The sequence below is a fragment of the Heteronotia binoei genome, chromosome 18 (assembly GCF_032191835.1).
Source record: "Heteronotia binoei isolate CCM8104 ecotype False Entrance Well chromosome 18, APGP_CSIRO_Hbin_v1, whole genome shotgun sequence".
NCBI classification, from domain to species: Eukaryota; Metazoa; Chordata; class Lepidosauria; order Squamata; family Gekkonidae; genus Heteronotia; species Heteronotia binoei.
In genome coordinates, this window is record NC_083240.1 from 36,758,307 (window position 1) to 37,040,151 (window position 281,845).

At 48.8% G+C, this 281,845-nt stretch overlaps 4 protein-coding genes across 8 annotated transcripts; 1 reads left to right on the forward strand and 3 right to left on the reverse strand.

The window, feature by feature from the left end:
- Positions 1 to 987: 987 nt before the first annotated feature.
- Positions 988 to 13,232, reverse strand: TRARG1 (trafficking regulator of GLUT4 (SLC2A4) 1). Its single transcript, XM_060258969.1, has 3 exons — positions 12,820 to 13,232; positions 2,551 to 2,680; positions 988 to 998 (listed from the first exon to the last, which is right to left on the reverse strand). The coding sequence occupies exons 1-3, from the start codon at positions 13,192 to 13,194 to the stop codon at positions 988 to 990; spliced, it is 516 nt and encodes a 171-aa protein (XP_060114952.1). The 5' UTR covers positions 13,195 to 13,232.
- Positions 13,233 to 25,049: 11,817 nt separating this feature from the next.
- Positions 25,050 to 25,772, reverse strand: BHLHA9 (basic helix-loop-helix family member a9). Its single transcript, XM_060258970.1, is given in 1 exon segment — positions 25,050 to 25,772. A coding segment is annotated over 1 exon segment (723 nt).
- A 62,167-nt stretch (positions 25,773 to 87,939) lies between these two features.
- ABR (ABR activator of RhoGEF and GTPase) lies at positions 87,940 to 231,310 on the forward strand. 5 transcript variants are annotated; one of them, XM_060258884.1, is made up of 23 exons: positions 87,940 to 88,071; positions 119,163 to 119,359; positions 141,562 to 141,666; positions 145,789 to 145,974; positions 150,147 to 150,254; positions 151,576 to 151,636; positions 155,234 to 155,286; positions 158,764 to 158,904; positions 160,205 to 160,326; positions 161,864 to 162,029; positions 164,276 to 164,398; positions 166,847 to 166,922; positions 168,393 to 168,497; positions 171,135 to 171,209; positions 173,016 to 173,113; positions 177,257 to 177,388; positions 219,454 to 219,513; positions 221,599 to 221,708; positions 222,363 to 222,502; positions 223,701 to 223,835; positions 224,717 to 224,822; positions 227,988 to 228,135; positions 230,985 to 231,162. In XM_060258884.1, the coding sequence occupies exons 1-23, from the start codon at positions 88,011 to 88,013 to the stop codon at positions 231,069 to 231,071; spliced, it is 2,595 nt and encodes an 864-aa protein (XP_060114867.1). In that variant the 5' UTR covers positions 87,940 to 88,010; the 3' UTR covers positions 231,072 to 231,162. The 5 variants fall into 5 exon arrangements, with proteins under 5 accessions (XP_060114867.1, XP_060114866.1, XP_060114868.1 ...); XM_060258883.1 differs by lacking the exon at positions 87,940 to 88,071 and having other exon boundaries at positions 230,985 to 231,310; XM_060258885.1 differs by lacking the exons at positions 87,940 to 88,071; positions 119,163 to 119,359 and adding an exon at positions 136,261 to 136,481.
- Positions 231,311 to 238,115: 6,805 nt separating this feature from the next.
- TIMM22 (translocase of inner mitochondrial membrane 22) lies at positions 238,116 to 242,756 on the reverse strand. The gene is made up of 4 exons (XM_060258917.1): positions 242,466 to 242,756; positions 240,442 to 240,638; positions 239,453 to 239,525; positions 238,116 to 238,607 (listed from the first exon to the last, which is right to left on the reverse strand). Exons 1-4 carry the CDS (start codon positions 242,719 to 242,721, stop codon positions 238,531 to 238,533), a joined length of 603 nt encoding a protein of 200 aa, XP_060114900.1. The 5' UTR covers positions 242,722 to 242,756; the 3' UTR covers positions 238,116 to 238,530.
- Positions 242,757 to 281,845: the final 39,089 nt, after the last annotated feature.

A 281,845-nucleotide genomic window follows, 5' to 3' on the forward strand; every position in this document is an offset into this window, starting at 1 on the left:
GCCATTGGAAAAGAAGAAGAAGACTGCAGATTTATACCCTGCCCTTCTCTCTGAATCAGGGATTCAGAATGGCTTACAATCTCCTATATCTTCTCCCCCCACAACAGACACCCTGTGAGGTGGGTGGGACTGAAAGGGCTCTCACAGCAGCTGTCCTTTCAAGGACAACTCCTGCAAGAGCTATGGCTAACCCAAGGCCATTCCAGCAGCTGCAAGTGGAGGAGTGGGGAATCAACCCCGGTTCTCCCAGATAAGAGTCCGCATGCTTAACCACTACACCAAACTGGGTCTCAAAGAAATAAGTGTTGGGTTCCAAAGTAAGGGCAAAGGCATCAAATGGGGCAAACAGGATCTCTTGTGAAAACTCGGAGTCCATCATGCAGAACTAGCCCAAGAAGTGGCTGAAGAATAAAGAAACAAAATCCCAGCTATTGAGTCCCAAAGGAATATTCCCACAGGCATGCAAATGGTCAGCTTTTTTCATCATCAAAAATACAAAAGCCCCCCCTTGAGCCCATACTTTTTGTGCCTATGTCCAGCATTGGAACTGCCAGGAGAAGCGTGTTCAGGACATACCACTACAGCTGCTCTTGGGCTCATTTGCAGGATCTCCACCTTGCCCGGGAATGTGTCACCTTAGAGCTCGCCCCCAAATTCAAGCTGTTTTTCTCCCTTTGCAACAAATGGGCTTCATCCCAGCGGTACTCCTCCTGCCTGCCTCCTCTTTGTGGGTAGAAGGCAAGGTAGACCTTCCCTGCTTGGGAACAGCAAAACCTTTCTCAGCCCATTGCAGTAGGCCTCTTTGTCCATTCATTCTCCAAAGAAATATGAACTTGTGCTCCAAACAGCTAGGGGATATGATGCATGCGCTCCTTTTGGGTGGAGATGGCTCCCGGAGCTCTCTAAAAAGTCACTTCCTCTAGTGCTGCTCGGAACCAGAAGACTCACCAAGTCCTTCCTACTGGATCTTTGCTTGTGCTAGTTGGGTTACAGGACACCTGGAAAACAGAGGTCAAGGGAAAGCAAATCAACAACCAGTGTGGAAGACTGAAACGGTCTTCTGTCAATGTTTCTTCCTTTTATGGCATTCCTACTCCACTTTTATGCCACAAAACAATTTTAACAAGTATATTTTTATCAAGTTTTTTTTTTATCACTGAGGGTCAAGATCAAAAGGACTGCCGTTTCATTCTGAACAGGGAAAACACATCAGCAAAGGGATTTTCCTATTGAACTGGCAGTTTTGCCACATTCAATAACATAGCAAGAACATAAGAAGAGCCCTGCTGGATCAGACCAGGGGGCCATCTCAACCAGCATCCTGTCCCACACAGTAGCCAAATAGTTCATCTGGAGGGCCAACAACAGGGCACAGAGGCTGAGGCCTTCATCAGACCCGTGGTCCATCTAGTCCAGCATCCTGACTCACACAGTGACCAACCAATTACTCTGGAGGGCCAACAACAGGGCACAGACACCAAGGCCTTCATAAGTACATCAGGAAAGCCCTGTTGGATCACACCAGTGGTTCATCCAGTCCAGCATCCTGAATCACACAGTGGCCAACCAGTTACTCTGGATGGCCAACAACAGGGCATAGATGCCAAGGCCTTGCCTTGTTGTTGCCTCCTGGCCCTGGGATTCGGAGGATTAGTGCCTCTAAATGAGGAAGTTCCCTTCAGTCACCATGGCTAGTAGCCATGGATAGACTAAAAGGAGATTAGACAGACTCCGTGAATCTGTCTAATTTCCTTTTAAAGCTGGCCATGCCTGTGGCCATCAATACATCCTCTGGCGGCCAATTTACACATTTTAATCCTATCCCTATTGATAAAGGTCAACAATACCCACCCCTGTGAGTCAACACATTTTAGATTATAAAATCCATAGGGACAGGGAGGGACCAAAACTCTCTTGGCCTCTGAATTGCCGGGAGGCAGAAGAGGCATGACGATAATCCCACACACCCACCCCAGTTCTTTGCTGCTGGCACCAGCCATGGCTTAAAGACTGCAAGCATCGCGACTCAAAGGACCATCCCCAATGTGTTCCTCGTGATTGGATCTTATTGTAAGAATGTGGAGGAGCAGCCTAGCAAACTGAGCCTGTGCCAGAAAAGCTTTTTCCATGGGAAACACTTTCCCAGAAAAATGCTTCCCATAAAGTTCCCAAGGAAACTCAGGGTAAAAGGATGAATCACCTTAGCCATTAGAAACTGGTTAAGGAAGCAAGGGAAAGTCCACACTTGGGAACTAAGCAGGGATGGCCGCGGTCATGCCTGGGAGACCACCAGGACTTTTTTTGTAGCAGGAACTCCTTTGCATATTAGGCCACACACCCCTGATGTAGCCAATCCTCCAAGAGCTTACAGTAGGCCCTGTATTAAGAGCCCTGTAAGCTCTTGGAGGATTGGCTACATCAGGAGGGTGTAGCCTAAGATGCAAAGGAGTTCCTGCTACAAAAAAAAAGCCCTGCCTGTAAGTGTGTCTGTCCCCCCCAAAAAAAGGAAAGAAAACACAGCTGCAAAGAATCTTTTGCTGTGGGGCTTACCTGCAATTTTCAATGAGCAGAAGAGGATGATGATGATGCCCAGAAACATGGAAAGGATGCTGAGATATCTGGCCACACGTCCGAGCCGGTGCGCCCCATCCATATCCCCCTGCTGGCTGCTATTCCTAGACTGGCAGAAAGGGAGAAAGAGAGATGGGACCATCTTGTAGCAGGGCTGCTTGACACTACCTGTTTCCGACACTGAGGCCGTGGCAAGCTACATCTGAAGCTGGACCAGGAGGCTGAAGCTGTGGCAGGCAGAAGGGGACGGCTTTGTTGGAGGGAAAGGGCAGGCAGCCACCTTTCTGGTCTTATGGCCAGGCTCCTTTCTGCTTGACAGTCCAGGGGCTGATGCAACACATCTCTGTTCCCTTCCCCAAAGAACATACCCAGTCCGTGGTGGGGGTGTCCCTAGCTAGGGTTCCAACATCAGGCCATGGAGTTTCCAGTTCAAGTGCAGAGTAGCAACTAGAGTATCAGATCTGGACAGGGGAGGCCTGGGTTTACAGTCCATGAAGCTCATTGAATTCTTTTGGGTCGGGTCTCTTTGTCTCTGTCTCTCTCTGTGTCTCCCTCTCCATCTCTTTCTCTCTCTGTGTCTCTGTCTCTCTCTCAGTCCTGACTTACAAGACTGTTGTGAGGACCAAGTGAAGAAACGGAGAATCATGTAAGCTGCCCTGATACATGTGAATCCTGTGTCTTTGTTTATGATTCTGAAGCGTTTCTAGCACACGACGTAAAATCTAGTGCAAGCTTAGCAATAATGGCCAAACATGCTGCCTCTCACACGTCTCTGCCCTCTGAATCTTTCCTGCCCTGAATCCAGGCCTCCAGTTGGCTTTCACTGAGTTTGCCCTTTCTTCTTCCAGCGATGGGCCTCCTTTGCTATTACGAAAACTCCCTCGATTGGGGGCCTCATCTCCTCTTAGTCATCCTTGTGTAACTGAACTTGGTTCCAATGGCAGCCGCTCACCCCTTTGGATTTATTTCCTTTTAATCTTGCACCAAGAAAAGCCAGTTTCTGCACTGAGTCCAAGGGCTGGGTAAGCACATTTGCTTATTTTATTCTTCTCCATGTAATCATTTTTTTGGGCAGTCACAGAGGTGAAACAAATACAGTCTTGCATAGAATACGGGACAAATGCTCTTTGAAAAGGGGAGCAGGCGTTTGCTGATCTTACGGGGTTATGCTAACGGAATGAGTAATCGTGAAGAATTGTCACGGATTTATAACTGCATCATTATAAAGCATAGCGATAATTAAAATAACACAAGCAAGCAACAATATTAACCCTAACAGCGGAATCCTAAACAAAGTAACAGCTTTCTAAGTCTACTGAAGTCAGTAGTGGCAAGGGGAGTGTATCTCAGCTTAGAATCACACTGTTAGTTGCTGCTTCTGTCTAGTCCAGAGGGAAGGATCACAAACAGACCCTCTGGCCCCTTTCTACAGCTAAAACAGTGGTCCCCAACCCAAAGGCCATGGACTGGTACTGGTCTATGGCCTGTTAGCAACCAGGCCGTGAGTTGTATAATTATTTCATTATATATTACAGTGTAGTAATAATAATAATAAGACGACGTTGGATTTATATCCTTCCCTCCAATCAGAGTCTCAGAGCGGTCACAATCTCCTTTATCTTCCTCCTCCACAACAGACATCCTGTGAGGTGGGTGGGGCTGAGTGAGCTCTGATAGAAGCTGCCCTTTCAAGGACGGCTTTGCGAGAGCTACGGCTGACCCAAGGCCATTCCAGCAGCTGCAAATGAGGAATCAAACCCAGTTCTTCCAGATAAGAGTCCATGCACTTAACCACCACACCAAAAAAAAGTGCACAATTGTATCACTCTGAAACCATTGCCCTCCTCCCCGATCCATGGAAAAATTGTCTTCCACAAAACCAGTCCCTGGTGCCAAAAAGGTTGGGGACCACTGAGCTAAAAGACTTGTATTACAACATTGGAGAGATTAATGCCCACCTTTGGTAATTCAAAGGATCAAGGCCCTTAGAACTTTATCAATATTTGAACACATGGCTTATAGGCAACAATGGCATATGGACTTATTTTTAGATATTCAGAACCTTTTTATAGAAGCGTGTGTGTAGATTTGGCCCCACTGCTGTTATATTTTTGTCTCTGCTTTATATATACTTTTCCCCTCTTTCTTTTTTTTAAGCTTAGTTGCTGGATTTTTAGTTTCCCCCCCCCCCTTAATATTCTCCCCCTCCCCCATTTTATTGAAAGAAAGGGGAAGGGAATTAAAGTCCAGAGGGATCACAATTAACAGTCAGCTCAATTGCAACTCCATATTCAGGCATTTTACTGGGAGGGAGACATTTGGATCAGGTTATATGCTGAAATTGCACTGAACTCACCCTCCCAATCCAGGGCTTCCATTTTTAAATTTTAATTCCAGGTGTTAGTTTGCATCAGCAAAATAAATCTGCAGTCCCATCCATTAGTTCTAGACTGACAGCAGAAGCTTTTTTGCAAGTCCCAACTCCCTTCCTCAACTGCGTGGGAGTATTCATCCATTAGACTGTTCTGTTTATATGCCCAATGGGAAAACTAGCGGGGGGGGGGGGGGCATTACAAAGAAAGGACTGGTTTAAAACAAGACCCAATGCAAACGCTACTCTGTTGACTATGATTCAGTTAACATCTGTAAGGGAAGGTATATTGAGATAGAGCCCGTTTGGTGTAGTGGTTAAGTGCACACTCTTATCTGGAAGAACCGGATTTGATTCCCCACTCCTCCACTTGCAGCTGCTGGAATGACCTTGGGTCAGCCGTAGCTCTTGCAGAGCTGACCTTGAAAGGGCAGCTGCTGTAAGAGCTCTCTCAGCCCCACCTACCTCACAGGGTGCCTGTTGTGGGGGGGAAGGTAAAGGAGATTGTGACGACTTTGAGGGAGGAGATTCAGAGTGGAGGTCAGGGTATATATCCAATATCATCTTTTCCTTCTTCTGTGTCCAACTGTAGTTAGGCATAACAGGGGTAAGTTACGTTTACTCCAAAATAAGAGCGGAACCAGAGCAGAGGCTAGATGGCCATTTGACAGCAATGCTGATTCTGTGAATTACAAATAAATAACCAGAGTTTATGTTCGAGATGATATATTTATTTGGTTATTTATTTGTCGATATTTCAGGATTCTGTGAATTAGGCAGATCATGAGAAGGAAGGCCAGGAGGGTTGCATCAGTGCTGAGTCCTTGTGGCCCTTTCTTACACCCCCAGGGAAATGCTGATTGGCTCTTCGGGGTCAGTCAGCAGTTTTTCTGCAGGGCAGTTTGTCCAGGGATCCTAGAGGTTTTTGCCATCTTCTGGGCATGGAGCCTGCAGGGGTCACTGGAGATGTATGTTTGGGGGGTGGGGAAAGATGTAATTGTGAATTTCCTGGATTGTGCAGGGGGTTGGACTAGATGACCCTGGAGGACCCTTCCAACTCTATGATTCAGTTAAGGGGAGGTATATCAAGATAGCAGCACAGCCCTGATGAGCTCAATCACACCAGTGCCTGGAAGCTAAGCAGGGAAAGCCACTGTCAGTAGTTGGATGGGAAACCACCAAGGAAGACGGTGCTGATCACTTGCCTTGAAAAGCCCCTGGGAGTCTCCATGAGTCAGCTGCAGCTTAATGGCACATGAGTATGAATTACAGCGAATGAGGGCATCACGTGGGATGATTAGCTCAGCTCTGACTCTGCAAATGCATCTCCGTTTCTGGTTCCCTCCTGCACTTTCCTATATGAGATTTTATGTTTAATACAGCTTTGCCTGTCTGATAACAGCTGGGAGTGGCCCTCAGACACCAACTCAGGATACACTTTGGATTGTTTTAAATCAGGGTATCTTTGTAGCATCTCCCCTCCTCGGCCGCAGCCTTTCTGCTGTTTGTATAAGAAGACTATCCTAATACTTCATTCACCTTCCTGCACCTGACGAAGCGAGCACTGACTCACAAAAGCTGATGCTGGAAATGCATTTGTGCACTCTGTCAGTCCCAAAGGTGGGGGGGACGGTAAGCGATATAAAATGAGCAGAGAACCCTTATCTATACACCATATGAAAAGTTTGGATTGAATGGAAAAATAAATTAATCCCAGAGATATCCCTGCTGCTTCCTTTTATGCTACAGTTTGGTGTAGTGGTTAAGTGCGTGGACTCTTATCTGGGAGAACCGGGTTTGATTCTCCACTCCTCCACTTACAGCTGCTGGAATGGCCTTGGGTTAGTCATAACTCTGGCAGAGGTTGTCCTTGAAAGGGCAGCTGTTGTGAGAGCCCTCTCAGCCCCACCCACCTCACTGGGTGTTTGTTGTGGGGGGGAGAAGATATAGGAAATTATAAGCCGCTCTGAGTCTCTGATTCAGAGAGAAGGGTGGGGTATAAATCTGCAATTCTTCTTCTTCTTCTTCTACATCCCAATTTTTCTTATTTGGATAAACCAGAAAGTTACGTTAAATGGAAAGAAAGGGAGATTTATAGAATGAGTGACTTTTAAGTAGATGGGGACTCCCCTTGCTGTAACACAACTAAAAGAAAAATTGCAAGGAGCATTAACAAATTGGTTTCTGCTATATCAATCACACTACTTAACTGGAAACTTTACAGCGGGGCTGGCCAAACTGTGGCTCAAGAGCCACATGTGGCTCTTTCATACATATTCTGTGGCTCTTGAAGCCCCCGCTGCCCTGTCAGGCAGCTTGGAGAAGGCATTTCTCTCTTTAAATCACTTCTCCAAGCCAAGCCAGCTAACAGCATGGAGAATGCATTCAAAGTTAAAGTTGTTTTCTTTCCACCTCTCTCCACTTCCCTTCCTTCCTGCCTCCCTCCCTTCCTTCCAAGTGGCTCTCAAACATCTGTCATTCATGTCTTGCGGCTCTCAAACATCTCACATTTATTCTATGTGTCTCTTACGTTAAGCAAGTTTGGCCACCCCTGCTCTACAGTAAAGCAAGTGATGACCAGAAAATTGTTGAAATTTGAACGAATCTGAATGCAACATGTGACCAATGCAAAAGAAGTAATCTCTAAAATACGTGCTTACTGAATTGAGATAGACTCAAGTATATTAAATGGTTTGAAAATAATATGGGAATTAAACCATTCCAAACTTAGAAAATGGATTTTTTTTTTAAACAAACAAACCTGGGACAGCAGTCCAGCAGCTACAGCATAAAAGCCGGCAAAAGGTCAGCAATTAAACTTTAAAACAAAACGAAAGGCCAGTCAGTGATAACATCAGCAATTTAGCAATGGAAGCCCCAGATTGAATCAGCTTCTAGGAATTAAGAGGACGCACCCCCTCTGTTTTCCCATGGTTCCAGAAGACCTAAAACAAGATGCTAACAGGCCAGGGAGTTCCACAACCTGAAGTCCTGTTAGAAGATGAAGATATTGGATTTATACCCCACTCTTCTCTCTGAATCAGTCTCAGAGTGGTTTACAATCTCCTTTAACTTCTTCCCCCACAACAGACGCCCTGTGAGGTGGTTGGGGCTGAAAGGGCTCTCCCATAAGCTGCCCTTTCATGGACAACCTCTGTGAGAGTGAGAGCTGACCCAAGGCCATTCCAGCAGCTGCAAGTGGATGAGTGGGGACTCAAACCTGGTTCTCCCAGATAAGAGTCTGTGCACTTAACCACTACACCAAACTGGCTCTTAGCATGGACATGCAGCAGAGAGAGATGCCAAGAGATGATCTTAGATCAGAGACAGGACACTCTCTCCCCTCACCCAGCCCCATACCTTCCCCATAGACCAGAGCTGCACCATGTGCAGCCTCTCTGCCTGTTTCCCTGGAAGCTTTTTTTTTCCCCCTTGGAGAAGGGAAAGGCTACCATGGACAGCTCCCTGCAGTCTCTTCAAAACCTCAATGCGCTCAGGTTTAATACAACTTTGCCTGTCTGATTAACAGCCCACTCACCACCAAGATACCCTGATTTCAAACAATCCAAAGTATAATCTTACTTTGGATTGTTTGAAATCAGGGTATCTCCGTAGCATCTCCCCTCCTCACCCACAGCCCTTCTGCTGTTTATATAAAAAGAATATCCTAGTGGATGGACACTTCATCCACCTTCCCTTACTTGATGAAGTGAGCGCTGACTCAGTTCATTGTCTCTTTTTCCCCACCCCTGCCTCTGCATCAGGATCCATCCCCTCAGCCCTCAATGGGGGGAGTGGGGAAGCCTCTTTGAACAGGATTGTGCCTTCCTCTCCACCACGCTTCCAGCTTCAGTGCAGTGATAGCAAAAAAGCTGGTTCTTTACACTGACCAAGTTTTATTCAAACCATGAGCTTTCATGTGCTAAAAGCCCACTTCATAAGACATCAGAAAGCTCATGTTTTGAATGAAACTTTGTTGGTCATAAAGATTACTTCAGACCAACACAGCTGCCCATCAGTGTTCCCTCTAAGCTAAGTTACTGTGAGCTAGCTCACAGTTTCTAAGCCTCCGGCTCACACAGTATGGTGTAGTGCCAGTTTGGTGTAGTGTGCGGACTCTTATCTGGGAGAACCGGGCTTGATTCCCCACTCCTCCACCTGCACCTGCTGGAATGGCCTTGGGTCAGCCATAGCTCTGACAGAGTTGTCCTTGAAAGGGCAGCTGCTGTGAGAGCCCTCTCAGCCACACCCACCTCACAGGGTGTCTGTTGTGGGGGGAGAAGATATAGGAGATTGTAAGCCGCTCTGAGTCTGATTCAGAGAGAAGGGCAGGATATTAATCTGCAGTCTCCTCCTCCTCCTCCTCCTCCTTCTTGTCAGGAAGGATGGCCCAAGAGAAGACTTAAGTTATACAGCTGCCAAACTGCTCGCTCACAGCTTGAATGCCAGCAGCTCACCAAGTAGAATTGTTGCTCACAAAGACTCCACAGCTTAGAGGGAGGCACTGCTGCCCACCCGGATCGATCTTTCCACTGGGCAGTGGAAGATTTCCCTATTTCTTTCTCTTTTTTGCATCCTGCCTTACTCAGCAACGGGAACCCAAAGTAGATGACATCACTCTCCTCTCCTCCAATTGAGCATCACAACCACCCTGTCAGGGAGGTTAGGTGAAAAGAGGGTGATTGGCCAAGGGTCACCCAGTGATCTTCCAGGGCAGACCTGGGTTTCTGGATACAAGAAGAAGACTGCAGATTTATACCCGGCCCTCCTCTCTGAATCAAAGTCTCAGAGCGGCTTACAAGCTCCTTTTATCTCCCCCCCCCCTCACAACTGACACCTGTGAGGTAAGTGGGGCTGAGAGAGCTCTCCCAGAAGCTGCATTTTCAAGAACAACTCCTATGAGAGCTATGGCTGACCCAAGGCCATTCTAGCAGCTGCAAGTGGGGAATCAAACCCGGTTCTCCCAGATAAGAGTCCGCATATTAGTTTGACACTCTTAAACAGTACACCACACTGGCTCCACAGGTTTCATAGAAGTCTGTCCTTTGCCTCCCCTCATTTTTCAATTTGGAAACAAAGCACACACACACACCATCACACACCCTGCTGCTATGTAACAACCACTCCACAAGTCATTCACAGGGATTAAAGTTGGCATTTTTGACCTGTGAAAGGGTGAGGAAAACACACACACACACTTCTTTCTGCTTAACCATCCCGTTTGTGAAGCAAGATATGACTGTCATATTGTGCCAAAGGAAAAAGAAATTGGGAGGACCGATCCGAGGCGCTTGCCTGGGCCAAAACCTGCTCGCCATCATCAAGCTGAAATTCCCAATTGTCTGGAGTGTCATTTTAAACCAAAAGATCTAGCCTGATTCAATACTCGAACGGAACACCCCTCTGCCAGAAGGGCCGTGGTTGTGATTGCAGAGTAGGCTTCAGTCCCAGCAAATCCTTTTTTTGAGATGGCCCACTGCAGTGAAACAGCTTTTCCAGAAGATGCATAGCTGGGATTTGTTTCTGCACAAGGCAGGATCTGAATCTGGGTTGAGGCCTGCCTGCAACAACATACAAACATATGAAGGTCCCCATTGGGCAGAATGGAGGTCCATCTCATGTTGCCTCCTGCTAGTTTCCACAGATGGTCCCGGGGAGTCCACAAGCAGGGTATAAAGGCCCCACTGGGTGATCAGCAGCAGCATCTGGAATTCAGCAGCAAGGCTGCCTCTGAAGCTAGAGGTTCCTCTTGGATATCAGGCTTGATGGGCTGATCCTCTAGTACAGGGGTGGCCAAACTGCGGCTTGGGAGCCACGTGTGGCTTTTTCACACATATTGTGTGGCTCTTGAAGCCCCCACTGCCCTGTCAACTGGCTTGGAGAAGGCATATGTCTCTTTAAATCTCTTCCCCCAGCCAAACCAGTTAGCAGCTTGGAGAATGCATTTAAAGTTCAAGTTGCTTTCTTTCCACTTCTCCTTCCCCATCTCTCTCTCCTCCCTCCTGCCTTGCAGCTCTCAAACATCGGACTTTCATGTCTTCTGGCTCTCAGATCAAACAACGCCTTCCAGCCCTGCAAGCCAGCCCTGGAAAACACATTCCTTTGGCAAATCATCCCAATCACTGTAGCTTTGTCCTGAAATTAGGGGACGAAGAAGAAATCTAGCACAGCCCCTGAAGAAACCCCTGCTGCTTTGTGTGGTCTCTGGGCATTCTGTCTCTGGCCAGGGGAGAGGGGTACTGGCTTGAAAACCAAGGAGGGGAGAAGCAGGACAGCTAAGGCCAGGTTGGCTCTCTGGGCCAAGAAAGCCTCCATCTCGGATTGTTTCTTGGAGAGGGTAAGGCACAGCCCAGCCTGGGCGGGTGGGTGAATAGAGCAGATGTCCCTCCAGGAGGGAGGTGAAGAGGGACAGACGGCACAAAGGAAAAGGTGCTCAATCCAGTTCGCCAGCCACACCATCTGATCTTCTGAGTCCCTGGCAGCAGGCAGCGGTCTCTCCTTGTTGGAGGCCCTCTGCACAAGCTCAGAAGCACTAGGAGGACAGGGCAAGCATCAGTGCTCCACTCAACTCTGCCTGTTGTCCCTTGCCAGAGATGCTTTTTAGATCGCCCTCAAGATTCAAAATGTCTGGCCTGCACTGCGATTCACTCCCTCCAGTCCTCCAAGGGCCTGTCAGGGGAGCAACACCAGAGTCAGGAGGCCAGACGGGGGAAATCCAGGCAGGCGTGCCTTTCACACAAGGAAACCCAGTTGCAAACGACTGCAACAGAGTGCATCCAGAGAGCGCATTGTCCGAGGATGTGCGGAAGAAGTCAACCAAGAGGATCTTGGGAGTATCCCCTAAGTGGGGCCTGACTCCAACAGGAACGAGCAAGAGCTGGGGGTCATGGAAATGCTCCCCTCCCCCCGCAATGGCTGAATAGGGACATAGGATTTTTCTCTCACTACACAGATACCAATTTTCTGCCCACAAACGTTTTCCTCCTCTGCTCTACAGCACCTCTCCCGCCTTCCGGCTGAGACACACTACACTAAACGATGCCTTTTACATCCGGATTTTTACTGTGTAAGAACAGCAAAAAAATCTGGATGTAAAACGCCTTATCTAGTGTAGTGCGAATGCACCAAAAGACCCGTAGATTTCCCTCCCTGCTCCTATTTGAGAAGGTTTTCAAGGCAAGAAACGTTCAGAGGCGGTCATTGCCTGCCTCTTCATAGAGACCCCGTTATGCCTTGGTGGTCTCCATCCCATCCCAATTCTGGCCTGGGCTGGCCCTGCTCAGCTTCTGCGATCTGGCCAGATGGGGTTCTCTACCGCGGTGTTGGATTGGAATTTGATTTATGGATCGTATTTAACCAGAAGGAAAAGCCCTCAAGCACAGAGTTGCATTCACCCCGCAGAGTAAGCATTGCGAAGGGAGCTTTTTTTTTTTTTCCCCATTTGGTTTAATTCCGTTTCCTTCGGCGTATCTGATCGGGCGTTTTAGGCAACCACATTTTCAGGCAAAGTTCTAACGACTTTCCCTGATTTCCCCAAGCTGTTTCATTTGAAACTGTTCCTCTGTCACCCCCGCCCCCACCCCACTTGCAGCAAACGAACGTCCTTCCTACATTTTGGAGCAGTCTATCTGATTCTCCTCCGACGGGCACGGGGGAAGATTGCTGGTTTTCCTGCCTGCCGCGGTCGAAATGCGAGAAGCTCGCAGCCCCGTGGCGGGTAGGGAGCGGAGGAGAAGAGAGCCGGCGCGGCTGTCCTGGCGTTTCCCACCCCGCTTTCCCAGGAGGACGCGCAGCGCCGAGTGCGCCCAGGGCGCACGGACAGGCAGGCTCCTTGGAGAGGGCTGGTGCGCCTGGGCGCGCTGGGGAAACGGACTTACCAGGATGGAGAAGACCAGGGCCAGGATGTTGACGGGCCAGACGGGGCAGAAGCAGGAGAAGATGGCCAGCAGCAGGTAATCGTCGGGCCGCTCGGGCTCCTGGAGGTTGGAGGTGGTGGCGGTGGACGAGGCGCGCCCCAAGCTGAAGCGGGAAGGCGAGAGCGGCGCCCCGGTCTCCAGCCGCCCCTCCGAGCCGGCCTTGTAGGGCAAGCTGTGGCCGTTGCGCTCGGCCTCGTCGGCCAGGGCCGTGTCGCCGACCGAGAAGGACTTGCAGACCTTGCCGGCCGTCAGCAGCTTCTCGGTCTCGTGCGCCTCGGCGGGCAGGGCCGAGCCCTCCAGCGCCTTGGCCAGCGGCGCCTCCGTGTTGATGGCCATGGTGTCCCTTCGGCGCCTAGATGCCCATGCTCCGCCGGCCCCTGCCTCGGCGCTCCGCTCCCCGCCGGCTGCCTCTCTGCGGCGCTTGCCTCCCTCGCCCGTCGAGGGGCCGCCCAGGCTGGCGCTGAGCTCACGGGGGAGGAGTCAGGCCCTTCCTGCCCCGGCGCGCTCCAGCAAGCGCTGGCCACCGGAGGGACAGGAGGGGACCGAAGTGGGAGGCGCCGCCGGGCGCAGGTGGGGCTCGGGAAGGGGGGTGTCTTCAGATCCCGGGACTCCTCCAGCCGGCAGCTGCACCAGCCAGGGGTCAAGAACGGGGCAGAGGAGGGAGCAGCAACCCCAGCAGTGACTGTGAGCAGTCCCATCCAGGCGCATTTTCGCCTTTGTTTTACCCAGAATCGAATCCGGAGCTGTCCAGTGGGGTTTAGAACAGAAGAGAAGCCTTGCTGGATCAGGCCAATGGTCCATCCGGTCCAACCCTCCGTGTCACACAGTGGCCCAAACCCAGGTGCCATCAGGAAGTCTACCAGCCGGGCTAGGACTCCAGAAGCCCTCCCACTGTTCCCTGCCCCCAAGCACCAAGAATACACAGCATCACTGCTCCAGACATAAGAACAGAAGAGAAGCCATATTGGATCAGGCCAATGGCCCATCCACATCACACAGTGGACCAAACCCAGGTGCCATCAGGAGATCTACCAGCGAGACCAGAATTCCAGCAGCCCTCCCAATGTTGCCCCCCCCCCCCCCAGCACCGTGAATACAGAGCATCACTGCCCCAGAGAGAGTGTTCCATCTATACCTTGTGGCTAACAGCCTCTGATGAACCTCTGCACTTAGACATTTAGACACACACACCCCAAATCTGTCTATGCTTGTAGCTGCCCTGCGGCAGTGAATTCCACGTGTTAATTATTCTTTGGGTGAAGAAGTCCTTCCTTTTATCTGCTCTAAGCCTACCGCTCATTCATGTCATCGAGTGCCTACAAGTTCTTGTACGGTGAAAAAGGCAGATAAGTACTTCTTTCTCTACACAATCTTGTTAACCTCTATCACATCCCCCCTCAGTCATCGTTTCTGCAAGCTAAAGAGCCCTAACCTCCTTAACTTTTCCTCATAGGGAAGATGTTCTGCCCCTTTAATAATTTCAGCGGCCCTTTTCTGCACCTTTTTCAAAGGAAGTAGCCCCAAGATGGCAGCCTGCAGCCTCATTCAGAAAGAAACGCCCAGTGCGTTCAGCTACTTCCATAAAAGTGCTGAGAAGTGAGCAAGCACCATGCATGAACAGGCTGGAAGCACCAGAGAGGCCAGGCCAGAAGAGGGGTGGCCAAGCTTGCTTAATGTAAGAGCCACATAAAATGTCAGATATTTGAGAGAAGGAAGGAAGGAAAATAGATGGGAAGGAGAGGTGGAAATAAAGCAACTTTAACTTTAAATACATTCCTCCAAGCCACTGGATGGCTTGACTTGGAGAAGTGATTAAAAGAGAGCAATGCTTTCTCCAAGCCAGCCAATGGTATGGTGGAGGCTTTGAGAGCTACACAATATGGCTCCTAAGTCATAGTTTGGCCAACCCAACTGTGGAAAAAGTGCAGAAAAGGGCAATTAGAATGATTAAAGGGTTGGAACACTTTCCCTATGAAGAAAGGTTAAAACGCCTGGGGCTCTTTAGCTTGGAGAACCGTCAACTGCGGGGTGACATGATAGAGGTTTACAAGATTATGCATGGAATGGAGAACGTAGAGAAAGAAGTCCTTTTCTCCCTTTCTCACAATACAAGAACTCGTGGGCATTCAATGGAATTGCTGAGCAGTTGGGTTAGAATGGATAAAAGGAAGTACTTCTTCACCCAAAGGGTGATTAACGTGTGGAATTCACTGCCACAGGAGGTGGTGGCGGCTACAAGCATAGCCAGCTTTAATAGGGGATTGGATAAAAATATGGAGCAGAGGTCCATCAGTGGCTATTAGCCACAGTGTGTGTGTGTGTGTGTACACACACACACACATATATTGTCCACTGTGTGACACAAAATGTTGGACTGGATGGGCCATTGGCCTGATCCAACATGGCTTCTCTTATGTTCTTATGTTCTTAACCCTGGGCCAGAACAAACAGCCTCCCATAGGTCATTGTGCCTCTCCCCCACAAGAAACCCTGCCCAACCTGGCCCTACCCTGCCATCCCAGGAGCGCATCTCAAATTAGCATTTCAGTAGGTCCTAAAATGCATCCATGACAAGCACCTCTGCATCATTTCTGGCTGGCCCAAGAGAGTGAGGCACTAGCAGAACAGAACAGTCCTTCTCAGGGCTTTTTTTTTTTTAGCAGGAGCTCCTTTGCATATTAGGCCATGCCCCCTGATGTAGCCAATCCTCCAAGAGCTTACAAGGCTCTTAGTACAGGGCCTGCTGTAAGCTCCAGGTGGATTGGCTGCATCAGGGTGTGTGACCTAAGATGCAAAGGAGTTCCTGCTACAAAAAAAAAAGACCTGGTCCTTCCTGATCTGGGCTGAGTTGGTTACAAGAAGTGGGTCATTCAGGAAAGGAAAGGTCCCCTGTGCAAGCACCAGTCGTTTCCGACTCTGGGGTGACGTTGCTTTCACAACGTTTTCACGGCAGACTTTTTACAGGGTGGTTTGCCATTGCCTTCCCCAGTCATCTACACCTTCCCCCCAGCAAGTTGGGGACTCCTTTGATTGACCTCGGAAGGATGGAAGGCTGAGTCAACCTTGGGCCAGCTACCTGAATCCAGCTTCCGCTGGAATCGAACTCAGGTCGTGAGCAGAGAGTTCAGACCACAGTACTGCTGCTTTACCACTCTGTGCCACGGGGCCGCTTGGGTCATTCAAGAGCCCTTCAAAAAAAGCCTGCCATGCCACAGAGTTTCTGAGGCTGAGAAGGCAGGGTAGGTCCCTGCTCCATGGGGCTCCCTTCTTGCATGCAGCCACTGAGGGTGGCCTAGTTTTAATAGCATCTTGCAGAAGGGCCAGAGTTGCTCCCTGCTTGCTTGTAAGCCCTGGCCACTGTGGGTCTGATCTCAGCTGCTCTGCAGCGCCGCCTCCGTTGATGGTGAGGAGGAGGTACTACAGCCTCAGACCTCAACCCCACTGAAGCATCTCTGTCTTCCTCCTGGTCTAGGCCCACAGGGGGAAGGGATGGCCCAGTGCTGGGGGCAGGTTAGAATGGACTGCCACTAGGCTGCAAGGGAGAGATTCCCTTTTATGCAGGCCTCCTCCATGACTAATGCCTTGTTAATGGGAAACCAGCTCAGTGTGTAAAGGGCAAGCCTTCAACCTTCTCTCTTGCTGGCCGGCTCATTTTTTTTTTACTTGCAAGGTTTTCCAGTCTTGAGAATGTGGCTGTCTCCACCTACAGCCTGAAATGGTAGAACTTCTGCTACCTTATTCCACTGTATCTAGAACAGGGGTGGCCAACGGTAGCTCTCCAGATGTTTTGTGCCTACAACTCCCATCAGCCCCTCCCTCCCTCCCTCCCTCCCTTCTTTCTTTCTTTCTTTCTTTCTTTCTTTCTTTCTTTCTTTCTTTCTTTCTTTCTTTCTTTCTTTCTTTCTTTCTTTCTTTCTTTCTTTCTTTCTTTCTTTCTTTCTTTCTTTCTTTCTCCCCTCCCCTCCCCTCCCCTCCCCTCCCCTCCCCTCCCCTCCCCTCCCCTCCCCTCCCCTCCCCTCTCCTCTCCTCTCCTCTCCTCTCCTCTCCTTTCCTTTCCTCTCCTTTCCTTTCCTTTCCTTTCCTTTCCTTTTTTCTTCCTTCCTTCCACACCTTTCTCTCCAACCAGGACCCAAAGTGGCTTCCATCAGTCTCCTCAACTTCTCATCAAAAACTCTTTGCAAGCAGAAAGCGAGCAGGGCAGAAAGGAGTCTACTCTTTCTCTCTTTGCTTCTTTTTGTGGGTAAGGTTTATTTAAAAAAAAAAGTTAAGATGGTACATTGAAATAGGAAATACTGTTGGCAGTTTGTGTACATTGTAGCGCAACAATAAAAATAACCTTCTCGTCATCAAACAGGAGAGCTAATGTTGTGCAGAAGTACCATTGAAGTATATGGTTAAAATCTGGGAGACCCGAGTTTGAATCCCTGCTCTGCCATGGAAGCTCGCTGGGTGACCTTGAGCCAGTCCTGCACTTTCATCATTACCTACCTCACAGGATCGTTGTGAGGATAAAATGGAGGAGAGGAGAGAGGTGTAAGCTGCTTTGGGTCCCCATTGGGGGAAATATAGGGATATACATGAAGTAAAAAGTAAAGGAAAAAGAGAATGTTTCTGATGGCCAGGGCAACAGGGACATGTGGTTAACAAAAGTGAAGTTTTGAATATATCTGTCCCAAAAGAGTGCCTTTGTATTGGCAGGAATTTAATTTTTTGTGAGTGTTTGTGTATGTGTGTGCGTGCGTGTATGCCTGGACTTCTGGCAAATTCTACTAGGGCATGGAGGATGGTTTGATACAGCCTGCCTCTGCCTCCCGCTTTTGGTATTCCTTGGAGATCTGCCATGCAAGTACTTGCCAGGGTTGGCCCTGCTTAGCTTCTGAGATCTGATGAGATCGGGCTTGCCTGGGCTATCTGGATCAGGGCTAAGTTGGCAGGAATTTGTTGAACCCTGGGGAATATCCCAAAGGGTAGGGAAGGAAAACTTTCCATAGTCTAAAGTGGCAAAGTCCCTTGTATGGCTTCTTCTCTGGAATGTTTGGAGAATGAAAGGACAGGGGTAATTGATCTCTGGGCTGGTTGGTCACTCCCTTGGGATTACTGCCTGAAAAGATATCGACTCCAGTGAGTTGTGGGTAAGATAATGGGCAAAGATTGTGGGAAGTGGTTGAACAAGTCCTGCAGCTGGAGAGCGAAAAGTCACAGCTGGACTTGGCTGAGGACAGATGTTGCAGGCAGAAGGCACAGAGAGAGAGAGGGCTTGGGAGAGACTGGGAACATTTGCTCCATGGTCTGAGTGGCTGTGGAACATTTTCCAAGGTGACCAGGACAGTGTTTGGCTACAGGAGGGTCTCGAGCCCAGCTGTGCATTGCAGCCCCTCCCCCATACAAAACCCTGGCCCCCCTCGTGCCAGCAGGCCTTCTGTGTCGTTCCCCCCTCCTGTCCTCTTGGAGATAAAGGATTTGGGAGGAGAGGGAAGGGAAGGGAGAATCACGACACACTTCAACAGCCTGACCTTGGATTAGAGACAGATGGAACTGCAAACAAATGTGTTTTTGAAGGACTTGCCATGTGATGATTATATTTCACAACAGAAATAGAAGAGGATTCAATGCAGGCTGAAATGAGGAGGGGCATCCAACATCCAATGGGGACACTGCTTCTTCCTGATCTATTTCATTTCAGCGCCTGGATTTCTATCCTGCCCTCTTCTGCAAAAGGGCTCAGGGCGGGTTAGGACAGGATAAGAACAATAGAAACAATTTCATTCATAAAACAATGTAATCCAATTAAAATCCCAGTAATGTCGTTTACAAGAAAAAACCATTTAACAAAAGCTCCCAAATTAGGACTGTATGCCTGTCTTGGGCAGGTGGGCATCGGACGCCACCGATAATACAGGATGCCACAATGTTGATGAGCCCCGTGGCGCAGAGTGGTAAAGCTGCAGTATTGCAGTCCGAGTTCTCTGCTCATGATCTGAGTTTGATCCGGCGGAAGCTGGGTTCAGGTAGCCGGCTCCAGGTTGACTCAGCCTGCTATCCTTCTGAGGTGGTAAAATGAGTCCCCAGCTTGCTGGGGGGAAAGTGTAGATGACTGAGGAAGGCAATGGCAAACCACCCCGTAAAAAGTCTGCCGTGAAAATGTCATGATGCGACGTCACCCCAAGTCGGAAATGACTGGTGCTTGCACAGGGGACTACCTTTACCTTTTTAATACAGATCAAGAGAAACAGAGTGGCGCTATCTGTCCATCCCCCAGTTGCTCCACTCATGACTTTCTCAGCCACCCCCACCCACCATGCCTGTTGTGGACCAATGTGGGGTTTCCTCCCACCCCTAGGTCCCTGCAAGTCCTTTCCAAGACAGATGTTTTATAGCTTTCTGGAAATGTGCCCCTCCCCATCCTGGAGAACTCATCCTCCTCTGGCATTGCATGTGTGAAAAGTGCCAATTTGGTGACCCCGTTGAGTTTTCAAGGCAAGAGGTCCAGAGGTGGTTTGCCATCGCCTGCTGCGGTGTCCCAACCCTGGACTTCCTCTGTGGTCTCCCATCTAAATACTAACCATGACTGTCCCTGCTTAGCTTCTGAGAGCCGATGGGATCCTACTAGCCTGGTCCTTCCCAGTCAGAATCCTGTGGCATTAAGCACAGCTTAAACAGAGGCAACACTTTGCTTAACCCCTTCAGTGCATTAAATGGCTTAAGATGGTGTTATCACCTCTTGCAAATGGCCACAACGTTTACTTTATACGGCTTGTTTGGCATGGAAATGTCACCGCTGGGCTTTTTGCATTCCTTGCATTCATTCATCCTTTGCATTCATAATTTTATCCTGTTTATGCACATGCATAGATCTGAGAATTCACTCCATGTATCTGGTGAAGACCACAAAAGTTAGTGCTTCATCTACCAGGGTTGGGGAACAGTGGCTCTCCAGATGTTTTTGCCTACAACTCCCATCAGCCCCAGCCATTGGCCATGCTAGCTCGGGCTGATGGGAGTTGTAGGCAAAAAACATCTGGAGAGCCACTGTTCCCCACCCCTAGTCCCTGGAGGTGTTCCAAGTCTCCTTTGTTTGTTTGTCAGTTTGTTTAGTCTGAAGACTGCCAAACTGTGTGCCACCCGGAGGCTTGTTGCTTGAGACTGGGATGCTGTTAAACCATAGAATCCAAGCCCCCAGTCTCAAGGGACAAGAGCAAAGAGGTCCCCTTTCGCTTGATGTACCGAATTTGAGCTTTACTTCTAGCAATCCCCAAGATGACCCTCCATGAGCATTTAAGGGGTGAGGAGTGCCATCTTGTGGACTACAGAAGAACAGCAGTGGAATATATTTTCTCACTGAGACACTCAATACTACATAGAGACCCCCTTTCTTGTTCTCTAGATCTCTTCGGCTTTGGCTCTTCAGCTGTGACTCTTCCAGTTCTCTTTTGACCATAAGAAGATGCTAGATCAGATCCATAGTTCATCTACTCCAGCATCCTGTTTCCCACAGTGACCCGCCAGATCATCCAGAAAAGGGGCGGCCAAACTTGCTTAACGTAAGAGCTGCATAGATAAAAACATCAGATGTTTGAGAGCTGCAAGACATGAATGTTAGATGTTGGAAGGAGGGAAGAAGAGAGGGAAGGAAGGAAGGAAGGAAATAGATGGGGGTAGGGAGAGGTGGAAATAAAGCAACTTTAACTTTAAATGCATTCTCCAAGCTGCTGGCTGGCTGGCTTTGCTTGGAGAAGTGATTTAAAGAAACAAATGCCTTCTCCAAGTCAGACAACAGGGCAGTGGGGGCTTCACGAGCCACACAATATTTGTCCGAGCCGCAGTTTGGCCACCCCTGCTCCAGAAGGTCCACAAACAGAAGGATAGATGCCAGAGTCTTGCCCCTGTGGTTGTCCTCAGCCAACTGGCATTCAGAGGGAGACTGCTTCTAAACCTAGAGGTTCCATTTAGTCATTACTGCTAATAGCCAATTCTCTCTCTCTCTTCTTTCTCTCCCTCTCCCCATGCATTTACAGACTACTGTAACACCCTTTACATGGGGCTGCCCTTATACCGAATGTGGAAACTGCAGCTAGTGCAGAATGCAGCGGCCAGGCTGTTAGTGGGACTACCTCGGTGGGAACATGTGCAGCCTGTGCTGCGGGATCTGTACTGGCTGCCAATTGTGTACTGAGTCCGCTATAAGGTGCTGGTTATTACCTTTAAAGCCCTATATGGCCGAGGACCTGCCTACCTTAGGGACCGCCTCTCCCCATATGTTCCTCAGAGAGCACTGAGATCTAGCTCTCAAAACCTTTTAAAAGTCCCTGGACCAAGGGAGGTTAAATTGAAATCAACGAGGGAGCAAGCCTTCTCAACAATGGCTCCCCAATGGTGGAATCAACTTCCAGAAGAGGTGTGAGCTCTGCAGGACCTAAATCAGTTCCGCAGGGCTTGCAAAACTGCCCTCTTCGAGCTCGCGTTAGGATGAAACCCCGGGAAATGACAACTAGCCTTATATATACAATTGAATTGTAGCACTGAAACTGAAATTTAGAATTTATAACGGTTTAACTGCTGATTAATTTTAATTTAACTTATGAATGTAATTTATTTGTTTTAACTGTCCAATTGTTTGCAATAATATTGTATTTTACTGTAATCATGGTATATACCGTGTCGTGTTAGCCGCCCTGAGCCTGCCTTTGGCGGGGGAGGGCGGGATATAAAAATAAATTTATTATTATTATTATTATATTTAGCTAATCCTCATTTAAATCCATCTAAACAAGCATCCTTCATTTTATTATGTGGCAGTGAGTTCCACAAGTTGAAGTACATATTAGGTGAAGAACTTTTTTTTTTTTTGCTGGTCACAAACCAAGCCCATTTAGTGGTGCTGAATCCCACTTTTACCCATGTCTCTACAGTTAACCAAGCACGATAATTTTGCTCTGGCCTAACAGAGCCAGTTTGGTGTAGTGGTTTAAGTGCACGGACTTTAATCTGGGAGAACCGGGTTGGATTCCCCACTCCTCCACATGCACACGCCAATGTGACCTTGAGTCAGTCACAAGTTCTCACAGAGTTGTTCTGCTCAAGAACAGTTCTGTCAGAGCTCTCTCAGCTTCACCTACCTCACAGGGTGTCTGTTGTAGGGGGAGGAAGGGAAAGGAGATTGTAAGCTGCTCTGAGACTCCTTTGGGTAGTAAAGGGTGGGTTATAAATCCAATCTCTTCTTCACCTTTGATTACATTTCTTAACTCAGGCCAGAGAGGACGTGGTTTCACATGAGTTTGGACCTCACCAAGACCCAGAGCTTCAATATCCTGGCATGAGTCTTGGATGCTGTGGAATAAAAGGGCATCAGAACATGCCCTGGAAGCTTTTCCCTCCCAACTAACGGTGGCATCCAAAGTGAAGTTACACACTTCAAAATAGTGAAGTCAATCGGCATTTAGGTCCCGCTTAGGGTGGCCCTATAAATACCTGCAGTTGCTTTGGATGAAAGAAGAGAGATTCTAAGGCAGCCAGGGTGCAGAAAGAACAGCACTTGCAAGGATATATCTTTATAAAACAAAAATGATGGATCTTATGGTGGTACTACGCATATTCCTGGAAAAGAGTTTTGTAGCACAGAAGTGGGGGGGGGGAGAACCCACCTGCACACTAATGATGAACAATAATTAAAAATCTCTTTAGAAAACAGACAATGACATGAGACAAATATATGCCCCAAGGTACAAGCGAATCCATTAACTATTTGCAAGAAGACAGGAATGAGAACAGTACAAAATAACTAAAATGACATTGTTGAAAGTCATCCACCAATCAAGAAGCTGGAAGCCTAATGAGGAACATATATAGCTGCCTGTTGCCAATCAGCTGTGTGGGCTGAACACCCCCCAAAAGAGTTCACCAAGGGCTTTTCTCATTCATGTCTTCTTGCAAGTAGAAGCTGTTGGATTCACCTGTATTTGGTGCAGAGGTTTCTCTCATGTAATTGTATATGGGGAGGAAAGGAGGCATGGTATAGCTTGATCTCGTCAGATCTCGGAAGCTAAGCAGGATCAGTACTTGGCAGGGAGACCACCCAGGAAGGCTCTGCAGGGGAAGGCAGCGACAACCTCTGCTTCTCCCTTGCCTTGGAAGCCCCTTGCTGGGGTCATTATCAAGTTAGAAACTAAGCAGGGTCGGTACTTGGAAGGGAGACCACCCAGGAAGGCTCTGCAGAGGAAGGCGATGGCCAGCCACCTCTGCTTCTCCGTTGCCTGCAAAGCCCCTTGCTGGGGTCACCAGAAGTCAGCTGTGACTTAACCACACTTGGCACACACACAATCGTATATGTTTTCTACACAAACTTTTGATTATTATTTGTTGTAGTGATTGCATAGAAACCCGCCCCCTCCTTATTTGTGCTGTTGTACATATTCGCAGGTTGTTTTGAATAGTTGCCTTTTCTTTTTTCTTTTATCTATCCCCCCACATTAAATCTTCACATACCAGAAGACCCCAGGTGTCATCCTTATATTGGTGAGGAATCTAAAAGGTTGAGCGTCTAAAGCATTAAATAAAAGACTGTTTATTACACAGTGCACAAAAGATTAAAAACAACATACTTGGAATGCACATAAAACCCTCATGAACACAGACTGGGAATAAAGCAACGGCCAAGGACAGAATGGTGATTCATAATTACCTTCTGTGATGAGTGGAGGCTCCTCCGTATAGGATGAGCGTGCTGTGTGCTATGTTCTGAGCTTTTATTTGCATTCTGTGTATGTTGTTTTTAAGTTTTTGTGCACTGTGTAATAAATGTTTTAGCTGCTCAGCCTTTCAGGTTCCTGACTTGATTTTCAGGCTGGGTCCCTCATCCCCCTTTTGCTGTCATCCTCATACCGAAAAAAGTTCTCCTCTGAGCAGAAACAACCTTCGCAAATGGCCTGCAGAGAACCAGAAGTGGCCGTTCTGAAAACACCCTTGGGGACTGACCATATTGACTTGGGAGAGCTGTGGTGTTGGAGAAGACTCTTGAGAGTCTCTTGGACTGCAAGAAGATCCAATCAGTCAGTCCTAAGGGAAACCCTGACTGTTCCCTGGAAGGTCAGATGCTGAAGCTCAGATACTTTGGCCACCAAATGAGAAGGGAGCACTCCCTGGAAAAGACCCTGATGCTGGGAAAGACAGAATGCAAAAGAAGAAGGGGACGGCAAAAGATGAGATGGCTGGACAGCGTTCCTGATGTAACTAACATGAATTTGAGGGAACTTCAGAGGATGGTGGAAGACAGGAGGGCCTGGCGTGACTGGAGTGACTTCGTCCATGGGGTCGCAAAGTCAGATTCAACTGCGACTGAACAACAAAAAGCCCTGCCTGCTTTCCACGGGGATGGAATTTGCTCCCCAGTCAGCGTGCTCCTTGGATTGTGTCTGCAGAAAGGCGAATAAAAGGATCTGACTGCAGAACTGAACTTCTGGCTGAAAGGATCAGAGTGGGGTTGGAGCAAAGCACTTTGCATTTCGCAGCCCTGAGCAGGAGTCCCCCATATTACATCTCTGGATTCACCCCCCCCCCCTCACAGATGGTGTGGTTGGACTGGTTTTGGGGTCAGAAAGACAGTTCAGATCGGGGTGGCCAAACTTGCTTACGGTAAGAGCCACATAAAATAAACATTCAGATGTTTGTGAGCCACAAGATATGAATGTCTGAGAGCCACAAGGAAGGTAGGGAAGGAAGGCAAATAGATGGGAGAGGTGAAGGTGAAAAGAAAGCAACTTTAACTTTAAATGCATTATCCAAGCTCCCACCTGGCTTAAATAAGAGGAGTGATTTAAAGAGAGATATGCCTTTTTGAAGCCAGCCGATGGGGTGTTGGGGGCTTCGAGAGCCACACAATGTCTGTGAAAAAGTCACATGTGACTCCCAAGTCGCAGTTTGGCCACTCCTGGTTCAGACAGAGACTATGTCAACGAGTCCGAGTCCCAGACAGGGAGTAACAGCAAGCTTTCTTTTTGTCCAAATCTAACATCTGGAAGATGCAAGTAATATTTTGGCAATAGCCAGCACGGGCACATCACTTCCTAGCTTTACAAATCAGCTCAAGGGCCAAAGAAGAGAATTCTTCAAGGGCTGTTAGACAAGGATCCGTCCTCGGTCTATCCCAGTCAGATCCCAGATCAAAAGTGTTTTACCTCAGTTGGCGCCTCGGTCCATCAGGCCGTGGGTGGAGAGGAGAAAAATCCCTATTCCCAGGGAAAAGGTTCCGAAGGGCAACTTCGGCCATGGTCCACATGTCTTGGCTGGCAGACGGCATGGTTCCCGAGATGACAACGGCCACTAGAGCGATATGCAGGGCTCGGGACGTAGTCGCCCTCCTTCGGACTTCCATAGAAGGGCTGGAGAGAAGAGTCAGGAAAGGGCTTGCCACGTGCCGGAGATGTGGGACATGACTGAAAGGATGGCAGGTCAGCACTGTCGGCCTCCTGAGGCAGCGGAAAGAGGCTGAAAGGGGCGAGGCTGCCTTTGACGCTTCCCTGGCCTGAGGGCCTGTGGCATTCCGCGTGAGCGCAGGGCCACCGAGAGACAGACCGCAGAGACATGGAGAGGGAGGCGATCCGGTTGATGGCCCTGCGCAAGGTGGCAATCTTGGAGAGCCGCTTGCCCCCCAGGTCGTGCCTGAGGGCCAGCCGGAGGGCGTTGAAGGCTTGGTTGTAGTCCAGGATCCTCTTGCGCTCCCGGACATTGGCAGCCATGCGCCGGGCCTTGGAGCGCATCGGCCTGGCCTTGCGCTTCGGCTTGGCTTCTTTGGTGCTGCCGTTTGCAGGGACCTGGGAGACTCTGGGCTGCAGGAAATGGGCCTTCCACACTGGAGTGCCATGGCGCGCATGGAGTTCCTGGAGCTGGCTCACCCCCCTCTCCAGAACCGAGCTGGGCATGGTGCACTGAAGCACGTCCCGGAGTCACACGCTGAATCCTGCGCAGAGCTTTGCCCGGAAATTCCAGGAGGCAGCTTCTGTCTCAGAACTCTGCGAGGCTGAAGTGTAATTGCTCCCCGTGGCGTCTGGTTGCAGGTCCCTTTTATGACCTGCCTCCAGGTATCCGGGCTAGGCCGCAGCTCACAGGAAGGAGCAGGCGTGTCCAGCAGGTTGAGCCTTTCCCCACCTGCTCTTCTGCAGCGGGCAACTGCATGCCTCTCCTTGCGCCTTCCTCGCCAACTCTCCCCCGGAGGGAAGGGAGAGGGGAAGGGGCTGTAATAACTAGAGAGTCGCTCCAAATGGGGAAAACAGAAGGATCACAGACCGATAGGCTTATTCCGCGCAGACTGTATGGTGCATAACAAGAGAGGGAGTGGTGGCTGTGGCACATGTCAGCATGGCTGAGCAACATATTTGTTTGATCTGGAAGGTCCTCGTTTTTTGCTTGGCTCTGGCAGACTCGGCCTGCCTTCTGGCATGTCGTCACCCAGCAGAACGAAGCTGGTTTTCTTGTCAGGAGAAAGTTCTGGTTTGTATGTTTTACCCATGTACTGAGTGGGGAGCTGAGAGCAAGTGCCTCCACAGACAGTGTGAAGCTCCAAATGACATATTTGACAAAGTGCGATGCCATGACCCTTGGAAGCTCACAAGGAGTGTGTGTGACAGGGATGGCCCTCCCCAGTTGTTCATTCCAGACATCTAGAGGTCCATCAGTGGCTATTAGCTGCAGCATATTGTTGGAGCTCTCTGTCTGGGGCAGAGATGCTCTGTATTCTTGGTGCTTGGGAGGGCCAACAGTGTGAGGACTTCTAGTGTCCTGGCCCTACTGATGGACCTACTGATGGCACATGGGGGTTTTTGGCCACTGTGTGACACAGAGTGTTGGACTCGATGGGCCACTGGTCTGATCCAACATGGCTTCTCTTATGTTCTTATGGACCTCCTGATGGTACCTGGGTTTTTTGGCCACTGTGTGACACAGAGTGTTGGACTGGATGGGCCACTGGCCTGATCCAACATGGCTTCTCTTATGTTCTTATGGGCCTCCTGATGGCACCTGGGTTTTTTTGGCTACTGTGTGACACAGAGTGTTGGACTGGATGGGCCGCTGGCCTGATCCAATATGGCTTCTCTTATGTTCTTATGGACCTGCTGATGGCACCTGGTTTTTTTGGCCACTGTGTGACACAGAGTGTTCGACTGGATGGGCCATTGGCCTGATCCAACATGGCTTCTCTTGTGTTCTTTTGTTCAGTACACAGAGATCTATTGTTCCTGCACAGGGAGGTTCCATTTCACTAGTCCTCTTTTAAAGCCACATGTTGTAGAAGTAGGCCTCATTTTGGGTCGGAGCTCACAGGAGCAGAGTTCCAGAACCTCTAAATTGTATTATGCTCTTTCTTTCTTAACACCTTCCCCCCCCCCTCTTCATACTCGCTTCTGGGCTCCATTGTTCAACCCCCCTGCGAGAATTTTGCTGAACTCTAAGATTTGACAAACTTTCGAATAGTTTTCCCCACCAAAAATGGGAAAAGAACCAAAACCTAGAAAGCAGACAGACAGAAGTCTTCCTCATGCCATTGTGGCCACACAGGAGAAAGTAATTTAAAAAGTACGATGGGAGTAAGGTTTTATGATGACAATTATAATTCAAGGTAGATGCTGAGCTGATGTCAGAGGTGTGTGGCATATGCAAATGAGTTATGCTAATTAGCTCATTTTTTCCCCTATGAAATGACCCCTGTGTAGAAGTGTGAATTTGACAGCTGCAAGGTGCAATGAAAAGCTGTCGTTGGCTTCTGCCCCAGCCCAGCCCCTCGTTTAGTCTCTACTGAAAAGCCCAAAATGAGTTTCTCCTTGCAGGGATGTTTCTGCCCTTTCTTTACCAAAACTTCTTTTCACCTGGGCAACTGGGAAAAAAGGTTTGTCTCTCTGTTGTTCAATGTTTTAGTCAATTGGGAGGATTGTTTTTCTTTTCTTTAATAGGCTGTGACTTTTTAATGCAGAACGTCTCAAATAAGAAACCCTCTGAGAAAGGTCAGCTCTTCCTGGAGAAGCTGCTGGCTTTTAGCTGACAACCCTTCCCCCCTCCCCCCAACCCTGCAGCTTTCCCCCTCATTTCTCAGGGTCTGGAGGATAAATTTACAGTGTCTGGGCTTGAAACAAAGATCCACAAGCGAGAAAGTCACAGGATAGATCAACGGGGCAGTTGTCATATCACCTCTTGCCTATTCTCCTCCCGATCGGTTCCTCTTCTGCAAAAGGGAGGAGAGTCAAAGTTCTTCCCCACCCCCATCAAGCTGCAAAGGGGAAGAATTCGCTCGGGGGTCCCAGGTACGCCCTCTGCCCAAGGAGCAGGAAGGAAGGAAGTGGCAAGACAGATTTGGGCATGTGATAAAGAGGCTAGAAGTGCCTGCCCCCCCAGCAGAGACCTTCCTGTCCCTTCAGACTGGGTGGTGGGATGAGGGACCCCAGGGCAGAGAAACGTCTCGGCTGGCTAATACCCTGTGTTTTGGCCAACACATTGGGGTTCTCTCAGCAGTGGTACAAAGAACGCCCATTTTAGAGCTTAGCCATGTTAGACCACATCCGTTTCTAATCTTCTTTACCTGAAGGCATTTATCATTTGGGTAGCAAAAAAGATTCTAAGGGGAGGGGGAGAGAGAAAGAACATCAGGGCTTTTTCTGTGCAGGAACGCAGTTCTGACTTGCTTGACATCATCAGTGGGTGTGGCCTAATATGCAAATGAGTTCCTGCAGGGCTTTCCCCTAATAATGGAGATATGGAGATGGAGATATTCTATGGATATTCTATGGAAATTTCCTATGGAGATAATTATTTTTTCTAACCACTGGGGGGTGGGGAAGTGAGATGAAGCTATTTTAATATCAAAATTCAAAATAGCTTGTTTTTCTTCCATCATCGAACCCAAGGAAATGGACCCCTAGGTCTCCCTTCCAGGCTTGGATCATACTGAGACTTGCTGAGCTTCAGCAATGTTGTTAGATCATGGGCTTTCTAGTCATCCTCGGGCTTTGAAACACCACAGTCAGAAAAACAAATGGATGAATAAAGGGCGGGGAGTGGAAGAGAGGGAGAGGGAGAGAGAGAGAGAACTCTTTCCATGTTTGGAAGCAGTGTACTTCAGAACATCAGATTCAAACAGTGCGGTGTGTGTGCGTGTGTGTGTGAACCTTTTCATTGGCTGCTTTTAGAATCAAGATGCTAAGTCCAATCCAGCAAGGCTGCCTTTCAGTTCTGAACATGCGTTCATCATGTGCGAAGAAGACCTACATCCATGTTCCCCAATATAGAGGTCCTTTCCAAATAGGAAACAGGTGATCCTGTGGAATTTTCACCTGGCCTGTCGATGAAGGAAAGAAGCGCCGTCCCTTTCTGAACTCCGGTGCTAAGCTCAGTTTCCTAGGGAAAATAGATCCTTCGCCCATGTTGTCTGTAACATCTGTGGGTATGAGCTTGTGTGAGCGTGCCACGCAGTCGTGAAAGATGGATGCTCGCCTGACAAATTGTTGGGGCCCCAGCCAAGCCCCGAATGGTTTCCTGGGCTCATGTATGATTTGTGGCCAATCGATCATGGCAATTAGTAGCCAGCCCTGCTGCCTTGCCCTTCCTTGGATGTTTTCAAGCAGTGGCTAATTTTGGGGCCTGTGTCTCATAAATCAGCCGCAAGAGCCAGAGGGGTGGGGAGGATGAGAAAGGGGGACTTCAAAGGACAGAGCACTTTTTTTTTTTTTGGTGCTCACCTGCACAGCCTTCTCGAGACCTGGAATCTCATTTTGACAAAGGCAGCCAAATTTTTTTTTTTGAAAGGGGAGAATTTAAATTAATAGTTCACCAGACATATCCGAGAGGAAGGGGCTGGGGATTGAAAAGCAAGTATTTTTCGTCCTGCCTCTGGGGGAGCCACCTAAGTGTTTATTACCCCACCCCCCACCCCCCGGGGAGGATTTGTAGGCATGACAAAATTCCATCCGGATTCTCAGAATCCACAATGAGCCTTGCTGGATGAGGCCATCTAATCCAGTGTCCATTTTCCAACAGAGGACAGCCCGGTGCCTCCAAGAAATCCAGAAGCAAAGCATCCAGAAAATGGGCCTCTCTTTCAGGACGTCAACAGAACCGTGTTCTTTGAATTTGCCTCGTCCATTTTCTGAAAGGCCATTGAAGCCAGCGGCTGTCTCCACAACTTGTAGCGGTGAGTTCCGTAAGCTAACTGTGACATGTGTGAAATACAACTCCCCTTCATCGCTTCTGAACCTGCTGCCAATACATTTCACTGAATGAGAAAACGGTTTTTCTATCCCCCCGCTTCTGCACTAGGCCACATTTTATAAATCTTATCATGTCTCCCTTTAAGAATGAGACTGAAGTAGATCACTGAATGCACTGCGAGACATGATAACTCTCTCCTCTCTTCTGGTTTTTATCAAGAAAACCTGGTGTAGGGAAATGGTTTAAGGCACCCTCCTCCCTCCAGTTCTGTGGCCAATGTCTAAGGCTGCTTTTAGCTTTAAACAATGAGATTTATGAATGGATCTCCATGTGCCTTGCCTACATAGATCCTCATTCAAACTTTTTCTAACCTATAACCCCCTACAGTGCATTTCCTTGCAGTGGATGGCCTGTTATCCTTTTGGTTGCTTGTTTCTGCTTCTAGTCCAAGTTTATGGAAACTTTTTTGAGATTCTGCATTTGGGAATTTTGTTTATGTTTATGTTTAATTAGATTTATACCCCGCCCTCCTTGCCGAGGCAGGCTCAGGGAGGCTTACATCAAATCATAGGAAAGGTCCCCTGTGCAAGCACCAGTCATTTCTGACTCTGGGGTGACATTGCTTTCACAATGTTTTCACAGCAGACTTTTTACGGGGTGGTTTGCCATTGCCTTCCCCAGTCTTTTACACTTTCCCCCAGCAAGCTGGGTGCTAATTTTACCGACCTCGGAAGGATGGCAGGCTGAGTCAACCTTGGGCCGGCTACCTGAATCCAGCTTCTGCTGGAATCGAACTCAGGTCATGAGCAGAGAGTTCAGACCACAGTACTTGCAGTACTGCTGCTTTACCACTCTGCGCCGCGGGGCCGCTTACATCAAATCATAGTAAACTATGATTGCAGTCATAAAATCAATAAAACCATTAAACAGTACAAGTTAAAACAATCTACAGTTGGTACTAACAAATCAGATGTTACGCATATTCTCAGAACGACAGTTGTTCCAGAATTCTCCTACAGTCGACTGAAGGCTTGCCGGAAGAGAGCGGTCTTGCAGGCCTTGCGGAACTGAGCGAGGTCCCGCAAGGCCCTAACCTCTACCGGCAATTGATTCCACCAGGAGGGGGCTGCCACTGAAAAGGCCTGATCCCTGGTGGTTGACAGTCTCGCCTCTTTCAGCCTGGGGATCACTAGGAAATGTTGAGATCACTACATATTGAGATCCATACATATTGTCATACATATTGTGTGCCTTTCTTTTCCCTTTCCTTTTATTCCCTTATAAGCTTATTGATTAACAATTCTACAACAGCAGAAGAAGAAGAGGAGGAGGAGGAGGAGTTTGGCTTTTATATCCCACTTTTCACTACCCAAAGGAGTCTCAGAGCAGCTTACAATCTCCTTCTCTTCCTCTCCCTGCAACTCCCTGTGAGGTAGGTAGGGCTCAGGGAACTCTTAGAGAACTGGGACTGGCCAGGGTCACCCATCTGGCTTCATGTGGAGGAGGAGTGGGGAATCAAACCTGATTCTCCAGTTTGGAGTCTGTCACTCTTAACCACTATGCCAAACTGGCTCTCATTCCCATTCCTTGATTTTTGAGACGCAAGGGCTTAAAAGGACTGAAACCAATTTTGCTATTGCTAGAGTGATATTAGGATCCTTATCACCAAGCAAAGGAGCCAGAGTTCCCAGAGTGTAGGGGGACAACTGATCAATGAATTGCTTAATATCATGATTCCTTATAGTCTCCAAAAACCTACATTCAAGCAAAACATGAAAAGATGTATCAATTCTATTAAGGCCACAAGGGCAAATTCTATTGGAATAAGGCAGGAGGTGGTGGCAGCTGCAAGTATAGACGGCTTCAAGAGGAGATTGCATCAACATATGGAGCAGAGGTCCATCAGTGGCTACTAGCTACAAAGTATAGATGGAACTTGCTATCTGGGGCAAGTGATGCTCGGCATTCTTGGTGCTTGTGGGGGCAACAGTGGGAGGGCTTCTAGTGTCCTGGCCTCACTAGTGGACCTCCTGATGGCGCCTGGTTTGGTTTCGTTTTGACCACTTTGTGACAAAGCGTTGGACTGGATGGGCCACTGGCCTGATCCAACATGACTTCTCTTATAAATCTGCAATTCTTCTTCTTATGTCCTTAAGGCCTATTCATAAATCTCTGATGTAGAACCATTGAGGGTATAAAATTCAATCTTGTGAATAAAAAAAGCTCTGTGGTATCATGGGATAGTATGAGGGGAGGTTAGAGATTTTTTGGGGGGAAAGGCCAGAAGATAGATGAGCAAACTTGGTGAACTCTTAAGATCAAACTTCTGTCATAGTGTCTAGGATACACTTTTTGATCACAGAAAATGCTTTGGATTTGCCCATATCAGAAATATGATTAGCCGACATTCAAACTCGTGCTAATTTCTCATCCAGGGCTTTAATCCAAATCAATTTGGGGGTATCCCGTTTCAGAGTGGCGAGCAAGCCGTCCTCTGTACAGCAACAATTTTAGTCTCATTTTGAAGGCACAGAGCCATGATCTTGCTTCCAGGGATATTTGTCCAAATTCTGCCTGCAATACAACATTTGATACGCAGTGAGTGACATTCAGTATTTTTCTTAAAAACTGGGCCAAAAGTTGATCAATATGATCAGTAGATAGATATGATCAGGGCTTTTTTTGTAGCAGGAACTCCTTTGCATATTAAGCCACACACCCCTGATGTAGCCAATCCTCCAGGAACTTACAGTAGGCCCTGTAACAAGAGCCCTGTAAGCTCTTGGAGGATTGGCTACATCAGGGGTGTATGGCCTAATATGCAAAGGAGCTCTTGCTAGAATTCCGTCCCTGGGCCACACACCCCTGATGTAGCCAATCCTCCTGCAGTTTACAGTAGGCCCTGTAAGAAGAGCCCTGTAAGCTCTTGGAGGATTGGCTACATCAGGGGCATGTGGCTTAATATTTATTTATTTATTTTAGTATATTTCTATTCCGCCCATTCCCTGTAGGGCTCAGGGCAGAGTACAACATATGATAAAACAATAAAATACAATAAAAATATTTTATAAACATACAACCTCAACAGCATTCAGAAAATGTTCCATATCATCACCTATTGCCCAGCCTGGCAGCCTCACATCATGACGAGATGTTATCCCATAGAGATGGCAGATATTATTCCATTTTATAGCACAGGTGATAGTGCCGGCAGGGGAGGCCAACCAGATCAAGAAATAGACGCCCACAGTCTCAACTAAAAGCCTGGCAGAACAGCTCCGTTTTACAGAAGGCTACGGAAGGCTAGTAAGCCGTGTAGGGCCCAGATCTCTGTAGGCTGGGGCCAGGACTGAAAAAGCCCTGGCCTTAGTTGACGGCCAACAGAAGTTGGGAGGCTGAATGTAACGACCTCCCGGGCATATATGGGAGGAGATAGTCCTGCAGGTATGTTGGTCCCAGGCCGCGTAAGGCTTTAAATGTTAAAATTAAAACCTTGAAGCGGATCCGGTACTCAATGGGCAGCCAGTGCAGACTGCGGAGCGCTGTCCAAATGCCCACCCGTAGAGGTGGTGCAGTCAGCAGGTGAGCTGCTGCATTCTGCACCTGCTGCAGTTTCCAGATCAGTCTCAAGGGCAAGCCAGCTTAGAGTGAGTTACAGTAGTCTAATCTGGAAGTGACCATTGCATGGATCCCTGTAGCCAGGTCCTGGGGGGATAGATATGGTGCTAGCTGCCTGATCTGCCGAAGATAACAAAAGGCAGACCTGGCAACCATCATGATCTGGGCCTCCATGGAAAGGGAGGCATCCAAGGTCACTCCCAAGCTCTTCACCTGTTGGGCTGGCCCCGTCCCAAGCTGGGAGCTGGATACACATGAATTCCTGCTACAAGAACAGCTGTGCTAATTTCTACAAAGTGGGGTGCCCCGATCACCAATATGTCATTGTATAACCACCAAGATCCATAGTTTCCATTGCCTGAGGTATACTAGGTCCAGACTGTCCATCGTAATTGTGTTAAGGGATTCCAAAGCCACTTGAAATTAAGTAATTGTGTTAAGGGATTCTGCCACTTGAAAAGTTATTTATTTTATTTTTGTTACATCTGTGACGCTGTGGCTAAAACTGTGACCAAAACAAGTCTATTCATCTAAATGTTTGCTTTGTTATCTGTAGATTTACTGTTCCCAGTCGTAAGTGCCTGGGAAATGCTCCCCACTATTACAAACTCCTTGCAAATAGAAATCTTATGGCTAAGGAAGCAAGGCCTGGTTTACGTAAAAAAGTGACACAGCCTAGAGGCAGTGCAGTGGCCCGTGCTGTTTCAATCTGTGAATAGCAGAATCCAGCTCTGATGTTCCTTTGCAGCAAAACTCCCCGCAAATAGAAATCTAGCTGAGAAGGGAGAAAGGTTTGGTTCACCCTCACAGAAAAACAAAGTGTTAAATTGACAAGCTGAGTGGATGGATTGGGGTATGTTTTGGCTGCAAGTAGATTATACCTTGGAACACTCTCCTCTGTTAAAAGTTCCCTGCAAATGGAAAACCAGATTAACAAGGAAAGAAAGGAGGCAGAATCTTTCTCCTGCTAGTTGTCCGCTTGTGGGGAGTTTCTCAGGCGAAGGAATTTTGACATTGGATTCCATCAGTTGCAACCTGATTCAGCCTCAGGTCTCTGCCATTTCCTTATCATCTCATTCTCCTGAACGTGCCAATGTAGTCTTTTCAAAAGAGGGGGCAAGGCCAGCAGCTAAATCCAAGACCATTGGCTTCATCAGAGGCCGGCTGCCTCCTGCCCTAGATGTCTTCCCCACCAGTTTCCTTTTGGAGCTGTGGGGTGGGGTCAAGATGGGGAATGCCTTCCCCCCCACCCCCAGCTTGAATCATCTTCTGATTTATTGCTTTCCTAGCAAGAAAATTTATGATTCCAGGGAGCCAGAAATGTGTGATCGGCCCAACAGCCCGGAAAGACGATGAAAGAAGAGCAATTATTTCTCACCACACCGTAAATCTTCTCACTCAAACAGCGGCTTTCCGAGAAAGGCCCCGCCTCGTTGCATTCCTTGCTCCTCCTCCCTCTGCGTGTGGGGTGTGGGAGGGCAACAGGGTTGGATGAGTGAACCCCCAAGACACGTCCGGGTCTCTTTTCCTTGACAGAGGTGAAAGGTGGGCAGGAACAGACAAGTTTGCTATACTAGCATTCTATCCCCTGCAAAAAAAACCCTCCCCTCATTTTACAGACTTCAAAATGCCAGACGTGCCATCTGGGTAATTCCAGTAAAATATGTTGGTCCTGACCCAAATGGAGTTAGTCATTAATTGGAGGCACAAGACACACTTGATGGGCAATAGATTCAGGATGGGAGGAAAGGTTGCTTGGTGTACCTTGAGAGATCTCCGATCTTGGAAGCTAAGCAGGGTCAGTACTTGGAATGGAGACCACCAAGGAAGACTGCAGAGGAAGGTGATGGCCAACCACTTCTGCTTCTCCCTTGCCTTGAAAGCCCCTTGCTGGGATCACCATAAGTTAGAAGCTAAGCAGGGTCAGTACTTGGAATGGAGACCACCAAGGAAGACTCTGCAGAGGAAGGTGATGGCCAACCACTTCTGCTTCTCCCTTGTCTTGAAAGCCCCTTGCTGGGATCGCCATAAGTTAGAAGCTAAGCGGGGTCAGTACTTGGAATGGAGACCACCAAGGAAGACTCTGCAGAGGAAGGTGATGGCCAACCACTTCTGCTTCTCCCTTGCCTTGAAAGCCCCTTGCTGGGATCGCCATAAGTTAGAAGCTAAGCGGGGTCAGTACTTGGAATGGAGACCACCAAGGAAGACTCTGCAGAGGAAGGTGATGGCCAACCACTTCTGCTTCTCCCTTGCCTTGAAAGCTCCTTGCTGGGATCGCCATAAGTTAGAAGCTAAGCGGGGTCAGTACTTGGAATGGAGACCACCAAGGAAGACTGCAGAGGAAGGTGATGGCCAACCACTTCTGCTTCTCCCTTGCCTTGAAAGCCCCTTGCTGGGATCACCATAAGTTAGAAGCTAAGCGGGGTCAGTACTTGGAATGGAGACCACCAAGGAAGACTGCAGAGGAAGGTGATGGCCAACCACTTCTGCTTCTCCCTTGCCTTGAAAGCCCCTTGCTGGGATCGCCATAAGTTAGAAGCTAAGCGGGGTCAGTACTTGGAATAGAGACCACCAAGGAAGACTCTGCAGAGGAAGGTGATGGCCAACCACTTCTGCTTCTCCCTTGCCTTGAAAGCTCCTTGCTGGGATCGCCATAAGTTAGAAGCTAAGCGGGGTCAGTACTTGGAATAGAGACCACCAAGGAAGACTCTGCAGAGGAAGGTGATGGCCAACCACTTCTGCTTCTCCCTTGCCTTGAAAGCTCCTTGCTGGGATCGCCATAAATTAGAAGCTAAGCGGGGTCAGTACTTGGATGGGAGACCACCAAGGAAGACTCTGCAGAGGAAGGCGATGCCCAACCATCTCTGCTTTTCATTTGCCTTGAAAGTCCCTTGCTGGGGTAGAAGCTAAGCAGGGTCAGTACTTGGAAGAGAAACCATCAAGGAAGATTCTGAAGAGGAAGGTGATGGCCAACAACCTCTCCTTCTCCTTTGTCTAGAAAGCCCCTTGCTGGGGTCAACAAAAGTTAGAAGCTAAGCAGGGTCAGTACTTGGAAGGGAGACCACCAAGGAAGGCTCTGCAGAGGAAGACAGATCCAGGTGGGCAGCCATGCTGGTCTGAAGCATAAGAACACATTTTGAGCCCAGTGGCACATTTAAGATCAACAAAAGTTTATTCAAAGTATGAGCTATCTATATTATTGAAGGTATGAGATAGATATGAACTATTAACTTCCATTTCAATGTATCTGAGGAAGGGTGCGTGCGCATGAAAGCTCATACCTTGAAGAAGCTTTTGTTGGTCTTAAAGGTGCCATTGGAGTCTGCAGAGGAAGGTGACAGCAGACTCCCTCTGCTTTGAAAGCCTCTCATTGAGGTTGCCAGAAGTTGGTTGCAACTTGGTGGCATGTGCCATGGTCAAGTTGCAGCTTCTTCAAGATAAGGGGAGGGATGGTGGCTCAGTGGCAGAGCATCTGCTTGGGAAGCAGAAGGTCCCAGGTTCAATCCCTGGCATCTCCAAAAAAGGGTCCAGGCAAATAGGTGTGAAAAACCTCTGCTTGAGACCCTGGAGAGCCGCTGCCAGTCTGAGAAGACAATACTGACTTTGATGGACCAAGGGTCTGATTCAGTATAAGGCAGCTTCATATGTTCATGTTCATATATGAGCTTTCATGTGCACGCACACTTCCTCAGATACATTGAAATGGTAGTTAACAGATACATTGAAAGGTATAATATATATAATATCAATAATGTGTGTGTATGTATCTATATATATACACACACATACATATTTTTGTAGAAAAATAGGTGGTGGGTCTTATTAGTATAATTAGCATATGCAACCCCACCAGCCAAAAGCAACCCAATAAAAGAAGAGAGCCCCAGGCGAGTGGGGCCTGCTTGGGCTGGCTAGAGATCCAGCCAGCCCAAGCAGGCCTTGCTCACCTGGGGCTTTCCTTGGCTGTCCCCCCCAGTCAAAAGGCCAGCAAGACATCCACATAAGAAGTGGGAAAAGGGTGGTGTGAGCTTCTCCGAGGGTTAATGAGGGCTGCTGAGAGTGTGGCAAAGCTCCTGGTGGCTGGCTGGCTGGCTGCCCGCTCTCCTAATCCAGGGATTGTTATGCAGCTGCACCTACTAGTTAATGGACAAGGTAGGTAGGTGGGGAGGAGGAGAGGGAATCCTCAGAAAGATTAAGGAGCTGTGCTCCTGTGAGCTCTTGCTGAATTCAAGGCCTCTGTGTGTGTGCGTGTGTGTGTGTGTGTGTGTGTGTATAAGCATGGTTTCTGAGATTTCACGATACTTCTTGGAAACACGGAGGCAGTGCCCCAGCCTGGGAGAGAAGCCAGAAAGGACTTTTCCAAGCATTGCACAAACAGCATCTGGGACTGATTGCCACCGGATGAAGTGATGGCCAGCAATACAGATGATTTTTAAAAGAGGAGTAGAATATTTGTGGAGTGTTGGACCACCCAAAAGCTATGGCTGAAGAAAACCTCTTTGTTCAGAGGCAGTATATTTTTGCATACCTGATGTGGGGGCATCCTTTTTGGTCACTGTGGGAAGCAGATGCTGGACTAGCTGAGGTTTTATGTGATCCTGCAGCCGGATTCAGCAGTATGTAGATCGGGAACTACCAGAAGTTCAAACTGGGTTTCGGAGAGGTAGAGGAACTAGAGATCAAATTGCCAGCATTCGCTGGATTATGGAGAAAGCACGGGAGTATCAGAAAAACTTCTATTTGTTTCATTGACTACGCTAAAGCCTTTGATTGTGTGGATCACAACAAACTGTGGCAAGTCCTTAAAGAGATGGGAGTACCAGACCACCTCACGTCTCCTGAGAAACCTGTATAAGGGTCAAGAAGCAACTGTCAGAACAGGATATGGAACAACTGATTGGTTTAGAATAGGAAAAGGAGTTTGACAAGGATGTATATTGTCACACTGCTTATTTAATTTATATGCAGAGTACATCATGTGGAATGCTGGCCTGGATGAAGCACAAGTCGGAATTAAGATTGCTGGGGAAAACATCAACAACCTCAGATATGCAGATGATACCACTCTAATGGCAGAAAGTGAAGAGGACTTAAAGAACCTCTTGTTGAGGGTGAAAGAGGAGAGCACAAAAGTAGGCTTGAAAATCAACGTCAAAAAAACTAAGATCATGGAATCTGGCCCCATCACACCTTGGCAAATAAAAGGGGAAGACTTGGAAGTAGTGACAGACTTCACATTTCTGGGATCCAAAATCACTGCAGATGGTGACTGTAGCCATGAAATTAGAAGACGTTTGCTCCTTGGGAGGACAGCTATGGCGAACCTGGTCAGTATAATAAAAAGTAGAGACATCACCCTGCCAACAAAAGTCTGTATAGTCAAAGCGATGGTATTTCAAGTAGTAATGTATGGCTGTGAGAGCTGGACCATAAGGAAGACCAAGCACAGAAGAATAGATGCTTTTGAGCTGTGGTGCTGGAGAAGACTCTTGAGAGTCCCTTGGACTGCAAGAAGATCAAATCAGTCAGTCCTAAGGGAAATCAACCCTGACTGTTCCCTGGAAGGTCACATGCTGAAGCTCAAATACTTTGGCCACCAAATGAGAAGATCCTGATGCTGGGAAAGACAGAAGGCAAAAGAAGAAGGGGACGGCAAAAGATGAGATGGCTGGTCAGTGTTGCTGATGTAACACATACAAATTTGAGCAGACTTCAGAGGATGGTGGAAGACAGGAGGACCTGGCGTGTCTTTGTCCATGGGGTCGCAAAGAGTCGGACTCGACTGTGGGACTGAACAACAAAAAGCCGGATTTCTCTGATAGGAGGAGAAGGAGAGAGAGAGAGAGAGAGAGAAAACAGTGGAAGAAAGATTATGCAGGACTCTTGCCCCCTCTGCTGGGGAAAGGGAAAAGTGTGGCTGTTTGGCACTGGCTGGAACAAGATGGAGCATATTTTGAACTGGGAACCCCCCCCCCCCCCCGCAGTTTGCCCTAACCACGATTCTGCTTCCAGTCACACGATTCTGCTTCCAGCTGACCTGTGTTGTCCCCATGGGGTTTTCAAGGCAAGAGATGAACAAAGGTGCTTAGCCATTGCCTGCCTCTGCGTGGAGACCCTGGACTTCCATGGTGGTGGTCTCCCATCCAAATATTAAGGGCAACCCTGCTTAGCTTCCCAGATCTGATGAGATGGGGCTATATGCAAGGGTCCCCACTTGTGTCATGAAAAAGTTAATCTGTTGTTTGTGTTTACAGCTAGAAATTGATTAGCGTAGGACCTATTAGACACACCATGTCGATTTTCCTGCTAGAAAAGTTGTAGTAGGTGTTCGAAATAAAGAGGTCTATGTTTCTCTGTTGGTTAAATAGTTTTATGGGGGCCTTTTGATTGTTTAGGCATTTTGGGAACTTTCTGTTTCTTTGTTCTAGAGAGCACAAGGTCTTTTAGTCATCATGGCATTTAGTTCGGAGGGAGTCTGCTAGTCTGTTTATGCTTTGTTATTTTAAATCTATGCACTCTTTTCCCCTTTGATCTCAAAAGAAACATGTGCGTGGCTGGCTTCTTTTGCATTTCTCAGCTGCTGAATATCCAACAGCTAGCCTGGGCCATCCAAGTTATTCTATAGTCCTCCTTTGTATCTCCGGCCCTCCCTGAAGATGGAGGCCCAACATTACTGTCCAGTCATCCAGCAAAACCATAGCTATCATAAAATCATAGAGTTGGAAGGGACCTCCAGGGTCATCTAGTCCAATCCCCTGAACATTGCAGGAAACTCACAAATACCTCCCCCCAAATTCACAGAATCTTCATTGCTGTCAGATGGCCATCCAGCCTCTGTTTAAAAACCTCCAAGGAAGGAGAGCCCACCACCTCCTGAGGAATCCTGTTCCACTGAGGAACCGCTCTAATGGTCAGAAAGTTCTTCCTAATGTTGAGCTGGAAACTCTTTTGATTTAATTTCAACCCGTTGGTTCTGGTCCTACCTTCTGGAGCCACAGAAAACAATTCCACACCATCCTCTACATGACAGCCCTTCAAGTACTTGAAGATGGTGACCATAGCATCTCTCAGCTGCCTCCTCTCCAGGCTAAATATGCCAGTTCCTTCAACCTTTCTTCATAGGACTTGGTCTCCAGACCCCTCACCATCTTCATCGCCCTCCTCTGGACCCATTCCAATTTGTCTATATCCTTCTTAAAATATGGTGCCCCAAACTGAACACAATACTCCAGGTGAGGTCTTACCAGAGCAGAGTAAAGTGATACCATCACTTCACGTGATCTGGACACTTCTATTGATACAGCCCAAAATGGCATTTGCCTTTTTAGCTACCACATCACACTGTTGACTCATGTTCAGCGTATGGTCCACTAAGATCCCTAGATCCTTTTCGCACAAACTACGACTAAGGCAAGTCTCTCCCATCCTATAATCATGCATTGTATTTTTTCTACCTAAATGCAGAACTTTACATTTATCCCTGTTAAAATTCATTTTATTGGTTTTAGCCCAGTTTTCCTGCAAGTCAATAATATCACATACACACTGCATGACAGTCCAACCTCCATTTTATAACATTTGTCACTAAGGGTGTTGACCACTGGAAAACAAAGGGATATTAACTGGCCACAGCGACCTGAGATTTCATCTCTGGATAGTTTCAGCTTCAGGACTGGAGGAGCAGCTGCTTTCACCTCCACAATCTTCAGGACTAGAACTGTAGTTATTTAAAAATGAAGGAGGACAGAGGATGCCAGATTCTGTAGGAAGTTCGACAGGTGTATAGGGGTTATATGCATTACTTTGGCCATCTTCTCAAGATGTCTTTGTGAAGCAGAACCCACATTTCAGATGGGGAGGAGGCAGGGGTGGAATTCTAGCAGGAGCTCCTTTGCATATTAGGCCATACCCCCTGGTGCAGCTAATCCTCCAGGAGTTTACAAGGCTCTTTTTTGCAAGCTCTTGGAGGATTGGCTACATCAGGGGTATGTGGCCTAATATGCAAAGGAGCTCCTGCTAGAATTATACCCCTGGGAGGAGGGATAAGAAAAAGCAGCTTGCTAGGTGAGACCTCAGCCAGGGTCTTTGGGGGGGGGGCAGTTGTGGTCCCACTATCCATGTTTATGGAAGTGTGGGATGTCGACAGTGACTCTGCTAAGGTCTTCCCTTTGATGCCGGTATAACCTCTTTCGGTGTGGGTTCTAAAATGCTTCCAAGGCAAAATTGTTTTGGAATAAAAATATCTTTAACTCAGACCTTCCATGGGACAAGAAATCACCAACATGACATTTGTGGCCATTATACCTATGGGATTATTTTTATTATGGGCTGAATTTCAAATAACCCTTATATGCTACAGTCAAATAGGCCAGAAGAAAACTTTATTGAAGCATAGTTTCCAGTTACAGAATATTTAGTAGGAAAGGAAATTATTCCAGAAAACTCATTTCATAGAGATCAATATTTTTGAGATTGCAGAAATAGAAGGTTGTAAAATGTAATACAACTCACTGTCAGGTCTTTTGTTGTTAGTTATATTAACCTTCATTAACTTTAAAGACTGCTGATTGTAAGAACTATGTTTCTGCATGAGATTGTTGAAGCAAACAAAGTAATATAATCTAAAATTATATATATATATAATTTTAAGGGGAGGGACGGTGGCTCAGTGGTAGAGCATCTGCTTGGGAAGCAGAAGGTCCCAGGTTCAATCCCTGGCATCTCCAAAAAAGGGTCCAGGCAAATAGGTGTGAAAAACCTCAGCTTGAGATCCTGGAGAGCCGCTGCCAGTCTGAGAAGACAAGACTGACTTTGATAGACCAAGGGTCTGATTCAGTATAAGGCAGCTTATACTGAGTTCATATATTTAACTCAGACCTTGCACTACATAGAACAAAGTGGCTAGTGGCCATCTGACAGCAATGCTGATCCTGTGAATTTAGGGAGAGGTACTTGTGAATTTCCTGCATTGTGCAGGGGGTTGGACTAGATGACCCTGGGGGTCCCTTACAGCTCTATGATTCTATACAATTAGAATGATGTAGCTCACACACAGGTGTAAGAGTGAGTTGCAGGTTTCTACAGATGGCCCCTTGGAGTTCAACTAAGCAACCGGCTCTTGCTTGCAACACTCTCTGGTGAGTTAAGTCCAACTTCGCCCTGACCTGGGTGGCCCAGGCTAGCCCGATCTCATCAGGTATCAGAAGCTAAGCAGCTTTGGCCCTGGTTAGTCCTTGGATGGGAGGCCACTTCAGAAGTCCAAGGTCATTACACAGAGGCAGGCAATGGTAAACAACCTCTGCTTGCCAGCTGCCTTGAAAACCCTATGGGGTTGCCATAAGTCTAAGCTGACAGCAACTTCACAGCTCTTTCCACCACCAAGTCCACAACTTCTCCAGCCACTGAGTGGTGCCCAAGGCATTGGTAGAGTTGCTGGGGCTTGGCTCTGCTTGCTTCTGGCCACCAGAGGCCCTCTAAGGCAGTGGCCCACCGCAAAATCTTCCTTTAAGTTAAATGATCAGTCTGGGCAGGTGAAGCTTCTCTCATTGTGCAGGAGGGGAAAAAATGGAATATGGATCGTGCATTTTACAAAGATTCAATTAGAAATGCACGAAAGCGATAAGTGAAGGAGGCAGGAAAAACATCACAACAAGAAATACCTCCCCCCCCCCCCCAAAAGCTGGAATTTCTTGGCTGAAAAGCAGGAAGGGAAGGGAAGGGAGGAAGGGAGGAAGGGAGGAAGGGAGGAAGGAAGGAAGGAAGGAAGGAAGGAAGGAAGGAAGGAAGGAAGGAAGGAAGGAAGGAAGGAAGGAAGGAAGGAAGGAAGGAATCCCCTTACTTCTCAGGGAAGGTGTCAGCAAATGCCACTCGTCAGGCTCCCACCCTGAGCCCAGCCTCCTCTCTGATGTTGCAAAGAGCAGCTTTGTGGGGTAGTTTTGGTTGCCAGCCTGGCACAAGGCTGCCCTTTTGAGTGTCTGTAGTTGGCATCCGCTCCATTCAGCGACCATAGCTGTGCCCACACAACAATTCCTGGCCTCTGTTGCCCACACAGGAATGGCAGGAGTGGGGGCCAGAGGTCAGCACAAAAATGCCAACATGGCATAGGGGCAGATTTCAGAGCAGCCTGCTGCGGCTGGCGGATGCCGCTGGCCGGGTCAAAGAGCGTGGGCTGCCGTGCCACCAGGTCTCGCTTCTGCATGGGCTGGGCTGATTCCCTCCCGAAGCAGCTCCTTCCTGTATACAGACCATTTTGACCACATTCTGAGCAGCTGCACAGTTTGTCAACATTCTATTGCTGACACTTTCCTCCTTGAGCAGAATGCACTGTTGTCAACCCACCCAGCAGGAGCTTGAAAGGCAGCAGTGACTGACAGGCGACTTGCATGGGAAATGCTGATGGGATTTGCAAGTTCCCTGCCTGAAGCCATTAAAGAATTGACTCTTTGTTGATGCATGCTGATGTCTTAGCTAGATCCAGGTGGGCAGCCGTGTTGGTCTGAAGCAACAGAATAAAGTTAGAGTCCAGTGGCACCTTTTTTGTTGTTCAGTTGCACAGTTGAGTCCGACTCTTTGCGACCCCATGGACCAAGTCACGCCAGGCCCTCCTGTCTTCCACCATCCTCCGAAGTCTGCTCAAATTCGTATTTGTTACATCAGTAACAAATATAAATCGAATTAAATAAATAAAAATTCGAGTATATAAATCGAATTAAATAAATAAAAATAAATAAATCAGTAACGCTGTCCAGCCATCTCATCTTTTGCCGTCCTTTTCTTCTTTTGCCTTCTGTCTTTCCCAGCATCAGGGTCTTCTCCAGGGAGTGCTCCCTTCTCATTTGGTGGCCAAAGTATTTGAGCTTCAGCTTCAGCATCTGACCTTCCAGGGAACAGTCTGGGTTGATTTCCCTTAGGACTGACTGATTTGATCTTCTTGCAGTCCAAGGGACTCTCAAGAGTCTTCTACAGCACCACAGCTCAAAAGCATCTATTCTTCTGCGCTCGGCCTTCCTTATGGTCCAGCTCTCACAGCCATACATTACAACTGGGAATACCATCGCTTTGACTATACAGACTTTTGTTGGCAGGCTGATGTCTCAGCCGAGGTTCGCCATAGCTGTTCTCCAAAGGAGCAAACTCCTTTTAATTTAATGGCTACAGTCACCATCTGCAGTGATCTTGGATCCCAGAAATGTGAAGTCTGTCACTACTTCCATGCCCTCCCCTTCTATTTGCTAAGGTGTGATGGAGCCGGATGCCATGATCTTAGTTTTTTTGATGTTGAGTTTCAAGCTTACTTTTGTGCTCTCCTCTTTCACCCTCCACAAGAGGTTCTTTAGGTCCTCCTCACTTTCTGCCATTAGAGTGGTATCATCTGCATATCTGAGGTTGTTGATGTTTTCCCCAGCAATCTTAATTCCAGCTTCTGCTTCATCCAGGCCAGCCAGCATTCAGTGGCACCTTTAAGACAGTTTTATTCAGTTTTATTCATCCGTCTGCCTGGATGAAGCAGCAGCTGGAATTAAGATTGCATCCACCTGTAGCTGAAGAACGGTGCACGCACATAAAAGCTTATACCTTGAATCAAACTTGGTTGGTTTTAAAGCTGCCACTGGACTGTATTCTATGTCTTAGCTAGAACAAAGCAGGAGTCAAGCATCACCTTTAAGACCAACAGAGTTTTATTCAGAACGTAAGCTTTTGTGTGCTCCAAGCACGCTTCATCAGACGAGGAATCAGGTACAGTGAGCAGAGCTACATATAGCTGGTAGGCAGTGGTTTAGAATGCAAAGTGGTACAAATTTCCAATCCAATCACACTTTTATTGGCATAACGAAAAGAGATATACAGAGACTTGTCAACCAAACAACAAGCAGATATGTCTGTTCAAAGCATAAAAGGCTAAACTAAAATTAAAGCTAAGGCTAAATTAAGATTAATTTTTTTGTACAAATATAAAATCCAATGACAGAATAGTAAAATTAACAAATTGAGCAAACCTTTGCTCTGGGTAGCATGAGCATGAGAAAGCAATAAAACAGTAGTATGTCAAAATGTGAGAATGTCTTTTAATAACTCTATTGTTATAGGAAGGAAAGGAAAAGGTCCCCTGTGCAAGCACCAGCGTTTCCAACTCTGGGGTGACGTTGCTTTCACAACATTTTCACGGCAGACTTTTTACAGGGTGGTTTGCCATTGCCTTCCCCAGTCATCTACACTTCCCCCCCCAGCAAGCTGGGGACTCATTTGACCGACTTCGGAAGGATGGAAGGCTGAGTCAACCTTGAGCCGGCTACCTGAAAACCCAGCTTCTACCGGGGATCGAACTCAGGTCGTGAGCAGAGCTTAGGACTGCAGAACTGCAGCTTTAACACTCTGCGCCATGGGCCAAAAAGAGAGCATGTATTTCTCAGTTTTCGCCATCCGACTAATTTACCTTTTAACAGGTAACACACATGTCGTTTCTAAGCTTTCATATGCTCTAAGCTTGTAAGCTTTCGTATGCCATTCTTGCTAGCCATTCCAATTTTGTCTGATGAAGTCTGCTTAGAGCATGCGAAAGCTTACATTCTGAATAAAACTTAGTTGAAGATGCAGCTCGTCTACTGCTTTGTTCTATAGCTTCAGACCAACACGGCTGCCTACTTGGATCTATACACATATAGTTTGCCATTTGAAGAAAAATACATTAAAATATAGCGGAAGATGGGTTTAGTATACGTAATGAGACGAACAGACAATATCCCTATTTGAGTACGCCAATACAGCTAAAAGAGAAATACGTTGGATAGTGATGTTCTTGTCCACCTAATTTACTTTTTAACTAGTTAGTATTGGGGTTTTCCAATTGAGTAATCAATACATTGGGGATGGCAGGGAGTAGGTATTGGGTTTCAGTTTATTGCTCTTTGTTCTCGCCTCTCTACTCTTCCCGTACACGAGGTTTAAAATTCTCAAGGTAAAGATTTGGGTTAGAGCAGACAGAAACAGTAGGTTTATTCCTGTATCATTTCTTTCAACTCCCCATAAAACCCTCCCTCATTAGGAAGTAAAGTTTATTTTTAAAGCTAATATACCCCTCTCACTGCGCTTTGGAAAATAACTGCTAACGAAGGCATATAAAGAGATTCACAGGGTGTCTCCGGCACTCTCCAAACTGCTTGTTTACCATGGGGAGGGGCCCCAGGGACATCTCATGATTTTTTCATCAAGCAGTCTGGCTGCTCTCCGCTGAACCCTTCTCGAGTGGCTGGGGACTGTTGAAGACATATTGTTGGAGGGGAGTCTGGGGGCACTGGGGGGGAGTCCCCAGAGAGCTGTCCCCTGTAATGCACCAGGCGGAGCTGAATCTCGCTCCGTCAGCACTGGGAGGGGATCCAGGAAAGCACTTAGCTGTTTATTCCCCCCACCCCACCCCAGCCGCAGTAGCTGGTCGCCTCCAGGTCCAAAGAGAGCAATTTGCATTCGCTGCATGTGCCGTGCGGGTTTGCGTATACGCATGCAACAGAGCCAATGCTCCATCAACAGTGCCGCCATTCCAAGGGGCTGATAAGAGCAAGACAGCTCCCCTCTTCCCCTGCCACCCCCTGGGAAAGCCATCAAACCATTTCCTGATTGCCATTTTTAATTAGCTGATTTGTTTTCACAAAACCGCAAGCAAAGGAACATCGACTGGCAGCCTCGCAGAACACATAAAAGGGGATAGACACTAGCTGGATCTCTTCACCACCGGCAGCAACAGGTCTGCGGTGCCAGGCAAAGATCCAAGGGTGATAGCCAGTTTGGTGTAATGGTTAAGTGTGAGGACTCTTATCTGAGAGAACTGGGTTTGATTCCCCACTCCTCCACTTGCACCTGCTGGGATGGCCTTGGGTCAGCCATAGCTCTGGCAGGAGTTGTCCTTGAAAGGGCAGCTGCTGTAAGAGCTCTCTCGGTTCCATCTACTTCACAGAGTGTCTGTTGTGGGAGGGGGGAGATAAAGGAGATTGTGAGCTGCTCTGAGACTCTGAGATTCAGAGTATAGGGAGGGATATAGATCCAATCTCATCATCTTCATCTTCTTCTTCTTCCCTGTCTCCTGGAGCTGGGCATTTGGGCAGCTTGGCACTGCATGACTGGGAGGGGGTATTAGTCAATTTTGAGGAAAGAAAGAGGCAGACGCCAATCTGGCTCAGGCCTGCAGAGAAAGTCTCTGCCCACAGCCACCTCCCAAAGGACTGGCATGCTTGAGAGAGGGGAGGAGCCCGTGGAAAGGCAGCTTTGCCAGGTGTCCTGCCAAGTGCGTGGCCTGATGGCGGCTTGTGGTCGAGAGGAGCGGATTCTCCCCGTTCCTAAATGGGAAGGGCTTTGCCTCCCTGGCAGGGCCTCTGCTTGGCATGCTTGAGGAATCTCCGGCATCTCCAGACCAAGGTTTTGGGAGAGGAGGTGCAGAGAGGGGGAGGGAGTTCTCTTGGCCCGAGAGTGTGAAGAGCCACTGCCAGTCTGAGCAGATGGCGCTGGCCTCCTGGGGCTGAGGGCCTGACTCAGAAGGGAGGGTTCGTTGGCTCCTCTGGAACAGAAGAAGGTGACCCATCCATGGGGATTCTCAGCAGAAATGCCTGAAAGCAGAACTGGCTCTCCTGAGCAGTTTGACCAGCTGGTTGTGTCATGCGAGGGCGGGGGGGGGTGGAATCTGTCAACCCATGCTAGCCAAATGGACCCTCCATGTCCAGAGGCAGTGAAGATGATACGTTGGGGAGAGGAAGGGTGCTGCCACCCTGCCTGCCCAGAGATATCTGGCTGGCCACAGTCAGAAAAACAGGATGCTAGACTAGAAGGACCACTCTTGGTTACCCCACCCCGCCACCCTGGTCATGTTTTCATAATTCTACCCAGTCCTCTACGGATCCACTGCCAACCTCTAGTTGGCGCCTTGGGTTCTCCTGGAATTACAGCTCAGCTCCAGAGATCAGCCCCCCCCCCCCCCCGGAAAAAAGGGCTGCTTTGGAGGGTGGACTTTGTGGCATGCCACCCCACAGAGGTCCCTGTCCTCCCCAGGCTCCATCCCCCCAGTCTCCAGGACTTTCCCAACCTGGAGCTGGCAACCCACACCAGCCTCTTCAGTTCACTCTTTCCAGTCCTGCACTTTAAAGCAGGTCAGGCTGCCAGGTTCCCCTTGGTCATTGGTGGGGGTTAAGGGGGTCGGGGTGTCGGATCCAGGCTGGGGAAACTCTTGAAGATTTGGGGCTGGCACCTGGGAAGGACAGAGACCACCCCAGAGGGATACAATGTCCACCCTCCAGAGCATCCATTGTCTCCAGGGAGACTCATCTCTGTAGCCTGGATATGAGCTGAAATTCCAGGTGAGGGGTAGATCTCCAGGTCCCCTCTGAAGGTTGGCATCCCTAGGTGCCTGTATTAGTAACCGCCATGCTAGGGATCAGGTGCTCTTCCCAACTGCCTGTTAGGGTTGCCAGATCCAGGTTAGGAAACTCATGGAGATTTGGGGATGGAGCTTGGGGAGGGCTGGGACAGGACTTTAGCGGGGCGCAGGGCCACAGAGTCCTCCTCCGAAGCATCCATTTCTTCCAGGGGAACTGATCTCTGGAGTCTGGAGCTGAGCTGCAATTCCGGAGGGATACTCAGCTCCAGTGTTCTCTCCAAGCTGGGGATTCTTGTGGGCAAAAATTCTACTGTGAGTTACTGGCATTAAAGTTGTGAGTAAGTCTACATTTGACTGTCATTTAAACCTAGCCTAGAAGAAGCGTCCGTGCATTTAGACCAGGGGTGGCCAAACTTGTTTAACTGAAGAGCCACATAGAATAAATGTCAGCGGTTTGGGAGCCACAAGACGTGAACATCAGATGTTTGAGAGAAGGGAAGGAAGGAAAGCAAATAGATGGGGAGGAAGAGGTGGAAAGAAAGCAAATTTAAATGCATTCTCCTTGGCTTGGAGAAGTGATTTACAGAGACAAGCGCCTTCTCCAAGCCAGTCAACGGTGTGGTGGCGGCTTCAAGAGCCACGCAATACGTGCCAAAGAACCACATGTCGCTCCTGAGCCACAGTTTGGCCACACTCCTGGTTTAGACTGAAAGGCTGTGACCTCAGGAGACCAGTGAAAACCTGTGCATATTGCTCACACTAAAGGGAATGTTGTGTATGTGTGCCCATCAAGGCTTTTTCTGAGCAGGAACACCCAGGAACACAGTTGTGTGGCTTAATATGCAGATAAGTCTCTACTGGGCTTTTTGTACAAAAAAAATCCTGTGCGAACCAATGGTGATGTCAGAGGGTGTGGCCTAATATACAAATAAGTTCCTGCTGTACTCTTTCTAAAAAAAAAAGCCCTGGTGCCCACTATTCAAGGGGGAACCTTGGTCCCGCCTGAAGGCTGGCACCCACCTTTGGGAGGGACGGTGGCTCAGTGGTAGAGCATCTGCTTGGGAAGCAGAAGGTCCCAGGTTCAATCCCTGGCATCTCCAAAAAAGGATCCAGGCAAATAGGTGTGAAAAACCTCAGCCTGAGACCCTGGAGAGCCGCTGCCAGTCTGAGAAGACGATACTGACTTTGATGGACCAAGGGTCTGATTCAGTATAAGGCAGCTTCATATATATGTACCTCCACTACCTCCCATGGGCTTCAAGGAACGCAGTTCCGGCTGCCTTGGTGTCAGGGGGTATGGCCTAACATGCAAATAAGGCCCTGCTGGGCTTTTTCTACCAAAAAACCCGGCGTGAACCGATGGTGACGTCAGAGGGTGTGGCCTAATATGCAAATTAGCTCCTGCTGCGCTCTTTCTACCCAAAAAAGCCCAGGTGTCCACTATTCAACGGGGAACCTTGCTCCGGTCCCGCCTGGCCCTCTACCATCCCCCATGGGCTTCAAGTGGGCCAGACGGCCGGGTGGCCAAAGGAGCGCTTCTCCCCCGCCGGCCACGCGGCCGGGACCGTCCTGTGCGCGCGCAGCCCCGCCGGGGAGGGGAGGGGAGGGGGCGGGCCCCTGCTGCCCAGGGGGCGGGGCCGGCCCGGGCGGAGCGGAGCGGAGGGGAGCGAGGGCAAGAGCGGAAGGCGCCCGGAGCGGCGGCGAAGTTTGGGCGCGCGGCCATGGGCGACGAGGACGACGAGGAGGCTGCAGGGGCGGCGGCGTCTTTCGAGCGGCTGTGGCGGGCCGAGTTCCCGGGGGAGGCGGCGCCGGCGCTGCGCCTGGGCTCGGCGGCCACCCTGCAGGAGGAGCTGGGCCGGTGCCGGCGGCGGCTGCAGGAGCTCCAGCGGGCGCTGGCTGAGGAGAAGTTCAAGGCGGGCTACCTGGAGGCGGCGCTGGGACGGCCGGCCGCGGGGGAAGGAGGAGCAGCACGACGAGGAGGAAGCGGCGGCGAGGGAGGAGCGGCGGGACCCCCTGTGCCGCCCCCGCGCGGCCGAAGGCGCGACCGGCCCTGGGAGAGAGCCGCCCCGGCGCCCCCGGCCCCGAGCCCTCCGGTCCCGCCGCCCCGCGGAGAGCGGGAGTCGCCCGGCGGCAGCAGCGACGGCGGGACCAGCGGCAGCTCCGACCGCGAGGAGGAAGAGGAGGAGGACGCCTCCTCGGCAGGTAGGGCTCCCGCAGGCCCAGGTAGACTGCCACTGGCCGCGGAGGCTCCCTTCTTTCACCCGCACGCACCGCTGTTGAGGGAGCCGAACCTTTGGCTAAAGCCCCGGGGTGGCCCCCAATGCTCTCTCCAAGCTGTGGAGTCTTGCGAGCAAACATTCTGCTTCCTGAGCTACTGGCCTTAAAGGCGGGACCCGCTGTAGAAATTAGCTTGCTCTGGGGTCATTTTTCCTGAGCTGAGACAAAAAGGTGTGAGCCGGAGGCTTAAAAAGTGTGAGCTGGCTCACACTAACTCAACCCAGAGGGGACACTGGTGGAGAGCCAGTTTGGTGTAGTGGTTAAGTGTGCGGACTCTTATCTGGGAGAACCGGGTTTGATTCCCCACTCCTCCACTTGCAGCTGCTGGAATGGCCTTGGGTTAGCCATAGCTCTGGCAGAGGTTGTCCTTGAAAGGGCAGCTGCTGTGAGAGCCCTCTCCAGCCCCACCCACCTCACAGGGTGTTTGTTGTGGGGGAGGAAGGGAAAGGAGATTGTGAGCCGCTCTGAGACTCTTCGGAGTGGAGGGCGGGATATAAATCCAATATCTTCTTCTTCTTCTTCTTCTCTTGAACATCTGGTGGCAGGGGGTCCCCAAAGTGAATCCCCTGGGTGGAAAGGAGCTTTCTGTTGTCTCTCCTGATCTAAGGGGGGGGGCATAGTAATGCCTGCTTTGTGAATAGATCAGGTCTGCGCCCCCCCCCCCCCAAGAGTTCAGGTTTTGTGTTCACAGGTGACATTTCCCTCAGTCGAATCCTGATTTGTTCATGTTTTAAAACTTGGTGGTAGGGCTCCCACAGGCCCAGGTAGACTGCCACTGGCCATGGAGGCTCCGTAGAGGATGGAGAAGGTAGAGAGAGAAAGAAGTACTTTTCTCACTTTCTCACAATACAAGAACTTGTGGGGATTCGATGAAATTGCTGAGCAGACAGGTTAAAACGGATAAAAGGAGGTACTTCTTCACCCAAAGGGTGATTAACATGTGGAATTCACTGCCACAGGAGGTGGTGGTGGCCACAAGCATAGCCACCTTCAAGAGGGGTTTAGATAAAAATATGGAGCAGAGGTCCATCAGTGGCTATTAGCCACAGTGTGTGTGTGTGTGTGTATATAAATTTTTTTGCCACTGTGTGACACAGAGTGTTGGACTGGATGGGCCATTGGCCTGATCTAACATGGCTTCTCTTATGTTCTTATTTCCCTCAGTCGAATCCTGATTTGTTCATGTTTTAAAACTTCAGAACTTTGCAAGTGCCTGCTTAGATGTTTGCATCATTTTGCTTCGAAGCCCTGCTTCCTAATCCCGGATAAATGTGGGGTCGCTCTGCTCTTTGCATATGCTCAGGTGGCCTCTTGCATTGATTTGTAGCCCAGCCTTGGTGGTGAAAACTGGTTGTTCAAAGCGCTGCCAACATGCCAACATGAGATGGTCCATGGGGAACATGCTTGAGAGAGGACACCTCCAGGGGCTAACTGAAAGCCCATTGATGCACATGTAGAAATGAGCAAGAGTGGAGTTGTACCTTAAGGACTTAACAAAATTTGTGGTAGGGTTCACTGCTCAATTCTGCAGAGATGCACCGTTCTTTCTGGCTTTGACGATGCCAGATCTATTAAGTTCCTTTGCTGTGTTGAGCTGCATAAATATACCTCCATCTGAGAGTTTCCTCTCTCTGGGGAGACTTTGAGGCTGGCAAACCCCAAGAGTTCATTTCTGCAATGGGCCGCATTCCAGTTCTGAGTGGTGAGGCTTGATCTCAGCACAGGCCACGAGGTTTGGAAAGGAGTGTCCCCTCCTTAGGGTTTGAGGGTTGCCGTTCTCCCAGGCCTTCCAAATCATTCTTTCCTTGATCTCCTCCATCAGATTTCTGGGAGAATGGAGGATGGAGTCCCTTGGTGCTGTGACTAGGCAATGCTTTGTCTGTTTGAATAAGCGTCACAAATGGATGCAGGACGTTACTGGCTCTCGCTGCCCCTGCAGTTTTCTTAAATGAAATGAGTTCAGTTCATGTGCTTGACTCCCGGTCATCACAGCTGGGTTCACACGGGGCTCAGCATGCCTCATGTGAACTTCCTGGCTGTTAGAGCAGTTCCTCAGTGGTACAGGCTTCCTCAAGAGGAGGTGGGCTCTCCCTCCTTGGAGGTTTTTAAACAGAGGCTAGATGGCCATCTGATAGCAATGCTGATCCTGTGAATTCAGGTGGAGGTATTTGTGAGTTTCTTGCATTGTGCAAGGGGTTGGACTAGATGACCCTGGAGGTCCCTTTCAGTTGACCTGATCAGTCACCAGCTCTCAAGGAGTAGCAACCTCTATTATTCTATGATTCTGTGTGAGTTTGCTACTCCTTGAGAGCTGGTGACTGAACTAACTCGGTCCAGCGATGTCACATTTGAGATGATGTGACGATTCTGTCTGCCCTGTACTATCCGCAGCGGCCTGTTTACGCATTTGAGATGCTGCTTGATGTTGCAGACAGCGGGGGAGGCATCTGTCTAATTCGGGAACAGGAAGAAACTTTTGCCTAGATTCTTCTGGGGCTGCTCTGTCTCCCCCCACCCATCAATGGGTCTATTTCATCTAGTGCAGTTTTGGGCAGCGATGCGTCTCCACTTGGTTCGTGGCACGCCATGAGTCTGGGTGTTGCGTATGGAATAGGGGGCAGAAAGTTAGACTAGACGAGCAGTTTACAGGAGCTGTCTGCCAGTGGTGGAAAGTGCTGTTGAATCTCAGCCAACTTATGGTGACCCCATAGAGTTTTCAAAGCAAGAACTGAACAGAGGAGATTTGCCATTATCTGTAGTCCTGGACTTCCTGGGTGGTCTCCCATCCAAGTACTAGCCAGGGCTGACCTTGCGTAGCTTCCAAGATCTGATGAGATTGGGCTAGCCTGGGCCACCCAGGATAGGGCACCTGTCTTCTAGACCCTGTCATATTTTCTGGCTTGTTAGTGCTTTGCACAGTTGTACCATAATAGAGGTTTGTACCATGATAGAGGTTTACTTTGCACGGTTGTACCATGATAGAGGTTTACTTTGCACGGTTGTGACATGATAGAGGTTTGCATCATGATAGAGGTTTACTTTGCACTTTGTGACGTGATAGAGATTTGCTCCATGATAGAGGTTTACTTTGCATGGTTGTGATATGGTAGAGGTTTGTACCATGATAGAGGTTTACTTTGCACGGTTGTGACATGATAGAGGTTTGCACCATGATAGAGGTTTACTTTGCACTTTGTGACATGATAGAGATTTGCTCCATGATAGAGGTTTACTTTGCATGGTTGTGATATGGTAGAGGTTTGTACCATGATAGAGGTTTACTTTGCACGGTTGTGACATGATAGAGGTTTGCACCATGATAGAGGTTTACTTTGCACTTTGTGACATAATAGAGATTTGCTCCATGATAGAGGTTTACTTCGCACGGTTGTGACATGATAGAAGTTTACAAGATTATGCATGGGATAGAGAAGGTAAAGAAAGAAGTACTTTTCTCCCTTTCTCACAATACAAGAACTCGTGGACATTCAATGAAATTGCTGAGCAGTCAGGTTAGAACTGATAAAAGGAAGTCCTTCCCCCAAAGAGTGATTAACACATGGAATTCACTTCCACAGGAGGTGGTGGTGGCTGCAAGCATAGCCAGCTTCAAGAGGGGATTGGATCAACAAATGGAGCAGAAGTCCATCAGTGGCTATTAGCCACAGCATATTGTTGGAACTCTCTGTCTGGGGCAAGTGATACTCTGTATTCTTGGTGCTGGGGGGGGGCACAGTGGGAGGGCTTCTAGTGCCCTGGCCCCACTGATGGACCTTATGATGGTGCCTGGGTTTTTTTGGCCACCGTGTGACACAGAATGTTGGATGGGATGGGCCACTGGCCTGATCCAACATGTCTTCTCTTATGTTCTTACCATTCCGTCTGTATGCTAATTTGCTGTTCACCCTCTGGTTAACTTCTGTTAACTTCTGTTTCAGTGTATCTGAGGAAGTGTGCCTGCAAACAGAAGCTCATACCTTGAATAAAACTTCATTGGTCTTAAAGGTGCTGTCAGACTCAAACTTTGTTCTGTTCCTTTTTAAGTGTTCCAGGTGGGTAGCCGTGTTGGCCTGAAGCAACAGAACAGAGTCTTTGTTGGTCTTTAAAGTGCCTTTTGTCTAACTTTGTCCTTTTGAAAGGTTGTTAATTTTAAAGGTGCCACTGAACTTCTTTTTTGTTTCACTTACGTACACCCACTTGCTGCTCTTGAAGTTGCAACAGTAAAGGGTGAAGTATCTTAAAACTTTGGAACAACTTTATTTGCTTCACGGGTGAAACTGGGTGTAATCTGATTGCAGATTGGTTAACATTTAGCAGGGTCCTTCGCCTGGGACTGGAGAGAGATCTAGCTGATACCGGAGAGGCAGATCTAGCTGATCAGTAGCCCAAATGACTATTACTGGATTAGATGAAACCAAGATCTCCTTGAAGGCTAGGAATGGAATACTAATGTTTAAGAATTTTATCTTGCCACACTTTATTCTGTTGCTTGAAACGGCAAAAATTGAACAGATGTGTGATTTACAAGCCAGGAAATGCAGGAATGGTGATGTCTATATCTGTTGAATATCTGCCATGCTGTCGTGAAAATGCAGCCGCTGTGCCAGACCAAGGGAGAAACCCAACCTGTATGGAGCTCTGTGCAGAGCTAGTGCCTAAAACATGGAAGTAAGTTCCAGACAGATTTGATACTGTGACTAGAAACATTAAATCAAGGGTGTCAAACGTGCAGCCTGGGGGCTGAATTAGCGCCCCACCCCCCCAGAGCAAATGGCTGTCATCTGCTTCCTTCTTTCTCTCCCTTGCTTCCTTCTGCATCACAGCTTGCTTTGCCAGGCTTGCTCAATCTCACAGGAGCTACAGAGCAAAACTTTTGTTTTCTCCATTGACTGAGGCTCCTTCCTTGGAGACGAAGGGGGGGGGGAGTCAGAGCTTGCTTTGCCAGGCTTTCTCAATCACACAGCAGAGCTACTGAGACAAGCCTCTCTTCCTTCTGTTGGCTGAGGTTCCTCCTCCTCCTGGTCCCCTAGAGAAGGAAGGAAAGAGCCAGAGCTTCTTTTGCCCAGTTCCCTGGATCCCATAGGAGAAATACAAAGAAAACACCTTTAAGACCAACAAGTGCTAATGTTTTTAAGCATGTTTTATTTTTAAGTTTTTTAAAAAAAACCTTTAATTGTGTTTGTGTCCTTTATGAAGTTTATATGTCTGCTACCTAATCTTAAATAGTCACACATCCAGCCCGGCCCAACAAGGCTTCATTTATGTCAGATCCGGCCCTAATGAGTTCAACACCCCTGCATCAAAACTTTCCCTCACCCCGGGGGGTTTTTTTGTTTTGTTTTGGCTTCAGGAGTGTGACTGGCACATGCGCCGGAGAGCTGGTACTTTTAAAAATTAATCTGCGCTTCTTCATGCTACTCAGCTAGGTTCATGACTGACTTCCATAGGTTGGTTCATTGGGTACACAGTTGCATACGTATATGAAGCTGCTGCATACTGAACCTGACTCTCGGTCTCTATCGAGGTCAGTGTTGTGTACTTTGTCTGGCAGTGACTCTTCAGGGTCTCAGGTAGAGGTCTTTTGGTCCACCTGCTATCTGATCTTTCTTTTAAACCGGAGATGCCAGGCATCGAATCTGGGACCTTCTGCATGCTGAGCGGATGCTCTGTCACTGAGCCACAGCTCCTCCCCACGAAAGTGGTGTGCAGTGTGTGGAGAGTAATTCCTGACATCACCTAATGCTCTGTGTTTAGACCCTTTGAAAATCTGTGCCATGAAAAGTTAGGTTTTGGAGTTGTTTCTTTGGGCATGTTCTTGATTTATTTGGCACATAATTTCTTCTTGTGGAAGGAAGAAGAGTTCTGTGATGCAGCCTCTAGAGCAGGAGTGTCAAACATGCCGGATCAGGCCCCCGAGCAACTGGCTGTTATCTACTTCCTTCTCCCTCTCTCTTGCTTCCTTCTGCATCACAGCTTGCTTTGCTAGGCTTGCTCAACTGCACAGAAGCTACAGAGCAAAACCTCTATTTTCTCCATTGGCTGAGGCTCCTCCCCCTCCTGGTCCCCTGGGGAAAGAAGGAATCAGGCCCCTGAGCAACTGACTGTCATCTGCTTCCTTCTCCCTCTCTCGAAACATTGAATCAGGGGTGTCAAACATGCGGCCTGAGGGCTGAATCAGGCCCCCGAGCAACTGGCTGCCATCTGCTTCTTTCTCCTTCTCTCTTGCTTCCTTCTGCATCACAGCTTGCTTTGCATGGCTTGTTCAATCACACAGGTGCTACAGAGCATAACCTCTATTTTCTCCGTTGGCTGAGGTGCCTTCCTTGGAGAGGAAGGGGGGGAGGCAGAGCTTGCTATGCCAGGCTTTCTCATTTGCACAGCAGAGCTACTGAGACAAGCCTCTCTTCCTTCTGTTGGCCGAGGCTCCTCCCCCTCCTGGCCCCCTGGGGAAGGAAGGAAAGAGCCAGAGCTTCCTTTGCCCAGTTTCCTGGATCCCATAGGAGAGATACAAAGAATACACATTTAAGACTGAGTGCTATTGTTTTAAGCATGTTTTATTTAATTTCTATTGTTTTAAGCATGTTTTATTTTAATTGTGTTTGTCTGTGTCCTTTATAAAGTGGACTAGATGACCCTGGACGTCCCTTACAACTATGCTTCTATGATATCTCTGCTATCTGGCATTACATTTTATGACACACATGACCCGGCCCAACGAGCTCCTATTTATGTCAGATCCGGCTGAATGTGTTTGACACCCTTGCTCTAGGGAATCTGTGCGCAGCCACTTCCTCCAGCTTCTTAGATTCTGCTGGGCATTGCCAACATCTGGCATATGTAGATCATATGCTTCCAAGACTGTCTTCAAACCCATAGGGACTAGATACCTCTTTCTCTCTCTCTCTTTTTTTTTTTTAAAAAGCAATGGTTAGAGTTTGACGACGCTCAGTGCTGGTGCTCAGGTTTTGGATCCACATGGAGCGATTGGCAAACTTGGCCTGTTCCTTTCACAACCAGGAAACTGTGACTGGTAGCGTCTGTGCTAGCCCAATTTGAATTCCAAATCGGTAGGGATTGGGCTGCTCTGTCCCTCTTTTCTGGTGTAAACCCTTTGTTGGAAGAGCATTTGCTTTATCAAACTGGCAACAGTATACTCCGTGTGTGTGTGTGTGTGTCTGGTGGGGGAGGTTTCTTCGAAACCTGTTGACCTACTGGCTGTCTCCGCGCGACTCCCTCCCCCTCTCATTCTTTTAATTAGCTAAAAGCCATCCTGGCAGTGCTGCTCCAGTGGAGGACAAGAGTCGGCTCAGGTTTCTTCTGTGTTTGACATCCTGCAGAATCTCCTGCGAAATCTGGCCAGCCCCGAATTTGGCTGGAGGCTGCTTTTAATGAGTGGAGTCTTGGTTGGGAGTGAAAGTCCAGCCCCCCACAAAATGCCCTATGGCCTCAAGAAACTGTTTCGTGACCCCTCCCTCTTGCTTTGGAGGCTGGCCATAGGGAGATCCTCTGACAGCATTGTGGGGAGGCCTGGATTGGCCCTGAAGATGCCCATTGGTGACCCTTTCCCTGTGCTGAAGGCACTGCAGGGCTGTTCTCCCCACCCCCATCCTGGCTAGTTTTTGACATGGGCAGTTGCTCTCGTGCGCATGTGTCTCTAATTCTAAGGGCAAAGCAGATCCATTTAATTTTGCAGTGGTTTTTAGCTTGCATGGTTTGGGAGCATTGCACAGTTTTTTAACAGCGTATTTGGGAGGCTACAAAACTGGGTGATTGCTTGGAGCTAGGTGGAAATGTTTTGGTTTCTGTGATTTCCCCCAACACCTGCACACTTCTGCTGGTGCCACCGAGTTTCTCTTCTCCCCTCTCAGACTTGGTGCCTGGACTGTTTTGGAAATTCTACGAGAGTTCTTTGTTGCAGATGTCGTTTTCTGTGGTTGGATTTTGATAAAAACCCTGCGGCTATCGCTTCTGCAGGCTAGTTATTTCTGTTTTTAATCTTTGAGCAGATCTTTGCGAGACGATGGCTGTCTCTGTGCCTTTACATTGCAAGTGCAGCTCTTGAAACTGGGGGCAGAATTCAGCCTTTGAAAGATCTTGGCTTTAGTTTTCTGGAAATAAAGCAAGCTGCTGGTTCCCCTTAGAGATCTTATGTGCATCCGTTTAAAAGAGAATGATTTTTAAAAGTACGTTGTTTTGGTGTGAGGACCAGTTGTGCATCATGTGCTCATGAAAGTGTACAATATTCCTGGGAAATCTGGGAGACGTTGCTGTCAGCTGGCATGACATTCGACCCTACGTTTTCCTTTTCAGCCAAGTCTATTTAGAAGGCAGATATAAAGAATCCTCTGAAGGTAGCTGTGGACTGGATGGCAGCCAGTGAAGTGAAATTTACCCCAGATAATCCCCACGCACTGTTGGTTGAAGATGTGATGATCAGCCCAGGAGGAAGGGGTCAACCTCGTTAGAAGGGTTCAACCTCCTTTGAAAAAGCAGGTTTGCATTTTCAGGGGTCCTTTTAAATCTGGGTCTGCAGAGAGAAGGTCCCATCTGCTCTTTGGCTTGTTGCACCCTTGGCCAACTTTGGTTGGTGTACCCAGGACTTTTTTGGTAGCAGGAACTCCTTTGCATATTAGGCCACACACCCCTGATGTAGCCAATCCTCCAAGAGTTTACACGGCTCTTAGTACAGGGCCTACTGTAAGTTCCAGGAGGATTGGCTGCATTAAGGGTGTGTGGCCTAATATGTAAAGGAGTTCCTTCCTGAAAAAAAAGCCTTGGGCGTACCAGCTGTGATGGCCCTTCCTGGATTTGGGCACAGTTGCCCATGCTCTGGTCACACCTGGATTGGGCTCCTGTGATGCAGCCACCTTGAAGACTTGTTTCAGAGGTTCAGTTTCAGTTTCCAGGTCAATCAAACTTGCTCTTGCCAAACCCCCCAAATGAGGTTCAACTAAGCTTCATTATATTTTGGTTTTTTGTATTGACATACTCAAGTAGGGATACTGGCTGTTTATCTTATTACATATACTAACCCATCTTCCGCTATATTTTAATATATTCTTTTTTTCTAATGGCAAACCATAATGATGTTATAACCTCTTGAGATACTAATGCCCTCCATTTAACCCCACAATTAACGAAGCCAGAATGACACCCAGATTTATGGCACTTCACACCTATTACATGTCTGCTTTTCATCACCCTCCACTGTTGTTACAGCCCAGTTAACAAACAAACACAGACTCCAATTTGCAATTCTTTTAACCTGCTAAAAGCAGTCCCATGACTCTGCATGCCAACTCACTGCCCACTTTCTTTGTATTTAAAGATGGCTTGCCATTCCAGTTTTGTCTGATGAAATCTGCTTAAAGCATACTAAAGCTTACCGTACATTCTGAATAAAACTAAGTTGGTCTTAGAGGTTCAACTTGTCTACTGCTTTGTTCTATAAGGGGAGGGACGGTGGCTCAGTGGTAGAGCATCTGCTTGGGAAGCAGAAGGTCCCAGGTTCAATCCCTGGCATCTCCAAAAAAGGGTCCAGGCAAATAGGTGTGAAAAACCTCAGCTTGAGACCCTGGAGAGCTGCTGCCAGTCTGAGAAGACAATACTGACTTTGATGGACCAAGGGTCTGATTCAGTAGAAGGCAGCTTCATATGTTCATAGGCTTCATTTAGCACACAATTCTACAGCAAGACAAGTAGACAGGGCTGCCCACCTGCTTTTGAGCACAATTCAAAATGCTAGTTGTGACCTTTAGCTTCAGAGCAGTCTGGGACTGTGGGATATTTTTTTTCTTGTGTTTTGTGTGTGTGCACTCTGCTGACTGACCCCTACTGGGGGCCTGGAGGAAATTCGGAGAGGTGGCTCTGGTATTCCAAGGAGGTCACCCATCCAAGTACTTGCCAGAAGCAACCCTGTTTAGCTTCCGAGATCTGATGAGATTGGGCTTGCCTGGGCTATCCAGGTCAGGGCGATCCTGGGATATTTCAAGGGCCACTTGCTGTTGTCTGAACCTGCCCATCTAGTAAAATCGTCCCTTGAGGCCCTGGCCAGTGGACTGAGAGAAACTTGTTTCCTCTCCCCCTGCTCAAATACGAACTTGGGAATGGTCAAAGCATGTGACTGTTTCATTTATTTCACTTGTGGAACTTCCTGTCACAGGATGCAAGACTAGCCTTGAGGACTTAGTAAGGGGCTGGGTATGTATTCATGGAGGGGGGACGTCTGTCAAAGGCTGTTAGCCAGGATGGCTAAATGGAACCTCCATGATTAGAGGGCAGGGCACTTCTGAATGGCATTTGCTGGGTGAAAACAACAGCAGGAAGCTTAGACCAGGGGCGACCAAACTTGCTTAATGTAAGAGCAACATAGAATAAATGTCAGACGTTTGAGAGAAGGAAGGAAGAAGATACTAGATTTGTATCCCGCCCTCCACTCCGAATCTCAGAGTGGCTCACAATCTTCTTTATCTTCCTTCCCCACAACGGACACCCTGTGAGGTGGGTGGGGCTGAGAGGGCTCTCACAGCAGCTGCCCTTTCAAGGACAACCTCTGCCAGAGCTATGGCTGACCCAAGGCCATTTCAGCAGGTGCAAGTGGAGGAGTGGGGAATCAAACCCGGTTCTCCCAGATAAGAGTCCACACACTTAACCATTACACCAAACTGGCTTAACCACTACACCAGACTGAAAGAAGGAAGGAAAAAAAAATAGATGGGAAGAGAGAGATGTAAAGTAAGCAACTTTAAATGCATTTTCCAAGGCACCAGCTGGCTTGCCTTGGAGAAGTGATTTAAAGAGAGAAATGCCTTCTCCAAACTGGCTGATGTGTTGGTGGGGGCTTTGAGAGCCACACAATATATGTGAAAGAGCCACATGTGGTTCCCGAGCTGCAGTTTGGCCACCCCCGGCTTAGACTCTGTACTGGGGGTGGGTGGGTAGGGCAATTAGTTGTTTTCTGAGGAAAACAGGGCTAGATGGGCCAGAGGTGGGATGGCCCATGATCTCTTCTGATGCTCCTCTCCCAGGAGGCCCCTACCTCCCTCGTAAATAAATGAGGCGGGACAGTTCAAGAGAGTAGGGAGCCACTCCTCAGTTCATGTCCCAAAGTGAGAGGAGATTGGCCATGACAGCGTTGTGCATTTCTGTGCTAACTACATCTCTCTGACCGAATTCCAGTTTTGTTTCCATTAGTCTGCCAGAGATATCAGGAGCAGGTTACCAGATGTCCTCTTTTTAGAGGACATGTCCTCATTTTGTGTGTGTCTGTCCTCTTTTAGGCTTTTGTTAAAAAAACTGATGAAAATGTCCTCTTTTGAGGTTGGAAGGTTTGGAATATTCCTAGTTAGCAGCAGTGATCATGGCTTAATGGTAGGGGTATTGAAAATGGGATTCGTCATCATAGTGATCACTTGTTTGAAATGGTTGGGAAATATGTGCTGTTTTTTTGCTTTTTAAAATACAATAAGCCTGCAGGAGCTTTTGAAGATAGTTTCTGCACTGGTTTCCCTCAGTGATGTTGAGAAGATCCTTGTGGTTGTGGAAACCAGGTCCTGTGAATGGGGTCCTGATTGGCTGGTCAAAGTATGTAGCAGTGTGGTCAGGGCTGAGGGAATTTCTGTCAGCCAGGCCATCATATAAAAGACAGTCTGCTGAGAGAAACAGGGACATATAACCAATTCCAGACCTGTATAAAAGCAGCCCTTTTTTGGCAGGTGGCGGGGGGGACAACTTCATGTGTTTCTTGATGATTAGAAGAAGTAGAGTTTGTTTTTATACCCCACTTTACTCTTCCATAAGGAATATCAAAGCAGTTTACAATCCCCTTCCTTTCCTCTCCCCACAACAAGCACCTTGTGAGGCAAGTGAGGCTGAGAGAGCTCTGAGAGAACAGGGCCTGGCTTGGGGTCACCCAGCAGCCCTTATGTGTCTCAGAGCAGCTTACAATCTTCTTCCCTTCCTCTCCCCACAGCAGGCACCTTGTGAGGCAAATGGGGCTGAGAGAGCTCTGAGAGAACTGGGGCAGACCCATGGTCACCCAGCTGGCTGCATGTGGAAGAGGAGTGGAGAATCAAACCCGGTTCTCCAGATTAGAGTCTGCTGCTCTCAACTGCCACTCCACCCTGGCTGCAATTATGGGATGGCGATGGCCGTGGCTACTTGAGAGGTATTCTTCAATTACAGAAGGACAGGGAAATGCATCTCTTCAGGTTCTGCTCAGTCAGTTTGTGTCCTTTGAAATCACTGACTGTTCCATCACACTGGGACATTTGGAGCTTACAGAGGGTGTGTGTATGGAACAGCTTTTGTGTCTCTCTTAGCAGGGCACATAAAGAGGGTGATTGTAAATAGTGCTTTGGAAGTTGCAAAATCCCACAAAGACTGATATTCTCATTCTCTCTCCCTCCCTTCCTCCTTCCCTTTTATTCTCCATCCTCCTACCCAGTGAGGACTCAAAGTGGCATTCACTGCTCTTCATGTCAAAATGAGGATTCGAACCTGGGCTTCTCTGCTTCTGCTCTGGTACTCATAACCACTACGCTGCAGTGGCTCTCTGTTTGATGCTCAGCGTCTTTAATATCGATGCCTGTCTATTGAAGGAGGAGTGGGTTGTCACTGGTATGCTGATGACACCCACCTCTCATTAACTTAAGCTTCTTAAAGCTTCTGTCTCTGTCCTGAGGTGTTGATTCGAGGCTGTGGTCGAGTGGCTGAGGAGGAGCATGCTAGGGCGGAGTCTAGATAAGATGGGAATGGTGGTAGTTGATAAGGATTGTCAGGGCTTTCTTTGTAGAAAAAGCCCAGCAGGAACTCATTTTCATATTAGGCCGGACCCCCTGACGTCACCATTGTTTCACATAGGGCTTTTTATAGAAAAAGCTCAGCAGGACCTCATTTGCATATTCGGTCACACCCCCTGGCACCAAGCCAGCCGGAACTGCGTTCCTGTGTGTTCCTGCTCAAAAAAAGCCCTGGGGATTGTGTTCTAGAAGGGGCTGTGCTGCCCACTGGGTGGAGTGACCTTTGTGCTGTCAGAATCCGTTAAAAGTGTGGGTTTATGCCATGACCCAACTTTGTTGCTGCAAAAGCAAGTTAGTTTGATGGTGAAAAATGTCTTTTCCCAATTGTAATTTCAGGTGGGTAGCCAGGTTGCTTTGAAGCAGTAGAACAAAGTACTACTTTTATGACCAACAAAATTTATTTCTGGGTATAAGCTTTTGTGTACACACACATTTAATCAGATATCAGTATCTGATGATGAATGGCATGCACAGGAAAGCTGACATCCAGAATTCATTTTTTTCATCCTAAAGGTGCCACTGGGCTCAAACTTTCTTTTCCCAACTGTATCAGGCATGGAGGTTATCTTCCCTTTGACCCCGCTAAGTCATCCTGCTGTGTAGGATGAGCCAGTTTGGTGTAATGGTTAAGTGTGTGGGCTCTTATCTGGGAGAACCGGGTTTGATTCCCCACTCCTCCACTTGCACCTACTGGAATGGCCTTGGGTTTGCCATAGCTCTGACAGAGTTGTACTTGAAAGGGCAACTGCTGGGAGAGCCCTCTCAGCCCCACCCACCTCACAGGGTGTCTGTTGTAGAGGGGGAGGTAAAGGAGATTGTGAGCCGCTCTGAGATTCAGAGTATAGGCTGGGATATAAATCCAATCTCTTCTTCTACTGTAATGCATTCTACGTGGGACTACCCTCAACAACAACAACAACAACAACAAATTTTATTTGTATCCCGCCCTCCCCGCCGGAGCAGGCTCAGGGCGGCTAACAACATGGTTCGGAGTTAAATTATACAAGTGAATAAAACTACATTAAACATTATCAGCATTTACTTAAAATCTGATTAAACTTTAAAATTAAGTTAATTTTAAAAGTGCTAGTGCTATGTTTACCCTCGAAGGTGACTGGAAGACTGAAGAACTGCAGATTTATACTCTACCCTTCTCTCTGAATCAGAGAGCAGCTTACAATCTCCCATATCTCCTTCCCCCACAACAGACACCCTGTGAGGTGGGTGGAGCTGAGAGGGCTCTCACAGCAGCTGCCCTTTCAAGGACCTCCTACGAGAGCTACGACTATCCCAAGGCCATTCCTGCAGCTGTAAGTGGAGGAGTGGGGAATCAAACCCGGTTTTCCCAGATAATGGACTGTTAGTCCAAAATGTAACAGTTTGGCTTTTGGAGGCAGCTAGACGATTGAATCATCTCACACCTATTCTGGAATGTCTGTGCTGGTTTTTTACTTGTTCTGGGTCTGATTCAAAGAGTTGGCACTGACCTTTAAAGCTCTTGAAGGCGTGTGTAGCCCACGTGCTTGAAAAACTTTATTGAATTGCAGTTCTTGCAGAAGGTTTTCCCGCAGAGGTCTGTCAGTGACTGCAGCCGAGGCATGGTCGTCGTCTTAGAAGCCCTAGCATCATGAGATGTCCTTTCTGAATTACAGTCTCCAAGGTCATGTAGGATGGAGGCTTGTAGACAAACGTCGGACTGATGTTAATTCTTCCGGCAGCTTTGCTTGTGACTCTTGCCTTTAATTTGTGTTTCAGTTTGAATCACCGTGCATCCTTTGTTAGAGAAAGTGCAGTATGTACATTCTTCAGTTAAATAAATGCCATTTCCACCCTGACCTGAATAGCCCAGGCAAGTCTGATTTTATCAGATCTCAGAAGCTAAGTAGAGTCAACTCTGGCAAGTACTTGGATGGGAGACTCCCGTGGAATACCAGAGCCGGGAGGCAAGGGCAGGATTTATTCCCTGAGTATCCTTCAGGCCCGCAGAAGGGGTTAGTATGACTTCCAGGCACACACACACACAAAGTACAATAAAAAAAAATAATTCCCTCAGAGACAAAGTGGGCAGGGACTAGTCTTCTTTTGTAGCAACTCCTTGCTCCCATATATTCTTCCTGTATCTAGTTCATACGGCTCTAGATGACAGGGCAAAACTTTTTGGGTTGGTTCAGATCCTTGGTTAGCGTGTGTGTGTGTGTGTGTTTAAATTGTGATTTCCCTCTCCTTCCCCTCTGCTCTGTGGGCTCTGCTGTTGGCAGTGAGTTTACTTTTAATGGCTGCCAGTTTGTAAGGTTCCGGGCTGGCCCTACACTCTCTGGCACCCTAGGCAAAGCTAACTTCTGGTGCCCGCCTCCCCTGCATTGATAACGCCACCAAGTCACATGGGGGCGCCTAATTCGGTACCCTCACAAGGCTGGCGCCTTAGGCAATTGCCTAGTTTGCCTAGTGACAGGGAAGGCTGCCTGGGAAGGCTGATAATGGTCAAACTTCTGCCTCTCGTGTGCTGTAGGCAGGATGAAGGGGTCATTTTGTAGAAAAATAGCTGGTGGAGCTCATCTAGGGATTGTTATGCAGCTGCACCTGCTATTCAGTGGGGAAGGTGGGGAAGGTTCAGGAGCTGCGTTCCTGTGAGCTCCTGCTGAATCCAAGACTTATTTATTTATTTATTTATTTATATTAAGATTTATACCCCGCCCTTCTCACCTAGGTGTCTCAGGGCGGCTTACAACACACTTGGCAGGGTGTATCACTTTAACACGGGTGCCGTGGTCATAAACAGGTTTTGGGCAACTGCTGGCAACAGTGTGGTGAAATTCCATGCACGCTTGGTGATCACGCCCTGCATTGCAAAAATTCTGGAAAGCAGCAGTCCATCACAAGATGAGAGCGATAAACCATAGCCGGGCCCTCCCATGGAGCTCTTGGCTGACAACCACGAACGGTACACAAATGCTGATGGATTATTACTATCTGCACTCTCCTAACATGTGAAGGATATGCTAATGCACGAGATGACACTTTGATTCTCTCATGCATGTGATGTGTGGCATTAAGTGTGCAGGGAGTGGCCGGTAGGTGATGAAAGGTGATAACTTGATCCGGGTTGTTGGCATAGATATCACATAGCTTTATGATGGGTACATAATTGTAAAACTCCCTACTCATAAACAGGGCCAGAGAGAACAGAGGAGAGCAGGTGAAGCCAGGTAGTAGGGGAGACCTTCAGTGCCTTGCCAGAAGTGGTAAGAACAGTCTCAACCAGGGGTGTCGAACTCGTTTGTTCGGCTGGGCCATGTGTGTACCTATTTAAGATTAGGTAGCAGAGATATAAACTTTCTAAAAACGACTAATGATTTAAAAAAAAACACACACAAAGACAAAACAATGAAAGATTTAAAAAAGCAAACCTTAAAGCATGCTTAAAGCATTAGCACTTGTTGGTCTTAAAGGTGCTTTCTTTGTATTTCTCCCATATTTTTAGCCACTGTGTGATACAGAGTGTTGGACTGGATGGGCCATTGGCCTGATCCAACATGGCTTCTCTTATGTTCTTATGTTCTTTTTCCCTCTCTCCCCAGGGGACCAGGAGGGGGAGGAGCCTCAACCAATGGAGAAAATCGAGGTTTTGCTCTGTAGCTCCTTTGCAATTGAGCAAGCCTTGCAAAGCAAGCTGAAGTGTGGAAGGAAGCAAGAGAGAGGGAGAAGGAAACAAACAAGAGCCAGTTGCTCAGGGGCCTGATAGCAGCCCTCTGGGGGCCCGATTTGCCCCCGGACTGCATGTTTGACACCCTGGTCTAAATAATGCAAGCACGTGCTAATAGATTTTGGGGGGGAATACTCGACATCAAGGCAGTCCAAATTCTGTACTCCAAGCTTTGCCAAAGTGCAGGGCATATCTTTCTGTGCATATGAACCTCTGGAAGGAATGGAGCTGATTTATTCACTTTTGTGGTGTGGCGAAAGTTACAAAGTTGAGACGTTACTGTGGGCTTGGATAATTACAATAAATAATTGTCCAAGTCCACAGTAATGTCTCAACTTTGTAACTTTTCCTGTGGTGCCTCCTCCCACCAAGTATGCATGTGCTTCCACTGTGTGCATCCCACATCATTAAGGATGCTTAAATAGGAAAGCTATTTTGCTCTCTCCTTTTCCTCATAAGCAAGAGCCTTCCGCCCATGCCTGGAGACTGGCTATCTCTGCGGTCTTTGAACTTGCTAGACCGAATGGGCTAAAGCGCGACTCGGTTGGTCTTTGGGGCTGAGTTGAGGGGAAAGCATGATCTAATTAGTCGGTATTTATTAAGTTGGGTGTGGGGGGAGGACAGAGGGAGGGGTTTTGGCTGGCTGCGAAGCTGAGAGGGGCTGTGGTGGCTCTCTTATCGCCTTGACTGCAGAAGGCAAAGAAGAAATCGATATGCTGATGGCGTTGGAGATTTGGTGTTGCCTCAAGAGCCACAGTGGCCGTTTCCAGAGCAAAGGCTCTTGTCCCCCACTTCCCCAATCTGTATAACGTGTTTATGGCAAAACTGAATGTTGGGGGAAGCTGACCGGCCTGAGCATGAGCTTCAGCAAGAAACAGTAAGGGTCCTTCATCTCCTCTCAGCATGTGAGCTTCCCACTGACATCTCCGGCTGTTCCTGTGTTCTTCAATCTGCGTTTGTATCTCTTTTTCACCACAAGATGGTACATGGCAGGGAGTGCTTGCTTGGGGAGATTGGGTGGGTGGGTGAGTTGCAGAAAGCAGCCTTGAGAAGCCAAAGGTGTTCAAAGATATGTCCCACTTCCGGTTCCTGCGCTGGTGGTTACGTGCACCCTTTGAGTGATTACCGCCCACCCCCTCTTCCCAGTAAGAACCTTCATGCTGTTCCGGCTTCTTTGGTGATCTAGTTTGGTGTAGTGGTTAGGAGCGCAGGCCCTAATCTGGGAGAACCAGGTTTGATTCCCCGCTTCTCCACATGCAGCTGCTGGAGTAACCTCGGGTCAGTCACAAGCAGTACTCCCTTTAAACTGTGGAGTCTTGTGAGCAAAAATTCTACTCTTCTTCTTTGGAGGTTTTTAAACAGAGGCTGGATGGCCCTCTGACAACAATGCGGATCCTGTGAATTTAGGGGCGGGGCGATATTTGTGAATTCCCTGCATTTTGCAGGGGGTTGGACTAGATGACCCTGGAGGTTCCTTCCAATTCTGTGATTCTACTTTGTGAGCTACTGGCATTAAGGTTGTGAGCTGCTTAAATTAGCGTGCTCTGAGGCCATCCTTCCTGAGCTAAGACAAAAATGTGTGAGCCGGAGGCTAAAAAACTGTGAGCTAGCTCACACTAACTCAGCTTAGAGGGAACACTGGACACAAGTTCTCTCAAGAGCAGTCCTCTGAGCTCTCTCAGCCCCACCTACCTCACAGGGTGTCTGTTGTGGGAAAGGGAAGGGGATTGTAAGCTAGAATCACAGAATCATAGAGTTGGAAGGGACTTCTAGGGTCATCTAGTCCAACCCCCTGCACAATGCAGGAAACTCACAAACACCTCCCCCAAAATTCACAGGATCTTCATTGCTGTCAAATGGCCATCTAGCCTCTATTTAAAAACCTCCAAGGAAGGAGAGCCCACCACCTCCCGAGGAAGCCTGTTCCACTGAGGAATCGCTGTAACGGTCAGGAAGTTCTTCCTAATGTTGAGCCGGTTGAACCATCTGACAGCAATGAAGATCCTGTGAATTTAGGGGGAGGTGTTTGTGAGTTTCCTGCATTGTGCAGGGGTTGGACTAGATGACCCTAGAGGACCCTTCCAACTCTGGGATTCTATGATTCTATGAATAAATGGAATGGGAAACTAGGGGGGGAAACCCTTCAATTAATAATGTTGCAATTTAATAACATTTTGAAAGATCATCTACAAAGGAGGAGGGATGGTAGCTCAGTGGTAGAGCATCTGCTTGGTAAGCAGAAGCTCCCAGGTTCAGTCCCTGGCATCTCCAAAAAAGGGTCCAGGCAAATAGGTGTAAAAAATCTCAGCTTGAGACCCTGGAGAGCTGCTACCAGTCTGAGTAGACAATACTAACTTTGATGGACCAAGGGTCTGATTCAGTATAAGGCAGCTTCATATGTTCATATGTTCAAGTGCTTGTGGGTCATCCGGATGCTTTTGTGTTCCTTGGCTGGAGGGCTGTCAGTAGGGACAGATGAAATTTCCTCTGTGCAGCAGGAATCTTGTCTGCATGGATGGCATGTAAGCTGTGTGGAGCAGGGAACTATCTTGTGCTTCATATGAACATATGAAGCTGCCTTATACTGAATCAGACCCTCGGTCCATCAAAGTCAGTATTGTCTTCTCAGACTGGCAGCGGCTCTCCAGGGTCTCAAGCTGAGGTTTTTCACACCTATTTGCCTGGACCCCTTTTTGGAGATACCGGGGATTGAACCTAGGACCTTCTGTTTACCAAGCAGATGCTCTACCACTGAGCCACTGTCCCTCCCCAACATATATGAACATATGAAGCTGCTTCGCTTAAAGGCAGGGCTTTTTTTGAGCAGGAACGCAGTTCTGGCTGGCTTGGCATCGCGGGGCATGGCCTAATATGCAAATAAGTCCCTGCTGGGCTTTTTGCACAAAAAGCCCTGTGCAGAACAATGGTGACACCAGGGGGTGTGGCCTAATATGCAAATGAGTTGCTGCTGACCTTTTTCTACAAAACAAGCTCTGCTTGAAGGGGACTGCATGACTTAGCAGATGTCAGGAACCCATCCTGGCCTCTTTGATGTCTGGCCACAGAGCTCCCTGGGTGGCTGTGCGCCCATCTCTTGTCTGTCTCCCTCTGCCTGGTCTCCCTTGCTCATTCTGCTTCTTCTTGTCCCTGGAGTCCAGCCCAGATCGGTCTCTGCTGGCTCAAACACTCTCTGAGTCAACAGCACAACACGCCCAAGATACAGCCGCTTGTTTGCCTTTGCAGACAAGGTGAGGCTAGCTGTTCCCCAGGGCTTTGTTGCCAGGATCCATGGAGGAGGGAGGAGGAAGCAGTGCTCTAGTGCAAAACATCTCACTTGGCTTGGCTCATGGGAGACATTCCAGGCCCCTGGCCCAAGCCAGGCTGAGATCTTCCAACGTAGGGGAACTGTTCTCTGGTGGCCATTTGAGCTTTGGGTAGTTGTCAAGCAGGGGCGGCCAGACTTGCTTAACGTAAGAGCCACATCAAATAAATGTCAGATGTTTGAGAGCTGCAAGACATGAATGTCAGATGTTTGAGGGAAGCGAAGGAAGGGAAACAGATGGAGAAGAGAGAGGTGGAAAGAAAGCAACTTTAACTTTAAGTGCATTCACCAAGCCGCCAGCATGGAGAAGTGATTTAAAGAGACAAATGCCTTCTCCAAACTGGCTGATGGGGTGGTGGGTGCTTCAAGAGCCATACAATGCTTGTGGAAGAGCCACATATGGCTCCCGAGCCGCAGTTTGGCCACTCCTGTTCTGCAGAAATTGAATGCTCAACTGTCACTCATTCAAAGACCTTTCTTCCTTTTGTAGAAAAGAGGAAACACATGACTGCATTTGCGCTGCGGCTCATGTGGAGATGTGATTGAAGACTTCCTGGTTGAGAATCCCACTCTAGTTTGTTGTGATGTCTTAAATTGGGCTTTTCCTTTTCTGGGTGCCTGCGTTTGTTCCTAGGCTTGAGACCCAAGGTTTTAGCTTCCTGAACATCGGATAACCAAAACTCCTTGTTCCACACTGAAGTAAAGCTGGTACGATTTTTCCCTCCTAAGACTGAAAAAGGTTTATTTTGAGAATCTTGAAAGAATGAAAAATTACTGGAGCAGCAAACTTCCCTGTGTTCCTGATTGGAAAAGCACTGACTCTTGCAGAGACATGACAAGCTGCCTCCTCTGAGAACAGATAGTTCTGCTGTATTTTGTTTGGGGTTTAGTGGAATGATCAAGTTGTCCTTGATGCATAGATGTGAAGGAATTATCTGTTTCCAGCAAAGATTAATTGGAAGGAAGTGGAGGCTAAGCCAGGGGGTCATGAGGGTTTCAGCGGGCAGCCTCCACTACAGAATGATTTGTCTGCATAGAAGCTTTGACATTATTTGCTTGTTGCACGCAAGTGAGAACTTTGCTCTGTTAGAGAAGATTTGGTACTGCCTGGCTTTGTTCCATTCCAGCCGGGCCAGCTTTTTTGTTCTGAGTCTGGTTCTTTAAAGGATACTTTCTGTGTGGTTCCTTTAATATTTCACATGCAGCACAGAAGTGGGGATGATGTATCCATAACTGGGTGCAAGGAAGTATGTGCATTTCAAACTGCAAAAACCCACTTATTTACAAGCCGGTTGTTTCTGTGGTTAACAGGACAGTCTTTAGTATCTGTGCAAAGATGCTTCAGGAAACCGCTTTTTCCTTGCCTTGACACCTTTGTGACTGTGGTGGCGAGGCCCTTCTTCCCCTAACCCCCATGCAGGGCAGTGGAGGCCAGCCCTTAAACAGAAGATAACCTGCAGAGAGAAGCTCGACTGTGATCAGTATAACCTGTACAATAGCATATTTGCATGATTCCCCCCCTTATTTTTAAAAATGCATTTCTTAACCATAATGAAGAGATATGGTGAGGCATGGCTGATGCCTGCTTTTGGAGGGGCAAGGCAAACTGACCTCTTGTGTCCACCCAAGATCTCTTGTGTCCCCCTTCTGCATTGGTCAGAGGAAGGGGTGGAATTCTAGCAGGAGTTCCTTTGCATATTAGGCCACAAACCCCTGATGTAGCCAATCCTCCAAGATCTTACAGGGCTCTTTTTTGTAAGCTCGTGGAGGATTGGCTACGTCAGAGGGTTTGTGGCCTAATATGCAAAGGAGCTTCTGCTAGAATTCCACCCCTGGTCAGAGGCGTGGGATCCCAGCTTTGCAGCTGGTCCATCTTGGGGGTCCGATGCCAGCCATGAGATGGGTGGTTGGTTTGAACTCCTTCTGGTGGACCTCTTGTCTTCCTAGGCTTTTTAACAGAACAGGCAGAAATCCAGATGGTGAAGTATTTTGCTATCAAAGTTGGAATCCAGTAGTACCTTTAAGACCAACGAAGTTTTATCTATAGTGTAAGCTTTTGTGTGCTACACACTTTGTCAGACAGTGAAATGGGGTACAGTTGGCATTTCTTGTCTGACAAAGTGCGTATGCACACAAAAGCTAGCATTCTGAATACATCTTTGTTGGTCTTAAAGGTGCTACTGGACTCCAGCATTGTTCTGTTGCTTCGGATCTGCATGGCTGCCCACCTGGATCTATTTTTCTATCAGTTGCATTTTCTATCTAAGCAAAGTTGTGCCTGTGTAGAGCGTTGCATGGATGCCTTTCAGCCACCAGGTGGCGCTTGAGAGTGCAGGATCACTGTGCTTGCGTATAGAGGGGAGAGAGAAGAAATCCTAAAAGTAGCAACAGCATCAGCCTTTCCTTGAACGTGCCCTTGGGGTGTTGAGAACTTACAGTACAACTGGAAAAGTTTGCGTATGTGTGCACTCACATGCATTGTGCATTAGTATCAAGAGGTTTCATTTTCCCCATTGATTAGTTGTCGTGTTGTGGTGCAAAACATCCAGTTCGGATCCTCCCTTGCTGCTTGCACAGCAGCTGCCCAGGGGGAGGGAAGAATGACTTAAAGTCATCCCTGGAATTGGTCTCTGAGTGCCAGAACAAACCCCCCTGTACAGGCAGAGTAAAAGATTGGGGAGGCTTTCCCTTAACTTAATTATCTTCCAGGTTTGCAACAAACTGGCGCAGGGGTGGTCAAACTTGCTTAGGGTAAGAGCCACACAGAATAAACGTCAGATGTTTGAGAGCCGCATGACATGAACGTCAGATGTTTGAGAGCCGCAAGAAAAGAAAGGCAGGCAGGCAAATAGATGGGTGAAGGAGGGTGAGGTGGAAAGAAAGCACCTTTAAATGCATTCTCCAAGCCGCTGACTGGCTTGGCTTGGAAAAGTGATTTAAAGAGAGAAATGCCTTCTCCAAGCTGGTCAACAGGATTGTGGGGGGTTCGAGAGCCGCACAATATGTGTGAAAGAGACACATGCGGCTCCTGAACTGGAGTGCTCTTTGCCATCAGAGCATTTCAAAATTGGCTTATGGTGGTGAGTCAGTCCTTTGGCCTGCCTAGCCCAGGAATGGCCCCTCTGCCTCACAGAGGCCTTCTTCACTCAGTGCTGCTTGGTAATTCTCTTTAGAGCAGGGGTCCCCAACCATGGACCAGTATTGGTTAGCAACTGGGCCATGGAGCAGGGCAAAGGCAACGCACCGTCCCTTTCATCTGCCTGGGTCCCAGTGCATTGCAGCTTCATTCTGAAGCTGCCTCAGAGCGAGCCAGAGCAGCCCTGCTGCCCCTTTTGCCCGCCTGGGACTCATGTGGACGAAGGAGGCAGCGCAGCCTCGCTTCAAAGCTGCCTCCTCTCGGAAGGGGCAGCGTGGCAGCGACCTTCTCCTACCCCTTCACCTACCTAGCGGGGAGGCAGCAGAAGCAGCCCCAGTCTCCCCCCATTTAAAGACCCGCATGGGGGGGACAAGGACGGGGTGCAAGTGAGGGTGGGGCGGCCTAGGGTGGCAAAACCCCCAGCACCACACACACCCCTGGTCCATGGCAAAATTGTCTTCCCCAAAACCAGTCCCTGGTGCCAAAAAGGTTGGGAGCCACTGCTTTCAAGCATGGGATTGACCCTGGGGTTTCCTGCGGAAGAGCCGAGGCCCTGCCCCTGAGCCCTCAGAATACTGAAAATCTCAGGCGCACTGAGTCGGAATATCTTGGTCTCTCTGGCTCAGTCTCATCCGCTCTGACTGACAACAGCTCTCCAGAGTCAGGGAAAGGCTCTCCAGAGTCAGAGTCAGAGAAAGGCTTTCCCATCCCCAGAGAGTCTTGAAGCGGAGAGGCTGGGGATTGCACGTGGGGCCTACCACTGCTGCAGAGCTAGATCTCGATCCCTCCAGCTTAGCGCTGCCTTACGTGCCTCCTTCAGAGCAAGGCGTTGCCCAGCTGCTGTTCCCCGGAGCTCCTTTTAACTGGAAATGCTACAATGAATTTAGAAATATCTGGTGCCAGCAGCATATCTCTCATCCCTGGAATCCCCTGTTTATCATAGAGCTTTCCCCTCTGCAGTTTTAGAGGGAAAATATAGACAGATCCCCAAGAACGAGAGGGTCTGCCCTTGTGGAGCAGGGGTCATCGAAACTGTTGAGCATGTTCTCCTCTCATGCCAATGTTACCAGGTGATACGGGCGAGGTTAATTAGTCCCTTAATAAGTAGATTTCAGGGCTATTCTAGTCTGTCTGATTTTGAGGTCACTAGGAAGTTTCTAATGGGAGTGAGCCCACAGATTACAGTTCCTTGTGAGAGGGTCTTTTCCATTGCATGTAAAGTTTGCAAAGATATATTACGTCCTGAAGCCAGATTTTAATTGCCATTTTATATACCCTATTTCCTACCGTTTTCTTATGTGACATTTGAATATTTCGTCAGCATTTTAGCTTTGTGTTTTTTTTAGCTTTTGTAAATGTTTTTTCTGATTTGTGCTGGCCGTTGACTGTATTAAAATTGAATGAACTGGCGATGCCAGGAACTTCCTGCAGGCACAAGAACGGCATGATCGTTGGCCAGCCACAAAGGAGTGATGCTCCCGTCCGCTGGCCTAATTCCCGTGTGCACTTGTGAGGGGGGCAGGTGCTGAGCATGTGCTCCTCATTCCTTTCTGTTGCATGGGAAACAGGTGGTGCCGCTGTGCGGTTTGAACCGGAGGGACAGTCGGGGTGTTGGTACTGGTGATCTGCTTGTGGGCTGCATGGATCTTTACCACTTGGTTCCTGTAGCTGCAAATCAGAGCTTCAGCACAGACTTCATTGCCTTCTCTCGAGTTGCAAAATCTCACTCCATCTGGCTTAGTTGAGTCTCCTCTGACAGGCAGTGGCTCTCTTGGTCTCCAGCAGAGAATGTCCTCATCCAACGCTGGCTGTAGTTTGGACCGGAGATGTCTGGCATGTGTTTCTGCCTTTCAGGGCATTTTTTTTGTAGCAGGAACTCCTTTGCATATTAGGCCATACCCCCCTGATATAACCAATCCTCCTGGAGCTTACAGCAGGCCCTGCACTAAGAGCCCTGTAAACTCCAGGAGGATTGGCTACATCAGAGGTGTGTGGCCTAATATGCAAATAAGTTCCTGCTACAAAAAAAGGGTTGTTTCTCACCTACTGATCCTTGGACGCATTTTGAGAAAAAAGGGCTAAAGTGCGTCATTCTGGGTGGCCGTGTCTCCAAAATGAATACTGTAGATCTGAAAAAGGGCCGATTGGATGATCCAGGAATTGGTGGATGCCTCCATCCTGAGGAAAAATTAAACAGCTTGGGACTTGTCAGTTGAGAACAAAGATGTCAAGGCAGGGAGAGTGTGGGAGAGGCATCTAAAATTATGCACAGGGTGTAGAGAGAGAACTTTTCCTCCCCAGGCCAAGCTGATGAAGTTGATGAGCAATAACTTTACCACCCAAAAAAGGAAGGAGATTCTTCACTCAGTTCACTAACTCATGGAACTCACTTCCACCAGATGTAGTGATGGCTGGCTTGGTGTAGCCAGTTTGGTGTAGTGTTTAATGGTGCCGGCTCTTATCTAGGAGATCTGGGTTTGATTCCCCACTCCTCCACTTGCAGCTGCTGGAGTGCAGTTTCTGTCAGTGTTCTCTCATCCTCACCTACCTCACAAGGTGTTTGTTATTGGGGAGGGGAAGGGAAGGAGATTGGAAGCTGCTCTGAGACTCTGAGTGAAGAGTTGAGGTATAAATCCCATCTCCTCCTCCTCCAGGAGTGAAAAGTGGGGTATAAATCCCATCTCCTTCATCCCCTCCAGATAAATCCCATATCCTTTATCCCCTCCAGATGAAGAAGAAGAGTTGGTTTTTATACCCCACTTTTTACTGCCCAAAAGAGTCTCAGCAGCTTCCAATAGCCTTCCCTTCCTCTCCCCACAACAGACACCTTGTGAGACAGGTGGGGCTGAGAGAGCTATGAGAGAACTGGAACTGACCCAAGGTCACCCAGCTGGCTCCATGTGGAAGAGGAGTGAGGAATCGAACCCAGTTCTCCCCATTAGAGTCTGCCGCTCTCAGTCACTACACCACACAGGGTCATGAAGTCATGCGCAGCAATGGCCGTAAGCTATGACAGCTCAGTGGGGCTTGTGGATCCAACCACCCCATTCCATTGGGGAAAGGGTATGGCATTTTCCACCAGTTTGCTCCTCCCACCTCAGACCCCCCCCCCCCCACTTTGCCCACTGGGCTATTTTTGAGGGGCCGTCGATCCCTGGAAGCAAAATGCCTGGGGGTTCAATGGAATGGCAGAACAGAGAAGTCCTCCTCTGCATACCGTGACCTGACTAGCCTGATCTCATCAGACCTCGGAAGCTAAGCAGAGTCAGCCCTGGTTAGTCCTTGGATGGGAGACCACCAAGGAAGTCCAGGGTTACTGTACAGAAGCAACTTTGAACGTCCATTGCCTTGAAAACCCCAAGGGTGACTTGATGGTACCCCCCCCCCCCACGTACACACCCAAAGTTTACAGGCGGCTGGATGCATGCTGGAACGTCAGTGTTCAGAAACAGTATACCTTTGAATGTCAGGAGTGTGTGTGTGGAGGATGGCTTTGGCTTCCATGTCCTTGTGAGTTTTCTGGGGCACGCAGTTGGCTGCAGTGGGGGAACAGGATGCCGGGCTGTCCGTCTGATCCAGCAGGGCTTTCCTGACGTTCTTGGACTTGGTTCGTTCCCTCATTCCATTGTGGAGCCCCAAGCCACAAATGGGAGGAAATCCAGCCATGCGCTTGCACATTTTTGAGAACCGGCTGATTTTGTGCTGCCTCTCAAGGGACTGGAGCCTGAAAGGGGGAGGGGGGTTGTGGTAAGGGGGGGGGAGCAGGTGGGGGGCAAGCTGGTTGCGCCTTTCCATGTGCACGAGCTGCTAATTCGGGAGCGCCCTCCCCTGCCCGTTTCCCCACTTCATGCTTGTGACTCACACCCCCTCCCCGTGACTCACTCTGAATTCAGAGCTTGTGTTGGAAAACGAGGGAGGCGGTGGAGGAGGGGTCTGTGCAGAAGACTCTGCCAATGGGGGGGGTGGGAATTCCCTGGGGATGCTGAGCCAGCCAGCAGGTAGTTCGCCGGCCCCTGGGTTTTTGCTTTCCTTGGATGCCGGCTGGTTTTGTGGATCTGAAGTACTGGAAGCTAAGTTTCCTTGCCCTGCCTGTTGGGGTGCCAACTGAACCTTTTAACTTAGCCCAGGTTCCCTTCAGCTTCCCTCTTGAAGGATGAAGTCAAGTAGATAGATCCAGGTGAGCAGCCGTGTTGATCTGAAGCAACAGAACAAAGTCGGAGTCCAGTAGCACCTTTAAGACCAGGGGTGGCCAAACTTGCTTAACTTAAGAGCCATATAGAATAAACGTTAGATGTTTGAGAGCCATGAGACATGAACATCGGATGGTTGAGAGGAGGAAGGGAGGAAGGAGGGAAGGCAGGCAGGCAAATAGATGGGGAGGGAGGTGCAGGTGAAAAGAAAGCAACTTTAACTTTAAATGCATTCTCTAAGCTACCAACTGGCTTGGCTTGGAGAATGCATTTAAAGAGAGAAATGCCTTCTTCAATCCAGCACAGGGCAGTGGGGGCTTCAAGAGCCACACAATAAGTGTGAAAGAGCCACATGGGACTCCTGAGCCGCAGTTTGCCCACCCCTGTTTAAAACCAACAAAGTTTTATTCAGAATGTAAGCTTTCGTATGCATGCTGGTGGGCAGTGGTTAAGAATGCAAAATGGTACAGAGTTAGACTCCAATGGCAAAACAGTGCAATGAACAAATTGAAAGAACATTTGGACTGGATAGCATTTTTGTGGGAAATCCATAAAACAGTAATATGTCAAAATGGGAGAATGATGGTGGGAGTGTTATAAGGCAATAAATGCTGTCTGTTAATTACTCTATTGCTTGCAAGTTTGGGTTAAATTGAGAACCTGTCTTTCCCAGAGGTGTTCCTGTCCACCTCATTTACTTTTTAACATGTAACACACATTATAAACATCATTCTAGTTTGCCATTAGAAAAAAAGAATACATTCAAATATAGCGAAAGATGGGTTTTGTATATGTAATGAGATAAACAGCCAATATCCCTTACTTGAGTATGTCAGTACAAAAAACATTATTCTGATACACTATTCTAAAAGAGGAATACATTGGAATACTGTGGATATATAGCAATACTTGGTAAGAATGGAGTTAGCAGATGTAATGAGATTAAAAAAAACCCAGGGGTGGAATTCTAGCAGGAGCTCCTTTGCATATTAGGCCACACACCCCTGATGTAGCCAATCTTCCACAAGCTTACAAAAAAGAGCCTTGTAAGCTCTTGGAGGATTGGCTACATCAGGGGTGTGTGGCCTAATATGCAAAGGAGCTCCTGCTAGAATTCCACCCCTGAAAAAACCCCCAATATCCCCATTCAGTCCCGGGAGGTGTTTGTTCCAAGTTTCATAATAATTTGTAATTCAGCCATTTCCCTCTCCATTCTGTTCTTGAAGTTCCTTTGCAATAAAATAGCTGTGATGAAGTCAAGTGTTCGCAGCTGCTAGAAGGCAGAATGGGGATTTCTAGCCTCACCCCTTCTCATCCTGCCTAGTCCTACGGATGACTTTCAGCAGGTGAGGTCAGAGGAAGTGGACCAGCTGCTTAGAAGAATGGTGGCCACCACATCTAGGCTCCACCCTCCTCCTTCAAGGCTGATAATAACAGGCCAGGCTAGGGGGCCTGAGTGAGCCTAAGAAGTTAAAAATGCCTGCCTGTGCAAGGATGTGGTTGCAGCTGCTTTCGAAGAGGCTGCTGTGAAACCCCGCCTGAGTTGGACATCCTTGGAGCCAAATCACTGAAATAGCTACTGCCTGGCAGCCAACATTCCATGCTTGGGCTATGGTGCTGGAGTCGCCGGTGGCCACGTATATTCAGACTGTCCTGGAGGGAACAGGCGGTGGCGGTGGCTGCAAGCATAGACAACTTCAAGAGGGGATTGGATAAACGAATGGAGCAGAGGACCATCACTGGCTGTTCTCTGTCTGGGGCAGTAATGCTCTGTATTCTTGGTGCTTGGGGGGTAACAGTGGGAGGGCTTCTAGCAGAGGTCATTTTGTAGAAAAATAGGTGGTGGAGCTCATCCAGGGATTGTTATGCAGCTGCACCTACTATTCAATGGACAAGGTAGGTAGGTGAGGGGGAGGAGGAGGAACCCTCAGAAAGCTGCAGGAGCTGTGCTCCTGTGAGCTCCTGCTGAATTCAAGGCCTGCTGTCCTGGCCCCACTGGTGGACCTCCTGATGGCACCTGGTTTTTTGGCCACTGTGTGACACAGAGTGTTGGACTGGATGGGCTGTTGGCCTAAATTAGCCTGCCGTATCTAAACATCTTTCAGAACATGTGCCAAATATAGGGAAAAGGGACTCTGTCTTTCACCTTTTCTTTGTTTCCTTGCTCAGCCTGAATGCTTGAACAGAACATGTGTATTCTTTTTATTCATTTATTAAACTTATATTTTGAATGCTTTAAGCCTGGTCTCTGGAATCACACCCTGTCTGTTCAGTCTTCCTATCTGAAGTCTGGTATGGGGGGTGGCGGGAGAAGAAGTTAAGTTCACCATCCCTGGAGCATGATAGCTCAAAATTGCACAGTTGTGGTCAGTCACTCCCACGCTAACGTATAAGAGCAATGTGGGAGACACAGTAACTCTGCAGCAACATGGGTACTGGTTGCTAGGTGTGTGACTCCATGTAGCAGGAGATACTTGCAGAGTTGCTGGTGCCAGGATGCTTTTGGTACTCCTTGGGGATTAAAGGAGTGGTGATTTGAGATGGCTGCAGGGTTTTATTGACCTCCTGGGGCCCAACTCAAAGGAACAGGGAGGGGTTATGAGTCTGTTCCTGAAAGGCCACCTCATCCTATATTGTCCAGGCTGTGAGCGGAAATCTTTTATGCAAACTCTGCTCTGTGTGCAGAAAGCAAGGCAGATGGCAACCAGGGGCGGGGCTTTTTAGGTGTTGGTGCCTTGTCTTTCGAGTCCCCTCCTCCTTTTATCAACAGTATTTTGAACTATGGTTTTATACTAGAGTTTGATTTTCTGCTTGTTTTTATGAACAGTGTTTTTATTGGTATTACTTTTATTATTAGTTTTTATTGTTGTGCCTTTTTTGTGTTTTACTTGTGAGCTGCTTTGAGCAGGTTTGGAAAGCTGGCGTATGAATTTCCAAACACATAAATAAGCACTACCTAGAGCTAGTGTGGTATAGTGGTTAAAGGTGTGAATGGCGAACCAGGAAATGTGTATTTTGAATCTTGCCTTACTAGATGGTCTTAGAACAAAGACTGAGTGCAGGGGCACCTTTAAGACCAACAAATTTTAATTCTGGGTATAGGCTTTCCCACCTGGAGCTATCTAGATAGTATTAGGTTAGCCTCTAATCTCTCCTCCTGTATATAATTTCGGGGTGATAATACTGGGCTATTGTAAGGGTTACATGCCATATATTTTTGCATCTGGAAAAGGTGATGTGCAGATACTGCAATTCTGCAGCCAGTTAGATTTGAGGGGTGTTAATTGTGGGCAGAGACTGGAGGTTTTATCTTCCTTCCAACTGAAGTTAACCAATCTTGTGTAGAAGAGCAGGTTTGTTAACTTTGAAGTATGCAGTTCAGAGTTCTGTGCAGATGCTCGGTGGCTTCTGTGTGTGTGTATAAAGCAGGGGTGGCCAAACTGTGACTCGGGAGCCACACATGGCTCTTTCATATGTATTGCGTGGCTCTTGAAACCCCCACTGCCTCATTGGCTGGCTTGGAGAAGGCATTTGTGTCTTTCAATCACTTCTCCAAACCAAGCTAGCCGGTGGCTTGGAGAATGCATTTAAAATTGCTTTCTTTCTCCCTGTCTCTCTCTCTCTCTCTCTCTCTCTCTCTCTCTCTCTCTCTCTCTCTCTCTCTCTCTCTCTCTCTCTCCCTCCCTCCCTCCCTCCCTCCCTCCCTCCCTCCCTTCCTTCCTTCCTTCCTTCCTTCCTTCCTTCCTTCCTTCCTCCCTTCCTCCCTTCCTCCCTTCCTCCCTTCCTCCCTCCCTCCCTCTTTCGGCTCTCAAACATCTGATGCATATTCTATGTGGCTCTTATGTTAAGCAGCTTTGGCCACCCTGATATAAAGCATTCTGAAACTCATGGGGATGAGGGTTACCAGTGCAGGATGAGCCCCCCCCCCCTCAACTGTTTTTTATTTAATCAGATCTTCATGTCCCACCTTTCCTCTTCAAGGCAGGTGACAACAATTGTTGAAACTTCCCAGCTAAAACCAAAGATAAAATAGCATGCTCCAAATCCATCCTCCCCTTAAAAGATACCTGTCACTCAGCCTCCCTCCAAAGCCCTGGTAAACAGGCAGACAATAAGTTCTGAACAATAAGTGGAATTCTAGCAGGAGCTCCTTTGCACATTAGGCCACACACCCCTGACGTAGCCAATCCTTCAAGAGCTTACAGGGCTCTTTTTTGTAAGCTCCAGGAGGACTGGCTACATCAGGGGTGTATGGCCTAATATACAAAGGAGCTCCTGCTAGAATTCTACCCCTGAGTTCTGTCTTAAGCTCTGAAGGATCTCTAAGGAGGTTCCCCCCCACTGCATCTCTTCAGGAAGCCCATTCCAGATAACGGGAAAGGCCAAGTCCTGTTTGATGCCAGAGCTAACCATCCCAAATGGTGGGATAGCCAATAGCTTATTTCCATAGTTGGGGCACTGGGACATATGGAAGGAGACGGTTACACCTGTGAATAAGTCACTTTCAAAATGGATGTAATGTACTTGTCCATAGATCTGCCCACCAGTCTCCAATTTTGATGTATTTATTTCCTTCCCTATGGTTTCCCCTGGAATTAAACCCAAACAAATGGTAGCCATGTAAACTAAGCTTGGTGTAGTGGTTAAATGTGTGTGGATTCTTATCTGGGAGAACCAGGTTTGATTCCCAACTCCTCCACATGCACCTGCTGATGTAACCCTTGAGTCAGCCACAAGTTCTCTCAGAGCTGTTCCTCTAAAGAGCTGTTTCTGTCAGAGCTCTCTCAGCTCCATCTACCTCACAGGGTGTCTGTTGTGGGGAGGGGAAGGGAAAGAAGATTTAAGCCGCTCTGAGACTCCTTGGGCAGTGAAGGGCAGGGTAGACATCCAATCTCCTCCTTCTCCTTACTCTTCTTCCTGTTTGGTGTAGTGGTTAAGTGCATGGACTAGGAGAACCAGGTTTGATTACCCACTTCTCCACTTGCAGCTGCTGGAATGGTGTTGGGTCAGACATAGCTTTCACAGGAGTTGTCCTTGAAAGGGCAGCTGCTGTAAAAGCTCTCTCAGCCCCACCTTCTTCACAGGGTGTCTGTTGCAGGGGGGAGGGGGGAGGAGGAAGATAGAGGAGATTGTGACCACTCTGAGATTCAGAGTATAGGGCAGGATATAAATCCAATACCACCACCACCACCATCCTCTTCCTCCTCCTCCTGCTGTTTGGTCCTTGAATCTGTTAAACATTATGCTGTGTGCTGCTAATTTACTGTTCACCCTCTACCCATATGCATGGACTGGTCATTTCCATTTCATTGCGTCTGAGGAAGTGCGCGTGCACACGAAAGCGCAAACATTGAATAAAACATTGTCGGTCTTAAAGGTGCCACTGGACTCAAACTTGCGTCCTGGGCTTCGTTGTGTGCTTTTGTGAGTTTCTAACCGGCTCAGGATCCTTGTGCGCACTCGTGTTTCATAATCTGCCCGTCCTCCCGCACCTTCTGCTGGAAAGGACGGCATGGGGGGGTGGGGAAGGGGGGAGGGGGAGAGGAGATGCCTCCCGGACAGGCAAATGGAGAGCACCCAGCAAGGGCAGTCCTTGCACTTCCACGCTTGGCTAGCGCATTGACATATTGGGGTTGATGGCTCCCGGAGTTTGAATTTCCCTTGGCTAAATGTTAGAAGAGGGGAAGGGGGTGGGGGGTGGGGGAGACATGCGGACACTTAACTCCTTCTTTCCTGGCTGCCTGGGTCTACCTCCTGCCAGTCTGAACTGTGCCTGCCTGCCACATGGTGAGCGTGAAAAGAACCGTTTGTGACCATTTGTTGCATTGGCATGGCCTGCCGGTTGGAATGTCAGAATAGGATCCGGGAGAGTCGGATTTGACCCCCCCTCCCCTATCTTGCCATTGAAGCTTGCTCTGCGACATTGGGCCACAGCCTAACCTACCTCACAAGGTTGTTGTGGAGGGGAGAATGTAATAAGCCACTCTTGGTCCCCATTGGGGAGGAAAATGAGGTGTAAATGATGCACATAAATGAAGAAAGCAGGTCTAGTACTCTGGGAGGCATAATGTAGGGGGTGTGCCTTAAAGCTGTTGCCCTGTGCTTCATGTACTGGGGCAGGGGTGTTGAACTCATTTGTTATGAGGGCATGATCTGACATAAATGAGGCCTTGTTGGGCCAGGCCTTGTGCGTACCTATTTAAGATTAGGTAGCAGAGATAGAAACTTTACACAGGACACAAACACAATTAAATAATTTTTTAAAAAAAACCTTAAAACATGCTTAAAATGTTAGCACTCATTGGTCTTAAAGGTGTTTTCTTTGTATTTCTCCCATGAGATCCAGGGAACGGGGCAAAGGAAACTCTGGCTCTTTCCTTCCTTCCCCGGGGACAGGGGAGGGAGGAGCCTCAGCCGATAGAAGGGAACGAGGCTTGGCTCAGTAGCTCTGCTGTGTGATCGAGAGAGCCTGGAAAAACAAGCTCTGCCTTCTCCCCTTCCTCCCCAAGGGAGGAGCCTCAGACTATGGAGAAAATAGAGGTTTTGCTCTGTAGCTCCTGTGCGATTGAGCAAGCCTGGCAAAGCAAGCTGCGATGCAGAAGGAAGCAAGGGAAAAGGAAGCAGATGACAGCTAGTTGCTTGGGGGCCTGATAGGAGCCCTCCGAGCGCCTGATTCGGCCGCATGTTTGACACCCATGTACTGGGGTGTGTTGTCTTTCCAACTCTCTTGCTTCCTGTCACACATGTGCTTCTGGAAGCACGTGGGCAGAGTGCAGATCCAGGATAAAGGTGCATGGCACAGCAGGAAGCTTAGGGCCATGAGAGCAGGAGGCACACAGCTTTTGGCCAGGGATATTTTAAAATGCCAAAGGACTGAATCTTTTAAAGCAGCACATTGCCAAATGAAATGGAGCAAAATGTAGACAGTCACACCTGCCCATTCAGTTGTCTGGTAAATGACTTGACCTGGATAGCCCATGCAAGCCTGATCTCATCAGATCTCGGAAGCTAAACAGAGCTGACCCTGTCAAGTACTTTGATGGGGGACCTTGGAATACCAGCAATTGGGAGGCAGGGGCAGGCTTTATTCAGCCACCTCTCTGAATATCCTCCAGGCCTCCAGTAGGGATCAATCACCAGAGGTCGCCATGACTTCCAGGTGCAGACACACACACACACACAAATGCAAAAAAATCCCAAACAGGTACCTAGTAAAAAGCTATTGATGGAGGCTACTTGGATGCATATTTGGAGGAGACTCCACATTTCAGGGGCCATCACTGTGAAGGCCGTGAAGGAAGGCAGTGTTACTACTGAACATTTTGGGATGTGAGGGGTTCCATCGCCCCCTGCAGAACCTCCATGTGTGCAGGTAGGATACATCAGCAGTTGAGAGCTGGCAAGGGCTGTTACATTCAGGGTTTAGGATTTCTTGAGGATGGAGGACAGGGCTACATGAGATCTCTTGGTCTTGGCCATCAAGGGACTTCGTAAGAGACCCACAGGAAAGGGGATGTGTGAATGGAGTGTATGGAAATCTTCCTGAAGGAGAGGGCATTGCCCAGTCATCCTGCCCAGTTCACACACACTGGTTTTCCTTGTCGTGATGCCCCCTTCTCTTCCTAGTGGCATATTTAAATACCAATCTAAAATTTTATGTTTGACTTACCTGTTGTGAGCCGCCCTGAGCCACCTTGGTGGGAAGGGCGGGATATAAATAATAAATAAATAAAATAAAAATAGCTCAGAGGAACCCAGTTTCCAGTCCTTCTGGTATTCGGACTGCAGATTAATACCCCACCCGTCTCTCTGAATCAGAGACTCAGAGCAGCTTACAATTTCCTATATCTTCTCCTCCCACAACAGACACCCTGACACAAAGACCCTAACACAAAGACACAACAGACATAAAGTGGAGGCTTGAGAGCCAGTGGTTAAGTGTGCGGACTCTTATCTGGGAGAACCCTGTTCGATTCCCCACTTCTCCACTTGCAGCTGCTGGAATGGCCTTGGGTTAGCCGTGGCTCTCGCAGAGTTGTCCTTGAAAGGGCAGCTGCTGTAAGAGCTCTCTCAGCCCCACCCACCTCACAGGGTGTCTGTTGTGGAAGGGGAAGGTAAAGGAGATTGTGACCGCTCTGAGGTTGAGATTCAGAGTATAGGGCGGGATGTAAATCCAATATCTTCGTCATCTTCTTTGCTCCAGTTCCACATATAGCTGCCTGCGGTCAAGGAAAAAAGCCACATTCTGGCACTTTCACACAAGTTAAGTCACACAGTCTCAATCCAGCAGCGATGGCTTGCCAGTGGATTTTGCCATTTCACGCCTTAAAATCCAGCTGAAAAGTGGATTGAAAGTGCCTTCTTTAGTGTGTGTATGAAAGCGCCAGTTGTCTCCTCTCTCAGTGTATTATTTTGAGCCACGCGATGGGTGAACGTGGCTGCTGAGAACTCTCAGTCGAACCTACCTCATAGGGTTGTTGTGAGAAGAAAACAGAAGAGAGGATAATGTTGTAAGCTACAATGGGTCCCCATGGGGGCGAAAGGCGGGATATAAATAAATACCCCCCTCCTCCTTACTGGCCAAGAGGATGGTGGCTCAGTGGTAGAGCATCTGCTTGGGAAGCAGAAGGTCCCAGGTTCAATCCCTGGCATCTCCAAAAAAGGGTCCAGGCAAATAGGTGTGAAAAAACCTCAGCTTGGGACCCTGGAGAGCCACTGCCAGTCTGAGAAGACAATACTGACTTTGATGGACCAAGGGTCTGATTCAGTATAAGGCAGCTTCATATGTTCATATGTCTGGGGAGGGAGGATGCCCTCTACCCAGGGTCAGCACTAGACTGTCTCTCACTCTACGCAAGATGAACTTTTGGTCGTCCCCCCCCCCCCCCCGCACTGATAACGTCACAAAGTCACTTGGGGATGCCTAGTTTGGAGCGCCCAGAAGGCTGGCACCCTATGCAATCGTCTAGTTTGTCTAGCGGCAGGGCTGGCCCTACCTCTCCCACTGGCTGCCTCTCGTGCCCAGGAGCAGGTGCCTGGGAGGTTCTGCCTTCCCGCTTCCCCAGACATCTGCCACTGGGGGCTGAGACACCGTTCACCCCCCCCCCCCATGTGTGCGTGTGGAGCTGTTCTGTGGCAGAGGCGGGGGAGGCCGACTGTGCACGCACCCTTGGCAGGCAGAGGCGGCGCCCTTCCCAGCAGGCGCTCCCTTTGGAAGTAAGTTGCCTCTTGTCTCGGGCACTGGCTGTCTGGCGAGCGGTTCCAGCGCCACCCCTGACGCCACCGCTGCCTCGGATGCGAGAGAGCTTCACAGAGACACTGCCGCTCCTCCCGCTTTCCCTCCGGATCTTCAGCATCCCTCCTCCTCTTCCTCTCCTCCCCAGATCCCTCCCCCCCACCTGTACTTTCCAGCTGCTGTATTCCAGGTTCCAAATTGCCGCCTTCTTTCCCACTGGCCTCCCTCCTCCCTTTCTCCCCCCCCAACCCTCTCCTCCTCCCCGCCTTTGTTTTGAGATGAGCTCCTCTTGGAAGGTTTGACAGCTGCCAGCCTCTCGGAAGAGGATGGAGCCTCTCAGCCAGCGCGGCCTGCCTCGCCTCTCTTGGATCGACACCCTCTACAGCAGTACGTGGATCTTTGCTTTTTTGGGGACGGGGGGGGGGGAAGAATGGAGGAGGAAGAGCAGGGCTCCTTTTCTCAGCCTGCCTGGCTGAGACCGGGTGGGCATCAGCCAGTAGAAGGGACAGGGCAGGCTGTCTGGATGGGAAAGTGGTTGGTACCCGGCAGCTCATGCTTCCCAGTGACACTCTCCCTGTTGTCGGGGTGCCAGAGTGCTGCTTCCTCCCCCCCCCCCCAATTTTTATTTTTGCTGGGACCAGACCTCTAAAGGGAGGGAGGGAGGGACGGTGTCACCCCCAGCAGATTTCTGCTAGTAAAGTCTGGAGCAGGTTACATAAACCTGGCGATGCTCTCTGCAAAGCTGCCGTCGCCCCTGTCGTCAAGACGACAGGCAGTGCCAGGGGAGCGTGTTGGGGCTGTTTATGTGGGGGGTTTTTTTGGGGTGGATTGTCCACTTAGGGAGAGAATTCGCTGTCCCTAAATTGAGCTTTGCTCACGCCTAAAATCCTGCTGCTCCTTCTCCCTTTTCCTGCACTTTGGTCCGGCACGGAAAGGGGTTAATTAATTTTCCTCAGGCTGTGGCTCAGTCTTGATGCTTCTCTCCCCCCCCTGCCCCCACACCACTATGGGGACCTCTGGTAACTTGCGGGATCTCTGGTAAAGCAAGAGGTGGTTAACAGGAGTGGCGGCAGGTGTTGAGTCTTGCACAACAGGCTGAAATCCCCCCCTCAAGCCCTGTCTCCTGGCATCTTGTCTGTCTCCAAGATCTCAGTCTTCTCCATGGCCCCCCTCCCCAATCCCATTTGTGTTTCCTTTGGTGTGGAATGGGGCGGCAAAGCAGACCTTGTGGCAGAGGGGTTGGGTTGATATTTGAAGGGGGGGCAAGTCTGGGAATCACCCCTAGGATTTAATTGTGAGCCTGCAAATTTGGGGACCTGCATTTTGTATCGGGCTTCAGAGACGCTTTGACAGCTGGTATGGAGGGCTGGAAGCTCCCATCCCCACGTTGCAGAGATGCTGCTGAATTGCAGTGGCAAGTTTGGAACCCAGGCTTCTCTTCCCCATGCTAGCTCTGGTTGGTAAAATGAAAGGCTTAGAACTCGGGGAGCCGGTGCAGAAATGCCTGCTGCGAAGCCACAAGTGTTTGGGAGGAAAGGGGCTACAGAGCTTTCCAGCAGGCAGCCCAACCCCATCTCTGTTTCTGCTGAGCTGGGCCAGAAAACGGATCACTCTTCTCTCCCCCTCCCTATCAAATTTGGATTAAAGATTTTGCTTAAAAGGACCCTGAAGCAGGAGTCTGCTTCTGGGCTTCCACCGCATGATTCACGAGCTTGCAAGACGGTGTGTGTGTGTGTGTGTAAGGGAGAGAGGAGGAGTTTTTGGATTTTCTCCCTTGTGAAGGTTTTGGAATTCAGTCCTCATACGGAGACAAGAAGCAGGTGGTATGACGCAGGCTCACTGCTCTTAAGGGGTCTAGGTGCAAATCCGCTTTAATCAAACAGTACCCACCTTATAACAGCAACATATGCGTGTCATTCTGTATTCGAGGTTGTGAATTCCTTTTTTATTTTGTGCATACTGGGCTGGGCTTCATGGGCGACGGTGGGAAGACTTCACCATGCCCTTGCTCCAGAACTGATCCAGGGCCAAAATGGAGCTGAACTCTTGGTGGGGGTGGAGGGTGCAGTCAAGTTAGAACTGACTAATGGTCACCCTGTAGGGTTTTCTAGGCAGCAGAGTTGGTTTGCCTTTGCCTGCCTCTGCGTCGTGCCCCTGGTCTTTCTTGGGGGTCTCCTATCTAGGCAGGGGTGGCATTCTAGCAGGAGCTCCTTTGCATATTAGGCCACACCCCCTTGAAGTAGCCAGTCCTCCCAAGAGCTTACAAGGCTCTTTTTTGTAAGCTCTTGGAGGATTGGCTACATCAGGGGTGTGTGGCCTAATATGCAAAGGAGCTCCTGCTAGAATTCCACCCCTGCATCCAAAGCTGATCCTGCTTAGCTTCCAAGATCTGACTCTTTTGAGGGGGGCTTTTGGCCATCAAGTCGCAGCTGACTTATGGTGACCCTGCAGGGTTTTCAAGGCAAGAGACATTCAGAGGTGGTTGGCCGTTGCCTGCCTCTGCGTAGCAACCCTGGACTTCTTGGCGGTCTCCCTTCCAAATGCTAGCCATAACTGACCCTGCTTAGCTTCTAGGATCTGATGAGATCAGACCAGCCTGGGCTATCCAGGCACTTTATTGACTTGAACCAGACCCAAATTGGAACAACTTATTTGCGTTTGGGTCTGAACGATGATGGAACCCCTCCAAAATGTAAGCATCTGACTGTGTCATTTCCCTACTCTTGGGGATGCTGTTGAACATATGAACATATGAACATATGAAGCTGCCTTATACTGAATCAGACCCTTGGTCCATCAAAGTCAGTATTGTCTTCTCAGACTGGCAGCGGCTCTCCAGGGTCTCAAGCTGAGGTTTTTCACACCTATTTGCCTGGACCCTTTTTTGGAGATGCCGGGGATTGAACCTGGGACCTTCTGCTTCCCAAGCAGATGCTCTACCACTGAGCCACCGTCCCTCCCCTAAACTAACAAACTTCTTCTGTTTTTCTGGCATTCAGTCTTAAATTTCAGGACCTTTTGCTTTAGGGGTGTTAACTTTCAAAACTGACCTTCAGGAAATGCAAGAGACCTTGTCATAGCTGGACAGCAACTCTGCATGTTTGCATTTATCCAGCGTCTGTGCTTTATTTCCTCCTTTGGGAATGCTCAAGAAGAATTTCCTCCAGTGTTGTACACTTTGGGGGTCTGTTTTGCACTGGCTGAATTTTAACTCGAGTTGCTAGTTAGCCCAGTCCTGTCTCTGTGAAGTTGGCTTTCCAGCAACCAGGTAGGGAAGCTTTATGGATCTTTGAGAACCTGATATAGTATCGAGACCTTTCTGTTCCTGTGGAAATTGGGCAGAGCTGCAGGCCTGTATCCTCTCAATAGCATCTAGAGCAGCAGTGGCCAAATTTGTTTAACGTAAGAGCCATATAGAATAAATGTCAAATGCTTGAGAGCTACGAGGAAGGGGAGGGAGGGAGGGAGGGAGGGAGGGAGGGAGGAAAATAGAGGGGAAGGTAGAAAGAAAGCAACTTTAAATGCATTCTCCAAGCTGGCCGATGGGATTGTGGAGACTTCAAGAGCCACACAATATGTATGAAAGAGCTCCATGTGGCTTCCAAGCTGCAGTTTGACCACCCTTGATCTAAAGCAGGGGTGGCCAAACTCGCTTAACACAAGAGCCACGTAGAATAAACACCAGATGTTTGAGACCCACAAGACGTGAACATCAGATGTTTGAGAGCTGCAAAGGAGGGAAAGAAGAAAGGAAGGCAAATAGAGGGGAGAGGGAGGGAGATGTGGAAAGAAAGCAACTTGAACTAAATACCTTATCCAAGCTGTCAGCTGGCTTGGCTTGCAGAAGTAATTTAAAGAGGGAATGCTTTCTCCAAGCTGGCTGTCAAGGCAGTGGAGGTTTCATGAGCCGCACAATATGTGCAAAAGAGCAACACGTGGCTCCCAAGCTGCAGTTTGGCCACCCCTGATCTAGAGTGTGTTTCCCTGTAGCCTGATACCTTGGCATGGCGGGTGGGGGAACGGAAGGCAAAACTGGTAACGTTTTGTTGCTTGGAGGGAGAGCCAAGCAGTTCTTGGGTCAAACCTTTCTCAGCTGAGCCCACCTCGCTGCAGCCGCCCATCAGCAAACAGGCCAGGGAAAGGCCTTTCTCTTTTTGGGCAGCCAGCAGGCTGCCAGAGGAGACAACACTGGGTGGGTTGAAGGTCTTGGTGTTGGCCTTCAGGGCCTTCAGCATTCTGGGACTCACATATCTCTTGGGACCACCTCCTCTGATATGTTCCCTGAAGAGCGTCGTGCTCTGCTGAGAACAATCTACTGGTGATCCCTGGCCCTAAAGACATCCAGATGTGCTTGGCTCTGGCTCCGACCTGGTGGGACGCTCTGCCAAATAACATCAGGGCCCTGCGGGACTTAATGCAATTCTGCAGGGCTGGCAAGAAGGAGGTGTTCCGCCAGGCTTTTGGTGGAAGGCACTGATGGGCAATAACATGGCTGGCCCCCTCCATTTCCCCCCTTTTCTCTTTCTCCCTCCTCCTTATCCTGCTTGCGAGGCAGCAACACGGTCCAGAATTGGTTAAAACGATTTAACGCCATCTGGGGATTAATGTTAAGTCCGTAATGGTGTATTTTATTGTATTTTAACTAGTAATTATGAGGTATTTATGTAGTTTTATTGATGTCAGTTGCCCAGAGCCCTGTGTATTCAGGAATTGGGTGATTCATAAATCCAAAATATAAATAAAGAAATAAACTAGTCATATCAGTGAGCTAATTCGGTATCTCGTATTTCTGAGGATTGCCGTGATGATGTATAAAATTGTATTATGATTTAAGCATCGAATCTGCTGTGGGGGAGGGCAGTTACCAGCTAGATTTGGAAATTCTTCTCCTTGAATCATTTTGATCCCGCAGCTTCAGGTTATGGAAACCAGACAGTCTAAAATTATATGTGTGGTACGTACAAGCTGCGAGCGTAAAAGAAACTGTGCTTTGGAAGTATTGCAGTATAGCGATATCTGCGTAATAAATGGCTTCTCTGATTCAATGGGGGAACCCTGCGAGGTAGGCCGCTAGTACTATTCTTGTCATGTTGACGGGGACGCAGCCCCAAGGTGGAGGCAAAACATAAACCAGGAAGGTAGTTGTGACTAGTGTTCCCTCTAAGTTGTTAGCATGAGCTAGCTCACAGATTTTTTAGCCTCCAGCCCACACCTTTTTGTCTTAGCTCAGGAAAATGGCCCCAGAGCACTCTAATTTATGCAGTAGCTCAGAACTTTAATGCCAGTAGCTCACAAAGTAGAATTTTTGCTCACAAGACTCTGCAGCTTAGAGGGAACATTGGTTATGACCAATGTTCCCTCTAAGCTGAGTTAGTGTGAGCTAGCTCACAGTTTTTTAGTCTCTGGCTCACACATTTTTGCCTCCGCTCCAGAAGGATGGTCCCAGAGCAAACTAATTTATGCAGTAGTCAAATCATTTGCTCACAACTTGATTGCCAGTAGCTCATGAAGTAGAATTTTTGCTCACAAGACTCCACAGCTTAGAGGGAACGTTGGTTGTGACTAAGAGGTCCTGTTGCATTTGTGTCTAACTTGATCTTTGTTGCAAGAGGGGGCAGATAGAGAAGTAGCAGAGAGGGGAGGGGGACTGGGCTGGGGGGGCATCTGAGCTCCAGGAATTGTAATCGGATCCACCAGGCTACTCTAACAGGTATAGGAACTCAGAACCATAGAGTAGAAGAAGAAGAAGAAGAAGAAGAAGAAGACGGTAGATTTATACCCCACCCTTCTCTCTGAATCAGAGTCTCAGAGCTGCTTACAATCTCCTATATCTTCTCCCCCCACAACAGACACCCTGTGAGGTGGGTGGGGCTGGAGAGGGCTCTCACAGCAGCTGCCCTTTCAAGGACAACCTCTGCCAGAGCTCTGGCTGACCCAAGGCCATGCCAGCAGGTGCTAGTGGAGGAGTGGGGAATCAAACCCGGTTCTCCCAGATAAGAGTCTGCACACTTCACCACTACACCAAACTGGAAGGGACCTGGAGGTCATCTAGTCCAACTCCCTGCGCAATGCAGGAAGTTCACAAATATCTCCCCCCAACACGCTCAGTGACCGCCCCCCCCCCACTCCATGCTCAGAAGATGGCAATCCCCCCCTCCAGGATCCCTGGTTAAACTGGCCTGGAGACAAATTGCTTCCTGACCCCAGAATGGCAATCAGCATTTCCCTGGGCGTGTAGAAAGGGCCCTGAGAACTAAGCACTGATGCAACCCTTCCTGCCCCCTCCCTTTCATGATCTGCCCAATTCACAGAATCAGGCTTATGACTATTGAACACTCCATGAGAGTTTTTACTTATATTGAAAAACAATGCTTAACCACAGTATATTCACATATTAATCAAGAAGTATGTCACAGTCCATTTTAAAGATGATGTGCAATATTCTGTTTGTAGGACTTCCTGAAGTCCAGTATGTCCCAAATAGGTGTGACTGCAATCCCCAACAGGTGTGGCTGCAACCGGAGCAGTGTTTCTGTCCACTTTCGGAATCAATCCTTCCTCAGGCAGCTCACCAAGGGATAAAGTATTTCAGTTGGCACTGCTCTGTTTCTCCAGTGGATCTAGCACGGCTCCACACTTCTATCACTTTCTTCTGAAAGTGGATGGAAGCAGTGGACCGGCTGCGGTTGCAGCCACATCAGTTGCTGTGGTGATGTTCCTGACACTCAGCCCTCTCCACTTCAGTTCTCAAGCCATGGGAGCATCTGTGTCTTTATGCACCTTCCCACTTCTTAAGAAGCAGCCAGGAGCCCCAGATGGGCATCCGGTGGACCCAGGGCTTTTCTGTAACTGCCCCAATATAATAATAATAATAATAATAATAATATTTTATTTTTATATCCCGCCCTCCCCGCTAGGCGGGCTCAGGGCGGCTAACAGACACGGGAGTCCCATGATTCACATTAGACAATATAACAGACATGGGAGTCCCATGATTCATAAAACATAACAATTTAAGTATTAATTACAAATAAGTTATTTAAAATACATAAAAACATATAAAATATAAAATAGGTGCTAATAGAATTCCTTTCCTTTTGAGACCCAGATAGCAACTTTGCTTGTCTTTGAGGAGACAGGTGGAATCTTTCAAAGGGTTACTGGATGTTTTGTCTGTTGGTTTTTATGTCAAAACACGGCACTTTTTGCTGGCCCTATCCTTGCATAAGGTTAGGATGCTGGATCTTAGTGGGAACTTTCTTTGTGGTGGCTCTGAAAGTCTGGAATTGGGGAGAGGCCCTGGCACAGTGGCGTAGAGCATGCAGAAAGTCCCAGGTTCAACCCATCCCCAGTTCAAAGGATCAGGTGGTTTATCAGATCTCCACTTGAGACCCTGGAGAGCGACTGTCAGTCTCAATAGACAATACTGACCTTGATGCACCAGTAGTCTGATTCATGGAATTGCCCATTCTGAAGAGGGAAAGAAATTTAGATCTCTGTTCAGGCCCGCCCCCCCGGGCTATGAAGAATTTTTCTCTTTTAGCATTGCAGATGGTGACTTTTGTGACTGAGTTCCATTATTGCTTGTCTTTTGTGGTTCTGATTCTTTTGTTGGGATGCTGCTGCTAACTGAGCTTTAAAGGAGATAAAGACCACCCTGTTGGCACTGGCTCAGGCCCAAGGTCCATCTAGTCCAGCATTCTGTCACTCATGGAGGCTAACCTGATGCCCAGAAGAGGAGGGCACTGTAGCCAAAGCGTTCCCTTGCTTTGCCCTGAGAGTCTGTTTCCCACATGGTGAGCCAGTTTGGTGTAGTGGTTAAGTGTGTGGACTCATATAATTCCACTCCTTCACTTGCAGCTGCTGGATTGGCCTTTGATGAGTCATAGCTCTCGCAGAGCTGTCCTCGAAAGGGCAACTTCTGGGAGAACTCTCTCAGCCCCACCTACCTCAAAGGGTGCCAGTTGTGGGGTAGGAAGGCAAAGGAGAATGTGAGCCACTCTCTGAGATTTGGAGTGGAGGGCAGGATATAAAGCCAATATCTTCATCTTCTGCTGCTGCCCCTGAACATAACATTCATGGCTTATAACATCAGGAGTGTCCTGCTGGATCACACTGGTGGCCTGCAGTCCAGCGTCCTTTTTCCTACAGTGGTCAGAAGGCTCACCAATAGGGACCTGGAGTCCAAAGCTGCTTGCTCTTGCTGCCCCAGAGCAGTACATAAGAACATAAGAGAAGCCATATTGGATCAGGCCAATGGCCCATCCAGTCCAACACTCTGTGTCACACAGTGGCCAAAAAACCCAGGTGCCATCAGGAGGTCCATAAGAACATAAGAGAAGCCATGTTGGATCAGGCCAGTGGCCCATCCAGTCCAACACTCTGTGTCACACAGTGGCCAAAAAACCCAGGTGCCATCAGGAGATCCACCAGTGGGGCTAGGACACTAGAAGCCCTCCCACTGTGGCCCTCCACAAGCACCAAGAATACAGAGTATCACTTTCCCTAGACAGAGAGTTCCAACAATACACTGTGGCTAATAGTCACTGATGGACCTCTGCTCCAGATGTTTATCCAATCCCCTCTTGAAGCTGTCTATGCTTTAGCTGCTGCCATCTCCTCTGTCAGTGAATTCCACGTGTTAATCACCCTATGGATGAAGAAGTACTTCCTTTTATCCGTTCTAACCCAACTGCTCAGCAATTTCATTGAGTGCCCACGAGTCCTTGTATTGTGAGAAAGGGAGAAAAGTACTTCTTTCTCTACCTTCTCTATTCCATGCATAATCATGTGAACCTCTATCATGTCACCACTCTGTCGACGTTTCTACAAGCTAAAGAGCCTCAAGCGTTTTAACCTTTCTTCATAGGGAAAGTGTTCCAACTCTTTAATCATTCTAGTTGCCCTTTTCTGGACTTTTTCCAATGCTTTTTTGAGCTGCAGTGACCAGAATTGTACACAGTACTCCAAATGAGACCACACCATTGATTTATACAGGGGCATTATGATACTGATTTGTTTTCATTTCCCTTCCTAATTCCCAGCATAGCGTTGGCATAAAGAGGCACACTGCTTCTGCAAATGGGGGTTCCATTTTTGGAAACGCAGGCAAGAAATATATTTTAAAAGAATAAAAATTAAAATCTGGTCTGTTGACCAGGAGAGGGGAGGAGTCCGTTTGCCGTTTCCTCTCTTGTCTCCTCTGGTCTGCCCTGTTGCCTTGGAGCCGTTCTTGGCTCAAAGCCTGTGGGAATTTCCTTCTCCAAAGGGCTGGCGTGTTCTCCGTGCTGTCGTTTGCCTTTCTTTCCTCTGGGTTCTGTGTCAACCCCCCCCCCCCACACACACACACACCAGTAGCTTCTTCTCTTCTTTGGAGTTATCAATCAACCTGGGTTTGGCACTCATCTGGGTTCAGGAGAACATCTGGCACTGTTTAAGACGGGGAGTTTGGCAGCAGGTAAAAGAACGGGGCATACACCAGGGGGTGTGTGTGTGGACCACTGTGGTGCAGCAGAAAAGAGGGGTCACTTACGGGTACAGTGGTTTGTTCTCCTCCAGCATGTTTCACAAGTTGGGCAATGCGTGATGTACCCATGCCTTTAGCATTCTAAGAGGAAGAAGTGTAGTTGTTGCAGCTGAGGCACAGAGAAGGCCCCTCCCCTCCCCATGCTTGGACTAAGGCTATCTTAGCAAGTGAACAGGGGATGGAATTAACAAGGAAATCTGTTTCTGTAGGTCCAAACTATGTGTGACTTTGGAGAACTACATGACTTAGCTGCAAAGTCAGTCAGGGATGGTGGAGGGCAGAGTGATGGGTTGGGTCCATGATGCTGGAGAAACAAAAAGCTGATTCTTTCCTCCTTGCAGTGTTTACCCAGTTGGAATTGTAACCTCCCCAAGGCAGATGGGGAAGTTCAAATGGCTCCGGAGCCAGCCGAGTGGAGTGGCACCGTAAGCCAGCATTATCATGCCAACAGTGGGCATTGCTCACCTGTTGCCCCTGTGAGGCTGGTGGCAGTGGCTACCAGGTGACTTCCAGAACTACAGGGCTTGGCTCTGCAAGGTCTGGCTACCTGCGACCCACTACAGGCTTTCCTGGGAATTTATGGCTAGTCCACCCTTGCCCCTCCCCGGCTATTTTAAGGGCCAGGATGGAAAGAAAGAGGTATACTGTCCTTTGTTTGCCCCCTCCCCAACAGAGGGCATCTTCAGTTGGAGAAATGATGGAGAAGAAATATCTCCACCCTTTACAACACATGAAGCTTCCGTATACTGAATCAGACCCTTGGTCCATCAGTATTAGTGTTGTCTGCTCAGACTGTCAGTGGCTTTCCAGGGTCTCGGGCTCCCATCACCTACTGCCAGATCCTCTAACCGGAGATGCTGGGGATTGAACCTGGGACCTTCAGCATGCCTAGCAGATGCTCTGCCACTGAGCCACAGCCTCTCTCCATGGACTCCCCAACACTGTGGCCTATTCTGTATCACTGGAGTCTCCTTTGTCTGCTTTTTGTAGCTAAAATTACACATTGGAAGATTTGATCGTTCCCCCCTCCCCTGCCCGACACATAAACTTTGACTTTCCTTGTAGAAGAAGAAGAATGTTGATTTATACCCAGCCCTTCTCTCTGAATCAGAGTCTCAGAGTGGCTTACAATCTCCTTTTTCTTCTCCCCCACAACAAACACCCTGTGAGGTAGGTGAGGCTGAGAGAGCTCTCATAGAAGCTGCCCTTTCAAGGACAACTCTGTAAGAGCTATGGCTGACCCAAGGCCATTCCAGCTGCTGCAAGTGGAGGAGTGGGAATCAAACCCAGTTCTCCCAGATAAGAGTCTGCACACTTAACCACTACATCAAACTGGCTGTTGTATTGGATATATTCATGTACCTGTTCTGGAACTGGATGACTGTGATTATCCAGGTGCATAGGTGAAGAACGTGCAGTGTCCAGGAAGTTCTGAGCCAGGAGTAGTACTGCTGGATCAGGCAGAAGGGTTCATGAAGTCTGACATTCGATTGCTCACAGTGACCAGGCCGATGCCTTCTGGAATGCTGACAGTTTGTCTCCTGTTATTTAGAGGTCGACTGCTTCTGAAAATGAAGGTTCTTCTTGGCTCTTGTGGCTAATAGCTGTGGACAGGATTATCCTCTGTGGCTTTCATCAGTGTTCATCATTGCATCTTGTGGCAGTGAGTCTCATAAGTTACTGCGGTATAACAGAATGCTTTTCTACTACCAGTACATTTCATAAAATGACCCTGTGTTACAGGATTATATGAGAGAAGTATCTTCCTGTCATTTATAATTTAACACAGTTTGCTTACCTCCCATCCCTTCTTGTTCTGTTGTTGTTCAGTTGTACAGTCGAGTCTGACTCTTTGCGACCCAATGGACCAAGTCACGCCAGGCCCTCCTGTCTTCCACCATCCTCCAAAGTCCACTCAAATTCATGTTAGTTACATCAGTAACACTGTCCAGCCATCTCCTCTTTTGCCGTCCCCTTCTTCTTTTGCCTTCTGCCTTTCCCAGCATCGGGGTCATCTCCAGCGAGTGCTCCCTTCTCATTTGGTGGCCAAAGTATTTGAGTTTTAGCTTCAGCATCTGACCTTCCAGGGAACAGTCAGACTTGATTTCCCTTAGGATTGACTGATTTGATCTTGCAGTCCACTCCAAGGGACTCTCAAGGGTTTTCACCTTCCTTATTCCCTGAAAAATGCACCCAATGCTCAAATGCTTTAGTCTCTCAGTTCTACACCCCTCCTGATTGCCCTGTACAGTTTTTCCTTAGAAGCACACTTCTTTTGGCATCCAGCTCTCTTCCCCGTGACTGGTATTCCCATCCGACTCTTCTTAAACTTTTCTCCTTCCTGAGCTTGGCTTAACAGTTTGCAGTCCCTTGAAATTCTCCCCCCACCCCCCGCCAACAGAATCCTGCTTTTACACATTCTCCATCTGTTTTGCTTGATGCATTCCTCTTGGAGATTCTTGTTATCTTTTCATTAATCTGATTAATTTGTGTATTAAAAAGCCTGATTTTAACAATACACAGTGTGGAGTATTTCTCTCCCACCTTCATTTGAGGAAATCTGTTAACTTGGGAGTGTAGCATCGTTTGATTCATCATTTGGGGAACCATATCTTAATGGACCAGTTTGAGTTGTGACTGCTGTTACGTTAGCCAACTTGGGACCCTGCTGTTGACCGGGGGTGGGGGGGGGAGGGGTTTTATTTGGAAGGAAGCCAGGCCAGCCTGGTGTCTCAACAGGCAACAGCCTCCAAGGACTGGCAATTCCGCATTATGTTCACGTCTGGACCAATGGAATGAATCATTTGTATCTGATAAAGAGACATGGCATCGCTTCTAGCAGGAGCCCACTCAGAGCAGTGACTCATGCAGAGAGGCATCAAGCAGCCTCCTCCGAAGATGTGTAATGCTGCTACATAGTAGCATTAGGAACAACTGAGTGCTGCCGAGATCATACCTGATGCATCACCACCCCAAGCAGAGGCTGATTGAAAGGAACAGTGACTGATACAGGGACAAAAAGGGTGGCTTCCCTTCTAGATAGACACTCTTGGTCTCCCAGGTGTCCTTTCATTCTTTCTTTTCCAGTGCACTACCCAGTTATGGAGTCATTGCTTTAAATTCTATGTCCCTTGGGCCTTTGGCTTGTGAAAATCATCACAGGTTTCCAGCCATTCTGAGAGTGCCAGCAGAGGTGGTACCTTGACCCTTCTAGATGTCTGAAGCTTTAAAAGTGGGAGATAACTGTGCTGCCTTGAGGAAGAGTGGTGTTTCTTTTTGTTGAACATAAAGCAGAGTTTGTCAGTTGTCACTCATGGTCACATAAATGAACACATGAAGCTGCCTTATATTGAATCGAATCCATCAAGCTGAGTATTGTCTACTCCAGGGGTGGCCAAACTGGCTTAGCATAAGAACCACACAGAATAAACATTGGATGTCTGAGAGCCACAAGACATGAACAAATATTAACACACATGTCTGTATTAAAACTCTTAATACTTTCTTTGCACAGAAAGATAAACTACACATTTATGCACTTTCCAACATGACCATGCTAGAAGGAGACTTTCTTAAAAAAACAAAAGCTGGGAATAACTGTCCCCATAAGACCAGCATAGGGAAAGCTTGGAGAATTATTTTTTGGCACTTTTGGGAGAAGGAAACATACACGTACCATAAATCACTGACCACCGTTTGCATCATGATGCATCTCTATTTGCCTTGACACCAAGGTTAGTACATACAGCACCTACAAGAGCTATGAAACTAAGGGGGAACCCTGCGCCACCCTCTTTAATTCAGTCCCTCCTTCCAGTGGCTCCCTTGACTCTTGTGCTCTCTTTCCCCGCTCTAGGTCTCTGGGCAACCTCTGTGGTGAAGAAGAGCCTGCAAGTCTGCCTATTTTCCCCTCCTTTTCTGCTTAACATAAGAGGAGCCATGTTGGATCAGGCCATTGGCCCATTAAGTCCAACACTCCGTGTCACACAGTGGCCAAAACCCCCCAAGTGCCATCAGGAGGTCCACTAGTGGGGCTAGAAGCCCTCCCACTGTGCCCCCCCCTCAAGCACCCAGAATAAAGAGCATCACCGGTCCAGACAGAGAGTTCCAACAATACGCTGTGGCTGCCGCTGATGGACCTCTGCTCCATATGGTTATCCATTCCCCTCTTGAAGCTGTCTGTGCTTGTAGCCGTCACCTCCTATGGCAGTGAATTCCACACGTTAATCACCCTTTGGGTGAAGAAGTGCTTCCTTTTATCCGTTCTAACCTGATTGCTCAGCAATTTCATTGACTGTCCACGAGTTCTCATATTGTGAGAAAGGGAGACAAGTAATTTCTCTACCTTCTCCATCCCATGCATAATCTTGTGATCTTGCTTCACACACAGCAAGAAATAGTAGTCTACCTACGGGTCAGCACTCAGAGGCTGACTCAGGTCTCAATGCTAAATACGCTTATTTGAGAGTAAGCCTGCATTAAGTTCCTCCTTGACCTCTGGAAGCCACACAGTATGTGTGAAAGAGCCACATGTGGCTCCTGAGCCGCAGTTTGGCCACTGCTGATCTATTCAGACAGGCCCCCCTTGTTCTCCCGGGTCTCAGGTGAGAAAACTTTTGCATCACCTACTACCTTATCCTTAACTGGAGGTGCTGGAGACTGAACCTGGGCCCTTTTGCATGGGAAGCAGACTCTCTAATACAGAGTCATACTCCTCCTTTTCCATTTGGTGAATAAGAATGTGGGCACTCAGTCATGGGGACCACTTTTGGAAAACTGGTTTGGTTTAGTCATCGTGTTACAAATTCTGACATATTCTTGTGAATTTTGTCTCTTCCTGGTTCTAGGACAAAGCAGTCAGAAATAGATGCCCACAAAACTCCTTGGCATCATTTCTGGCCTGCCCTTAAGCAAGCTTCTTGTGGTGAAGGAGGCTCTTGCATGAAGACATTTATCCTGGGCAAAGAGCCACCTGACTCTCCTTAATTACGGATCTGTCCGCCTGGTCCGGTGGTGAATCAGAGGCTACCGAGAGTCAGGCTTTTATCCTAGGCTAGCCCAAAATAGCCTGATCTTGTCAGGTCTCAGAAGCTAATCAGGGTCAGCCCTGATCAGTATGGGATGGGAGACCACCAAGGAATATCAGGGTCATGATCCTGAGGCAGGCAATGGCAGACCACCTCTGCCAACGTCTCTTTCCCGAGGTTGCCATAAGTCAGCTGTGACTTGACAGCAAAAGAAAAGGATGTGGACAGAGGGATTCATGAAGGATTGTTGTCTCTGATGGAATGGATGTTTCCAGAGCTTTTTTTGTAGCAGGAACTCCTTTGCATATTAGGACACCCCGATATAGCCAGTCCTCCTGGAGCTTGCAGTAGGCCCTGTACAAAGAGCCCTGTAAACTCTTGGAGGATTGGCTATATCCGGGGGGCGTGGCCTAATATGCAAAGAAGTTCCTGCTGCAAAAAAAGTCCTGGATGTTCCAGTTTTGTATGCTGCCTTGATGGACAGCGACTGCCATGCTTTGATAAACAGGGGTAGTTTCTTCAGTGAACACAATTTCTTCCTGAATGGTGAAGGGCAACCCACTACCCAAAAGCCAGCGGTTTGTGCCAGGGCAGGGTCTGATGTGGTGAGGAACTGCCCAGGTGTGGAAAGGTTAAATTCTCCCCAGCAGGGCCTCTACAGTTGGCATTTGCATTCCTTTCTCTTCTTCCTTGCCTTGTCTATCCAGATTAATTTATATAGATAGTAGAAAGGAAATTCCTATCATCGCTTAATTGCTTCAGAAGCCAAAATTGTTGAATAATAACAAACTTGTCCGAGATATAGCAACTTTTGGGGTGTGGTGACATCCTTGGTCTGAGAAACGGGGTGGGGCATTGGTATTGGTGAAATATTGGAGGAAACAAGTTTGCTTCATTTATTCAGATCTTAAGGGTTATGGAGGAAGTTTTCTTTAGATTGTAGAGTCCTTGAGGAAAGGGACCATCTATCTAGAGTCCAGGGTTTCTATATATCTGTCTAATCCCCCCCTCTCATCTCTGTCTTCTGTCTATCTACCATGTATCTATTTCTCTACTATCATCTATCTATTTATCGTCTGTCTGTCTATCATGTATCTTCCATCTCTGTCTCTCATCTGTCTTGTCTGTCTACCTATTATCTATCTATCCATCTATCAATTATCAATAATCTATCATCCATCTTTTGTTGTTGTTCAGTTGCACAGTCAATTCCAACTCTTTGTGACTTCATGGACCAAGTCATGCCAGGCCCTCCTGTCTTCCACCATCCTCTGAAGTCTGCTAAAATTCGTGTTAGTTACATCAGAAATGCTGTCCAGCCATCTCATATTTTGCCGTCCCCTTCTTCTTTTGCCTTCTGTCTTTCCCAGCATCAGGATCTTCTCCAGTGAGTGCTCCCTTCTCATTTGGTGGCCAAAGTACCATCTATTTAATCTTCCATCCATTTTCTTTCTTTCTTTCTTTCTTTCTTTCTTTCTTTCTTTCTTTCTTTCTTTCTTTCTTTCTTTCTTTCTTTCTTTCTTTCTTTCTTTCTTTCTTTCTTTCTTTCTTTCCTTCCTTCCTTCCTTCCTTCCTTCCTTCCTTCCTTCCTTCCTTCCTTCCTTCCTTCCTTCCTTCCTTCCTTCCTTCCTTCCTTCCTTCCTTCCTCTCTCTCTCTCTCTCTTTCTCTCTCTCTCTCTTTCTCTCTCTCTCTCTTTCTCTTTCTCTTTCTCTTTCTCTTTCTCTTTCTCCCTCTCTCTCTCTCTTTCTCTTTCTCCCTCTCTCTCTCTCTTTCTCCCTCTCTCTCTCTCTTTCTCCCTCTCTCTCTCTCCTCCATCTCTTTCTTCTATCTATCATGCATCTATTTATCTATCATCTATCTGTCTTCCATATGTCTGTCTGTCTGCCTCTCTCTCACTCACCACACACACACACACACACACACTCACTCACTCACTGGCTGTTGGTGATTGTGGCCAGTCAAACGCTTCTGGGAAGCTCACAAGCCCTCTCTTGTTGTTTGCCCCCAGCCACTGGTATTTGAAGGTAGACTGCCACTGATGATGGAGGATTCCGGTAGGGAGCCTGGCTTATGGCCATTGTTCAGCCTGTCCCACTAAATCCTGTTCTTCTTAAAGCCAGCTTCCTCCCTTCCCTCCTTCCTGTCTCTTGTCTCTTTTATTAGCTTCCTCACTGGCAGGGATTCAGCAACTGTTGCTCTCCGCATCATGGCACTGAAATGCTGGCTTGATTTATGTATTTTTTAAAAGGTGGCTGTTGGATGCTGGCTGGTCAGACTGTTGTTAAAAGGCACAGCAGAGCTGCAAGGCCAGCAAAGGGACCTGTCCTTGCTCCCAAGATGAGTCCAGACCTCTCTCCCCAGAACAAAGCTGACTTTCCCAGTGCTGCCTCTATCCCATTTGCTTCCCCTTCTCCAAAGGGAGCTTTCTCCTCCTCTTGGCTTCTGTCTCTCTGGTGCCATGCTTCAGGTTGCAAACATATTTTCTAGATCTCAGTGCACCAGCAGCAAATTAATGCGAAAGGGACCTCCTCCTTTCTCTGTTCTTCTCTTCCTGCTGTTTGGAGTCATTTGAACTTCAGCTGAGCAATGGAAACCGTAATATGCATAGAGGCATTCCCCGCCCCTGCTTTTGAACTCCCTTCCTGAGCTGCATGCTAATGGTGGAGGAGGTTTGTTTTGCCTGCTTGGTACCCCCAAAGAGAGAAGTGTCTGCCTGAGGGTGGGGGATGGGGTAGGTGGGTAGAGATGGACAGGAATAAATAGGGCACATGTCTCAGGAGGAAGGCAGGGAAAGAAATTCAGCCGTGGAAATAAGGTGGGGAAAAAAGGTTCTCAGGCTGGTGGAGGAAGGGGGCTTGAATGCATTTTGTGTTCTTGCTTTTGAATATATATATATATATTTGCTGTTGGCATTTGGAATGAATATTCTCACTGTGTTTTCAGCTCCTGTGCAATATTAAGGAAAGAGGTAACTACTAGCTAGGGTCGCCAGCCTCCAAATGGGGCCTGAAGATTTGCTTTTACAGCTGATCTTCAGCTGTCAGAGATCAGCTCCCCTGGAGAAAATGGCTGCTTTGAAGGGTGGACTCTATGGTACTGTACCATGCTGAGTGAGGTCCCTCCCCTCCCCAAACCACACCCTCTCCCGGATCCATCCCCAAAGTCTCCAGGTATTTTCCAACACAGACCTGGCAACCCTGCTACTAGCCCTCCGCCCTGAACTGACCCAAACTTTTCATTCGGATACAGTTAGCAAGTTAGCCAAACGGCTCAGTTTCATAGTTTTGCAGGCCTTGTAAAATCAGTTTATGTTGTGGCTTAACTTGTCCTGCCAAGACCAGAGTTTGCTTCTTGGTTGAATTGGGCAGGCTGTTCCAGGTCTCCTTCAGATTTGCTAGGAACTCACCTGTGGCAATTAGAACTCACTTCCGTGGTGAAAAATCCCGTCAGCCCACAACCCCACCTGTGGCAGCCACCTGGGGCTTCCGAGGCAAAAGACGTTCAGACGTGGTTGGCCTTCACCTGCCTCTACATAGCAACCCTGGGCTCCCATTCAAGTGCTAACCAGGGCCGTCCCTCAACTAGCTTCTAGGCCCCACCGAAGGAAGAAGACTTACAACAGATTGCTTTTAAAAAACACAGGTGCCCTCCAAGTATCCATGTCTGGCCAGGCTCATGCAATTGTTTTAACCTGGCTAATAGTATTTGTGGACTTACTGGTAATTGGCAGGCTGGAGGAACTGGAGACTATAAGACAGGGATGGCCAAACTTGCTTAATGTAAGAGCTACATAGAATAAATGTCAGATATCTGAGAGCCTCAAGGCATGAATGTCAGCTGTTTGAGGAGAGGGAGGGAGGAAGGAAGAAAGGAAAACAGATGAGAGCGGGGAGGGAGAGGTGGAAAGAAAGCGACTTTAAATGCATTCTCCAAGCTGCCAGCTGGCTTGGCTGGGGGAGGACTTAAATGCCTTCTCCAAGCCAGCCGACTGGGCAATGGGGGCTTCAAAAGCCACACGATGTGTGTGAAAGCGCCATATATGGCACCTGAGCCATAGTATGTCCTCCCCTGCTATAAGAGAATCTGTCCTGCCTTTCATTCCTGAAGAGGATGGAGATTACAGGCCTGTGCAAATTTAGGTTCTCTGAGGCAGGAAGAGACTTGCTCTTTCTTCATATTTTCTCTGTAAAACATCAATGCCCATGAATGGTGTAGAAATATTGCAGGGGCCCCATGGTGTATTGCTTATGGAGAAATCTGGGGTCAAATTAGAGTTGCCAGGTCTGTGTTGAAAAATCCCTGGAGACTTTGGGGATAGATCTCAGAGAGGGTGGGGTTTGGGGAGAGGAGGGGCCTCAACATGATACAATGCCCTAGAGTCCACCCTTCAAAGCAGCCATTTTCTCCAGGGGAACTGAGCACTGCCAGCTGGAGATCAGCTGTAAAACCGGGAGATCCCCAAGCCCCACCTGGAGGCTGGCAACCTTAGGCCAAACCCATATTCTGCTGGGTGACCATGAATCCCTCTGCCACACCTGCTTCAAAAGGTGGTTGTAAGAAGATGATGATGATGATGATATTGGATTTATATCCTGCCCTATAAGCTGAATCTCAGAGTGGTCACAATCTTCTTTACCTTCCCCCCTCACAACAGACACCCTGTGAGGTACGTGGGGTTGAGCTCTCCCAGAAGCTGCCTTTTCGAGAACAACCCCTACAAGAACTATGGCTGGCCCAAGGCCATTCCAGCAGCTGCAAGTGGAGGAGTGGGGAATCAAACCCGGTTCCCCCAGATAAGAGTCCATGCAATTAACCACTATACCAAACTGAAATGGGGAGGAGAGAATTGTGTTTCCCACCCTGTGCCTCAGCTGACATTAAGATGTTGTGGCTAGCTTGAGCTCATCAGATCTCTGCAGTCTGGCATGATAGGCCCTGGTTGGTACTGGGATGGGAGACCACCAAGGAAATCCAGGGTTGCTTTGCAGAGGCAGGCAATGGCAAGCCACCTCTGAACACCTTGCACCTTGAAAGCCCCACAAGGTCACCATAAGTAGACTGTGACTCTATTTTTAAAAAAGTAGGAGTCCAGTAGCACCTTTAAGACCAACAAAGTTTTATTAAGAATGTTAGCTTTTGTGTGCATGCACACTTCATCAGACAGTGAAGTGTGCATGCACACAAAAGGTTACATTCTGAATAAAACTTTGTTGGTCTTAAAGGTGCTACTGTACTCCTACTTTGTTCTGTTGCTTCAGACCAGGGCTTTTTTTTGTAGAAAAAGCCCAGCAGGGACTCATTTGCATATTAGGCCACTCCCCCTGATGGCAAGCCAGCCAGAATTGGGTTCCTGCTCAAAAGAAGCCCTGCTTCAGACCAACACAGCTGCCCACCTGGATCTATCAATAACTCCCCCCCCCCAAAAAAAAACCCAAGCTCTTTGGCATTATATCACTTGGCTTTGAGCAGAGACCAAAATAGTTGTTGGAAAGTGCCAAGGCGAGAGGATGGGTGAGAGGGTTGCCAAGCCGCATGTGCCCTGTTGGATTCATGGGACTGCTACTACATAACTGTGCATCCTTGGTGGTCCAATGCACAGTCTATTGCCTGCAAAAACAGGTCACTTAGCTTAGGATGGCTCTCCTGTCCCCATTTTCTCCCTTTGAGTCATTTCGGGAGATGACCAGTAGACTGTAGCCGACCCAGTCTGAGTCCCGGTGCTCTGCCAGCTCTCTCTAATCTTGGTGCAAAGGAAGGAAGAAGAATGCACCTCCTACTGCTTAGTATCTGGAGGTGGGGGAATGTGGCACCCTACAGCCTCCCTCCCCCCACCAGCCCACACAGAAAGGGCAATTAAGAGGTGGGGCTGTATGCCTTATTCTACCTCTGCCAGCGGGTACCCGTGCAGTATCCAGCTGCAGAAATTGCGTCGTGGGATGCAGCGGGAGACGGTTACCAGGGCAACAGCACAGGCCTCAAGCCAGTAGCAACAGGAGTGATGCGTGGGATTGGATCGCGATGGGGGGGAGGCTGGCACCATAGCAGAAGGGCAGGAGAGGAGAGGATGTGCCTGTCATGGTGGGGATCGGGGAGAAGGCTGGCCCCAGGCCCCAGATGGGGTGTGAAAGAAAAGGTCTCAAGGAGCAGCCAGATTTGGAGATGGGAAGCGTGGCCAGGTTCGTTGGCACACAGGCCCTGGCGACCAGCCTTGGACAGCAAAAGATTAAAATAAATTTACTTCCATTGAATGTATTATGCAATGAATCTCTTGATCAATTTGGGATTAAGTTTATGGATTTTCTTTTGACGTCGCCACAATTATTTTTGCGTCCTGGAATAAAACCACATTTTCTACTAAGGGCCAAGGGAGTTGTGTTCTTAGCAATTTGGCTGACCAGAGAATCCCCCTGGAAACATGAGGAAGGACAGATGCCACAGCGATAGGATTCTGTGCCTTTAGGGTTGGCTTGGAAATTTGGGCTGGTGCAAATAATGGCTCCTGTGAAGCTCTGTGATGAAAATTTTTAATCTGTTTATTGAACTCCATATATCTTGTCTTTCCCTTCTGTTTCAAGGCAGCATATGAATCAAAATGGAAATGATACACAATACAGAAAAAGGAAAGGAAAGGTCCCCTGTGCAAGCACCAGTCGTTTCCAACTCTGGGGTGACGCTGCTTTCATAACGTTTTCATGGCAGACCTTTTTACGGGGTGGTTTGCCATTGCCTTCCCCGGTCATTACACTTCCCCCCCAGCAAGCTGGGGACTCATTTTACTGACCTCGGAAGGATGGAAGGCTGAGTCAGCCTTCAGCCAGCTACCTGAACTAGCTTCCGCTGGAATTAAACTCAGGTCGTGAGCAAAGGGCTCCGACTGCAGTACTGCAGCTTTACCACTCTGCGCCACGGGGCCAGTAATACAGGAAAAACAACCTCACAAATAGGGTTGCCAAGTCCAATTCAAGAAGTATCTGGGGACATTGGGGGCGGAGCCAGGAGACTTTGAGGGTGCAACCAGGAGCAAGCATAATTGAACACCAAAGAGAGTTCTGGCCATCGCATTGAAAGGGACCGCACACCTTTTTGAATGCCTTCCTTCCATAGGAATTAAGAAAGCATTGGGCACTTTCTTTGGGGGCTCATAGAATTGGACCTCATGATCCAATCTTTTTGAAACTTGGGAGGTATTTTGAGCAGAGGCACTGGATGCTATACTTAAAATTTGGTGCCTCTACCTAAAAAAACAGACCTGCCCCAGATACCCATTCTCCATTATTTGCTATGGGAATAAGTTTCCATAGGGAATAAGTTTCCATAGGGAATAATAGAGTTCCCAGCAGACATTTGATTGGGTCAATATGTGTTCTGGTCGAGAGAAAGAGATTGAGTTTCTTGATGCTCTCAATGACTGTGCTATGGAGCAGATGGTCTCAGAACCTACCAGGGGTGGGGCGATCCTGGATTTGGTCCTAAGTAATGCCCAAGACTTGGTGAGAGATGTAAAAGTGATTGCGCCGCTTGGGAGCAGTGACCATAATGTTATTGATTTCACCGTTTGTATAAATAGGGAGTTGTCCAAAAAGACCACCACAACCACGTTTAACTTTAAAAGGGGTAAATACACTGAGATGAGGAGGCATGTGAGGAAGAAACTGAAAGGAAAGGTACATACGGTCAAAACCCTTGAGAAAGCTTGGACGCTATTTAAAACTATAATCCTAGAAGCTCAGATAAAATACATACCACAAGTTAGGAAAGGCACAAACAGGCATAAGAAAAGGCCTGCGTGGTTAACAAATAAAGTAATGGAAGCTGTAAAAGGTAAGAAGGACTCCTTTAAGCGGTGGAAAACCAGTCCAAGTGAGATTAGTAAAAGGGAACACAGGCTGTGGCAAATCAAATGCAAGACTGTGATCAGGCAGGCAAAAAGGGACTATGAGGAGCATATTGCAAAAAACATAAAGACCAACAATAAAACTTTCTTCAAATATATTAGAAGTAGGAAACCAGCCAGGGAGGCAGTGGGGCCCTTGGATGACCATGGGGTAAAAGGACTACTGAAGGAGGATAGGGAAATGGCTGAAAAGCTAAATGAATTTTTTGCCTCCGTCTTCACTGTAGAAGACGAGAACTTTTTGCCCGCCCCAGAACCACTAATTTTGGAAGGGGTGTTGAAAGACCTGAGTCAGATTGAGGTGACAAATGAGGAGGTCCTACAACTGATAGACAAATTAAAAACTAATAAGTCACCGGGTCCGGATGGCATACATCCGAGAGTTCTGAAGGAACTCAAAGTTGAACTTGTGGATCTTCTAACAAAAATCTGTAATCTTTCATTGAAATCTGCCTCCATTCCTGAGGACTGGAAGGTAGCAAATGTCACCCCCATCTTTAAAAAAGGTTCCAGAGGAGATCCGGGAAACTACAGGCCAGTCAGTCTGACTTCAATACCGGGAAAGTTGGTAGAAACCATTATCAAGGACAGAATGAGTAGGCACATTGATGAACACGGGTTATTGAGGAAGACTCAGCATGGGTTCTGCAAGGGAAGATCTTGCCTCACTAACCTGTTGCATTTCTTTGAGGGGGTGAACAAACATGTGGACAAAGGAGACCCGATAGATGTTGTTTACCTTGACTTCCAGAAAGCTTTTGATAAAGTTCCTCATCAAAGGCTCCTTAGAAAGCTTGAGAATCATGGAGTAAAAGGACAGGTCCTCTTGTGGATCAAAAACTGGCTGAGTAATAGGAAGCAGAGAGTGAGTATAAATGGGCAGTCTTCGCAGTGGAGGACGGTAAGCAGTGGGGTGCCGCAGGGCTCGGTACTGGGTCCCATGCTTTTTAACTTGTTCATAAATGATTTAGAGTTCGGAGTGAGCAGTGAAGTGGCCAAGTTTGCGGATGACACTAAATTGTTCAGGGTGGTGAGAACCAGAGAGGATTGTGAGGAACTCCAAAGGGATCTGTTGAGGCTGGGTGAGTGGGCGTCAACATGGCAGATGCGGTTCAATGTGGCCAAGTGCAAAGTAATGCACATTGGGGCTAAGAATCCCAGCTACAAATACAAGTTGATGGGGTGTGAACTGGCAGAGACTGATCAAGAGAGAGATCTTGGGGTCATGATAGATAACTCACTGAAAGTGTCAAGACAGTGTGCGTTTGCAATAAAAAAGGCCAATGCCATGCTGGGAATTATTAGGAAGGGAATTGAAAACAAATCAGCCAGTATCATAATGCCCCTGTATAAATCGATGGTGCGGTCTCATTTGGAGTACTGTGTGCAGTTCTGGTCGCCGCACCTCAAAAAGGATATTATAGCTTTAGAGAAGGTGCAGAGAAGGGCAACTAGAATGATTAAAGGGCTGGAGCACTTTCCCTATGAAGAAAGGTTGAAACGCTTGGGACTCTTTAGCTTGGAGAAACGTCGACTGCGGGGTGACATGATAGAGGTTTACAAGATAATGCATGGAATGGAGAAAGTAGAGAAAGAAGTACTTTTCTCCCTTTCTCACAATACAAGAACTCGTGGGCATTCGATGAAATTGCTGAGCAGACAGGTTAAGACGGATAAAAGGAAGTACTTCTTCACCCAAAGGGTGATTAACATGTGGAATTCACTGCCACAGGAGGTGGTGGCGGCCACAAGTATAGCCACCTTCAAGAGGGGTTTAGATAAAAATATGGAGCACAGGTCCATCAGTGGCTATTAGCCACAGTGTATGGAGCACAGGTCCATCAGTGGCTATTAGCCACAGTGTATGGAGCACAGGTCCATCAGTGGCTATTAGCCACAGTGTATGTGTGTATATAACATTTTTTGCCACTGTGTGACACAGAGTGTTGGACTTGATGGGCCGTTGGCCTGATCCAACATGGCTTCTCTTATGTTCTTATGTTCTTATTTCCCTCTCCTCCCCCTGCTTTCTAATGACCCTGCAATGGGGGGAGGGCCTCCAAACCGCGGGAGCCCCTGCCCCCATCTGCGGATTGGCAATGCTACCCACAAAAGGATTACATGCAGTTCAAGATCAGTTCCTCTGGAGAAAATGGCTTTGGAAGATGGAATCTACGGCATTGTTCCCTGCTGAAGCCCCTCCCCTGCCGGAACCCCACATCTCTAGGTGTTTCCCAACCCAGAGCTGGAAACCCTGTTTGGGACCTTCCATCACCAGAAACTGAGTGCTGATACACCCTTTTCAGAGAGGCAGAAGCTGGCTGCCAAGGCTGGTCCCCACAAGCCCCTCTATTGCCAAATTATCATTTATTTTTGTGTCACTTTTAAAACCTTCTCTTCCTTCAAGGAGCTTGGGGCAGTGCACATGGTCCCCTCCTACCACTGTAGACAACACTGGGTTTATATCCCGCCCTCCACCCTGAATCAGAGTCTCAGAGCGGCTCACAATCTCCTTCCTCCCCCACAACAAACACCCTGTGAGGTGGGTGGGGCTGAGAAAGCTTTCCCAGAAGCTGCCCTTTCAAGGACAGCTTTGAGATGGCTATGGCTGATCCAAGGCCATTCCAGCAGCTGCAAGTAGAAGAGTGGGGAATCAAACCCGGTTCTCCCAGTTAAAGAGTACGTGCACTTAACCACTACACCAAACTGGCTCTTTCTGTAGTTTCACAAAAGCCCTGGGTTAGGTTAAATGGGTTAGGTTAAATGGGTTAGGTTAGGTTAGGTTAAATGGAGACATCTAGTTATCTGATGTAGGCCTTTTTGGTCTAGATTCAGCTCTTGCTGATTTACAGCTGAACTGTTTTGTTTAAAGCAGGGGTGTCAAATATGCGGCCCGGAGGCCAAATTAGGCCCACAGAGAGCTCCTATCAGGCCCCGGAGCAACTGGCTGTCATCTGCTTCCTTCTCCTTCTCTCTTGTTTCCTTCTACATAACAGCTTGCCTTGCCAGGCTAGCTCAATAGCACAGGAGCTACAGAGCAAAGTCTCTATTTGCTCCATTGGCTGAGGCTTCTCCCTTAGGGATGAAGGGGGGGCAGGCAGAACTTGCTTTGCCAGGCTCTTTCAATCGCACAGCAGAGCTATTGAGCTAAGCCTCTCTTCCTTCTATTGATAATAAAAGGGAATCACTGGAAACAATGTAACTTTCAGAAAACAATGAACACATATATTTAGTGCAAACTGAATTGAACAAAAAGAACAGAACACTGAGTATACAGTATGAATAATGTCCCCACAAAGTCTTTCCACAGCCTGAAAGTCGGCTTCTGATAGACACAGGGGTGGGTAAAATCCCTTGAACTCAGCGTTCAACTCCAAATGGCACGGAGGTAGTAAGGAGGAATCGCTTATTGCAGGACTCCTCGCGATTTCGTCAGAATATACTTCATCAGCCTCCTTCTCTCAACGTTATGAATTAACGCATGCTCTTCTACAGGTGCTCTCCAAGCCAGCAGCACCTGTAGACGAGTATGTGATAATCCATGTATAAAGATTTATTTATTTATTTATTTATTTTATTTATATCCCGCCCTACCCCACCGAAGCGGGCTCAGAGCGGCTTACAACACAGAGATTCTAACAATAACATTCAAATTTTAAATGCAATAACAATTTACATAATTAAGAGATTAAAACATTAAAATACATTAAAAATCAGTACATCAATCCAACACTACGCTACCTATTAGCTTCCTTCAGTATTTTGGTGGTTTTGGTGCCGGTCAGTTATAGGCCAACCGGAAGAGGACTGTCTTACTGGCCCTGCGGAATTGTCCAATATCCCGCAGGGCCCTGACCTCCTCCGGTAACTGGTTCCACCAGCAAGGGGCTGTTATTGAGAAGGCCCTGTCCCTAGTTGACTTCAACCGGGCCTCCTTTGGCTCGGGGATTACGAGCAGATTTTGGGAGCCAGATCGCAGCACTCTCTGGGGAACATATGGGAAGAGACGGTCCCTAAGGTAGGCAGGTCCTAGACCATATAGGGCTTTAAAGGTAATAACCAGCACCTTGTACCGGACTCGGTATATTATTGGCAGCCAGTGCAGTCCCCGAAGGCCCGGCTGAATGTGCTCCCGTCTAGGGAGCCCTAGTAGCAGCCGAGCGGCGGCGTTCTGCACTAGCTGCAACTTCCGGGTTCGACACAGGGGCAGCCCCATGTTGAGGGCATTACAGTAATCCAACCTTGAGGTGACCGTTGCATGGATCACTGTTGCTAGATCGCCCCGCTCCAGGAAGGGAGCCAACTGCCTCGCCCGCCTAAGATGAAAAAATGCGGACTTAGCAGTGGCTGCTACCTGGGCCTCCATAGTTAAGGCAGGCTCAAGTAGTACCCCCAAGCTCCTGACCCTGTGCGCCAATGTCAGTGGCACATCGTCAAGGGCTGGAAGGGAAATTTCCCCCCCCAGACCGCAGCGACCCAAGCAAAGGACCTCTGTCTTCACTGGATTTAGTTTCAGCCCACTCAGCCTGAGCCATCTAGCCACGGCTTGTAATGCCTGGTCCAGGTTTTCTGGGACACAGTCGGGCCGGCTGTCCATGAGTAGATAGAGCTGGGTGTCATCAGCGTACTGGTAGCAACCCGGCCCATGCCTCCGGGCAATCTGGGCAAGGGGGCGCATGTCGTCAGAATATAGTTAAGGCTCCGCATAACATGGCTTGCCCTGATATGGTCTGGCCCAACTTGGTCTCATTTATGTCAGATTTGGCCCTTATAACAAATGAATTTAACACCCCTGGTTTAAAGCATTGGGCTGGAGGAAATGCAAACCTGCGACCCGCATTCACACATTCAGGTCGTCTCTGCTTGTTGTCCCTGTGCAGGACACATTGATAAATTACAGAAAATACAGGCGAGACAAGTGAAGAATTCGGGGTGGTGGTGGTAGTGGAGGAAACCTTGTTTTTGCTGCCGGTTCTGGCTTGTCTCTTCCTGTTCTCTCTCCCCCCCCCATCTCCCAATCCCTGCCTTATTTTTTTCTGGTCTGCTTGTTGTGTCTGTTTTTCTGGCCACTCGCTGGCTGATCCATTCCCACCACTGCTGCATGTGTGTGTGTGTGTGGGGGGGGAATATAAGGAGGAAAATGGGGGGTAGGCCAGCCAGCATGGGTATAGTGAGGGGAGGGATGTGCGATGAGTGGCAGAGGCAATTTCCCTGGCGTTTTTTGTCCCTGGCTATTTTTTGTGACCAAGCTGCAGTATTTGTCAAATTGCAAGATCTGAGTTGATGGGTTCCCCTCCCTAAATAACATTTTCCTACAAATTGGGGGGGGGGAGCATTCCTTGCAGCAGACGGGGCTGTGTATTTGTCCTATGTGGTCCATATGTGGCTTTTTGATACAAGATGTAAACGTGCTAAATTGGCACAGCTCCTACAACCTGCTGCTTTGGGTTGATGCTGATTCAATGTCTAGTCTCTCCTTCTCCCGCCCCAGCAGACACAACTGTGGTCATCCCCCTGCCCCACTTCCAGCTTGGGAGGAGGGGGTGCCCCCTCCCTCCCTCTTGGGGATGTGGTGCCACTCTCTGATTCCTGTTTGTGGCGCAGGCAGCCGGCCATCGCATTCGAGGATTCGGGCCGAGTTCAAGGATGTGTGGTTAATTGGGCAAATGTGGGGAAGTGTGTCAGGCCGAGCGAGGGGGGCTGGCGGGTGGAACACACTTGACTGGGTATGCCGTAATGTGGCTGGGAGGTTCTGGGAGGGAGGAGGCAGCTCAGCATTGCCTTGTGTTTGCAGTGTTGTGCTTTGACAGCTGTCCGTTGACACAATTCAGCAGTGTGTTCCACATGTCGCACTAGAATGCGTGAACATTCAAGAAGGCTTATGTATATTGCAGTAGGGCATGTGTTTAATGCAGGCCTTGAATTCAACCGGAGCTCACAGGAGCACAGCTCCTGAACCTTTCTGAGGGTTCCCCCCCTCCTCCCCACCCCTGTCTGTTAAATAGTAGGTGCAGCTGCATAACAATCCCTGGATTAGGAGAGCAGGCAGCCAGCCAGCCACCAGGAGCTTTGCCATACCCCAGGCAGCCCTCATTAACCCGTGGAGAAGCACACACCACCCTTTCTCCACTAATTTGATTTTGGGCGGTGGGTGGCTTGCTGGCTTTTTGACTGTGAGGGAAGTGGGGTGACTAAGGAGAGCCGCAGGTGAGTGAGGCCTGCCTGGGCTGACTGGATCTCTAGCCAGCACAAGCAGGCCTCGCTTGCCCTAGGGTCTCCTTTTTTTGTATCGGGTTGCTTTTGGTTGGTAGGGAGGTAGCTAGCTTATGCTAATGTGTTCTGCTAATGAGCTCCACCACCTATTTTTCTACAAAACAACTACTGGTTTAATGTCTCTTGTTTTCCCCTCTGTGCTGTTGATGGAGGTGTAATTATTTGTCCCCCCCCCTCCCCTTGCAAAAACTTTTTATCTTCCCAGACCCATCTCAGCCCTTTTCATTTTGGAACACCCTTCTGCCGGGTAAGAAATGCCTCTTTAAAAAGTTGATATGATAGATCAAGATCCGCAGTGTTTTAAGTGCTAGGTCTGCAAATTGGCTAATTAATCTGCAATAATCCATCCTATTTTTGGCTCTGTGTTTGAGCACTATGGCCAGTTGAGATTTTTGTGCCACTTCCTGGTAGATTTTGTGTTGTGTATGAGACATACCTAGGCAGCATGGCAAACCTAGGCTGTATAATAAAAAGTAGAGACATCACCCTGCCAACAAAAGTCCATATAGTCAAAGCGATGGTATTCCCAGTGGTAATGTATGGTTGTGAGAGTTGAACCATAAGGAAGGCTGAGTGCAGGAGTATAGATGCTTTCAAGCTGTGGTGCTGGAGAAGAGAGTCCCTTGGACTGCAGGAAGATCAAATCAGTCAGTCCTAAGGGAAATCAACCCTGACTATTCCCTGGAATGTCAGATGCTGAAGCTCAAATACTTTGGCCACCAAATGAGAAGGGAGCACTCACTGGAGAAGCCCCTGATGCTGGGAAAGACAGAAGGCAAAAGAAGAAGGGGACTGCAGAAGACGGGATGGCTGGACTGTGTTACTGATGTAACTAACATGAATTTGAGTGGACTTTGGAGGATGGTGGAAGACAGGAGGGCCTGTCGACTGTGCAACTGGACAACAACACGTGACCTGATGTTTCATTGTAGTTGCTAGTTCCTGCCTGGCTCATTGGAGCCTTTAGGACTGAGCTTGGGACGGGAGAAAAATGGGAAGCAGGATTCAAATCCATGCTTCCCCCAGACCAATCGCCAGCCCCTTGGTGGTTCAAACGACCCAATGACGCTCAAGCGTGGGAACTGGGAGTGTGTATATAGTTGGCCCCCTTGGCCCAGTAAAACAGTCTTAATCTAACCATTACCATGCTGTGTCCACAATAAAGAGCTTTGATCACTGCAACTAGCTTCTTCATGTGCGGAACCCACTATTTAACATTTTGAAAGGCAAAAAAGCAGTGGAATCCAATGTTTCTTTGCCTAAAAAAACCCAAATACCTCTTTCAACTTGAGTATTCTTTGAGCAATTTGAACCCCAATGACTTCCTTTTAACATTGTTTTCTGTTTCCAGTTGTTGAATCTTTCCCGTAAAACATACGCATTTTCAGTGGTGTGTCACAAAGTCAAGTCTACACATATGCGACCCATGTTGTACACGTGAATTGTGTAAATGATATAAGTGAATCATGCCGGGCTGGCACCCCTCTCCCAGTGCCTAGAAAACAGAACTACAGCATGTTATAAAGAATGCCCTTTGGTTGTTTTAGATTTTCCGGGCTGTATGGCCGTGGTCATGGCATTGTGAGACCTAACCATACCAAGATCACGACCACACAGCCTGGAAAATCTACAACAACCAATGAACTCCGGCCGTGAAAGCCTTCGACAACAATGTCCATTGGGCTGCAACTGCTTTTATTGATTTTAGGTGTACTTTTTGTTGTACATCGCCTAGAGCCTGGCATTGACCAGGATGAGGCGATTCAATAATAATAATAATCAATAAGATTGTCAGCAATGAAAATTGCCAGGTGGAAACTGTTTGGTGTAGTGGTTAAGTTTTAAAAGGCGAAAGAGCAGTGGAATGCAGTGTTTCTTTGCCTAAAATGAGAAATTTAAATTTAAATAACGAGAGCCAGTTTGGTGTAGTGGTTAAGTGCTCAGACTCTTATGTGGAAGAACTGGGTTTGATTCCCCACTCCTCCATTTGCAGCGGCTGGAATGCCCTTGGGTCGGCCACAGCTCTCGGGGAGTTGTCCTTGAAAGGGCAGCTTCTGGGAGAGCTCTCTCAGCCCCACCTACCTCACAGGGTGTCTGTTGTGGGGGAAGGAGAGAAAGGAGATTGTAAGTCGCTCTGATACTCTGATTTAGAGAGAAGGGTGGCGTATAAATCTGCGGTCTTCTTTTTCTGTTCAGAATGATAACATATGAAAACAGACAAAAAGAAATGGCATCCTTTTTTCCCTCAGGAAGATCTGCCTCCCTGCTGACTCTTTTAGCCACCCTACTGGCAAGTGTGGAAGTGGGTTCTAGTCTGTTCCCTGACATGTTACTTTTCTGCATGCAGGGCCTTTATGTGAGAATTCAGATGTGCCCACACCAGCTTGAATTAGAAAAGTACTCCTTTTCTTGCCAGTTGTCATCCTTTTCCTGTAAAAGCTGTAAAGGTTTTCCAGCTCGGGAAGGGGAGGAGTTCAGGAAGTGACATCAAAGCCCCTCCCATGGCAGTTTATAAAAGGTCTGGTGGGCCAGTGGCCAGAAGGCATTTGGGCTGAGCGAGGCATGCAACTATAAGCTTTACGTGTTGTGAGCCACCCTGAGCCTGCTTCGGCGGGGAGGGCGGGATATAAATCCAATAAATAAAATAAATATAAGGGCGGGAAGCAGGTGTTCCCATGGTAGTCGCATCTCTCCTATGGTGATCCTTTCTTTGTTGCTTGCCCGCTCTGACTGGGTGTCTCTGGTTCTCCCTGACAGATTTTAACTACGGCACAGAGGATTATGATGCAGAGGGCAACGAGGAACCCAAAGTGCCACCCGGCGGCTCGGAGACCATGCCGTACATTGATGAATCGCCCACCATGTCACCCCAGCTCAGCGCTCGTGGCCAAGAAGGCAGCGTCGACGCCAACAATAGCATTTCTCCCACGGCTCCTGACGAGCCTGATATAGCAGTAAGTGGTGGCAGGCACCTGCGGGCTCTTGGGTATTGTAAAGTGAGTTCAGCCAGCTCTGAATCAACCAAGAACACTTTATTGCAAGAAGAAACAGTCTCAAACAGCCCGGTCAACTAAATCAATATCTACCCTGGGGCTGAGTTCCACACCCCTTTTAGTTGGCAGCAATCTCTCCCTATTGGTTTCTCCAGGAGCCTTCATTTGCATTTCCTGGAAGACATGCCTCATCCTGATTGGCCGGCGTAAGAGAGTAATGGAGAGTAATGGAAGCATGCTTCAAGCTCAGGCCTAGTACCCAAGTGAGAACTTTAATACATCACAGGCCTACCACCAGTGAACACACCAAACACATTGGGCATCTAAAAAGAACATTTTTAACATTTCTGTAGTCCATCAAAGCGATTATTGGGCAATTTCAGAACTGTTGCACCATCCCTGTAAGGCAGACCAGGGTTTTTAGCTATGTTGCTTTGGAACAGCAGATAATTTATGAACTACGCAGTGTGTGTTAGTGTGGGAGAGAAGGATATGAGGGAGCCGCAGAGCATTTTTTCCTCTGAAATTTGAGTATGAGCAGGAGTCATTTTGTAGAAAAATAGGTGGCGGAGCTCATTAGCATATGCCACCACCACCCCCAGCCAAAAGAAACCCAATGCAAGAAAGGAGAGCCCCGGGTGAGCAAGGCCTGCTTGGGCTGGCTAGAGATCCAGCCAGCCCAAGCAGGCCTCACTCACCTGGGGCTCTCCTGGGCTGCCACCCCCCTCCCCAGTCAAAAGGCCAACAAGCCACCCACCACCCAGAATCACATAAGAAGTGGAGAAAGGGTGGTGTGAGCTTCTCCAGGGGTTAATGAGGGCTACTGGGGGTGTGGCAAAACCTCTGATGTCTGGCTGGCTGCCCGCTCTCCTAATCTAGGGATTGTTATGCAGTTGCACCTACTATTCAGTGGACAAGGTAAGTAAGGAGGAAGACGGGGAACCCTCAGAAAGGTTCAGGAGCTGTGCTCTTGTGAGCTCCTGCTGAATCTGAGGCCTGAGTATGAGAAACCAGAGAGCTTAGCAAAAAGCAATCCACATAGGAGCATTGCTTGCCCTGTTTCTTGACTGTCTCTCAGCGTCACTGGGGGAAACTGAGGGTTTTGCAAGAATGCGTAATGCCCCTCCTCCAAACAAAGGTCTGACCTGATGGCCCCATCTAGTGGCCAGGGTGTGGGATCACAACTGCATGGGTCAGAGGGAGACACTCTGCCCTTCCTCTCTGATTTAGAACCGAACAAAGATTCATGCTCATGTCACACCTTTCAGCTGCTCCATTGCCTGTGTGCTAACAGCCTCGCGAGGTAGGCCAGTTTGAGGCAATTTGCACAGATGTCGTTTGCCTGCAGGGGAACAAAAACTGCTTCTCTGCCAAGCGTGCCCTGACCTGGATAGCCCAGGCTAGCCGGATCTCATCAGATCTTGGAAGCTAAGCAGGGTTGATCCTGGCAAATATTTGGAAGCCCAGGGTTGTGACTTGGAGGCGGGCAACGACAAACCACCTCCGAACCTCTCTTGCCTTGAAAATCCTACAGGGTCACCTTAAGTCAGAGGTGTCGAACATGCAGTTTGGGGGCCAAATCAGGCCTGCAGAGAGCTCCAATCAGACCCCTGAACAACTGGCTGTCATCTGCTTCCTTCTCCCTATATCTTGTTTCCTTCTGCATCCCAGCTTGCTTTGCAAGGCTTGCTCAATTGCACAGGAGCTACGGAATAAAACCTCTATTTTCTCCATTGGCTGAGGCTCCTCCCTTGGAGAAAGAAGGACAGCCAGAGCTTCCTTTGCCCAGTTCCCTGGATCCCATGGGAGAAATACAAAGAAAGCACCTTTAAGACCAATGAGTGCTGACGTTTTAAGCACGTTTAAAGTGTTTTAGAAAATATATTTGTGTTTGCCTTGTGCCCTTTATAAAATTTATATCTCTGCTACCTAATCTTAAATAGGTACACACATGGCCCGGCCCGACAGGCTCTTTTATGTCAGATCTGGCCCTCATAACAAATGAGTTCGACACCCCTGCCTTAAGTCGTCTGCAGCTTGATGGCAAAAATGAACAAGCATACAAACAGTTGTGCCCTGTAAACATGCAGCAAACTTTATTCATCTAGTTCAGGGGCGTCAAATTCATTTGTTATGAGAGCTGGATCTGACATAAATAAGACCTTGTCGGACCAGCCCGTGTGTGTATAAAATATAATGCAAGAATAGCGGTGATATAAACTTTATAAAGGAGACAGACAAACACAATTAAAGATTTTGTATCTCTCCCGTGTGATTGAGGGAACTGGTCAAAGGAAGCTCTGGCTCATTCCTTCCCTTTCCAGGGGATGAGGAGGGGCAGAGTCTCAGCCAATTGAAGGAAAAGAAGCTTGGCTCAGTAGCTCTGCTGTGCAATTGAGAGAGCCTGGCAAAGCAAGTTCTTCTTTCTCCCCAAGGGAGGAGCCTCAGCCAATGGAGAAAGCAGAGGCTTTGCTTTGTAGCTCCTGTGTGACTGAGCAAGCCTGGCAAAGCAAGCTGTGACCCAGAAGGAAGCAAGAGAGATGGAGATGAAAGCAGACTTGCTCATGAGCATGATAGAAACCCTCTGGGGGCCTAATTTGGCTCCTGGGCCACATGTTTGACACCCCCTGATCTAGTTCTTTCTTTTATCTGCTCAGAATTTTTTAGTGTTTTAGCTCTCTCCCCCACCCTACCCCACACACGCATGTTATCCATGATGGCTAAAGGGAACCCCCATGTTCAGAGGCAATATACCACTGAATGCCAGTTGCTAGGAAGCAGCTAGGAAGCTTTGTTCTCTCTGCATTTGCTTTGGGCCATCTTGGGCATCTGGTTGGCAGAAAGGGAAACAGGGTGCAGGATGGGGTGGACCTTGGGCCTGATCCTGCAGGGCTGCTGTGAAGGTACTGAGATGACGCCTGCCAGGGTCTTGCAACTTCTAAATAAATAAGATTCGGTTGTGATGGATTCAAAGGAATCACTCTGAGAAGGGGCTCCCTACTGTTTCTGAGAGTCTTTCCCCCAGTTTCTGAAGGCTAGCTAGGAATTGCAAAAGCTGTGTTACTTCCCTGGCCTTTTCTGCAATGCAGTTGCGATAGAACTGATCACAAAATCTCCTCTTTTCTTGTTCTTTCCATGGTTCTGCATTCAAGGATCTGTTTCACTTTTGTGCATTTCACTATGAACATTGCAACCCATCCTCTACAAATCTTCTTTCTGCATCTCTGTTTGCTGTGCCTCTGTTCCCAACTACTTTTTGAGGCACAAGTATTCTCTTTCTGGCAGGGGTGGAATTCTAGCAGGAGCTCCTTTGTACATTAGGCTACACACCCTTGATGTAGCCAATCCTTCAAGAGTTTACAAAAAAGAGCCCTGTAAGCTCTAGAAGGATTGGCTACATCAGGGGTGTGTGGCCTAATATGCAAAGGAGCTCCTGCTAGAATTCTGCCCCTGCTTTCTGGACTGATTTCGTTTAGATTTAATGTATGTAAGCTTCAGAGTCATGCAGACCTCTAGAGGTGTCTTCTTGGTACCTTCTCCCCACTGCCCACCAGGTGGCATCAGTGTGGTAACATGCCTTCAAAAGCTGCCTTTAAAATAAGTTCTGTTCTCTCCAGGACCACTAGGAGAGGAAGCCCAGCAAACATTTCAGATGTTGGTGATCGATTCATCCATTACAGATTTCATGGCTGCTCTCTTGGTCGCTTTCATTTGGGTGCTCTTTGTTAGTAGGGTCTGGAATGGGAACTCTCAGCTCCCCAGCCCTGCGGTAGTTGGGCTCCCTGTTGTTGTTCAGTTGCACAGTTGAGTCCGACTCTTTGCAGCCCCATGGACCAGGTCATACCAGGCCCTCCTGTCTTCCACCATCCTCCAAAGTCCGCTCAAATTCATGTTAGTTACATCAGTAACGCTGTCCAGCCATCTCATCTTCTGCCATCCCCTTCTTTTTTTGCCTTCTGTCTTTCCCAGCATCAGGGTCTTCTCTAGTGAGTGCTCCCTTCTCATTTGGTGGCCAGAATATTTGAGCTTCAGCTTCAGCATCTGACCTTTCAGGGAACAGTCTGGGTTGATTTCTCTTAGGACTGACGGATTTGATCTTCTTGCAGTCCAAGGGGCTCTCAAGATTCTTCTCCAGCACCGCAGCTGGAAAGCATCTGTTCTTCTGTGCTCAGCCTTCCTTATGGTCCAACTCTCACAGCCATACATAACTACTGGGAATACCATCACCTTGACTATATGGACTTTTGTTGGCAGGGTGATGTCTCTACTTTTTATTATACTGCTTAGGCTTGCCATAACTGTCCTCCCAAGGAGCAAACGTCTTTTAATTTCATGGCTGCAGTCACCATCTGCAGTGATCTTAGATCCCAGGAGTGTGAAGCCTAGCTTCTTCTTCCAATCCCAGCAGTGGTGCCCCTAAAGAAGAGGGACTGGCTGGCCGCCAGCTTGGCACAACCGTGAATGAACACTGACTCTGGTGACAGATTTCAAGAGTTGCTTTGTTTTGTTTTTCTGGGTTTTTAAACCATTAAAACGTTTGCTGCTTAATTTTGCAGCTATAGGCAAAAATCCCTGGCATTCTGGAGAAAAAGCCGAAGAGGAAATTCAGGGAATTGCCCCCATATATAAGTCTCCTGGCCTCCATGTGTGTTTAAGTGCTATGAAATTACTTCTGACTTATGGCGACCTTATGAATTCATGATCTCCGAAACTTCCTGTCATTAACAGCCTTGCAAACTGAGGGCCCTTGTGGCTTCCTTGATGGAGTCCATCCATCTCATGTTGTCTCTCCCTCTTTTCCAGCTGCCTTCAACCTCTCCTAGTATTATTGTCTTTTCCAGTGGCTCAGCCGTCCTGAGCCTGCTTCGGCGAGGAGGGCGGGATATAAATCAAATAAACTAAACTATCTTCTCTCCTCATAATGTAATCAAAGTCCAATAGCCTCAGTTTTCAGTTTAATCATTTTAGTTTCCAGCAGGCTTGATCTGATCTAGATCCCACTGATTTGTCTTTTTGGCAGCCCGCGGTATCTGTAAAACCCTCCTCCATCACCATGTTTCAAATGAATCCACTTTCTTCCTGTCATTGTCCAACTTTCACACCTATACATATCGTAGGGGGATACTGTGGTATGACGTACCTTCATCTCCTTCGGATTTCTTGGCTGGTGTCTCACTTTTGGCTGGAATCTTGAATCATTTCAGTTTCTTCATCGTGAACCTTCAAGTTGTATAATTCCTTAGTAGTCGCTACTTTCATCTTGGTGTTCAGCTGTAATCCTGCTTTGGTGCTTTCAGCTTTAACCCTCATCAGAAGTTGTTTCGAGTCTTCGCTGTTTTCTGCCAGTAATGGGGAGTTACCTGGAAGTCTCAGATGGTTCATGCTCCTTCCACCAGGTTTTGCTCCACCTTCATCTCACTTTAATCCATTTTTACTCCTAGTCCAGGGGTGGCCAAACTATGGCTCGGGAGCCACATGTGACTCTTTCACACATGTTCCATGGCTTTTGAAGCCCGCACTGCCCCATTGGCTAGTTTGAAGAAGGCAACTGTCTCTTTAAATCACTTCTCCAAGCCACCAGCTGGCAGCTTGCATTTAAAGTTGCTTTCTTTCCACCTCTCTCTCTCTCCCTCCTTCCATCTATTTGCTTTCCTCCCTCCCTCCCTCCCTCCCTCCCTTCCTTCCTTCCTTCCTTCCTTCCTTCCTTCCTTCCTTCCGTCCGTCTGTCTTGCGGCTCTCGAACATCTGATGTTCATACCTTGTGGCTCTCAGACATCTGACATTTATGTCTTGCAGCTGTCAGATGTCTAACATTTATTCTATTTGGCTCTTAGGTTAAGCAAGTTTGGCCAGCCCTGTCCTAGTCTAACTTTGTTAAAAGCTGTAGCTTGCTAAAATAAATTAATAAATACAAAAGAGCCATTTTCGTTGTTTCCAGTAACAGTCTGCTTAATTTTGGTTTTTGCAGTTAGCATCATTCTCAGACCTCTTTGGGATTCCCCAATCTTCCCTTTTTGTGAGGTTCTGATAGTGCAAATGCCCTAAAAATGCTATGCCAGTATTTGACTAGTCATTTTTTTTTTTTTACTGTTGAACTTCCCAGCCTGGATTAACTTCTAATGAGAGCCAGCATGGTGTAGTTATGAGCGGCAGAAGGAGACTCAAATCTAGAGAACCAGTTTTGATTCCTCACTCATCCTCATGAAGTCTGCTGGATGGTTAGTCACAGTTCTCTTAGGACTATCTCAGCCCCACCTGAGGTGCCTGATGTGGGGTGAGCCAGTGTGGTATCATGGTTATGAGTGGTGAATTCTAATCTGGAGAACCAGGACGTTTGATTCCCCACTCCTCTACATGCAGCTGCTGGGTGACCTTGGTGCTACGTGGTTCTCTCAGAACTCTCTCAGCCCCACGTTACCTCACAGGGTGCCTGTTGTGGGGAGAGGAAGGGAAGATAATTGGAAGCTGTTTTGAGACTCCTTAGGGCAGAAAAAAGTGGGGCAGAAAAAACAGTTCTTTCTTCTTCACAGGGAGTGCTTAGTTGGCACAAGGTGTTCAAACCCAAAATACCATTAGCTCCAAGGCTCACATTCTGCAAGCTTAAATTTGTCACAAGGTGTCAGAATTCCATCCTCTAAGACAGGGGTGTCTAACTCATTTGTTATGAGGACCAGATCTCACATAAATGAGACCTTGTTGGGCCGGGCCATATGTGTACTTATTTAAGATTAGATAGCAGGGATATAAACTTTATAAAGGATACAAACACAATTAAAGATTTTTTAAACCATGCTTAAAATATTAGCGCTCATTGGTCTTAAAGGTACTTTCTTTGTATTTCTCCTATGGGATCCATGGAACTGGGCAAAGGAAGCTTTGGCTCTTTCCCTCCCTCCCCAGGGGACCAGGAGGGGGAGGAAGATAGGCTTGCCTCAGTAGCTCTGCTGTGTGATTGAGAGAGCCTGGCAAAGCAAGCTCTGCCTCCCCCTCTTCCTCCCCAAGGGAGGAGCCTCAGCCAATGGTGGACGTAGAGGTTTTGCACTCTAGCTCCTGTGTGATTGAGCAAGTCCGGCAAAGCAAGCTGTTATGCAGAAGGAAGCAAGAGAGAGGGAGAAGGAAGCAGATGACAGCCAGTTGCCTGGGGGCCTTATAGGAGCCCTCTGGGGGCCTGATTCGGCCCCCAGGCTGCATGTTTGACACCCCAGCTCTAAGAAGTTATTAGTTTTTTATCAAAGCAAGTTTCAGGTTGAGCTTGAAAGTTCATGAAGTGTTAGAAGATGGGCAGGTCACTGGGCAAGCTCTCTGGCAAGCAGAGAGAGGAGTTCTCACCCCCTGTACCCACCAAGAACAATAAGAATGATTTATGAAAAATTAATCATGGCATGATTTTTTTTGCATAAGGTGTGTATATATATATATATATATATATATATATATATATATATATATATATATATATATATATATATATATATATATATATATATATATATATATATATATATATATGGTATTTACAAGATTATGCATGGGATGGAGAAAGTTGGGAAAGAAGTGCTTTTCTCCCTTTCTCACAGTACGAGAACTCACGGGCGTTCAATGAAATTGCTGAGCAGTTGGGTTAGAATGGATAAAAGGAAGTACTTCTTCACCCAAAGGGTGATTAACATGTGGAATCCACTGCCACAGGAGGTGGTGGCAGCTACGAGCATAGCCAGCTTCAAGAGGGGATTGGATAAAAATATGGAGCAGAGGTCCATCAGTGGCTATTAGCCATAGCATATTGTTGGAACTGTTTGGGGCAGTGATGCTCTATATTCTTGGTGCTTGGGGGGGGGGGGCAAGCTTCTAGCCCCACTTGTGAACCTCCTTATGGCACTTGGGGGGGTTTTTTTGGCCACTGCGTGACACAGAGTGTTGGACTGGATGGGCCATTGGCCTGATCTAACATGGCTTCTCTTATGTTCTTACATCAAACATTACCTGTGGCTATAGACTCCAGCTTGCTTGGTGCAGAACATCTTTGTGTTTTTTGTTTCTTTAGTTTTTTCTTTCTTTCCTAGGGAACAAAAAGAACATTCTTGGAAAGATCTGTGTCTTTTTCTTTTCCCTAGCTGGCCATGTGAAGCTGGCTCTGGTCTCCTGGTTTCTAATAGGGTTTACAACCTTTAGGTTGGCAAAATATTGGGAATTCCAGTCTAATGAAGCTCCAGTACAGAAAACAGAAAACAAACGCTGACATTATGAACCAAATAAACCTTGCTTGACACTCTAAATAGTCTGTTCATTTCTTAACCAGAAAATTTCTTGACAATTATTCAAAAAGTGCAAATAGGTTCCAATTCACAAAACAGGCAACATAATTTCCCAAGAGTTACCAGATTCATAAGAATGCTAGCTACGGTCTGGACAAATTTGAGTGGCATAAGCTCTGCTCAACGCTTCCAACAACCCGCTGCCAGCACTCCACAGAACAGTATCCAAGTTGAAGAATGACTTGTGACTTCAGCTTCAGAACAAGGAGGAAGGTTCCTTCTGATATGTAGAACCAGTTTGTTATAGTGGTTAAGTTTGCAGACTCTTATCTGGGAGAACTTGGTTTGATTCCCCACTCCTCCACTTGCAGCTGCTTGGAATGGCCTTGGATCAGCCATAGCTATCGCAGGAGTTGTCCTTTAAAGGGCAACTGCTGTGAGAGCCCTCTCAGCCCCACCCACCTCATAGGGTGTCTGTTGTGGGGGGAAAAGATATAGGAGATTGTAAGCTGCTCTGATTCTGATTCAGAGAGACGGGTGGAGTATAAATCCGCAGTCATCATCGTCTTCTGTGTCCACGGAACAAGTGGATGATTGGCAGCAGCCAATGGGTTTGTTTACACTATGGTTAACCAAACTTGCTTAACATAAGAGCAACATAGAATGAACATCAGATGTTTGAGAGCCACAAGTCATGAACAAATATTACACACCCATCTTTATTAAAACTCTTAATACTTTGTACAGAAAGATAAAATATGTATGTATTCACTTTACAAAATGACCATGCCAGAAGAAGACTTTTTTAAAAAATAAAAGCTGGGAATAACAGTCCCCATAGGAGGAGCATAGGGAAAGGTTAGGGAATTATTTTTTGGCAAGCCTGCCTATTTCCCCTTCTACCCCACCACACATGGCAGAAATAGTCACCTACCTATGGGTCAGCACTCAGAGGCTGACTGTAGTCCTGATGCTAAGCACACTTACTTGAGAGTAAGTTTGCATTAAGTTCCTCCTCGACCTCTGGGAACTGCACAATATGTGTGAAAGAGCCAGCCACATGTGGTTCCCGAGCTCAGTTTGGCCACTCCTGGTTTACACTTTCTCAACCATTCTTCACAGAATTGGGTTTGAATTCATATATTATTTTCCTTGAAACCCAATGTGAATGAATATCACTTTAACAATGTGCGTGCTTCATTTAACTGCAGGCTGGGTCTATGTTCTGGAGCTGAAATCACAAGTCGTTCTTGGGCATTGTTCTGTGGAGTGCTGGCACCAGGTTGCTGGAAGTGTTGAGTAGAGCTTATGCCACTCAAATTTGTATGGACTGTAACTAACATTCTGGTTACTCTTAGGAAATTATGTTGCCTATTTTGTAAATTAGAACCTATTTGCACTTTCTGAATAGCTATTATGAAATTTTCTAGTGAAGAAATTAACAGACTATTCAGAGTGTCAAACAAGGTTTATTTGGTTCATTATTTCAGTGTTTGCTTTTACTGAACGTTCAGGTGGGGCCTGGAGATCTCCAGACAACAGGCTAGCCCAGCGGTAGTTGAATTTGCTTAACATAAGAGCCACACTGAATAAACGTCAGATGTTTGAGAGCTGAAAGACATTAACAAATATTACACACATGTCTTTATTAAACTCTTAATACTTTATTTGTACAGAAAGATAAAATATGTATGTAGGCAGTTTACAACATGACCATTCTAGGAGGAGTCTTTCTAAAAACCAAAAGCTGAAAATAATAGTCCCCATAAGACCAGCATAGGGAAAGGTTAGGGAGTATTTTTTTGGCACTGGTGGGAGGAGGAAATGCACGTGTACCGTATAAATCACTGACCACTGTTTGCATCATGATGTATTTCTCTTTGCCTTGACACTAAAGTTAGTAAATACAGCCCCTACAAGAGCTATGAAACTAAGGGGGAACCCTGCACCACCCTCTTTAATTCCATCCCTCCTTCCAGTGCCTGAGGTCCCAATGCTAAATACACTTAATTGAGAGAAAGCCTGCATTAAGTGCCGCATGTGACTCCCGAGCCACAGTTTGGCCACCTTTATGCTAGCCCAGTCTCATCGGATCTTGGAAGCTAACCAGGGTCAGCCGTGGCTAGTATTTGCGAGGACAACCTCCAAGGAATACCAGGGTCATGACACAAAGCCAGGCAATGGCAAACCACCTCTGAAACATCTCTTGCCTTAAAAAACAAGTCTAGCTTATCACTTAGTGGTGCATAATGCTAAAAAAACATATGTCAAGCATGCAGCCTCAGGGCTGAATCAGGCCCCCAGAGGGCTTCTATCAGGCCCCTGAGCAACTGGCTCTTGTCGCTTCCTTCTCCCTCTCTCTTTCTTCCTCCTGCATCTCAGCTTGCTTTACAAGGCTTGCTCAATCGCACAGGAGCTACAGAGCAAAACTTCAATTTTCTCCATTGGTTGAGGCTCCTCCCCCTCCTGGTCCCCTGGGGAGGGAGGGGAAGAGCCAGAGCTTCCTTTGCCCAGTTCCCTGGATCCCATGAGAGAAATACAAAGAAAGCACCTTTAAGACCAAAAATGCTAATGTTTTAAGCATATTTTAAGTTTTTTTTCTTTAGTTTATATTTCTGCTACCTAATCTTAAAGAGGTACACACATGGCCCAGCCTGATATAGGCCGGCACGGCCTGGCCCAACAATCTCATGTCAGATCCGGCCCTCATAAGAAGACAATGATGACCGCAGATATATACCCCGCCCTTCTCTCTGAATTAGAGTCTCAGAGCAGCTTACAATTTCCTTTATCTCCTTCCCCCATGGCACCTTGTGAAGTGGGTGGGGCTGAGAGCTATGGCTGATCCAAGGCCATTCCAACAGGTGCAAGTGGAGGAGTGGGGGATCAAATCCGGTTCTCCCAGATAAGAGTCCACGCACTTAACCACTACACCAAACTGGCTCTCAAATGAGCTCAATAATTAAACAATATGGAGTGCTGGTGTTACACAAGTACAGTATATAAATAAATCCAAATCCGACACTAGGCAATATTGCCTAGTGTCGGATTTGGATTTATATACTGTACTTCTCAAATGAGTTTGACACCCCTGAGCTAAAACTTCTGGCTGCCAGACAATCAGGATCTTCTGGCTATACTGCACACACAGTCAAACCATAATTATTAATTATTACTCCTGACAACAGAGATAATTTCCCCTGGAGAAAACGTCTGCTTTGGAGGGTGGATTTTATGTCATTGTACCCTGCTGAGGCCCCTCCCTTCTCCAAGCCCCACCTTTCCCAGGTTCCGCCAACCAAATCTCCAGGTAGCTCCCAACCCAGAGATGGCAACCCTAGAAATTCTACAGGGGGCCACGCTCCTTGTCCCACTTCTGGGACCGTCAGCAGAAGGCAGATCTTTGGGGAACAGGAAGCAGCAACACAGGGGGTTTTTTTGAAGGGGGGGGGGGGGGACAAGAAACCACCTTTGTGTCAGGACAGGCTGCATACCTCAAGGGATTTGCAGGTCTTAAAACCTTCAATCCTTCTCAGTTGCTCTTTGGACTAATCCGGCAACCAGCCCCTGTGCCTGTTTGTGTTAACACTTTCCCTGCTGTGCTTCCTGTATGGAAACACCAGCGGCCTGGCCTCTGCTGAATGCCCACCACCACCGCCCCCCCCCCCCGGCCAGCAGTGGGGGATGGGGGAGCGGGTTGCCAGATTCAGGTTGTAAAAACTCTGGAGATTTAGGGAAAGGGACCTGGGGAGGACAGGGATCTTAGCGGGGTCTCCAAAATATCCCTCCAACATATTCATTGTCTCCGGGATAATTGATCTCTGTAGTTTGGAGAGGGGCTCTAATTCCAGGGATCTCCAGGTCCCACCTGGAGGCTGGCAATCCTGTGTTGGATCCAATTCTCAAGAGCTTTTGCCTCGTTTTTTGTATTCCCTGCTCTGATTATCGCCGCTGCTCTGTTCTCTTCTGTTCTGACAGCCTCTCCTGCCTCTCTGCATAACCCCGCTGGACACCACTTTCCTGTCCACCCTCCTTTTCTCCTTCTGTCTCCCAGCCCCCCTTTCTCACCCTTTCCACAGATCGTTTTCTTGGGAGCGTGTGTGTTTTGTGCACACAAAAGTTTATATCCTAAATTAAACTGTGTTGGTCTTAAAGGTACTACTGGTCCCAAACTTTGTTCTAGTGCTTCAAACCAACATGGATGCCCACTTGAATCTACTTTAAAGATGTTTCAGTGGTAGCTGCCAACGGAGTGTTAGCTTTATTTACTCTCTTTTTTTTACTGTCATTTAAAAAAAAATTAGTCTTCTTGGCTTACTCTGTTGTTTGTGTGGATGGCTCCACCTTTCATAGTGGCCATTTGGTGGTTGGCTCTTGTCTCCCGTGGCTAAACCTGTTTGATTGGCCAGTAAGATTTGTGACAAGTATTGGCATTTAGACTTTGCTGATACCCTCAATATTCATTTGGCAGGTTCAGGTGGAGTCTCTTATATCTCTTGTCAGGTAGTCCTGACAAAAAAGGTAAAGGTAGTCCCCTGTGCAAGCACCAGTCGTTTTCGACTCTGGGATGACGTTGCTTTCACAATGTTTTCATGGCAGACTTTTTACAGGGTGGTTTGCCATTGCCTTCCCCAGTCCTCTACATTTTACCTACAGCAAGCCGGGTACTCATTTGACTGACCTTGGAAGGATGGAAGGCTGAGTCAACCTTGAGCCGGCTACCTGAACTCAGCTTCCGCCGTAATCGAACTCATGTCGTGAGCAGAGAGTTTGGACTGCAGTACTGCAGCTTTACTGTGTAGTGTAGCCAGGAGATCCTACAATTGTCTGGCACCTAAAAATTTTAGCTCTTTAGTGTCATCCAGGGGGCGAGCTAGAATTGCACCCCAATCCTTTGCCTTGCTCTTGGCCGCAACCCATGGTCTTCTGAATAAATTATATAAATTACATTATATACAAATAGAATAAATTCAGATAGATATTAGTATTTAAGGGGATTGCCCAATCGGTCTGTATACCCATTGTATCAACTTGGTTCCGTTCTTTATATCATTATATGCTTTCTGTGTGTAACTTTGCCATACAATAAATATCTCCCACCCACAACATATCAGGACCCAAAGATACCCACAGGCTCAAAAAGGTTGAATACTCCTGTCCTAACCCAGTTCCTGTTGACAATCTATGACCGTTTCCTTGTCAGGACTATCTATGACCTTTTCTCGCAGGCATTCAATGAAATTGCTGAGCAGTTGGGTTAGAATGGATAAAAAGAAGTACTTTGTCACCCAAAGGGTGATTAACACGTGGAATTCACTGCCACAGGAGGTGGTGGCGGCTGCTACAAGCACTGCCAGCTTCAAGAGGGGATTGGATAAACACATGGAGCAGAGGTCCATCGGTGGCTGTTAGCCACAATGTATTGTTGTAACTCTCTGTCTGGGGCAGTGATGGTCTATATTCTTGCTGCTTGAGGGGGGGCAACAGTGGGAGGGCTTCTGGTATCTTGACCCCACTGACAGACCTCCTGATGGCACCTGCTTTTTTTCCCACTGTGTGACCCAGAGTGTTGGACTGGATGGGCCATTGGCCTGATCCAACATGGCTTCTCTTATGTTCCTTTCTGCTCTCACCTTAGTCCATTTCATGTCCAGACCAAGCAGAGAAAGAGAGAGAGAGACTATGACCCAGTAGTCAAAGGCAGGGCTTTTTTTTTTTTAGTAGGAACGCACAGGAATGCAGTTCCAGCTGGCTTAGCATCAGGGGTGTGGCCTAATATGCAAATGAGTCCCTGCTGGGCTTTTTTTTTCCCCCAAAAAAGCTCTAGTCACAGGCATCCTGCTGTCTATATTGTTAAGGCTGTTTGCGCACTGTGATTCTGCAGCACTTTTAATTTTAACACACCCCCCCCCGAGTTTCTTGTACTTATGAATGTGAAGATATGCTTTCAAGTCTGTGGGCCATGCCTGCTGGAATTTCAGAAGATACCTGGATACAGTTTTCAGGGAGTGTGTCAAAGAAGGGTGCCAGTCCTTTGCCTTGCTCTTGGCCCTGTTATATATATATTATATGGTATATAAATTATATGATATGCAAATAGAATAAATTCAAATAGCACAATTCATGCAAATGTAATTTCTGCACTGTTTGAACAGGTTGTAGAATCTTTCTTTTGTAGCACAAGATTTGCATTGCTTGGAAACCGAATATTTTTTAACGCGTGTTCTATTTTAAGCCTATATTCGGTTAATCAGAATGGGCTGCTGTTATTCTTAGCCTGCCTCTCCAGCAGGAAGAGCTCTCTGTGTGTCCTTCCCCCTTCCACTAAGGCTGATCTCTGGAGCAGCTCCCCTCCCCTCGGATCCAGCAGTTTCCTTGGGATTGGGGCAGGGCTAGAGGTTCATGCAAAAGTTGTGGTCTTTGTAACTTCTCTTTTTCTGTCCTAGATGAAAAGGAGTTTTGTGTGTGTACACAAGGGGTGACCAAACTGTGCCACTTTCATACATATCATGTGGCTCTTGAAGCCCCCACTGCCTGGCTTGGAAAAGGCATCTGTCTCTTTAAATCACTTCACCAAGCCAGCTGGCAGCTTGGGAAATGCATTTAAATCTGCTTCCTTTCTACCTCCCCATCTATTTCCTTCCTTCCTTCCTTCCTTCCTTCCTTCCTTCCTTCCTTCCTTCCTTCCTTCCTGTATTGTGGCTCTCAGACATGACATTTATTCTGTGTGACTACATACAGACACATGCAGAGAGCTGCACGTGCAATCACCTTTCATTCTCTGGTTGGTGCCTTTCTGGGGGAGGGCCATGTTGGTGTTGCTTATCTGCGACTGGCATGTACTCACGTACCTCACCTTGTAGCCCTCGTAATTCTCCCGAAGATTAAACACAGTTGTTGTTGAGTGATCATGGAGAAGTATGCAGAATTTAGAATACCTTTTTTAACAAAATAAAAAATGCTCCTTTAGGGTTGATGTGAAAAGTATATGCTAGTTTCTGTGTTACACAGAACTCTAAACCAAATAGACAAAGAGCTATGTGTAGCTTGAAAGCTTGCAGAATTGGAATTTGTCCTTCTGATGTTCTTATTTACTAGTCATGGTGACTGAGGGAAACCTCCATATTCAGAGGCACTAATCCTCTGAATCCCAGAGCCAGGAGGCAACATCAAGGGAAAGCTTCAACTTCTTTGCCCTGCTGTTGGCTGTCCAGAGGAACTGGTCAGCCACTGAACTAGACCATTGGTCTGATCCATCGGGGCTCTTCTTGTGTTCTTATGTCCTGTTGGAATCCTATCACTGCAGTAAACGTTACAACCCTCCCTGCAAAGCAGGCCAGCATTTCTTATCCTTTTATTACCTTTAGATGCTGTGAAGAGAACAGAGGCTTGCCTCAGGCCTCCTGGTGAGTTTGTGCTGAGGTGAGATTGGAACTGGTGACTTGCCACTGCTCGTCTGGTTCTTTATTGGATCTCTTGATTTTTGGAGGCTTCACTCTGGCTTTTCTGGCAACATGGGTTGGTTTTAATTTTAAAAAGGGGGGTTTAATTAATAATTAAAAATGCAGAACTTCTGAAGTGTGCAAAACATCCTTCTTGTTCTTGTAGTCTTTATAACAGCCTTGTGGGGTAGGCCAGCAGAATTTAACTTGCTTTGGGCGTTTGTGCCAAAGCAAACTTCTTGCGTGGGATGTGTCACTTCCTATTTCTTTGTTGTATTTTGTTGGCACTGAGGCTGCTCGGCAATCTTCTACAGTAGAGTGGGGATTCGAACCTAGGCCTCCCAGATCTTCGGCGCTCTAACCACAAACCCACACCTGAAGAGCTTCGTTTCGCCCTGCTCTACCGCTGCGAATCACTCGCCTTAGCACCTTGCTTGCCTATTCTTGTCACCAGTTGTCCCAATGCGCGTTCTTTAATGGCATTTTGATGTTCTGTGCAAACGATATGAAAGCAGCGCTTTAAAATGCCGTAAACGTGGGGGATGGTGCAGAAAGAAGAACCAGGAAATGGTGGGAAAATAAAGCCTTGCGGGAACGAAAAATGAAGCAGAAATTTTTGAGCGGAGCCGGTGGTGGGGATGCTGTGAAGTTCAGCAGTGTCTGCATCCCCCCTCTTCCACTTACTATCCTGGGCTCCGGGACCCAGCCCTGCCCTCTGGCCTCCCTCCTGCTCTGCTGTCCCAAGGAGACTGCCTGCCGTTTGCGTCTGGCAGCAGCCGCTTCCTCCTCCTCCCCCCCCACGAAGCAGCAGCAGTAGCTGCCTGCCTCTTCCTCAAAGGAGTCCTCCCCGAGCTCTCCTGGCTGGATCAGCCCTCCAGGGTTGCCCCACCTACAGAAGCAAGGCTGGCACTTCCTGTCTAGGCAAGGCAGAGGCCAGCCCTCTGTACCAGCCAGCCTGCCAGCCTACAAGAGCAGGAACCAGCCACCACGAAGGGGAAGGGGTGAAGCCAAGACCGTCGGTTGCCGCCGGCTGGGGCTTTCTCTTTCTCTCTCCCGCCGGCATCTGATTCCTTTCTCGCCGCAGGGGTGTGTGTGTGTGTCGGGACTGGAAGAGTGCTTTCCCCGTCTCGGCTCAGGGTGCCGGGCAATGGCTGAGCTTCTCAGACGGCAGTGCCAAGCTCCCAGAGCGGTGCCAGGCTTGGCTGCTCCGTGGCTCTAGGGGCCTTCTCCCTCCGAAGCACGCCTGGCTGGGGATTCTGGCAGGCCATGCGAGAAGAGGAAGAAGCGATCGGCTATTTGGATCGAGTCCTGGAAGATGAGGACAATGAGGAGCCGCACACTCCCACCACCCCCGGCCTGGGGTCCGGCTTTCTGGCCACAGAGAAGGTGGGAGCAAAGGGGCTGCTGCCACTGGAGGGCAATGGGGTGACCTCAGTGGGGCAAGGGGAGTCTGGCCCCTGGAATGAGGCCCGGGTGAGGGGCTGAACGGCTTCCAGTGGGTCACCTCTGGCTGTGTTCCCTGGAATTCACAGAAGTTTAAAGAAGTGCAAGGAGTTTTGCCTTCGTAGCCCAGGAAGCCTCCCCGCAAGGCTTTTTTTGGCAGCAGGAACTCCTTTGCATATTAGGCCACACCCCTCTGATGTAGCCAATCCTCCTGGAGTTTACAGTAGGCCCTGTACTAAGAACCCTGGAAGCTCTTGGAGGATTGGCCACGTCAGGGGTGCGTAGCCTAATATGCAAAGGAGTTCCTGCTACCAAAAAACGCCCTGCTCCCTTGCAATTCCAAACATGTGTTCAGTTCGTTGGTAGTGACAGAAAGGCACTCTGTGGCTGCACAGGAGCACTCTTGTGCCTTGCAGTTTGATATAGGGTTACCAGCTCTGAGTTGGGAAAAATACCCAGATATTTTGAGGGTGGAGCCTGATGAGGGCAAGGTTTGGGGAAGAGAGAGGATCCAATGGGGTATAATGGCATAGAGTCCGCCTTCTGAGGCAGCCATTTTCCTCCAGTGAACTGATCTCTATCACCTGTAGGATCGATTGTAATAGCAGGTGGTCTCCAGCCCCCACCTAGAGGTTGGCAACCGTAGCCTTGGCAACCAGACTGGATTCTTGTCTCGAGTTAAAGCGCTGCCATCTTACTTCTTTGGCTTCTTAGCGTTGGGGGCTGTTAGCGGTTTTGGAAGGAGTCTCCTTTCTTCTGCCCTGTTGGTTCTCCGATGGTGCTGGGGGCCGGAGGGTTTGTTTGATGGCCACTTTCTTCAGCCAGCTACTGATCTGGTGTAAAGAGTGTGTTTGCGGTGAGGAAAGAGCTGTGGAGCTGGCTCCAGGGCATTTGTTTTCGCAGGGGAGGAGACCTAGATTTCTTCCGCCCTGCCTCTCTTGCCATTGAAAAGTGGCTAGAAAAGAATGCAATGAAATCTCCACAGTGAGCCAGTGTGCTGTAACAAGTACAGTTTTGGACCAGAGTCTAGAAGTTGCAGGTTCAGATCTCCCCTCTGCTGTGGCCCAGTGAATCTTTCTCAGCCTAGCCTACCTTACAGGGTTGTTGTGTGGTTAAAATGAGAGAAAGAGAACAAGTGATGCTGCTTGGTGCTCTGTGAAGGAAAGGTCAGCTAAAAATGCTCTAGATGGTCAGATGGCCGGCTTGTCTTCTTCCCGCCACCTGTCTCCAAGAATTATAGACAGAAAATACAATTATTTGGGTTTTTAATTAGAACTCATGGTTCAGACCCCCCCCCCAATATATTTTCAGTGCCAAAGTTCCAGCCTGAAACACATGAAGGAAGAATTCTGAGCATGTACAGAGTGCAGGTAATAATGAAGGACCCGATACCCAGATTTGCAGCTGTTGTCGGGTAATGTCAGGCCTCTCTGTCCTGTGTGTTTGAGGCTTGGCTTCTAGCTTGCCACTGAAGTCTTGGTCATTCTTTTTTCTTCGCTCTCGGGGAGAACCGGCCTCCGTCTGCAAGCAGCTGGTGACCTGCTTTTCTCTGTATTTCCCACCCTGCTATGGTAAAAACAGCTCTGTGGGATGGGTGTGCCAGGGCTGGGCTGGCAGCCATTGTGTGGGCACGCTTGATCCTGGGAAAAGGAGGTTGGCTCTGTGGGGGGTGCCTGAGGCACTGTGGAGTTTGGGAAGGAACTTTGATTCTCTTGGAAGGAAAGGTGAGTCAGGCCCTCTGCAGGTCTGTTTCCCCAGCGTCCTCAAGAAGCCATTCTGGATGCAGGAGCCTCGCTGGTGGGGCAGGGCCCCTGCCCCAAGGAGTCTGCAGTTTAAGTTTGGGCAGGGAGGTAAACAATACTCCCTCTAAGCTGTGGAGTCTTGTGAGCAAAAATTCTACTTTGTGAGCTACTGGCATTAAAGCTGTGAGCCACTGCATAAATTAGTTTGCTCTGGGCCATTTTCCCTGAGCTAAGACAAAAAATATGTGAGCCAGAGGCTGAAAAAACTGTAAGCTAGCTTAGAGGGAACACTGGTGGTAAGGGAGGTGAGGACAGTGTTTTCGGCTCTTGTGTCAGTTGGGATGTGTCAGTTGAGATGAGTGGTTTTGAGGGGGGATTTGGAGATGATAAGAGAAGCAGTGCCAGAAAGGGGGCTCTAGGCCGGACTGTGTCATTACACCGCTGTGTCTGGGACCCCTTGACCGGACTCCCTTCCGCTCTGAATGTGCCTCATCTGCTCCTAAAGTTACCTCAGTCTCAACCAATTAGCTCTTTTGGTGTTGTATGCTTATGAGTTCCACACGCAAACTGGGAAAGTCCCTGCTTCTTGCTATTTCTACTGGGCTTGCGGGCGTACACCAGATCCATGCTTGGTTTTGAAGCAGGCCGTCCAGTGATACCGATATGCCTGGTGGGTGAAGGCTTTTTCTGGGGGCTGCTTTGCGAATGTGGGATAATCAGCGCATCTTGGAGTATGAGAAAGGAAGACATCAGGTCGCACATCAGCCACCTGAGGTATCTTTGGACAAGGCGTTCCTTTCTCGGCCTTCCCCTTTGCACTTTGGGGGTGATAATGCTGACTTATGTTATAGGGCTGTTATGGGGAATCTCTGAAATAATGTGTACAGACACTTTAAATGTGCACTGGTCGGTTGTCGATGTGTAGTAAACATGGACCCCATTCTGTTGCATGCCTTTCAGTGGTTCCTCTGGGGACGATTTGGATCTTTTCTAGATTATTTCAGATTTGGGTTTGGAGGCGGGATTTTTTGCAAGATAAATGGGCAGCTCATCGAGAAAAACATTTTGATGGCAGAGGAATTGCATTTTCTCTCCCTCCTCCCCCGGCTGACCTTTTGGAAGATGCAAACATTCCCTTTTAAACCTTACAACAGAGCAATGTTTGGTGTAGTGGTTAAGTGCACGGACTCTTATCTGGGAGAACAGGGTTTGATCCCCCCACTCCTCCACTTGCAGCCATAGCCTTGGGTCAGCCATAGCTCTTACAGAGTTGTCCTTGAAAGGGCAGCTTCTGGAAGAGCTCTCTCAGCCCCACCCACCTAACAGGTTGTTTGTTGTGGGGGAGGAAGGTAAAGGAGATTATGACCACTCTGAGATTTGGAGTGGAGGGCGGGATATAAATCCAATATCATCATTATCATCATCATCATGAGCCTGCTTCGGCAGGGAGGATGGGATATAAGTCAAATAAATCATCATCATCATCACCACCACCACCATCATCAATGTTGTTGCTAAAATGCCAGAGGTAATTTGGGAGAGTCTTGGGTTCGAATCCCAGCCCAGTCTTAACTCCCCTCCTGCTTATCCAACCTTGGTGACTTATTGCGTGAATAAAATTGGATGAATCCCGTGTTATGATGCCCGCTGCTCTGCAGAGAATGGGGAAGTGTATTCTTATTGTACTCAGAGGCACTCAGCGTTGTCCTGTTGAGTCACTTTTATATTATTTAGCCATAAGACATTACAAATGAACAGAGCTTTTTTTGTAAAAAAAAGTCCAGCAGGAACTCAGTTGCATATTAGGCCACACCCTGTGACATCACCATTTTTTTGTGCAGGGCTTTTTTGTAGAAAAACCCAGCAGGCGCTCATTTGCATATTAGGCCATACCCTCTGACACCAAGCCAGCTGGAACTCCATTCCGGCTCAAAAACTCCCCAAAAACCTGTGAATGAATAGCAGTTCCACCTGGCAATGACAGCAAGAGATATAGCTTTAAGCAAGTAATGGCTACCTTATACAGTCTTCTCTGCATATTTTTGCTGCTGGATGATAAAAAATGGCAATTGGATAGAAACCTGCAATTAACATTGTCATTTTTACAAAAGGTGGAGGATCCTTCTTGGCTTGATGTTGCCTTCCACTGAGTCAGACCTTTGGTCTCTTCAGGTCAGAATTGTCCGCTCAGGCTGACAGCAGCTCTCCAGGGTGTCAGGCGTGAATAAAATTGGATGAATTTTTCCCATCACCTCCAGGCTGGTCCTTTTAAACGAGATGCTGGGGACTGGACCTGGGACCTTCTGCATGCCAAGCAAAGGCTCTTCCACTGGGCCACAGCACCTGGCTTGTCAGGGCAGGTGTACGATGTCTTCAGTGAAGCTGTTACCACAGATACAAAATTGCTGGAAGTTTGCTGATAACTCTCTATCCGAGTCAGGAAATGTGTAGATTGGAATGGGTTGTGAGTGGAAATAAATTTCACGGTCCTTCCAGCTTGACTCAAAAATTCTCTATTTCACATTCGTCGCTGCAAGTGGACACAGTTTTCTTCTTCCTCACAAGGCATTTCCCCCTCCAAATGTATACATTTTTAATGTGATTTTGTGGTAACTGTACTAGAATGTAAAAATGCTGCACGTTAAACCACTCAAGACAATTAAACTGGGCAAAATGTTGAGGCCTGTGGCAGCCACTTCCAGAGGCAAAAAGAGATGTGGAAAAGCAGATTTGGGCATCGCAAATTGAAACTTAAGAAAGCCCACCAGCCAAGTAAAAGTGGCAGTTCTCACAGCTGTCTTAATCCTTTTCTGCAGTCTGTATCACTTTGAGAAATGTGACTTTTTGATAAAATTGTGGCTTTGATCCCGATCGCCCTTCGCATCCTGCCTCTAGAGGACCTCGCTCTGTTGCTTCCTCGAGGGCAGGGATGAGAATGGATTCTGAAAGCAGTTCTGCTCGATTTGAATTTCCCCGTTTTCGATTTTGCTTCTCCCTGCTGAGAATCAGACCCATGAGGCTTTTATTTTTTTTTTACACCATTTCCTTTTCTCTGTGCTAATTTTTGTTCCCCAAAGAAAGGCATAGATTTCCTGACGTCGGTTTTGCGTTATTGTCTAGAAACGGCGTGAGGTATCCCAAAAGCGACAAGAGCACCGGCTTGCAGAGTCAGCCAAGAATGAAAACAGCCCCCTCGGCTTGTCCTGGTTGGAGGGCCAAGCCCCTGTTTTGCCCTGTTACAGATTACCTCCTTTGATTACAGTTCTCTTTCTTTCTTGCAGGGTGAGCGCGATTCTGGCAAAAGCCTGGAGATGCGCAAGTTGGTGCTTTCGGATTTCTTGGCAAGCGAGGAGATCTATATAAACCAGCTGGAGGCACTGTTGCTTGTGAGTAGAACTCCGAGGTTGCGGGCAGAACCACTGTGTCCTGTTAATGGCACTTGGGGAGGAGGGGTTGTCGACGTTGTGGTTGTGATTTGGTTCTTAGGAGTATTACCGGGGAACAGGAGGAGGAGCAAGAGAGCACCTGTGTGGATTTATAGATAAAGGCTGAATTAAGGACAGTCCAGGTTCAAATCTTTTCTCTGCCATGGCCTTTTTGAGTGACTTTGGGCCAACTGCATATTTTCTGGCTAGCCTACCTTGCAAAGTTGTTGTGATGGTAAAAAGTCAGGATAATATCTCCACCCAGAGGGGATTTTCTGTTTTTGCCTCCATTTCCCTTGGCACTCTCCATTTCTCCTTCTCACTGCCAGAATGCATATTTTTTTAAAAATATGGTAGTAGGCAGGGCTTTTTTTTGTAGCAGGAACTCTTTTGCATATTAGGCCACACACTCCTGATGTAGCCAATCCTCCTGGAGCTTACAGTAGGCCCTGTACTAAGAGCCCTGTAAGCTTTTGGAGGACTGGCTACATCAGAGGTGTATGGCATAATATGCAAAGGAGTTCCTGCCACAAAAAAACCGCTGGTAGTTGTATGTATATTGCTAGAGTGTAGTGCAGATTATAGCAGTATACCTCCCACCGTTTTTTTTTCCTTAAAAAAAACCCCACAGCACAAGAGTTGATAACTAGAGCAGGGGTTGTCAATGGTAGCTTTCCAGATGTTTTTTGCCTACAACTCCCATCACCCCCAGCCAGCATGGCCAATGACTGGGGCTGATGGGAGTTGTAGGCAAAAAACATCTGGAAAGCTACCGTTGGCCACCCCTGAGCTAGAGGATATAGTGCCAGCAGCTTTTAGAGAGGTGCAGAACTCTTTGCTTTCCCATCCTTTACTCCCTAAACCTACTTGAAGTAGTCCCAAAGTGAGTGGGGGGAGGGGAATGAAGGGAAGAGGTGAAGACATGAAAGCAAACAAATGAATGCAGGATGATGTGTGGAAGGCCCTAAAAGATCCCCCTGCCATTGTGGGGCAGGGAGACACAGAACAAAACCTCCCTGTGGAAGGAACCATAGACAAACGGCTGTAGCAGCAGAAAGAAAATTGGAAAGGCCAATCGGGGACTGATATTGCTGGATTGAATGAAAGCGCTGTCTTGTGTGAGCCATGTGCTTTCTGGGAAGAGGCTTTGCACAGGGGAGAAGGGTTGTCCCCTGTACATTCTTCCATGCATCTGGCATCCTAAGATGCATTGCTTCTGACCATGGAAGTCCAATAGCCCTGGATAGACCTAACATTATTAATGGTCTCTCTGGATATAAGATCTGTCTAATTCAGTTAAGTTACCTTTATTGGCATTAAAGGAGAGAGAAAAGGGAGAGAAAAAAAATAGCTGTACACACATATGCATGCGAATGGATAAAACATGCCAACAAAAGAACATTCTAACATTCTAAAAGGGTCTAAAATCTGTACAAAAATAAGTCAAAAGTCAGTCTGTCTAATACAAATTTAAATTACAATACATTACTGCGTCTAAGAAGAGCAGCCGGCAAAAACTTTGCAACAGCATCAGTTGTGTTCCCATCTTTGTTGTTTGATACAGCAGTTTATATGAATCCGGAAGCTCTAAGATACTATCAAGAATTAACGATAAAATGCTGCACCAAATATTAACATAATAACAGCATTCTAATGAGACACAGTTTCAGTGGACCCACTTGCACAAGGGCATAGTCTATTAGCAAAACTGTCCAATTCGACATTGTGCCTATGACAATGGCCACCTAAGTGACCGTGGGACATTCATACCCAACTTTTCCCTAAAATGTCTTATGTGTGGGGAACATGAAAGTAAGAGCCCTGCTGAATTGGACCAGTGGTCCATTTAAACCAACTTACTGTCTCACCCAGGGCTGGCGCATGGGAGTACGCCAAGTAGGTGGCCATCTAGGGGTGCCATGAGGTGCCCCCTCTCCCAACGCCTGCTGCCTCCCTGCTCCTACCTCCCCTTGCCTGCCACCGCTCACCTCCTCCCCACGCAGCTGCCTCCCATGCCTGCTGCCGCATGCCTCCCTGCCCCCACCCGCCTCTCTGCTGCTTCTCCGCACCCACCTCCCCTCGCCTGCTGCCACTCGCCTCCTCCCCAGGGCTCCGACCACCACCTCCCCTCACCCATCACTACCTCCCCTTATCTGCCTTCCTGTGGCTGCAGACTGCCTGCCCATGCTTCAAAGGGAGCCGGCTGGGTCCCTTTGAAGCAGGGGAGGAAGGGGGGGGCCACATGTGATGATGTCACTTCTGGTGATGTGATTGGGTCACAGACTTGGGGTGGCGGGGGGAAGGGACCCAGCCTAGGGGCGCCAGACCCCCTAGTGCCAAGGCTGGTCTCACCCAACGTCCAGCCTTTTAACCTTGAAAGGCCAGCAAACAGGACATAGAAGCCAAGGTTCTCCCCTGATGTTGCCTCCTGGTGCTGGGTTCCAGAGGTTTACTGCTTCTGAATGTGGAGGTATACTGCCTCTGAACGTGGAAGCTCCATTAATATTTTTTTAAGCCCTCTGCACTAGCAAATCTCTCTACAGCTTGTGGCAGTGAATCCTATAAGTTTATTGAACAGACTGTGGATGGCTCTGACTGGTCTCATGCTGAAAGTGCCCACTTTTGTATTGTATTTATAGTGCCGCTTCCTCTTTTTTTTCTGGTGCCCAAGCCGGAGCCGGGTCTGCGGCTCGCATGGCTTGCGTAATGCACACACGTGGTTCCTTTCGTTTGGTGGCACAGTGTGGAACCTTCAAAGCACTTTTTTTTTTTTACATCTGTATAGTGATTTCAAGGACTCAGAATGCTCACAGCAGCCTTGCAAAAGGGTGAAACAGAATTATTCCTACATGGCAGAGTGGAATTGAGGCTCAGAGTGAGTGGCTTGCTGAAGGCCATTGAGTAAGTCATTGGCAGAGGCAAGAGTGGAATTACTTCTTTCATAGTTCAGACTGTGGACTAGAGGCAGGCCAGGACTGGGTTAATTGCATTACTCTTTCTGGGAGCCCTCGGGGATAGTTCACACCTTCATTTGGCAGCTAAATGTGTGACTGGCATCCCTTCAACTCTTTTTAGAGAGAAGATTAGAGTTCTGCCGATTGACAGCCTGTTGCTGGTTATTCCTGGTCTTAAGGGATGGGTGTACAAGCCAGACTCAAGGGCTAGCTCATGATGCAGCTTTCTTCTTGTTGCCCCGCATGGGGTTTTGGGGAGGTGTTGGATCCGTGATGCTCTCTTTGCACGTGCGAAGTGTGGCTTAATGTTGCAGCACTGGCCACAGAGTTCACAAATGTGTTCCAAAGCAGATGGGGAATTTCCTGGGGGTGGGGGACAGGTTCAGAAAGGAGAGTCAGTTTGGTGTAGTGGTTAAGTGCCTGGACTCTTATCTGGGAGAACCGGGTTTGATTCCCCACTCCTCCGCTTACAGCTGCTGGAATGGCCTTGGGTTAGCCATAGCTCTCGCAGGGGTTGTCCTTGAAAGGGCAGCTGCTCTGAGAGCTCTCTCAGCCCTACTCTCCTCACAGGGTGTCTGTTGTGGGGGGAGAAGATATAGAAGATTGTAAGCCGCTCTGAGTCTCTGATTCAGAGAGAAGGGCGGGGTATAGTAAATCTACAGTCTTCTTCCTTTCACCCCCGTGAACTGAGGGAGGCAGGAACTTGGGAGGGACACAGCATCGACTGCAGCCTGTCCCAGAGGGCGCACGAAAGTGTCCTGCGCAGAGTTGGGCCCTTGGTCTCCTGAGCTCAGTTTTGACAGGCAGCAACCTGCTGAGATGCTGTGTTGTGCCACTGTGCAGTGTGTTGGCCGTCATGTGGCCCTGGAGCCTCCTCTGAGATCAGGCTGGGCTAAGAGGGAACGGTTGAGAACTCAGCTGTGCCAAACCAAGGTTTTGCCTCCAGGCACATTTTAAATTTCAGCCAATAGGAGGAGTGTTTTTCACATCCTGTTTTTCCAGCCATTGTTGTGCTACAAGTGCCTTCCAATGCTGCATCTTTGCAGGCGGGCTTTGGACTAGTCCCTTCTCCAGGCTTGTTTTGCAAGGACGTGGGGGTGTTGCAATGATACTCTCACCTTCCCTGCAGCCCATGAAACCCCTGAAGGCTACGGCCACCACCTCCCAGCCAGTCCTCACCACCCAGCAGATTGAGACCATCTTCTATAAGATCCAGGATCTCTACGAAATCCACAAGGAGTTCTACGACAGCCTTTACCCCAAGGTCCAGAACTGGGACAGCAGTGTTATCCTTGGTCACCTCTTCCAGAAGCTGGTAAGTGGGTTTTTGCTTTGTTTGAGATCAGGCAGTGGCTCAATGGGTAGAGAATCTGCTTGGCATGCAGAAGGTCCCAGGTTCAATCCCCAGTATCTCCAGTTCAATCAGATTGGAGGCGATGTGAAAGATCTCTACCTGAGACCCTGGAGAGTTACCTGATGGACCAGCGGTCTGATTCAGTGAAACTAATATGGCAGCTTCACGTATCTGGTCCTTGATTCTCTGCTCTCTGTTCCCAGGTCCTAACCAATGTTCCCTCTAAGTTGCAGTCTTGTGAGCAAAAATTCTACTTTGTGAGCTACTGGCCTTAAAATTGTGAGCTACTGCATAAATTAGTGTACTCTGGGGTCATCCTTCCTGAGCTAAGACAAAAATGTGTGAGTCGGAGGCTAAAAATCTGTGAGCTAACTCACGCTAACTCAACTTAGAGGGAACACTGGTCCTAACCCTAGCTAAGAACCCAAACCACAGCTTAGCTTGTCAGATTAAGCCCTGCTACACTCTGACCTGGATAGCGCAGGCAACCTGATCTCTTCATATCTCATAAGCTAAGCAGAGCTGACCCTGGCAGGTACTTGGATGGGAGACCTCCTTGGAATACCAGGACTGGGAAGCAGAGACAGGCTATCAAGCCACTTCTCTGAACATCCTCCATGCCCCAGTAGGAGTCACCAGAGGTCAGCATGTCTTCCAGGCACGGGGGCACGTGCACACATACGCAAACACAAATGCAAAAAAAAAAGTTTGAGCTGTGCTCCCTGGAAGGCAAATATAAGGAGATATCTTTGTCTCTGGCTGGTCACTTTGTAAAGAGAGTCTCTGGAGGGGCAAGAGAATTGCCTTCTCCCTCATCTGCTCCATTGCATGTATTCAAATGTGGGTTACACAAGTCCCAATCGACAAACCCAGACTTCAGACATAGCACCTAACTGTGGATAGGGAAAGTGAGCCTCCTGTTTGCTTGGGGCCAGGGTGAGTACTGTGCTCCCTGATTGGCCAGACCACTTGCTGCAGTGACTGCATAGTCTCTGATGTCGCTCCAAGGTCAGTGTGCTTTGGTTGGGCAGGTAGGCAGCTCTCCCTTCTCTCCCCCACCCATAGCTGTTCTCTGTTTATACAGTCAAATGGTGTGCTCAGGTAGGAAAAGCCATATAAAGGTGACTGTTCTCTTGGATGGAAAGTGTTCTGATTTGAATGAAACAAGGGGAAACAAAGAGGCCAGGTGGAAAGTTTCACCTGGAACTCTCTGCAATTTCTTGGGGGGGGGGGAGGTGTAACAGGTTTCCCCCAGCCTCATGCACAAGACTGCTTTCTCTCATTTGTTAGATAGAGCAGCAGTATGGGGGAAATCCTGGGTCACAGAGCTGCAGTTCAAAACGACCTCTCCAAAAATTTTCTGTGGCATTCTGAATCCAGGATGTTGCTCCTTTCTGTATGTTTCGATGTTGGGATAAGAAAATGCTGAATGCAGGGAGGGCATCCAAAATCGTCAGAATCCCAGTGCTTCGGGATCATCCCAAGTGTTAAAACCAAGGGTGGAATTCTAGCAGGAGCTCCTTTGCATATTAGGCCGCACCCCTCCTGATGTAGCCAGTCCTCCAAGAGCTTACAAAAAAGAGCCTTGTGAGCTCTTGGAGGATTGGCTACAATCAGGGTTCTGTGGCCTAATATGTAAAGGAGCTCCTGCTAGAATTCCACCCTTGGTTAAAACATTTTTAGCATCTTTATTGTGGGGAAAGGCCAAAGAGGTTATTTTTTAAAATGCATTTATACCCTGCATTTCTCCCAAATGGGGACCCAAAGTGACTTACATCAGTCTCCTCTCCTCCATTTTATCCTTACAACAACCCTGTGAGGTAGTTTACGCTAAAAGAGTGGGAATGGTCCATGGTCCCTGAGTGATCTTCCATGGTAGAGTGGGGATTTGAACCTGGGTCTCCTGGATACTTGTCTGACCTTCTAAGTCAGGGGCGTCAGACTCATTTGCTAGGAAGGATGGATCTGACATAAATGGGACTTTGTGGGGCCAAGCCATGCATGTCTTAAAATGTAAATGCCAGATAGCAGACATATAGACTTTCTAGAGGACACAGACCAACACAATTAAAGATATTTTAAAACTTAAAATACAAACAAGCTTAATACTCTTGCAATATTTTGTTTAAAACAGAAAGGAGGGCTAGTAGGGGAATAGTGGGATTCAGCAATGCAATTTAAAAAAAAAACCATCAAGAAAAAGCACAAGGATCGCAGCCGAAACTTAAAAAATAAAATGCTCTCAGACTGGGAAAACATAAAATGGCAAGGCATTGCAAGCTTCTCTCTCCCCCCTGCCCTGCCCCCTGGTCTACTCAGATTAGCAATGGCTTTCCAGTGTCATATCCCCCTTTGGCTGTGGGTTCCCAAGTTAGAGTACTCACTAGGCACTAGTTCTCACTCCACTGAGAAGAGACAAAGCTGGCTCAAAGGATCAATGCTTGATTTGCAACAACACAACTCCAGGAAGCTTCAGCTGGCCATAGGAACTCTGGGAAGTTCCTCTCCATTGAAACACAAACAAAGGAAAAAGTGGAATGGATTTTTTGTTCACATCTGCTTTGCCCAGAAGCCTGAAAAGAAAATCCATTCTGCATTTTCTTTGTAGCTTTTCTTTCAGCTTTAGCCTCTGCACAGAGAAGGCCGAAGGAGCTGGGAACCTCCTGGCTTCACAGGGTGAGAAGAGAGTAAGACTCAAGAAATATTTGGGGACTTTGGGGGTGGAGCCAGAAGCAAGGGTGTGACAAGCAGGAGTGAACTCCAAAAGGAGTTCTGGCAATCACATTTAAAGGGACCATGCTCCTTTTAAATGCTTCCCTCCATAGGAAATAATGGAGAATAGGGGCACCTTCTTTGGGAGCTCATAGACTTGGACCCCCTGATCCAATATTTTTGAAACTTGGAGGACATTCTGATGAGAGGCACTGAATGCTCTGCTGAAATTTTGGTGCCTTTACCTCAAAAAAACAGCTCCTCTGGAGCCCCAGATACCCACAGATCAATTCTCCATTATACCCTATGGAAATTGATCTCCGTAGGGTATAATGGAGTGCCCTGTAGAGATTTCCCTGCCCCCACCCCCATTTTCTGATGCCCCTAAAGCAGGGGGGAGGGCTTCCAAACCAGGGGATCCCCTGTCCCCAACCGGGGATTGGCAACCCTAGAAGAGAGCCTGATTGAAGCCCTGGGTGGGCCGGTTTGGCCTGCGTGCCACACGTTTGACACCCGTGTCCTAAGCAGGACACCATACTGGTTACGGGGAGCAAGGGTTTATTTTAAGATATGATGAGGGAGGGAAAATGATAGATAGAGATTTAGACAGTTATAAAGCGGAGATGGAATTGTTTTCTCTCCCTCCTCCAGTTCTAGAATTTGAAGAATTCAGTGGAATTGGTAGGCCCATAAATTCAGGATGGACAAAGGAGCTATTTCTTTAACCCCTCAGATAAATCGTATTGTGGGACTGTCTGCCGCAGGGTGTAGAGATGACCACTAATATAAATGACTTTAAAACAGGATTAAACAAATTCAGTGGAGCAGGAGAGGTTCATCAATAGCTGCTATTCAGGGCTTTTTTTTTGTTAAAACTTTATTTTTGGGGTAGCAGGAACTCCTTTGCATATTAGGCCACACACCCTCGATGTAGCCAATCCTCCTGGAGCTTACAGTAGGCCCTGTACTAGGAGCTCTGTAAACTCTTGGAGGATTGGCTACATCAGGGTGCATGGCCTAATATGCAAAGGAGTTCCTGCTACAAAAAAAGCCCTGCTGCTAGTCAAGATGGGCAAATTAGAGCTTCTGTGTTCAGAGGCAGCATGTCTCAAAGGGCCAGCTGCTGGGAGGCAACAATGGGGAGGTTTGGGTCTTTGCTTGCAGATCTTCTGGAACATCTGACCAGTCACCGTTGCAACTAGCATGCTGACCGCACCTTGGCCTGATCCAGCAGGGCTGTTTCAGTGCTCTTCTATTGCTTTTAGGCTGGCGCATGAGAGCAGTATTCTGAAACGACGAATAACTTTGGGATTTTTTTTTAAAACATCCCATTTTTGTTATGACTCATATGACGTAAGCAAATAAGCTTAGTTGGTACTTTTAAAAAATTGACTCTGCCTCTTCCCTTTTCCCCTCCACAGGCTAGCCAGTTGGGAGTTTACAAGGCATTTGTGGACAACTATAAAATTGCCCTCGAGACAGCAGAGAAATGCAGCCAAAGTAACAATCAGTTCCAGAAGATCTCAGAGGTGCGAATGATTGCTGTTTGCTGTATTATTCAGCAGAATTAACCCTCATCATTGTCATGTTTTTATTATTTTACTTTATTTATATTCCAACTTTCTCTCCAGTGGGGGCCCAAAGCAGCTTACAGCATTTCCCACTCCTCTGTTTTATCCCCACAACAGTCCTATGAGGTAGGTTAGGACTGAGAGAGTGGGAACTGGCCCAAGGTCACCCAGCGAGCTTCCAGAGTAGGAGTGGGGATTCGAACCTGGGTTTCCCAGGACCTGGTGGGATGCTTTTGTTCACTACATCATGCTGTTCCCTCTGTCTCCCAAAGTGCTCAGAGGTGTCCACAGTGAGATTTTCCTGTGTTTAATAACAGCCCTTTCAGGTGAGCTACAAGTTGGCAAGCAGTGACTGGCATGAGGCCCCATAGAGCCAGTTTGGTGTAGTGAGAGCCAGTATGGTGTAGTGGTTAAGTGTGTGGACTCTTTATTTGGGAGAACCGGGTTTGATTCCCCACTCCTCCACTTACAGCTGTTGGAATGGCCTTGGGTTAGCCCTAGCTATTGCAGAAGTTGTCCTTGAAAGGGCAGCTGCTGTGAGAGTCCTCTCAGCCCCACTCACCTCACAGGTTGTCTGTTGTAGGGGAGGAAGATAAAGGAGATTGTGAGTCGCTCGGAGTGGAGGGCGGGATATAAATCCAATATCATCATCCTCATCATCAACCCCCAAGTGAGGGTTTATGAGCATTATTGTTCATGTATGTGACATTTTACAGGGAAGGCAAGCCAACGAGACTGCTGCCTGTTCCCAAGGAACTGTGTCTATAATGTATGCGAATGGGACACATCACTTCTGTGGGTGTGGGTGTGTCTGCGGGCCAGGCTATAGATGCATGGGCCACCTCTTTTGCTTTGGTGGTGCAAATAATTTATGTTTGTAACCTAATATGCATATTTTTGCTTACTGCTTTGGCTTACTGTTACACCAAGTCACTGCCAACTTGCAGTGACCCTGTAGGGGGGGGGGCTGCCACCCCTGACCATAAGGCCATGACTCTTAGACCACAAACATGTCCCCGTTTCGATTCCAGACTGTGCATGTTTCAGTTGTAGATGTGTGAGAAATGGGGAAGAAGGTACGCTCTGCACATTCTCAGAGGTAGGGTGGGAAGCTCTTTGTTTTGACCAGGGTATGAACACAGGGTTTGGATCCTTCATAATGTTGGAAAAGAAGAAACTAGCGCGCACACAGAAACCCAAACCTCCCGATGCCAGATGTGCAAGCCCTTTGAGCTCTCTGTACAATTGCCGCTGACAAACTGACGTTTCCCTTTGGCAGGAGTTGAAGGTGAAAGGCCCCAAAGATTCCAAAGAGAGCCACACCTCCGTCACCATGGAAGGTATTGATTCTCCTCCATAGGGGTGTGTGTCTGAGTGTGTACCTGGTGTGTGCAGGAAACCTTTGTCTGTCTCTCCCTCTCCCTCCTTTCCCCAGTGACCTTAACCCATGAATTATGGATCGGATCCTCTGTGGAGATGGAGCCTTTTGTGTGGTTCCGGGGAGGGGAGAGGTGAGGAGGGGGCTGTGCACCTTTTTAGGATGCTGGCAGCGTCTGACAGCTCACACACACGCCCCCTTCCCTCCTCCTTCTCCTCCTCCCCCCTGCCACCGGCTTCCTTTGTCGATCTCACCGGCAGCACCCACCACTCTTTCTTGGACCGCTGATGGAGCTGGGAAGGAAAGCCGGTCTGAGAAGGGGCTAGCATGGAAATTCTGCTGATCATCCGTTTCTGCTGTAACTGCACCTACGGTGGGGGATCGTGTGGGCGTGTAGCCTTCCTTTTTCGTGGTGTTTCTTTGTCCGAGTACTGTTGCTTAGAAGACAGGGTACCCGGGCTCTCCTTTCTGACATCTTGGGATGGTTGCATGGGGATTCTGGCTCTTCTGTTGTGACCCATCAGAGCCTTCACCCTAAGAAGCGGTTGGTTCTTAGAGCGGCTTCAAAGGGTTTTCTCCTCTTTGTCATGCTTGGCTCTGGAGACTGAACTTGGAAATTTCTTTGTTCTCGCCCGTCCCAGGGCTGGCTTTTCTCTCGTGGATTTCGTCTGGGCTTGGTTCGAATATGATTTGGGGCCATTGGAGGGGAGTGGGGGGGGGCAAAGGATGCCTTTTGGAGCCCCTGGAGCTACGGAGGGATGGGTTGGGGACCGGGAGTGGCAGGCAGGTCTGAGGGAGTGTGTGTGTGTGTGTGTGGGATCAGCACCGCTTTTCTCTCACCACATTCTGGCTGCTTGAGTGGAACTTCTTGACTTGCCACCTTGTGCGCCGGGTGCTTTTACGGTCTTTTTTGCTTTTACGGTCTTTTGGGGAACGTATGTTCTGAGAGTGAGGTATTTCTTCAGTTCTCGTTTCCAGAGTCTGTGAGAAAGGGGGCGTGGGGCTGGCTCTCTGTTGGCTATCACGGTTCCCCCACCTCGAAACCTTATCGAGTATCTTTTTGGGGGTGGCGGCATCTCACCCTAGTCTTGTCACCTCAGATGTTTGGTTGTGAAGGGTGTCCCTGGGTCCCGTAACCATGACAACGGCAGGAGCCGGGGAGGACGGCCTAGTAGCTGCCGGACAAGGCATGGGAGGCGAGGCTATGACGTCAGTGGACTGGCTGTATTTGCTCTTGCCCGGCAGAGTAACCTTTTTGAGGCGCAACCACTCACCCGTGCTTGGGGCTTTTTGACATGAGGGCGTGTTAAATCTGCCTCATTATCTCCCTTTCCTTGGTTGCCTCCCCATGAGGTGACATAGGAAGGACCACTTTAGATGTCAGATTAAAGGGTTATCGAATTGCCAGCGATTCAGCTGCTTTTATATATATATTTTGCCCCACTGGAGGGTGCTATTTGGATCTTCTGATTTGGGCAATAAGACATCTTAGGGCCAAAAAGAAGAAAGGATGAGCAGGTCCAGTCTCTTGTCCACCTCTCCAAGGCAAGCCCCATGCCCGGGCACCCTGCTGATGGGGGCTTGCCCAGCAGATGTTCATTCACGGGGGAGGGGGGGCAGGAGGGGCTGACAAACAGGAGAGCAGCTGAAAGTGGCTTTCTGTGCTGGATTGGTCAGCATTTGCGTGTGGTGCTGGGAGGAGGTGGGTGGGACGAGTTTCCTTATTTCTTGCTACGGTCAGAATGATGCTGGGCTTGTTCCTGTTTTGCTTTGGGGAAGTGTGAGAAGGGGAAAATCCGCTTTGGGTCTGGGTAAGAGTTAGGAATCACACTCACCCACACAATGTTTGTCATCCAGAGCTAAGCAGAGAGCGGCTGCCCACCCCAGGTACCAGGTTAGGAAGCAGTTAAAGGACAGCAAACAGTCAGTTATTTAGCTCACTGTGGCTTTCTTTTAACTCCACAGAGGGCTCCTTTTTTGATTTTTGGACTCCATCTTCAAAGGGTCATGGGTCATTTCCAGAAAAGGGTATTCCCACCCCTGGTGGGGGGGAGGGCAGAGTTTGGGGAAATATTGGAAAGAACAATTTACCAAGCTGCAACTGAATCAGCAGGGTGCGTGTAACCCCTTGAGCAGCTGGTTCGTCTGCTGAGGGAAATTCTTCCTCCGCTTCCCCACAAAGAAAACTAATGAAGAAGGTTCGCTATCAGCAAGTTCAAAATCTGATTTCAGTGAAAAGTTTGAGGGGTTTTCCAAATTCCCACCAAAAATATAAGAATCTCCCATATTTCTTGCTGGTTCAGCTGGGTTGAAGGAAATACCTACAAAATTGTTGACGTAAAATTGCAAATGCCTGCCCCGCCCATTCCTGCCTCAAAGCTTTTCCTTCCATGACCCTCAGACCCTCATTCTGTGATTCTGGAAGGGAATTGAGGCCATCCCTGAGGCCTTGTGATTAGGGTGTGTGGCAGAGTTGAAACACTGCTCTGGGCGCTGGAGGAAGAAAGAGGCTAGCTTGAGAGAGTTTGGCAGAGTGTGGAATGCATCCCCTTAGACATGACAAGTTGGGATCCTGTGAGGAATCATGGAAACGAAGGAGAGAAAAATGGGGCACACCCCACCCCCCCGGGATTCTGTAAGGAGCTTGATGAGGCAGATTGTTCCTTCCTTTCCCCCCACCGTTAATTGATTCTCAGCTGCTGTCACTGTTCTGTGCCGCCTGAAACAGGCTGTCTTCTCCCATTTGGTTATCAATGTCATCTTTTTGTGTATCTGGAGAGTTTCCCAAGTAGCTTGAGACCCTAAACCTTGTTTGTGGTGGGCCACAGCTATTGTGGTTTACTACTTGAAGGAATGGCAGGGTAGCCATCTTTGTTCATGTGATATTTGGCCCCTCATGCCTCTAAAGCAGGGGGAAGGGAGCTGAGGCCGCCCTTGTCCTCCGCCTTACCTTTCTGGGCTCAGGCATTTCAAGTTCTCTTCTTCTCATCCCAGTTCCAGGATCTGAACAGGACAGTGAGAAAAGTGTCTGATGATTTGTGTGGGGCATGGTGGGGAAGGAAGGGCAGCTAGTGGCCCTTGCTTATGTGGAATTTTTCACAAACAAAATTAGTTGCCCCAGATACCTCTTGGCTTAGTTGTGAATGAGCAGATGTATGAAAACTGTGGCAGTGAGCTGTGCCAATTGGCCCATACCCGTGATGTCTGTTCCACCGTCAATTTTTAAACATTTCAAAAACTAGTTGGACCAGAGGATAGGATGGAGATTGCAAAAGAAATGAGCATAAGTACCAAACCATAAATTATAATGGTGCTTGTATTGTACCAGGTCTCTTCGAAATCATGTTCTCTTTGGCGGGGGTGAAGTTCCAGGCTTACCTCTCCATTGCTCCTGTACCTGGTGATTGATATAGGGACCGTTTTGATGGACCAGTGAATGTGTGGGGGGAGACTAGGGTATGTGTGGAGGTTGGTGAGAGTCTGGGGAGTGGGAAAGGGGATGGGTGCCCCAGAGCGCCTCTCATCATCTTGCATTTTTCTCCTCTTTCTCAACATATAGCGCTGCTATATAAGCCTATAGATCGTGTGACTCGGAGCACGCTCGTATTGCACGTGAGTATACATGGGAAGAGAGCAGACTCAGGTTTCATTACTGCAGCCTTCATGCAAATCCCTGCAAAATAACATGGGGAGGGGGGAGAAAAGAGACAGAAATTCCTTTGTGGCTTCCTGCAGATGTGAGGAATTGATTCCCCTTCCCTTTGTATTATAAAAATGACTGACAATCCATTAAGCAGGGTTTCCTCCTCTAAAAATCCCAAAGGTGCCCACAGGCTCAAAAAAGGATTGTGATCCTTGCATTAAAGTATCTATATAGCATTGTGGGGTAGTCAAAGCAGTAAGCCTTTGAATCCTAGAACCAGGAGGCAACATCAGGGGAAGGCCTCAGCCTCTCTGCCTTGTTGGCCATCCAAAGGACCTGGTCAACCAATGTATGAGACAGAATGCTGGACTAGATGGACCACTGGTCTGATCCAGCAGGGCTTTTCTTGTATTCTTATGAAGACCTTGGCCTCTGTGCCCTGTTGTGGGCCCTCCAAAGCAACTGGTTGGCTATTGTGTGAGGCAGGATGTTGGACTAGATGGACCACTGGTCTGATCCAGCAGTGCTCTTCTTATGAAGGCCTCAGTCTGTATGCCCCATTGGCTGTCCAGAGGAACTGGTTAGCCACTCTGTAAGACACAACGCTGGACAAGATGGACCCCTGGTCTGATCCAGCAGGGCTCTTCTTGTGTTCTTATGAAGGCCTCGGCCTCTATGCCCTGTTGTTGGCCCTTCAGGGGAACTGGTTGGCCAGTGTGTGAGCCAGAATGCTGGACAAGATGGACCCCTGGTCTGATCCAGTAGGGCTCCTTATGTTCTTATGAAGGCCTCGGCCTCTATGCCCTGTTGTTGGCCCTCCAAAGCAACTGGTTGGCTATTGTGTGAGGCAGGATGTTGGACTAGATGGACCACTGGTCTGATCCAGCAGTGCTCTTCTTATGAAGGCCTCAGTCTGTATGCCCCATTGGCTGTCCAGAGGAACTGGTTAGCCACTCTGTAAGACACAACGCTGGACAAGATGGACCCCTGGTCTGATCCAGCAGGGCTCCTAATGTTCTTATGAAGGCCTCAGCCTCTATGCCCTGTTGTTGGCCCTTCAGGGGAACTGGTTGGCCAGTGTGTGAGCCAGAATGCTGGACAAGATGGACCCCTGGTCTGATCCAGTAGGGCTCCTTATGTTCTTATGAAGGCCTCGGCCTCTATGCCCTGTTGTTGGCCCTCCAAAGCAACTGGTTGGCTATTGTGTGAGGCAGGATGTTGGACTAGATGGACCACTGGTCTGATCCAGCAGTGCTCTTCTTATGAAGGCCTCAGTCTGTATGCCCCATTGGCTGTCCAGAGGAACTGGTTAGCCACTCTGTAAGACACAACGCTGGACAAGATGGACCCCTGGTCTGATCCAGCAGGGCTCTTCTTGTGTTCTTATGAAGGCCTCGGCCTCTATGCCCTGTTGTTGGCCCTTCAGGGGAACTGGTTGGCCAGTGTGTGAGCCAGAATGCTGGACAAGATGGACCCCTGGTCTGATCCAGTAGGGCTCCTTATGTTCTTATGAAGGCCTCGGCCTCTATGCCCTGTTGTTGGCCCTCCAAAGCAACTGGTTGGCTATTGTGTGAGGCAGGATGTTGGACTAGATGGACCACTGGTCTGATCCAGCAGTGCTCTTCTTATGAAGGCCTCAGTCTGTATGCCCCATTGGCTGTCCAGAGGAACTGGTTAGCCACTCTGTAAGACACAACGCTGGACAAGATGGACCCCTGGTCTGATCCAGCAGGGCTCTTCTTGTGTTCTTATGAAGGCCTCGGCCTCTATGCCCTGTTGTTGGCCCTTCAGAGGAACTGGTTGGCCAGTGTGTGAGCCAGAATGCTGGACAAGATGGACCCCTGGTCTGATCCAGCAGGGCTCCTTATGTTCTTATGAAGGCCTCGGCCTCTATGCCCTGTTGTTGGCCTTCCAAAGGAATTGGATGGCCACTGTGTGACTAGGTGGACCGTTGGTCTGATCCAGCAGGGCTCTTCTTATTGTTCTTCACATTATATCAGTAATCCTTCCGATCACAGCCTTGTAAGGTAGGTCAGTATTACTGACCTTATATTAGGAGTTGGACAGAAGCTTTGAGGAGCAGCTTGCCCAAAGTCTGTGACAGGGGCAAGATTCAAACTTGGGACTTCCCTGATCTGTCTTGTTTGGAGGGGGGGGAGGAAAACACCTGAGGTTGTGTGTGTCAGCATCATTCCCTTCTGCTAGAAACCTCCCCGCTTCCTGGAAGGAGTGTGGGTCATACTCACATGTTCTTAAGAGGAGGCACTTTCAGCTTCCCAGGTTTACTCCCTCCTTGACTGCCTTAAAGTGTGTTGTCAAGTAGCAATCGACTTTAAGCCGTGTTCCCTCTAAGCTGAGTTCATGGGAGCCAGCTCACAGTTTTTTAGCCTCCGGCTCATGCATTTTTGTCTTAGCTCAGCCTGCTCAGGAAGGATGTCCTCTAAGCACACTAATTTATGCAGCAGCTCACAGCTTCAATGCCAGTAGCTCACAAAGCAGAATTTTTGCTCACAAGACTCCACAGCTTAGCAGGAACCCCATGAAGTTCCACCTCGTGGGGTTTTCAGGGCAAGAGATAAGCAGAGGTGGTTTGTCATTGCCTTCCGCTGCCCAGCAGCCCCTGTCTTCCCTGGTGGTCTCCATTCAAGTGGTGACCATGTTCAGCCCTGCTTAGCTTCCAAGCTGTGACAAGATCAGGCCAGTCTGAGCTATTTAGGCTGCTATGCTGACTCATTAAGGAGTCAGCAAGTTGCCCCCCTTCCTCAACTTAAGAACATAAGAGAAGCCATGTTGGATGAGGCCAATGGCCCATGCAGTCCAACACTCTGTGTCACACAGTGGCCAAAAACCCCCAGGCGCCATCAGGAGGTCCATAAGAACATAAGAGAAGCCATGTTGGATCAGGCCAGTGGCCCATCCAGTCCAACACTCTGTGTCACACAGTGGCCAAAAACCCCCAGGCGCCATCAGGAGGTCCATAAGAACATAAGAGAAGCCATGTTGGATCAGGCCAGTGGCCCATCCAGTCCAACATTCTGTGTCACACAGTGGCCAAAAAACCCTAGGTGCCATCAGGAGGTCCACCAGTGGGGCCAGGACACTAGAAGCCCTCCCACTGTGCCGTCCCCAAGCACGAAGAATCCAGAGCATCACTGCCCCAGACAGAAGTTCCAACAATATGCTGTGTCTAAGCCACTGATGGACCTCTGCTCCGTATGTTGATCCAACCCCCTCTTGAAGCTGTCTATGTTTGTAGCTGCCACCACATCCTGTGGCAGTGAATTCCATGTGTTAATCACCCTTTGGGTGAAGAAGTACTTCCTTTTATCTGTTCTAACAATTTCATTGAGTGCCCACGAGTTCTTGTATTGTGAGAAAGGGAGAAAAGTACTTCTTTCCCTACCTTCCTATCCCATGCATAACTACCTTCTGTGCTCTTGCACAAGGACCTGCTCAAGCACACGCCGTCGGACCACCCGGACTACCCATTGCTGCAGGATGCCCTCCGGATCTCCCAGAACTTCCTCTCCAGCATCAATGAGGACATTGATCCCCGCAGGACGGCGGTCACCACACCCAAGGGGGAGGTGAGGGGGTAGAGGAGCAAGGGGAGGACCCCAAAGGCATCAGGTCAGACTAAAGAGCCTTCTCATCCCGTACCCTTGTTTCTAGCAATGGACAGTCATGTGCTTCTGGGAAAGCCCACAAGTGAGACAGGAAGGCTAGAGGTAGTTTGTGTAATGCTGTCTCCGTGCCTGGAGAATGTTGTAGCTGAAAAGCTCTTGGTGGATCCATCCAGTCCTTTTCCAAAGTCATCCGAGCTAGCAGTGGTTCCTCGCCACGGCTCATGATACAAAATACCATGCATTTCCAGGTGTTTAGAAGGAGGATTTCTTTTCATCAACCCCAACCTTACCACCAGTCTGCTCCAAGGGCTGACCCCAAATTCTAGCAGGGTTGGGTGGATGGAATTAGTAGGTGTGCAGACTTGTAGCAGTGCCTTGATGCTGTTTAGAAGAAAGCAGCGGGACATGGGACACTGAAGGTGAAGACAGAGGGCGTATCAGATAACTTGCAGAGCGTCCTTTACAGCCGAGGGGCAGAGCCCAAGTTTATTTTGTCTTCACTGCCTGAATGAGCAGGGTGCAGATTCTCTTTCTCCCCTTCCTGTCTTGCGGTTCATTTGTCCATCCAAAATTATATTTTAAATGCACTGTACACGTTTATCCATTTATCAATTCATCATCTATTCTTTTTTTTCTTTTTTTTGGGGGGGGGGGAGAATCTCCAAACTGTTTTCTTTTAACTTGGCAATTATCAGTCTCTCTAAATCAGGATGGCCGAACTGTGGCTCGGGAGCCGCATGTGGCTCTTTCATACATATTGTGTGGCTCCTGAAGTCCCCACTGCCCCATTGGCTGGCTTGGAGAAGGCATTTCTCTCTTTAAATCACTTTTCCAAGTCAGTGGCTTGGAGTTGCTTTATGTTGCTTTCCTTCCTTCCTTCCTTCCTTCCTTCCTTCCTTCCTTCCTTCCTTCCTTCCTTCCTTCCTTCCTTCCTTCCTTCCTTCCTTCCTTCCTTCCTTCCTTCCTTCCTTCCTTCCCTCCTTCCTTCCCTCCTTCCTTCCTTCCCTCCTTCCTTCCTCCCTCCCTCCCTCCCTCCCAGCTCTCAAACATCTGATGTGTATTCTATGTGACTCTTACATTAAGCAAGTCTGGCCACCTGTGCTCTACATTTTTATCCCACCCTTCTTTTAAAGACCTCAGAATTTCGCCGCTTGAGTCCTGTACCTGGCCAGAGATTTGGGGTGGGTCTATCTCTGCGCTGTGTATTTGTGGAAAGGGGAGACAATGACAGCCCCCCCCCATTTCCCTTTCTCACCTCCAGACCCGGCAGCTGGTCAAAGATGGCTTCTTGGTGGAGATGGCTGAAGGCACCCGCAAACTACGCCACGTCTTCCTCTTCACAGATGTGCTGCTCTGTGCCAAACTGAAGAAGACAGCAGTGGGGTGAGACACGGGGAGAAAGTAACAGGACATGGGAAGAGGGAATCTGGTGTCAATCCCCCCCTCCCCCACCCCCGCTCCCCTTTCCTTCTGTGGGTTGTTAGTGCAAATGAGTGATGGGGCCTTTGGCAATATGTCCAGTCTCAGGTAACATTTAAAAGTATTCATATTCTCATTTTCTGTAATTGCAAATATACTCAATATTTGTGCAGCAATTTGCTGCTGTTTCTCTTTATGCAAACCTAGCACATGTACTTTTAATTTTTGCCATCTGAGAGGTAAGGGAAAATAAATGTTAATGGTAGAAAGCAAATTCTCCAGTAAACAAAAGAGAATGTTTGGAAAGAGGCTCTCGAGAGTGACAGTGCTACTGAGCTGTTTCAGGAGGAGCGGGATATAAATGTACAGAGATAAATAAAATAAATGGTTGTATATTAAACTGAAATGTATAACATTGAACTTTTAAACAGTGTATTATTTAATGATTGTAGAATATGTTTGTTACCAAAACTATTTACATTTAAACACAAAACCTTCAAAATGTTGTATATACGACTGCAGTATAAGAGGCTTTTTTCTAGTGCTCCCCAGAATTTCCCAATGTTTCCATTTTCCTCAGACTTTTTCATGCTTTGTGTTTTGAATGTGAAAAAACTTGTCCTAAGAAGCATATTTCTGATTCTAAAAGAGGATGTCCAAACCGCCCCCCCCCCACCCCCCAATTTCCCTCCATTTCTTACTCTTGGTTCCTGTCATCTCTATTGCCAACACCCCCTACCCCCAATAAAACCTAATTCTAAACGAGAATAGAGCTTCTTTTCAGTTTCCCTCAAATTTTACAATTTTTCATTGGGGGAAAAGGCCTCTGAAAAAAGTGAGTGATTTTTCCATTTTCCCCCCTCCTGGACCCTTATAACTCTTCCCTCAAGCTTCTAATTCCTCAGAGCTGCTGAGGTGAGAGGTGCCTGGGGACACGAAGCACACCTCCAGATTAAGAGTGGCCACCATAAGATATGTAGAGCTGCTTTGTGCTGAAGCAGGTCCTTGGCCCATCTAGCTCCACCTGTCCCCTTGAACTAAGTAGTCAGAACAATGGACTGTAGCGTGTGGAGAATCCAAATCAAAAATACACTGCTCCAGGCACAACAACACAACAATAAGAGTAATTTAACGGTAGCCAGTCATACACAACAAAACACGCTAATTCCAAATATACATTCCAAATATATAGGTATACAAATTCCAGAAGTAAATCCCAAATATATGGACAATGGTGGGTCAATCCAAAGTGCACCGTTTCAAATCTTCATCAGGTTCAAAGATGAATGGATAAATATATAGTCTTGGTGTCACTTTGAAATGGGACTTTTAACCTGGACTCCAGAAAGCTGACAATCTTAATGATTGTTGTCGCTTTTGCAACGGGGCCAAAGCATGCTCCAAAGAGCTTGCCGTCTTATATACAAGAACTTGTGTTTGTATGGGACCCGAGTGTGGCTTGTGCAGGCCAGCCAGGTTGACAGTCCCCCTGTCTCCACAGGAAACACCAGCAGTACGACTGCAAGTGGTACCTGCCCTTGGCGGAGTTGGTGTTCCCCTCCCTCGAAGAGCTGGATCCCTGCCCGCACGTCCACGCCATGCCTGACCATGATTTGGAGGACGTGAAGATGAAGATTTCCTCTATGAAAAGCGAGGTGCAGAAGGAGGTGCGTACCTGGGGGAGGGGGCTAGGAGAGGGCACTGCCAAGGCATTGGGATCCCAGGGTGCAAAGCGTGCAGCTAGGATAATAACCTTGTGGGATTGGCCCAAGAGGTCCAGCTGGTCCAGCTGCTGGTCTCCAGCAGGGGATGCCCAGATGCCTGTGGAAGCTGCCAAACAGGGCTGAAAAGCAGTGGACCTTCCCTGTTGCCCCTGCGACTCAGAACAACACTGCCTCTGCACATGGAGGCTCCATTTGACTTATTTATTTATTTATTTGTGTATTTATTTCTGCGCATTTATAGTCTGCCTTTTCCCATGAAGGGCTCAGGGCGGATTCCAACAAACTAAAACACTACAACCAACAGTAAAACATCAGAATAGTTAAAACAATTAAACCAATAGATTAAAAATAATTATTTAAGACGGCATGGATGGTATGAGCACTAAGAAGCATTGGTGAACCTTTCCTGCTGGTACAAATGAAGCTGCCTTATACTGAATCAGAAGTTTTGGCGCATCGAGGTCAGCGCTGTCTCAGGCGGAAGTCTTTCCCATCCTCTGCCTCCTTTCCCATCCCTTTAACTGGAGATGGCAGGGATTGAACTTGGGACCTTTTACTCTGTCGAGTCCAGGGGTGGCTAAACTGTGGCTTGGGAACCTCGTGTGGTTCTTTCACACACATTGTGTGGCTCTTGGAGCCCCCACCACATGGTTGGCTGACTTGGAGAAGGCATTTCTCTTTTTAAATCACTTCCCCAAACCAAGACATTTGAAGTTAAAGCTGCTTTCTTTCCATCTCTCTCCCCCTCCCCATCAATTTCCTTCCTTCCTTCCCTCCCTCCGACATCTGACGTTCTTGTCTTGCTGCTCTCAAACATCCGACATTTATTCTATGTGGCTCTTAAGTTAAGCAGGCTTGGCCACCCCTGGTCTAGTCCTTTATTTTTTAAACCCATGTGAGCCTGCCACCCTACACGCTAGGGTGATTAACATGTAGAATTCACTGCCACAGGAGGTGGTGGCGGCCACAAGCATAGCCACCTTCAAGAGGGGTTTGGATAAAAATATGGAGCAGAGGTCCATCAGTGACTATTAGCCACAGTGTGTGTGTGTGTGTATATATAAAAAAAATTTGCCACTGTGTGACACAGAGTGTTGGACTGGATGTTGGACTGGATGGGCCATTGGCCTGATCTAACATGGCTTCTCTTATGTTCTTATGCTATTTAGACACATATTTTTTTTTTACATCTGCTGAACTTCCCAGTCAGCATCATTGGGTGGTTGGCATAGCCCTTTATCCGGTACCGTGACTAGCAGAGAGCAAGGATGTTACACCAATGCACTGGGTTTGTTCGTGAGAACTGACCTCCTCCTATGTCATATCACACGGCAGGGCTGAGAAAGGAGTGTCTAAAGCAGCACAGAGACCCCTGCTCAACACAGGACTTTTGGGGGTGGGAACGGGGTGCCTGAGACTTGGGGAGGGGTCAGTGAGCCCCTTGTGGGCATTTGCCTAATCTTGCCAATTACCCCCGACCTTGAGGGGCACTACTGTTTTTTGCTATGGCAAACCAGTGCCTCTTCCCCTCCCCGCCCCCCCCCAGAAAAGAAGCTGATCTGAGAATAATTTCAGAGAAAGAGTAAGTCTAGTAGCACCTTAAAGACTAACAAATTTGTGATAGGGGATGAGATTTCATAATTTGGAGGGGGGCATCAGGGTGCCGGGGGATGGCATTGAGAGCCTCAAGAGCAGACAGATTGCTGCTGGGGTGGGGGCACTGCAAAATCTAAAGGGGACAGAGCCCCATCCCCCCCCACACACACACACACTACAGGCCTGGCTCGCACCCTGCCACAAATTTTGTTAGTCTTTAAGGTGCTGCTGGACTCTTGCTCATTTCTACTGCTACAAGTTTCAGAGGGAAGTCATGTTGGTCCGCTGTAGAACAACTAGATATTGGAGTCCAGTTGCACTTTCAGGATATAAACAAAGTCAAAAGCTTTGACTCCCAAAGGTTCATACCCCCAAAATCTGAGCTTGAATCCAGCTGAGCAGAGAATGATCATGCAGCAGACAGCTTCTTAGGACATTGTGGGTAAGATCGAAGGTGTTTTCGGAAAGAACTGAACCCTTCCGCCACCATTCCCCATTTGCCATATTGACCTTAAGAAATGAAAGTCTCTGTGCCAGTGTTCAAATCTACAGACCAACTTGTTTCCAACCCGACTTCTTTTCCTCCTCCGCAGAAGGCCAACAAGGGGCAGAGCCGAGCGATGGAGCGCCTGAAGAAGAAAATGTTTGACAACGAATTCTGGCTTCTGCTCAACTCTCCTTCCATCCCCTTCCGCATCCATCACCGGAACGGGAAAGTACGGCTGGGTCCTCGTGGGGGTTGGGAGGGAGAGAAAAAAGGGAGCTGCTAGAGAAGAGAGGCTTTTAGGCAGAGTCAGAGACTCCAGAAGGGGAAGAAGGCGAGCACTTCCTTGTGGGCATGACTCTGTGGAGACATCTCCATAAACTATGGTTTCGACAAACATTGGTTAGCTGTTAAGGATAGATGCAGACAAACCAGGGTTTGTCGGTTAGCACAAAACCAGGACTTCATACTAGCGTTTGTGGTTGGTTTGTTAACCAAAGAGTTATGCTAACTGTGGTTTGATGCTAGATTCAAGTGAGCAGCTGTGTTGGTGTGAGGCAGCAGAACAAAGTTGGAGTCTAGTGGCATTTTTTAGATCAACAGAGTATTATTCTGGGTATAAGCTTTCGTGTGCATGCACACTTCTTCAGATATGCTGAAGTGGAAGTTAACAGTCCAAACATATAGGTAGAAGGTGAGCAGCAAATTAGCATACAGCATATTAAAGTTGTTTGACAAATTTAAGGACCAAGGTGGAATCACAAGCTTTGTTTATATTGTCACCATTTGTTTGGGTTTAATTCTGGGGGGAAACATAATGAAGGAAATAAATATATCAAAACGAGAGATTAATAGGCAGATGTACCCTTCGTAACTGTGGAATGCTGAGAGTAATTAACTGGTGCTCTGCTGTCATGCTCCATCTTCCTCTCAAGAGTGGAAGTGACCTCACAGCATCCTCTTGAGAGCCAGTTTGGTGTAGTGGTTAAGTGTGCGGACTCTTATCTGGGAGAACCGGATTTGATTCCCCACTCCTCCACTTGCACCTGCTAGCATGGCCTTGGGTCAGCCATAGGAGTTGTCCTTGAAAGGGCAGCTTCTGGGAGAGCTCTTTTAGCTCCACCTACCTCACAAGGGTGTCTGTTGTGGGGGGAGAAGATAGAGGAGATTGTGAGGCGCTCTCTGATTCAGAGAGAAGGGCAGGGTATAAATCTGCAGTCTTCTTCTTTGAGGTGAAATGATTGGCTATGCAGGGTATCTTCTGTTTCCCCAGACCAGAGAAATACATTCTGATCTGCCATTCCAAATTGCATTATATTGCCCTGACCTGGATAGCCCAGGCAAACCTGATCTCGTCAGATCTCAGAAGCTAAGCAGGGTCAACTCTAGCAAGTACTTGAATGGGAGAACTCCTTGGAATACCAAAACCAGGGAGGCTGGGACAGGTTTTATTCAGCCACCTCTCAGAATATTGTCTGTGCCCCCAGTAGGGGTCAGTCATCAAAGGTCGCCGTGACTTCCAGGTGCACACACACACACATACACATGTATGCACACACCCACACACAAATAAAATCACAAAAAAACCCACCCAGATTGCATTATATTCTGCTGTTCATTACAATACATTACAATCTACTATTCCATCTGAATTCACAAACTGAATTCCTTGTGTTTGCTGGCCACAGAGAGAGTCGTCTCAGGAGGTTGCAAGAAGCAGAGAAATGGGGGTGGTGTGCAAATCGGAACTTACACCTGCTCTCTGATAGGCTGGTCAAAATGTAAGCAAGCCACCGTTTGTGGTCCAAAGGCAGCTGATATGTAGCTCAGTAATAAATGGTGGTGAGGGGCATGCGGTAGTGGGGCTTCCAGTGCCTCCTGCTGCTGAGTTAGACTGGGAGATTCAGACTTTAAAGTTGTGGACCGTGGGGTATAGGTGAGAGCAAGGCTTTTTTTTTTTTTTTTGTAGCAGGAACTCCTTTGCATATTAGGCCATACTCCTCTTATGTAGCCAATCCTCCAAAGCTTACAGTAGGTCCTGTAATAAGAGCCCTGTAAGCTTTTGGAGGATTGGCTACACAAGAGGGGTGTGGCCTAATATGCAAAGGAGTTCTTGCTACAAAAAAAGCCCAGGGTAGGAAGGCAAGGGGTGGTGCCAAGGTACCCTGGGGCTCCCGCTTGGCATTTGTTCTAATTAGGGTTGCCAACCTCCATGGGATGTAGTGGGATGCAGATTAACTTTGACCTCCAGATGACAGAAATCAGTCCCCCTGGAGAAATGGCTGCTTTAGAGGGTGGGCTTTATAGCAGGGGTGGCCACACTGTGGCATGGGAGCCACATGTGACTCTTTCACACATATTCTGTGGTTCTCAAAGTCCCCACCCCCTCATCGGCCAGCTTGGAGAAGGCATTTATCTCTTTAAATCACTTCTCCAAGCCAAACCAGCCAGCGGCTTGGAGAATGCATTTAAAGTTGCTTCCTTTCCACCTCTCCCTCAATCCTCTCCTTCCTCCTTTCCCTTCCCTCCCCTCCCTAATCTTCAACAGTGGAGCTGTTTTTCTGCTCCTGTTGTGCCACAGGGTCTCTGGAAGAAGCTATATTACCTTTTTGGCCATTTATGGGGAGAGGCAAGGGACAGTCTGCGCCACTGCGTTGATGGCACTCTGTTTCCTTTCCAGAGTTACTTGTTTCTGCTTTCCTCCGACTATGAGCGGGCGGAATGGAGAGAGGCCATCCAGAAGCTGCAAAAGAAAGGTAAAACGCTCGACAACCTTTTCCTCATTGGAGTGGCCTGCAGTGTCAAGTTGGCAACTCAGGGATGGTTTGGTTTTTTGCTGCTCCCTGTATGAACTCTTGTATCAGTGTAGAGCAGAAGTGTTGAACTCATTTGTTATGGGGTGTCATTCTGACATGAATGAGATCTGGTGTCATAAAATGAATTGCAAGGTAGCAGAGATATAAACTATATAAAGGACAGAAATACAAGTAATGATTTTTTTTAAAAAAAAATTAAAACATGCTTAAAAGATTAGCACTCTTGCAATATTTTGTTTATTTTACACCTCTCGCTCTGAATTATTTCATCAGCACTTGGAGACAATGTCTATGCTGTAGTAATCTTGAGTAGGCTGTCCAGGTGTGCATCTGTAAGTTGCAAACCTACTTTTGATTTATTGAGATTCATTACAGAAATCTCTTGGCCAGTGCTTTGAACCTAAGACCCAGGGAAAAACATGAAATGGCTGGGCATTATGAGCTTTGGTACATCAGCTGCTTCATACGCTGGTCAGCCAATGGGGAAAATAGAGGCTTTGCTCTGTAGCTTAACTGAACGAGCCTGGCAAAACAAGCTGAGATGCAGAAGGAAGCAAGAGAGAGAGAAGGAAGCAGACAACAGTGCGTTGCTCGTGGTCCTGAAGGAGCCCTCCGGGGGCCTGATCCAGTCCATGGGCTGCATGTTTGACATCCCTGGTGTGGCATCTCTCAGTTGTAGAGATCCTACTCATTTCTACAAAGCTCCGCTCTTCAGCTTGAAGGTGATGCACATTGGGACAAAAAAAAAATCCCAGCTTCTAGGAGAGGCTGATGGAATCTGAATTTGCTGAGACCGAGAGGGGAAAAGGTCTTGGGGTCTTAGTGGACATCTCAGTGGACAAAGCGTCAATGCCGTTCACTGCAGTGGTGAAAAAGGCAGACTCTGGCATGGCACCAGATTTATGAAAAAGTCTGCCAGCAAACCGGCTGCACCCCAGCATCCTCCTATAAGGTCTTTAGAGGGAAAAATGTTGTATAGACTGGTCATATCTTCAAGTCTACTATAGACTCACTTATATTTTTAAGAGGGCAGTGTACATTTTTTATTTGGAAAGTTTATGGGCGATTCAATCTATGATTAAAAAAAAACTGTTTATATTTTTGAACTACATGGTTGGCTTGGCTTGTACAAGTTACCTGGTAGCATAGAGCACTTCCCCCACTCCAAATTTTATTACACTAAATGCAAACTGTAGTATCCAGAGAACAGCTAAGGACCCTCTGGGAGGTGGATTGTGGGGCCAGACGATGGCTCCCTGCAATTCTGTCTCCTCAGTCTTCACTCTCTGCTGCCCCCTGGTGAGCTTCTTCTATAGCAGCTTCTGAATAATCTTACAGCGACAGTGCAAGGGCTGCCTGCATGTTGTGGCCTTCTACTGAGCCTCCCTCCCTCTCTTATCCCCCATGCAGACCTCCAGACTTTTGTGCTCAGCTCCGTGGAACTGCAAGTGCTCACGGGCTCCTGCTTCAAGTTACGCACTGTGCACAATCTTCCCGTCACCAGCAATAAGGACGGTAAGTGATCCTCACCCACCTCCTCTCAAGACCTCACGGCAACATCCTCCGGTCTGTAGTTCAGGTTTGGTGGTTTTAAGCTGGTGCCCTTTGGCTGAGCTTTTTTTGTAGCAGGAACTCCTTTGCATATTAGGCCACACCTCTCCTATGTAGCCAATCCTCCAAGAGCTTACAAGGCTCTTCGTACAGGGCCTACTGTAAGCTCCAGGAGGATTGGCTACATCAGGGGTGAGTGGCCTAATATGCAAAGGAGTTCCTGCTACAAAAAAAGCCCTGCCCTCTGAAATCAGGATGCTGTTCAACTGCTCTTCTCCCCATTCCAAGTGAAGGAAGGCCCACTTCTCAGTGGTCAGGGCACATGCTTTGCACGCCTAAGAGCCATACCTGGCTTTGTAGTTTGAAGAGCTGGGAAGGAACTCTGCTTGAGAGATGGGAGCCAAATAGTGCGTTGCAGAGGCGTAGTTCTCTTGGAGGACCTGTTTAGATCTCACCGCTGCCAGGAGTCGCTTGGTGAGCCCCTCTGGCTCTTAGCTTCTGCTACCTGAGAACCAGTTTGGTGTATGAGAGCCGTGAAGGGAGGGAGGGAGGGAGGGAAAATAGATAGGGGGGAAGGAAAGATGGAAAGAAAGCAACTTTAACTTCAGATGCATTCTCCAAACCACTGGCTGGCTTGGCTTGAAGAAGTGTTTTAAAGAGAGAAATGCCTTCTTCAAGCTGGCTGACAGGGCAGTGGGGGCTTCAAGAGCCACAAAATGCTTGTGAAAGAGCCACATGTGACTCCCAAGCCACAGTTTGGCCACCTCTGGTTTAAGTTAAGGATAGTAAGGTACTGGCTGGATGTTAGGAAAAGGTTTTTTACAATGCGAGTTGTTCAACCGTGGAATCAGCTACCGAGGGATGTGGTGAGCTCCCCCTCACTGGCAGTTTTCAAGCAGCAGCTGGATGAACACTGGTCGGGGATGCTCTGGGTTAATCCTGCATTGAGCAGGGAGTTGGACTAGATGGCTTGCATGGCCCCTTCCAACTCTATGATTCTATTTCCAATGCATGCAGAGGTGACTGTACGTTCACCCTACATCTTGGGACACAGCAGATCTTTCACCACTAGATGGCACCATGCAAGCAGGGTTTTGCCCCCTTGCATGGCTGTTCCCTGATTCTGCCCGGGGCTTTCTGTTTTGGGGCTGCATGGCTGACCTACTATATATTGGGGATCTACAATCAGGCCCCTTAATGTTTATTTTAATGGTACAAAGAAGCTGTGTGAAGGGGGAATCAGGATTGGGACCACAGTGCTAGAGCCGGGAGAGGTTCCTCCTTTCTTCCTCCCTGAGTTGTTTCCCATGCAAAGGTTGGGGGCCATGATAACTTATAGGGGGGAGCAGGGGTGGAATTCTTTGCACATTAGGCCACACACCTCTGATGTAGCCAATCCTCCAAGAGCTTACAAGGCTCTTTTTTGTAAGCTGTTAGAGGATTGGCTACTTCAGGGGTATGTGGCCTAGTATGCAAAGGAGCACCTGCTAGAATTCCACCCCTGGAGGAGAGGCATGGTGGAAAAGGTTAAATATTTCCTGCCTAGCCATTTTACTCTGATCTAAATCTGCCCCCTGGCTGCTTCTTAACACGGAAGGCAATATTGGGGGAATCCCATTGATGTAATATCAATGTAATATCTAGTTTTGGTCTCGCAACCCTCCATCCTTTTTTGGAGTTAACTGTGAATAAGGCTTGTAGGTTTTAATTTCCCCACAAATAAAAGCATGCAGCAGCCCCTCCTTCCATTGTTTCCCAAACTTCTGATAGCTGAGGTAGATATTATTTCTGAATTGAAACCAGAAAAGCACATTTACACCCAAAAGAGTTTGGTTTTTTAAGCAGCACATTCCATATAATCGGAGCTTTTTTTGTAGCAGGAATTCATTTGCATATTAGGCCACAGACCCCTGATGTAGCCAATCCTCCAAGAGCTTACACAGCTCTTCATACAAGGCCTGCTGTAAGCTCCAGAACGATTGGCAATATCAGGGGTGCGTAGCCTAATATGCAAAGAAATTCCTGTTACAAAAAAAGCCCTGCATATAATTCTGTCTGAGTCCTGTTCCGAGCATTCCTATCATGAAAGGTGGTGAATCTGGAATAGAGACTGGTACAGAGACTCAACAGGCAACATCCCGTTGAGCTCTGGGTCTCCATCTCTGCATTGGGAGTGTTTGAACAGGACTGGTCTCACCCAAATCAGAAATGCTGCAGTCTTGTGCTTCACGCCACTCCCAGCAGAGTCTGATTGGAAGGAACTGGCTCCAGAACTTGCAGGGGTGCAACAGGCAGCACCTTATATGAGTGAGAGTTGTTTGCTCATGGGCGACTTTATTTTATCAAAGTATTTCTCAGGGCACGCCATCTTTGGCATTCCTGCCATACCTGCCTTCATGCCTGAACACTTAGTTTCACAAAGACGAAAAGCAGACACTAGGGGAAGTGTGGTTAGATCTGGCTCAAGTCCAATGGCCTGTAAGTGCTGAAGAAAATGGCAGTTCTACTGGCGTTGTGTGTTCCCCCCCACCCTCTGTGCATGGGAACCCCTCCCACCGTAAGCTCTTCTAACCCCCCTCCTCTGGCTTTTCCACTCCGCAGATGATGAACCTCCAGGGATGTATGGCTTCCTGCACGTCATCGTCCACTCTGCCAAGGGCTTCAAACAATCTGCCAGTAAGTGCCACCTACAGGAGATTGCCCCTGTGTGGCTTGTGCCAGCCTGGGCTCAGCTCATGACAGGCTGAGAACGCCAGGCCGTGCCTTCCTTCCTGCCACCAACTAAACTGCCCCTCTTGTTCTGTTGCCTGCCTTCCAGATGCATTCTTCCTGGCTGGCCTCTTCCATAATGCCCTGCAAGCGCCTCGTGGCTGTGCTTCTTCCATTCTTCAGGCGTGCCCAGTTGATAAGAGTAGCACCCTGATTGGCAGCTGGATTGGGCCCAGGGTCACTTTGAACCAGAAAGGGGGTGGAAAGCCACGTTCCCTCTAATTCCCCCCCCCCCCTTCTGAGCGGAGCAGTTCACATCCTGAGCAAAATGTAACTGCTGTAATCTTAAAATGGGGAATGGGCAGTGCAGCACCCTACGCAGCTCCAGATTGCTGCTCAGCAAGGCTTCCTGGTTAATAAGCGACTGCTCACGCACACAGCTTAGAGGGAACACTAGGGAAAGACCCAATTCCTCCTCCTCTTCTGCTGCCAGGGCCCCATACCAGCACAAGCCTCTAGTTTGTGTTGGATAACTGGGACCAAACAATGCAGCTTGGGGACGGTCTCTAATTTCTCATCCCCGCTGGTTTGATTTTGAAACCCCCTGTTTCTCTTTTATTTCTCCCTTGTGTGAATTGAAACCAAGGGAGTCTTTACTTCTGTGCCATTTTCTGTTTTGTCATGCCGTTCCTCCCTCGTTAAAATGAAACACGTTTTTTAAAACGTCGCTTTTGCATAGAAGAAACTAGCAGATTGGGAAGCCCAGCACAACAGATGAGCATGAAAAGACTCAGCACAACAGCACATGAGAACTAAAAGGAAGGAAGGAGGGCAGATGACAACCTCCCTGGCAACCCTTCGGGGGCCGGATCTTGATTCAGGACTTGGAACCTTCAGTTTCCGATTCCTACTTTAGGCTGCTTGTCGGGTTCACAATCTCCAGGTGGGTCCTGGAGATCTCCTGGAATTACAGCTGATCCCCAGACCGCAGAGATCTGTTCCCCTGGAGAAAATAGCTGCTTTGGAGGGTGGACTGTATGGCTTTGGACCCTAATGAGGTCCCTCCCCAGTTTCATCCCCCAAATCTTCAGGAATTTCCCAATTCAGATTTAGCAGCCCTACCTGTTTGGGCAGTCAGTGGTTGGTTAGTGATATGTTGACAGTGGTGTTCTCTCTAAGAAGAAGAATTGCAGATTTATACCCCGCCCTTCTCCCTGAATCAGAGACTCAGAGCGGCTTACAATCTCCTATATCTTCCTCCCCCACAACAGACACCCTGTGAGGTGGGTGGGGCTGGAGAGGGCTCTCCCAGCAGCTGCCCTTTCAAGGACAACCTCTGCCAGAGCTATGGCTGACCCAAGGCCATGCTAGCAGGTGCAAGTGGAGGAGTGGGGAATCAAACCCGGTTCTCCCAGATAAGAGCCCGCACACTTCACCACTACACCAAACTGGCTCTGGCTAAGGTGAGGTAGTGTGAGCCAGCTCACAGTTTTTTAGCCTTTGGCTTAGACATTTTTTTTTGTCTCAGCTCAGGAAAAATGGCCCCAGAGCAAACGAACTTATGCACACCACCAGTAGCTCACGAATTAGAATTTTTGCTCACAAGACTCCACAGCTTAGAGGGAGCTTTGGCTGACAGCCTGAATTTTTGGGCCCTCCAGGCTGGCTTCAAGTGCAGTTTTGGTGGGTGGGAGAGATCTTTGGTCCAGTCCAAGCCTGACTGAAGATGCCAGGATTGGCCCCTCCTCACAGCAGCCTTCTCCCTTTCCTCAGACCTCTACTGCACACTGGAAGTGGACTCTTTTGGGTACTTTGTCAGCAAAGCCAAGACCCGGGTGTTCCGCGACACAACCGAGCCCCAGTGGAACGAGGTGAGTGAAGCTCCGGGGTGGATGATGTGGCGGACAGCGGAAGGGCCTATTGAGGGCCTGACTGCAACTTAGTGTCTTCTGTCCCTGCTTGGGGTAACAGGAGCATTAAAGAGATCTTCTGAGGCATTTTTGAGCTGTCCTTGAATTAGTATAGACCCTTCAATTCAACTAGGGCAAAGATGTGAACTCTTGAGGGTCTTTTGTCTGCCAAAAATGGGGCCAGATCAGAACTTGGTGCTTGGGTGGGGGGCAACGGTGGGAGGGATTCTGGAGTTCTGGTCCCACTGCTGGACCTTTGGATGGCCCCTGGGTTTTAGCCACTGTGTGACATGGAGTGTTGGACTGAATGGGCCATTGGCCTGATCCAACATGGCTTCTGTTATGTTTTTATGTCTGGGGCAGTGATGCTCTGTATTCTTGGGGGCTACGGGGGCAACAGTGGGAGGGTGGGCCTCTTAATGGTACCTGGGTTTTGGCCACTGTATGACACATAACATTGGACTGGATGGGCCATTGACTTGACCAAACATGGTTTCTCTTTTGTGCTTATGTCTGGGGCAGTGATGCTCTGTATTCTTGGTGCTTGGGGGGCAACAGTGGAAGGGCTTCTGGAGTTCTGGCCCTGCTGGTGGGCCTCCTGATGGCACCTGAGTTTGGGCCACTGTGACGCAGAGTGTTGGACTGGATGGGCCATTGCCCTGATCCCGCATGGCTTCTGTTATGTTCTTAACTCTGGTATCCTCTGCTTGCGCCCAAAGCAATAAAGAGCACATCGAATGTGGCTTTTCCTAGACCCCTCAATAAAAACAGTCCCCCCTCCTGCACATGGGGTCAAAGGGACAGGGCTTGATATTCCCCCATACCTAAAGTCCTTCTTTCTGTCCCCAGGTGCCAGGAAAGCACTCTGCGCATTCTCAGATGCATTCTTGTTGCTTTCGAGGTGCTGATCTAAAAGAAAAGAGTTTGGGGGTGTAAAGGCACCATTTCTGCCAGACTGGAGTCTTGCACTTCTTTCTTCAACCTCACTCTGCCCCCTTTTGTCTTGTTTGGGGTTTTCTCTGAGGGTCAAACAGAACGGGATGTTAGAGTTCCAAGACTGGAATGCCATATGGGGCTAGATCCCAAAAGCAGCTGAGGGAGCTGTTCTGGATGAGAAGCTGATCTAAGCCTCTGAATACCAGTGCCGGGAGGCCACATCTAGGGAAGGCCTCAGCCTCTCTGCCCTGTTGTTGGCCCTCCAGAGGAACTGGTTGGCCAGTGTGTGAGACAGGAGGCTGGACTAGATGGACCCCTGGTCTGATCCAGCAGGGCTCTTCTGATTGTCTTATGAAGGCCTCAGCCTCTCTGCCCTGTTGTTGGCCCTCCAGAGGAACTGGTTGGCCAGTGTGTGAGACAGGAGGCTGGACTAGATGGACCCCTGGTCTGATCCAGCAAGGCTCTTCTGATGTTCTTATGAAGGCCTCAGCCTCTCTGCCCTGTTGTTGGCCCTCCAGAGGAACTGGATGGCCAGTGTGTGAGACAGGAGGCTGGGCTAGATGGACCCCTGGTCTGATCCAGCAGGCCTCTCCTGATGTTCTTACGGCTGTAGCACTGGGTAAGCCAGGGGATTTAAGTCTTCCCCACGCCTAAACCATTTCCCCAAAGGAAAATCTACCTCCCTCCATCTCTAGCTGCATTAAGCTCTGGTAAGAGGAAATAACCTGGCATGGGAACTGCTTTTTCCCCCCTCCTGGAACTTAATGAAAACTGGGAGTTGAGGGTATGTGTGGAAACAGGACAGAGGCGAAAGCCCCCTCCCCTTCCCAACTCCAGGGCCCTGTTCCAGATGTGTAGCTCGAGCAATGCCCCTGTTGCAGTTGTGGGCAAGTGCGCTTCTCCTGTGTCAGTACTACCTCCGCTCGAGCAGATTTTTGCAGAAATACAAACACTTGCAGTGCCGTTGGTTTCAGTGCAGAAACAACATGGACCCCAGAACGGCCCCTTGGCACGCAATGGGTTGCCTTGGGGAAGCTTTAATGGGTGTGTAATGGGGCAGGGGGACTAGATTAACAGGGCCTGTGGTCCCTTTTGTGACATCAGGCAGGAACAGCCTGTGAAATCCCCAGTTACAGGGACTCCTGTTTCCTGTTTGGTAATGTGTGGTTTTAAAAACCCTCAGTGGGTCCCAGAAACAAAAGGGGAAGCGTGCAGGCACCAGAAGTTGCTTTCTCACCTCCCTTCAGCTCTCTGGGGAAAAAAACCCCTGTTGTTTGAGGCTCTATTCAGATGTTCGTTAATTATGTGCCAACCAGATGTTATAGTGCAAATTGTACAGTGCAATCAGTCCCTATATACCAGAGGTCTCCAACCCCTGGGCCGTGGACCAGTGTCCGTCCGTGGCCTGTTAGCAACTGGGCCGTGAGTTGTAGAATTATGTCATTATATATTTACAATCTAAGAAGAAGACAACAACATTGGATTTATATCCCACCCTCCACTCCAAATCTCAGAGTGGCTTACAGTCTCCTTTATCTTCCTCCCCCACAGCAGACACCCTGTGAGATAGGTGGGGCTGAGAGAGCTCTCCTGGAAGCTGCCCTTTCAAGAACAACTCTGGGAGAGCTATGGCTGACCCACTGCCATTCCAGCAGCTGCAAGTGGAGGAGTGGGGAATCAAACCTGGTTCTCCCAGATAAGAGTCCACACACTTAACCATTACACCAAATGAATAGAAATAAAATGCACTATTGTGTCATCCCCAAACCGTCGCACGCCCCACCCACCTTGGTCCATGAAAAAATTGTCTTCTACAAAACCAGTCCTTGGTGCCAAAAAAGGTTGGGGACCACTGCTATATACAGTGAAGGAAAGAGTGAAGTATGATAATTAAAGTAATTAAAGTATATCGACAGCTTATTAAGACACTGTTTTGGTATCTTCTTCAGAATTAGGTCAAGGTTGGGTAGCCATCTTTGTCTGTTTGTAGCAGTGGAAAAGAGCAACTGTCCAGTAGTGCCTTACCTAACAAAATTTGCGGCAGGGTAAGGGATTTTGTGACTTGCAAGCAGTGACCCACAACAGCTCTACTCTGCCACAGATTTTGTTAGCGTTTATGGAGCTACTGGTCTCTTGCTCTTTTCTGTCTCTTCAGAGTTGTTATGAGGGCCGGATTTGACATAAATGAGACCTTGTTGGGCTAGGCCATGTGTGAACCTATTTAAGATTAGGTAGCAGAGATATAAACTTTTTAAAGGACACAGACTAAAGGGTCTTAAAAAACCCCCTTAAAATAAAAAATGCTTAAAATGTTAGCATTGGTTGGTCTTAAAGGTGCTTTCTTTGTATTTCTCCCATGGAATCCAGGGAACTGGGCAAAGCAAGCGCTGGCTCTTTCCCTCCCTCCCCAGGGGACCAGGAAGGGGAGGAGCACCAATCAATGTAGAAAATCGAGCTTTTGCTTTGTAGTTCCTGTGCGATTGAGCAAGCCTTGCAAAGCAAGCTGAAGTGTGGAAGGAAGCAAGAGAGTGGGAGAGGGAAGCAGACAAGAGTCAGTTGCTTGAGGGCCTGATAGGAGCCCTTCAGGGGCCTGATTTGGCCCTCAGGCCACACGTTTGATAATGTAGACTGTTGTTTATATCAGCCAATCATAGAAGAAAAAAAGGGACATTGAAGTCATAGATCTGTGATTTCTTGGGCACTTCAGTCTTTCTTTCCTAAAGAGAAGCAAACTCCAGGGGATGGAAGCCCCAGCTGCCTCTCCAGCCTGCCGCCTGCCCTCAGCTGGCGCTGCTGTTGCTCTTTTGGAAGGAACGTGCCCTCAAGTTGCAGCTGCCTGGTGTTTTCAAGGCAGGAGATGCACAGAGGTGGTTTGTCATCGCCTGCCTCTGCATAGTAGCAGCCCAGGTCTCTTATCGGAGTATTACCCAGGGCTGACCCTGCTTAGCTTCTGAGATCAGACCAGTTGGGGCCATCCAGGTCAGGACGATGCTGTCTTACTCCCATCCTTTTCACTGCACCCAGCTAGGGTCCCCAAAGCGGCACAACCAGTTTGTTTTCCTTCCCTGCATGGATTCCCCCTCCCCACTCCCTGTTTCTACCCGGCAGCCTCTGAATCCCCCCCCCCCCACTTTGCCTCTGCTGACTCCTGTCTTCCCTTCTCGGCAGGAGTTTGAGATTGAGCTGGAGGGATCACAGTGCCTGAGGATCCTCTGCTACGAGAAGTGTTACGACAAGACCAAGTTGAACAAGGACGACAACGAAATCGTGGACAGGATTGTCGGCAAAGGGCAAGTCCAGGTATGGCAGAGGGGTGTGAGAAAGAAAAAGGGAGTGTGGAGAGCAATGTTCCCTCTAAGCTCCAGAGGCTTGTGAGCAAAAATTCTACTTTGTGAGCTCCTGGCATTAAAGTTGGGAGCGACTGCATAAAATAGTGTGCTCTGGGGTCATCCTTCCTGAGCTGAGACAAAAATGTGTGAACTGGAGGCTAAAAATCTGTGAGCCAACTCAGCTTAGAGGGAACACTGGTGGAGAGGGCTATGGGAACTGAGCCGGACTCAGTGCTTGCAAGGAATTGTGCATTGCTTCTGGCTGGATTGTGTGTGTGTGTTAGTGTGTTAAAGCTCATCCACACTGAGGACTCCCTCCATGTAGAAAGCTAGCACAAGGATACAGCTGAACTTTTCAGTTTATACCTTATTTGTTGGGATTAATTATGCTGTAGAGTGTTTTGTTGAAGTTTATATTTTTGGTGCGGGTTTTGTTGACATCCAACTGGGCATGTGCCTGGAGGGAGTCTGTCCCCCTCCCCTCAGTGTCAGAATGGCTAATTAAAGGTGCCAGATCTTATGGAAGTGGACATTTAAATGAGTGGAACATGAGAATGAAATGGCTTCTTACCAAACCTAATACTGAATTGCTTCTTCCCTTCCCCACTGCTGCCACCATGTGGATGAGAAAAGCTTCACCACAGATAGGCTGGGTCTGTACCTTGGCCCAGGTGGTCTGAAGACTTGAACTGAGTATGTTCCTTGAGGCACAGATGGTTTAGAGCAGCTGAGTGGAAAAGGGGGCAGGAGACACATCGGTTTGCTCCGACAACCTAGAAGACCCTCAACGAAGGGTGGGCTGGGGGAATTTCTAGATTATCTCTCCTTCCCAACTCAGTTTTTCATGATCCCTACCTTGTACGATAATGAAAGGAACAGGATTTTTTTTTTAAAAAAAAAAATTCTGTTTTCGTTAATATCCTGCTTGGAATTTTTTTTCTTGCCGGTGGTGATATCGCAATGCAACATTACTGTGTAATGGTCAATAAAAAGGTAAAGGTAGTCCCCTGGGCAAGCACCAGTCGTTTCCGACTCTGGGGTGACGTTGCTTTCACAACGTTTTCACGGCAGACTTTTTACGGGGTGGTTTGCCATTGCCTTCCCCAGTCGTAATGGTCAATAAGTTGATTTTAAAAGAAGGGAAATTAATACACAGTGGGGAGAGATCCTGTTGTTTTGAAATGGTATGATGAGTCCCAGAAGGACATTTTCCTGGGATGTAAATGATTCCAGTTTAGAATATCTCATTTTTGTGAGTTCTCTTTGGCCCCTCTGGAAGAAGTATAACAGCTTGAACACTAAATCTGCAGGGAGAAGGGTTTTCCCTGCTGTCTTTACTTGCAACACTAGTTTGCTAGTGTCACGGAGAACCATTCCAAAATGTAATATTTCATCTGGGGCCTGAAACAGCATCAACTATTCTTGCCACTTCTAGGTGTTGTTATCACATTCTGTTGCATTTGTGAACTGAGTTGAGTTTGGCCATGAATGACTGGATCAAATTCCACAACTGTGAGGGTGAGAACCTTTTCTGTTAAAAGTGAAGGCCCCACTGCCTGGGAAACAGAGCAGCTGATGAGACAACTAAAGTGAGTGATTCAGGTGCAGGATGTCTAGAAAGCCACACTTTCAATGACTAGCCCTTTCCATCTGGGATGCCGTATTGTCAGAATCTGGAAGCAAGTCTCCTTTCCTCCTCTTGCCAGGGTGTCCAAGCTGTGCATGCCACCCTGTTCCTTGGGTGGCAAGCTGCTGGCAGTGCCACTTCCTCTGAGCTAGTCCGGCAGGTGCTCCGTGGGCATGCTTTGTTTCCTGTCTAGCACTTGATGGCTCTGTCTGGATTTATTAATTTTCATGCTTCCAGCTTGCCTATAAGTTTGCATGCTCCCTGTAATGTGATTGCCCTGGAGAGGATTGGGCACCTAGCTTCTGATCTGGACCTAAAGACCCAGCGGACTCTTGTCTGGGAGAACCAGGTTTGATTCCCCACTCCTCCACTTACAGCTGCTGGAATGGCCTTGGGTTAGCCATAGCTATCGCAGGAATTGTCCTTGAAAGGGCAGCTTCTGGGAGAACCCTCTCAGCCCCACCCACCTTACAGGATCTGTTGTGGGGGAGGAAAGTAAAGGAGATTGTGACCGCTCTGAGACTCTGAGATTCAGAGTATAGGGCGGGATATAAATCCAATATCAATATCATCACAAGGCTGAAAAGTCTCCAGGACCAATGGCTCCCAACTAATGATAGCGTGATGGCGGAAAGTGCCATCAAGTCTCAGCTGACTTATGCCAACCACCTTAGGGTTTTCAAGGCATGAGATGTTCAGAGGTAGTTTGCCATTCCTTGCCTCTTCATGATGCCCCTGGTATCCATTGGAGGTCTCGGCATCTTTTTGATAGCAGGAACTCCTTTGCATATTAGGCCACACCTGCCTGATGTAGCCAATCCTCCTGGAGCTTACAGTAGGCCCTGTACTAAGAGCCCTGTAAGCTTTTGGGGGATTGGCTACATCAGGGGTGTGTGGCCTAATATGCAAATGAATTCCTGCAACAAAAAAAGCCCTGGAGGTCTCCCATTCAAAGGTCTCCTGTGAAGCTTGAGAACCCCCTTGGCAAGATGAGCACTTGCCTGGCAAACATCCTCAGCCCTTGCCCCAAATTGACTTTATCTTGCGTTACTAAGAGCAACAGTAGTTGCTAAGACAACTGATAAGTTCCTTTCTGATTGGTGAAAAAGGATAATGAGTGTGGCAGAGAAGGGACGCTGCCTGTCGTCCTAGGAGTATGTCCCAGGTGTAGAGCAATTACAGTTTATATAGAAATTCTTCCTATTTATTCTTCATTTATTAAATTAAATCACTAGATCAGGGCAGTATATGGCAACAAAAACACAAATCATAAATTAGCAATCAAAACAGTACAAATACAACCATTAGTCTAATTTCATGGCGCTAGACGACTACAGATCATGCCGCAGCCCTGACGGGTGGGGGGCAAGAAACAGGAGGGCCAGAACAGGTGGAAACCGTTGCTGTCTTCAGCCAGATGTCTAACAGAACATCTCTGTCTTACGTGAAGGGCGTGGATGTTGCTTGCCAGAGAGTTCCACCAGGTTGGAGCAAGGTCCAAAAGCACCCTGACTCTAGTCAAGGACAGCTGGATGTCTCTCGGGCCAGGGATTGCCAATAAGTTATCTGCAGACGTATAATATGACATCAGGGATTGGTGGTTTCACGGAATGGCCGTGTTGGTCTGTGGGAGAATGGCTAGAGTCGAGTTCCATACCGCCTTGGCAACCCACAAGATTTTGGGGATGTGAGCTTCTGGGAGTCAAGAGTTTCCTTTGTCCCTCCTGACTTGTATCTGATGCAGAGAGCTTTGACTCTTGAAAACTTATATCCCCAAAATCTTGCTGGTCTCTAAGGGAAGTAGCCCCGTGGCGCAGAGTGTTAAAGCTGAAGTACTGCAGTCCAAACTCTCTGCTCATGACCTGAGTTAGATTCCAGCGGAAGCTGGATTCGGGTAGCTGGCTCAAGGTTGACTCAGCCTTCCATCCTTCCGAGGTCGGTCAGATGTGTACCCAGCTTGCTGGGGGGAAAGCGTAGATGACTGGGGAAGGCAATGGCAAATCACCCCGTAACAAAAAGTCTGCCGTGAAAATGTTGTGACGTGATGTGACCCCAGAGTCGGAAACGACTGGTTCTTGCACAGGGGACTACCTTTACCTTTACCTTTTAAGGGACTCGAAACAGGAGTTGGTGTTAGTGGGCTTGCAGGGAGGGGGAACTGGTTTCCCCACATTCCCCGGGGGCTGTGAACCATGGACATTATGCTCTCTCATCTGCACATAGATGAGCATTCATGGTTGCTTGGCAGTGGTGCTTGAAATGCTGGGGGGATCCTTTCTTCTTTCTGGAGAGAGGAGGGAGCTCCGAAATGCCAAAACAGCCGGCAAGATTTTGGATGACTGCCCTAAATTAGAGACTCACTGATAGTAGGAAACCCTAAACAGCTCATGAAGGGAAGGGAGAGAGTCTTTCTCTGTTCTGTGCTGGTTGTTTATTGCAGAGCATTTATGCCGAAAGTCAGCCTGGTGTTGTGGCTGAAGTGTCATACAGAGTGTTGGACTGGATGGGCCACTGGTGTGATCCAACATGGCTTCTCTTATGTTCTTTAGAGAGGCTATATTGATACCTGGTATACAGTGGTGTGTGTGTGTTGGTCCCTGAGGTCAGATGGGCAAATTCTCCAGGAGCAGTTCTGGTTTTGGGCCCGGTTCTGGCTTCGGTTGATGCTGCTGGGAGGGGAGCCAGAGAAGATAAGAGGTGGGGATTTCCCCCTTCCTCTTTTGTGACTGTTAGGAGCCTGACTAAACCCTGGGAATTCCGAGCCGAGCCACAGATTACAAACTGACCATTGGGCTTCTCTGGCCTGTGGCCTCCTGTGTTGTGTGGAAACATCACAGCGGCAGCCGCATAGCCCGAAAGGAAGCTTGCATCACCAAGTGTGAGTCAGGGTGGGAGACTGGAGGGGAATTCTGGCTGGGCCGTGTGAACCTTGGGGGTGGGGAAGAGAATCTTGGGAGCTGAGAACAGCAAGCCAGAACCACTATATATGAAGCTGCCTTCTACTGAATCAGACCCTTGGTCCATCAAAGTCAGTATTGTCTTCTCAGACTGGCAGTGGCTCTCCAGGATCTCAAGCTGAGGTTTTTCACACCTATTTGCCTGGACCCTTTTTTGGAGATGCCGGGGATTGAACCTGGGACCTTCTGCTTACCAAGCAGATGCTCTACCACTGAGCCACCATCCCTCCCCTCTGGGGAAGCTACTGCTGGGGGTGGGGGGGAGAGCAGGAGTTCTGCACAAGCTGCTGGCAAGGAAGGGCCTTTAGCAGAGACACCACAGGTGATCGGTGCCTCCCAGGGCCTGCTCTGCTGTCCTCCACCCTCTCGCGCCACCACAGCCAAGATGTGGCCTGCTCCATGCCTCTGCTCCCTTCCCAGTGGGGCAGCTTCTCTTGCCGCCTCCTTCCTTCTGGCTGCAGGCAAGTTGCAAGGATCGTCCAGAGCCCCTTCGAGCAACTGCAGGAACTGACTGTAGGCTCTTGTAGGGTTGCCAATATCCAGTTGGAGGCAGGGGATCCCCCAGTTTGGGGGCCCTCCCTCTGCTTTCAGGTCATCAGAAAGCAGGGGGAGGGGAGGGAAATGTCTGCTGGGCCCCCCATTATTCCCCTATGGAGACCAATTCCCATAGGGTATAATGATCTGTCAGTATCTGGGGCTTGGGGAGGGGGCTGTTTTTTGAGGTAGAGGCACCAAATTTTCAGCAATGCATCCAATGCCTCTTCTCAAAATACCACCCTCCCTAGTTTCAAAAAGATTGGACCAGGGGGTCCAATTCTATGAGCCCCCCAAGAAGGCATCCCTATCCACCATTATTTCCAATGGAAGGGATGTGTTTAAAAGGTTTTAAATGCTTTATGTAAACTATATGTTTACTATATGTAAATGCGATGGCCAGAACTTTCTTTGGTGTTCGGTGGTGCTTGTCATATCCTTGCTCCTGGCTCCACCCCAAAGTCCACTGGCTCCACCCCCCAAAGTCCCCAGATATTCCTTGAGTTGGACCTGACAACCCTATGCTCTTGGCTGGGTTGGGTTGGCATTCCTGGGACTGTCTTTGAGAGTGTGGTGAGGCTCTTCTCCCATCCTCCTTTCGGGCCCCTGAAGGTTCCAGTCTCTTTGGGGAGCTGGAAAGAGAGGTTTGTGGAGAGGAAAGAAAGCATTGGGGGAGACTGGAGGACTTTTTGCTTCCATCTGAGCTCTCGTTCTCTGGCGGGTGGTGCCGTGGTATGTCAAGGCTTATTTCCTAACAGCCGCCACTTCACAGCATGTGCAGCACCTGGCACACGAGTGGCGCATGGAATTTGAATCATGCCCAGGAAGTATCCGCTGTTGATCTGAACGGCCGGGGAGTAGAATTTTTTAATCGGGCAGGACATGGACCTGGCTTGCGTGACGGAGACCTGGGTACGGGATGGGGAGACGGTTGCTCTCTCCCAAGTAGCCCCGCCTGGGTTCTCCGTCCTTCACCAGGCTCGGACTAGCGGGTGGGGGGGAGGGGTGGCGTTTTTCTTAAGGGAGGTTTGCTCCTTCAGGGCACTCCCACTGCCAAAGATCATGGGTATGGAGTGTGTTGGCTTGATGTGGGATGTTGGGTAGAGGTTAGTAATCTGGCTGGTGTTACCGTCCGCCTAATGCACCGGCCAGTGCCCTACCGTCCCTGATGGTGGCTGTAGCAGGCTGGGCATTGGAGTACCCTTGGCTTATAGTCTTGGGTGACTTCAATGTCCATGCCGAGGACGTGGCTTCCACTCGGGCGACAGACCTAGTGTCTTCCATGGCAACACTGGGACTCTCCCAATATATAACAGCGCCCACGCATCGGGCTGGACACACATTAGACCTGATCTTTGCGGCGGGAGTTGTATTGGATCAGATTTCTGCCGAGGCAGTGACATGCTCTGACCACTATGCCCTGAGGGCCCGTGTGGATACACCACCCTTACCCTGTATAGGCGGCAAGCAAGTTTTAGCTCGCCCGTGAAGGCAGATGGACCCCTTGCGGCTTCAAATGGCTTTGCGGGATCCCTGGCCCTCTAGTGACTCGTTAGATGAGCTAGTGGAGATCTGGAATAGCCAGCTTTCCACAGCCATTGACGAGATCGCTCCCCGACATCCTCTCCATCCCCGTTCACGATCCGCTCCGTGATATACCCCGGAGCTGCGATCAATGAAACGGCGATTGAGACAACTAGAGAGACAATGGCGACGTACTTGCGACGAAGCTTCGAGAACATCTTATAGGTCATTTATGCAGACCTATGAGATGGCAGTCCGGGCCACAAAGAAGGTTTACTTTGCATCCCAGACTGCGTCTGCGACCTCGCGCCCAGCACAATTGTTTAGTATAATTCGATCATTAACAGTTTTACCGCAAGGTAAACCAAACGTTAGAGAATTGGAAATTGGCTGCGAGGCTTTTGCGCGTTTTTTCACAGATAAGGTCTCGTCGCTCCAACGCGACCTCCCCGCCATAATTGAAACTGTGAAAGAACTTGAGGCACCGAGTGCATCTTCTGGTCCAATTCTGGACTCCTTCAACTCACTCAGCCTGGAGGAAGTCGATAGGATCCTTTTCGCTGTGCGCCCTACAACCTGTGGGTTGGATCCGTGCCCGTCCTGATTTATAAAAGCTAGCCAGGCGCTGTTACGTGAGCCACTACAGGGTATTGTCAACAGATCCCTGGTAGAAGGGATCTTTCCCACACCTCTTAAAGAGGCGGTGGTCCGTCCCCTCTTGAAAAAACCATCTGCAGATCTGGCTGTATTGGCGAACTATCGGCCAGTATCAAACCTTCCCTTTCTGGGTAAGGTCATAGAACGGGCGGTGGCAACTCAGCTACAGGGATTCCTAGATGACACTTCCGCACTGGATCCATTCCAGTCCGACTTTCGACCAGGTCACGGGACGGAGACGGTTCTGGTCGCCCTCATAGATGACCTCATGCAACATCTGGATCGGGGCGGCTTAGCGGTGCTGTTTTTATTAGATCTGTCGGCCGCATTTGATACGGTTGACCATCAGCTACTGACTAGCCACCTTGCCGATGTGGGGATTCAGGGGTTTGCCTTACAGTGGTTGGCCTCTTTCCTTCAAGAACGGGGACAAAGGGTGGTGATAAGGGAAGAATCATCCCGAAGGCACCCACTTATATGTGGTGTGCCACAGGGTGCGGTTCTGTCCCCAATGTTATTTAACATCTATATGCGCCCCCTTGCCCAGATTGTCAGGAGGTATGGGCTGGGATGTCACCAATATGCAGATGACACCCAGCTCTATCTATTGATGGGTGGTCAGTCCGACTGTACCCCGGAAAATCTAGACTTGGCTCTTCAAGACGTAGCATCTTGGCTCAGGCTGAGTCGGTTGAAGTTGAATCCGACGAAGACGGAGGTTCTCTATCTGAGTTGGGGTGGTCCAGGGGGGGAGATCCCTCTGCCGGCTCTTGATGTGGTGTCACTAATCCCGGCCCCCAAGGTCAAGAGCTTGGGTGTGCTCCTGGAGTCCTCTCTTACAATGGAGGCCCAGGTAGCAGATCCGCCTTTTTTCATCTTTGGCGGGTGCGACAGTTGGCCCCCTTCCTGGAGCGCAACGACTTAGCACTGGTGATCCATGCTATGGTCACCTCAAGAATAGATCACTGTAACGCTCTCTACATGGGGCTACCCTTGACGCAAACCCGGAGACTACAGCTAGTGGGCTGCTAATGGGGCTCCCGGGGGGAGCACATTCGGCCAGTGCTGAGAGAGCTGCACTGGCTACCTATTGTGTTCCAAGTCTGTTTCAAGGTGTTGGTATTGACCTTTAAAGCCCTCTATGGTCAGGGGCCTGTCTATCTGCGGGACCGCCTTTCCCCACACATTCCCCGGAGAGCACTGCGTTCAGGGACAAAAAATCTGTCCATTCCTGGACCAAGGGAGGCTAGGTTGCAGCAGACGCGAGCCAGGGCCTTCTCGGTGGCAGCGCCAGAATTGTGGAATGCTCTCCCAGAGGCCATAAGGGCCCTGCGGGATCTTTCCACCTTCCGCAGGGCCTGTAAGACCGAACTGTTTCGACAGGCCTTTGAGATCTAACCTAATTTGGGAGAGCGCTGCCACTCTACACCATTACAGAGTACCATGATCACCATTTACATTTATATTTATGTTAAATTATATCATAGCGATACAGCACCAAAAATGCAATGGAATGTTTTAATGTTTAAGTCTTTTAAATAATTTTAAATTGTAGTTTTTATTGGTTAAATTGTAAAAGTGTATGTTGTTAGCCGCCCTGAGTCCGCTTGCGGAGAGGGCGGGATAGAAATTTAAAGTAATAAATAAATAATAAATCCTCTCTGCGACCCCCCACCCCCAGCCATGCTGCTTTCAGCCTCCGTCTTTCTCGTGCACATGTGCAAACCTCAGTCTCTCCCCCTCCTTGCCTCTGAGCCTGGAGAGCCCCAGACAAGGGCTTTTTGTCCGGCAGAGTGAGAGTTGCTTCTGGCTCCAATTAGGGGAGGGGTTGTGGGGAGGGGGGAGAGGACCAGGGTCAACAGCAGGCAGTGGCGTTCTGTTGCGGCAGTGAGCTTTTCTGTCTGGCTCTGGCCCTGGGGAGGTGGGTGGGTGGTCTTCTGTTCTGGAGAGCAGGGAATTGAAGCTGTTTGGTGGTGGGGAGAGCAGGGAACTGTGGGAACTGTTCGGTGGTGGGGCTGGGATTTCATTGGAGGATTGGGCTGGGGCTTATATCTCCTTGTTTGGATGACACACAGCAGTTCTCTTGCTTCTTTGGCTCTCTCCAGGGTCTCCTGCCCAGGGATGTCTATGGCCGAAGGTACTTTTAGAGGTACCTTGCACTGTGAGTTTAGCCCCTGATGCTTACATTGCGGGGAGGAAGGGTGCGGCTCAGAGGCATAGCATCTGCTTGACACGCAGAAGGCCCCCAAGTTTGATCCCCATCATCTCCAGTTAAAAAGGGTTGGATAGTGGGCAGCTTGAAAGACCTCTGCCTGAGACCCTGGGACTGCTGCTTGGCAAGATTCGCATACTAACCATAATAGACCCGGATGGGCAGCCGTATTAGTCTGTCTGTAGCAGTAGAAAAGAGCAAGAATCCAGTTGCACCTTAAAACCTAACAGAATTTGGCCCTGACCTGTATAGCCCAGGCAAGCCCGATCTCGGAAGCTAATCAGGGCCAACTCTGACAAGATCTTCTTCGTGGTCTCTGTGCATCACACCAATGGGAGAGGCGCCGGCGCCGATCACGATCGGTAACTTCAAAGCCGCGGATTTCCGCGCCCCCGCCCCGGTGCGCATGCGCAGGCACCCCTCCCCTGCGCATGCCCAACGGGGCAGGAGCGGACATCCCGCCAGTTCTCTTCTGACCGCCGCTGAGATCAGTCGATCTTTCCTTCGGTCGGTGGATTACTTGCTTCAGCCTTGCTGGTTTTCTTTCCAGTGCGGATTCTTCTAGCGTTATCGCTTTCCTTCATTTCGTGAGTGGGGTGGAGTGTTATTTTTGTTATTTTTCCTTGACTCCAGTATCCCTTTCCCTTCCCTTCCCTCTTCCCCCCCTCACCCTCCCCACGCTTTCGCGTATGGAAAAGCGCTGGGGCTTCTTCAAACGGTGCAGGCGGTGTGGCAGTAAGATCGCCCCTCCGGACGGCCATACCCTTTGTTTGCTGTGTTTAGGAGAGACACATAAACCGGACTCCTGCACCCATTGCGCGAGGTTTTCCAGACAAACCCGCAAAAACCGAGCGGCTCGTCTCGCGGCAGCCTTGGTCGAACAGGCGCTGTCTCCGAGGAATATGGCGTCATCAGAAAGCGCGCCAAAATCCTCGACGTCGGTGGTCGATACCGACAAAACCTCCCTCGATGCCGATCGCCCCCTGAAAAGAGCGGGCTCGGCTTCGTTATCAGAGACCTCGACACCAGCGAAGAGGTCTAAGGAGGATAAAGGAGCTTCTGCGGGGTCGAAGAAAAAGTCCGACAAACAGAAGCATAAGAAGGTTCCTGCGACCTCGTCACCGACATCGCCGCCCGATCTAACAACTCCAGTGTTACCGCCTTTAAAGTTGCTGGCCTCCCCGGCTCGGCATCGACCGACTGTGCCGCTCGAATCGATGTCGACGCAGATAGCGATCTCTTCCGACTCCGACCGAGATCTGGAATCGGCGCAACGTCTGGTGAGCGATGACAGCCCTTCGGACCTCACTCAGGAGGAGAAGGACAGCTCTCGAGATCGACCGGAGACGACTCCTCGGGATCGATCCCGCAGTGCGCAGAGAGTCTCCCCTCTAACACTGAAACGGGTGCCACATCCGGACCAGCTTAAGACATCCCAACGGGACCGATCCTGGAGTCCTCGGTATCGACGGGATCGTCGGTCATCGAAGGAGAGATCTCCGGAGGATCGATCTCCTAGGAGGCACCGAGAAGTTTCCCCACGACTGCGAACACCGCCACCGCTCTCGTGGGACCAAAGGCAATGGCAATACCTCTACGGGTCCTGCCCGATGCCGTCCATGTTTCCCTGGTTCCCTCCTCGTCAGCCTGATTGGGACCAATGTTCGGAAGCATCTTACCGTTCGAGGACATCGTACCGCCCCCCGAAGCGCAAAGCGTCGATGTCGAAGCCTCCGGCCGAGGAACCGGCAAAGAGGAAGAAGTCTCCTCCCACCGAAGAGACTGTGGCCCCGGAACCGATTCGCGATCGACCCGCTCAGTCAGACCAGTCGGAGTCCCCGGACTCACCGAGATCCTCCGAGGGCTCTATCCAAGAGGAGCAGCTGTCCTCAGAGGAGCTATCTCCCCCAAACAAGGTCGGAGAAGACCAGCCCATCTCCCCTTCGGAGGACTTAAAATCCTATGGGGAACTGATAAAAAGGATGGCTCAGTCTATATCTTTGTCGACCATTCAGCCTGTGCCTGTCGTTACCGATAGTGTATTCGACATCGTTCAGATGGATACATCGACGGCCGTAGCGCTTCCATTGACAACGGTGATGTTACACACTGCAAAAGCTTCATGGGACAAGCCTGCTTCCACCCCTATTACATCGCGCAGGCTTGATCACATGTACCGTATTCAAGAATCCTCAGCGGATTTTCTCTTCAATCACCCCCGACCCAATTCAATCGTAGTGGCTTCATCCTCCAAGGCCAGGAAGACCCACGCCACCCCTCCAGACAAGGAGGGTAAGAAGCTAGATGGTCTGGGGCGAAGATTTTACACGGCAGGAGCATTGGGCCTCAAGGTCGCCAATTACGCTGCCTGCATGGGGCGCTATCAATACGCCCTATGGGATCGTGTGTCCACCCTACTCCCAGGGCTTCCAGAACACTCCAGAAATGCCCTTAAGAAAATCCAGAACGAGGGCATGGCATTGGCCAAGCAGCAGTTAAACTCCGCTAAACACGCTGGGGATATAGGTGCCAAGACTCTTACTTCGGCTGTGACTCTTCGGAGACACTCATGGCTGAGGTCCACAGCCTTACAGGCCGACACCCAGGCTTATGTCGAGGACTTACCTTTCGATGGAAAGGGGCTATTCAGCGCCACCACCGATACGGTGCTCCAAGACATGGACAAAAGCATCCGTACCTCCAGGAATCTGGGGGTACCGGCGTCATCCAGGCAGCAAACCAAGCGTCCATGGTCCAAGGCATGGAGCAAGAAACCCTTCCAGAAGCAATCTGGGGACCAACAATGGCGGCCCAAGACCTCGGGCTCCTTCAGCAAGTCCCAGTACGGGGCTAAGGCCAAATACTCGCCTACCTCCTCCCAGTCTTCCAGGCAAAAGGGGAACAGGCCGGCTAAACAGGGCCTTTGACTCCCCCCCCTTCCTTTACCACACCCCCACCAATTCTTCAGACCACCCCCGCCTCTGGCCCTTTTTCCGAGCGTGGTCGTCCATAACAACAGACCACTGGGTGCTGTCGATAGTCCGGCTGGGCTATCTAATCGAATTTCTACAGGAGCCGAAGGCTCCAACATTCGTCTACACCACCCCGTCTCCCACCCTCCGAGAGGAGGTGAGGACTTTGCTCGAGAAGAAGGCCATAGAACCCGTTCCGCCAGACCAAGTCCGAATGGGGTTCTACTCCCGCTATTTTACCGTCCCGAAGCGGGATGGGGGCCTGCGGCCCATAATGGACCTTCGGGGACTCAACGACTTTATACCACACCAAAAGTTTCGTATGACATCCCTGTCCAACATACTTCCTCTGCTAAACCCTGGAGACTGGATGGCTACATTGGACCTCCAGGATGCTTATTTTCATATAAGCATCCATCCAGCTCACAGAAAATTTCTAAGGTTCGCCATTGGGACTTCGCACTTCCAATACCGTGCGCTTCCCTTTGGGTTGTCAACAGCCCCAAGGGTATTCACAAAGACTATGGTAGTGGTGGCGGCCCACCTCAGATTGCAGGGCATCGCAATATACCCGTACATCGACGATTGGCTTCTGGTGGCCGGATCCGAACCCGACCTCCTGAAGCATATCTCCACCACCCTGAACCTCCTCCAACAGTTGGGGTTACGAGTGAATATGAAGAAGTCCTTCCTCCATCCATCCCAAAGGATCCAATTCATTGGGGCGATTCTGGACACACAACAGTGCAAGGCATTTCTGCCGGAGAAAAGAGCAAAGGACATTATAGACTTAATACACATTTTCCGGTCAAGCCAAACCGTAACTGCACTCCAGATTCTGCGATTGCTGGGACTAATGGCAGCCACTACGGCGGTGCTGACGTTTGCACGGCTGCACATGAGGAGTCTTCAGTTGTGGTTCCTGAGACGATTCCGTTGTGGGATAGACCCTCCGCTACGCAGGTTTTCCATTCCGCAGGAGATCCTGGCGTCTCTGACGTGGTGGTGCCACAAGCAAAACTTGCTTAAGGGGCACCGTTCCACAGGCCACAGCCGACAGTGACTCTGACCTCAGACGCATCCCTATGGGGATGGGGGGCACATGTCAACGGTCTTTGCGTGGGCAGCAGATGGCCCAGGGACCACCTGCAATATCATATCAACTTCCTAGAACTTCTGGCGATTCATCACGCTATCCTCTCTTTCAGGCCACTGCTGGCAAACCGAACTGTAGCAATACTGACGGACAACACCACGGCGCTGGCCTATATAAACAGGCAGGGCGGCACGGTGTCTCGCAAGTTGTGTTTTCTAGCATTGCAGGTATGGCAGATTTGCATGGAGATGAACACTTACCTCTTTGCAGCTCACCTCCCGGGCGAGCAAAATGTATGTGTGGACTTCCTCAGCAGGGGAGGAGCGTCCCTGCACGAGTGGGAATTGAACTGGACCTTCCTACAGCCGGTCTTCCAGGAGTGGGGGACTCCGGAGATAGACGTCTTCGCCACTCGGGACAACAGAAAGTGCGAGAACTTTTGTTGCCGGGGGGGGGAAAGATCCCTTGTCGCTGGGGGACGGTCTTCTGCTTCGCTGGTACCGCCTCCACCTCTATCTGTTTCCCCCGATCCCGCTCATCACACGGGTGGTGCAGAAACTATACTCAGAGCGTCCGAGGGGCATCCTGATCACCCCCTGGTGGCCCAGGCAACACTGGTTCGCCCCTGTGCTACAGTTGTCCAAGGGCAGGTTTCACCACTTCCCAGGGGAGCCGGACCTACTTTCCTCCCAGCAGGGCAGGATAGTTCACCACGACGTCCCGCATCTGAAATTGACGGCATGGAAGCTCGGCTGAGCGAGCTGTCAGAGAGGGTGCAACACGTCATCCTTAATTGTAGGAAGGAGTCAACGAGGAAGTCCTATGCCTACAAATGGACTCAGTTCGTTAAATTTGCCTCTCAAAGGGGCAGTGACGCAAGGAGGGCGGGCCTCCCTAGCATCCTTGACTTTTTGGTCTCCTTGTTAGACAGGGGACTGACGGTCTCTTCCATCAGGGTGTACCTGGCGGCCATCTCAGCCAACCATGAGCAAGTTGAGGGCAGGTCGGTGTTCACTCACCCTACCACCAAGAGTTTCCTGAAGGGGCTGGTGCGGCTGTACCCCTCTGTCAGGGCTCCTTTGCCTTCCTGGGACCTACCCGGGGTTTTGGAGGGTCTCATGGGAAAACCCTTTGAGCCTATGGCCACTTGTTCCCTGCAGCTTCTTTCATGGAAAGCGGCTTTCCTGGTGGCCATTACCTCAGCACGTCGGGTGGGAGAACTGGCGGCTTTGCGATGTGACCACCCTTATCTGCAGTTCAGCACGGAAGGGGTGCGTTTGCGACCAGATGTGACCTTCCTACCGAAGGTGGTGTCTGCCTTCCATTTAAACAAGGAGATTTACTTACCGGTCTATTTCCCGAACCCCACTTCGGCTTCGGAAAGACGTTTTCACGCTCTTGACGTGAAGCGCGCACTCTCCTTTTATTTACATAGAATCAGACCGGTGCGCAAGGACTCCAGGCTCTTCGTCTCGTATGCCTCGGCCTCTATGGGGCAGAGAATCTCCTCACAGAGACTGTCCAAGTGGTTGACAGAGACAATTAAGCTGTGCTACTTGCTACGTAAGCGGCCTCTGCCGGGGCCTATCAGAGCTCACTCCACGAGGGCAATGGCTACCTCAGCTGCGTTCATGAAGGGGGTGCCTTTGCCAGACATTTGCAAAGCAGCTACTTGGTCCTCCCCGCATACGTTCATCAAACACTATGCGCTGGACCTTCAGTGGAGACAGAGTTCGTCGGTGGGCAGTGCAGTTCTGCAGTCGCTCGCCTATTGACGGACCACGCAACCCTCCTCCAGGTATGTGGTGAGCTTGCTATTCTCCCATTGGTGTGATGCACAGAGACCACGAAGAAGATAAACAGGTTTCCTACCTGTAACTGATGATCTTCGAGTGGTCATCTGTGCAGTCACACTACCCGCCCACCTTCCCCACTGCTGCGGGTCCGTCCAGGGCTCCTGCAGCGGTCAGAAGGAACTGGCGGGATGTCCGCTCCTGCCCCGTTGGGCATGCGCAGGGGAGGGGTGCCTGCGCATGCGCACCGGGGCGGGGGCGCGGAAATCCGCGGCTTTGAAGTTACCGATCGTGATCGGCGCCGGCGCCTCTCCCATTGGTGTGACTGCACAGATGACCACTCGAAGATCATCAGTTACAGGTAGGAAACCTGTTTTTCTAGGATGGGAGACCTCCTTGGAATACCAGAGCTGGGGGAGGGCAGGGGCAAGCTTTAATCAGCCACCTCTCTGAATATCCTCCAGACCTCCAGTAGCCAGAGGTTGCCATGACTTCCAGGTGCAGACACACACATACATTAAACACACTCACACACACAAAATACAAAGACTAACTGCATTTGTGGCAGGGTGTGAGCTTTCATGAGCTGATGCTCACAAGTGAGCAGTAGCTCATGAAAGCTCGTACCCCGCCACAAATTTTGTTACTGGACTCTTGCCCTTTTCTATTAATAGACCCAGAGAAGTCTAGTTCAGGATGAGGTGGCTTGGTGCATTCCTGTGCTTGGGAGGGAAGTTGCAAGAGCTTGCATTGGTGGCTTTTAAAGAGGGCCATCCCACCCCCACCAGCCCTTTTGCTGAGGCTTTCCTGGGGCTCTTTGCTCTGCCCAGTTGTGATCCTCCTGACTCTGATCCAGGAGTTAGGTGCTGCAGATAGAAGGTACATTTATTTAAATATTTGTGTACTGCTTTTTCTCATGGCTCAAAGTAGCTTTCAAATAACATTTTAAAACTTACAGAAAACCAAATAACCCCCATCAAAATACCTGCCTTCTATACATCGCTAAAAGCTGTGGCAAATAAAAATGACTGCACTTTTCTTGTGCAGCCCGTTTTACCCCATCCCCCACCCCGCCCATTTTACTATCCTGGCAACTATATGTGATTGAATGAATGGCAGCTGTTCTTGTGGCGGGAATCACTTTTTCAGGTGTGTCTGTGGGTTTTTTTTTTCTCATTTGTGAAAGTCATGCACCTGAGCACATTTGTGTATGATTTTGAAACAGCTCTGCACATGCTCAGAGGCTTTGATCCCAAAGGGCCAGTGTTTTGGGATGCAAATGGTAGCACTGCCAGAAGCAGGGGCAGCTTCCTGGGTGTTCATGAAAGTCTGTGTAATCAAAGCAAGCTCTGCAACTGTTGTGGGTTGTGGTGGGGGGAGGCCTCTGCCTTCAGACCTGGCGGCTATGTCTTTTTGCTGCCCTCCAAAGCTCAGGTGCTTTAACTTCTTCCAAGTGCTTAACACACTGGAATTATGACTTCCACCTAGAATTGGACCCCTTTCCTGTAGCCCCTTCTCCAGTCATCCTATGTGGAGAGGGTGATGGATTTCCATAGAAACACATAGTTGCCACAGAATTCTTGGTATCTGAACTTCCTGAGAATCTTTTCTTTTCTTTTTATTTTGGAGGGGAGACAGTGTTGCAGTCCCCAATGTGATGCCTGTGGGCATTGTGGCATTGCCTTTTCTGGCACCCACCGAGTGTTTTTAGGAAGTGGGAGGAGCCAGGCAGGGCTTTTGCCCAGCCAGTGGATATTTGGAAATTTGATTGCCTGTGCAGATTTTTAAAAACGTTCCTTTGGGAGCAGCTGCTACAGGAATCTTTACTGTGCAACTGAAGCAGAGCTGTGGCAATCATGTTGTGGCTGGCTCCACCTCCCTCAGAAGCCATTTTGCGGCTGTGGCCCCCATTATGCCGTGTGAGGATGCCAAAGGTGCCTGCAGGCTCAAAAAAGATGGGGAGCCCCGTTCTAGTCCTTATTGTGGCAGAGATATTCTTGAGTGCCTGAGGTTGAGGCCTGGCTAAATCAAAGAAGCCGGAGGTATTGGAGATGCCTTGCTCCGTACAACTCTTTCCCCACCCCTATGAATAAGAGATGCAAAACAAATGATGCCCATCAAGAAATATAAACATATGAAGTAGAGGTCCATCAGTGGCTCTTAGCCTCAAGGAATAGATGCAATGAAGCAGCCCCGTGGTGCAGAGTGGTAAAGCTGCAGTACTGCAGTCCTAAGCTCTGCTCATGACCTGAGTTCGATCCTGGTGGAAGCTGGGTTCAGGTAGCTGGCTCAAGGTTGGCTCAGGCTTCCATCCTTCCATGATCGGTAAAGATGAGTACCCAGCTTGCTGGGGGTAAAGTGTAAATGACTGGGGAAGGTAATGGCAAACCACCCGGTAAAAAACCGTTCCCTCTAAGCCGAGTTAACATGAGCTTGTTCACAGATTTTTAGCCTCCAGCTCACACATTTTTGTCTTAGCTCAGGAAGGATGACCCCAGACCACACTAACTTATCCAGTAGATCACAGCTTTAATACCAGTAGCTCACAAAGTAGAATTTTTGCTCACAAGATTCTGCAGCAGAGGAAACACTGCTGACGACCTGAGTTTGATCCCGGTGGAAGCTGGGTTCAGGTACCTGGCTCAAGATTGACTCAGTCTTCCATCCTTCCAAGGTCAGTAAAATGAGTACCCAGCTTGCTGGGGGTAAAGTGTCGATAACTGGGGAAGGCAATGACAAACCACTTGTAAAAAAGTCTGCCGTGAAAACGTCATGATGTGACATCACCCCAGAGTCAGAAACGACTGGTGCTTGCGCAGGGGACTACTTTTACCTTTTTATAGATGCAACACTGCCTGGGGAGTGATGCTCTGTATTTTTGGCGCTTGTGGGCCAAGTGAGAGGGCTTTTGGTGGACCTCCTGATAGCACCTGGATTTTTGGCCACTGTGTGACACAGAGTGTTGGACTGGATGGGCCACTGGCCTGATCCAACATGGCTTCTCTTGTTCTGATATTTGCAGGAGAGTGCAGCCAACAGAGAACTCTGTTCTTTGCTCCGTAGGAGAGGAACCTGCTTGGGGAAAGAGGGCAGGTTATGCAGTATTTACACCCCAAGGTGGCTATGGGTAATGTTCTTTGAGCTCTGTGATCTGGCCCTCTTTTTTTCTCTTCCTTCTCTCAGACCCTTCCTCCCGTCTGTCTCTCCCAGGTGTTTTTCTACTGACCTGGCCCCTCCTCCAGCGAAATGCCATTTCCAGAAAGCCTGCAATGGGAAGCAGATGTCTGTGGGGAGGAGCCAACTCCCTGGGCCTGCCAGGGAACTAAGAGGTTGCCTGGCAAAGGACCGCAGCCATAGGGGATGCTTTTGTCAAGAGAGGATGGCGCCATCGGGCTTCATGCCAGCTGGGACTGTCCTGGATTGGTTCTGGAATTGATTTTAAGGGCCTGGAGGGAAGACATTAATATTTTAAAAGTCAAGAGGGCTCCTCCTATATCAGTATTTGTTTGTTCTGTCTTTGCTGTGAGTTTGAGTTATCCTTCCCCCCCCCCCCCCAAACAATACAAGCCAGAGCTTTCTGCGGCATCGAGGGCACCCCCAGCAACTGGAATTAGCAAATGGTGCATGGCTTCTCCCCATTCTCCGCCCCTTCGCATAGAAGGCCCCTTTTGCCCTAAGGGGAGCTGCTGCATGTCACGTTTAAGACTATCCCTTTGCAACGCAACTGTCCAGATGACGTCCCTTCTGTGTGGGGAAGTGGTGCTGAATCTATAAATGCTGAAACCAAAGTTGTCTGGAGTTTCCTGGAACTTCAGCTTTTTTGCATGGGGTAGTTCTTTGACCAGCAACGGATTCAGGTCATCAGCTCTAGTGTGATTTAAAAACAGTGCACTTCTGTGCTCATGCAGAGTGTCTTTTCTTTGCCAAGGTATCACTCCAGGCCAATAAGCCTACGTGCATCAAACAAAAATGTTTGAACAGACTCTTTCAAGAAATTTGCCTTGTTGGAGGGAGCTACACATAAGGGACCCAATGACCAAACACAGCGAGGGACAGGGGTTGCAGCTCCCAGACTGACAAAGCCCATAAGAACAGAAGAAGAGCCCTGCTGGATCAGGCCAGTGGTCTGTCTAGACCAGCCTTCTTTCTCACATACTGGCTAACCAGTTCCTCTGGACATCCAACAACAGGGCAGAGGCCTTCCCTTGATGTTGCCTGCTAGCTCTGGGATTCAGAGGTTTAGTGCCTCTGAACATGGAGGTTCCCTTTAGCCACCATGGCTAGTAGCCATAGATAGACTTTTTCTCCATTAATCTGTCTAATCTCCCTTTGAAGCTGTTTATTCCTGTGACCATCACGACATCCTCTGGCAGCAAATTCCACATTTGACTCACTCTCTGTGTAAAGAAGTATTTCCTTTTGTCTGTCCTGAACCTACTGCCCATCAGCTTCATTGGATGCCCTCAAGTTCTAGTAGTTGGGGAGAGGGAGAAAAAGTTCCCTTTGTCAACTGTCTCCACCGCGTGCATAACTTTATAAACTTCTCTCATCCCCCCCCCCCAAGTCATCTCTTTACCCAACTGAAGAGACTATGCAGTGCTTTACACAGGACTTTTTTTTTGTAGAATAAGCCCACCAGGAACTCATTTGCATATTAGGTCACACCCCGTGACATCAGTGTTTTGCACAGGGCTTTTTTTGTAGAAACAGTCACGTGGCGGAGAGTGGTAAAGCAGCAGTACTGTGATCTGAACTCTCTGCTCACAACCTGAGTTCGATCCCAGTGAAAGCTGGATTCAGGTAGCCGGCCCAAGGTTGACTCAGCCTTCCATCCTTCCGAGGTCGGTCAAATGAGCACCCAGCTTGCTGGGGGGAAAGTGTAAAAGACTGGGGAAGGCAATGGCAAACCACCCCGTAAAAAGTCAAAGCAACGTCACCCCAGAGTCGGAAAAGACTGGTGCCTGCACAGGGGACCTTTCCTTTTCCTTTTTGTAGAAAAAGCCCAGCAGGGACTCATTTGCATATTAGGCCACACACCCCGACACCAAGCCAGCCAGAACTGCATTCCTGTCCGTTCCTGCTCAAAAAAAGCCACTCATGCCATATCCCATGCAGTTTGCTTGCACTGGCAGGGGTGAGCTCACTTCAGTGATCCAGGCACCATGGGGGGCATTGTGGAGGACCAGGCCATTTGCCAGCCAGCTGTTTCTGAGTTGGGCCATACTGTGCTTCACACGGATTTACAGAGACTGATGTCTCTTTGGCTTTGTGAAGATCCCCCATGCCCTGTCTAGTTTCCCTCCGGCATCTGCCACAGACTATTCCTCAGCTGTCTTTCCCACAGTAGGGTGGAGGGGGTGGACCATTGGCCAAGAAGTGCAGAATTCTGAGTCCTCCCTGGGTGAGCTTGGGCCAGTCGCTCTGTCTAACCTACCCCAAAGGCTTGTCCTGAGGTTAAAATGGAGGGGAGTGGGTGTCAACCATTTATGCTGCTCTAAGCTCTGTGGCACAGAGTGGTATTGCAGTCCAAACTCTGCTCAAGTCATGACCTGAGTTCGATCCCGGCGGAAGCTGGGTTCAGGTAGCTGGCTCAAGGTTGACTCAGCCTTCCATCCTTCCGAGGTCAGTCAAATGAGTACCCAGCTTGCTGGGGGGAAAGTGTAGATGACTGGAGAAGGCAATGGCAAACTATCCTGTAAAAAGTCTGCCATGAAAACGTTGTGATGTGATGTCACCCCAGAGCCGGAAACGACTGGTGCTTGCAGACAAAAGGAAATACTTCTTTACACAGAGAGTGAGTCAAATGTGGAATTTTTACCTTTTTTAAAGCTCTTTGGAGGAAGGAGAGAGAAAAATGTGAGAAATCGTTCAAACTCAGTGTTAATTGTGGACTCCCCAGGTGCGAGGATCTCTCTGCTTTTTTTTTTTTTTTGCTTGCAAAATGTTTGATGCAAAGAACATGTGAGTGGAGCTTCTGAATTCCCCTTGGGAGGGATTGGCAGACGAGTTGTACTCACCGTGGGATTTGAGCCAGGTCTCACATTTGGGAACGGGCCCATTGTTGCCTCCACCTCAGCTCCTGAGCCCATTTCTGTTGGTGTTTGGCTTGCCTCTTGCATGACTTGGCTTGCTTGTTTGAGTGCTCTGTTCCTTTTTGCTGTTTTCCGCAGGGTGCCTTCTCTGTTTGATGCTCCTCTTCTGATTTATGGGTGGGACAAAGTGGTCTGGGGCTAGACAGCGGTATGGCATATGGCGCCTGCATTTTTGTGTCGGGTGGGGTGGGGTGAGGGCTTCTGTTGTCCTCTTCTGCATAGTAATCCTGATTGATTCCACCAGCATCTAGAAGAGGAAAACCTTGTGAGCAAACTGACCTTTTGGCCTCTTCTTTTTGGTCAGGTGGTGGGTTGAATGAAGGGGTATCTTGGATGACCATTCTGACATCCAAGGGGCTCTGCCGCTTGCCTCTTTGGTGCGCCCCTTGGGGCAGACCGGCCAGGTGAAGCTAGGAATTGTGGACGGAGGGAACCAGGGAAAAAACGTGGCTGGGGGTTTTTTGGGAGATGGGAGGAAGTGGGGGAAACCCTTACAAATGACCCCAGTTCTTGGCTTCTCCTTCATGAGGGAAAACTCAAAGCATTCAGAGGCCTGAGAAAGGAAGATGGTAATGTGTGGAGAGACTGTGGGTGACTGAGGGAGGGAGAGGCGGGGCAGTCGATCAAAGCTGAGATGTAAGAAGTTGCAGAGAGCACAGAGCACTTGTGGGAGGGGGGCAAAGTGTGAAAGTCCTCCCCCTCCCCTTGAGAGTGTGATCAAAGAGGCAACGTGGTTGTTCCCTACTGGCTTGTGGTTTGAGTTTCTCAGGCTGGGCAGAAGAGAGCGCCTCTCAGCATAGGCAGAGAGAATTTAGCACTCATCCCTGAAGAACTGCAGCCAGGTCACGGGATCTGAAAGCTAGTTGAGCCGAGGATACTGCGTTTTGGGAAGCAGGGTCTGTGGTCTGTCTGGCCCAGGGGCTGAAGATAGATGGGCCCTGATTCCTTATTCAGCGCAGAGGTGCTGGAACAGCCTAGATGGGGAAAGAACTTTGGAAGAAAACCAGCAGAGGGCCAGAGTTAACTTCCAGCCTAAGAGTGAGTTTGGTGTAGTGCAGGGGTAGCCAGACTTGCTTAACTTAAGAGCCACACAAAATAAATGTCAGATGTCTGAGAGCTGCAAGACAGGGAGGGAGGAAAGCAGAGGAGAGAGGGAGAGGTGGAAAGAAAGCAACTTAAAATGCATTCTCCAAGCTGCCAGCTAGCTTGGCTTGGAGAGGTGATTTAAAGAGAGAAATGCCTTCTCCAGACTGGCCAACAGGGCAGTCGGAGCTTTGAGAGCCACACAATATGTGTGGAAGAGCCACATGTGGCTCCCGAGCCACAGTTTCGCCACCCCTGGTGTAGTGGTTAAGTGCATGAACTCTTATCTGGGAGATCTGGCTTTGATTCCCCACTCCCCCACTTGCAGCTGCTGAAATGGCCTTGGGTCAGCCATAGCTCTTGCAGAGTTGCCCTTGAAAGGGCAGCTTCTGGGAGAGCTCTCAGCCCCACCCACCTCACAGGGCATTTGTTGTGGCAGAAGAAGGTAAAGGAGATTGTGAGAGCTGCTCTGAGACTCTGAGATTCAGAGTGAAGGGCGGGATATAAATCCAGTGTCTTCTTATAATAGTAATAATTAGTGCTAAATTGATGCCTTTTCCCAAATGATCTCCCCTCACCCCATTGCTTTCCCATCCCTCAGCTCTCCCCTCTTGAACTCCATCTCATTTTGATTTGTGGAGAAACCTTCCAAGAAAGCCACAGAATCTGCCCGTAACTTCTCCAGAGAGTCTTTTTTTAAGTTATGAGGCAATAGCTTCCGGACAGTGACTTCTTCTTACTGCAACTTTGTAAGATGGTCAGGTTGTCAGGGAAACCCAGAGGACATCTAGTTGAGCCTCCCTGGCAGGGTTTGTTCCCTGTTCCCTCAGTGCTGTGCCAAAAGTAGTGGGGAAGAAAAAAACAGAGAGGGGAGAGAAACTTAACCCAAAAACTGAAGTAAGAATCCTAAAAGGTTAATCTGCAATTAAAGAGCCAAACATTAAAAGCAAACTATAATAAATCATAAGCAAACATATATGTATTTATTATAAAAAACTAAAACCATTTAGGGGCCCATCATTAGCCTCTATCCTTTGTACAATCATAGAACCACAATGGGAACCCACAACTTAACTTGACCTGACACGTTTCAACCTAGACTGGTCTTCTTCAGAGGTCAGAAAAGTAAGTACACATGTGGTGAGGTATACATTAAGACATTGGATGCAATATGTATGCCCTTGATTAGGACATAAGGCTGTAGAATAAGAGGCCTCAAGAATATCTTAAAGCCTTTGTTGCTTCATTAAGTTTTCTTGTGGTCCAGCATTGTTCTATTGTTTTATTGTATTCTGCATTATGAGCCAATATGTGTACTTACAGTTTGGCTCTTTAACTGCATATTAAAGGGCCAAATGAAAGGGCCAAATGTCCTTTAATGTTTGGCCCTTTAATTGCATATTAGCCTTTTAGGTTTCTTACTCCAAAAGTAGTGGGGACCAAGGGCAGTGTAGAAGGATGTTTGCAAACCAAGTCATGTCTGCTCTAGAGGGTAGCTTTATAGAAAACTAGATTTGAGTGCAATAGCACCTTACAGCCCAACAAGATTTGGGGGGCGGGAGGGCATAAGCTTTCAAGAGTCAAACCTCCCTTCATCAGATACGAGTTTGAATGGAGATCCCCGAGTCCTTATATCCCAGCCAGAAGACGGGAGTGGCGTTGCAAAGAAGGAGATCGGGATTCAGAGGTGCAATGCACACTGTAATCAGCTAGATCAGAGCAGAGGAGAAATGCTTATGTAATCTCAGGTAGCTCCCCCAGATCTTCCAAGTTGTGCACGCTATGTCAGAGGCGAAAGGCACTGCAAGCCCCCGGATCTGTAAGCTGTTTGGCTGCGGTGGGATTCTTTCATTTGCATCCTGACAGAGAATCTTCCCTCGAGGCATGGGTTGGGGCGGCAGGGAGGGGAGGGGTGAGGGGGAGAAGGAGAGGCCCCTGATGCAGAAGAAGCAGGCAGGGAAGCAGAGCCTAAGATGCTTGCACTGGAGCTTGCACTGGGGACTGCCTAAAGGTAAAGGTACCAACCCATGGGGTGACATCACATCATGACGTTTTCACGGCAGACTTTTTTAATGGGTGGTTTGCCATTGCCTTCCCCAGTTATCGACACTTTACCCCCAGCAAGCTGGGGACTCATTTTACTAACCTCAGAAGGATGGAAGGCTGAGTCAACCTCGAGCCGGCTACTTGAACTGCCGGGATCGAAGTCAGGTCGGGAGCAGAGCTTGGAATGCAGTACTGCAGCTTACCACTCTGCACCACAGGGCTCTTATAAAGGTAAAGGTAGTCCTCTGTGCAGGCGCAAGTCATTTCTGACCTTGAGCTGGTTACCTCACCCCAGCTTCTGCCGGGATCGAAGTCAGGTCGTGAGCAGAGCTTGGACTGCAGTGATGCAGCTTACCACTCTGCATTATGGGACTCCTCCTTGTATCTACAGAGGGCTAAATGCATCCTCCAGAACCTGTGTGTCAGATTCTGGGGTCCATTGTAGCCCAGGGGAACACTCTTCCCCTTTTGCTGTGCCGCTGAGTGACCACTGCAGGGCCAGAATAAAGTTGGAGTCCACTGGCGCCTTTTAAGACCAACAAAGTTTAATTCTGGGCATAAGTTTCCATTTGCATGCACGCTTCTTCAGACAGCCTGATTCAGCCTATGTATTGCATCTGCATCCTCCTTCTTAAGAGAACCCACACCCTCCCTTACTCTGCTTTGGCAGCACGGGAGTTAACCGCCTCTAATCCCCTGCAAAGAGCCGTACCAAGCAGCTTGATTTAGGGGGAGCGGAAGCAGTGCCTGGCACCACAGGGGTTAACCCGCTGGTGAAAGGGGGGCAGGCTGCTCAGGGGGGGGGGGCGGAACAGAAAGCTTTGGGCTGCTTCACGGAGCTCAGACATCTTCCTGGGCAGGCACAGTCTCTGAGAATGCTGGAGAACGCTGTGTTTGTGAGGGGCTTCTCCTTGTGAGGTTGTGGGTCGCAGGTGAACATCCAAAGGGCAGACGCTCTCCATCCCGAAGATGCTCTTTGCTTTGTCCCGCTGAAAGTGCGTGTGCGTGGAGGGGGCTTCATCCAAATTACCTGCACCATCGCTGCTTTTGGAGTCTGCCAGGGAGAGCCAGGCATGATGACGGAAGTCCTGGTGCAGCCGGACTGCCAGCTCGGCTTGGCATGTGAGCGTCTGGACCTCTGTGACTTGGATGCCCTGGAGGAGTCTCCGGAGGGCAAGCGGCCCCCCAACACTGGCGCCAGACTGTGGGGAAGAGTTCGCAGCAAGCTGCTGCGCCAGAAGGTGCCCTGGGCCCCCTTCCTTTACATCTTGGGATGGGGGCGGGGGGGGGGAGAAGCACTGACATTAGAGACCTCTTTGCAGCTCCCTGCGGTTTCTTAAGGGGGGGGGGCAGTTAAGTGCCAGGTTCGCCTCTGAAGCCAGGATTAAACGCATCTGCTTTTTAGATTCTTTCCCACTTTGTAGGACTGCTCATCTCCTTCTTCCTTTTCATCCCCCATCCTTCCCCCCCCATCTCACATCTAAGTCCTGCTCTGAGACCTTCACCCTGTTGCCACTCTGCCCTTCCAACATCTAGGCACAGCCCCCCCCCCCCCAAGCCTGAGTTTCAACTTACGAAGAGTGAGGAGTTTTGCATTTTGAGACCAGGCAGCTTGTAGAGTTTTTGCAGGGCTCCAGTTCGCCCAAAGAAGGGACAAGAAGGGGAGTGGGGAGGCTTTTAAAGAGCTTCAGCCTGAAATTCTGACTCATTCGAGGAACAGCTTGGATTTGATCCGGATCCTCTAGACCAAGGGTGACCAAACTGCAGCTCGGGAGCCAAATGTGACTCTTTCACACATATTGTGTGACTCTCCAAGCCCCCACCACCCAGTCTGCTGGCCTGGAGAAGGCATTTCTCTTTAAAGCTGGCGGCTTGGAGAATGCATTTAAAGCTAAAGTTGCTTTCTTTCCACCTCTCCCTCCCTCCTCCTCATCTATTTTCCTTCCTTCCTTGTCTTTCAGCTCTCAAACATCTGACACTTATTCTGTGTGACTTTTACATTAAGCAAGTTTGGCCACCTGTGCTATAGACTTTGTGGTGCCAGGAGGCTTCTGCCTACTCAGTTGCTTTTCCAAGAGAGATTGGGGAGAGGGCTCAGCCTGGCTTGGATGCCCTTGGTTCTCCCATTTCATAGCCCAGTACATTTGGGGGCTGATTGGGGTTCCGGCATGTTCCACTCCACTGTGGGGTGGTGGAGAAGAGATTGTGACTGAGAAAACAAGGCTGAGAGGAGGAGTTAACCCCCTCTCCTTTCCTGTGCTTTTGTTTCTGTTTTGCCATTGAATTGCCGACGTGTGGTAATCCAGGGCTTTCAAGGCAAGAGATGTTCCGAGATGGTTTGCCATTGCCTGCTTCTGCATAAGGACTCTGGACTTCCTTGGTGGTCTCCCTTCCAAATGCTAGCCATAACTGACCCTGCTTAGCTTCTGAGATCTGACTAGCCTGAACTGTCTCCATCTGGACTCCTACGCTATAACCAGTGTTCCCTCTAAGTTGCAGAGTCTCATGAGCAAAAAGTCCACTTTGTGAGCGACTGGTATTAAAGTTGTGAGCAACTGCAAAAAAATATTGTGCTCTGGGGCCATTTTCCCTGAGCTAAGACAAAAAGGTGTGAGCTGGAGGCTAAAAATCTGTGAGCCAGCTCACGCTAACTCAGTTTAGAGGGAACACTGACTATAATCCCCACATAAATTCACTGTGGATCAAGATTGCTGGAGGTGGGTTGGGGAGGGTCTTCTGTTATCTCATCTGTTTTGACTCCAAATGCCCTTTAAAGAAAAAAAAAAGGCTAATTGTTCATATTCGTGTTCTATTTAAAATAAGTGCTGGGGCTGAAATCCCTGCCTCCTATTTGAGACTGCGGCAAGCTGTCCCGGAGTTTGGTGACTGGAACAAGAAACCAGGGGTCAAATTCTGCTCTGTTAGCAAAGGAAAGCCCACAATGCAGAGGCCTTGCAAAGCTGGTGGGGATGGTGGCACTGCCCGTTGGGTATGCAGGGCTCCTTCTCCAGGCTGCCTTCCTTCACTCAGCAATGTGACTTTCCTTTGGAGATCCGCAAGCTGTCCTCTTACCTGGGACCAGATGGGAGTCTCTTGGCTTGCTGACTCCCAGGAAATGTGAGCTACGAGGGGCGCAGCTAGCTGGTTTTTGTCCTTGGGAAGGGGGTGGGGGAGCGTGGGCCAGGACTGCCATCTCAGGGCTTCTGGGGGACACCCAAGGGCAAGCTGTGCCGAAGCTGGGACTCCCCCACCCCCGATTCCTGTGTGCTGCAACCACTGAGCCCAAGTTCCGTGGGAGGGAGCAGTTGTGAGCTTTCTGGAAATAGGGTCAAATAGATTGCTCTTTTATTCCCTACTCAAACCCCTTTCAGCATGTTTTAGTACACTGTGAAGTTGGGACATTCAAGTCCACGTTGTGAACATGTAGCCAGAGACGACTGCTCCGAATCTTATGGATGATGAAAAGTTGAGCAGTTTTCATTTACCTACACTGTGCTGCTGGGTGAAACGGGGGGCTCTCAGAGAAAGATTCGAGTCCAGTAGCAGTTGAAAGACCGTCAGGGTTTCCAGGATATAAGGTTTTTGAGAGTCAACGGTCCCTTTGTCACACGCTTTCTGACGTTTGCAAGCCTATGAAACGTATGTGTCATGTTAGGACAAGTTGATTTTGCAATCTGCATATGTGTGTTATGCCAAATGAACTTGCAAAGCGGTCCACACTTGCGTATGTGGCATTTGTTGTGGTTTTTCCCTGCGTTTGCACAGACTGGGCCTTGTCTCCCTTACACATAAGGAGACTCATCTGACGCAGCAGTCGGCTGACAGACCAAAGATTTCTACTAATAAAGTTAGAATCATTGTTCTGCCAGGCCGGCCTGGTTGTGACGCAGCTCTCCATGGGCATTAACCTAATTTTTGCGCGGTTGCTTTTTGGCTGGCTGCTCTCCGGTCGCTTGCAGGCAGGCAGGGCCGGCTCTGGCAGTTTTGCTTCCTTTGGCATAAACTTGATTTTGTAGGGTGGGAATTGCAGCCTCTTTCCCTTGCCCTAGAGAGCAGCCGCTGGGGCTAAGGAAGCAACGCTGCAGTTCAGAAAGCAGTCCCATCTCCTTTCCCTTCTACACACACTGTGGGACAGTAGGATTTGGGAATGGAAGGAAGCCTCCGTAGACTTCCCTAACTGTGATCACTTTTTCCTGCTCCAGGGTAGGGAATGGAAACTTGCATGCCTTCGCTGGAGGAGGAAGAATGGGAGTTAAAATGGGGGGTGGGGGTGGGAATCATTGGGGGGTGGTGAACTGTTCCTTCAAGCCTGCTTATCGCAAAGGTCTCGGAGGAGAGATTGCATTCCATTTTGTGAGGACTTCCTGGTTAGGTGAGAGCCCTTGGGATTCTACCACCCTTGACAGCTGCCCATATCGCCCACAGGCTTGGGCCAGCCCTAGGCAGAAGGTTCAAGATGCAGTGATTACTTGGTCCCTGGAAGGCCTGGCTCATCAGCTCTTGGGGTTGCTTGGCCCAAAAGCCCTGTAGTTTCACTCTGTGCCAGAGGTGTCTACCGGGAGTGTAAAAGACGCAGTTGTAAGGGGGCCCGGAGGGAGGGAGAGGAAACTGGAGGGGGGGATAGTTTTCCTGTGTGCACAGTTGCGTTTGCATGGATTTATGGGGGGTTTTCAAACTACAAAGTGAGTTTTGAGAAGAGCTCTGAAGGAGGAAAGGCAAGGGAGGGGAACACTGAACAAGCCTGTGATATTCCTGGACCCATTTAACAGATATGGGGCTCTGCAACAGGACTGGTGGCGAGGGGCTGTGATCATTCCTGGTGCCCTTTGACAGAGAGAGCCAGTTTGGTGCAGTGGTTAAGTGCGTGGACTCTTATCTGGGAGAACCGGGTTTGATTCCCCACTCCTCCACTTCCACCTGCTGGCATGGCCTTGAGTCAGCCAGAGCTCTCTTATATGGGAGAACCGGGTTTGATTCCCCACTCCTCCACTTGCACCTGCTGGAATGGCCTTGGGTCAGTTGTAGCTCTCACAGAGTTGTTCTTGAAAGGGCAGCTGCTGCAAGAGCTCTCTCAGCCCCACCTACCTCATAGGGTGTCTGTTGTGGGGGGCGGGGAAGGTAAAGGAGATTGTGACTGCTCTGAGACTCTGAGATTCAGAGTATAGGGTGGGATATAAATCCAATATCATCATCTTCTTCTGTTTTCCTCTTTGGGCTGATGTTTCACCTGAGCAGAGAAGGCCTTTTTCCGGGGTTGGTCCCCTGCCAGTCACTTTCCCTTTGAGTAGCTCACAGCTGGTGTGAACGGCCTCACATTTGGACAGCACTGAGCTTTGAGGTTACAAAAATCGGTCTAGGATATTCCAGCTGGGAGGACTCTGCCATGCGCACTGCGTGGCTCAGTACCACCTGCAGTTACAGCATGGGGAACGTGCGTGTTCGAATAGGCCCTCGGAAGGAACGGGTGGTTCAGGCACTGCTTTGCAAGGTGGAGTGTTCCTGGTTGGTTGTTCTGCAACCCCCTCAGCTACAGTATTGGCTCCTTCTCTTGCTTTCCTGGGTTGTATTTAGTAACACGTAAGAAGTGCCAACACCCCCCCCCCCAACTCCCAATTAGGGATGTGCAAAAAAAAGAGAAGGCCTCATTCACCTGGTGTTCTCCTGGGCTTCCTCCCCCGCCCCCCAAGTCAAAAGGCCATTAAGCCACCTGCTGCCCAAAATCACATAAGAAGGGGTTAATGAGGGCTGCTGAGGGTGTGACAAAGCCCCTGGTGGCTGGCTGGCTGCCCACTCTCCTAATCCAGGGATTGTTATGCAGCTGCACCTGCTATTCAATGGACAAAGTAGGTAGGTGGGGAGGATGGGGGGGGGCGTCAAAAAGGTTCAGGAGCTGCAACTAATGGATAACATGGACTACTAACCCAGTCTAATCTGTTTTGACTGTAGCCACTGAGAACAGGCTTCTGAATTCTGGTTGCATTAATGGGGAAAACTATCCGAGCACGGGCACTATAGCTTTGTGCATATGCCTTTCCATTTCGGTAGCTTTAAAATGTACTTGCAAACCTTTTCTGTCTTTTTGGGTGGTTCAGATGGGAACACGGGATGTTTCCATATCAACCAGAAGCCTTGAGGGAACTGTTCATGTCTCATGAGGAATGAATTAAATAACTGCAGGCACTCAAGAGCCATCCACCCCCCCTGAACCCCATTCTACAGAAGAGGATGCCCACTGCATCCCTTCATGAGTTACTTCTCTGGCATTGCTTCCACTGGGGTGGGTGACCTCTCCCTTGTCTTCATCCAGCATTGTTGCATTGTTCACTCTTAGCACAGAGAGGCAGTTGTGGTTGCGGTTATACACAGATCGGCTGACTTCAGAGGAGTCTGCCCGGTGCATCTCTGCTTTCTTTCAATCGGGAGTTGTGTCCAGCACAAGGACCAATGCCGAAACAAAGGAGGCAGCCTCTTCTGAGAGTGCTCTGACCTCTGAATTTGCCTTCCCCTTTTAGGGGTGAAAATTCAGATCAGCCACGGTGGACTGGACAAAATTTGGGGACCGGTTTTTGCTTCTTCTTCAACCGGGCTCGTTCTCTTGTGCAGCAGGGCACGCTGCCCCCTCCCCAGGAGAAGCTGCCAGCAATTGCCCCCCACCCCTTCTCCTCCAGGGAGCAGAGATCAGCTCAAGGGACTTAGCCGTCCTGTTGCTGTGCTGTCGTCTGCCACTGTCTCTTGCTCTGGAAAGGGGTTATTGGCTAGCCGGCTTTCTGGTCCCCTGAGCTGCTTGTTGCCATGTTAACCAGCTGGTAAAGGGAACTTGAACAGCCGGTGGGTTTAAAGCATCCGGGTGCTAGAGGGATTGACGGTCGCCTAATTGGAGGGTGCTTGTGATTAATCTGGGTTGTTGCATGCTGGAGGATGAGAAAGCCAGTGAGGAAGGGATCATCTGTCCAGTGCGGTTGCCGGAGGCATCCCCCATTGATGCTTAGGCCAGGTCGCTAGTCTTGACTGCAAATGCTGGACCTTTCCAAGAATTTGAATCCAATGAGCCCCAACCCTTTTTTGAGATTTTGAGTGTTCTGTGATCACAGAAGGAAGATGAGTTCCACAGACTTTTGGTGCCAGTTTAATTGTTGGGAGCGCCCCAGTTATCAGTTCTTCTGGACCCCTTGTGATCAGTTTGAGTCTGCTTCGGTTTTTTGCGGTTTTTGAAACATTGGGTTCTTTTATGCCAGTGACACAAATGCACACACAAATTGGAAATGTGTTGAATTTTAACAGGAAAACTTGGCTTCAGCAGGGCTTTTTAAATAGAAAAGGCCCAGCAGGAATTTATTTGCATATTAGGTCACACCCCCAGGCACCACCATTGTTTCACACAGGGCTTTATGTTGGAAAAGCCCAGCAAGACCTCATTTGCATATTAGGCCACACCTCTTGACATCACCATTGTTTCACACACGGCTTTTTTGTAGAAAAAGCCCAGCAGGAACTTATTTGCATATTAGACCACACCCCTATGTCACTATTGTTTGGTGCAGCAGGAACTCATTTGCATATTAGGCCATACCCCCTGATGCCAAGCCAACTGGAACTGCATTCCTGCTCAAAAAAAAGCCCTGGGCTTCAGAAAACAGACCCATGGGTGTGTGTTTCACAATCAAAATGAGGGTATTTGAGCGGAACCCGTGCGCTTGCAAAATTCAATACAGATCTGTACCTGTGTGATCTGCTGCACATGTGCAGGAGCACTCTCACGTTTGCTTCTTCCCATCTTGCACACTGCTGGAGCTGCTGGCATCTCGAAGGAGGGCTGTTTGGTCAGCGATCCCATGGGTAGGACTGTGAGGGAGGTGGACATCGGCAGGTGGCTCTGCTTGTTTTCCGCAAACACTGGCACGAGGCCCTTGTTCCGATGCAAAGCAGGCCACAGCTGTTCGCGTTCGCCTGGCCTTTTGTGTTCAGCTCTCCCTAGGGGGACAGAGGCGCCGTTGCCTTCTCCTGCTGGTGTCTGCTGTGGACTCTGGTGGCTCTTCTCTCCTCCCGGAGAAGTCCTGTGTCCAAGGAGCCAAACAAGACCCTCTAAAGCAGGGGTGTCAACCTCATTTGTTATGAGGGCCAGATCTGACCTAAATGAGACCTTGTTGGGCCAGGCCACGTGTGTACCTATTTAAGATTAGGTAGCAGAGATATAAACTTTTTAAAGGACACAGACAATATGATTAGAGATTAATTTTTTTTTACCTTAAAACATGCTTAAAACATTAGCAGTTGTTGGTCTTAAAGGTGCTTTCTTTGTATTTCTCCCATGAGATCCAGGGAACTGGGCAAAGGAAGCGTCGGCTCTTTTCCTTCCTCCCCAGGGGACTATGGGGGGGGGAGCCTCAACCAATGGAGAATATTAAGGTTTTGCTCTGTAGCTTCTGTGCAACTGAGCAAGCCTTGCAAAGCAAGCTAAGATGCAGAAGGAAGCAAGAGAAAGGGAGAAGGAAGCAGATAAGAGCCAGTTGCTCAGGGGCCTGATAGGAGCCCTCTGGGGGTCTGATTCGTCCCCTGGGTGTTTGACACCCCTGCTCTAAAGGCTCAGCAGTGTCTCCTGGTGCTGAGTTCCTTCAGTTAATGGGACACTGTAGGAAGGCAGGCCTCATTTTGTGAGTCCTGAACCTTGCGGCATTCTGTTTTGAGAATGAGAAAAGAGTGCTGTCCGTTCGGTTCGTCCCATCCCTCCCATAATTGGCTTTCTCTATTTGTTGAGAATGGTGTGTTCCTCAGTGGGTGGAGGGCAGGGTAAGATAAGAGATGGGAGAGTCCTCTCTGACTTTGCAGGAAAAATATGGGGGAGGGTCCAATGCCCATATCTCCTTCAGAAAAACAACAACTGCTCAGTCACTACCCAGTGAAGGCAACTTGCTGTAGGTTCAGGGCTACCAGGAGAAAAAAAATTGTACCATGTGCAATTTGCTTCTGGAAATCACTGCCACAAGATATGATGTTGGGTGCTCAGTGGAGGACAGGCTTATCGAGAGTTAATAGCCAAGGTGGCTTAATGGATCCTTCTTTGTTTAGGAGTAATCTGCTGCTAGGGATCACTGCAGGGGTTTGGGGGGGGGGGGCTGCTTCTTCCTTGCCTGCCCTATGAGAAATATCCTGGGTAACTCACAGTTGGACACCTCAGGCCTGATTCTTTGGCTCCTTCATGCCTTTAGCTCTTCAACTCTTGCTCCAGCATAGCTTGGTCATCTGCCTTTTCCTCCCAAGGAGCTCAGAAGATTAGGAGCAGAGGTATGGTAGAAACAATGGCCTGTTGTAGGATCTGTGCCTCTGCAAATTCCACGTTCTCTTCAGCAGGGCTTTTTAAATAGCAGGAATTCCTTTGCATATTAGGTCACACCCCTTTTATGTAGCCAGTCCTCAGGGCTCTTCTTACAGGGCCTACTGTGAGCTCTTGGAGGATTGGCTACATCAGGGATGTGTGGCCTAATATGCAAAGAAGCTCCTGCTACAAAAAAGCCCTGCTTTTCCTGTGGGGTGGACTGACCTGTTAGTTACTAGACATACACACACAAGACCATTTAAAGGGTGCTCTTTGCCTTTGTTAAGCACATGCCCGTGTACAAGCACACACCGCAGGGATATGCTTTCCTAAGCTAAGCCCCACTGTCACTTTCAGCCCCCTTAAAATCGATGTTCAGGTCTTCTCTGTGCTGCAGCCTCACTGGGCAGCCGTGGGCAAACCCCTCCCCTGCCTTCAATGTGGGGCTGAAGAGAGGACTTGTCATATACTTTGCAGTATTAAAAGGGACTTTTCAGTGAAAAGCAGGAGTTAGTGGAGGTATTCACCATGCCTCGGAGAAGAAGACGATGACATTGGATTTATATTCCACCCTCCACTCAGAGTCTCAGAGCGGCTCACAATCTCTTTCATCTTCCTCCCCCACAACAGCTACCCTGTGAGGTGAGTGGGGCTGAGAGAGCTCTCACAGCAGCTGCCCTTTCAGGGACAACCTCTTCCAGAGCTATGGCTGACCCAAGGCCATTCCAGCAGGTGTAAGTGGAGGAGTGGGGAATCAAACCGAGTTCTCCCATAAGTCCAGATACTTAACCACTACACCAAAGTAAGTCCGGCACGTCAATCCCTGAGTTGCCTGTTACCCTTCCCTTCTCTCAGCAGTGGAAGGGGGCATGAATGGTTCTGCTTCCCCCTAATCCTTACAACAACCTTGTAGAGTAGGTTAGCCTGAGAGGGTTGGAATGCCCCAAGGCCACCCAGTTAGCTTCACAGCTGAGAAAGGGTTTGGAATTGGATCCACATCTTCCCAATACAGTATTCCCAATCTCAACCCCAGCACACTGGGGAGCCGGGCAACTATGGGGAACCACACGCAGCAGGCCACCTCTTCTCTTCTCCCCCCTGCACTAAGAGGCACATTTCCCCTCTGCGGTCTGGGTGGGACAGCAGGAGGCTGCTGGGGAAGGCAGCGGCTTCCCGAGGGTAGGTTTATGGGGTGAACTTTGAGGCCAACCTGGCTTTAATAAAGTCTCCTATTCAGGCCCTGCCAAAATCCCTTTCAAGATGGGTTGGGGGGGCTTCAAAGGAGCTGCGGCAGAGGGACTCCAGTGGTGGGGCTTTGCAGTTGTTTCCAGTTAAGCACAGGGCAATCGGATCATGTTTCGGGGGCTGTCAGGGGCGGAGGCAGAAACAGCACAGCTTCATTTCCAGGAGAAGCAGCACGAAGGAAGCAGCTGCTGGGGTTTCGACTGCCAAGCTGCGGCTAGCGATGGCAATAAAGGGCTGGGTGTTTTTGTGGCTGCCAGGTGAAGTTGCCCTTTGTCTCCTCTGCCATCCATCCCCCTGGCTGGCGTTAAGAAGCAGTGGCACTTGCTGACTTTCTGCAGGCTGTGGCTCAGTGGAAGAGGCTCTGCTTGGCATGCAAACAGTCCCAAGTTCATAGATCCAGGTGGGCAGCCCTGCTGGTCTGAAGCAGTAGAACAGGGGTGGCCAAACTGCAGCTCAGGAGCCACATGTGGCTCTTTTCAGACATATTCTGTGGCCCCCACTGTCCCATCAGCCAGCTTGGAGAAGGCATTTCTCTCTTTAACTCACTTTGGCAAGCCAAGCCAGCTGGCAGCTTGGAGAATGTATTTAAAGTTAAAGTTGCTTTCTTTCCACTTCTCCCTCCCCCCTCCTCTGCCTTCCTGCCTGCCTGCTTGCCTGCTCTCAAACATCTGAGATTCATGTCTTGCTGCTCTCAAACTTCTGACATTTATTCTCTGTGGCTTACATTAAGCAAGTTTGGATGCCCCTGCAGTAGAACAAAGCAGGAGTCCAATAAAGACCAACAAAGTTTTATTCAGAATGTTAGCTTTTGTGTGCTAGAAGCACACTTCATCAGACAATAGGATGGAATGGCAAGCAGTCCTAAATATAGAGAAAGTGAGCAGTGAGTTAGTATGCAAAATCATGGAAATGGTTTTTTAGCAGGTTAAAAGAATCACAAGTTGGAGTCTGGTGATTGTTAGTTTTGTTGACTGGGATGGGACAACAACGAAGGCAATATAAGTCGGAGCAGCAGACTGATGTCTATGTCATTAAGGTATCCTGGGTGTGAAGTCCCAGGTTCATTCCACGGCATTAAAAGAGACCAGGCAAGAGGAGATGTAAAAGACCTCAGCTTGAGACCCTGGAGAGCCACTGCTGTTCTGAGTAGACAACAACCTGATGGACCAAGGGTCTGATTTAGCATAAGGAAGTTTCCTGTGTATGAGAGCATGGCTGTGATCACACTCACATTAATGCTCTTCCAATCTACTTTCAATACACTTTCCAACTGGATTTTGCTGTGTGAACTGGCAAAATCCAGTTGGAAAGTGGCTTGAAAGTGCATTATTCAGTGTCTGTCATCACAGCACATGTCTCAGTGGTAGAGCATCTGCAGAAGGCTGCAGGTTCAATCCCTTGCAGTTAAAAAGGACCAGGCAGCAGATCCTGGAGAGCCGCTGCCAGTCAGAGTAGACAATACTGACCTTGATGGACCGAAGGTCTGCTTCAGTGGGGTCAGTCTAGGCGTGTTTTCCAACATCTGCCAACAAGTCTGCAGAAAGTGATTTTGGCCGCAAAATGTTTTGCTAGCCCACCAGCAAGTCTGCAATGAGTTATCACAACTGGGTTTTATACAGCAGCCTGCAGACATAAGATGGTCAGCTCTGCTCCATGCTACAAGCCCCTCAGCGGATGGCAGGCTAGGCGGTGTCGAACTCATTTGCTATGAGGGTCGGATCTGACATAAATGAGAGCTTGTTGGAACATAAGAATATAAGAGAAGCCATGTTAGATCAGGCCAATGGCCCATCCAGTCCAACACTCTGTGTCACACAGTGGCAAAAATTTTTTTTTAATATATATATATATATATATATACACACACACACACACACACATACATACACACACACACACACACTGTGGCTAATAGCCACTGATGGACCTCTGCTCCATATTTTTATCTAAACCCCTCTTTAAGGTGGCTATGCTTGTGGCTGAGCCATGTCAGGTTGGGCTGGGCCATGTCGGGCCAGGCCTATTTAAGATTAAGTAGCAGATATATAAACTTTATAAAGGTGCATAGACAAACACAGTTTTTAAAAAACAAAACATGCTTAAAATGTTAGCACTCGGTCTTAAAGATGCTTTCCAGGAAACTGGGCAAAGGAAGCTGTGGCTCTTTCCTTCCTTCCCCAGGGGATCAGGAGGGGGAGGAGCTTTAGCCAATAGAAGGAAGAGAGGCTTGGCTCAGTAGCTCTGCTGTGCGATTAAGAGAGCCTGGAAAAACAAGCTCTGCCTTTCCCCCTTCCTCCCCAAGGGAGGAGCCTCAGCCAAAAGAAAAGATAGAGATTTTGCTCTATAGCTCCTATGTGATTGAGCAAGCCTGGCAAAGCAAGCTGTGATGCAGAAGGAAGCAAGAGAGAGGAAGAAGGGAGCAGATGACAGCCAGTTGCTTGGGCGCCTGATAGGAGCCTTCCAGGGGCCTGATTTGGCCCCCAAACTGCATGTTTGACACCCCTGAGCTAGAGGAAAGTCTCAGAACCCAGCTGTTGACTGGCCTGCTTTGCAGGGCTGTATGAATCGGCTAAACTTCAGATTGATTGACTGGTTAAGGGCACCGTTGTCTCCTTTTGGAGGCCATTTTGGGTCCGGTGTGTTACTGTCATGGGGTAAGAAGAAGAGAATGGTCTTTGCACAGCATGCCAGGAGCTTCTTTGCTTTTTGAGTTTGCAGTAAGGGCTCACGAGGCTGTGTGCCAGCTGCGCTTAAGTGGTTCATCCACGGAGTCAAAGGCTAGTCTACTAAAAGTTCTCTCGTCCTTTGAGAGTATTTTTGGCTTGATGTAAACATCAACGTAATGTAAACGCAGTCTCTCTAGTGTTCACGGAAGGCATTGCTTCCTACCCAGACGGCTCAGGCTAGCCCGATCTCATCAGATCTCAGAAGCTAAGCAGAGCCGGCCGTGATTAGTGCTTGGATAGGAGGACCACCAAGGAAGTCCAGGGTCGCTAGGCAGAGGCCTCAAAAACTCCATGGGGTTGCCATAAGTCGACTGTGATTGGACAGCACTTTCCACCACCATTGCATCTCATGCGGCATGCACATGCACTGTAGTTTCACCCTATTAGGTGTTTCAGGGTTTTTTGGAATCAATTCAAAATCCTAGAGTCACTGCTTTGAGGTATTCTTTTGTCCCTTTCCAGACTGTGCTCATATTCCTAAGAAGAGCCTAAATCCCTCCAAGTCGGAAGGCAAACTCACCTGTCTTCAATGATTGCTGGGGGGGGCACTGTTAGAAACTCTAATCGCCTTTCCTTTGAAGAAGATGATGATGATGATGATATTGGGTTTATAAAGGTAAAGGTAGTCCCCTGTGCAAGCACCAGTCGTTTCCAACTCTGGGGTGACGTCGCATCATGACGTTTTCACGGCAGACTTTTTACGGGGTGGTTTGCCATTGCCTTCCCCAGTCATCTACACTTTCCCCCCAGCAAGCCAGGTACTCATTTTACTGACCTCGGAAGAATGGAAGGCTGAGTCAGCCTTGGGCCGGCTACCTGAATCCAGCTTCCGCTGGGATCAAACTCAGGTCGTGAGCAGAGAGCTTGGGCTGCAGTATTGCAGCTTTACCATTCTGCGCCATGGGACTCTTTTTTAAGGATTTATATCCCACCCTATACTCTGAGTCTCTGAGTGGCTTACAATCTCCTTTACCTTCTTCCCCCACAACAGACACCCTGTGAGGTGGGTGGGGCTGAGAGAGCTCTCCCAGAAGCTGCCCTTTCAAGGACAACTCCTGTGATAGCTATGGCTGACCCAAGGCCATTTCAGCAGCTGCACGGGGAAGAGTGGGGAATCAAACCCAGTTCTCCCATAAAAGAATTCACGAACTTAACCACTGCACCAAACTGGCTCTGTAGATTAAGGATGGGCAAAAGGAAATAGTTCTTTACATAGAGAGTGATTAAAATGTAGAATTCACTGCTGGAGGGGTGTAATGATCGCCACAGGCATAGACAGCTTTAAAGGGGATTAGATAGATTAATGGAGAAGTCTGTCAGTGGCTACTAGCCACGATGACTGCGGGGAACCTCCACTTCAGAAGCACTAAACCTCTGGATCTGAGGGCCAGAAAGCAACATCAGGGGAAGGCCTTAGCCTCTCTGTCCTGTTGTTGGACCTCCAGAGGAACTGGTTAGCTACTGTGTAAGACAGAAGGCTGATCTAGATGGACTACTGGTCTGATCCAGCAAGGCTCTTATCTTATGATCTCGCTGGCCGGCTTTGATCCATGGTTCCTGGCCTGTGGTGCATTTCTCTTAATGCCGAGGCCACGTCAAACCCTGGGAAGTACAGGGCCTCTGTTGGAGAGGACCCAAAGCCAAGCCCCGAGCCCCAGCATCCGTGCATGCTCCGCTGCTCGTGTTCAGGGATGCAAAAGGCCCTCCGGAAATGACTTGGCCTGCTTTCCCAGGAGACAGCGAATGGCCCCTGGGGCCGTGTGGAATATGTGCCTTTTTTATTTTTGGACGCCGTCTCCCAAAATAGCCTGGACATGGGATTGTTGCTCGGCAGGCTGTGAAGTGGAGTTGGCTGCCTGTTTCCTTGCAGGCCTGGCTTCTCTGGAGCAGGTTGTTACACCTGGGAAGTGTTGTCTGTGCTGTGAGAGAGGGATGCCGCAGTGTCCCTGCATGTGGACTTCTCCCCAGCCCCGAAACAAGGCTGCCCCAGCCCTTGGGCATGCCCTCTGTCACATGCTAGTTTCTGGTGATCTGGCCAGCTGAGGGTTGTTTCTTGGCAAGACCAATGCACAGTTCTTCATCGCTAGCCTATATTTGGGGCTGGGAAAAGCCGAAAGCCGCTCCCACTCTTTGGAGGTAGTCACCATGCAGAGTACATGAGCAGGGCTGCAGCAGTCTGTTCCCAAGAAGAAGTGAACTCTAGGATCTGGAGTGAAAGGTTAAAACGCTCGGGCCTCTTTAGCTTGGAGAAACGTCGACTGAGGGGGTGGTATGATGGAGCAGGGGTAGCCAATGTTAGCTCTCCAGATGTTTTTTGCCTACAACTCCCATCAGCCCCAGCCACCATGGCCAATGGCTGGGGCTGATGGGAGTTGTAGGCAAAAAACATCTGGAGAGCTACCATTGGCCACCCCTGTGATAGAGGTTTACAAGATTATGCATGGGATAGAGAAAGAAGTTCTTTTCTCCCTTTTTCACAATACGAGAACACGTGGGCACTCAATGAAATTGCTGTGCAGTCGGGTTAGAACTGATAAAAGGATGAACTTCTTCACCCAAAGGGTAATTAATACATGGTATTCACTGCCACAGGAGGTGGCAGCGGCTACAAGCATAGACAACTTCAAGAGGGGATTGAATAAGCATATGGAGCAGAGGTCCATCAGTGGCTATTAGCCACAGCTTATCGTTGGAACTCTCTGTGTGGGGTAGTGGTGCTCTGTATTCTTTGTGCTTGGGGTGGGGGGGCAACAGTGAGAGGGCTTCTAGTGTCCTGGACCTCCTGATGGCGCCTGCTTTTTTTGGCCACTTGTGATTTTTTGGGCACAGAGTGTTAGACTGGATGGGCCACTGACCTGATCCAATATGGCTTCTCTTATGTTCTTAATTATTGGAACTCCTAACTCAGCAGTCTCTCTGGCTTGCAAGACTTCACCAAGCATGGTCCATGCTTGTGCAAGTGGGAGGCTAGAAGCTTGCCTTTTCCATGTAAAAAATCTTTCTGAAAGTTAAGCTTGCCAGAAAGCAGAATTTGGCGCTCAGTGCCACATGATATACTTTTCCAGTGTCTTCACAGAAACACATCGTTCATGCACCCTTGGGTATAAATTTAAACACAGTATGTGAAATTAGAATCTTTGGTTCTTGGAATGTGAAAAATGATCTCTTGGCAACCTCCTTTTATTTATACCCTGCCTTTGCCCCGATGAGGACCCAAAACAGCTCACATCATTCTCCTCTCCTCTTTGTCTTCACAACAACCCTGCGAGGTAGGCTAGGCCACGTGACTAGCTCAAGGTCACCCAGCAAGCTTCCATGGCACTAAATGGGGATTTGAACTTGGATTTCCCAGATCCTGGTCTGACACTTTTAACCAAGACACCATGTGGCTCTCTGAGATGTCTTGCCTTTGAAGTCCCTCCCCCCCACCCAAGCAAATATGGTGTGAGCGTGAGTGAAAAAGGAGAGAGCTTTACATCTTTCAGTCTGGCCCTGTGTGTTTGTTCCATCTCCTAAGCGAGCAGCTCTTTCCGTGCAATCGAAAACACATTTAATTTAATTTTTAGATTTATACCCCGCCCTAACCCTCAAGCGGGCTCAGGGCGGCTCACCACAATAAGAGTTAAAACAATACCATAAAAACAAACGCTACAGAACAGGAGGAGCACAGCAAACAAACTTACAGACATAGGCAGTAAACAGCGTGTGGCTGATGGGTAGTATCATAACATAACACCATAATGGTGAAATGCTGGGCGAAGTGATGACTTTCAGAGGATGCCCGCTGGGTTAATTAAAAGCCTGGCAGCGGAAGAGCTCCGTCTTACATGCCCTGTGAAACCTTGATAAGTCCCGCAGGGCCCGGATCTCCAGCGGAAGCTCATTCAACCAGGTAGGGGCCCGGACCGAAAAGGCCCTGGCCCTCATTGAAGCCAGCCGGGTGTCCTCAGGACCAGGGATTATGAGAAGATGTTGAGCAGCAGACCTCAGAGCCCGGGGGGTGGTTTCATATGGGGAGAGGCAGTCCTGGAGATATGGATCTGGAAGTCTTTGCGATTGTTGGCTCTGCACAGTTCTCTCTTACGTGGGGGGCGTCGGTTGGGCTTCCTTCTCTGGAGCCTTTTTGGGGATCTCAGTCTCTCCTCTCCTTCCTTTGCAGCTGGATCCGCAGACGGTGCAGACCAAGAACTGGCACATGGATGTGATTGAGATGAATGGGGTAAGGAACCAGGGGAGTTCCCCGCTTCACCCTTCGGTGCTTGCCCGAGATCTCGCTCCTGCTTACATTCACCGTCCTTCCTAGGCAATCCCTTCAGTGCAGAACCTGTGGCTCTGGTTGCCTTCTGATGCCTCTTGAGGGGGCAAAGCACACTGCCACAAGTGTGGCAAGTTGCGGGTCCTGAAATGCCTGCTTTATAGCCATTCCACTACTGGTATCCTTACAACAACCCTGCAAGGTAGGTTAGGCTAAGTGCAAGACAGCAGCTGGCCCATTTATTTATTCACGTCATTTGTACCTCCCTTTTCTTCCCAGTGGGGACCCAAAGTGGGTTAAAACATCCTCCACTCCTCCATTTGATCCCCACAACAAGCACCCGGTGAGGTAGGTGAGGCTGAGAGTATGGGACTGGCCCAAGGTCACCCAGCAAGCTTCCATGGTAGAGAGCCTAGTCCCAGAGCCTCATCGGGCACTCTGGCCATTATACCACTATGTCCCTGGAAGAGCACTACTGGTGATCCCCGGCCCTAAAGAGGTCCAGCTGTCCTCAGCTAGGGCCAGGACTGAAAACCTGGTGGAACTCTCTGCCAGAAGACACCCGGGCCCTGAGGGATCTTTTACAATTCCTCAGGGCCTGCAAAGCAGAGATGCTCCGCCAGGCTTTTGTCTGAGGACAGCGACGGCTGCGTTTTATTGATTTTGTGTGCACATTTTGTTGTACATCACCTAGAGCCCAGCAGTGGCCAGGATGAGGCGAATCAATAATAATAATTAATAAATAATAATAAATAAATAAATAATAATAATATACCATGCTGAGTCTGGATTTGATCTCAGGTTGCTCCAGTACAAGCCCCAACACCCTATTACAGGGGTGCTGTTTGGGAGCCACATGTGGCTCTTTCACATGTATTGTGTGGCTCTCGAAACCCCCACTGCCTCATCAGCCAGCTTGGAGAAGGCATTTCTCTCTTTAAATCACTTCTCCAAGCCAAGCCAGCCGGCAGCTTGGAGAATGCATTTAAAGTTAAAGTTGCTTTCTTTCCACTTTTCCTTCCTCCCCTCCACCTTCCTTTCTTCCTGCCTGCCTGCCTGCTCTCAGACTTCTGAGATTCATGTCTTGTGGCTCTCAAACATCTGACATTTATTCTCTGCAGCTCCTACATTAAGCAAGTTTGGCCACCCCTGACCTATTGGCTCTCACCGTCATGGATAGCTTTCTTTCTCTTGGGGAACACTTTATTGACTAAAGAGTACCAGGGGAGCAGTTGGGACTACACACGGAATAAGCATGGCTAGCAGAGCAGGTCTGTTGGAGTCCCACTATCACTTCATGTGAACAGAGAGATGCATACTGTTGAACCCCAACTTATAAACATGCAGTGCCGGCTCTAGGGTACGTGGCAAAGTGCAAGGGACGGGGAGGGGAGGCAGGCAGGCAAATTAGGCAGTTGTCATGGGCATTTGGTGGGGGGAGCCCAGTTCGGTGCTTTCCACCTCCCACCGCCATAGACAACTGCCTAGTTTGCCTAGTGGGCGAACCGGCCCTGCATGGCAGAGGAATATCAGTGGTGCTGGCTAGTTGTCTTTCAGGGATAGCCATCTGTCTGCACTGAGGAAACCACACAAAATATGCCAGAAAGAGACCTCGGAGTTTTTCAGAACTCAGTCTAAAAGCCGTCATGCCCACAATGGTTGAAATTAAATCAAAAGAGTTTCCGGCTCAACATTAGGAAGAACTTCCTGACGGTTAGAGCGATTCCTCAGTGGAACAGGCTTCCTCGGGAGGTGGTGGGCTCTCCTTCCTCGGAGGTTTTTAACCAGAGGCTAGATGGCCATCTGACAGCAATGAAGATCCTGTGAATTTAGGGGGAGGTGTTTGTGAGTTTCCTGCATCGTGCAGGGGGTTGGACTAGATGACCCTGGAAGTCCCTTCCAACTCTATGATTCTATGAAACGCCCCCGTGACTCAGTAGCTGGCAGGAGTGAGTCGGGACTATAGAGGCAGGAGGAGCACTGAATGGGAAAGTGGGGTGTGTGCCCCCTTGCTGTGTGTAACCCCAGCATCGATGGCTCTCCCTTCAGATCAAAGTGGAGTTCTCCATGAAGTTTACAAGCCGGGATATGAGCCTCAAGAGGACCCCATCCAAAAAGCAAACTGGAGTTTTTGGAGTGAAAATCAGTGTCGTCACCAAGTAGGTTTGGAACAGAGCCTGGCCGGGGGGGGCGGGGGGAGAGGGCTGTTTTAATCCCAGATAGGGTTGGCATTGGGGTCATTAGCCCTGGCTCTTGTGAAACTGTTGCCCCTGACAACCTAGGCTCCATGACTGTGGTCCGGCTTTGCTTCCATCTTTGGAGGTTCTTCCCTGGTAGAGAACAGTGCTTGGCACTGGAAACCCGATGTCAGGGTTCGTGCGAGGCAAAAGAATGCCTCTGAGCATGTGCAGAGCACCACCCTCTCCCCCTTGCACAACCACAAGCTAACATAGCTGGGATTAGGGGAAGGGGCTCAAGTGGAACCCTTGGTCCACCTAGCTCTGTCTAGTCTGTTCTGATATGCAGTGGCCGTCCAGAATGACAAGCAGAGAGAGAATTTCCCCCCACACCTGTTGTGGGAGATTTTTTCAGTGGAGGTGCTGGGGATTGAACCTTCTAGCAGCAAAGCAGGGATTCAGTCACCAAGCCAGGGTCCCACTTCTAGCTAGGGCTGCCCCCTTCTTCAGTGGCATCCAGCCCGCAGGCCAGTTTTTAATCCAGCTCAGAAGATGAAACTGTCAGGAACCAGAGTCCAGCATTGTTGCTCCGTATCACCCTGCACCCTCCTAATCCCGGGTCTTTTCCCCCACTAGGCGGGAACGCTCAAAAGTGCCATACATCGTACGCCAGTGCGTGGAGGAAGTGGAGAAGAGGGGCATCGACGAAGTGGGCATCTATCGCATCTCAGGAGTAGCCACCGACATCCAGGCCTTGAAAGCCGCCTTTGACTCGAGTGAGTTTCTGCCTCTTGCTGAGAATCTGCTAGCTCAGAATCCCATCTTGTTTAGCATCCTGTTTCCAGCAGCAGTGCCCAGGTGTTTCTGGGAAGCCTGCAAGCGAAGGGTGAAGGCAACAGGCCTCTTCCTGTGGTTCTGGTGTTCAGAGACTGCTTCTGATTCTGTCTATCACATTTTTATCTTGCCCTGCCTCTAAGGGACTGGACAGCATGCACCTTTCTCCCATCCCTTGTTTTTACAACAGTCCTATCAGGTAGCTTGCCTTGAAAAGCACACAAACGTTGCCATGAATCAGCCACAGTTTGGCAGTACTTTCCATCACAGTTATGAGCAGTGTTCCCCCTAAGCTGAGTTAGTGTGATCTAGCTCGCAGTTTTTTAGCCTCCGGCTCACACATTTTTGTGTCAGTTTTTCGGGGGGGGGGGCTGGCTTAGAGGGAGCATTGATTATGTGGTAGTTTAGGTTCAGGGAGAGTGATTCGCCCAAGATCACCCAAATTTACAATAGGGTACGGTGCAAAAAATTGAACAAACAGAATTGCATAGATGCCTCACCCAAATGATGTAGCCTGAATACTGAAGTGTACTATGAATTAAATACAGATCACACAGATTACCTGCAAATAAGCTGCATTGAATGAAGCTGTGCATCGGTTTCTCTCAAAGTACTTAACGGAAAGAAATAATTTACAATATTTCTAGTTCACAGCAACATAAAGATGGTTAATGGGGAAGAAAAAATGGGAGATGTGAAACCAATTTGGGGAGATGTGAAACATCGGTTGTATCCTCCATGGATAGGAGGAGGCATGTTAGCTAAGTCCCCCCCTCCCCCCCGATTGGTCCCACAGTGACCATTTCCTCCCCACCCTCATAAGAGGCTTTGCATTTTAAAATATCATTATAGCAGTATAATGTTATAACAAATATGTTTACTTCGTTCCCAGCTTTTTAAAAAACAAAACCCCTCTAGTGCTTTCCATTGCAGAGATATAAGGGAAAAGATGCATCTCTGCAATGGAAAGAGCTAGATACTTCCCTTCTTAAAGTAAAAACTGAGAATTTAGAGAAGCTGATACAGATGGGCCCCTGGAATTTTGTCCCCCTGCCCCCTCCTCTTAGTGGCCTTGTGCCCCAGCAGGACCACACCTCTGTTCCTTTTGAAACCCAGCATCCTCTCTCAACTCTGCTGCAGATAACAAAGACATCCTGGTGATGCTCAGCGACATGGACATCAATGCCATTGCAGGCACCCTGAAGCTGTACTTCCGTGAGCTCCCAGAGCCCCTCTTGACGGACCGGCTTTATCCTACTTTTATGCAGGGCATCGGTATGAGCAAGTTTGCATGTAACGCACCAAGAGGGTGGGTGAAAACAGAATTTGGAGGCCCTTTTCATCCTCCTCCTGAGGAACTGGCAAGGCAAGGTGGGGCCTCCCTGTCTCTTTATGTGCTGGGAGGCATAGACTCATAGAGTTGGAAGGGACCTCCAGGGTCACCTAGTTCAACCCCCTGCACAATGCAGGAAATTCACAAATACAGATTAATACAGAGGCCTCTGCAGATTAATAACACAGGCGAGCGCTTGGACATCCTTCCTTTTTGTAAGCCTCTTTTCACATCCTTTCCTCCATTAGAAATGGAGATCAGGACTCGGGGGTTGTGGTGGATCTTGGCTGATACTGTGGAAATAGAAACCCCAGGATCTAGGGGTGAATCCTGGCTGATACTGAGGGAGATCAAAAGCAGCTCGGTGATGATATCCAGGTGGATTTGTCCTGACATTCGTCGTGTTTGGCCCTTTGGGGTCTAGGGATGGGTGTACCCAGGGCAGAGTCCTTAGCCTGGAGGTTGCAGTTACAATATAGAGCCCAGTTCCTCTTTGACCTCATCCTTCCTGGATTAATTTGCCACATTGTAATTCCCACCTTCATCCAAGAAAATTAGGGTGAGGTCTCCCAATAATTCCATGAGGTTTTTTAGGCTGAGAGAGTGTGGAAGTGGCCACATGAGGGAATTTGGGGGGGCTAAAATGGATACAGGTCTCCCCAATTTGAATACAGGTCTCCCCAAGTCCAGCAGACTTCCCTTTTCCCTATACTGGGTTGCACCAAGGGCAAGGTTGAGTTTTGCAATCCAGCTGGTTCTGCGGCATAAGGAAGATCGGGATATGCGTTCCTCAGCTCTCGCCAATTTTGTCCTTCATCTCCAGCACTGTCGGACCCATCAGCCAAGGAGAACTGCATGATGCATCTTCTGCGCTCCCTGCCTGATCCCAACCTCATCACTTTCCTCTTCCTGCTGGAACACTTGAAACGGTAATTTCCTCCTCTGCAGAGCAGGGGTCCAGGAAGCACGCCTGCATTGGTTTGGCCTCCTTACCAAGACTGGGGGGAAATGCATATGGTTTGAAGGTCAGGGCTACAGCAGACAATGCATGAACAGAAATGGAGATGGTCACTTCAAGTGGCAACATGGGAGGTGGGCAGATTCCCTCCTCCCCCCCCCCCCCCACACACACACACTGGATTTTCCTTCTTGGACATCACAGCCCAAGTCTTGGGAAAGTGGAGGACGCTCAGAATTCCCAAGAGTTCTTGTCTCCATGGACAAAAGGAACTATTTCTTCACCCAGGAAGTGATTAAAATATGGAATTAGCTGCCAGAAGAAGATGGTATTGATATCCCACCCTATACTCTGAATCTCAGAGTCTCAGAGCGGTCACAATCTCCTTTACTTCCCCCCCCCCTCCACAACAGATACCCTGTGAGGTGGGTGGGGCTGAGAGAGCACTCACAGTAGCTACCCTTACAAGGACAGCTCCTACGAGAGCTATGACTAACCCAAGGCAATTCTAGCAGCTGCAAGTGGAGGAGTGGTGAATCAAACCTGGTTCTCCCAGATAAGAGTCCACGCACTTAACCACTACACCAAACTGGCTCTCAGATGCAGTGATGGCCAAGGCACAGACAATTTTAAAAGGGGATTGGACAGATTCGTGGAGGAGAGGTCTATAATGGTGACTTGTCCTGGTGGCTAAAGGAAGCCTCCGCATTTAGAGGCACCAAAACTCTGAATCCCAAAGCCAGGAGGGAGTATCAAGGGAAGGCCTCAGTCTTTGTGCCCTGTTGTTGTTCCTCCAGAGGAACTGGTTGGCCACTGTGTGAGACAGGATGCTGGATTAGATGGACCACTGGGTCTGATTCAGGCAGGGTCTTCTTAAGTTCTGAAGATTCAGAGTGTCATCACATGTCTACTTGAAGCAGACATTCTGAGATTCATCCTGTGAAGAAATTTGAAATAGTTTGTTTGAGCTCAGGATGAAAATTGAGTGTGGCAGAAGACTGGGGGATCTTGTGAGGGGCTTTTGACTTGTGTCAGCTCCTGCTTCACTTCCTAAATGTGTAAAAATAGCTATGTGACTTTGGGGGTTCTCTCTGGTAGGGAGTGAAGACGAGCCCTCTTAGATTTTGTGCCTGTTCGATAGCAGAATAGTTCTGTGCTGGGCAGCTGCTGCTCTCCCTCCTGTATCTGTTCTCAGCATTGTCACACTCTAGCTTGAGCTAGAAAGAGAATCCAGGGGCCGCTCTGCCTCGAGTCTTCTTGAGAAAGGTGGACAGTAAATAAATACTGTAAATAAATACTGGTGGAGACTGACCAAAAGAGAGATCTTGGGGTTGTGGTGGATAACTCACTGAAAATATCAGGACAGTGTGTGACTGCAATAAAAAAGGCCAGCACCATGCTGGGAATTATTAGGAAGGAATTGAAAACAAATCAGCCAGGATCATAATGCCCCTGTATAAATCGATAGTGCAGCCTCATTTGGAATACTGTGTACAATTCCGGTCACCACACCTCAAAAATGATATTATAGCGTTGGAAAAAGTGCAGAAAAGGGCAACTAGAATGATTAAAGGGTTGGAACACTTTCCCCATGAAGAAAGGTTAAAACGCTTGGGGCTCTTTAGCTTGGAGAAATGTCGACTGAAGGGTGACATGATAGAAGTTTACAAGATTATGCATGGAACAGAGAAGGTAGAGAAAGAAGTACTTTTCTCCCTTTCTCACAATATCAGAACTCATGGACACTCAATGAAATTGCCGAGCAGTCAGGTTAGAACTGATAAAAGGAATTCACTGCCACAAGAGGTGGTGGCGGCTGCAAATATAGACAGCTGCAAGAGGGGAATGGATAAGCATATGGAGCAGAGGTCCATCAGTGGCTATTAGCCAGAGCATATTGTTGGAACTCACTGTGTGGGGCAGTGATGCTCTGTATTCTTGGTGCTTGGGGGGGCACAATGGGAGGGCTTCTAGTGTCCTGGCCCCACCGATGGACCTCCTGATGGCGCCTGGGTTTTTTTGGCTACTGTGTGATGCAGAGTGTTGGACTGGATGGGCCCTTGGCCTGATCCAAGATGGCTTCTCTTATGTTCTTATGTCTTTGGAAAGACGGCTAGCGGATTCCTCACTGGCTTCCCTGGAGTACCATGGCCTCATTAATTGGTAGAAGAGAAGCAGGGACTGTTGTTTCCCCTCAAGTTCAACAGGCCAAAAAAACAGAACACAACTGACAGAGCGTCTGCCATTCTTGCCCTCTCAGATTCTGAAGGATCGGTTTGCCGTCGAGTGAGAGGACGGCAGCCTCAATTCGACAGCCCCCTCATGGGGATGTGCCTGTTTACTGTCTCCTGGCCCCGCTCAGGCCTTGCACTTCTGTGGAGGAATTGTTGTAGGAGCTGTGGGTTGGCGGGCAGCCGCCCTGGCCAAAAACACGCTGAGGGGAATTTGGAGCCGGTGGCTGGAATCTTGTGTTTCTGGCATGTTCTCCCCCTCCCCTTGTTCTCTTAGGTCCCAAGCTGAGAAGAAAATTGGGAGTGGGGCGGGGGGTGGCCTCAATTCCGCCTGAAAGGAAAATCCATTTGGCTTCCTGCTCTGAGAAGAGGGCACAGCCAGTTCCCACATCTGTTCCCCTGGACAGTACTCAAACTTTGTGCAGCTTGTGTGTGTGTTTTTCCTGGGGGCGGGGGGGGGGGGGGAGATTACAGCACAGCTGTCTCCAAACATGGCAATATTTTGATGCTGGTTTCCACGGCAGTGGCTGGCTGCAGTCCAGCACGGCCAGCGGTCATTTCCAGGGAAGGTGTGCTGGAGGGAGTTTGGGCGGCTGAAACTGGACCAAGAGGGAGAGGGGCACTGTAAGATGGCTACCACATCCTGCCCAGGGGCTGGGGGACGTTGCATCTGTGGTTGCCACCTCAGAAGCCGCGCAGTTTTGAACAGCAGGGCCAAGGGGGGGGGGGGGGAGAGGGCTGGACGACCAGAGAGGTTCCATTCTGATCTTTCTCTCTCCCAAACGGGCTATCCCAGAAAGGCCTTTCGCACTTTGCCCTCATGCCGAGACGATGAAGGCCTGTGAAACTAACCTCTTTTTTTGCCCTGTCTGTGTGTCTTTACTCTGTGTGTCTTTACTGCCCAGGGTGGCTGAGAAAGAGCCCATCAACAAAATGTCACTGCACAATCTGGCCACGGTTTTCGGCCCGACGTTGTTGAGGCCTTCCGAGGTGGAAAGCAAGGGGAACCTCAGTTTGGCATCAGACATCTGGTCCCATGACGTAATGGCACAGGTATGGGGGAGGACCTTGGGGCCTAGGGGTGAGGGTGGAGGGAGGAGGTGAGGGTGAAGGGAGAAGCAGAGGCCCTCTGCTGGGCCACTGCTTGGCCCCAGAACTTCTGCTGAAAGCAGAGCTTCTCTGGAAGGCCAATTCCTGTGACACCGCAGTCCTCCTGGCCACCCTGAGGACTTTGTAGCAGACATGCAATGGGAGCCGTGTCCCTCCCAGATGCACGTGGGCCCAATTCTGATTGGAGTCACAGAGGAAGCAGAGATGGGACTTCAGCCTTTCTCTCCCACCCCATTTTTGTGTTCCAAAATGGCCCGTGGAGCTGCTCTTTTGCTCTGTCTCAAAAACTGTGTATGCAGCCATGCAAGTTATGGAATTGTCACAGCAAATAGTGTCTCCTAGGGGGGGCATTTCAGGATGTCACAATTGCATTGGGGGGAGGGAGTCTGAAGCCCCTTCTCCACATAACCATGGTTGCAGTCAGAATTGGGAGTCACAGAACTGCTAGTGCACTCTCCTAATATGAAGTCCTCATAGCAGCCATGAGTTTGTATTGAGGGGGGGGGGGCTGTATTTGTCAAATGGCAAAGACACAGCAAAGTCCGGAGTTGCTGTTTCTTGTCACCTTCCCAAAGATTTTTTCCCCCCCTGTAGAAGGAAAAATTGACGGAATAATGTAATGCTTTTTCAAAGCTGTGTTTTACAATAACCTTGCTGCAACCTATTCATGGAGCTGTGAAGCTCTGGGGTCCAAGACTTAAGGGTGGAAAGGTTTTCCGCTCAGCTTAGCAGGTTGAGAGAAGACAGTCTGCTGCTTCTGCAGTGGACACCGGCAGCCTGCTGCTATGCACACTTACTCACGAGGAATCCTGCTGGGTTCAAACGGTGCTTATTCCCCAAGTATTTTTGCGTAGGATTGCACCCGGCATGAGTAGCAATGTACCGCTGAAAAGTTTAGTGTTTATAACTAAACACTAAACTCAGCTGTCCCGAGCCTGCTCTGGCGGGGAGAGCGGAATATAAATTAAATAAAAGAAATAAATTTTACAAATGTCTTACTTTGTTGCTACTACTTTATATTATAGGGAATCCCCCCCCCTTAAAAACAAAAATGAGTTTTGTCTGTCTGTGTGCGGGTTCTGAGGTCCACATATAAACATAAAATATAAATATAAAACTTCCTATAATTACTGCAACACTGACAGATTTGTTTTATTGAAAAAGCTTGCAAAAACTATAGCTACCTTAAAGGTTAAGCAGCTGTGTCTCTAATGCTGGGCAGATAATGTATAATTATGATTTTGATAAAACAAAGGTATTTATACTTTAAAATTTCCTGAGTGTACCCAAAAGGACAAGTGTGTACATCCTAAGTTGTATACAGAATTAAAGTCCATATTCTCAAAGTAGCAAAGTATGTTTAGGCTTTATAAGAGTGGAAGCATTAACTAGCATTCCCAATTTTCTCAGTTAATTGGCATTTCCTCCCCACACACAGCAAAAAATTATGTGTTTTTTAAAGGTTTACACCTCCTACATGTAAAATGTAAAGTGAAATTAGCCCTGGAATCCAAGTGGAGTTTTCTTCTGTATTGGATTTGTTGGCAAGCCCCTCTCTTTAACGAATTATGAACCCTGGCTCCTCTGTCAGTCTTCTCTGGGTTGTTTCCTTTCTAATTGTTTAAGACAGGTTTAGCCCTTTAATGCACTAACTCTTTGATCTGTTAAAAAAAATTCAAAATGCTTCTGAGGGGTGAGGAGGGAAGTGTCTTGAAGGCAGCTCAGGCCTACCAGTGGGGCACCCAGTCAGCTTTTTTTGTAAACCCACAGAGATTTAAAAAATAATAACTATTTTTCATTCATATTTTCTTGGGACTAAACTCTGTGAGGCCATTGGGAAAGCAGCCGCACTGCTCTATAAATCTGTCCTCGTGCCACTTCTCTCTGCACTGTCTAACAAGTGGGGCTGTTTAAGGTGCTAATTTCAAGGCAGAATCATAGAATCATAGAATTGGAAGGGTCCTCCAGGGTCATCTAGTCCAACCCCCTGCACATTTCTGGAAACCCACAAATACCTCCCCCTAAATTCACAGGATCTTCATCACTGTCAGATGGCCATCTAGACTCTGTTTAAAAACCTCCAAGGAAGGAGAGCCCACAACCTCCCGAGGAAGCCTGTTCCACAGAGGAACCGCTCTAACGGTCAGGAAGTTCTTCCTAATGTTGAGCCGGAAACTCTTTTGACTTAATTTCAACCCATTGGTTCTGGTCCTACCTTCTGGGGCCACAGAAAACAATTCCACACCATCCTCTACATGACAGCCCTTCAAGTATTTGAAGATGGTGATCATATCACCTCTCAGCCGCCTCCTCTCCTCTCCAGTCTTGCAAGGGCTCCTGGGACATTCTTTTATCATTTGGGTTACTGGCTTGTCTTGACTGTTTTATATATAAGTTGATGAATTCAAAAGAGTGGAGCCTCACATTCTGTCAGAATTGCATCAGAAACAGGCACAAGTTCCTGACCTGGATAGCCCTGGCACGCCTGATTTCATCAGATCTCAGCAGATAAGCAGGGCTGACCTGGCTAGTACTTGGATGAGGACCGCCTTGGAATACCAGCAGTCAGGAGGGCAGGGGCAGGCTTTATTTAGCCACCTCCCTGAATATCCTCCAGGCCCCCAGTAGGGGTCAGTCACCAGAGACTTCCAGGTGCAGACACACACAACAAACCATCAAAACCCTAGAAACAGGGACAGGTTCTCTGCTGAGGAATGAAGTGACAGCTTTGTTGTGTGCATGCATGTGAGAATTCCACAGCTCACTTCCTCTTCCTGTGGCCCTTTCCCCAGGTCCAGGTGCTCCTGTACTACTTGCAACACTCGCCCATCACCTTTGCCGAGCTCAAACGCACTCTCTTCTTCTCCACGGATGTGTAGTCCCCGGCTGCGTGGTCTAACGGTTGCCCACGTTCTCCGAGTGAAGGGACACAGCAGCGCAGACTTGGGATTTTGTCCCCCTGCCCTCCCTACTCCAACTGTGCCGAAGATGCTGTGCTGCCCTGAAACGGTCGCCGTGCACACACCACTTGGACAGTTTTTGTACAAACGGCCTGCCCGCCCTCCACTCGTTTCCCTGCACAGATTCCACGTCTCTCTCGTGCATTTGTATTGATAACTCAGCAGTTGTAGACAGGAGCGAGCGAAAGACAAGGACTGAGGGCGGGGCGGGGAGGAGGCTTTCCGGTCCATCTGTGTCTTTGTATAATGTCATCTTCTAACAGAGCTTCAGTGTAGCCGAGTCTCCCAACACCCCGACCCACTTTGCCTTGTTCCAGCCCACAGCAGCACTTGTTTTTGCCCTCCTCCTTCGCAGCCTGCATGGGTGGTGCCTCTTCTTAGATGTTCCCGTTTCAAAGGTTCAGAAGAAGCCAAGGGCTCTCTTCCCCCCCCCCCCCGCTTTTCTTTCTTTTGGCTCTGTTCTGCTCGGCTCGGTTGTGCAGATGGTGGATCCGGTGGCTGAATTCTGTGTTCTCTCCTCCCCTGCCAGCCATCCTTGGACTACAAGAGCTCAGCATGCAGAGCGGAAGATGGTTTTCTCAACGTCCCCGTCTGCTCTCAGTTGCTTTTCTGATGCCGAGGAGACTTCTCCTGCAATTCCTGCCTGTCGAGTGTCCCCCCCCCCCCTTTCTTTTCTTCTTTTCGGGTGGCAGCTGTGTGTTTGGGGAGGTACGGATAAATTCCTTTGTTTCGTTTTGTGAAGCGGTTTTAAAGGCACCCTGCTGGAGAGACGGGAGGTGGCCTTGCTTGCTAGATGTAGACGTGGCTGGATGCTCTGTACGTGTGCGCACGCATGCATGCGTGTATGTGTACCCTCTTCTTTGGCTCCATTTCCCCTTCCATTTATTTATGACGACTTCTCTTGGGACTCATTCAGTCTCGGTCTTTTGCGAAAGAAGGCCGGTCTCCTGGTGGCAGCTTGAGCGTTTCCCAAAGAACGTTGGCGGGACGAAGACGTTAGGAAGGCGGGAAGGATGCCCACCCACCCCGGGGCGTAGATCTCACCTGATGCCTTCGCCTCCGTCTGCCACACCAGGGCCCTTCCCAGCCAAATTGCCGCAGAGGCAGCTGGTTTTCCTTGGCTGTCTCTTCCAGATGCGTTCCACGACAAGGGTGTAAGAACACAGTGGCCTCTCTGCTTCTTGCCCAGCACTACTACAGGATTCGTCTAGGCAGGCCTAAGAGGCATCCAAGGCACAAAGGTTTTGGGGGCTTTGGGGTTTCGATTTTCTCTCTGTGATGAGTAAAAGGCGGGCGGCTGAGGGAAATGACCCGCCCGGGGGCTGCCTTGGGCCTGCCAGAACAGGTACGACGATGCTTGCCTTGTCAGCGGGGGAACAGTCTGCTCTGCCTTGTTCTCAAAAAGCCTCCATCCTGGTCACGGCAAAGGCCGTGTGGGGGGGGCGGTGTTTGACAACTTGGTGTGTCAGAAGGCATTCTTGCGATTCATAACAGCAGAATGGGACCTGTGCTCCATTTCCCCAGGATAACTTCCTCTCGGTTGGAAGCCTTCAGGGAAAACAACTTCCAGGGAGGGAATGTCTGGATCATTTCGCCAATAAAAGAACACGACTGCATCCTGTGTTCTTCGACAGGGCACTCCATGTCTAGCTCCAGACCTGGCTCCACGCCTAGCAGAGAGCCCTCCTGAAGGTTTCTAGCCGACTTCTAGGTAGGAATAACAAAAGAAGAACTTCCTCATCCACCCCAGAATCCTAAACTGCTTTGATCCTGCTTCTCCCAGCTGAGCTGGAGATGAGGCGGCACGGTTCAGGGACCAGAGATTTTCCTTGCCCGGCTTCTGGGCTTTATACCTGGCCAAAGTTTTAACCTCTGCTGCGCAAGAGAGCTCACTCGGTCTGCAGACACCTGTCCATACGTCTGTAGCAGAGAGAGAGAATGGGAGACAGGCACCCCTCCACCTGCCTTGAGTGGCTGAATCTGATACCAGCAGAGACACACACACACACCCCAAAACACACACATACACACAACTACAGTTGTTCTTTTTAATCTCGTTTTTTTCTGATGGGGGGACAAGGAGAGACTAAAGCTCCTGGAGCTGCAGCTAAACTAGAAACTGTTAATATTTGACTTAAGGATATATTATATAAATATATATATATACATATATATATATTTTTGGCTGTGTTCTGTTTCAAGTTTTTTTTTTCCCTGTAGATGACAAACTTTAAATGGCTGTAAACCATGTGAGGAGATTTAAGAAAAAAAAAAAGGTTAATAAAATGCAAAGCCCAGATATTTGTACAAATTACACTGGAGGGGGTTCTTACGTCGATTGTTCTCCAGAGCGGTAGCTGTAATAATTCCGTGTTGTCGGACAACCCCCGTGGCACAGGAATTGCCCCCGATGCCCCAAGCTTGGGCTCCCCTATTTCCTTGCCTGCCGAGAGCAGGTTGCAGCATTTCAGACTCTTGCCAGAGTGTTTTCGACCTTCTCATCTCAAGACTTGTGCTGCGTAAAGAGGCCATGCCAGCGACGCGTGCCGAAGCGAGGATGCAGCTTTTGGCTCAGAGCTGCCCTCGCTTACATGGGGAAAGTGGGGAGTGAGCTTGACTCTGGTACAGTGACACTGTGAAAATTAGGATGTTGTGCAATAAAACAATGCAGAACCAATGGTGTTGAGAGAAATCGGGGGGGGGGGGGTCACAGACGGCAATAGATCACGAGGTGAGGAAGCTCAATTATTCAATTTTGGCGACAGCAGTTCTTCTCCTAGGCAACACTATTCTGCGTTGCCATAGGGACGCTGCTGATTCCTCACTTCTCCCGTTAGCCGGCTTGCTCCAAGTCTGGTTTTCCAATCTGTAAATTGACAAAGGTCTTGACACCATTTAATGGGGAAAAAACCAACAACCAATAGCTTAGAGCAGGGGTGGCCAAACTTGCTCAGTGTAAGAGCCACATAGAATAAACATCTGATGTTTGAGAGCCACAAGACATGAACGTCAAATGTTTGAGAGCCACAAGGAAGGCAAATAGATGAGGAAGGAGGGAGAGGTGGAAAGAAAGCAACTTTAAGTGCATTCTCCAAGCTACTGGCTGGCTTGGTGAAGTGATTTAAAGAGACAAATGCCTTCTACAAGTTAGCCAACGGGGCAGTGGAGGCTTCAAGAGCCACACAATGTGCGTGTGAAAGAGCCACACGTGGCTCCCAAGTCACAGTGTGGCCACCCTTGGCTTAGAGGGTGGAGGAAGTACTTCTGCTTCTCACAATCGATTGTGTAGGATCTGAGAGAGCTCCCTCCTCTTCCATACCTTTGTGTGTGCTTCCATTTGACTTCCCTGCTCTAGTTGGACCAGCGACTGGTGCCATATTTTTGCATCCTGTCCTTTCTCTTAGGAGCCTCCAAGGGCACCCGCTGACCATCATGGGGATTTGAAGCTGGGTGTCTATAACCAGATGGACCAGGAAATTTTTATGCCAAAAAGCAACACTCTTTTCGCCTCTGCTCATTTGCAGTATATGGGTGACACAGAAGGATCTGAACGAATGCCAGGCACATTCTGCAATTTTTTTAAAATTATCTATTGACTACTACTGATTCCAGTGGCAAAGAGTTCTACAGCTTACGGAGAAAAGATGAGTCCAGCAGCAGTGAAAAGAAAGCAAACTGTGTACGTATAGGAGTTTGTATGCATGGGGTAGAAAAAGTATGCCTAACTATTTCTCCCTCTCCCATAATATTAGCACGCAGGGGCATCCCGTGAAGTTGATGGGCAATAGGTTCAGGCTGGACCAAAGAAAGTATTACTTTACTCAATGAATAATTAAAGTATGGAATTCCCTACCAGGGGACTTAGTGACAGCCATGGGCGTAGATGGCTTTAAAAGGGCATTCGATGGATTCATGGAGGAGAGAACCTCCAGGACTAGCCATTGTGACTAAAAGGAACCTCCATATTCAGAAGCAGTAATGCTCTGAATGCCAGGGCTGGGAAGCAGGGCCTCTCCCCTGTTCGAGGGCCTTCCAGGGCAACCGGTTGGCCACTGAGTGAAGCAGGATGCTGGACCTGATGGACCCCTGGTTTGATTCAGCAGGGCTAAGATTAGCTCAGAGTTTGCATCTGCCGATCCTCTTTCACCAAGCAGTGAAGGGCTTTCCAGGGCAGGGCTTAGTACCGACGTGCCAGGCTGTAACGCTGAGTGGCCCTAGTGCAAGATGGGGAGTGCCTTTGTTAAAACTGACGTGCAACAGTTGCTAGGACCGTCCTGTTCAAGCCTCGTCCCCCTCCCTTTGTGCATTTTCCAGTCCTTTACGGCCTTGTATCAAATGTATTCCACAGTGCAGTCTTCACTACAGGAAGTTGTGATCACAACATTTTACTCTCTGTTGAATCTGGAGCGATGTTAAGGTTTTTCATCATCATCATCATCAAACAAACCTTTAATGGCATAGTAATACAATAAAACAGGGATTAAACAGTCCAAGAACTAGCCATATAAAAAAGGGTTGCCACCGACCAGAACCCACTGAAGTTAAAAGGACAGAGCAGGTAGACAGAATTGATCTATATTTTATATCCTTAACTTTCATACACATGACAGGAACTCAGCCACAGATGCAGTTAAGGTTTGTCATGGACTTGCACTCTCGTTCAAGGGGCTCACAGGAATATACGGCTGTTGAGAAACTATATCGGCCACCTTTTAAAAGTGTGGGTTCAAAATGCTAAATCTTGTATATGCTGAAGAGAACAGCATATTCTCGAGCTACTCGCTACAATCCCAAGCTCTCTTGTGATCTCGATCTCAGCTGGTTCAGACACCGTCAGCGTATATCTGGTGAGGGATTTTTTTGATCCAGTGTGCATGACTGCTTAGCGCTACTGAACGATTCTTGCCATATTGTTGCCGCTCTGCCAATTTAGAGATCCTCCTTCAGCTCTATGCAATCTGCCTTGTTTTTCATAATCCTCAGTTTTTTCTCGGCAGTCTCGCCTGCTACACTGTTCCCTCCTGCAATTCCAGATCATGTAAGACGACGATATTGGATTTATATCCCACCCTATACCCTGAATCTCAGTCTCACAGCGGTCACAATCTCCTTTACCTTCCCCCCACACACAAACACACACACAACAGACACCCCGTGAGGTAGGTGGGGCTGAGAGAGCTCTCGCCCTTTCAAGGACAACTCCGATAGTTATGGCAGACCCAAGGCCATCTCAGCAGGTGCAAGTGGAGGAGTGGGGAATCAAACCTGGTTCTTCCAGAAAAAAATCCGCACACTTAACCACTACATCAAACTGGCTCTTAAGAACAAGACAGCACTGCCCCCATACCAGTCCTTGTAGGCCACCACTGCTCTTTTCCTTCCACTGTGAGAAGTGTATCCATTTATTGTCACGGGTGAGGGGGGGTGGCTCTTTCTTGTGAGAAACTCATGCACCTAACTTAATGTTCTCGTTCGCACGCTTGGTTGTTCTAAGCCCTGCTTGAATTAGCTTGCGAAACTTTTAAGTCACTTCAAACAGCTCGGTGCTGATGTTCTCCAGATGAGGGGAGAGCGGTTTCTACACTTGGGGAAAGCATCTTGGGTTGGTTACAGCCGTGGTCCAATGGTGTGAACAGCAAGGCAAGGGTCTGCACCCAGCTCCCCTCATCTGCAAGCCTGGATGGTAACAATTTTGTTAGCTGAGCTCCCCCAAAGCCCAACCCCTCTTTTTAAAAGTGGCACCAATTGGGCGTTTGTAAAGCTCTGAACTGAATCAGGAAGGACAGCATGGCGTCAAGGCAGATACTGCAACTCATTAATTCCAGATTCCTAGTAGGGTACACAGAAGCTGCTTGTCACAGGTTCTGAGAGAAGAGAGGCTGCATATGCTGTAGATTTTTTTTTGCAGAGATGGGGGAGAAATACCTTTAAGCAGGGCTTTCTTTTTGTAGAAAAAGCTCAGCAGGAACTCACTTGCATATTAGGCCACACCCCCTGACACCGAGCCAGCCAGAACTGTGTTCCTGCTCAAAAAAAGCCCTGCCTTTGAGAACACGGGTAGGGTAGCTACTCAGATGAGCGCAAGCCCCTTTATAAGATCGCAAGAGGAAAACTTCCTTAGCTGGTGGCACAGAAAGCAGCTGCCTCTTCCTGAGATCTCAGGAGGAAATTAGCGGAGGGAGGCAGTCACCCCTCTCAGTTTTCCAAACCAGGCAGCCCCTATAGGAAGTTAGAAACGTACAGTTCCCAGATTCATTTTTGAACCGTTCCTCTGTTTCCTCCTGAGGGTTTGGTGCCAGAACGCACAGGGTTGGGTGATGCAATGCTGTCAAGAGTTGTCACTTTGCTGTGCCCATTCCCTTTTATACCCTACTCTTTGCAGCCTGCCTGTGGCTAACGGGATTGTCAGGCTAAAGACGTTTGAGAACTTTGCAGGAAGTCTGCTAGAGCAGATGAAGAGACTATCTAAGCCAGCAGTCTGGAGCTAGTGGGATGCCTTCAGAAGGCGCACACAGGCAGAGCCTGAAGACTGGATCCCTTCCCCGCCCCCCCCCGCCCCGCCCCAAGCATCTGGCATTCAGCACTGCTCTGCCCCTGAACAAGAGTTTCTACTTAGCTCTCATGGCTTAATCAACGGGTAGCAGACCTTATCTTGGGTAATCTGTTCAATCCTCTTTTATCTTGGGTTCAAACCCAAGATACTTTCGATGGAGGGAAGGCAGCATAGTTTAGCCAGATCGCGGAAACTAAATAGGGTTGGTACTTGGAAGGGAGACCTCCAAGGGAGACCTCTGCAGAGGAAGGCGATGGCCGACCACCTCTGCTTCTCTCGTCTTGAAAGCCCCTTCCCGGGGTAGCCAGAAGTCAGCTGCAGCTTGACAGCACTTTTCACACACACACACACACACACAAACAAAAATATTTTTGAACGTTTCGCACCAAGTAGCTTCAAGATCTTTGCAGTGCCTTTGAAGGATTGTCCTTATTTTATTTGGTTGTTGCACAACTTGACAGTCGCCTGGAATAAGTTAAAATCTTTACATATTCTCGTGTCAAATCCAGTAACGATCCCGCAAGTCTACTTTCGGAGCAGGCAGCCGGCTTGCCGCAGCAAGCAGCCACGCACGGGGGGAATCAAGAGCGTATGCTGTGACCCCTGGAGTTCAAAACTATTATGTCTCTCCAGCAATGACTGACTCTGCGATGTCTGACTCTGCCCACGGGCTCCATGCTGAGGTGGGGGAAGAGACATGTCCAGCGTCTACCTTCAGGGACACCAAGCACAACACTTGCCTGCTTGCTAAGAAGATGAAAGCTAGTTGTGCCAAGCATCCCGCACTCCTTATCCCAGAAGGTCCCTTTTTGCTGGCTCCAGCTGCTATCGGAGGTAGTAGTCGATCACCGCAGAGAATGCAGCAAAGCCCCCGCAGCCAAGGACCCCTGCTTTTAAGCCGGCTGCAAAGCAAGAAAGGAAAACTGTTAGCTCAGTGATACCTTGTCAAGTGCCTTGCCCCGCTGAGCAGATGCAACCCCCGAAGGCTGGATTCTAGCCCCTTGGTTCTCTTATTTTAATTCTATTGAGGCCACGAAATGCTGCACTAGAACAAGCTCTTTGCTGTAGAAAAGGAGGGCAGAACTCGAGCCCTGCTGGAAACACAGGTCACAAGAGTAAGAGATGGCTCCTGATTTCTAAAGAAGTTTAAATCGATCGAACCCAGTGTAACAAGCTTAGACAGAGACTGTTCAAAGAGCCATTTAATGCTCTTATAAGGAAGATTAAAACGTGTGTATGTGTGTGTGTGAGAGAGAGAGAGAGAGAGAAACCACGTTTTTTAAAAGCTGCCGCATGCCAAACAGGCAAACCATAAAGTGCTATGCTAGCTGCATTCTAACGACTAAGATGGGGGTTTTCAAGCCATGGGAATCCTGAGGGTTCTTCAGTGGGAAGCTCAGTAACGGTAGAGCAGTTTCCCTAAAGGTCAGCTTCCCTGTCTGGGAAAATCTGCTGCATATAAGGTGCAGCTGCTTTTAAGGCTCAACAACATCCTAGAATTTGACCCAGAATCCTTTGCAGCACCATGGGCTCTCTGGCACAGGTGCATGGGTTCCTATGGTAGACAAGCCAGTACAGAAAGGTTATTTGAAGGTAGAAAATGGTCTGAAGGGGTTTTTTTTCTCCTGTGTAAGCACCACTTAAGTGAATGGGGTGGCAATTACTGTTGGATCACACAAACAATCCATTCTGCAATATTCTCTCATGGCCAAAGCAACACAGCGACTGCTCAGGGGTCATTACTTACCCCTGAAACCGATTGCGCCTCCAGTGATACACCCGCTCATAACACTGTTCTTCCAGTCAGATTTCCCTCGGTACTGTGAAAGTGAGAAAGCAGAATGCAAAGACCAACAATGTGGAACTGGGCCATCAATAGCCAACGGGATGCCTCCCAGAAAGACCCAAAGGCCTTTCCCCAATGAGAAGTCTGCTAATCAGAAAGACCCAAAGGCCTTTCCCCAATGAGAAGTCTGCTAATCAGTTCTGGGGGCTTCGTTCAGCAAATAAGGTATACAGCTGACAATTGACATCTTCCCCATGAAAGGCTTTTTCATGCCATCAGTGCTGGAAGCCATCATCTTGCACTGAATACCACAAGTTAATTGCATGCTAAGAAACGCATCTGTTTGTCCATCCTGAACCTCCTCCTGATCTGTTTCTTTGGCTGTATTACAGAAGAGGGTGAAAAAGAATCTCCCAATTTACCTTCCCAGCATGCTTGAACCAGAGGACTGCTGGCCGCATTACTGATGCGTGGCCATGTCTATAGCGAAGGAGGCTCCTTCTGAAAACTGGATGTTTAAACCCCCATTTTCCCTCCCCCCCCCCAGATTTAAACTTTGAAGGAGGCCTTCTCTCTAACATGAATGCATTCACTAACTGCAGTCTTTCAGCCATCTTCTGCTTGCTGCTCAGCCACTAAGAGTCCAGGATGTTACTTGTCCCACAACTGTGCCCTTCACATTTGTGGCACGGGCCTTATGGAGCAGCCCCATTAAGGGCAGTGAGGGTGTCCTCCACTTTTATAACATTTAGGAGGAGAGAAAAGCAGTTTTGAAGGGCCTCTGGCTGTGATTTTTTTTGGTGGCAACTGAAATTATGATTTCAAACTGGTGAATCAGTTATGCTGTTAAGGCTGATGACTGCCAGTAGGCGTTTTGTATAAGCCGTGTCAGGCTCAGTGCAATCTAGCTATGTCAAATGAATATAAAACTCATCAAAATGGCTACTCACAGACTCCACTAAGCACTCAGTGCAGGAAAACATGGCGCCCACGATGGCAAAGTTCTTGGCATAGGAAATTCCCCTTTGGCCCATGTCTTTCAAGACTTCCCTTGCCGTCGGTGTGCGATATGGATCCTTGGGGTCGAAGCCCACATTGGTGTCAATGCCGGCTGTGAAAATGCCAAAGGCGCCCCCCAGCACAAACCCTGCCAGAAAAAGCAAAGGCAGCCTGTCAGTTGCAGCCAGCTCCAAGCCCCCCACAATGTTCAGTCTTTCTCACACACACTCTCCCACTCATCCAAACTTAGTTTATTCTACAGGGATCCAATCTCAGGTAGCTCCTACTGGATACTGCTTTTCGCATCTGGAATATGGATGTGAGAAACTGTTGGAAGGTCTAATCATCCACAGTAAGCGCTATCCACCTGCTAATAACAATACATATATCATGGCATAATAGATTCTGTAAGGTTTTGCAATATTTAATTTAAAATTATCCACTATTGACAATATTTATATTATACAGTTATGAATCACTGTTTTGACATTAGAAGGAAAGGAAAAGAAAAGGTCCCCTGTGCAAGAACCAGTCGTTTTCGACTCTGGGGTGACGTTGCTTTCACGACGTTTTCACAGCAGACTTTTTACGGGGTGGTTTGCCATTGCCTTCCCCAGTCTTTTACACTTTCTCCCCAGCAAGCTGGGGACTCATTTTACCGACCTTGAAAGGATGGAAGGCTGAGTCAACCTCGAGCCGGCTATGTGAAAACCCAGTTTTCTCTGGGGACCAAACTCAGGTTGTGAGCAGAGCTTAGGACTGTAGTACTGCAGCTTTAACACTCTGTGCCACAGGGCTCTTTGACTTTAGAGGAAACTCCATTAAATGGTATGGTCGGATATTCAAAGATAAACAGTAGCAGCATCTGAAAGCCCAACAGCATATTCTAGCACTATGGACCACAGCTCATTTTGGTGCATCTGATGAAAGCTTCCACTGACAGCTTTCATAGAGCTGTTTTGCTCCCCTTGGCCTCTTAAACTGGTGGTTGTGGGGAGTCTCTGGTGCACACAATGGCGCACCATTGGCACTTACAGCTGTTCTTCCATTGCTTCTCCTGTTTTGTTCTGATGTTTTTTGGAAAGACTGGAGTAGAAACAAGTTTGTCCACCAAGGGGATTGGAAAATGTGGATTTCCAACCCTACACGGATCCACATGGGTGCCATCTCATCCACTATGTGCCCACCCCAGCTGATACCGATATACCTATTACCAAGATGTATTTTTTAAAAAAAACTTCCAGTAGCATGAGGGAAAGAAATGGCAAGTTCAAGGGGGTGTCCAAGCAATGTACACTGAATACATCCCCAAAAATGTGCATACACTTGTAAATGCTTCTATGCATTTGCAGCCTCAATGCCTGCGTGTACAATGGCGAATGGCCACTATGTGTACAGAAACAGCATAGGGTTGCCAACACCAGGTTAGGAAACTCCTAGAAATCTGGGATGGCGCATGGAGGTGGGGTTTGGGGACGGAGGTCAACAGGTATGCGATGCCATAAAGTCCACCTTCTGAAGATGCCATTTCGTCCGGGCAAGGTGGTCTCTGTAAACCTGAAATCAGTTTAATTTCGGGAAACGGCCAGGTCCCACCTGGAGGTTGGGAATCCAGGTTAGTGGGGGTATTCCAAACTCTCCTCAAAGAAAGCTAGGGACAGTTTTCCCACCCTAAAAGACCCCCTCCATTTTTCTGGGGGAGGGGGGGGGTGCTTTCTAAATAGGGTTGCCAGGTGTGTGTTGGAAAACACCTGGCCGCTTGGGGCTGGATCCAGGAGAGGGTGGGGTTTGGGGAGGGGAGGAGCCTCAGCATTGTCCAATGCCATAGACTCCACCCTCCAAAGCAGCCATTTTCTCCAGGGGAGCTGAGCTCTGCCAGCTGGAGATCAGTTGTGAAAGTGGGAGACCTCCAGCCCCCACCTGGAGCCCGTACCCTGCGCTCTCTCCTGGCCCCGGGAGCCCCTTCTCTACCCACCCCCGACGCAGGCCAGCGTCGCTTTGAAGCCGCAGCTCTCCATGGCCCGCTCGATCATCTTCTGCTCGTCGCTCTTGGCCGGGACCGGGAAGCCGCCGAGGGAGGCCGGGTCGAAGGCTCGGGCCTGCCTCGGCCCGCGCTTGTCACCCACCAGGTGCTCCAGCAGGAGGCTGTACTGTAGCGTCGGGACTGTCTCAGCACCATCGCGGGCGGCTTCGGGCCTACCCGGCTTTGAATTGGAGGCCTCCGCGGCCATCACTGGGGTTTTCTCTCACGCCACGGAGACTGCAAGTCCCGTTACGCCTTTCGCGGCAGCGTCTATCTGGCCCAGTGGCGTTGTCCCGCAATGCTCCATGGGTGATGTAGTCCAACTCAACTCGCGGCTCAAACGTTCTTTTTCCTATTTTCAAATTCCTTTTAACTATTTCGTTTATTTTAATTCATTGTTTTTTTTATTTTAATTATATATTTATTTGTATTTCACATTTATTTATGGGTTTTTATGTCTCATTTTAAATTATTCATTTCATTCTTATTTTTTTAAAAAAATAAACCGCCTCATTCGAGGCTGCACTGCGCAAGCGCCCTTATCCCAAGGTTTTCCTCGAGGGCACCAGAACTTCAACTCCCAGCGTACCTGGCTAGCACTTCGCAGATAGGAATTATGGGGTTTGTAGTTTTTGGGAGAAAGGCTTAGTCCTTGGTCTGCGCGAGGAGGCCCCCTGCTGGACTTCTTAGGATCCGGCCGAAGCGAGAATTTGCGAAGGACCAGCCCGGAGCATCCTTAGAAGATACAGGTAAGGAGGCTGCAGGTGAGCCTGAGAAAAGTGAAGGCCTCTGCCAGGATTCTGGGCTTGGGGAAAAGGAGGCAATATGATGGCAAGGGCATCATCACCTTTGGAAGGTAGGGAAAGTCGTTTGTAGGATTGCCAAGTAACCAGAAAGGTGAGGTGTGGATTGCTTGTGTGCTTTTTAGGAAGCAAATTGATGTGCAAAAATTAGCAACTAGTGGCCTTACCAATGCCTCCACATTTAGCTGTGCTTAAAGGCACATCAAATAAAGGCCACTGGAAACTATGATGGTTTTGCATCATAGGGCAAGAGACTGGATATATTTTGATGCAAAGGAGGTAGGGCAGGGCTTCTGTAGCTTGCCTTCTTCTGAAAGGATTTGCCACGCTAGACTGTTGCAGCAAAAATGACAGAAAAGCCCAGTGTTGCTTTAAACAAACAAATTTATCATTCTACACTCTGCCTTTAGGCCAGGGGTGGGGAACCTCGGTCCCGAGGGCCGTATACAGCCCTTGAGGTCACTTGGTGTGGCCCTCGGGGATTGCTGGACCGAACCTCCCTGGGGCCTGGCTGGCCAGCGAGGATCGTGGGGCCCAGCCGCGCTGTGCAGCAGCCTCCCCAGGGCCAGGTAGGGATCACAGGGCCCAGATGTACTGCGCGGCAGCCTCCCTGGGGCCTGACTGGCCGGCCAGAATTGCTGCAGGGCCTAGAAGGGTTACTGTCACAGTTCAGTTTGCACTTGATTATCCCAGATGGTGCAGCCTAATATGCTAATATTAGGGGATGTGGTCTAATATTCTACTGAGTTCCTTTTGGGCTTTTTCTACAAAAAAGCTCTGGACCTATGCATTTGCCTAGGGCAGCGGGCCTGGGGTGTGTGCGCATGTGCGCGCGCCAGATTAGGCTCTCCCCACATGACTTCAAATAGAAAAACAATTATTTGCATTAGTTTTGCTGGCCTGAATCATTCTCCCTCACTGGAGCACTGTTTTTTAAGTTGATAACTTTTTATGGCCCTTGGCAGAAAAAAGGTTCCCCACCCCTGCTTTAGGCTTTATGGTGTCATGGGTCTCTTTCTCTCCATCACATGAATGTTCTTCCAACAGCACATTAGCTTCGCTTTTCCAGAGGAATCTAATAACTTCAGAAAGAGAGAGAGACAGATTCATCTTTCTTCCCCTTTTTGCTACAATAAGCTGCAGCTGCAGCTTTTCTATACCATCATGAAAGGTACAGGAATCTCACTGCTTTCCTTTGCATCTAGTACTAATGTGCTGGCATTTGAAGCTCTCCCTTATATAGCGTCTACCTTTCACAGCTGATTACTGTGCAGGCAACATCCTTTAGTTCTGTGCTGGGCAAAACTTCGTCACCTGACTTCTGTCTATTGTGGTGCTCTTAGGGACCCAAGATTAAACCTAGCTGTTCTCATCTGGTCAGCTGGCAATTCTGCTGTAGTGCCAGGGTCTAGCTGACGATGACCCTGATATGGTTTTAGACTTTCAGTTGATGTATTTTCATATTGTAAGTGAACCTGAGGATCAGTTCAGCCATGCAGAGCTAAGAGAATCGTGTTGTAAGCCATTCTGAGCTCTTCAGAGCAAGGGTGGGAAGAGAGAGAGCAATGGTGGAACCCAGGGCTTTTTTCTTCAAAAAAGTCCAGCAGAAGCTCATTTGTGCATTAGGCCACACCCTCTGGCATTACCCTTGTTTTGCACAGAGCTTTTTTTGTGTGAAAAAGCTCAGCTGGTGCATTCCTGCTAAAAAAAAAAAGCCCTGGTGAGATCTTTATTTTTAAAATAAAATACATTGAAGGCTGGAAAGGAATATTCCCCAGAACCAAACTGCATCAAAGCTCTGCTTCTTTTTAAAACTTCAGTGGGGTTTGGGGTAGGTGTTGAGGGCCTCTGATTTTGCATTGTGGCCTGAAGTATATAACCCAGTGCTGTGGCAAAGTGGATGATGGGCTTCAGGGGTACAGAGAATTGTACCAAATTGTCCTGTCTTGGTTTAGTGCTCTGACTCTGCACAATTGTGAGGGCCATTAGGAGGTTCACAGTCGTTTTGGGGATCAGTGGAATCAACTAGGAGGCTTTCTCTTGTCTCTGGCTGTGATAATCTGGTGAGCAGGCCATGATACCCAATAGCTGAAAGATGCATGTTGCATGTCGGTTATGAGAAAGAGCTGTAACTGGAGGAGTCCCAAGCAATGTTCCCTCTAACCTGTACAGGCTTGTGAGCAAAAATTCTACTTTGTGAGCTACTGGCATTCAAGTTGTGAGCTACTGCATAAATTATTGTGCTCTGGGGCCATTCTTCCTGAGCTAAGACAAAAATATGTGAGCTGGAGGCTAAAAATCTGTGATCTAGTTCACGCTAACTCAGCTTAGAGGGAACACTGGTCCCAGGATCCAATTTATCCTCAACTACAAAGTGACTAGGGGGCCTTTGTCAAAGCCACTGCCTCCCTAGCTGTTGAGGAGTCCAAAGCTGAACCCCATGTGTCCCCAAGGCTACTGTTAGGCTTGTCAGTCCCCAGGTTCTGGCAGGGGATCCCCCAGTTTTGCAGGCTCCTTCCTGCCACTAGCCAGCTGGCTAGTGGGGTGAGCCGGCAAAACCATATGGCTATCCCTGGTGAATCTGTGAAGCTGTGAGAAAGGAGAGCTCAGTCCCTCCATTTGTTTTACATTCCTTTCAGAAGTCATTTGCTTAGTAAAGAGTAAACTTGAATCTTTCATTTCCTGTGTTAGTCTAAAGAAGTTTGTGGAAATACAGCAAATGGTTACATTCAGGAACTCCCGTGAGTAAATTGCCCCATTGAGATCACAAAAGTGTGAGCTTGCAAACTGTGTTTATTTTGGCTGTGTTGTGTGTGTGTGTGTGTGTTCACTTTCATTTAGTGGAAGTACAGCCAGCTGCTGGGGGGATGAGGAAATGAAGACTGTATTCTGGGGAACTGCACTGCTGTATTTTTATTTGTTTTAGGGAATGGAAAAGTCTCCTGGCTCTACCCCCAAAGTCCCCAGATATTTTTTAGTTGGACCTGGCAACCCTAGCTGTTGTACACAAATAACCAGACCTTTTAAAATATTATATATTGTATTTAATTTCTGTACAAACAACACAATGCTCTAAGGCAAGGGTGGCCAAACTGCGGCTTGGGAGCCACATGTGACTCTTTCTCACATGTTGTGTGGGTCTCGAGGTCCCCACCACCTTGTTGACTGGCTTGGAGAAGGCATTTGTCTCCTTCAATCACTTCTCCAAGCCAAGCCAGATGGCATCTTGGAGACTGAATTTAAAGTTAAAGTTGTTTTCTTTCCATTTCTCTCCTTCCCCTCTCCCCATCTATTTCCTTCCTTCCTTCCTCTCTCAAGCATCTGATGTTCACGTCTTGCAGCTCTCAAACATCTGGCATTTATTCTATGTGGTTCTTACGTTAAGCAAGTTTGGCCACCCCTGCTCTAAGGTCATACAGCAGAAAAACAAAAAACCTAGGTTAACTATTTAACATATTTTCAGAACCTGCATTGGATGGCACAAACCTTAGGTCCAAGAGTCAAAGGCCATAGCAGCTATGGCGTAGCTCATGCATTCTCTATATTACTGTCTATTGCAATATAAGCATATCATAGCTTAGGCCCTCAGCCCATCAGAATCCAGACCCTTAGTTCAGTTATACCTTTTTTGCCACGCAGTAGCAGCAGATTATGATGATGACATCCAGTCAATCAGGACACATTCTTGCAGGAACCGTCTTGAAAATTACCTCATCACCTCTGATTCCTATCCTCCTATCCTATGCAGTGCAGTATCTCATGTTATGCTAATTACCACACTTCCAGCTCTGGCCTTGAAGATAATCCTGGTCGCCTTGGTGGATGACCTCCAGCGGCAACTGGATCGAGGCGGTGCGGCAATACTGATGTTATTAGACCTGTCGGCTGCATTTGATACAGTCGACCATCAGCTGCTGATTCACCGCCTCGCCGACATAGGGGTAGAGGGGCTGGCCTTACAATGGCTTTCCTCCTTCCTCATGGGTTGGGGACAGAGGGTGGCGATTGGGGGTGAGCGATCCCAGAGGCGCACACTAGATTGTAGGGTGCCCCAGGGAGCAGTTCTCTCCCCGATGTTATTCAACATCTATATGCGCCCCCTCGCCCAGATTGCCCGGAGATTTGGGCTGGGTTGCCATCAATATGCAGATGACACCCAGCTCTATCTACTAATGGATGGCCGGCCCGCCTCCGCCCCGGGGAACCTGGACCGGGCTTTGCAGGCTGTTGCAACGTGGCTCAGACTGAGCGGGCTGAAGTTGAATCCAGCGAAGACAGAGGTTCTCCAGGTGGGTCGTGGCACTCTGGGGAAGGAAATATCTCTCCCGGCCTTTGACGGGGCGCCACTGAAGACGGCGCAACGGGTAAAGAGCCTGGGTGTTTTACTGGAGCCTTCATTATCAATGGAGGCTCAGATAACAGCCACTGCCAAGTCAGCATTCTTTCATCTGAGGCGGGCGAGGCAGTTGGCCCCTTTCCTAGAGCGGCAGGACCTAGCGATGGTGATCCATGCGACGGTCACCTCAAGACTGGACTACTGTAACGCTCTCTACATGGGGCTGCCTCTATACCGGACCCGGGAGCTACAGCTAGTGCAGAATGCGGCAGCCAGGCTGCTACTTGGTCTTCCAAGATGGAGGCATATACGGCCTGGGCTGCGCGGACTGCACTGGCTGCCGATTGTATACCGGATCCGGTACAAAGTGCTGGTCATAACCTTTAAAGCCCTATATGGCCAAGGACCGACCTACCTGAGGGACCGTCTCTCCCCATATGAGCCCCAGAGAGCACTGAGGTCAGTAGGTAAAAACAAACTGAATATCCCTGGGCCAAAAGAAGTAAAACTGCAAAGCACCCGCACTCGGGCCTTTTCCGCCGCAGCCCTACAACTCTGGAACCAGCTCCCAGAGGAGGTGCGGGCCCTGCGGAACTTAGATCAGTTCCGCAGGGCCTGCAAGACCGCCCTCTTCAAACAGGCGTTCACTAATGATGGTACCAATGTTTACTGCTAAGTTAATAATGCTTACCGCCACTGTTAGTCTAGGAATGTTTTAATCACTGATTGGTTTTAATGTGTTCTTAATGTTTTTTTTTTTAATATATGAAATTTTTTATTAAGAAAAGATGGACATACAAAGAAAAGAAAGAATAAAGAACGAACAAATACAATAAACATTAATCATACGAAAAAGATACATTCCAAACACCTTAGACGCTTGGGCGCGCCATACAGTCAAAAACACATCTATGTCTAACGTCTACCACTACATCCCAATCATACACACTGGGGGATGGAGAGGATTTGAAAGGAAAAAAAAATTCTAGTTACTCCATGTCGAAGCCTCTACTTTTGACCCATTTATAAATGGGGTCCCATTCCTCCTGACATTTTTGCACATTACCCTCTCTTAATCTTGTGGACATTAGATCAGATTCAGCGACTTCCAACAGCTTATTAATGAATTCGTCTCTGTTCGGGATTCTATCATTTTTCCAATACTTGGCATACAAAGTTCTAGCAATGGTAACTATATACAGTAACACTTTCAGTTTGGTCGTAGGCAAATTTTGCCTACAGATATTCAGAAGATACAATTCTGGCACATGCTTAACTTGTATTTTCAAGATTTTTTGAATCCAAATATTAACTTGAGCCCAATATTTTCTGGCTTCTTTGCATTGCCACCATATATGGAACAACGATCCTTCAACTTCTCGGCACTTCCAACATTTATTAGAGTATGTGGGGTAAATTTTGGCCAGTCTATTTGGTGTAAGATACCATCTATATACCATTTTATATAGATTTTCTTTGAGATCAGTTGGCTTTATTAGTTTTAAATTCTGTTTCCATAATTTTTCCCATTCATCCAGATCAATATTATAGCCAAAATCCTTAAGCCAGCGGATCCAAGCTTCTTTTACAACTTCATCCTGCATCTTAACTTGAAGTAGCCAATCATACGTTTTAGAAATTATCTTCTGCTTGGACTCTAAGATAAGATCTAATTCAATTGGTTTATTCGAAAAGCCCCTTTCTTTGTCTTTCTGAAATCTTGATTTGAGTTGACACTGGAGCCACCAATTTAACTTAGATAGTTCTTCCTCAATCAAATCATTTTGGCTATTCAACAAATAGGCATAATCTTGTGGGTTATCCCAATTATACAAGTTGGGGTGAGTCAGAGCTTCTATCGGAGATAACCACTTTGGAGTATAAGTATACATCAGCTTAATTTCATCCCAAATCTTGTACAAGGATCTTCTTATTTCGTGTCTGAAAAAGCATCCAGTTTTTACAGGAGTCTGATACCACATATAATTGTGCCAGCCTTCTCCCAAACCTACGCCTTCAATAGTCATTAGTCTCTTATTATCTAGCTTACACCAATCCCTTAACCATGCAATACAACAAGCCTTATAGTACAGATTCCAATCTGGGAGAGCAAGACCACCTCTTGATTTGCTGTCTTGTAAAATTTTCAATTTTATTCTGGCCTTTTTCCCTTGCCAGATAAACAACTTGATCATAGAGTTAAGTTTCTGGAAAAATAGTTTGGGTAAGGTGATTGGAATTGTTTGGAAGAGAAATAAGATCCTTGGAAGAATGTTCATCTTAATGTTTTTATTGTATTGTTCATTTTAAATGTTGTAAGCCGCCCTGAGCCTGCTCTGGCGGGGGAGGGCGGGATATAAATAAAATTTTACATTACATTACATTACAATAAGGGCTGTGTAGGCCAAGAGACCAATTAGTAACACCTGCAGGATAGAACAAGTCCATAACCACTCACTTCAACCCTGTGGGGCGGAGGGGGGGGGGGGACTAGGGCTGCTTTGCCTCCCACAACCCTAGCCCATCCACAGCAGTAAGAGTAATACATCATCGTTGTATGTATTGCTAAGGTCATGTATGTGAAGAAGTTTGAATCCTTAAGGAAAGTGTTCCATTTAAAAATGCAGTGATTGGTATGCCTTCTGGTTCTGAAATCCAAGTGCCCAGCTTGAACATATGAACATATGAAGCTGCCTTATACTGAATCAGACCCTTGGTCCATCAAAGTCGGTATTGTCTTCTCAGACTGGCAGCGGCTCTCCAGGGTCTCAAGCTGAGGTTTTTCACACCTATTTGCCTGGACCCTTTTTTTGGAGATGCCAGGGATTGAACCTGGGACCTTCTGCTTCCCAAGCAGATGCTCTACCACTGAGCCACCGTCCCTCCCCTTGCCAGTGGACCTGGCAGCTCAGCCCAAGTTGCAAAACATAGGAAGTCACTGGGCGTGACTAAACACCTGTCACTCAAGCCTCACTTGTGCAGAAAGGGCATCTCAGCTCCCAAACCTGGGACTGGGAAGGAAGGTTTTGCAAGGTGTTGGGTAACAGCATGCCATCAACGCCCCTGCTTGCACAGTAAGCGAACTTGCATTCTGGTCTGCCGGGAGGCTGACACGATCCTGCCCACCTATCTCTCCTGCGCCAGAGAATGTTTTCCCCCTTTCGACAGCGATTGCCATGGCAACTGCCGCAACAGATCCCTCACTGGCAGATTAAATGCCGACCTTCCCTGAGTGAATTACAGCATGTGCATGGCGCTGCGGCGGAGATAATTGGTTTTTAATTTTTATTAAAGTGTGAGCAAATGCTGCCAAAGGAGACGCAATTGAGGGCCTGGCAGAAGGAAACCAGGAGAGCATCGGAGCAGGCCAGAAAGGAGGCGCATTATCTGTGGCTAGCAGGTGTGGTTGAGCAGCATGCGAAGAGGGCACCTAGCTGGAATGGCAAAGCACTTGCGTTGCATGGTGCAAGTCCCATGTTCAATTCCTGAAAACCCTAGCTAAAGGATCCTTGTCTGGAGGACTGAGAAAGATCTTCTTCTGCTTGAGAGGCCCTGAAGAGGCTACGGGGCTAAGGGTACCTACCAATGGGCTGACTCAGCAGTAGGGTTGCCAAGTCCAATTCAAGAAATATATGGGGACTTAGGGGGTGGAGCCAGGAGACTTTGGGGGTGGAACCAAGAGCAAGGTTGTGACCAGCGTAACTGAACTCCAAAGGGAGTTCTGGCCATCACATCTAAAGCGACCACACACCATTTAAATGCCTTCCCTCCACTGGAAATAATGAAGGGTAGGGGCACCTTCTTTTGGGGCTCACAGAATTGGATTCCCTGGTCCAGTCCTTTTGAAACTTGGAGGGTGTTGTGAGGAGAGACACTGGATGCTATGCTGCAAATTTTGGTGCCTCTACCTCAACAAACAGCTCCCTCAGAGCCCCAGATATCCACGGATCAAATTTCCATTATACCCTATGGGAATTGGTCAGTCAGTCAGTCAAAAGATGTGTATAGCCATTGGCCAAGACAAAACAGAACCCAAACAACAAAGTTTCCAATCAACAGTTCCCCAGAAAGGCCAACCTTGAGAAGTTACAGCATTTGCCATTATTCTTGCTCTTATCTTCTTAGCTGCAAGGGCAAACAAAGAGACTAGAGGACACGTGAGCATCAATGTCAGATAACAGAAATATAATCTTTTCAGTTTCTGAACATGCTTTTAAGGAGGTTAGCACTCCAGACAGAAATTTAATTCTTAGGGCATTGTGGAGTGGACAGGATAGAATATAATGGGGGAGGTCCTCTATCATATGATCTCCATAGGGAATAATGGAGTGTCCAGCAGACATTTCCCTCCCCCCCCCCCCGCAGCTTTCAGATGGCACTGAAGCAGGGGGAGGGCCTCCAGACCAGGGGATCCCCTGCCCCCACCTGGGGATTGGCAACCCTACTCAGCAGAAGGCAGCTTTGTCTGTTGCATGTGGGGTTGGGCCATAGCACTCTGATCACATCCTGATCACGGTTGCAGTGAGCTCCATTTGAGCTGCTTACCCAGGCTGCTGTCCACTTCAGTGAGTGCAGAATGCAGCAGAGGGGCTGTGGAGGGATGCACAAGGACCCACATTGCAGGCCTCGAAGGAGCCATTCCAACGACTGCCTCTTTTGCAAGTACAACTCCGAGCCCTGGGGCTTGCTTTTAAAGTACCAGACATCTTACTGGCCACTTTCCCCATGTATCAGCCTCCACAAATGATAATAACTGTGTCTGAGGCCCCGTTTACTGAACTGAGGCAGGTGGCCACAAGAGGCAGGGTCTTTTCTATGGTGGCACCTTGCTTGTTAAATTTTCTACCTCTCTATGTCATTCACCTTGACCTGAATAACCCAAGCTGGCCTGATCGTGTCAGAACTCAGAAGCAAAGCAGCGTTGGCCCTGGCTAGTTTGGGTGGGAAACCACCAAAGAATATCAGATGCAGAGGCAAGCAATGGCAAACCATGTCCAAATGTCTCTTCCCTTGAAAACCCTACTAAGTTGCTGTAAGTCAGCCATGACTTGATGGCTAAAAAAAAATGCCATTCGCCTTTTAAAAATTTAATTGAAAATGTGCTTTGTTCTCTTGCGTTTTTAGTAGTTAGTCTTTTTAATTTGTGTGTGGCTATGTCTGTTTTTTGCTTGATGAAAAGCACCCAAGTTTTACCACTAGTAAATTAAATTTCATGCTTATTTTTCTCTCTCTCTTTAAAAATCTGCAGCTAAGAAAAGTGATTAAAATGTTTGCTGCTGCTCCCCACACCCCGCAGCCGGATTAACAATTAGGCCAAATAGGCACTGGCCTGTGGGCCCCCGCACCTTTAGGGGCCCCGGGCCGGCTTTTCCTTCGGTTTTCGCCCCGCTTGCAGCCCTCCCAGCCTGCACACGCAGCCGGCAACTGAGCTGCTCTTTGCCCGATTTGCCTGGTGTGTAGAGCTGCCAAGCCCCCACATTGGGCCAGCGGGGGGAACCTTCCCATATGTCGCCTCAAACCATTTACAGATAGGGTTGCCAGCTCTGGGTTGGGAGATACCTGGAGATTTGGGAGGTGGAGCCTGGAAAGGGCAGGGCTTGAGGAGGGGAGGGAGGTGGGGTAGAGTGCCACAGAGTCCAACTTCCAATGTAGCCGTTTCCTCCTGGTCAACCCCAGCTTCACAGTAGCTGCAAGCCTGCCCCAAAAGCCCCTTTGGCCCATAAGCCCGAGATAAACCCCACCCCCATTTCCCCACCTCTTTCTGCAGGGGATTTACTCCTGCTCCTCTTTCCTGCCTCCACCTGTTTTGGCTTGATTCAAATAAAAAGGCTCCAGGATGCTTCTGAATGCTGCTCAGGCTTAGCTGAAATGCAGCGATGATACAGCTCGAATACAGATTTAGTTTGCTGCATTCCTGGAGGATCGGACCACTTGGAGCAGCTGATGCCATCTATCAAAACCAGACCTCCTGGGCATATTCTGCCCCACCCCCGCATTCCCAATCAGTACATCTGAATTTTTCTGAATGAAATCTGGGGGCAAGCTTCCCCCCTTCTCTCCCCTCAACAGTTTGGTGTAGTGGTTAAGTGTGCGGACTCGTATCTGGGAGAACCGGGGTTGATTCCCCACTCCTCCACTTGCACCTGCTGGAATGGCCTTGGGTCAGCCATAGGTCTGGCAGAGGTTGTCCTTGAAAGAACACTTCTGGGAGAACTCTCTCAGCCCCATCCAGCTCTCAGGGTGTCTGTTGTGGGGTGGGAAATGTAAAGGAGATTGTGAGCCGCTCTGAGAGTCAGAGTATAGAGTGGAATATAAATCCAATATCATCATCATCTTCTTCCCATTGTGTATCTGAATTCCCCCCCCCCCCTTGGAATGTGAAGAACAAACATTGCCTTCCTCAGGGCTTATATTTTGGGAAAAGCCCAGCAGGAACTCATTTGCATATTAGGCCATGCCCCCTGACATCACCATTGTTTCCTTCTGATCGTCAGCATACAGTGTTGTTTCGGATATACCTCCAAATTAGGAAGAAGGTGAATCTGGTGCATAGCCCCAGGCAGGGATGTGATGGGTGGAGACGTCTGCAAGGATGGAGGGCAGTTTCCTGCGGTGTGCCTGTATTGGGAGTGATCAAATGCTTCAGTCCCCCAGCGCTGAATGCGTACAAAATGCAGAGAGCATCATGCAGAGATGCAACGGGCAACCTCCTCTCAGTTGAGCATTCGGGGCTCACAGGTGTTCCCCACTGTCTTATTTAAAGCTATTGCTATGCTAGTGTGCCCTGATTCACTTTTAGTTAGAGTGCTTGCGTGTGAGTGGGAATATTCATCTTGCCAAGGTAGCAGAGTGGGCGTCCTGATAAATAATGATCTCTTCCCCCCATAGTTTCCTCCGTTTGTTCACTCTGAGCAAGTGGGCAGTGCCTGCTTTTTCTTGAAGTCCTATACGTGCCTTTGGCATGACATTATCCAGACATCTGTCCAAGAAATCCCCCCTTGGGCCGTCAAATTTTGCATTCAGATGGACCAATATCCCCACCCTGGTTAATTTCTCCTACCTCACAGCTGCCCCCGCTTCCCACCCATGCCCAACCCAAGCAGAATGCCCTCTGTGTTGGAAATCCTGATCTAGGTGGCATCAGCAGTCCAGTTAGTGAGACTTCAGAAAACAAGCTGACAACTCAAGACGTTTTAACCAGATGTGGAGGGGAAAGCACCTTCTGATTCCGTGCACAGAAGCAGTTGCTAAGCGCAACGGAAGTTTCCTTCTTCCGCCCATCCTATCCGGCATTTCCTCCATTTTCCTTTTGAGCCTCAAGGGGGTTGGCAGCATGGGGCAAAAGCTCAGCCCATGTTCGGTCAGGAGTCAGGACTCCATCGGCCTGGCTGCCCCCACTGGGCATGCCCAGCTTCAGTCTGGCTCACTCTTGGGCATCCACACTGGGGTACAGCTGCAAACTTCAGGAGACCTCTTGGGTGACCACAGGCTGGGGAAATCAGCCCACAGCACCAGTCCTGGTCATCTGGGCATGAGGGCCTGGCTCTGACAGACGTGGATGGAGCCGCTCCTGCTACATCCACCTCCATGCAGTTTCTTAAGAAGATATTGGATTTATATCCCACCCTATACTCTGAATCTTAGAGTCTCAGAGCTGTCACAATCTCCTTTACCTTCCCCCCCTCCCAAAACAGACATCCTGTGAGATGGTTGGGGCTTAGAGAGCTCTCCCAGAAGCTGTCCTTTCAAGGACAACTCCTACAAGAGCTATGGCTGACCCAAAGCCATTCCAGCAGCTGCAAGTAGAGGAGTGGTTTTCCCAGATATGAGTCCACACACTTAACCACTACCGCTCTCAAGAAGAAGAAGAATTGCAGATTTATACCCCCCCTTCTCTCTGAATCAGAGACAGAGCGGCTTACAATCTCCTATATCTTCTCCCACCACAACAGACATTCTGTGAGATGGGTGGGGCTGATAGAGTTCTCCCAGAAGCTGCCCTTTCAAGGACAACTCCTGTATTGTACAGGGGGTTGGACTAGATGACCCTAGAGGTCCCTTCCAACTCTATGATTCTATGAAGAGCTATGGCTGACTGAAAGCCATTCCAGCAGCTGCAAGTGGAGGAGTGGGGAATTGAACCCAGTTCTCCCAGATAAGAGTCCGCACACTTAACCACTACACCAAACTGGCTCTCAAGAAGAATTTCAGATTTACGGTATACCCTGCCCTTCTCTCTGAATCAGAGACTCAGAGCGGCTTACAATCTCCTTTGTCTTCTCTCCCCACAACAGACACCTGTGGGGCTGAGAGGGCTCTCATAGCAGTTGCCCTTTCAAGGACAACTCTGCGAGAGCTATAGCTGACCCAAGGCCGTTCCAACCACTACACCAAACTGGCTCTCTCTGAGACGACCTGGCAACCCTACTACTGGTACTACTCAAGGGAAATGGCAGCCTTGCAGGGAAGGGGTTGGGTGGGATTGTGTCCCTCCTGTCTCTTTCCACCTTCCTTGGTAAGCCCCATGGGCCGTGTCTGGAGGAAGATAGATAGATTAGGGTTGGGCATTATGCAAAATTTCCTGAACAGCATTGCAGTGCACAGCGGCAGAGAAACTCTTCCGCTTTTGGTTTTCTTCTCTTTTAGGCCACAAGTGCCTACGGCAGGTGCATGTGGGCAGGAAGGCCACTAGAAATCTTTGTGGGCTCCTGGTGTTTCGGAGCCGCATTTGCAACGGTGGTCATTTGAATGCAGAGCTGTGAGAAGCTGCCTCAGGTGCCTGGTGTTGGTCCCGGATCTTCCTTTAGGTCAGAGGGATTAACTGGATTCTTCTACTGGCTTCTTTCCAACCAAAGGGACTTGGCTTTGTTTATCTACAGTTGAAATGGGTGTTCCTTGTCATTGTCTGGGCCTCGGCGTAATTACAATCCAGTCTCTGGCTAAATGAACCGTTGTGGTTTTTTTTCCAGCGCTACCGTTCATTGTGGTTTACAGGGTTGAGGAACTGGGCAGACACAGGCTACACTGACCCCTTTGCCGTCTGGCGGGTGTTTCCGTTGCGGTCCGGTTTCTGTTCCTTGTCATTCTAGGAGCGCGCATCTGGGAGGGAAGGTGGCTGGGCTAACTTCTCACCCTCCCCACTTTGTCTAGAGAATCTCAGCAGACCCAGAATTGAAACACAGACTCCCAGAGCGAGAAGGGACAGGGGTGGCCAAACTCAGGAGCCACATGTGGCTCTTTCACAGATATTGTGTGGCTCTTGAAGTCCCCAGCGCCCTGTTGGCTGGCTTGGAGAAGGATTTGTCTCTTTAAATAACTTCTCCAAGCAAAGCCAGCTGGTGGCTTGGAGAATGCATTTAAAGTTAAAGTTGCTTTCTTTCCCCCTCCCCCTCCTCCATCTATCTATCTTCCTGCCTGCCTGCCTGCCTCCCTGTCTTGTGGTTCTCAAACATCTGACGTTTATTCTATGTGGTTCTTATATTAAGCAAGTTTGGCCATCGCTGGACTAGCAATCATGTCTTGCAAACCTCGCCCAGTTGTAAGGCTGTGGCAGTCCTCCTGCCAAGTGCTCAAAGCTCCACCTCCGTGCTGCCAAAAAGAAGCCTTTTTCAAGAAAGAAGGCTTCCAATCCTTCTGCTTGTGGCATCTGCCCAGTGGAAAGCTAGAATGAGGTTCTGCATGCACAGTTCAGCTTCTTAGAATCAGGAGGTGGCTGAAGGGCAAAAGATGTGGAAGCTAAGCAGGTCTGGATCTGCTGTGGATCTGAACTCAGTACTTCCAAGGACACCCCTCGAATACCATACTAGGAAGCATATAATTTCCAGAGCCTCCAGCAGAGCAGACAGAACGTGACGCATTGTTGAGCAGCCAAGGACAGAAGCCAAAGCGCCAAGTCTTTATAGTTGGCCGGGCCAATCCAGAGCCTGCATGCTGCTTGCCAAGTGCAAGAATCAATGCCACACACATCGCTATTGCTCTTTCACACGTGGCCTGAGCAGATGCCGAACCGAGCAGCTCACTACATTAGGCCCCAACCCCTGAGGTTTCAGGTTCAGATCCTGCAACATCTGCAAGTGTAGATGACTGGGGAAGGCAATGGCAAACCACCCCATAAAAAGTCTGCTGTGAAAACTTTGTGAAAGCAACGTCACCCCAGAGTCGGAAACGACTGGTGCTTGCACAGGGGACCTTTCCTTTCCTGTCAGGCAACGCAGGACTTGAACCAAGATCTTGAGGATCCATGACCTCCCATATGATCTTGCCCACTACGTGAGATCCTCATTCCAAACCTAGCTCTCTGCCCTCACCTGCAGAGGTGAGGTGGCTGGCAACCAGAGGCAGGGCTTTTTCAGTAGTGGCCTCTTACCTTGAAGTTTACCTGGGACCTGCTATACTTAGTGCTTGGTTACCAGGCCAAAACACTTATCTTTACCCAGGCTTTTCGTCAAAGGGTTTCACCTTTTGCTCCTGTTTTTCAACCTGCAGGTTGGGGGTGGGGGGTGGCATTTAATATCATTTCAGGCAGTGAATGTTGTCTTTATGTCTTGTTTCTAATTACTGATTTTGTCCACATTGTTTTTGTGATTTTATTATGTTTTTACTTTGTGAGCTTTCTTAAGAGGTGACATGCAAATTGTGCAGTTAAATAAATCTGCTTTTCTGTGCTATAACCAGCATTGGCTATGGGGTACATTCTACCATCTGAAGCTCTGATTTGCATGTGCCCCCCCCCCCACATCAGGTTTTTAAATATTGTGGGTGTAGCAGCTTCCATTTTGAACTGAAAGCTTATTTTCAGAAGAAAAAACATTATGGTTTCTTTTGGGTTTTTTTTTTTAATGCCCCCATACTTCTCTCCTTCTGCCCAACAAAGAAAAGAAAACTGTTCTAAATTTCACCCATTTGTGTCCATCCAAGGTGAAGAACACAATAAGAGCCCTGCTGGAACAGACCAGTGGTCCATCTAGTCCAGCATCCTGTCTCACACAGTGGCCAACCAGTTCCTCTGGAGGGACAACAAGACAGAGGCCAAGGCTTTTCCCTGAGTCTGGGATTCAGAGGCTGATTGCCTCTGAACATGGAGGTTCCCTATAGTAGCCATTATAGACTTCTCCTCCATGAAGCTCCATGAAGCTTTGTTGTTCAGTTGCACAGTCGATTCTTTGCAACCCCATGGACAAAGTCACACCAGGCCCTCCTGTCTTCCACCATCCTCCAAAGTCTGCTCAAATTTGTGTTAGTTACATCGGTGACGCTGTCCAGCCATCTCATCTTTTGCCGTCCCCTTCCTTTGCCTGTCTTTCCCAGCATCAGGATCTTATCCAGTGAGCGCTCCCTTCTCCTTTGGTGGCCCGAGTATTTGAGCTTCACCTTCAGCATCAGACCTTCCAGTGAACAGTCAGGATTGATTTCCCTTAGGACTGACTGATTTGATCTTCTTGCAGTCCAAGGGACTCTCAAGATTCTTCTCCAGCACCACAGCTCAAAAGCATCTATTCTTCTGCGCTCGGCCTTCATATGGTCCAGCTCACACAGCTATACATTACTACTGGGAATGCCATTGCTTGCTTTTGCTGACTGTAAGGAGCTTCTTCATCCTCCTTTAAAGCTGTCCTTGCCTGTGGCCATCACTCTGTCCTCTAACAGCGAAGTCTGCACTTTAATCACTCTGCGAGAGAGTGATTTTGTGTGTGTGCTCATGTTAGAACTTTCATCTCTATCATTTTTTCAGTGGTCTCGGCAGGGCAAAAAAAAACCCCATTGGTTGCCGTGATTCTGAGTGTTTCGAGGGCAGGGGACTGAGATTTATTTATTTATGGACTATTTATTTATGGATAGAATGGATAAGAATTGAGAATCATTCTTCTCCTTCAGCATATAAGTTTTGGATGCTAAATCTTCATAGGCACTGAAGTGTATGCAGATACTTGGCTTTGGTTAGGTTTCTGTTGCTTTCTGGGTAAATTCCTGAGGATTCATTTCCCATTCATTGCTTCTGGAGACCCACCTGGAATCCTGGCAGCCTTCCTTGCCAAGGAAAGCTGGCATCAGCCCTGACTGGGACGATTAGCTCTGGGGGAAGGTGGTAGGTGGTAGTAATAATAATAATAATAATAGGAAAGTAGGAAAATAGGAATAGTAGGAAAGGAGGCAGCAGCATCAGGGCTGGATTAACAATTAGGCCGAGTAAGCATCAGCCTGCGGGCCCCCACATCTTTAGGGGCCCCAGACCGGTTTGCCTCTCTCTGCCTCTTCCCCACAGCTTTGTCAAAGCGGCTTTTGAGAAGATGCTTCTAGGAAATATTAGGAGATAATTTGCGAAGGGGCCCCATGAGATTTCAACTGCTTAGGGGCCTCCACAGGATTTAATCCGGCACTGAGCAGCATACAGAGTTAAATGATAAAAGACTGGCAGAAGCATTGCTCGCACACTCTGGGGAGTCGCCAAAGGAAAAATATAGTGTGCAGACCCACACGCTCAGTCGCACAGAAGTCTTTTTCAAAGAGCTAGTCTGTACTGCAAAGCAGAAGTGGCCAAAAGTCTTGAGGAAATGAGCTTTGACATGGATTTCTTCGGATAACATAAAAGGGGGAGGGACTTTAAAGAAGCCTGAGGCTTGGGTTTATGTTGAAACTCAGTGGGCCAATACCCTGTGCTATCAATAAACAGAGTGCACCCCCATACCCAGGGTGCAGCTATAGCCAAAGGCTGTTGTTACTCAGTGGACGAGACAAAGGTACTCTGTGCTCTAAAGCTCCTTTTTCGATCATATCTGTTTCTTTTGAGAGCTGGTTTGGTGTCGTGGTTAAGAGCGGCCGGCTCTAATCCCTAACCCTAACCCCCACTCCTCCACATGCAGCCAGATGGGTGACCTCAGGCCAATCCCAGTTCTCTCAGAGCTCTCTCAGCTCCACCTCCCTCACAAAGTGTCTATTGCAGGAAGAGGAAGAGGAAGGAGATTGTAAGCCAAAGGGTAGAAATCCAATCTCTTCTACCTCTTCTGTTCTTAAGCAGAGGTACAGCCAAAGATAGAAAGAGGTATTTTTGGATGGGCATGGTTAAATGAACAGGGGTGGAACCGCGAGAGGTTTTTACAGCTTGCACCACAGCCAGCGTGGCATGCTGGTTAGTGTTTCCGATTAGGATCCGGGAAGCCCAGTTTCAAATTCCCACTGTGGCATGGCTGTTCACTGGTCCAGTCATTCTGTCAGCCTGATCTGATTCTGAGGATAAAGCGGCGGAGAGGATAACGATACAAGCCACTTTGAGCCTCTGTCAGGGAGAGAAACCAGGCAGGCATCTTGAAATAGAAGAAATACTTTTAAATTTCCTGGGGTCAAAGCAAATATGATAAAATGCGTGTGGGGGAAAAAATGAGGAAGCACTGTGGTTTTTAGAGATGGTTCTCTTTTTCCCCATGCATTTGTTTCTCAGTAACTTCTGTCTTGTTTTTTCCGCGCATTTTCTCTCCACACACACCCCCCTTGCCAAGCACTCTCTTCCTCTTTGGAGAGCTTAAAATTCCAACGTGGAAAATGATTCTGCTTCCAAAAATACAACACATCATGTTCTATTTGGAAATACAAACTGGAAGCCAAAAGCTGCTGCTTTTCGCTTCTTAACTTGATTCCTTGAGCTTGACAATTGATTTTTCTTGGCTCTCTCGCTGGAAGTGCCAAAAGTAGGTTTCTATTCTCTTCCCCGCCCCCATGTTGTTTTATTTTTTAAAAAATTAAAGGTGTAGCTCTTTCTTTTCCTGAAATTTGCATGGAGCTGCCCTGAAAGAGGTCGCCTTGGTCTTTTAATGGCTTCAAGGTAAAGAGGAGAAGAGAGAAGGCAGGCACTCCCTACATTGGGCACATTTTTCAGCAGGGGAAGATGTAGGGAACATAAGAACATAAGAGAAGCCATGTTGGATCAGACCAATGGCCCATCCAGTCCAACACTCTGTGTCACACAGTGGCCAAAAAACCCAGGTGCCATCAGGAGGTCCATAAGAACATAAGAGAAGCCATGTTGGATCAGGCCAGTGGCCCATCCAGTCCAACGCTCTGTGTCACACAGTGGCCAAAACAAAAAACAGGTGCCATCAGGAGGTCCATCAGTGGGGCCAGGACACTAGAAGCCCTCACCCTGTTGCCTCTCCCAAGCACCAAGAATACAGAGCATCACTGCCCTGGACAGAGAGTTCTAACGATATGCTGTGGCTGATAGCCACTGATGGACCTCTGCTCCATATGCTTATCCAAGGATGCAAATTTATTTGATTCCTCATAATGGGGGGAGGAGCCAGAAAACACTAAAACCCCACCCACCCCAGTCACTGGAAATCACTTTGCTCTTGTAAAATTTAACCAGAAGTTCATCTCAAGCATATCTTTGCAATCAAAGAAACTACAAAACTTCTTTTCCTTTTCCACTCAGCTGTAGGCTGAAATGCTCGGGAACTTTAATTCTGCACCCTGTGAGCCTCTTCACTACCCGGCTGTTTGGATGGTGTTTATTGACGCTACCTGGTTCTCCTCTTTCCTCCATGTTATGCTCTGTGATTTGCTGAGCTGAATAGCTCCATGACCTGAAGCCTTCGGGACAGATGGTGAATATCTGGACTTCAGGTTTTGACAGAAGGAGATTGCATACCGACACGGATCAGGAGGGGATTAACTTTTGGAACTCACTGCCACTGGATGCGCTGATGGCCTGCAGCTTTAGATGTCTTCAAAATCAGATTAGTCAAATCCATGGAATAGAACTCCATCAGTAACAGTTCACCATGATAGCTAAATGGAACTTCCATGTTCAGAGGCATTGTATCTCTGAAGGTCAGTGGGTGGGGAAGATTTTGGCCTCTGTGTCCCTACTTGTGGGTTTTGGGGGGTATCAAGTCGGCCAGCGTGAGGAACAAGATGCTGGACTAGGTGGACCCCAGGTCTCTGCAAGCTGTTCTATGTGGCAGTGCTAACATATTGGATAAACATCTGGAGCAGAGGTCCATCAGTGGCTATTAGCCACAGACTATTGATGGAACTCTCTGTCTGGGGCAGTGATGCTCTGTATTCTTCGTGCTTGGAGGGGGCAACAGTGGGAGGGCTTCTAGTGTCCTGGCCCCACTGTTGGACCTCCTGATGGTGCCTGGTTTTTTTGGTCACTGTGTGACACAGAGTGTTGGGCTGAATGGGCCACTGGCCTGATCCAACACAGCTTCTCTTATGTTCTTATGTTCAATCTGGTAACTGTTCTTGGCAAAGGGCATAGAGTGGTGTTTGGTAGCTGGACTGCTCTGGGACTGCCCGGCACTTGACTAGGGAGAGGCCGGAAGGGATGCTGTGCTTTTTGCAGTAGAGGACCGCCCCACATAATTGTGCACAGCTGTCTGCGGTCTTTTTTAGCAGGGCTGAGACAAATTTAGACCAGGAAAGAGAAAGAGAAGCAGGGCAAGCGAAGGGGCACCTTCTCTTGAAGGATATGGGGAGCTGGTATGTGGGAAGAGAAGGAGTGGGAGGGGCTTCTTAAGAAATAAGCTGTAATGATAGTGTGTGGGACTCGGCATGGTGTGGGGAAAAGGGGGCGGAGGGAGGGAGGGTTGCCAGCTGGCCTGGAGAAAGATGCCTTGTCCCTTTAATAGAGGCTTAATTAGATGTTATTTACCATGTGACTTTATCGACGTGCATGTCATGAAAAGCTGCAAGGGCCCATTTCTACACATACACCTCTATTAAAGGGATGAGATGTTTTTCTCCAGGCCCGCTGGCAACCCGTCAGTCCCCTTTTGTGATACTGGAAGTCAGAGTTCTCCAATGCAACTGATGGGCAGAAAGAAAGAAGCCCCAACGTACTTCAAGGTTTGTCCAGTCTGAAGAAGAAGACTGCAGATTTATACCCCGCCCTTCTCCCTGAATCAGAGTCTCTGAGCGGCTCACAATCTTCTATATCTTCTCCTCCCGCAACAGACACCCTGTGAGGTGGATGGGACTGAGAGGGCTCTCACATCAGCTGCCCTTTCAAGGACCATTCTGTTGGGGCAGAGTCTGGCTTCCCCTCCTCCCTCCAAGGTTGCCATCGATGGGGAATGTGGGGTAGCATAGGGTTGCCATCTCCAGACTGGGGAATTGCTGGAGATCTGGGGATGGAGCCTGGGAAAGACAGGGACCTCAGTGGGGCACAACGCCATCAAGTCCATCCACCGAAGCATCCCTTTTCTCCAGGGGGACTGATCTCTGCAGTCTGGAGATGAGCTGTAATTCCAGGGGATCCCCAGGTCCCACCTGGAGGCTGGTGTGCCTAGCTTTCAGCCCCGCATGTGGTCTCTTCAAATCCTTGTTATGGCCACTGGACAGACTCAATTATTTTCCTCTGCAGCCACGTTTCAATCCGCCTTCTACTATCTCGCAGCCTTCTTCGCTGCAGGTTTTGAAAAGCCAAAAAGCGGGCATATTTCCTGGCTACTTCAAATAAGCAATCGCTATGACAGATCTCATTTTCAGATACTACTGAAGCTGTGATGGGTGCTACTAACCGGGAATACATTTAACCTTCCAACTCCCAAAAGAGGGCATTTCCATCAGGAGGGACATGCGCACAAAAGAGGGCATGTGTCACGTCCCCCCCCCCCACCAAAAATAAAGCCATCTGGTCACTCACCCCGTTCTTAAAAGGGGGGGGCGCGCCCCTTCGGCGGGAGCCCGCGGGAGCGCGCGCCTGTCTGCTGCAGGCCGGCTCTCCTCCTCCTCCCTTCCCTTCGCGGGAGCGCGCTCCTGCTTCCGTCAGCGCAAAGCAGTTCTCCAGCCGCGGCGATGTGGCTCTCCTGGCCGGGAAGCCCCGGCCGGCACACGCTGCTGCTGCAACTCTTGGCGGGGACCGGCGGGAGGCGCGGCTCTTGTTGAAGCAGCGGCGCCCGGGCAAGTGAGTGAGTGGTGTCGCCTGGGGCTGGGGAGGAGGAGAGGAGACGCCAGGGGGCGCGCGGCGGGCAGAAGGGGCACTCGCGCAGCCGGGCTCTCGGCCGGTGCCAAGAAGCCGCCAGATGCGCGTGTTGGGGATTCAGATTTTGGGCGCGCGTGTTGGGGATTCGGACACCTAGCCAGGCAGCCCCGCCTTGGATACTCTCTCCCCCCGCTTCCACTATCAGCCTTCGGCAGAGGCTTCCCTGCGCGCATCTTGCCTCGGAGAAGAGCCGAGGGAGCGCCTCTGCCTTGCCCCAAATGGACGGCACCCACGCCGCGATTGATTTGCCCTCCTGGCGCCGCTGCAGGGTCCGGCGGAGCAGAGAGGTGCCGGCAGAGAAAAGGACCTGCCGGGTGCAAAAATGGGGGGCGGGAGGGGGGTTGTGGTGAGTCCCCCCCTCCCTCTCTCCTCTGCAGAGTTTCCCTAGCGACAGGGAAGGGTTGAGTCTCTCGCGCTCTCCCCCCCCCCCCTTTCCCTATGTGCCAGCCGTCCCCATCTTGGCTCTAAGGCTATGCATATAGTCCCTGGAGCGGACCAGAGACCGGGGTGGGGGGCTCTAGTCCTACCTAGTCCCCCATTCTTCTGCGGGGGGTGGGGGGGAGCTGTCAGCCAAAGGCGTGCAGGCAAGCAGCCGCCTTGCCTGATCTTTGCCCCTGCAGCTGCTTGTGCTCAGAGATACACTGCTGCTGGAGGTGGAGGTTCCACTGAGTTGAGTCCGTCGGGGCTTCGTGTGGCTTTGGGGGGGGGTCATTTCCCCCCCCCCGCGCTGCTCTGCCGTAGGGGGGGTAGTGACTAGAAGGGGGGGGGCAGGGGAAGGAGGGGCCGGTGCCAAGAAAAACTGGGCAGCTCCCCTGCTTGCCAAAGGCAACTTCAGTCTCTGCAGGGATTCCCCCGGCGCAACAGTTCGGCAGGAGGCGCTGGGGAGGGAGTCGTCTTGGTGGCCCTTGGCCAACCCAATGGAGGTTATTGGCAGCTGCTCGGTAGCCGTGGCAGCGAAACAGACAGCTCCAGAACAGGGCAGTTCTAGCTCTGGGGTCGAGCAGGGGGAAGCGGTCGCCTGCAGAAGAAACCCAAAGGCTTCTGAAGGATCTTGATGTGATCCGGGGTGACGCTTCTTGCATTCTTATGTAACTGAGAGAGAACTCCCTTTCCCTTCCCTCTTTCTCTCTCCCCCCTATTCGAAGTCTTCAGGGTTTTTTCTTTCTTTCATTTTTTTTTAATGCTTCAGCCTTGAATCTCCATCGTGCATCCCCGTGTGGCCTGGAAGGATGTTTCAGAATGTAGCGGGATTGCAGAAAGAGAATTTTCAAAGGGGTAGGAAGTAGATGCAATGGGAGGTTTAAGAAACTGGGAGGCATAGGCGAAACAGAGGCTTTTCGGAAGGGTTGGAGAGAAATGAAAAGCCTGGAGCCAAAGGAAATTTGTTGAGCTCAAATCAAGGTGTGGAGGTCAGCTTTTGTGTGCATGCGGAAGACCAAGGAAATCACTCCTTAAGGTGCTTCTTCAGCGTGGGGAAATGGTTGGGGGTGGGGGAAGGCTGGAGCCCTTTCTCCCGCCATGTCAGTGTTCCAAATCCATATTTCTTAAAAGCAATTCCCTGCAGCTGCTGGGAGGCTACAGAGAACCGGAGCTGGGTCTACAGAACCCAGACCCAACTTGTTAAGAACCTCAATGTATAGTTTGGCCCAGAGGGTCCACCCCTCACATCGATGATGGCTTGTGTGGAGTTGTGCCCTGTTGCCTTTCGCTTGACAAGGTGCAACCCGAGAGCCTTTTCTCATGAACATATGAAGCTGCCTTCTACTGAATCAGACCCTTGGTCCATCAAAGTCAGTATTGTCTATTCAGACTGGCAGCGGCTCTCCAGGGTCTCAAGCTGAGGTTTTTCACACCTATTTGCCTGGACCCTTTTTTGGAGATGCCAGGGATTGAACCTGGGACCTTCTGCTTCCCAAGCAGATGCGCTACCACTGAGCCACCGTCCCTCCCCAATGCTTGCACTGTGCCTTGTTCAAAGAACTGGAGGTCAGGAAGGAGTGCCTCTCTTGCCCCGGTTGGTCAGTGCAAGGGGAGTCTGGGAATGCCGCTGCTTCTGGCCTCATCCTAAGACTGTTTTCAGATTTCTTTTCAAGGAAGAAGTTGCTAGGACGCAAATTACCAATATTGCTGAGAAAATAACTGTAGAATCTTTTGGTGATGGGGGTGGGCAATATTCCATAGCTTGAGGACCAGATGTTGAAATGTCAGGTCGTCTTCCTTCAGGCAAGAAGTCTATATTTACTTTGGCCAATGCACAACAGAGAACTCTATGGCAAGATATCTGGCCACCTTGCAACTTGGCTCACTAGCATGAGGCTCTCAAGATTCATTCATTCATTCAGTATTTATACCCCACAAAAGAACAGCACAAAGTCTTGACAAACCAGTTGGAGTTTGCAGAGCAGCAATAAAGTGCTTCCCCCTTCCTCCTTTAACCCTGCCCCTTTGGCAACACCCCTACCCGCTTTGGCCCTGCCCCCTGTTTAATGCAGCAGTTGTCAAAGTGTATTAAAACAGTATACTCTATCTTTTCTTTGTGCCTCAAGGCAATTTAATATCCCAAGCTTAAAATCACCTACAAATTAGGGTTGCTTGTTGTTGGGGGCAGGGGATCCCCTTGTTTGGAGGCCCTCCCCCCCGCTTCAGGGTTATTAGAAATCGGAGGGGGGGGGAGATATCTGCTGGGCACTCTGCTATATGGAGACCAAATCCCATAGGGTATAATGGAGAATTGATCCATGGGTGTCTGGGACTCCGGAGGGGCTGTTGGAGAGCCAGTTTGGAGAGCCAGTTGGAGAGCCAGTTTGGTGTAGTGGTTAAGTGTGCAGACTCTTATCTGGGAGAACCAGGTTTGATTCCCCACTCCTCCACTTGCACCTGCTAGCATGGCCTTGGGTCAGCCATAGCTCTGGCAGAGGTTGTCCTTGAAAGGGCAGCTGCTGTGAGAGCCCTCTCCAGCCCCACCCACCTCACAGGGTGTCTGTTGTGGGGGAGGAAGGTAAAGGAGATTGTGAGCCGCTCTGAGACTCTTCGGAGTGGAGAGCGGGATATAAATCCAATATCTTCAAAAATATCTTCTTTGTGGGGATGGCGGAATATAAATCCAATAAATAAATACATTTTCAGCAGAGCATCTGGTGCCTCTCCTCAAACCCCCCCCCCCCCCCAAGTTTCAAAAAGATTGGATCAGGGGGTCCAATTCTATGAGCCCTAAAATAAGGTGCCCCTATCCTTCATTATTCCAAATGGAGGGAAGGCATTTAAAAGGAGCGCGGTCCCTTTAAATATGATGGCCAGAACTCCCTTAGGAATTCAGTCATGCTTGTCACACCCTTGCTCCTGGCTCCACCCCCGAAGTCTCCTGGCTGCACCTACAAAGTCCCCAGATATTTCTTGAGTCAGACCTGGCAACCCTATTTACAATACAGTAAAGCCCCATTAACAGCCCCCTCCCCAAGGAAATGCCTGCATCTTAAGCCCAATTAGAAGCCCTCCCAAACAACATGGACTTACAGTGCCTCCTGAAAGCTTCTGGGCAGCCCCCGTTGCCTTCTCAGGGAGCCTGTTTCACAAGGTGGGAGCCATAGAGAGAAGCTACAGGTTTTAGCGGATGCCAAGAGAAACACCTTGAATGGGGGAACAACTCTAAGGTGGGAGCTAGAAGACTGAAGGTGGTACAGACAGAGAGATTCATGGGGACAGGATTCCTTGAGATATTTAAGTCATATATCATTCATAGGGACGGTTCCCAGCTCCGGGTTGGGAAATATCTGGAGATTACGGGGGTGGAGCCTGGAGAAGGCAGGGTTTAGGGAGGGGCGGGACATCAGTGAGGCATCCTGCCACATAGTGTACCCTCTGAACCTGCCATTTTCTCTACGGGAACTGATCTCTGTCATCTGGAGATTGGTTGTTGTTCAGACCCCACCTGGAAGCAGTGGCAACAGCCCTAGTCATGAAAGGCTTAAAAGCGTAGAAACAGCAGCTGGTGTTGCTGTTTTAAAGTAGGCAAGTTTGGAGCCCAGCAAGGGGGGAAGACAGCTGCCTGGTACTGGCTGGAGCAGCTCCCATTCCCCCACCCCACCCCGGGGGATGGCCCTGGTTTGCATGTCCCCTCTTCTGCAGGCTCAGTGGATGAGCTCCAGAGGCAAGGCCTTTTTAGTAGTGGCTCACACAAGTATAGAAGCTCGCTTGACGTTAGGCACCAAGTGAAGATGGGTTTATTCTTCCCTGGCCTTTCAGATCTTCCTTCCCTCTGGAATTCCATTAGTTGCTTTTCAACATTCTGCTGCTTTTATCCCTTCTCCTTTGGGGGATTTCCCCTACCTTTATATGGTAGAATTCATTCTGTTCTAGAATTATAAGAGTTTCCTGCCTCAATCTGTACCTGAGACTGTTTTAACGTTTCTGTTTCAATTTTGCTTCTCTTTTTAAGAATCCCTTTGTCTCATTGCTTTGTTGGGCGTTTTTAGAACACTTAACTGTTGTAGGGCCACCTTGCAGATAAGCCGTGCGGGGTAGAAATAATTTAAATCGAGGAACGACCCTTGTGGGGACAGAACCGGAGTTCCAAATTCATGCTGGGCTTCCTCGCGACACTTTCTATGACCAAAGCATATCTGTGCGGTTTGGATCCACCAGGTGTCATGGCCGGGCACTAACCCATCTGCCCATCTGGGGGACTTCTTAAGCTTTCTAGGTAGGGCTGGGTTCAGAAATATCTGCAGATCTGACTGTAGAGCCTGGGAGAGTGGGGTTGAGGGAGGGGAGGGACCTCAGTAGGGTAGAATGTCATACAGTCCACCTTCCAGAGCAGCCATTTTTTCAGGATGAAAAAATAAGTGATTTAGGTTGCCTGGAGTGCCATTGGAATTCTGGGAGTCTCCAGCCCCTGCCTGGAGGTTGGCAACCCTATTTTCCAAGGCTCTCTCCAGCGTGTTCTATGGCTGTTACTGCATTGGTGCAGGGAGGTGTTCTGTCATATTCCTTTGCATTTTCTTATCTTTTTGATGACAGCAGAGGAGCAGGGGGAGACCTCCCGTTCCTGGGGTTTTTTGCATGCCTTTTGTCTTCAGTGTTACTGGAATTGATTCATATTTATAGCTTTAAAAAGAACACCGTTGTGCAGAGTGGCAAAGCTGTAGTACTGCAGTCGGAGCCCTCCACACATGACCTGAGTTCGATTCCAGCAGAAGCTGGGTTCAGGTAGCCGGCTCGAGGTTGACTCAGCCTTCCATCCTTCCGAGGTCGGTCAAAGGAGTACCCAGTTTGCTGGGGGGGGGGGGTGTAATGACCGGGGAAGGCAATGGCAAACCACCCCGTAAAAAGGTCTGCCGTGAAAATGTTGTGAAAGCAGTGTCACCGCAGAGTCGGAAGCGACTGGTTCTTGCACAGGGGACCTTTCCTTTCCTTTCCTTTTCCCTTGTCTTCATTGGCTTTAACCATGTGTGCAGGCAGTTTTGCTTGACTTTCCCTGCAGCCGGGAGGCTTTTGGTGGTGCCATCAGTCGGTATAGCGCAGACCTTTGCATCTCTCTCCAGGCCCCTTACGAAATCACAGCAAGGCTTATAGCTTCTGGCCCTCTTCCTCTCCTGCTGCTCAGGAAACCATTTTTCTGCAGGCTGTTGACTATGCTGATTTTTTTATTGATTCTCCTTCAACATCCATGGGGCCTGTTTTATTTACATTAATGGGGCATTATGAACAGCATTGCTGAGCTCAGGCAGAGCCCCTGAGGAGTCCCACTGCCTCGCTTTTCCGCCGCTGAATTTGCACATTGCTGTGTGCACATTGCAGGCTACTGTTCTGGGCTCCTCTTTGAACACTGCTCATGGATGCAGTTGGCCCCTGGAGCTACGGGCACCGTCCCTAGGATGGAAGAAGGTAGGGTTGCCAAGTCCAATTTGAGAAATATCTGGGGACTTTGGGGTGCAGCCAGGAGACTTTGAGGGTGGAGCAAGGAGACATTGGGGGTGGAGCCATAAACAAGTTGTGACCAGCATGACTGAACTCCAAAGGGAGTTCTGGCCACCACATTTAAGGGGTCCACACTCTTTTTAAATGCTGTCTCTTCATTGGAAATAATCGAGGATGGAGGCGCCTTCTTTTGGGGTTCATAGAATTGGACCCCTTGGTCCAAACTTTTTGAAACTTGCTTTTTTTTTTTAAAGGAGAGGCACCACATACTATGCTGAAAATTTGGTGCCTCTACCTCAAAAAACAACCCCACGAGTCCCAGATACCCACAGATCGATTCTCTGTTATGCCTTTTGGGGACCATTTTCCATAGGGAATAATGAACTGCCCAGCAGACATTCAAAGCCCCCCCCCCTCTGTTTTCTGACAACCCTGAAGTGGGGGGAGGGCCTCCGAACCAGGAAATCCCCTGCCCCAAACTGGGGATTGGCAACCCTATCTCTCCATCTTTCCCACAATGCACAGTGCATACACAATTCCCAGGGGAGAAAGAATAATGGCTGTGACTTGGACAGCCCCCCACCCCACCCCAGTTTCTCAGTTCCAGGTAGGAAATCCCCAATCATTGTAGCAGTCTTCTTCAAGAACAAAAATGACTGATGTTCATTCAGTCTCTTCTGATGCTTATGAGACTACAGCCTTTGTAGGTAACCTGCTGAGTCTGATGTGGTTTCTTGGTCAGGATGTTTTCTGCCTGCTCTCATTCAGCCTTGCAGTTTCAGTCCTCAAAAGTTACTCGCCTGCTTTTTGCTTTTTTATATCTTTATGTGCATGCGTGTGAGTGTGTGTGTTCACCTTGAAGTCATGGCAACCTCCGGTGAGTGGCCCCCTCTTGGGGCATGGAGGATATTCAAGGAGGTGGCTGGATAAATCCTTCCCCTCCCTCCAGCTCTGGTATTCCAAGGCGGTCTCCCATCCAAGTACTTGAAAAGTTATTCACCCTCTTGACTGCACATTCTGGTGGTGGTGATTTGTGGTCCCAATAGTTGGAACTGAGTAAAATCCTAACCCCTGGTTGCCTGGAGAAGAGCTTGACTTGGCGTGGCTGCTGCTTACGGACCTCATTTTAGGGAGACTTCATTGTTACTGGAATTGATTCATATTTATAGCTTTAAAAATAACTACTAGGACTTACTAGAAAAGAGCAAGAATCCAGCAGCATCTTAAAGGCCAAAAATAACTGTGGTAGGGTAGGAGCTTTTGTGAGTCACTGAGGTGGGGTAGGAACTTTTGTGAGCCCCCCTGCCACAAATCATGTTAGTCTTTAAGGTGCTGCTGGACTCTTGCTCTATTCTGCTGCTACAGGCAGACACATGGCTACCTATAATATAGTGCAGGGGTGGCCAAGGGTAGCTCTCCAGATGTCTTTTGCCTACAACTCCCATCAGCCCCAGCCATTGGCCATGCTGGCTGGGGCTGATGGAAGTTGTAGGCAAAAAACATCTGGAGAGCTACCCTTGGCCACCCCTGAGTGGGTTCAATGCATAGAGGAGACGCGGTTGCAATGATCATTGCTCTTTATTAGAGTTACAGCATGGTAACTAGTAGCTAAAGAAGACTACCTAATGGGGCCAACTATATGCAGTCCTGGTTCCTGCACTAGAACACCATTGGATCGTTTGAACCAGCAGGGAGCTTCTGATTGGACCAGGGCAGTAGGGATTTGTATCCTACTGTCCATTGTCCTAGAGTGCCCAAGCTCAGTCCTCAAGGCTCTAAAGAGCCAGGCAGGAGGGCTGGTAAAGGAACGTAAGCAAGAGCACACATACACAACACTACCCATCTTGATCTGTCTTCTAGGACTTAGATTTGGAGTGCATTTTGTGGTGTGCTGCCATGTGTTTTCATAATTCTGCGATTGCACTTTCTTTGCTTACAATCTTCTTTTACATTGCAATATAATGATAAATAATCAACTGAAAAGACCTTGTCTGGTTAGATCGTCTTTCTCAGCTTTGCTGATGGAGAACCAAGTTAGACATTGCCAGGAACATCTACTAAGACCCTCTCAAAGGCCAAGTCCTGACTTTCCCCTACATTTCCCAGGTAATGGCTATTAAAAGACGATGGGTGATGTGATGTCATCGAATTCTTTAATTTCCCCACCCACTTTCATAAGTAGCCACCAGTGAGATGGGAAAACACTGAACAGAGTGACAGAATGACATCATTCTAAAGGGCTGGTTCCTGGAAGCTTTTCTACTCTGCCTCAGCTGATTTTTCTCCTGACCGCAGTCCACATCTGACATGGCTTTTGTCCACACGGGTGTCATGGCCCCCAGCATGAACTTCTTAGTGGTCAGAAGGGGTCCAAATGCCCAAAGGTTGGGAAGATCCAACCCATTGTTTTTACTGGGGGACTCAGGGAAAGGAGAGTTCTGTGGCCTTGTGGCATGTGTGAACCTCTCCAGTGACACATGACTTAATGGGAGGCATCGTGCAGCCTAGGGATGTTGCCAAAGTTTGTCCTAAGCCAAACCTCCCCCTGGATTTTGGAGTTCTGAAGTGTAGCTGATGTGCTAGGAAATCCTCCACTGTCTGCTTTTTTATTCTCACTTGTCTACAACTCTGAATTCATGAAGCTGTAGCTTTCAGTTCATTCAGATCTTCTCTTTCTCCTATGTTATTGATTCCCAAGAGCTTCTGGAAGGAAGAAGGAAGGAATTCTTTTAGTTAAACTGGAACATGGGGCAAAAGGCCTAGTGTGACTTTATTTTGTTTTATTTTCATTTATCCTTATTGAGACTCAAGGCAGATTGGAGAATTTATAAAACCCTGTAACAAGATGAGTAAATACATACAATAAGCCATCCCGTAAAACCGGTTTACACAGAGGCTGATTTCGCACTGACCTTTTACTGGCGCGACCACCCTCCTCACGCCGGCGGATCTGCAGGGATTTCACACCAGAAGCGCCGGCGCAGCCAAAAGAGCCGGCTACTTCCGTCCCGAAACCAGCTCAAACGGAAACCGCCAAGAAGCAGGAAAACGTTTGAGCGGGTTTCGCGACAGAAGTAGCCGGCTCTTTTGGCTGCGCCGGCGCTTCTGGTGCGAAATCCCTGCAGATCCGCCGGCGTGAGGAGGGTGGTCGCGCCAGTAAAAGGTCAGTGCGAAAACGCCCAGAGAATAGTGAAAGGAAAACAATATAATATACATCTAGTGTGCATTGCAGTAGGAGGCAAAACGTCCTACAAAATTCACAGGCAATTGGAACCACAATACTTTCCCCGTGTTAACCACCCTCCTTCATAATTCAGTTTTACGGCATCCGTCTTGCCGTCTTGAAAAGAATGAAACAGACTGGGGAAAACCCACTCATTCCTAATTCAGGCTCGTTGTTCTATTAGTGTGGTTAACGGCCATAGCTGATAAGGAATCTTGCCCTCCACTTGAATAGACTGCGCAGGCAAGGAGTCTGCTGTGAGATTACCAGCATTTGAACCTTATTTTGAACAGTGCTTTAAAACTGATCTCCTCACATTTGATGCTTATGTTCTTGGTGCTTGCTCTCCTGGGTCCTAATTTTTGGCATGTTTCCCAAATTCCCAGGGTCTGCAGCCTCAGATGCTGTTGTTTTTCCCCTCAGTGCTTGTACAATTGTACTCATCCTCAAAAATAAAATTCAGAGTTCTGAAAAGCAGAGTACGCCTTTATGCATGTGGACTTGGAGGTGGCATTGTGATGTACATAAGAACATAAGAGAAGCCATGTTGGATCAGGCCAACGGCCCATCAAGTCCAACACTCTGCGTCACAGAGTGGCAAAAAATTTTATATACACACATACACTGTGGCTAATAGCCACTGATGGACCTGTGCTCCATATTTTTATCTAAACCCCTCTTGAAGGTGGCTATACTTGTGGCCGCTGCCACCTCCTGTGGCAGTGAATTCCACATGTTAATCACCCTTTGGGTGAAGAAGTACTTCCTTTTATCCGTTTTAACCTTTCTGCTCAGCAATTTCATCGAATGCCCACGAGTTCTTGTATTGTGAGAAAGGGAGAAAAGTACTTCTTTCTCTACTTTCTCCATCCCATGCATTATCTTGTAAACCTCTATCATGTCACCCCGCAGTCGACGTTTCTCCAAGCTAAAGAGCCCCAAGCGTTTCAACCTTTCTTCATAGGGAAAGTGCTCCAGCCCTTTAATCATTCTAGTTGCCCTTTTCTGGACTTTCTCCAATGCTATAATATCCTTTTTGAGGTGCGGCGACCAGAACTGCACACAGTACTCCAAATGAGACCGCACCATCGATTTATACAGGGGCATTATGATACTGGCTGATTTGTTCATTATGAACAAATCAGCCAGTATCATAATGCCCCTGTATAAATCGATGGTGCGGTCTCATTTGGAGTACTGTATAAATCGTTGGTGCAGTCTCATTTGGAGTACTGTGTGCAGTTCTGGTCGCCGCACCTCAAAAAGAATATTATAGCATTGGAGAAAGTCCAGAGAAGGGCAACTAGAATGATTAAAGGGCTGGAGCACTTTCCCTATGTACTTTGGTTTAGTGGCCACAGCCAACTCATCCTGTAGGCTTTTCAAGGGGAGAGATATTCCACAAAGTGGTTTGCCATTGCCTGCCTCTGCGCAGCAACCCTGGACTTCCTTGGTGGTCTCCCATCCAAGTACTAATCGAATCCTGCTTAGCTTCCATGACCTGACGGTTAACCTGAGCCATCCAAGTCAGGTAAGCTTGGTTTAGCTTTCCTTTAAAAAACGATTTATGAATTAGCTAGGTGGATAACTGGTAACTCAGCCTGGGAGAAAAAGCCATTTGCTTTGGAGCTTGCTAGAAGTGCTTGGATGAGTAGACATTTTGGTGCAGCCGTTAAGTGCATGGACTCTTATCTAGGAGTACTGGGTTTGATTCCCCCACATGCACCTGCTGGAGTGACCTTGGGTCAGTCATAACTCTCTCAGAGCTGTTCTGCTCAAGAGCAGTTCTTGGAGAGCTCTCTCAGCCCCATCTACCTCACAGGGTGTCTGTTATGGGAAGGGGAGGGGAAAGGAGATTGTAAATTGCTCTGAGAATCTGAGTGAAAGGCAGGATATAAATCCAGTCTCCTCCTCTTCCTCCTCCTTCTTTTTCTTCTTTTCTTCTTCTTTTTTCCTGTTGGATGACACCATCTGCAGAGCCTGGATGCCCAGGCCTTTGATGGTTCTAGAAGCTCTGCAACTCTAGAAACTATGGGGGGATATTCTTGTGCTACTGATTCCATCTGCATTTCCTTGCTGATCTGCGGTTAGAAAAACACTTGTTAATGGGGTTGACTTTGACCTTCTCATCACTTGCAGGTCAAGCTGTGTGTGCAGAGGGACAGCATGATCCTGGGTAGATGTGGGTCAGTGGTGTCCATGAGTCACTTAGATCCCCCCCACCATCTGTGCCATCAGTTTTCGCTTTGATAATTTTACTACTGAGCTGTCAGTCTTGCTTGGCTTGCAAGAAGTGGAGCTGAGTCACGGAGAGGGGAACTGTTGAGGCTGTGGTTTTGCAAGAAGGGGCTGGAATTTCTCACAGACTTTCGTTATCTCAGTTTGCACTGCTGTTTTTTTCCTTCCGGCACCAACCAGCCGGTGGAGAAGCTCCCCTTATCTTTATCTCTTGATCTAAGAATAGCAGGTTTCTGTTGCTTAGGCCCCGCTGGGATGGCAAGGAGCACCAGGGCAGGACTGGCTGATGCCTCCTTGGGCCACCATTTCCCTGAAATTCTGATAACAGGCATGGCTTCTTTTGTAGAAAAAGCCTAGCAGAAACTCGTTTGCATATTAGGCCACACCCCGTGACACCAAGCCAGCCGGAACTGCGTTCCTGTGTGTTCCTGCTCAAAAAAAAAAGCCCTGAACAGAGCTATCCTTTTTCTCTCTTTTTTTTCTGAATTACTTCTGAATTCTGAACACTTTTTTGTTTTTCTGAATGTTTCACTCTAATTCAGGGGTGTCGAACTCATTTGTTATGCAGGCTGGATCTGACATAAATGAGACCTTGTAGGGCCAGGCCACGTTTGTACCTATTTAAGATCAGGTGGCAGAGATATAAGTTTTTTAAGGACACAGACAAACATGACTAAAGTTTTTTTTTAAACTCTTAAAATAAAACATGCTTAAAACATTAGCGCTTGTTGGTCTTTGTGACGGAACCGGCCCGATTCTGCCTTCAGACCCGGTCCCGTCAACTCCCTATTGAGTCACCAACTCCTGGAGGGAGCTATTTCTCCTCCTGCCACTTGGGCTCGCTGCCACCACCTGCTCAGTCTAGGGGTTCAGATTGAGAGGAACAGAACTCCCAATCCCCCTCTCCAGCTATGAGGCCAGGCCTCAAGGCCCTCTGCCACCCAGTACTTGGGTATCACAGAGACCACAGCACTTCTTCGGGGAACCCCTGGAGTATTGGCAACTTATCCAACTGCATGCCTTCCCCCTTCCCCGGGGCCCCCTTCTTAAAGCAGCATGGTCTAAGGCGGTTGGGGATCTATGTGGTACAGAGTTTGACTGCCAGCATTCAAAACAGTAAAAATATTTAATTAAAAGAGAAAAAGAAAAGAAGAACAAAACAAAAACAGTTGCATGTAAAAGGTTAACACAGCACAGCACCCGCACAGCAAACAGCATGACAAAGAAAAGGTGGTTATAAACGCATCCTACGGTCCCTGGTCTAACCTTGCCCTGTCTTGTGGATGACTTACTTGGTCTGACTACCTGGGGGCCTTTTCCTCTTGAATAGGCCTCTTCCACAGGCAGGAGCCCCCATACTGGCAACCTCCTCCTTTGAGCGCCAGCTGAGAACTGCCTTTCTTCCTGGTTAACTCAAATGCAAAGAACAAAAGAACTTCCTGCCTCTCTAGGAGGCTTTCCCCCTAGAGTTGTTGGTTTGGCTCTGGAAGGGAGGGGGGAATGAAAGGAGGGCTAGGCCCCAAAGCCTGCTTAGCAGTTTCATGTTCCCTCCCAACTAAGATGGCGTTTCTCCACAGTCTTAAAGGTGCTTTCTTTGTATTTCTTCCATGGGATCCAGGGAACTGGGCAAAGGAAGGGACCATGAGGGCAAGGAGACTCAACCAATGGAGAAAATCGAGGTTTTCCTCTGTAGTTCCTGTGCAATTGAGCAAGCCTTACAAAGCAAGCTGAGATGCAGAAGAAAGCAAGAGACAGGGAGAAGAAAGGAGACAAGAGCCAGATGCTTGGGGGCCTGATAGGAGCCCTCCGGGGGCCCCTGGGCCGCATGTTTGACACCCCTGCTTTAATTCTTAAAGGCGTTTAGAACATGAGTTACTTGCCCTTAGAAGAGCAAATCCATGTTCTGTGTGGGTTGTTTGTCTGGACATGGAAGAAAGAGGCAAGCTGAGAAGAGTGAGTCATGAAGAGGTGCAGTGTGCATCCTTGTGTCCTCTGCGTGGAGCCAGTGTATTGGGAGTCATCTGACCATGCCCAGCATGGAGGCACCACAGAATTTCCAGGCCTCAGTCCAGGACTGACCAGATTCATTGCTAGAGCAATGATCCATGCGGATTCCAGATGGGTAGCCTGTATCCGCAAGATAACACAGGAGCCCATTGGCAACTTCAGAACATAACAGAATTTCTTCCAGCAGAAGCTTTTGTGGGTTGGCTTCATGAAAACCAGAGCTCTGACTCCCAAAAGCTTCTCTGCTGGAATAAATTTTGAAAGGTGCCACTGGGTGCTTGTTTCCTTTTGACTCATACAGAGACACGACGGGCAGCCTCTGTGTGAGTGGGCTTGCCAGAGCCTCTCATGATCTTGCAATGCACAATTTAGGAATTACCTTTCTAAATTAAAAAAAAACCCAAAGCTTTGGGTTTTCTTCTCAGCTTTGGGTTTTCTTTCCCCTCAATCGTGTTGGACTCCCCCTTCTGCGCGTGTTTGAGCTTTGCAAGGCTCTTATCTGATGTGGTATGATTTTTTTTTTAAACCCAAATACTTTGGGAGCTTTTAACTGCCAACGTTTTCTAGGACGTCACAAAGCAGATGGCAATCTGACCGCAATTGCAAATGGGGTTGATCAGACCCGAGTTCCCACCCCCGCCCCGCCGCCCCTCTCCTGCAGCCTCACCCAGATCCTGCTTTTTTCTGGCAAGGGGTCTCTCATGCAATCTGGGCAGCAGGTGTCACCCAGTCTGTGGCGCTGCAGCCCAGGCAGAAGAGGGAACAGTCAATGCCGCCTCTTAATTCATTTCCACCCACTCCTCTGCCTTCCAAAGCGCCTTCTGTCCTCTTGGCGCCCAGCACAAAGCCACACCGGGGAAGCAGAAACCACTGCTTAAGAGTCGTGATGATCCTTGGGAGGCACAGGCTTAACTCTTTGCTGGGTGGCGTGTGTTTTTGTGAAGAGTGCTGCACTAGATGCACTAAAATTGGTTCAGGGATGAGACATCCCGCTGCTCTTGAGGACACAGCAAAGAGAACCTGGAATTGGCAAGGCCAGTTCTCTGAATTGTTCAAATCAGCCTGACCCCTGCTAAAAGGTTGTCAGGAGCGTCTCTCCTGACCTAAAAGAGCAAAGCAGCATCCTTTGATAGCTTGGTTTGTCTCCCACCTATCAGAGCTAGGCAATGGCGCACCAGCCCGCATCCCTGAGATTACCAGTTTGAGACCTGCAGGGGCTCCTAACGGTGGGACCCGGCAACCTTAACCTCTGCATCGCCACTTGGCAGCATGCCAACCCCTCACCCCAAAAAACTGGTTGGTTGCTATTTGCTGCTTTGCAACACCACCACTCCAGTTGGCCAGAAGATAGTATTGCAACTATCAATCGGTTGACACTTGGAATGCTGTGGACTTTGCCATGAATGAATGAATTTGCTAGTTGAATTGACCATAAGCTAAGGTGGCAGATCCGGTGAGCCGATCTTGGGATTCGTGTGGCAAAATACTGCTGGGAAGCAATTGACCTCCTGTTTCTGTGGCAAAAGTGCAAATACAGCAAGGACCACAATAACCAAGGGAATGGGTCGAACACAGGGCCTGAAAGTAGAATAAGCTGCAATGAGGAATAAGCCTCATGGCATAAAATGGGACTTATTTCTGAATAAACCAGTTTAGGACTGGAATCTTCATTCTTGAGGTCTAGAACGACAAGCCCCGGACTAGAACAATGGCTCCCAACCTTTTTGGCACCACAGACCAATGAGGGGGAGGATGCTGGGGTTTTTGCCACCCCAGGCTGCCCCCCTGCCCACTTTAAATGAGGGTAGGCAAAACCTGGGACCTTCTGCCTGCCTGGGACCAGGGCAGATGAAAGGGGTGATGCTTCAGAGTGAGGCCGCGCTGCCTCTTTTGTCCGCCCAGGTCCCAGGCGAGCGGGAGGGGAGGCGGGGCTGCTTGCTGCAAGAGGAGGCAGCCTCGGAGTGAGGTCGCGCTGGGTCTTTCGTCTGCCAGGGTCCCAGGCAGGCGAAAGGGTTGGTGTGGCGCCTCTGCCTCACTCCGCAGCCCAGTTGCTAACAGACCACGGACCGGTACTGGTCTGTGGACCGGGGGTTGGGGACCTTTGGACTAGAATGACAGCTCCTAGGATTGGGAGTGCTTTTCCAGGGCTGTTTTGGCTCTCTCAGATGACCCCTTACGCTGGTCTTCTCAGATGCAAGTCCCCTTTTATTGAGCGAGCTCACTCCCACAGGAAGAAAGATTGCTTCCTCATTCTCCTTGCAGAGACACAATGAAGCTGCCTTATACCCTTGGACCACTTAGGGGAGGGACAGTGGCTCAGTGGTAGAGCGTCTGCTTGGTAAGCAGAAGGTCCCAGGTTCAACCCCCGGCTTCTCCAACTAAAAAGGGTCCAGGCAAATAGGGGTGAAAAACCTCAGCTTGAGACTCTGGAGAGCCGCTGCCAGTCCGAGTAGACAATACTGACTGATGGACCGAGGGGGGTTTGATTCAGTAGAAGGCGGGTTCATATGTGGGAGGGACGGTAGCTCAGTGGTAGAGCATCTGCTTGGTAAGCAGAAGGTCCCAGGTTCAATCCCCGGCCTCTCCAGCTAAAAAGGTTCCAGGCAAATAGGGGTGAAAAACCTCAGCTTGAGACCCTGGAGAGTTGCTGCCAGTCTGAGTAGAACATACTGACTTTGATGGCCCAAGGGCCCGATTCAGTATAAGGCAGTTTCATATGTTTATATATGTTCAATCCAAGTCAGTCTTGTCTACTCAAACTGGTAGTAGCTCTCCAGGGTCTCAGGCACAGGTCTTCCACAACACCTGCTACCTGGTCCTTTGACATGGAGATGCCAGGGACTGAACCTGGGACCTTCTGGAGCAGATGGTCTCCCACTGAGCCACCACAGCCCCTTCCCACATTTCCCCTATGTTTTTCTTTTTCTTTAGTATTTTTGTATTTATATGTGCATGTGTGAGTGTGTCTTGGAAGTCATGGAAGCCTCTGGTAACTGACCTCTACCGGGGGGGGGCCTGGAGGATATTCAGGGAGGTGGCTGGATAAAGCCTTTCCCCACCTCTGGTATTTCAAGGAGATCTCCCATCCAAGCAAGGGTGGAATTCTAGTAGGAGCTCCTTTACATATTAGACCACACACCCCTGATGTAGCCAATCCACCAAGAGCTTACAAAAAAGAGCCCTGTAAGCTCTTGGAGGACTGGCTACATCAAGGATGTGTGGCCTAATATGCAAAGGAGCTCCTGCCAGAATTCCACCCCTGCATCCAAGTACTTGCCAGAGTCGAGCCTACTTAGCTTCTGAGATCAGACAAGGTCAGGCTTGCCTGAGTTATCCAGATCAGGGCTTTCACGGAGTTGTCCTTGAAAGGACAGCTTCTGTCAGAGCTCTCTCAGCCCCACTCACCTCACAGGGTGTCTGTTGTGGGGGAGGAAGGTAAAGGAGATTGTGAGCCACTCTAAGACTCTGAAATTCAGAGTGGAGGCAGAGTAGAAATCTACGGTCTTCTTCTCCTTCTGACCATATTTAATCCATTCCCTTGTTCTTCCAAATCTCTTCCTCATTTTTGAGAACTCTTAACAGCTCCGTTGAGTTTCTTTGCAAAACAGCTAAGCACTCAGAATTCAGGAGCAAGAACACACAAAAGGTAGAATCTGCTTTTTAAAAAATTCACTCTGGAAGACATGGTTGCAGAGAAAATAATTAGGTCCGTGGAGTGGTGATAATGAGGATTTTGAGAGACGATATGCATGCTTGAAAGGGCTAGGGATGCCAACCTCCAGGTGGGACCTGGGGATCCCCTGGAAGTACAGCTCATATGAAGACTAC

What these genes read in the sequence shown, in the direction of transcription:
- TRARG1 (XM_060258969.1), bottom strand. Translation starts at nt 13,194, where the DNA reads ATGGCCATCAACACGGAGGCGCCGCTGGCCAAGGCGCTGGAGGGCTCG. An exon ending in CCCTGGTCTTCTCCATCCTG is followed by an intron (nt 2,681 to 12,819) that starts GTAAGTCCGTTT and finishes CCTTTCTGCCAG; the next exon opens with TCTAGGAATAGCAGCCAGCA.
- ABR (XM_060258884.1), top strand. Translation starts at nt 88,011, where the DNA reads ATGGAGCCTCTCAGCCAGCGCGGCCTGCCTCGCCTCTCTTGGATCGAC. An exon ending in CCAGAAGCTGCAAAAGAAAG is followed by an intron (nt 166,923 to 168,392) that starts GTAAAACGCTCG and finishes TCCCCCATGCAG; the next exon opens with ACCTCCAGACTTTTGTGCTC. An exon ending in CGTCACCAGCAATAAGGACG is followed by an intron (nt 168,498 to 171,134) that starts GTAAGTGATCCT and finishes TCCACTCCGCAG; the next exon opens with ATGATGAACCTCCAGGGATG.
- TIMM22 (XM_060258917.1), bottom strand. Translation starts at nt 242,721, where the DNA reads ATGGCCGCGGAGGCCTCCAATTCAAAGCCGGGTAGGCCCGAAGCCGCC. An exon ending in GACGCTGGCCTGCGTCGGGG is followed by an intron (nt 240,639 to 242,465) that starts GTGGGTAGAGAA and finishes TTTTTCTGGCAG; the next exon opens with GGTTTGTGCTGGGGGGCGCC. An exon ending in AGGCGCAATCGGTTTCAGGG is followed by an intron (nt 238,608 to 239,452) that starts GTAAGTAATGAC and finishes CTTGCTTTGCAG; the next exon opens with CCGGCTTAAAAGCAGGGGTC.